Source organism: Molothrus aeneus, chromosome 10 (genome assembly GCF_037042795.1).
Source record: "Molothrus aeneus isolate 106 chromosome 10, BPBGC_Maene_1.0, whole genome shotgun sequence".
In the NCBI taxonomy this organism is placed as follows: domain Eukaryota; kingdom Metazoa; phylum Chordata; class Aves; order Passeriformes; family Icteridae; genus Molothrus; species Molothrus aeneus.
The window spans coordinates 21,220,034-21,503,183 of NC_089655.1; the positions used below are offsets into that span (position 1 = coordinate 21,220,034).

Below are 283,150 nucleotides of genomic sequence, written 5' to 3' on the forward strand. Positions count from 1 at the left end.
ACGCTAAAAACAAAACAAAACAAAAAACGCATGTGCAATTAATAATTGTTAATTTGTACAGGCTTTTTCAATCTGTTTCCCTGGCCAAACACAGTTTCTCGGTGACGGTGGGGAACCCTGGCTTCTCCCTCCTGGAGTGTCCGGCCACGAAGGGGAGAACCGTGCTCCCTGTGGAAGCGGCACTCAGAGCGCGCAGCAACCTCGAATCCCCTCCACACGCGGCAAAGTTGGGCTGAAATAACCGAGTTACTCCCCTTCAGCCCACTCTGCGCCTCCCTGGGCTCCTCATGCCCAGCCGGGGCGGGTCGGGGGTGCCCGTCCCTCCCTCTGGGCCGTGTCCCGGTCCGGGGGGCGGCCGCGGTGCCCTCAGCGGGGGCGGGCACGGGGCGGGCCCGGGGGCCGGGCCTGGGCAGCGCGCCCAGGAGCCCAGCGGGCGGGGCCGGTGTAAGGAGGTTCCTTGGGCTGATCGGGGCGGCTTCTCCGCTGCTGGTGCCCCGCGAGAGGGACGGCTCCCCGCTGGCTCTGACGGCTCCCGGCTGGCTCTGACGGCATCATGGGGCACCCGTGGCCGTGGGGGCCGGAGGTGGGTGCGGGCGAGCGCGGCCGCGCGGCTGCCCCGGAGCGGGCGCCCGGCCCGGGGCACTGCGGTGATTTCAGCGTCTGTTTTCAAGTGAATGTCCTGCCCGGGCTCTTTGCTGGGCAGACTGCTGCGGGGAGGTGTTTGTCGCCTGTCGGACACACTCGGGATGGTTTACGCGTTTTTCGTGCAGTGAAATGGGTGGGTTTGGGTCGCTGCGGTCCTGCCCTGTGTCAGCGCGGGCGGCTGGCTTGGGAAGCCTGGCGGTGTGGTGAACTTCAGTGGCCCCGGCACTGGTGAAGCCGTGACCCTGCCACGTCCCTTCCGCACCCTCCGTTCTTGGGTTATGGGAAAACCCTGAGTTACTAAAGGTGCTGACACAACCCGTTCTGCCGGGCTGCTGGTTGGGTTTCTTGCAGTGAAAACCTTTTCTGCCTGTTGCTGGTTTTCTTTATTTGGCATGATGCTCTCTAGAAATCTTCAGCCCCGAGGTGCCTCTGGTCCGAGCTGGACCGTGGTTCAAGTCAGTGCAGCTCCGTTGGCTTTGGAAGCGCTCCCCGGGCTGACCAGGCTCTCTGCACACAGACGGACAATGCCCATTGTGTGCCCAGGTCTGGTGCTCCCCACATCCCTCCTTTCTGTAAATCTGCTCGGTGCCTCTCCAGTGAGGCTGTCTGGGGTCAGGCACCGGCAGTTGGACTGGGTGGGTGAAGCTCTGCTGCTTTGGCAATGGTGGAAGCTGGTAAGTGTGGATGTCACGGTGAGGCCGGTGTGGCTGCTGGGACAAAAGCTCCCTGTTTGCCTACGGTGTTGTGTTTCGAGCTGCCTGTGTTTGCAGCTCGAGGGGTGGGAGCTCTCTTTCGAGTGTCTTTAGTCACTCAAGAATTCGTGTTTTCCCTCCCATACTGTCTCTACCATTTGATAAGTGTGAGCTCATGCCAGAGGCTCGCAGGTAACCAGGGAACTTTCCAACCACCTCATGATGCTCACAGGAGTGTTAGCCCTGTGACTTGGGTCTCATGGCCAAATCCTGCCCAGCTTAGCCAGAAGTTGGAAAGCTGTGAGTTTGAGTCTGTGGGCTCCCCTTCCTTCGCTGCTTGAGAGCCCTTTTCTCAGGGTCACTGTTACCCTGTGATGCTGAGCACTCCCCAGCGATGCTGGGATCCCCGATCTGGGCTCAGGGGGTTGCTGCAGAGTTCCCCCCAACAGTTCCCCCTGTGCACCTGCCCTTGCCTGCAGCTGAAAGAGGCCCTTCCTCGTGTCCTTCTGCCATGAAGTAGCACCAAGCCTGTAAAATCAGATTTTTTGCAGTGGGAGGGTGTGTCTGGCCTCTCCCAGGCCTGGGGGTGCAGCACGTGGGTGACATCCCACAGTGTCCCCATCGCCCATCTCGGTGCCAGGTTTGCTGCCTGGGATACTGAGCCCTGGATCTGCCCTTCCTTCTGGAGAAGAGGCCAGCCCCAGGCTTGGTCAGAGCTCCCTGTGGGACAGGGCCAAGGTCAGATCCCTCTGAAAAGACCTGTTAAATTTTACAGAGATTGCTGTGGACTCTGTTTCAGCCGATTGAATGAAACTTTATTGAGAGGTACAGCGATTGAATTTGGTTTTGCCAAGATTTAACTTTCCTAAGTAGAAAAGATTGAAGGGGTTCACTTACAAACTCATTTGCATTTTTAGTTTTATCTTGATATATATAACATCATCCTTTTCAGGATTATTGAAAATTAGTGTTGAGGCTCTGTTCTTCCTAGAAAAGATTTAATAACTTCAATTTCCCTGGAGGCCATGATGCTCTTCTTATTTTGAGAGGCTTGAACTCCCCCCAGAAAATGCTATTGTTGACAGGTGTCTCCTGAGCTCTCACAGCTGATACCAGTGTGCTGGTATCAGAATTGAACGTTCTTTGAACTGCTGAAGATGCTGTTTCACGTGTGTGAATGAAATTATAAGTACTAGGTAGGTGATCGTTGCTGGTGAAATTAATCTTTCACAAAGCAGGCTATAATCTCATGGCTCTCCTAGAAATTTTTATTACTCTTTATAGTAACAAAGTGTAAAGGGTTGTGCCGTTTTGACATTGTTATTCCTGTAAATTAGGAAGTGCTCTTTAGTCTGCAGGTGTGTCTGTGCTGGAGATGTTTTAAGGGAGTAGGTTTTATCTCCAGCAGTGATTTGAGAAATCTCTTACATGATTAGGTGAAATTTCAGCCAGCTGAACTTGGATTTTACAGTTATTCCTTCTCTGAAAATGGATTTCAATCAGGTTATCAAACCTTCAGGGAAAGAAATTTCAGGGGAATGCACTTAAATGCTGGCACTACCACAAGTGTTATTCCTTGAAATGGCATAATAAGGAAGATATCAGCTGCTAATGTTCATAGAGGCTTGTAGTTTTATCTTCTCTCTGTCTGTACCCTGTGAATACATCAAAGGGGAAACTCAGGGACTGAAATTGCTGGGGTTTTGCATCATGGTCCATGAGGAGCAGCACCTTTCTGATGCCTTTGCTGCAAACAGGTGGTTCCTAAATTTCATTTTGGAACAGCTATTTTGCAGCAAGTGATTTAAAATAATAATAATAAAAAGAAGAAGAAGGAGAAGAATGCTTTAGTGAGAATCAGCATTGGCTAATGGCCCTAAATCTGTGTACAGCAGAGCTGAAAAAGCAATTTGATTTTCTTCTGGAGTGTCTGATGTCGGCACCTGGTCTTGGCTAAGGGTGAGGAAGGAGGAGGGTGAGAGCAAACCTCTACATGCCTTTTCCTCCTATTGTCTGACTGGCAATTATTTGATGATGTGTTTTGAACTTGCTCTCACATGCCCTGTACCCTGGAAGCTCCTGCAGGGACTGAGATTTGGTCATGATCATTTGCCTGACAGGAGTTGCGGCTTTGCCTTCTTTTCTTTCCCTTCACAAAACCTTGGCCAGCCTTTTTTGGGTTTTTTGGGTTGGTTTTGGTGTTTTGGTTTTTTTTTGGGTTTTTTTGGGTTTTTTTTTTGTTTGTTTGTTTGTTTGGGGTTTTTTTTTGGTTTTTTTTTTTTTGGTTTTTTTTTGCTGTGCTTCTGCCCTCTTAGAGGTGGGAAGTATGTGCAGCCTAGCTTCTCTGCACCCCCCTATGCAGGGCCAGACTTCAGCTCTGCTGAGCTGCAGGATAGAGATAGATACATAGTGTCAATTCAATTTATTGTTTGTTTTAGATATATAAATAAGTTTCTAACAGATATTTAGCCAGGTGTACCTGCCCTGTCCCTCACTTCCATGGACCTGTGATCATCTGATACATGTACATACCAGGTCTGCAAACACCCTGGAAGGCAGAAAGTGGTGGTGGGACTGATGGAAAAAGCTCCATTTGCCAGGTTTTATTTACAAAATATTTGCCATGTTGCTCCCTCACCTGCTTGACACAGGGTGACCAGGGTGGCATCATGGTCCTTGTGAGGGACACTCCCCCATACCCTGGCTCCTGTGCTAGGGGGGAACAAACAGGAGTGATGTGTGGTTTTGAAGATCATGAATTTTATATTTATATATATTTTTGTCTTTGGAATCCAGAGTTTTCTCTGTTTCCACGCAGTAGCAGTGGGAGCATCGTGTGCCATCACCACTGCCCCGAGCACTTTGCACATCCCTCGCTCCTGGTGCCCACACGCTGTGGTGGCATTTAGTGATTTCTGGATCCTTCAAGCAGATCAACACCGAAACCTGGGGGTTTACATAACAAAGTGGGAGTGGGGCTTGTGTCTGTCAGACAGCTCCAGCCCCCAGGCACCCATCTGCTGGTGTGGGGAGAGGGGGAGAAGCCGTCTGGTGGCTGCTGCTCCCACACTGGAGAGCTGGGATCCCAAAGGAGCTGGGATGGCACCAGGCAGGGAGGAAGCCACACACCCCAGAAGGGAGGCCAGTTTTGTCTCAGAGAATAAAACCTTCCATTTAAAAACACTTGTGGCTTGCATGGTCTAATTAGATGCAGGTCAGGCAATCTTACTGAAAATGGGTCAGGGAAAGGGGATGGGGCAAGTGCCAGAGGATCTGCTGCTGCAGTGAGTGTGGTATCAGCTCAGCAAGGGTGACAGCCTGCCCAGGCCTTGTTGCCAAAGCAAAATATGGGCTTTAATATCAAGGTAATTACCTGACAGAGTCTTACTGGGCTCCTGTGCTCGCTTGGATGCCAGTAAAAGTGTCTGAGCATAGGGCTGGGTGGGAATAAACCCTGGCACTCAGGGTGTGCCCATCTGTGCCAAGCTGCACTGAAACTGGTGTTGGCTGTGTGTGGTGTTCATACTCTTTGAGCTCTTTGGTTTTCTGTGGTTTGTTTGCCCTTAAATCTTCCCTTTTGCTCCCTGGGGACACAGAGTGGACCACGTTGAGCTCCGTCAAATGAAATGGTGCTATACCTCCAGTTGGATTTGACAGCAAAGTAGCCAGTTTGCATTAGTTACCTTATTGCAATAGCATTGTCCCTTCCTCCTCTGTCCTGTTTTCTATGGCAGAGGAGGAATAGATAAAATAAATGGTCTTCTGCCCTAAGGAACTCAGTATTTAGGGAGAAAGGCTGTAATACAAGGGCAGGTGTAATAAAAAGGTGAATAGTGGTAGGGTGCATGTTTTTCAGAAGAGAAAGAGCAGCCCTCCACTGTTCACCCATGGAAAGTCTTTGGGAGAGGAGCTGTGGGGCTGAGATGAGAATCTTCATCAGTATTGGCAGATTTCCTTGACAGAAGGATTCTTTTCTGTCTGGGTGGGGGAGACCTGTGCACACTATACTGACAGCTGCAAGTATTCAGAATATTCATGGTGTTGAGATCTATTTTCCTGGCTTACACCTGCTGGTGAAGAAAGAATTAAACTGTATTTCCTGGATTGCATTTTTCAGGTCAGGCTATGAGTGGGCCTGATTCCTGTGTTATGTTTTTCTTTCTGCTGGTGCAGCGAGCCCTTGTGTGCAGCCTTCACACGAGGGCTCTTTTTTGGGAGAAATAAGATAAACCTACTGATAAACCCTGGCAGCAAGATCCCAGTGAGCTGGGGGCACTTTACATCTTCTTCCCCAGGGCTGGGGAAGGTGGTCCTGGCACAGAGGGTCCTCTCTTCTCTGGGCAAGTGTTCCAGAGCACAGAGACAAAAGGCAGTGCCAGGCAGACAATGTCCCACAGAGCAGTGCTCTGACAGCTTCTGTCCCAGCCTGTGCAAGTGGCTGATTCAGAGCCAGTTGCAGTTTCTGCTTGTCTGGCCATGCAAGAACCTGCTTCTTTTTTCCCTCCAGGATCTGCCAGTGCCGTGTCCTGGGGCTCTTCCTCGCCACTGGCACTCACTCATCACTGAACCACTTCCTAGAAACTTCTCCCATTCTACCAGCCAGACTTCTGGCAGGATTTTATTAATCAGAAATACTCATTTCTTGTTCTTCCTGCCTGTCTCTGTCCCACCCAGAAAACACCCACTGGTGAGCACAGTACTCACTGTGCTGCATTTGAGTCAGATGAGCCTTCTCTCACCATCAGCAGGGCTGGCTCCTGCTTGAAGCCTCCAGGAAGCCCTCAGGCAGGGGGAAAATAAACCAGCAAGAGTAATTAATTGCACCTTTCCAACACTTTCAGTAGCTGAGGTGTTGTGGCCATGGCAGGACCTCATAACTGCACCCTAATACCTGGCTAAAGCCAACCCTGCTGTTGGGGCTTTTCTTTATTTAAAAAGTTAGTGTTCTGACTCCCAACCAGCTTTGAATGTGATACACAAGAGGGGGAGCAATTGGGTGGTTTACACTTGTATTTTCTCTTTCAGTTCAGGTAAGATGCAGCTACAAGATGCAGTTGACTTCATATGAAGAATACAAATCTGCCTTATTTGTGGTTCTCTGGGGTGCACTGGGAAGCACTTGTGGCTGCTGGGATCTTCTAGGAAGCTCAGCTGTCCTTTCTCTGTCACAGCTGAAAGGCTACTGAAACCATTTGGAGAGCAGACAGCGCATCATAGTCTTTTCAGAAAGAAGTACTTTGTTTTCTCATTTCTCTTTTGCTATTTATGTAGTCCCTGTGAGATGTTCTGAAGTATATTTTTCCATGACTGAGGTTTCCTGCAAATTGATTTTTTTTTTTTTTTGGTGTGTGTGTCCCACCCAGTGTTAAGTCTTACCAAGAAAGAATAGTAGATGACTCATGGTGGCTTTGAAATCTCTGTGGTTAGACCTGATCCTGCAGAGTTTTGGCAGCAGTTATGGCAAGTGAGCCATTTTGTTCACCAGGAGAAAGAACTGGCAAGATGGGAACTGCTGTCTGAGCCTTTTTTACTTCTCTCCCAAAACTATTGCATTTCTTCCTGCCAAACAGCTTTTTTTTTTTTGTACATGCAGAAAACGCTCTGCAAACACTTTTCTGGGCAGTGCTGCTCCAGAAGGTCATGGCAGCTGAAGGAAAAATAGTCTTTAATTTTTGCCTCATTATGTGCTGAGGTCTGGAGGGTTAAGCTTGTAAGTCATAATATTAATGATCTGATTTCCTCTAGGAATTTGTGGGAAAAATGCTGTAAAGAAGTTTCAACAAAAGGAAAATGAACTGCAGAGTGTCTGCCTTGGCCAGACACCGGTGTTGCTTGTAAGATACTGGAGGTCTGGATGGGGGAGAGGAAAGAGAGAGGCTCCATTTGAGCTCTGACATGAGCCTCATCTTTCCCTCCCTGCCATCAGTGGGCTCCTGTGCAGGCTTGATTTTGAGGGATTGTTTCTCCCCTCTAGGAAAGTGGCTAAAAAAAATTTGTCCACAGCATCTATTTTGTTCTAAGCAAGCTGTCAGTATTGTCAATGTATGTAAATGAGATATTTTGCATATATTTGCAGGTGTTTAGTTGTATTTAAGAAAGAAACATAAGGGAGCTATTCTGTTCTTGCAAGTTACTGCTTCATAACAGACAATTTCTTATTAAATTTGCCTGGATTTGATCTCAGTTTGAAACCTCAGCCATCATTCCAGAATTGTTTGAGAAATCAGAACCCAATTACTGTAATTACTCATCCTTAATTCTGATAATGAATCAAACACTTCAAGGTATAGAAAAATTAACTTTTCTCTAGCTTGAGTGCCCTGTGTCCTGAGTGCTGTTATGTAGGGTGTCCGTGGGAGAGGCTGGTTTGCAAAGCCACCTGGAGCCCTCTGTGTGGTCTTGGGGACAGCATCACCTCTGCCCTCTGAGCTTGGTGTAATTCTCTTACAGTTACCTCTGGGATTTCCCCAAGCCAACTGTTTTCTTCTTGTAAACAAGACATTCACAAATATTTTTCTTAGCTGACCACAGAGAAGGAAACTGCAGTTCTTGCAAGACCTTAGTGTTATCCTAAATCCACTGATAAAGCTGTTTGGGGACTGGTTGGAGATTTCTGGGTGTGAAAAGGAGGCTGAGAGCTGATGTCTGCTCCTCGTGTGGGTGCTGGCTGTTCTGAGGAAAAGCAGCTGTTATTGGAAATGTGGATCAGGAGCACACATGCACCCTCCTGTTGTCACCTCTGTCACCTGCTGTTGCTGTTTTTTTGGGAATGATGCCTGATTGTACAGCAGCCTTTTAGTGCTGGGCGTCCCAGCTTGATGGTGGGAGCCACTGAGCACTGCAGCTTTAAGAGTAGACTGGAAAATAACTGAAGTCAAATGAGGACAGAGACATCAAATTCTTGTGGAGCTTATCAGCCAGAATGCATCAAACACATTTAAAAGCGTCGCTAAATAAAACATTAAAAATCACTAGGGAGCTCCAGTTTGGAAAGGTGCTGAGCCCAGGTTTGCAGGCAGGAGTACAGGAGTGTTTTGGGGTCTGCACCGCATCATGGGGCTTTGCACTTGTGGCTCCAGCATGACAGTGCTTTCAGGGTGGTGCAGGGATGGGGAAGCAGCAGGATTCTGGCTGAGGAGCTGGGACATCCCCTTGCTGGGACAGCCTGGTGACCCTGAGGTGCTGCTGTTCCTCTCACACCCATTAACCAGAGGTGATCCCGTGCTTTGGGTTACCAAAGTACACTTCTGGCAGTGTGTGCACAGTCAGCAAAAGCTTGGCAGAGCTTCACGTTCAGCCTGAGCACTCACAGGGTTGATTAATGCTGCCAGGAAGGATCAGCGTGGGATGGCACTGTGCAGGCACCTGTGTGGACCTGCATGTGGGTCCCAGCCCTGCGCCCTGCGCTTGGAGCTGCCTCCAAGAGGGACAGGAACATCAGTACAACTGGTGGTGGTGGTCACCCTGCAGTGGTTGTCCTCGAAGCTGGGGGTGTTTTGGGGAAGCCACCCTGGGAGATGAGCCTGTGCCTTGCGTTCTCCAGGCAGGGGAGGGAGTTGGACTTGGCTGCTCACGTGGGAGCATTTGAGTTCTGTGCTGTAGTGGGGACCACACTAATAACAGTAGGACTGTTTAGTGGGAGGGTTGCTTTCCTCCTCCATCATGGCCCTCTGCTCCTGCCAACTGTTTGGTTCTTTTTAAATGGAAATGATTTTAAAAGTTCCATTAGGGCAAACAAACTCCCAAAAGTCAAGACAATAGAAACAGCATTTTATTGAAGTGTTAAACTTTTAGTTAAACTATTAGTAAAAATATACAGTGTAAATCTGCTACTCCTTGTTGCTGTGATACCCGCAGGAATTCCTCGTTTCTTTGAGCAGGTCACAAAAAAGGTCAACAAAATCACCTCTCTGTGGTTTCACATGGAAAAAAGCAGAAGGAAAAAGAAAAGTCGTGTTCCCACTTAATGAGAACAGCTCAATCAGCAGCAGGGTGGCAGCAGGAACGGGGACATTGACCTCCTGACACGTACCTGTGCTCTTTGCTGTGATCCAGAGCTGCTGCCAGGAGCCAGTGCCCGTGCAGGGCTGAGATCCCTGTTGCAGTTGCCGAATCCTTCCCAAGCACAGGCTGCAGTGCTTTGCCTGGAATTAGCTTGGCTGGTAGGAGATATGTGAAGGTCTGTGTTTGCATTTATCAGCTGCCACCTAGCCCCACTGTGGGAGGGAGGGAGATGTTGGGCTGCCTGCCAGCATGCCCGCTTGTCTCCGAGCCACCGGAATTCCCTGCGGAAATGTGGCTTGGCAGGTGGCACTTGCTGGAGCACACGTGGCACTGGGAGATAGCAGAATAGTGTTGAGTGATGTCCAGGACATCAGCCCTGTAGATATCTATACATTTAGGTAGCAAAAATAGCTGCTGTATTTGTGTGATGTGTTCAGCTGTAGATAAGAGCTGCAGCCATGCGTGTCATCCTGTGAGCACTGTGGTGGTCCCTGCTGTCCCTGATCCTCATGGAGATGGTCACTCTAAGAGTCCTGTGCATTACACCATCACTTTGGCTAGCTCCTTGCTTTTAGGATTTTATATAAAGCTTTTGTGAGCTCTGTCTTGTGCCAAACTCTGTGTGTCTCTCAGCACCCAGAAGTGCTGTATGCTTTGGCCTTCCTGCTGTTTGCTCTTTGCAGCAGGCAGTTTTCCAATCCCCTCTTTTGCATCAGCCCAGGATTCTACTGACCACTCTGTTGCATCTTGGATGTGTGGTTTGGGGATGCTGAGATGGAGCTGATCCCCAAGGTGCTGTCACCTGGTTCCCTTTGCCTGCCTGCAGCTATAGTGCTAGTTTGTCTCTGGGGGTGAGTAACCAGGTTCCAGAGGCTCTGGACATCCCCTGTCCTGGTTTTCAGGGGTGTTATGTGCAGTGTCCCTGGGTTTAGGGCTGCAGGCTGTTTCCCATGGACCACATCAGGGAATGCAGGGCTGGTGGTGATCCCTGAAGGATGCACAGCCTGAGGTGTGAGTGCTGTGTTTAAACACTCTTGTCCATGCCTGAGGAATCCAAAACAAGGTGATGCATTAGTATGTGTAGGGCCAGCCTTAATTACCATTAAATACCTAATGATTGGCTTCCTGGGGAGGCTGCACTTCCTGTGGCAGCCCAGGGAGCAGGGATGGTGCTGCTGGGCAGGGGGAGATGCAGCCAGAGCAACCAGTGCATCAGCATGAGATCAGGTGCTGGCCATCCAAGGATGTTTATGTTTTCCCTCTACTGTTCTGTAAAGCAAATGAAATGAGTCCTTGGGAGGTGCCTGACACTTCGGCTGGGCCTGGTGTGGGGACAAACCAGCATGGAGGGGCTTTCTGGCTGAAGCTGTGGGTTGGTCACCAGTGCCTTACCTCATCCTTTCCCTTGACCTGCCTGGCTTTTCTGTGTCCTTTTCTCCTGCAAGTGGGAGAAATGTGGGATGGATGCTGCAGAGCCCTGTCCAAGGGCAGAACAGGCTCTGCCCAGTGTGGATAGTGCAGCAGGGACTTCCAAAAATGAACCTGTTGTTTCCAGCCTTGAAGCATCCTGTGCCCTGTTACAAACAGGCTGTGTGGATTCCTGTGACTTTGCTGCTCCTGTGGGCAGGCTGGTGGCTTGGCAATAAGCCTCACGTGGCAAGGACTGTGGAAATCAATAATGCAGAGCCAGGGAGCTGTGCTGCAGGAAGCACTAATTGGTTCCTGCTTTTAGAGGTGTTGCTATTAAATGTGGGCACTTTGTGGGAATAATTGTTTTGGAAACATTATTTTAAAATATTTTAGTTTTATCAGGATTGGGCTAAAGATAAGCAAATTAGGTCTGGATGATGTTTCAATGTGTCTATTGTTGATCTGGATTTTTATTTAACTTCTCTAGCTCCAGATCTTTCCAGGGTAGGAGCAATGCTTTGGTTCTTATTCAAGGGCTGTTTTGTGTGTTTTAAAAAACAAACCCTAATCCTTTTGCACTACCCCTGCAGTATGAGCATCCAGAAGGGCAGATTTTCAGGAGGCGTCTGCATTTGCTGTTGCTGGCTGTTGGCTCCTCTGGTTGTGTGTTTTCCATGCACTGAGCTGAAGAACAGGGTTAAGGCATTGCTGAGCATTTTTCAACTCTTTTGTCTTTTAGTTTCATAGTTAGAAAATGTAACATGCTACCTACAAGAGCCCTGGGTTTTTGATTAAATATCGAGGGGAAGATAAAATCAGTGTGTGTCTATTTTGCTTGGTGTGAATATGGGGATTTTCCTGGGATGGAAAAGCAGGATGCTCTTTGCAGGCACTGGCAGGGATCCTGAGCACAGGGAACACTTCCTAACTGTGGTGGAGGGCTGACCCCTGCCCAGGGCTGTGGAAGGAAGGTGTGCCAGGGCATAAACCTGGGGTGCTGACAAGCCCAGCTTCTCCTGGGGGAGGCAAATAACTCCTCAGAAATGGCTTTTATCAGATGAGAGCATTTCTCCAACACAGAGTGATCCAAAGCTAATTTTAGGTTTAAAATGGGAAGAATTAGGAAATATTTACATGCAAAAGAGTCATCACCACTAGACAGAGCAAAAAGCTGTTGAGGTTATTGTGCATGGGAACTCCTTGGAATTTCATTTGGGCTCTTGGTGCCCCTATTGCACCCAGGCTCCTGGCAGCAGCAGGAGGAGAGAGAGAGAATTCATGGCTCCGATTCTTTGGGCTTTGTTTTGTTTGTTTGTTTGTTTGTTTTCTGTTTAATGACCCCATTTCACTGCCCTGTTTTGGCCTGAGCCTGTCTGTTCTGCTCCAGGCAGCCTGGGAGGTTTTTGTGTGTTCCACCATGGGTGCTGCCTGCAGGAGAAAACTAAGTATGGGAACAGAGGTCACTTGTCACAGCCCTTGCCAAAAGGTCACTGTACTGGGAGAGATGTCATGAGAACAGGAATGAGATCATTTTCAGGGATTGCAGTGTTTCTCACCGTAGGGATAAGAGTTGATGCAGAGCATCAAACCCTGGGAGGCATTAGCAGGAAATGTCTGTTTTTCCTGGATGTATTTTCTCTTCTCTGCTTACCATTTTTTCCAAATTAAATTTTTCTGGGTTTCATAGCTCTTTGTGGTACTTTGCAGCATCAGAATATCATCAAGAATCTGTGATTGTCTGAGCTTGTTTCAGATCTGCCACGATACAGAATAAACTTAGGCTGACCAAGTTTTAGGTAGTCTGTGCTATTACCAGCTGCATATATTTTCACATCAGGACGTCAGTGTCTTCAAAACACAGAACTGTTCATGAATATTTACAAAAATATGTATTTTCTGCCTTCCAGTTTCCATGCCTTTAAAGATGTGCTTTTGTTGTCCTGTGCAACAAGTAGAAAAAAATTTTCTTTAGTGAAGGCTGAGATGGTCATATGATCCCTGAAGTAATAACTTGGGGTTAAAGCATAACCAAAATGGCAAAGAGCAAGTAGATATTGGGCTTGCAAAGTTGCAGGATGGAGCTACAGGTTTGCAATATATTCACAAGGGCTCAGGGATTAATATAGTTAATTTCTGTTTTTTTAGTCATTGTTCCTGCAGTTGAAATCTTGGCTGATTCTTGGTGAAGTCACTATTTCCAGTGTATATATTCTATTAGTTCAGGAGGTTTGGGGCTTGTGTGCTGTGGGGACAGTCTGGGACAGAAGGCAGAGAACTTAAGTGGTGCTTCAAGAGAAAGTAATTAATATGAGAATTGGGCTGGACAGAAGGCAGTGTCAGCTGTCTTTATAGGGTTTGTAAGGTTTATAGGGTTTGTAGTATGTAAAAATCTTCCAGTTTTTAATCATCTCCTTTTTTTTCCTTGTCTGTTCATTCTTTCCAAGGTTCTCCTTTACTGCTGAGTCTTTTCATTGTGTTTTCCCTCTTGCTGCCTTTGCCCAGGCAGACCTGGAGCCGGATGAAGCTGGAGCAGCACCTTCCCTCTGTTCAAACACAGGCTGCCACTCCAGCTCCTGCCTGCCCCAGCAGCAGGTTTGGGGTGGAGCTGTTCCCCTGCCTCCTCCAAACCCTGGGGGCTCTGCAAATCCCTCCTCAGGCAGTGCCCTGCCTTTGCCATTAGGGCTTTCTCCCTGATCTCTGCTTCAAAGCAGCAGTTACACTGAGAGTGGATTTAGATTAGCTATTAGGAACAAATTCCTGCCTTTGAGGTTGCTGAGTCATTGGTTGTCCAGAGAAGCTGTGGATGCCCCATCCCTGGAAATGTTCAAGGCTAGGTTGGAAGGGGCTTGGAGGAACCTGGGATAGTGGAAGATGTCCCTGTGGCTGGGGGTTAGAACTGGATGATCTTTAAGGTCCTTTCCAATTTAAACCATTCTGTGATTCTAATTCAGAGCACTTCTCCCTTGTCCACCCTGCTCACAGCAACCTTCTGCAGGGTTGCAGTCTGCTGTCACAGTTCTCTGCCTTCTCTCAGTATTGACACTGTTTTCACAGGTCAAATGCTTTAGGCCTGAGTTTTCCTGTGTTCTGCATCATCTCTTCCTTCCTGGCTCACAGGCAATAGTCCTGTTTGTTCATCTTGGCACAGATGCTGTGTTTGTTCGGATTGCCGGTTCTTGACTCAGTCAGATCCTGGTTTTTCTCTTTTGGTTGTTTGGGTTTATTTTCCTTTTAAAAAAATGCTGCTTATTTTCTATCTTGAATGGCAAGAGCTGAATGCTGAAATGCAGCACTTATTTCTCAGAAGTTTCATCCTGTTATTTGCAGTCTGCTGCAATTTGCTGGTATCACTTGAGTTCGGTGTCAGAGGTGTATAATTCCCTTCTCTAGTCTGTCAGCAGTGTGAGCAGTGAGTGGCACTGGACAGACAGGGCCTTCTTGGTGTAGCCTGCCTGCTTTGTGGTAAAATCCTGGATATCCATATGTGGTGCCTGTTTTTGCACCCAGCCTGTTGCAGATTAACCCAGGCATTTTAACCTCAGCTTGCCCATGGGAATGCAGAGTGTCCACATGGAAACTCTGCCCAAGAGGTTAAATAGCTCTTGTAGAGCAGAGCCCTGTAAAGCAATTTGGCCAAGCTTTCAGAGGGGTGTGCTATGTCCAGTCTTTTCCAGCTGACCCCAGTGCCATCTGCCCTGCCCAGTGTTGGCTTTGCCCTTTGTCCTGTGGCTCTGCAGCAGCCAGCTGTGACAGGGAGGATGGACCCTGCCCAGGCTCGTGGGGCTGCTGACAGGGCCACGGGCAGGTCACGTTTTCCTTCTCAACCCCAAAATTCAGCTCTAATCTCTATGGGGCAAATCTTGCTGCTGGGACTGACTCAGGTCCATCTGAGTTTGGACCCTGCTTTATTGCAGGATTTGTCTGTGCCAGCTGTGAAAACAGCTTTAGCTTTAAAAAAAAAAATAAAAAATCCTGAGTTATGGAGCCCTGCTGCGGTCCCTTGGAAATAATCACTGCATACACTGGTTAATTGTTTATCCATTAACCAACTGTGTCAATTAATCTGACAAAGAACCCAGCTGTACCTGGCACAGTGGGGAGGAGAGGAGGAGGAGGAGGAGAAGGGAGGATGAGCATCTCCTCTCTCTGTTGGCTCCTCTCTGTTGCTCTTCCTCCAGCCCTGCTGATGTGGTATTTGTCTGCTGGTTTCCTTCAAGTGTAATTGCTGGCATGGCATGTCCAGAGTGTGTTTGGGCTTGTGTCCTTTTTGACCATGGAAAACTTCTTTTGGAAAGGGCATTAAATTCCCATGAAGTAAAAGCATCTTCTGATGGAGGAAAAAAATTGTTTTGTTTCTAAATGTGAATGTACACAGAAATGCAAAGCAAGATGCTACTTTATTTCCAGCTAGAAATACACAAAAAAATTCTTTGCATGAAGTACTGAGTGGGAAATAGGATTTTAATGTAGGTATTACTGCAGAGTGAGACTCTGGGCTCCCTCCTGCCATCCCCAGGGTTATTTGGGAAAGCCTGGTAGCATGGCCTCCCTTGGGAATGTATGATGTTTATGTATGCCTGCTTTCCAGGGAGAAAATCAAACATCCAAAGCCAGTCTATATCAGGTGGAATGACTTCACTCCAAACAAATGAAAATGTACCTTCTGCTCTCTGAATAATTGAAGTCCCCTGCAGTACACTGTTAGAGTAGGGAAAGTGTAAAGCTTCCAAGAGGGAGAGCTGGCTTTCCATGAAGTGGTGACAGGGGAGGTGTGGGACAGTGCCAGTGCCAAATTCCTGCTGCACAGAGGGTGCACGGGCCGGGTAGGGTAACATCAGTGGGGTGAGAACAGTTTGATAATTGAAACAAAATAAAATATAGTAATAATTGTAATGAAAGGGGAATAACACTGATGGAAACAAGTGATGCATAATACAGCAGTTGGCACCCCCCAGCCAATTTCCTCAGCTGATATCCTGGGAATGGTGTCCTGTGGAATGGAATGGTATTTCCCTTTGGCCAGTCTGGGTCAGCTTTCCTGGCCATGCTGCCCCACAGCTTTTTGTGCACCTCCTCATTGTTAGAGCCTTGGAAACTGGGAAGTCCTTGAATTAGGGGAAGCAGAACTTAGCAACAACTCAAACATCAGTGTGTTATCAACATTCTTCTGGTCCTAAATCCAAAACACAACACTGTACCAGCTAATAATAAAATTAACTCTGTCCCAGCTGAAACCAGGATGTTGCCCCAAAGTTCAGTGTATCCCTGGGAGAGGAGGTACCCACATGTGTGTTTATATTTGAATTATTCATGCAGATTTCTTGAAGTGGCCTGAGGGCCCAGTAAACCCCTGGTCTGGTCCTAAAGTCTTCTGTGCTCTGGCTTTCCCTGCTACTGGTGGAAGGTGACAGAGCTACCCAGGCCCACGGAGCCCTCACTCCCAAGATGAAACTGTTGCTTCTACATTTACTTTGGTATGAGAGAAGAGATTGACCCAGTTTTTCTTGATTCAAGTCTGTGTGCAAATGGATTTTTTTTTTTTCTGAAGGCAGCTGCTTCTAGCATGTTTTTAGGCATACATGGTATCAGCCTTGTGTAGTAATGAAATAATGGACTTGTTTCAAGAGGAAACAATAATAAAGAATGTTCTTTCAAAAGCAGCTAAACACATGATTTATTAAAATGTTAAATTATTTCCAAGTTACGGCATACCCAGCTCTTGTGGAGCTCACACAAGAATAATTGCACAGTGTTCTTTGCAGAACTTAACATCAGAAATGTCACACTTTTTGGAAAAATCATTCTTTAACATAATGTAAGAGCTTCCACAAGGATAAATGGGCATCCTTGTATTGGCTTCTGTAAAATGTTGCCAGTTTGTCCCATCCATATTTTTTCAGGGTAGCTGTGACATTTATTACAGAGCAGGACAAAGATTGAAGGGACTTTTAATCATCATCAGGGTGATGCCCAGGAGGAGCTGGAGCCTGGCTGTGTGCAAGGACCAGCAGCCAGCTCCACAGCCCCAGGGTGAGATGCAGAGCCTAGAGGAGGAAGAGGGTTTGCAAATATTCGCGAGCAGAAAAGGCTTGTGCTAGTGTCAGTGGCCATGCCTCATATATTGATTTACCTTTGTTTCCTTATTATTTTTGCTTCTTCCTTCCCCATTTTTCTTGTGACTCAGGCTCCTGGAATAGATGGGTGGGAATAAAGGTGGGAAGTGCTGTAGTCACCAGTGCCCAAACACCTCTGAGTGCCACTGCCTGAGTGGGCTGCAGCTGTTTCCCTGGCTGTGTCCCCATCACTAAGGGACAAGTGGGCTGGTCCCCTGCAGCTGCCTGGGATATTGGTGGGGTGAGCACAGAAGATGTGGGGTCCAGCTTGTTGATCCCAGGCTTTCTGTGGGGATCAGGATGCTCCTGACCCTGGAGAGGAACCTTTAGAGCTGTAACTTTGGAGCCTGCTGAGAGGATGGAGCTGTGGGAGAGCATGAGGCACGCAGACACCACAGGCAGTTGTGTAAGGAGCATAGAAATAGAGGAAATCTTAATAATGCCTGGAGTTTTTAGCACTGCTTCACTCAAAGGAAGAACATGTAGCAAAAACTCCTACTGGTTTTCTGAGTGAGCTTTTCCTTCGTGTAGCCTGACCTGGAAAACGCTGCATCGGGTGAATTAAATCTGGGATTTGGCCAGACAGTGACATGGTGTGTAGCTTTATAGCTGAACATTTTCCATTGGGTGTGTAGGGTGGGATAGTTGGGATGAATGTGGGTAAAGGGATGGAAGGAAGATGTGTCCATGCATTGCCAGTGGTTTCCTTCAACCCTGTGTTGCAGAGAAGGCGGTGACAGCTCTGCTCTCTCTCCGCAGAGCCCCGCGGCTCCTGAGCACAGGCCCCTGAGATGTCTCTGAGAGCAGAAAGCCATGCAGCCACATCCACGCTGAAGAAGCTCGCTGCAGACATGAGCAACATCATCGAGAGCCTGGACACCAGGGAGCTCCATGTGGAGGGGGAGGAGGTGGACTCGGAGGTGCTCACTGACCCCAAAGGCACCGGTGAGTTGACACCCCTGTGTTCTCATACCATGTCCTGCCTGGCTTTTATCAATCTCTTGGCAGGTAGGCTACAGCCTCAAGGCTTTTACCAAGCCCAGCATTGACCCTGATTTGGGACCTGGAGGCTCTTAATACCTGAGCTTCTCAAATCAAGTCCCTTCTGTGTAACCTTGTCTTTGAGCTCTCTTTAATAAAAATTGCTCTCTTTTGCTGGAATTAATGCTGTATAAATGCTCCCATGTTAAAGCATTGCTGTTGGCTGCCTTTCATGCCCTGTTACAAGGCTGTTGAGCTAACAGATTTGTGGGGTTTGTGGTCCTTGCAGTGTGCATTCCCTTCTCTGCCATCTACCACACCCATGGGTTCAAAGAGCCGGGTGCGCAGACGTACCTCACGGGATGTCCTGTCCGAGTGCGTGTGCTGGAAGTTGAACGCTTTACTTCCACTAAGAAGGTCAGAACTTACAGAGATTTTGTTTGATTTCTGTATAACTGTATTTAAAATGCTGTTTGTGCCTTAATTTTGTGCTTGCTTGTTCATGGGCTGAGGAAGCAGCAATGCCTGCATCTCAGAAAATGCTTAGTAGAGAAGGTTATCTGTCTATTTATAAAACCTAATAAAGCAGAACAAGAAATTGTGAGACACAGTAATCCTTAAGTAAAGCTGAATAAAGGCTCTTTAGATGAGCAGCTGCAGGAAAATGGCTTATTTCAAAACTTGCATGCCATGTGGTGATGTTCTCCCCTGCAGGTACCAAGCCCTAATGTTTATACCATCGAGCTGACCCATGGAGAGTTTGTCTGGCACGTGAAGAGGAAGTTCAAGCACTTCCAGGAGTTTCACAGGGAGCTGCTGAGGTACAAAGCCTTCGTGCGCATCCCTATCCCCACCAGGAGGTGAGTGTGCATCCCTGTGGACACGGTGGGCTTTGGGAGATGTGATCTATTAACTTTTAATATCTTTTCTATTTGACTTCACTGGTCCCATTTACTTTGCTGTAAGGAGGAGTGGGCAGAAGAATTCAGTCTCCATGAATATTTAGCAGCTATAATAAAAATATTTAATCTATGTGTTCAGCAGCCATAACCTAAGTGATGCAAATATCTCTCTGCTGACGCAGGAAACGTTGTCTCCTGGGTCATCAGCTTTTGAGCTGGATTTGCCTTGAACTTGGGGAAGGGTTATGATAATGCTAATGGAAATTGCTGGAGCTTTGTGCTTTCTGACAGTGTGGGCAGGATGTGGGAGGCATGGGGGTCCCTGGCCAGGGGTGCCTTGGTGCTTGGGATAGCTGGAAATATAAGAGGAACAGGAAAAGAAGTGTGAAGAGAAGTGATGTAGGTGAGTGAGAGCCTTCTGAGGTGGAGAAATCCTGGGAACATGATAGGAAAGGTAGAATTATGAGAGGTTAAGAGCTGGAGGAACATAATGCCCTAAAAACAGAATGTAGACTCCTTTTCCTTATGAGACCAAAAGCTGGCCCTCACAAATCAAACTGATACTTCTGTGTTGTGTTTTGGTTTTAAGACACTCAGAGCACGCTGGCTGCTCGGATAGAAAAAACAAAGGCATCGCAGCAGAAGGGTTATTTATTGAGGCGTACAGACACTTGCAGCACTGAGACTTGATGTTGGGGTGTGTTTTTCCTTGCAGTCACACAGTGAGAAGACAATCCATCAAAAGGGGAGAGCCGAGGCAGATGCCGAGTCTGCCGCACACCGCAGAGAGCACGGTGCGGGAGGAGCACTTCTCCAGCAGGAGGGTAAGTGCCCACCTCACTCTGGGGGCCAGAGGGGTGCTCTGAGGTGCAGAGAAGCCTGGCAGCTTGCTTGCAAAGCCACACACCATCAAAACCTTTGTTTGGTATCATTACAGTATTTTTCTTGACAAAGTTTGTTTGTGACGAGTCCAGCTTTAGTGCCAAATTCTCTGCCGTGCAATGATGAGGATGCTGCTCCTGGGGCTCATGTGGGCAGAGCTTTCCTCTGCAGTTGAGGAACACCGTGATGCTGGGAGTGGTGGTTCCCCTCCTCCCACCTGCTCTGATTTAAAGATAGACAAGGCAGTTTTCAGAGTCAAGTTGCATGATGGAGGCAGCCCCGTGGCCATCAAAATCTGAGAGATTTCAGTGCCATCCCCCTTTGAAAGAGGAGATGGCAGCCAGGCTATTGATGCTGAAGTGGGTAATTTTAGCCCAGGCACACGTGTTCTGTGTAACTTCATCAGATGTTAACAGATGGGCCCTTCCATGGAGAGGGTGGATGTCTTCCTACCTCTTCATTGCAGCTTTGCTGCTCACAAGTTAAAAACTCCATGTTTGTTCAGACTCTGCTTATGGTTCTCTTTCTGCTGTTTGCTCCCTCCCTCCCTCCTTCCCTCCCTGGGCTTTGTGCCATTGGAACTTCAAGGCCCAGAGGATTAAAGGATTGTGTCTTGTGGCTGTGCCATGCAGAAACCCTGCTGTTCACAGCTTCTCTGATGTGTGGGAAATTTGAGGAGAGAGATGTGGGTTTAAAAGAGGAAGAAAACTGTTCTTGTATAGATGTTGTATAGATGCTTTTTATTTTTTTAGCCCATGTTTCCTTTCAGTTTGCTTTGTGTCCTGTAGGACTCTGCCCAGTTTCCCATGCCCAGACAGTCTAATTTTTTCTTTTCCCTTTTATCATGAGGATGGTAAGAGATTACTTCTACCATAATGGTTTCTTCTCTTCTCCCTTCCTGGCTGGGAGGACAGGCCCAGCCACTGCTCTGTGTCCTTGGGACAGGACAGCATGGTCCCTGTGTCACTCACCCTGTGAACCTTTTGTTTTGGTTAAACAGGTTCTCTCAGTGCCTCTGAGCCTGTTTTCTCACAAAGCTGATTCCTGTGGGTCAGCTGAAGTCCTGTGGGGACTGATTTGGTATTTATAATTGTTCTGAAACTTTAGCTCAGTCACAAAAGTTTACCTCCAAAGTGACCCTGCCATGGAGCAGGTGGAAGGTACAAACACAGGACTATGAACAGTAAACAACCTGTTTATGGCCAAACTGTTTATGGTGTTGAGTTCATAATATGATGGTTCATGATATCCTGTGAGCTCATAATAATGGATTTATTTATCCACTCAAACTGAAAAGTGGGTTTGATTTCTTGATTGCTTCCTAATGCCAGACAGTTGGATTACAGGAATTTTCAAGAAAAACCTCCACATCCTATCTAAAGTTTCAACATTTTAATTGTAGAAACAGCTGGAGGACTACTTGACAAATATCCTGAAAATGCCAATGTACAGGAACTACCATGGAACAGTAAGTAGAAATTACTTTGCTTAATTGTCTAAAGAATATTCCCTTTACAAATGCTGAATTCATTGGAAGAAAACATGCAGCTTCTGCAAGAAACATTTTACAGCTGTTTTGTGAGCATTTTGGCTTAGCTGATTTCTCCAACACAATATGATTTAAACCAAAGGAATGACTCAGTGGTTGCTGGTATAGCACAGTGATAACCTCCTCAAGCTGGTTCAGTCCAGACAGCTGCTGTACATGTATGATATAGTGAGATTCTGTTTAATTCTGCAGACTTTGTAAGATGATAAGTTACAGTTTTAAATACTTAAAAAATTGGAATCCAAACCATATTTGTATTTGCTCCTTCAGTCTGGGCTTTGTGTGTGGTCCTGGGTGCAGATTTGTCTCAGGTTTCTATTCTGTGCAGTTTCCCTGGACATTAGTGATGTTGAGTTTGTGTGTGTGGGATACCCAGAGAGGTGAGTGAGTGTTTTGTCAGTTCCAAAGGAAGATGGTAGTTGGCTTATTTCCCCAAGTCAACACTGTTTGAAATGAGGAGAGATGTCAAATCCAGCTTCAGGCCTATTTTAAGCAAAAATATTTCTTTAGAAATTCATCCTCGAATGTTTCTTCAGAAGTCCTCACCTGTCAGCTGCAGCTGTGACATCTCTTGGGGATGGTAATTTATTTCCCCTTTTTTTGGCTGCATAATGACTGTGTTACTTCATCTTTTGTGTTACCAGCAAAATCTGATGCACGCACAGAGTAGCTGCCAAGTTTAGTGACATTTCTCAGCCCAGAGTGATAGCTGGGAACACCTGGTTTTCAAACAAGCCAAAAATACAGACTGAACTTTGGGTTTCTGTAGCAGCCACTTCTCTTCCACTTTGGCTGTTGTTAGATATTCTTCTATTTTGCAGGATTTCCGTTGTGTAGAGATGTTGGGCAGCTCATAGCTGGATGTTGTGTATAAAAACTTAAAAACTGTGCGTGCTCTATTGCAGAGCTCAGCGCTGAGCACTGCTTATTCCATGGGACAAAGGGCCCATTGGGGTTGGCCATTGCTCTCTGGATGGCAAGAAATCTTCAGGCTGAGGCTGAGGAAGCTGCATTCCTTAGAGTGCTTCTTTAGGCGACAGGCTGTGGAGCTTAATTCCAATGCAGTGAAGAGCTGCGTGTGGAAAAGAGTCATCTTTTGTTCTAGAAGCAGGATTGGGATAACTTGGCAATTTTGATCAGTAGCATATGCAGAGCGGGGGAGAGTTATTTTACAGTGTGGATCCATCTTGTCACTTTTAGGCAGGCGTTGCCTTTTTAAAAATGTTTTGGAACATTTCTGCTCCTCTGAGAACGTGGGTGATGCTTTGGCCAGGCTGTGGTTTGAGACAGGCTGCACAGTGGGGGCTGGGAGAGGAGATGGGCGGCCCTGCCTTCCCAGGCAGCTGTGGGGTGCTCCCTCCTGGGCTGAATCGCCCTTCTGTCCCCAGCCCCTGGAGCCAGATGTCCCTTTTGCACATAAATTCTCAGTTCATTGTTGGCTTTCACTGCATTTGGCCACAGAGAAGTGTTCAGGGAGATTTTGCTGCCCGTGGTGGCAGCACGGGTCCTGCAGGCAGTGCTGGAAGAAAGCACAGGGAAGGAAGTGCTTCCTTTAAAACAGCACCCAAACCACCCCCACCATTCTCAGATGAGACTAAAGTGGAGATTTCTGGCACTTTCCCTGGAACTGTATTTGTCCTCCTGAGAACAAAATGAGGGCTTTGCTCTTCCTGTGCTTGAGAAGTCTTTTGCCCAGATGCTGACAAATGCTGTAACTGTCTTAATCTTGGAGCACATTAGGAATTCTTTGTGTTCCTCTCATCAAATCCATGCACTGAGGACTTTTTTAAAATCAGGAACTCTGTTAAATCAGGCATGGAGTTGCAAAGGCAAGCTGAGACCTGCCTGGAGTGTAACCCTTGGTCATGTGAAGAGCATGCTTGGGTCAGGAGCATCTCTGAGGAGATGTTTTTTACATCTGAACTGCACAATTTAATGAATTTGCTTTTTTATTTTTTTTTATTTTGCGTTTGTGGTTAATTTATTATTTGCCAGTGAGAGCAAAGTGCTTTATACATTGTCTGGAGGATGTGCCACGCACTAAGACAGTCAAGCCTGCAAGTCAAGCTTGTGGTTTTGCCTGAAGACCTGAGGTCACTGGTTGGGTTAAGGATCAGGTCCACAGTGACTACATGGCATTGGAGAGGTTGTACATAATCTAGCTTTTTATATTTAATATTTTTTAAATTATTTGATTTTTGTGATTAAATCTCATGTCTTCTTCTTCCTTCCAAAACCTTTTTTACAGTACTTTTGGGCTGAAGTGCTTTAAGACAATTACTGTTGTGGAAATCCCAGAGTGTTCACTGTTCACACTTCTTTTTCTGAAAATTGTAAATTAGAGGAATATAGCCTCAAAATGTTGAGGCTTAATTGGATTCTGTTTAAAAATTTTAGTAATTGGACCTTTACATTGTTTTTGTGCAAGCTCCCATACTTAAAAGATGCCCAAGCAAAAGGAAAAGTAAGATTTGATTGGATTGTGTCTATGTGTGTAATGTTTTGCATGAACTTTAGAGAGAGTAAAAACCTCATCTTAATTAGGAACAGCTGAGAAGTGAGAGAGGCCACTACTTTGCCTCTGATACATTGCTTGGATCTTTGTGGAGGTCCCCATCCAACTCATTAACATTTCAAGCTATTACACTTGAAATGCAGCACATTTAGGGTTTTTTTAATGTGTATTTTGTATAAGCAATTTCTTTTTTTGTGTAAGAAATTGTGCTGAGCAATATCATTCTGGAAAGTGTGTAATTCCATGTTATTGTTAGTGACCAGTGCTAATCAGATTTCGATGCATTTCTGAACCCACTAAATAAAGAACAAGGGTCAAAATGAAAAAATACAGCATGGAGAGGCTGAATCCTTTCTGAAATGAAGATGCTCTGTGAAATTTTTACTTAGATAAATCATGCATGTTCCACATTGCTGGCAGGACAGGATGGTTTGAACACCTTGCAGCTGGTTCTCCACCTTCCACAGCCTGTCCTCCTGCAGCCCATCACTCCTGCCTGCCACAACAATGTCATTGAAGCTGCATTCTCCTGGCCCATATCTCATACCAAAACCATCCTGCTGGGGGTCTCTGAAACCAGAGTGGGATGCCAGATCCCAGGGAGGCAGCTGGGCAGCACAGGAATTCTGATGTGACGGAGATGAAAGCTCCTGCCTGCCTCTCCCAGCCTCTCTGTGAGTGATGAGCACCTCAGATGAGACACTGTGACAGTAAAAATAGCTAATTGGAACAATAAATCATTCCATCAGATGTTTTGCACTATGCTGGGGAATTTTCCTTCTAACTGCACGAATTTATTTAAGTTTTGTTTTTTTTTTTCCCACAAACCAACTCTTGATCAATGTGTTGGATGGGCTCCTGTCATTGCTGTTCCAGAGACTGCCTGGCTGAAGAGGAGGTTGCTGTGCTGCCAGACAATCTTTCTTTCTCTTTTATGTAGTGGTAGTTCTGTTTCTGCAAGTAATTTTTCCTCTTGGTTTTTCTTTTTGCTTCTTTGAGGACAATTTTTTCTCTGCATGCAGTGCTCCTCAAATTCCTGCTAGCTTTCTGGTTCCAGCCAGTATTTTCAAAGGGTTTTGACATTTCTGTGCTTTTTTTGTGTGTGTGAGAGAGATGTCTGGGTTTCTGATTTGTCTGATATGAAATGCCACAAAGTTAAAATGAGATCTAGACAAAGAACTGGCCTGAGAATTTGCTTGGGACCTCTGATAAGGGCTTGTAGGACACACTGGATTTTTTCAGGCACTTCCCACCCTGCTCTGAGTGTTGCTGCAGAAACAGCTGAAACATTCATTGGTCACACCTGATGCTTTTCCAGAGCACTTTGGGAGAACAGAGAGAGCAGTATGGTTGGTAAAATACCATGGAATGACTTGTTCTAACCACTTTCTGAAAACAGGCTGAAATCACCCTAAAATCAAAGCATTAGAATTGACTCAGCTGAGGACAGGTTACTTTATATCCTTGAGACACTCAGAGGAAAGCAGTTGTGTCTTTTGTTCTTCATGGTCTTGGCTGATACAAGAAGTCTGGGAGATCCCAGGAGCAGCTGAGCATGAGGAGATGGAAGGATCTTCAGTTCTACTGCTGTTTTCTGGGAAAAAAATGATGGTATTGGGAAGGGAGCCTGTGTTAACCTCATTGTAATGGCAAGACAGACTTTGACTCCAAATTTACTGATACTTTTTGTTATACTTAGTGTCTGAAGATGTCTTTGAGATTTAGGGCTTCACCCATGTAATTTCTGTGCAAAATTGGATTTTGCTGATGAGGGCCCTGAGGCTGGTTTGCCAAAGAGATGACAGTGGCCCTTTCCTTGAGAAGAGAAAGCCTTTTTTCTGGAATTGCTGTGGGTATGGGTGGACATATCCTGAAGCTGGTACTGAGGCTGCCTCCTGTCCCCATCCAGTCAGGATCACAGGCTGAGCCCTGGACTGCAGGGTTCATTGCCAAAATGTGCTGTTAGAGGTTCCCTCTGGCTTGCTGCCTGGCCAAAGGGACAGTGACACCTGCCCTGAGCACCTTTCTGCACTTGGCCAACTTGCTGTGACAATAAATTAGAAGTGCCTGGGTGCAGACAGGGTTCTGCTGTGTGACTCCTTCTCAGGGCTGTGCCTGCCCCAGCCCTGTCCTGCACAGGACACCCTGGCAGAATGTTTCTCCCTGCTAAAGGGGCCCAGGGCTAATAACCAGCAGGCTGCCAGGAATGTCCTGCTGTGCCAAGAAAAGCCTGCTCAGTTGAAATTGCCCAGTGTCCTATTTTTAGAGGTGAATGTAATCGTGCTGAGCTTTCTCACCAGCTTTGCTCACTGTTATGTTCCCTGCAATCCCTGCTGAAGCAGGAGGAGCCATGAGGAGGCAGGTTCCTGGATTTGAACTTGCTCTCCTCCTGCCCCACTGTGGTTTTCCTGTGGATTTTTGGTTCCTGGAGCCAGTTGGCAGTGATGTGTGTCCAGCACTGACCTGCTGCAGTGGCCTTGGAGGATGCTCGTGGGTTGTGGGGCTGAACCCTCCTGTGGTGTCTCCATGGGGTAGGGGACCTAAGAGTTGCTCCCTGCTCTGGGCATGTGTCCTCATTTCCTTTGCAGTCTTTCTTTGAGGGTCCCTGGAGGGAGGAGAGGATTCAGGTAGCCAGCCAAGATCACACAGACTCCTGAACCATGTCAAACTTCAGTCCTTTTTCAGACAAAGATCCAGGAGGGAGAATACCAGGGAGTCCCTGTGATGCATTTGAGTTTAATTGTCCTGAAATGTGTTCTCCAAAGTACATTTAAAATAAACAAACAGAAAACTCAACCAGAATACTTTCCTTGGTCTTCTTGGAAATGCTTAAGTGATGGTGGATAACATCTGCTCTGGATGTTCCGTAGGTCTTTATGGCTGGTCACTTTGATGAAGCAAAAAAATTTTGTGGATTTCAGGGTTATAAAGATGGGGGAATCTCTTTCTGTTTCCCAGATGGAGTTTGTTGGAGTAAGCCAGCTGTCATTCATCCACGACCTGGGACCGAAGGGCATGTGAGTTGTGAGCTGTCTTTGTGAGTTATGATTCACTAAGAGCATGGCTTTATACATAAATACTCTTAAAATTAATAGCTTTCCTTTCTCAGCACTAACTGACTGGCGATGACTGGGGAATATTTTGCCATCTAGATATGAAAAATTATTACTGTTCAGACAGAAATGCTACAATTTGGAGAAAAATTTTAAGAATGAGCTGCTTTACAAGACAGTGCTTACGGGGTTTCCACTCTTCCCTCCCTGCAGCCCTCCCTGTTGGGCCACTTAATTTTCTGCTTCTAGTGCTGTAAAATGGGACCCTGTGCTTCTTAAAGCTCCATTATTTTCTTCTGTGGGGGGGTTATTTTTGCCCTTCATCCAGCTTTTAGGGCACAGCACAGAGGCTGCTCAGGCACAAGGGCTGGGGGTTCCAAACCCCCCCTGCAGCTCCAGGTGAGCCCCATGCCTCACCCTGCCCCTGTTGTGTCCTTGCAGAGAAGGGTTCATCATGAAGCGCTCCGGGGGCCACCGCATTCCTGGCCTCAACTGCTGTGGCCAAGGGAGGATGTGCTACCGCTGGTCCAAAAGGTACTGCTGGGCTGCCCATGGGGGGATGCCAGTGCTCCCTGGGCACACAAAAATTCCCATTTGTCTCTTTCTCCCAAAAAATCTGTGGGAGAGAATCTTGCTATTTTTACAAAAGCCACAGATTTTCAGGTTGGAAGGGCCCATGGGGTATTCCCTGCCTCACCCTTCCATCTGGTGGGTTTTTTTTTTTTCCTCCTTTGGAGTTCACAGAAGGGACATGTTACTCCAGAGACAATCTGGGATTTCCTAGAGATGACAGAAACGACAGTGCCCTCCCAGGCTGTGCCCAGCTTTCCCTGCTGCAGGAGCACAGGTGGCTCTGTGCCTCTGGGAGGGAATGAGGCTGGTGACCTGCCCCAGGCAGATTTCAGCCCGGCCTTCTGAGCTTCCCTTCCTCAATTTACAAAATGAAAATCAATTAATTGAAACACTCTTTGGACTGCTTCAGGGCAGGATCAAATCAGATGTGACCTGCAATGCTAAGGAGCTGTTTGGTGCAATTAACCATGGCATTAAATACATTTATGTATTGCCTCTTGCTGATTACTGCAGGTATTGAACCCCAATGTTTTCTCCTGTTCCCATGTCCCTTCCTGCTGCACAGACATAATTTGCTGTTCCCATCCCTTTACCCTCTGTGTTAGGTCTCTGTATTGCCTGGGGCTGCAGCACAGGGAGATGTGTGCTGTGGGGGAGTACCTGTGTTACCAGCCAGCCTCCAAAATATGCAGGCTGTACCTCCTGGAGCATGCCCTTCCCAGGCAAATCTTTCCATTTCAAAATCCAAATAGCCCATTTCTGCCTTACACCAACAATTTCTTAGTCAATGGAGCTTACCCCAGGCATTATGCACCTTTGGATTTTAGCATCACCCATGGGCTGTCATTGGTTTTATCTTTAATAATTCTGTTTTCCAACAAAACCCTTTTGAATTCTTGTGAAGAAAAGGTTCTGTTTATGCACAGTCTTTCCAACATTTCCTAATTTAGGTTTACAGACGATCTCTATAATGAGGGCACAAGGAGACAAATATGTGACCTTCCTTCAGGTCAAATCATTAAATTGTCACCAATTCTTTTTCTTTTTTATGGAAAATATGCTTTTTCTTCTTGATATTCCTCAGTTAACCCTTTCTTGTGTTGTCCAGAGCTCAAGCTGTAGTGGGGCCAGTAGCACATCCAGCTCTGATGGATCTCCATTTTTCTTTAGACCCTAGAAAGGGGGTAGGAGAAGTGTTTGAGTGGGATTGTGTACAGAATATCACAAGTGAGACACTGAATTCCCATCTTGGCACACTGGGACTGATAGTTTATGCATCAATAAATAAGCAAATAACAGTAATATTTCCCAGAGAGGGTTATTTAAAGGAAGGATTTTAGGAGATGGAGGAGGATAGTGGGGTGAAGCTGTGGGTGGGCACAGGCAGGACTCCTCAGGCATGTAGAGCTGCCTGGGCAAAACAGAAGAGAGAGTATTTGGAAATACACCCTGTGGGATGTTTAAGAGTGAAATTATGGGCCAAATAGAGAGGGGAGGTATTTTGGCACCAAATGAGAGGTGATACCAGGTAACTCTTTCAGGGCCCTGAAAGTAAGAAAAAAATTACAGGATCTAATAAAAAATTATGGGAAATAGATGAGGAGCTGAGGCTGTTACTAAAGATACAAGAATGAACAGATTTTTGCAGTGTTTTGTGCTGCTTTGTGTGTTTCTGAGTGTGCAGAAGAATGAAGCAAAGGTCTGGTGAGGGAGACCTGTGTGGGACAGAGGGGGCTGGTTACCCCAGCTACGCTGCAGGGGGAGAAAAGATTAGAAATGCCATTCACAGTAAAAAATGTGTTTTTTCCCAGAGTTGCCTTCAGGCTACAGTATTTATGTAAAACCTGCCGGTCATCCCTCCTCATGTGTTTCTAACAGGGTGCCTGTTGCTTGGCAATAAAAGCTTTCCAAAATGCCTTGTTCATATATTTTGGTAGGAGTGAAAGTGATCCTAGCATCAGAATTAATGTAAGAAATGTCAAATAACTCCCATATAGCATACAAGCTGAATGAAAATTAGGGATGGAGGAAGGCTTGTTGCACCTTGCCTCATGCTTGGAGATTTATGACCAGGGAGGTTCTCGTGGGTTTTGTTTAACGAGGGAGCCTGTATTTTTAAAGACTCCTGTAAAAAGGAGTTATGTAATTAACTCTAAATGTCCTATATTGAATTAAAACTCATTACCCAAGTTCGTAAAATAGACACTTTTCTGCTCAAGAATACCACCCCCAGTCTAGCTCCTGAGAATAATTTTTACCATTTAGTAGATTTCCCAGATAAATGATTTGCCCATGTTTTGAAGAAGCACTTTTCCATTTTATTGGCTCTTTTGGTGGCTCACATTTCAAGGCCTGGCATGGGTGTGAAATCCAGGTGACATGGTTGCTGTGTCTGTACAGGTGGCTGGTGGTGAAGGACTCCTTCCTGATGTACATGAAGCCTGATTCAGGGGCCATTTCCTTTGTCCTGCTGGTTGATAAGGAATTCAACATCAAGATAGGCCAGAAAGAAACAGAAACTAAATACGGGTTGCAGATCGACAATCTCTCCAGGTAAGAAAACAACTTTGTTTATCTTCTTTTAGTTTGCTCTTGCTTTTTATGGAGAAATTGATGCTTCTCTGCAGGAGAGGTTAACAAGCCTGGGTGGCTACTGCTGGTGTGCTCAGACCTGCTGGGGATTTGGCCCTAATGCTGATTATTTCCATGCCTTAATGAGGCATTTAGAGCTTCTGTTTGTCCATCCCTGTGGTTATTACTGGAGCCTGGGGGCACAGTGCATGCTGAGTTGTACAGTCTGGTTCAACAGCAATTGCTTAGGTAATTTTTAGACTCTGTTCTCTTTAAGCTGCAAGAAGGGATGTTTTCTTCTGCATCCCAATGGAGTATTGCTCAAAAGACATGCTAGTGGGGGATAAAGAGATATTTAATGTTTTTATGTTAGCACACAGTATAAATTAATCTCTTAAAAAATACAACATTGGCTGGCTCCAGCTCCAAGTTAAGCTGGTGCTAATAATTTAAACATGGGTGGGTTTTTCATGCTTGGCACTGCAATACTATTAGTCACTCAGAGAAGCTCAGTGCTGTGCATTCTTTTGCAAACAAAGCAGCGACGTCCCTACTTTTTGCGTAAATAAAATATGACTGGTACAGATGCATTTACCAACATGGACAGGCAGCGAGGAGCAGCCCAAATAAATGGAAATGGCTTCAGCCTGCTGCCCTGTGCTTCATGTATTCTTACAGGTCACTGATTCTGAAGTGTAACAGCTACAGACATGCCCAGTGGTGGAGGCAGGGCATAGACGAGTTCATCCGCAAGCACGGCAAGGACTTTCTGACGGAGCATCGCTTCGGCTCCTACGCGGCTGTGCAGGAGAACACGCTGGCCAAGTGGTGAGCACCTGCTACCTGCCTGCCCTCAGCACCTCTCATCAACAGAGCTGGTAGCCTTTGGTAGCTTGGGGACTGGTGATAATTAAAGAAGTTGCAAAAGAAAAAAAAATGAGGCTTTCTTCACCAGGGACGGAGTAGCAGTGCTGGTGGAAGGAGAGCTCTCAGTGTCACAGCTCATTGTGTTTTGCAAGTCAAGTTATGTTTAATTTCAAAGGTGTGTTGGGTATTTGTCATTGTAAGGATAAAGAGAAGAAGAGGGAATCAACAAATGCAGATCTGGGTATAGTTAGGAGGGTGGGCTGGGCTTTATGCACTCAGCAGCCCCTGAGAAATCATTCTGTCCCCAGTGTAACCTGACTGCACTAATCCATTCCCAGAAGTGCCTCAAAAACTGGATTCTAGCTGGAAGCAGACCAGTACTTTCCCTGCACCATCTGCCTTGCAACAACCTCTGCCTGAGTACTTTCCATAAATCAAAGGAAACACCATTCCATCATCCTTTCCTGAGAGACAAACCTGGCTTGCATGTCAAGCAGAACCCAGGAATATTGTGTGAATTTGGCAGAAGTGCCAAGAGGCACTTAATATTCCTTTATTGTGCTGTTTCATCAAGCTACTGATAGCAGCATAGAATTCTCCCTTCATGTTGTCCTGATTCTGGAAATTTGATTGTGTTTGCTTTCAAGATGGGAACGTAAATATCATTAACACAGAACCCCATCGTTCTTCAGCTGTGTACTTTGCTTAATGAAGGGGAGGAGGCATAACTCTGCACTCTGTTTGCTTTTGCAGGTATGTCAATGCCAAGTGGTACTTTGAAGACGTTGCAAATGCCATGGAAGCTGCTAAGGAGGAAATTTTCATCACAGATTGGTGGTGAGTACTGCCACATTTGGGTGTTGCCCAGCTGTCTCTCCGGGGATGCTCCCGACAATGCGGCACTGTTCAGAGCCCTACAGTATGGCAACTAGCCCTGCAGCCAGATGGTTTGGCAGCACACCCAAAACTCTCCTTGTGTTGTATTCAAAGGCCTTTTCAGGAGGGCTGGCAGCAAAAGCACACGCTTCAGATCAACAGCTTGGTTGTCTCCCTCCACGGAAATGCCTGAAATCACACGGAGGCACCACCTGAACTGCACATGTGGTGGCTTGAGGGGCTCCTCAGGAGTGTAAATAGCTGCGAGTCTGAGGGGCGTGGGTGTCTTTCAGTGTATCAGGGAGGAAGGATGCTCAACAGTGCTATGGGATCCTGCATGGAATCTCCTTATATTTCCTCCTCATTGCCTTGGGAAGCCTCATGCCAAGTGTGAGAGCATCTTGTGGTTTGTCCTTTTGGTCTGCTCTTAAATGGGCCAGATAAGGGAGGAGGGGAGGTTTGTCACCTTTTCTGAGCTGTGTGTTTGCTGAAGGACCTGGCTCTGCCCACTTGTTCCCTAGTTTGTGTTTATGCAGCGCTCTGGTTCCTGTTTGCGTCAGGAAAAGGGTGCTCTCACACCCTGGACAGAGTCTGCTGGCTGGGTGCTGGTTGTGGCTGCCCATGTCTTGCCTTTCTGGAGGTTAATCTGCCTGAGCCAGCCTGGACCTTGGGCATGGGAGGCTTCCAAGACATGACTCAGATTTCCTGTTCACCTTAGGCACATCTCTGTGCTCCTCTTTCTCTGCCTCTGAAATGAACCTCTGGCTGCTTATCTGCTGCCTCTGGGAACTGAGAGAATTTGTTTCTAGGAGGAAATTATGAGAAAACTACATACCATGTTAGCATTTGGTGGGGTAAATCTGTTTCCTGCCATGACCACAGTTAAGCCTAATGCTCATGGGTTCCCCCTGTGCAACATAAGGTGGCAGTTCAAGAACATCTCATTTCAGACCCATTGTCTCTTACTGAGTGTTTTATTCAAACAATTGTTATCATGGAATTCCAAAACTTACCTAAAACTTGATGTGTAAGATAAAAATAGGATGTAGCAACATGCTTTATCCAAGCTCAAGTTGCTATGCTTGGTACAAAATGAAAAGGAATGAAATTCTGTCATCTCGCTGTGCAGGAATTAGATGAGATTCCTTAACTATTTCTTGTAATCTTTAAAGCAATAACATGTCCTGTTGAGAGATCCAATTTCTTTGTCTATGGGCAGCAAGGAAAATTCAGCACAAATCTGTTCTGTTCAGATAGCTCAGGTGCCAGGAGAACTGAAATCCCACTCTTATTTATTTTTTGTGTCTGCCTATTTCTTTCAGAAAATCCTTGGGGTTTTCTTTTGTTGCATCTTTCTTTCACAGATAGAGTCCAAATTTCCCTATTTATACATCACTGTTCAACCTGATCTCGTGGGTTATTGAATATGAAGATGAATGTGCTGGACATGTCCCCTGCCCTCTGTAATGCTCAGTTATTAAAGAACAAAGAGCAGGATATTGGAGAATGCATCACTCTGGGACATGAGCTTTCACATCCACTTTATTTAAACTTCAATTCCTTTGCTTCCCAAATTGGTTATTTAGGCCAGTGCTTTGTTTGCAGGCTACATCTGCTGTAGTTTTTATTCACCTTTATTTTCTTAGGCTGAGCCCAGAAATCTTCATGAAGCGACCGGTGGTGGAAGGGAATCGCTGGCGGCTGGACTGCATCCTCAAGAGGAAAGCAGTAAGTGAGCTCCAGCTGCACCCTGCACCCCCAGCCAGGGGGTCATACTGGGGCTGGAACACTTCCACCATTCATTTTGGCAGATATGAGAGTTAAAGCCTCACATCAGATAGCCTTGGAAAACCATGTGTTTTGATTTGCTCCCCTCGTTTGGGTTTGGAAGCGCTCAGAGGCAGGTTAGATCCTCTGATTGCCCCAGGTTTGGGTCACAGCCTTGCTTTACAACTGTCTCAGTTCCTGATGGGGTCAAAGACCTGCTGTTCTCCCTGCTCTCCATGTGATTTATGTACTTTAGAGGTACAGGGAAGGCTGAGCACTTTGTGGTGTTTTGTTTATGAGTGTGAGCTGTGCTCCAGCTGTTCACACACCCTGTGATAACAGTGATAACAGCGGTGCTAAAAAGAGCTTGCCCATATCAGCAGAGTCACAAGGTTTGTTCCCATTCCAAGGGAAACCTCTTGGACTCTTGCTGTAGTAGAAGGGCAGAATTCCATGCATTCCATAGACACGGACTTTAAACTAAAAAGGGGCAGGTTTAGATTAGCTATTAGGAAGAAATTCTTCCCTGTGAGGGTGGTGAGGCCCTGGCACAGGTTGCCTGGGAAATTGTGGCTGCCCCATCCCTGGAATTGTTCAAGGCTAGGTTGACTGGTACTTTGAGCAACCTGGTCTGGTGGAAAGTGTCCCTGCTCATGGCTGGGGGTGGAACAAGATGATCTTGAAGTTCCCTTCCAGCACAAACCATTCTGTGATGTGCTGAAATACTCTTGGACTCTATCCCCTTTCCAGCCAGTTGTCATCACAGTCCTCACCCCTCCACATACCTAGATAAAAAATGAGAGCTTTGTGTCTGACTGTTGTTGGTTTGGAATTACTCTTGTTTTCTGGCAAAAATAAACTGGCCACAAGGCATCACTCACTCAAAGGAGGGATTTGGCTTCTTTTTGCCACATTGACATGGATTTTCTTATGACCATAAAAACGTTGTGGTAAGGTGAGTGAGGTCAGTCCCTGGAAATGCTTGCTCTGTCACTTATGGTGTTCCTTTGACTCAACAGGGCAGTCAGCAAGCTGATGTAATGGTGTAGGGGTGAGGCTGTCCTTGCTGTGTATGCAGCATTGCCTTGGACTCCCCTGGGTGCAGTGGAGAAGAGAATATCATCCACAATTTGGAGATTGCCTAGCTCTTAGTAGCAGCTTTATAGGAATAGAAATTCAAAAGGCTGTGGAAAGTTTAGGTTCCAAGTTTAAGCTGGCAAATTCTAGTGCAGGCTTTTAATCCATGCAAATTTATGGGAAGTGGAGGTGTCCCAGTGTGTGACCAGTATTTGCCAAGGTTTGGGAGGCACTTGGCACATTTGAAAGTGCTTTAACAAAAGTTTTTAGAAACCCTGCCATGGATACAATGCTGGTCACAAAAAGCACCATGTTTTTAGCACTGCTCAGTGTGTTCTAGCAGCTTGTTTAGCTCTACCAGCAGAAAGAATCTCTTCGCTGGTGTTGAGTTGGTGACATCCCCTTCAGGAGGGGGATGTCTGTGTAATCTCACTGGTCATGTCATCCTGCAGGGACATTTAAATGAGGGCAACCCTCAGGGCAACACGAAGCAGCAGAACACTGTACTTTAGTGGATGAACATGATTGGAGTGAATCGTGCTTGCAAAATCTACCCCAAAGGGTGTGTAAAAGGAGCTGCTGTAGGAATGACCTGTGGATGGGCCTTGGCATAGCTCAGACAAAACAACAAAACCCACACAAATCCAGGTATTGAGCCTTTCTCAGAAAGCTGGAGAGCTTTCCCAAGGTTATTCCAGGCTGTGGAGTCCCCATGGGGGATCTGGAAGAGCGTAACCAGGAACAAGTAACCTCAGTCAGCATTTCCATCAGCAAACACAACACATTTACTGCCTCTAGCTTTTCCTCCCTTTGGAAACAGACACTATCTATTGATGTGCCTGTATTCAATGTGTTCTTTTTTATTTCTGACAGCAACAAGGAGTGAGAATTTTTGTTATGCTGTACAAAGAGGTGGAGCTTGCCCTGGGGATCAACAGCGAATACAGCAAGCGGACGCTCATGCACCTCCATCCAAACATCAAGGTAATTGCACAGGACTATGTGGAGGGTGTTTGCATTCAGGTATTCTTGATGGCTGGTGCTGACCCTGGTGTATTTGGGTGGGAACTGCAAGTTCAGGAGTGTTTCCCACCATTGCAGTGTGTCTGACAAGGTACATCCATATGCTGATGCCACATCTGGCAATTTCATTTCATTCGGTTCAAATGGAACATAAAATTGCTTAGTTTAGATTTGCCAAAGCAACTGTTTGCCTTAATTCACAAGAAGTATAGTTCATGTGACAAGTTAATGGGGTTACATCAAATGGAAAATTACAAATTGAGAGTGTTGTCTCATTTCAGCATTTCTGCTCAAATGTGAATGATCAAAGTCAACCCTGGGTGTTAATGTTCCCACCACAGAAGAACAGCATTGCCCTGTCCTGTGCTGTTACACTGCTCTTATGGCACCAAGCAGAAAATCAGTTGTGGCAGACAAACCAGTAAATAAGGCTAGATCCAGTCTCTTAGAGACACATACACCTTAATGAGCAGTAAGATACTTGTTATGTTAGAATAATTGATTTATTTTCACTTGATCAATTGTCACAGGGAAGGGAAGCATCTGTTCATCATCTTTGTAGCAAAACTGGACAATACACACGAGCTGTGTCTCAGGTTTTGGGGGCAGCCAGGTCAAACTTGGTAGCTTTTTCTCCAGGAGACTGATCTAGTGGCTCTAACATCATAAATAAAACCCTGAGTTTAGATACAGAAATTAGGGTTCCACAGACACTTGTCAAAAAGAAATTCTTAAACAAATGCCAAACAATTTGATTTTAAGTGGGGGGAAAAAAAACACCCAGCTTCTCATTTCACTTGTGTGGTGGCAACAACCAAAGAAGTGACTCAGATCACCAATATGTTATTTTCTTTCAGAGCAGGCTCTGTGTTTGAAAGCTCAGCTATTACAGCTCAACTGAAGCAGTTTCTTTGACTATGGTCCTCTTATGAAGCTGTTGTAAGGGTGACCTGTCCCAGCATCAGTAATCATTGCTGCTGGGGTTCCTGCATCCTGGGGAAACACCTGCCTGCCATATGGCTGACACCTGCTATGGGGAAATTGAGTAGCTTCTGCTAATTAAGCAGTGGATGCATCCAGTAACAACTCCAGCATTTCCCCATCACCCCAAACAGCCAAAAAAGGCTGACCAGCTCTCTGCCTGGAAGGATTTAAATTTAACAGCGATGCTGAGCTCGAGTGCTGGTTTCTTCACAGGTGATGAGACACCCAGACCACGTGTCCTCCTCCGTGTACCTGTGGGCCCACCACGAGAAGCTGGTGATTGTGGACCAGTCCGTGGCGTTTGTGGGTGGCATTGACCTGGCCTACGGGCGCTGGGACGATGATGAGCACCGCCTGACTGACGTGGGCAGCGTCAAGCGCGCCTCCGCCGCCGCCACCAAGTCACTGTCCACCGCCAACCTGGCTGTAAGTGGGTGCTGCTGGTGGGGAGTGCAACCTTCCCCAAGAGCCAGGGGGTAGGAGCCACCAGAGCACCAGCACACACACAAACACACATGCAGCAGCTCAGCAGTGAAAACACAGGAGGGTCCAGGCATGGAGTTCCAACGTGTTTCAATGTAGGGCAACGCTGAAGGGGTCCAGGGGCCAAAGACAAAGGAGGGTCCAGGGTATAAACAGACAAAGATAAAGGAGGGTCCAGGAAAAGAGGGGATGGAGAAGAGCATCACAGATCCAATAGTCTGAGGGCTCAGGAGTGGTACACAGGGAAGGGACCAATAGAAAATGCCAGGGTGGATTGGCGGGGTTACACAAACCAATGGGAAAACAGGGCAGGGAGAACTTAATAAATATTAACATACAAGGGTAAAAGGGGTAGGGAAGGCCAGTGGGACAATGGGGAAGACAGAACTGGGACAAATTAACATAGTGGTGCAGAGCTCCATGGGAGAAGCTTCTTTCCTCATCCTATCCTATGGGGAATGCCTGGAGCCTATAGTGCATCTCTCCAGGGTATTGTTGTTGCCTTCTCCCCAGTAAATTCCTGGGCCTGCACATGAATGGGCAGGGTCCAGCTGGTGGGCACAGTCAGCCATGGCAGGTCTGGGGAGGGGTGAATGGGCTGTGTCCTCTTCTGAGCATGGAGTGGGGTTTTGGGGCTTTAATGACAAATAAGTGGTGAGAGGAAGGATCTAAGGATCCAATGATTCTTTAGGTGTAGGTGCTGACAAGCCCTTGCTAGGGCACAGAAATGAGAGAGCTGGGTTTCCCCTAGAGCTTGCAACAGCAGCCACAATTTGAAGTCTGTGTTCTTAAAATCATAGAATCTTAGAATGGTTTGGATTGGAAGGGACCTTAAAGATCATGTTGTTCTACCTCCATCATAGGCAGGGACACCTTCCTCTAGACCAGGTTGCTCCATGTCCTGTCCAATCTGGCCTTGAACATGTCCAGGGATGGGGCATCCACAACTTCTCTGGGCAACCTCTCTTTTCTTAACAAAACTTAGAAATGCAGAGTAAGCACTTGGAGAGTGCTCTGAAATGTTTGTTGTTTGTGCCCTCAGCAGCTGCCTTGTTTGCTGAGCTTTCTGCTAACTTGGGTCTGTATGCAACCACATGTCTCTAAAAATTTGCGAGGTCTAAGGTTGATGAGAATTTCAAGGGAAGTAATAATCCAGAGTAAATTTATGGATCCAAATGCTGCTAATATTACTAGGCTTTCCTGGTAAGTACCTCCTCAGTCCACACTCCCCAGAAAGCATGCCTAGTTCCCACTGAAATGTGTCTGTCACAGAGCAAAATTTGGCTCGTGGTTGTTCCTGAGCACTGATCTGCACGAGAATCTGTAAAGGGGAACCTCTCCATACCTGACCTGCAGCCATGTCTTGTGTCTTTTAAGGCTACAGCAGAGTCGACTGAACGTGTCCTGCTGCAGCCTCAAGGTCTGGCCCCAGAGAGCCACTTGTTCGAGAGAAATGCTGATGATGCCCCAGACACATCAAAGATGAAAGGAGTAGGAAAACCCAAAAAGTTTTCAAGGTTCAGCATTTACAAGCACCTGCACAAGCACAGCATGCACCACTCTGACAGCGTCAGCAGCATCGACAGTGAGTCAAGTGAGTGATGCTCAGCTAAATAATGTATATAAAGGATGTGTGGAGGTGGTGGTGGGTGTTTGTGCACGTTCACGTGATTTCTAGGGCAATGTGTTCTTTGTATGGAAGGAAAGTTGACAAGTTACCTAACTATCAGAATAATAGCTGTGTGTAGCCAACATGTAGATTTGTGTCACTGCAAAATAGAGAAGAAGGGTTTTATGTGTTTTTTTTATTTAGCTAATTAGCAATTTTCATGAGCCATCAGATGATGTGATACAGTGTATGTGATTCTTAATGTTTGTATTGTTGAAAAGTGTTTGTTCCTGCAAGAGAGAATTGAATCTTTCATTTTTCAACTTGGATTTATTATAACAAGCAAATAATTTCTGAATGGGATTATCTCCTCTCACATACTAGTCTTAAAAGCTAGGTTTTAAATAAGTTCACATAAATGGAAATATTCCAAATTTACCCACTTACTAGAGAGGAAAGTCTGTTCATCAGTTGAATATTTAAATGCAGCTTTTAATTCCCAACATTAAAGATAACTTCAGTGCTAAAATTACAAGGATCAGCTTGGCAATTGTTCCAGAATGAAATCCTTCCTGAAAGTCCTCAGCTCCTGAAGATGGGGGAACTTATTGGAATTTCCATCCCTCCTTGCTGGTCTTTCTCTTGCCTCTGGCTCCTCATGGGGGTCTTGGTTGCAGTCAGCTCAGGACACAGCCATGGCTTTGTACTTCATTACATCTGTTTGGGTTAAAACCAGCTGGGTCCTGAGTTGGGTCCTTTGCCTGGCAGCCACTTGCAGTTCCAGCAAGCTGACATCTGGTTTGAGTTCCTGTCTGCCAGGTGTCTTCAGACAGGAGCAGGCACCATGGTGGCAGAGGTGGACATGTGTTTTTGCCATGAATAGAGCATCTTGACTTTCTGCAGGTTACTCTACCCCCACTAGGAGCCAGCCGAATATAATCCAGAGTTTAAGGCCCCATCTGAAAATGTTCCATCACCACAGTGAATCCAAACAGGGGCTTGCTGAGCCTCGGGAGGGTAAGTGGAGGAAGGCAGAGCTGTGGACTCCTTCAGGCTTTAGCTGCTGATGTTTTTGCATTATAACTCTGGGAAGAGTGAGGTTGGGTGCCAGGATCAGCCTTTGCTGCTTGTTGTTCTGCCAGCATCCTTATCCCGCCTCTGTGGGCATCCTGGCAGAAGAGCCTTCTCCAGAAACTACAAATGCTGCAGCATAAATAAATAAGAATTAAAAACCCCCAAACAACAACAACAATCCAAAATAAAACAAATGAGCAAACAAAAAATTTGCAATAAAACCAGCAGGGAACAGTTGCAGAAATAGTTCTGATTCTGGTATGTGATGATTTCAGCAGCTCTCATCCTGTAAAGGAAAGAGCTGTTACTGGAACTGGGAAGTTCTGTATTGGATATTTTTAAAGTAAGACTGATGCAGGAAGACATGCAAACAGAGAGAGGAAGCAGCAGAGTGGCTGCTGCCAGTCCTGTGTTTGGACAAAGACTTGGGTCCCCTCTTTTGCTCCTAATTAAAACCAAGGAAAGCAGACTCAGTTGAGACAGGAGTTGGGGAGTTGTGAGCACTGAGCTGTTTCCATCTCTGGACTGGTATTGGAAGGGCCTATCCCACTACCATTGATACCATTCCAAGATGCCTTTGGGTGCAGGAACGGAGTGAGGAGCAGTTCTTCAGCATCATCCTCTTACAAACATCTTCCTCTAAGGCATTAATTGCCAATTAGAGAATATTGGTTACAAAGTAGTGGCAGGCAACAAAGCATTTCCATGTCTTTGTGGAGACAATGTGCAGTCTCCCCCGTGGCCATTCATGCTCACTCATGAGTCACTGTGCAGTCATCAGAGCATGTGTTGGCCTGCATCCCACACATTGCCATTCCCACCCAGGCATGTGGAGCCAGTGATTCCCCAGCTCCACCTGGACTCTCACTAGAGGCTGGAGCTTCCCCAGGCAGCTGTGGTGCAGACCTGCTGCATGGCATTTCTGGCATGGCTTGGCTCAGCTCGGCTTGGCAGGGTCACAGCGGCGCTGGCAGGGCTTGCTTTGTGTTCCCTGGTCTTGTGCTGCTGCCAGTGTGTGTTTTGTTGACTGTTTAAAGTTGGTTTTTCTGTGTACTGAGGGGTTTTGTGGTTACCTGGTGGTGTGGTTGGGTTAGGAGGAAGTTTCTGCTGATGGCATTGATGTATAATTATTGCATTAATATTTGGTGTCGCAGATGAAGGCTGCTCTCACAGTCAGGAAATAACACCAGGTAACTGTTTATGGTGTAGGCCAACATTTTTTGATTTTTTAAGAGCCTGGAAGAAGAGTTCACTGCACTAAAATATGTGCTCTGGAAATAGGATCCTGTTAGGAGGGAATATCCCTGCATACAATATTTCAGACTGTTCTCAATCAACACTAATTTGGAATGCAGGATCCATTTGTTCAACATGTGAAATTGTATCACAAATGACACTGCTATTTGGAAAAAGCAAAATGATACTAAGAAAACCCACAATACTTCATGAGGGAACATGAACATCTCATTCTAGATAATAAATACTACTTCTATTAAAGGAGATGCACCCTGCTAGAGAGGCAAAATAATAAACTCTCTAGCAGAGAAGATGGAATTAGTTCACTATTAATGTAAAATATATGAAGTAGATGATATACATGATCTGCCATATGGGAATATTTAGGTGTTATTGAACTGGGAAAGGCAAATGGTTATAGGGTGATGCAGTCCAAGATAAAATTCAGCATCTGCTTTTCATTTCCATAACAGACTCCTATTTATAACCTCTTCTGATTATACAAGAAATACTAAAATAGGAAAAAAAAATGCTGACATATATCCCTTGAAAGTAGCAGGAAGACCAGGGAGAAACCAGCTTCAGCTTCTTGGGACTGGCAGGTCCCAGCAGTGCTGTTCCTCTGAGTCTCTCACTGCTGTGTGCAATGGATGGCCATGACTTTGGAGCATGTTTTTGTTTTGTTTGCCTGCACAGATAAAGGATCCATCCGTAGTCTGAAGACAGGTGTTGGAGAGCTGCTCGGGGAAACCAGGTTCTGGCACGGAAAAGACTATTGCAACTTTGTCTTTAAAGACTGGGTTCAACTCGACAAGCCTTTTGCTGGTGAGTTGGAGTCTTGGCATTCCCCAAACTTTCTTCTGTACCTTTTCAGTCTCAGATCTTATTTTTCCTGCCTCCAAGCCAGAGGTAACAAGGCTGGTTTGGTTTGGTTTGGTTGCTAGGAAAAAGCAGCAAAACTCCCTTTGAGGGATTTTAGGGCCAATTATGATGTTGCAGTCCAAGTCATCTGCCTTGGGGGTGCTTGGTGCCAGAAACCTCAGTGTGAGGAGGGGGATACTGTGCTTTTTCCACACTCATGTCCTTTGTCTGAGGAAGTTCAGCCGTGCTCCCCTGTCCCCCAGACTTCATTGACAGGTACACCACGCCCAGGATGCCCTGGCACGACATCTCCTCCGTGGTGCACGGCAGAGCCGCGCGCGACATCGCCCGGCACTTCATCCAGCGCTGGAACTTCACCAAGGTGGGTGTGCTCTCACTGCTGGGGGCACGGAGATAAGCACAGCCTTGCCTCATCCCCCTGCCCTCTGCAGGCATCTGTTTTATTTCCTTGTGTTGTTTGGTATGTTGCAAGCATTTTTTCTTTATCTGTTGCAAGCATTTTTTCTTTATCTGTTTTTTTCCCTCCTGTGCAGATTATGAAACCCAAATACCGGTCCCTGTCCTACCCATTCCTGTTGCCAAAATCTCAGCAAACTGCTCATGAGTTGAAGTATCAGGTCCCTGAGGCTGTTCCTGCCACAGTCCAGGTGGGTGTTGGTCTCCTGCTCACATACTCCTCAGAGGGCTTGTTCTGCATCCTCCCAGGAAGTTTGAATGCCTGACAGACCCTCTGCAGAACTTGAATTCTAAGATGCAAAACTCTTGTCTAATTCAACTCACAGATTAGGTGATCAGATCCTCAAATGTAGTAGAATAATGCAACACTTTTAGTAGAGAGGCATTAATTTATATCTCCATCTTTGAGGTAAGGGGACTAAAGTGTCTGCAAGTGGTGGGAACACTGTGACTTTGCACAGCTCTGTGGTTTAATGGTTTGTTTTCTGCTGCTCTTCCTCTAACACCTAACATTTGGGCTTTATAATTCAAGAAGGCCTGATGGGTTGAGGTTACCCACTGAGTATTTATGTCAGATCTCAGAGCAGTCTGCCAGCCCTGACGCCTCGCTCAGACGGGTGGTGGTCAGTGAGAGCCCAGCATTAAGTGAAGTCTTGGAGCTGGAGTCTTGCTTTCTGCCTTGAGCTTCATCTGCACTTTATTATGCAGCCCTACACCCCTGTGGGTCTTCTGCAGTTCCACACAGTCAGCCCACAGTCTGATTTGTGACAATCAGTCTCACAGTCAGAATTGCCAAGATACCTCTGTTTAAAAGCCCAGTTCACTCTGTCAAGTGCACATACTTGAATACTTGAATATTGATCTTACCCAGCAGAAATAGGAACTTGTTGAAGAGTACAAAGTCAAAATAGTTATGCTGAAGCAGCAAAACCATTGTGTGTCTCTGTGGATGAAAGATGTATGAAGTAAGAGCAGTTAGACCAAAACCAGGAAAAATGCATGACTTTGCTCTTTGTAAGGAGTGGTCTGCCCAGATGACAGCACTGCTTGGGGAAGCTTAGTGAAATAAGATGTTTTTTTCTGTTGTGGATTGCCAGGGCATTGTCTGCTCCTCTCTGTGTGGTGAGGGATGGGCAGCACACGGATCTTGTGTCAGGGTTCTGGGGTGTTTTACATCAGCCTCCAAAGCAAGGCTCCCAGCTTGCTGGGAAGTAGTCCCCTTCAGGCATCATCCTGTTCCCTGTGGCTGTAAATGCCTCCCTGTCTGTGTCTGACACCAGCTTTTTGGGAAATCTTGTTCTCATGGAATTGATGGGGCTTGTGTCCCCTGAGCACGCTTCAACCGCAAGATAAGCCACAACTTCTAAATCACGGGGTTTGCTGTAGCAAAAAGTTAAGCTCTACTGATTACAGAACTGGAAGCAGTTCCCAAAGGAGAAATTAATCTGAGAAAAACCTAGATGCAGCTTCTCTTCAGCCCAGCTGCAGAGCTACTGGCTCAGGGCATCAGGCCATGGGAGAGGAGGATGGAGCTCAAGCAGTGAGTGCGGAATCCGCAGGCTCCGGTGCTGAGTGATGGGTGAGCAGTTGGAGAACCAGCCTGGCCACCACATTGCTGAGGCATTGCAAATAACTGGTACATCCAGGAAATGGGGGGCTGCTCTCAGTGATGCCATAAACAGCAAAAAGAGAGCAGGTTTGTCTTGTAAATTATTCATTTGAAACTACCTTGCTCATTTCTTATTTATGCATCTGTCAAAACAGCCCTGCATGTAGACAGATAAATAAACCTACGTGATATTAGGCTGCAAATGGGTTGTCCTGAAATGTGCCAACCTTCCCAGTATGAGGGAAAACTGGTGGGGAAGAGCCTGGTGGAAGCAGTGAGGGGGGCTCCTCTGCTCAGGCTGGGGCACCCTGTCTGGGTGCAGGTCCCCAGGCTGCTTCAGCTGGGTTATGGTTTCTGGGTGCCCTCCTCAAGCTCCAAGGCAGGGATTTGCAGGCACATAGTAAAATTTTGACTGTCTCCTCCCTAATACCCACACTGGCCTGTTTTCCCTTGGTGCCCAGGTGACACAAGTGCCCTGAGCATCCCTGAAGTCCCACAGTGAATCTGAAAGTGACTCAGTCTCTCCTCCTGATGGAGGTTTCAGATTTGGCTGCTGTAGGGAGTGAGGACATGGGAAGACATCTGCAGCCTGGATCTGAACTCCCTCTCCTGGTTGCCTTTTTCTGGAGCTCCCAGGGGGTGCATCAGGGCATATCTGTGTGACTTCTCCTTTTCTGCAGGGACAGAAATATCAGCCTCTTGCCTGTCCAGTTTATTCATTTTGGAGCAGAGGGCTCAGGTGCTCGCATCTCAGTGGTACAGTTCTGCACAGAAATAAGCAGATATCCTAAAATCTTTTACCAACTTTTTACCCAGAAAAACTAAAGCAATATTCTTGTTCTTCTTAGTATTGAATCTTTTGGCTGGCCAGCAGCCAATCCCCTGTTATCTCCATTTGAGTACTGTGTAGGGATTTTATAGGCAGCAGTTACTGCCCCAAGGTAAAATCCAGCATCCCAGGACTGTTCTTGGCTGTGGGGTGATTGAGGAAAGCCTGGCTGTTGGATTTCTTGTTTCTGACCTTGTTTGCAAATCTGTCTTCAACTGTGGGCAGATCAGAGGAAGGGAAAACACAAAGGATCCTTGGGGATTGCAATGTTGCTGCAAGCCCAAACCATTGACCTGTCAGCAACAGATTCCAGCCTCGTTGTACCATCTGGTTTTGCTCTCCTCTGTGAGAGGAGAGGAGTAGGAAAGCATCTCTGGGAGGACAGAGCACTGACAAGGGCTTTCCCTTGGGCAGGGAAGATGAATGCAGTGTGTGTGGGAAACACTGTGGAGGTACAGGCTGGGAAGGAGGAAAAGGAGTCAGGCATGCTCTCCCAATCCTCTTTCATTTGAGCTTGCAATAAGCAACATGATTTTTGCAAGAGCACATTGATTTTTGCAAGAGTCAAATAGAGATCTGCCAAAGGCACTGCCAGATTTTTTTTCCACTATTCCATCTCCCAGTTTCCACTCCAGAGTTTGCAGTTATCTGCCAAAGCCAGCATTGCAAAAAATGTGATGTGGTGAGGCAACATCCCATTCCTGATGGAAATGCAATGAAAGTTTAATGCTCTGGCAGCCCTCACCTCTTTGAAGTCTGTGTGAGAACCCTGCTCTGCTCAGGGTTTATGCACCAGCCCTCAGCAAACATCACATTTATTACCCTTGTATCAGTTAGAGAAGTTAAAGAGATGACAAGCTATTGAGAGGCTCAAGGGAGGGGAAGGGAGAGGCTGGAACATGGAGACTCCAGCTCCTCCAGCTCTGCATGGGAGGGGCTCTGCTGGGCAGCATGTGGCCTTTTGTCCTCATGAAATAGGTTGGGTTTGAACCAGCTGCCTTTAAATACCCTGACAGGAAAGAGAGGTGTCCAGAAGTGTGAGCTGAAACATCAGTGATATGGGAAGGGCTGTGTAGCAAATTTCCAGGTGTGGATATGTGTGAGTGCCACAGCTTTGTCTCCATGGGATGTTGCCTTGGTGGCATTGTCCTGTCCCTGTGGCTGCAGACCTGTTACAACCAACTTCATTTTGAGAAGGTCCAAGATGAAACACCTTTTACTCATTCTGTCTCATTCAACATTTTCTGACACCTCTTCTTCCCTTTGCAGGGGGATTTGAGGTTGTAGCTGATGGGAGCTTTTTGGGTGATGCTGTGCCAGCTTTTTGGAATTAGCCATGACACATTGCTCTGGGGTGAGGCAGAGGGATGGTGGCACTGTAATAGGGGCAGCCCAGGGTGTGGAGTGAGCTGAGGTGCCAGTTATGTGGAGGGGTGAGGAGGAATGTAGGGAAGGGCAGGTGGATGATGCACTGGGAAGTCATGGTGCTGCAAAGGAATGGTCCTGAGTGATGGTTCTGTTGTATTAACTAGCAAAAAACAAAACAAAACAAACAACAAATCAAAACAAAAAAAACCCCCAGATTTTGTGCACTAAAAAGCTACAGTCTGCCACTTTCTGAAGTGCAGTTCCAGATTGCTGTGCTGCTGAGAGTGGAAGTGCTGTGAGCTCCAGTCCAGGCTGCATATGGAATAATTAGCGTGCTTTCAACCCTGAAAAACTGTTTTTTTCTGTTCTTATTAATGGCAGTAACAGCTTATTAATGCCAGTGGTGGAATTTTGTTCAAGATCTCGATCTGCTGTGGTGCTCAGTGTTGCTTCAGCAGTGCTCAGCTTGGGATGAGTGGGAGCTCTCAGCCTTGGCTTTGTAAACCAAATGAGTGATTAAACACCTTTGGGACTGATCAGCATGGCCTTGCAGAGGTTTGTGCAGGCAAAGTGCAGCTGTTTGGCACTGCTAAAGGCTGTGACAGCCCTTGTATTCAGGCTCAACTCAATCCAACATTTGTGACCCCAACACTCATCTAGGGACACTGCAGAGTGCACCCTCCTGTTGGCCCAGAGCGCAGCCAAATATGAGAGTTGCAGGACCTGTTTTCTACTGGGAAAAGCAGATGTGGGAGAAAGCTCCTGTCCAGGTGAAGGAATTAGCTCAGGAGCCATCTGCTGTTTAACAGCCATGGCCCCAAGCGCCAGCACCAGAGATCCTCTGGAGATGAGAGGATTGGTTTGGTGGATTCCCAAGAGATCAGGATTTTGCTGGAACTGACACACACATTTCACAGATCCCCAGCCCCTGGGTCTTGTGCTGTGTGGGACTGGCCCCGAGTTCCAGTATAATGGTTATATTGAGATATTTTAAGGCTATTGTTTCACTGTTTTTGTCTTGACAATGTTTAAAGAGAGAGGCTAATGATGAGTAACTATTCTCCCAAGCACGTACTCTGCCAACACTTAATTAAAAACTACATTTCCATCTAGGAAAGCGTCACTTGGGGTGTAGTGTGGCTGCCTCTTGACTCAAAGGGCAGGAGCAGGAGGTGCCACAGCATCTCTGGCTGGGGGGGACGAGATGCTGACTGCTGTGGGGCTTGCTCAGCCTGGCCCAGAGCACAAACAAAGGTTATTTCTCATGTTGGTTGGGCTCTCTGGCACAAAAACTGCAGGGTGGAGGGGCAGGACATGCCCTGGCCATCCTGCAGGAATCTACTTTCAAAGTGGATTTCCAGTAAAAACTAAGAAATAAATGTGGGCAGCTGAACAAAAAAATTAAAAGTTGTATCATCACAAATGGGATGGCTTGTGCAAGAATTTGGCAGAAGAAACAATTGACCTCAAGTGCTGAGGACAAAGGCATGGCCTGCGTTATCAGACTGACTGTATGATTCTGTACAACCTCCTTGGGGGAAAAACACCCTGCCCCAGCTGGAGGCCAGCTTTAGAGTGCTGGGCAGATCACTGCTGGGGATGTGCATCCCTAAAGCTTGGAAATTTAGGTTGTTTTAAAAGCACTTTATGTTAAGACCTTAAGCAAGAGCAAGCATCTGGAGCTGCTCAGGTGGGAGAGGGCCCTAGTACAGCAATGGCACAGGGCTCTTATGTTTTTAATCAAAACATTGCTAAGCATTAATGATGTTTCTGCCTGCTCTCTCTCACAATTACAAATGCACTATAAATATTGCACTTACCACCTCATTTAGTGACAGCCTGGCTGTGCCAGGGAAGAGCCTTGGCCCTGGGATAATCCAGGTGCCATGGTGCTGTCCTGGAGGGACAGAGCTGAAGGTGTCTCTCTCCTGCTTTCCAGGTGATCCGCTCTGCTGCTGACTGGTCTGCTGGCATTAAATACCACGAGGAGTCCATCCACAAGGCCTACATCAGCGTGATAGAGAACAGCAAGCACTACATCTACATAGAGGTCAGTGCCAGGAGGGCAGGCAGGAGGGTCCTGATGCTCTGGCATGGCTTGCAGCCATCAGGAGGGTGATTACTTCTTGAGGTTTGGTCCTCAGTTTTTATGCATTTAGACAGATCCATAACCTTCAGTGGTCTTCAGGCCAGACTGATGGCTGTGTATCCTGACAGCCATCTGACCACGAGGTGGGAAAAAGTAGACCTCTCCTTTATAAGGCTCTTTGGAAAATTGCCAGCAGCTTTCATGGCCTGTGCAATAGTCTCCCTGTCCCCTCTGTGGCTTTGCAGTGTCCCTTGTGCATGCCCAAACCTCCCACTCACAGGGCAGCTCTTCATCCACACAGCCTTCATCTGCAGCAATCTCTTGTGTCAGAGTGACACTCAGTGCTGGCTGAATGGAGATGCTTTTTCTCCTCTTTTTTTTTTTCCTTAGGCTCTTGTTAGGTTGCTCTTTACATGAACTTTCTAAGGAGTGTGATTAATAAGGACTAATTCATTCCCTAAGCAAGCACAGACACACATATCATTTAATCATAATTTCAAAAAGCCTACAATCCAACGGCACACAAACTCAGCTATCTTTAGTTGCTCTTGGTCTGAAATAAAGCATGCAAATACTTTGGGTTGGTTGCTGGCAGTGTCTGACCGTAGCTTCTCTTGCTTTTCCTGCAGAACCAGTTTTTTATTAGCTGTGCTGATGACAAAGTTGTCTGGAACAAGATCGGTGATGCGATTGCTCAGAGGATTCTTAAAGCTCACAGGTAACCTGTTCTCAATGAGGCAGTGGAACTCTTCAGGTGCATTTCCATGGTGTGGTGCAAAAAAATAACCCCTCAGTGGCCACAGCTGGACAGTAGCTGTGCCAACACAGAACTGATGGGTTGAGCATCTGCATTTGCAGCAGTGAGACTCCTGAGTGGTTTCTTTGCATACAGAAAGTGATTTTCTGGACTTACCCCAATGTAAATGTATTTTTAACTACAGAACTTGTTTAAAGACAAGTCCTTTGTGTTCTGGTTCAGTGACACCTTTGCTCCATTGCCAGTTTGCCTTGAGCTGGGTGGTCAGGCAGTTTCATGGGTGGGAAGTGTGAACTGGGATTTGTGGTTTATTTAAATCATCTATAGAGGAGCTGCTTCAAACTGGGGAAGCAAACACATTTTGAGGATTTGACTGCAGGGTTCTGCTATTGTTTGAACAACTTTTTCTGGTACATGCTGGAGGGTGTTCACCACCTCCAGTCTTTGCAAGGGGACCATTGTTTGTTCCTGGATGGATTGAATCCAACCATGCTTTAGACACTCCTTCAGCACACCTTACCCTGTGCTAACATTAATGCCACAGGTAGTGCCTTGTCTTCACTTTGATCCTGGGCAGCCTTGCTTAGGGTTGCTCCCCTGGAGTCTCTTTGAGACATACATTTCATAGTATAAAACTGTACCCTGCTCCTGCTGGGCTGAAATACTGGAAACTTTCTAAACTTTTCCCTTTCATCTCTCATGGGCTTTTTTGCCACACGTGGTGATGTTTTCTTGCATGGATTGTTTTTTCCACATTGTAGTTGTCCAGAACTCTGCAGGGCCTGCTTTTCCACAAGTTTTCTCTCCAAGGTTGCAGGAATTTTTTTCTTTTTTGCACTTGAGCTTGGAAATTCCCACTTGGATAAAGGCATCCAACCTGAGACAGCCACCAGAGTGCAGGACATGTCTGCAGGGCCCCAGGAGCTGCCCTGGGCCAGGCTATGTTCAGAGCACTGTGGAAAGAAGAGCACTATTGCAACAGGGAGAGCCTGGGTGTTATCTGCTGTGGTATTAACAATGGGGTGGAGTTGCCTGTGATCTGTGTGAGCTGTAGTGAGTAGCCCAAAAAACTGAAATTAGCTAAGGATGAAAAGGTGGGATGGATTTTCTCACCTGAAAAAATGTGCAGCTTTGAGGCTCAGAGGCAGCTGGACAGAGCATCTTAGGGCACCTTCCAGTGCCTAAAGGGGCTAGAGGAGAGCTGGAGAGGGACTTTGGAAAAGGGCATGGGTGACAGGACAAGGGAAATGGCTTTGAAGGCCAATTAGAAGATTAGATTGAGTATTGGGAAAAAATTCTTCCCTGTGAAGGTAGTGAGGGCCTGGCAGAGATTGCCCAGAGAAGCTGTGGCTGCCCCATCCCTGGAAGTACCCAAGGCCAGGTTGGACAGGGCTTGGAGCAGCCTGGGACAATGGAAGGTGTCCCTGCCATGACTTTGGAGCTGGAGGAGCTGCAAGGTCCCTTCCACCCAAACCATTCTGGGATCCTGTGATCTCTGTGCTGATTGATGTCTCCCTGGAGAGCCTCTCTGGGCTGCCTTTCCTGCCTTTGGGAACTGACCACCACAGGTCCTTTGCATCAGTGGCCTGCTGTTAGCAATGCTACTGAGGCAGCAGCCAGTTCTCCAGGGAATCTGTTAAGGTTTCCCCATTTTATAAAGTTTATGTAATTTGTCATTCTGTCCAGATACTAAAAGTCTATCACAAAAGGGAGTCACACAGGTTCTTAGTGACCCATTTCCAGATATGATGCTCACTTCTGCATTACTCCAGTTGTATACCAGTACTGTGCTGGCTTAATGTTAGCAATTCCTAACTGAATATAAGGTTCAAATTCTACATTACCTAAGATTAAAAGTAAATTGAGACCTAAATTGTTTGTATCATAATGCTAATTTTCCAAACTGCCCCAGGAGAATAGCATTTAATTATAAATTAAGGTCTGTAGTGAGCTTGTATACTTCTCACTCTTCTAGACTAAATATTTTCTACTGATGTTATTAATAATGTTATTTTCTTGGTTTCCTCTTTCTTTCATGGGTGGCTCTCTAAGCAGTTTAGTAAACACTGTCCTTATACAAACAAGCTGCTTTTTGGGGAATGCTTTTGTTGGTAGACCTTTCTCATGATACAAACAGACTTGGTTTCACAGTCTCTTGTGTTTGGGTAAGGCCTCATTAACTATTTCTGAGCTCTGCTGGTGAGCCAGAGCCACTCTGCAGTGCCCAGCACAGCTGGAAGGAAGCTCTGGTTCAAATGAGGCACACAGGTCCTCATTGTCTCCCTCCCAGCTCAGATGGGACCCCAGTGCCTCACAATTCCCACACCCCTAAATTCACAGGCATGGCTTGCCCGAGGAAGGAGTGCTGCTAGCAAAAACTGCAGACTGGCTCTTCCTCAAAGTGCTGCTGAAATGGTTTTGTGCTGATTAAACTGTGTTTGCCATCTAGTGGCAGCATCCTTCCATGGAACATCATCCTCTTCCTTCTCCTGCAGGGCACAGAGCAGGGAATGCCCAGCGCCCAGGGGCACCTGGAAAGTGCTCTCAGAGCAGATGCACCTGGCATTTGTCAGCAGAGGAAACCCAAAGGGAGCTTTGAGAAAAGCCCCAAGTAGTCCCATAATTGTAACTTTTGTTCTGAGTGGGGTCAGGATTAGGGTATGGATTAGTTTGGAGAACTCTGGAAGTGAGATTTTTGGGTGCTGTGATGTATCAAGAATATATTTGCCTTCCCCCAGTGATCAATGTTCTGCTTGTGCCCTGAACTTTTCCCACCTTTTGTGGAAACCTTTGTCCCATTTGCACACTCTCTCTATCTTGGGTTTCTGACTTCTGAAACCAGGAGGCAATGGGAATGTTGGGTTAGGTTTTGGGTTTCTGTAAGCTTTGCTGTGCTCTGCCAGGCAGCTGTCCCCACCAGTCTGCACCAGAATCAGTGTGACTGGCATATTGGGGTGCTCAAACAAACTTCTATAGTGGCAGACACAACCTGAAAAATCCTTAGCCTGCCCTTAAATTTCAGTAAAAATGTGTTTCTTTTCCTTTAGCTTCTTTTGTTGTTAGCTGAGAGTAAATTATTCCCTGTGCTCCTGAAGGAGCTCTCAGAGCAGCACTGATGGCAGGTGATGATTCCCTGAAACTGGAACTGCACTTCACACTTTGCTCGCTCAAAGTGGAGGGAGCCTTGGATGGGAACCAACTCAGTCATCTCAGGGGAAGTGAAAGCAAGGGTAGTTCAGGTGGTGTGAAGCTGTGCCTTGCCCAGGCTGACATTCCCACACTCTCTGTTCCCCAGGGAGAACAGGCGGTTCCGAGTGTACGTGGTGATCCCGCTGCTGCCCGGCTTCGAAGGGGACATCTCGACAGGAGGGGGGAATGCCCTGCAGGCCATCATGCACTTCAACTACAGGTACCTCACCAGGCTGTCAGAGCCCCCTGCACACCTCCACTGCTGCAGGGGGTCCCCAAGCCCCACCTGCCATCAGTGGGACCAGCACGGACAGAGCTTTGGGCAACCCGGTCTTGGGGAAGGTGTCCCTGCCCGTGGCAGGGGCATGGAGCTAGATGAGCTCTAAGGCTCAAGCAACCCAAGCCACTCTATGATTTGTTTTCTGTAGCCATGGTATTTTCTGAAAAATCCTTTCCTTAGGATTTTTCCTCCTGAGAAGCTGAGAGGCCTCAGGAACAAAATGTAAACAATGGTTATCTGCTGCTGTGGAATGCAGCAGGTGCATCTGGGATTGGCCTCATGCAGTTGTTTCTAATTAATGGCCAATCACAGTCAGCTGGCTCGGACTCTCTGACCGAGACACAAGCTTCTGTTATCATTCTTTCCTTTTCTATTCTTCTATTCTAGCTAATCTTCTGATTAAATTCTTTCTTCTATTCTTTTAGTATAGTTTTAATATAATATATATAATTAAATAATAATTTTCAGCCTTCTGAAACATAGAGTCAAATCCTCGTCTCTTCCCTCATCCTAAGACCCCTGCGAACACCATCACATTTTCCACTTTCCTGATTAATCAGACTTGCTGACCAAGATTTGTCTCCAAATCTGCCTTTTCAACCAATACTTGGCCTGGCTCTGCCTGTTGGCCCCATGCAGGCAATGGCATCTTCCCCAGTGTGATTCCCCTGCTCCAGGATGGATGTTTTGGGGGGGCACTTGCAGCCCAGCAGGTCTCATAGGAAGGACTGAGATGCAGCAGGGTGAGAAATGTAGAAGGCAAAATGGCCCAAGATGGTTTTACTGGAAAGCTGCTCTGTTAGAGTATGGCCAGGGCACAGTCAGTGTGCAGAGACTGCTGCAGCCCTCAGAGTGAAATCCCCCTTGTCTGCTGGCCTGAAGGGGTCCTGCTGCACCTCCAGGAGGATGAGGGGCAGGGGACACAAGCAGATGGAAAGTAGAATGTCCCCTTCACCCTTCTGCCTGAGCTTCCTCCTGCAAGGGCAACCAGAGGAGATTGCCCATGGGTTGGTTGGTTCTCAGTGGAATTCCAGCTGTGGCTTTTCCAGCCCAGCCATAATCACACAAACTCCCTGACCTGGTGTTCTGCATGTTTTCTTAACGTGATTTCACACCCAGGCCTGGCACGGGGGGTGGCAGCCCTGCTTGTCACACATTTACAATCATTGCCACGTGCTCTAGAAGGCAGAAGTGCTCCCCAGCTCCTCTGTAGTTTGGAATAAGCTCCTTTTGGAACATGAGCAGTCCTTGAAGTAGTACCAGTCATTTGGGAAAAGAAGCACCCTGTTTCTCCTGCTGTTTGAGAGGCAGCTGTGTTTGTGATTTACCCCACCCAGTTCTGCTCCAGCACAAGCTGCTGTCTGGAGCCACGGGGGTGCTGATGGCTGCCTACCTTCTTTCCAGGACCATGTGCCGAGGGGAAAACTCCATCCTGGGCCAGCTGAAGGCAGAGGGTAAGAACCTTATTCCTCTCCTCTGTGTTGTTTACTTTGGATGCTGCTGTTTGATGGATGCATCTGTAACACGTAATGCAGCACGTGCTGCGGGCTGAGAGCGACCTCCTCCTTGCCCCTTACCTCCTCCCATGGTGAGCTCTGCTGGGTCACACAGGCCATGGCCACTTGTCAGAATTCAGACCTGGCTGCAGCCCTGATCCAGAGGAGGGGAGCACCCCAGGGAGGAGCACAGCACAGTTGCAGCTGCTCAGGATTGTGTTATTTGGAAAACGTCCTGAGCGGGGTCACGCTTCTGGGAGCCGTGAGCGCTCAGCCTTCCCCGTGGATCCCACACAGGGTTTATTCCTGGCAGTTGTCAGATGTGGAGAGGAAGAACCTGCCTAAGCAGGAGGCTGTTTCCTTGCCATGAGGAATCCTGCTGGAATTTGCTCTGCTGGGAGTTGGAGCACTGTGAAAACCCACATATCACAAACACTGGGACCGTGCATAATGCTCCATTTGTTCTAGGTCCTGGTGTAAATCTGAACTGCACACAAGTGCATTAGGACACATTTGCCTTACTGACCATGGAAAAAAACACCTGCTTCCAGCCTCCTTTCTGCAGCATCTGCAGAAAAACAGTCTCATAGTCCACCTATTGTGCTGTGCCCAGGAGACTGGAGTAATTTCTCACTGAAGTGGGAGTCTCTGAGCAGGCAGCAGATCAGAGCAGCACAATGAGTTCACAAGCAAATTTTCAAGTCTATTTAAAAAAAAAAAAAACAAACTCTTTCTGTTATCTGTTAATTTATAAGTTTTAAAAGTCAAAAGTCAACTATTATTCAAAGGGGTCTTCATGTAAACAAGGTCTTTTTTTTTTTCTCTTCCACCTCTCTCATCCCATCAGTTTTCTTGTCTTTTAATTTTCAGTTGGAGATAAGTGGATAAACTACATATCCTTCTGTGGCCTTCGAACATATGCAGAGCTGGAAGGAAAACTGGTCACAGAGCTCATCTATGTGCACAGCAAACTGCTCATTGCTGATGACAACACAGTTATAATTGGTGAGCAGGGGCTCTCAGGAGAGGCTGGGGGCACTGGGTTATACCTGGATCAATCCCTTCCCATCCCCATGCACAGTGCAGGCTGTAGGGCCATGGACTTTGCTATGTTGTCATTTCTTTCCTGAGAAATACTTTGCTGTTTAAAAAAAAAAAAAACCAACCCCAAAATCCAAACTCATAAATTCATCAAGAGGGAAGAAAGGATTCAGAGGGCTGTCATTTCATTTGTTTTTCTAAAATCTTTTAAATCTGTGTGTAACCGTGAAGAGAATCCCAGTGCAGGGAATATTGTCCATCTGTCTTGTATCAAACTCTGCTCTAGCAGGAAGACTTGTGAGACTTGTCATCTGTTCCTGAAAGAACAGAATGCACTGTAAAATTTGGAAGGTTTGGACAACATGTGTCATGTATCAGCTCTATTCCCTAAGAATGGGACAATATGCTATAGGGAGTAATAGATATCATTTCATCCTCTTCTCTTACCGTATTTATTATGAGAACATGAAGCAAAGACAAGAGAGTTCAGGCTCAGAGCTCTACACTGCAGCAGAATTTCAGCCTGTTTCTTTAAAGAAGCCCTTTTTGAGCTGTTACATCAGCAATAAAAGCTTTGCCAATGAATACCTTAATACCAGATTTTACAAGACTCAAAATACTCCCTCCCTTCAAAGCAGGGGTCTCAGATGCCCTGTGGTGAGGTTTGCTCCTCTGTCACCTTCTCCAGTACACAGAGTGGCTCTGAGGTGGTTTGATATCACAGCAGGAGCTTTGTTGTTCCAGCTGGGATGGTCTGGGGGGCCTGAGGCCTCTTAGTCCTTATTTTCTGTACCTATAAGCTTGAGGGTAGATTTTTGTACAGCCTGTGCATCTCTGCTGCCTGGTGAGAGGATGGGAAGTCATCCCTTTTCCACATGAGAGAGAGTGCATGGAAATTCAGTGCTCATGGAGCTTCTGGGCTGGAGGAGAGGGTGAAAGGACAGAGGGGCACTTAGCTGGATTTTCCTCTGGAGGTGTTGGCTCCCCTGGAGTCAATCCAGTTCCTGGGAAGGCTCAATGGCTAACTGCAGCCTGGGGGTCTCTTACAGCTGTGTCTGGAGATTTTTTTTATCATTGTTTTGGTTGTTTCTGTGGGTTAATGACCTCATTATGCCTATCCTTCCCTGAATCTTGCTGTTCCCTTGGAGCCAACAGCTGCAAGCAAACAGTGTTCCCCCATGCCCTGCTTTCTGATATTTCTGTAGGACAGAGAAACCTGTTTGGGGGAACAAAGTCTCAGCTGGTCTTGAGCAGATCCCCCTGAATGGCACAGCAACCTGGTCTAGTGGAAAGTTTCCCTGACCATGGCAAGGAGGTTAAAAGGAGAGGAGCTTGAAAGTCTTTTCCAAGCCAAAGCATTCTGTGATTTACCCAGAGAGCTTATCCTGCCTCAGGTAGCTGGCTATGCAAACCAAATGCAGTTCAGACCTTTGAAAGCTGTGGCTCCTTCAGCAGAAGCATCTGGGAAGTTGCAGAAAGAACAAATTTTGAAAATGTTGGCCTGGGCTTGGCTGTGATTTAATTTTCTTCCATTGAAGCCTACAAAATTAGGTGGGTTTTTTTTCTCTTCCCCAGCTCCTCTCAGGGTCTGTGTTTCCATAAGGAAGCCCCCTGGCTGATGCCTGGGCTTACCTAGAAACAGAGGCCAGACAAAGTTAAAAAGATACAAGGGGATATATTTATTGAAGGGCCTTCAGGTACAGTAAAGGCAGACAAAGCCTCCCCAAGGGGCTACACCCAAAATGGACAATGGTCATGAGTTTCTCAGACAGAAACAAGTTTGGTCCATAGTATCTAATTATAGATTCAGGTAATGAACTCATATACTCCAATTTGCTCCCCACCCCGATTCACTTTTGTTTGTACTTTTTGGGACCTGAGGCAGATGGTGTCCTTGGTTCTCAGGCTTAGAAGGATCTGACCAAAATGTGAAGGGAGCTTACTAACCTCTCTATGGAGTTGAAAGTTACAGGATCTGAAAAACATAACAGCTAAAACCTTCATGCATCAGGTTGGGGATTTAGCTGTCGGAGCCGAGGGTGTTCCCCGCGGGGCCGAGGGTGCGGAGGTCCCCGGGGTGGCGGGTGGTGATGGAGGCTGTGCAGGAGCACCTGGAGCAGCAGTGAGACATTGCCTGTGCCTGCCCTGCCCAGGCTCTGCCAACATCAACGACCGCAGCATGCTGGGGAAGAGGGACAGTGAGATGGCCATCATCGTGCAGGACAGCGACACCGTGCCCTCGGTCATGGACGGCCAGGAGTACCGCGCCGGCCGCTTCGCCCAGTCCCTGCGCCTGCGCTGCTTCAGGTGGGGCTGGAGGGGACACACACGCGCTGAGCAGGGAGAGGGGACAGGGGAGGCCTTGCTCAGGCTTCACCTGCCCCCACGGCCTTTCAAACCAGTGGGCTAACACTGCCTGCCCAAGCTCTGCTCCGCCTGGACTTAGCCCAGGGTTTTGCTGCTGTTTCCTCACACTGCTTCTGTCCACAGCTTGCTGGCTTGATTTTAAAAATTATTTTTGCTCTGGGATTTCACTAGAAGCGCTTATAAACAAGTGGTATTTCCCCTCCAGATCCGTTTGCACACTCTCTCAATCTTGGGTGGCAGTGTCACTTTTTAAAGGAAGCTTCTTTGCTGTGAGCAGCCATCTGGCCCACAATACAGCCATTTTTAGTTTAAGGCCTTTTTTTTTTTTTTTTCCCCGCACCCTGTTTCCCATCTGGACAGTTACTGCACAGAAGAAAGGGAGAAAATCAAGCAGCTTTAGAGCTGAGAGATTATCACAGGGCATGGGAGTGGGAGGGTGCTGGGAGCACACAGGGTTTGGCAAGTCCCAAGGAAACTCCTTGTCTCCTGGCATTTATCAAGAGGGGAGTGCCCAGTGTTTCAGCCTGTGTGAGCATTCATCCCTTTTGTCTTCTCAGGGTTGTCCTTGGCGGCTCCGACCTCAATCCAGAACACCAGGATCCCGTCTGTGACAAATTCTTCAAGGAGGTGTGGATTGCCACAGCAGCTCGGAATGCCACCATCTTTGATAAAGTGAGGAGCACGGCAGCTTCCCCCTCCCTCCATCCCACACAGAGGCAGCAGATGAGAGCTGCAGCACAGGGAGGGCAAAGAGAGCAGATCCAGTTCCTGGGGCTGGACTTTCAGAGATGTTTTGAAGGAGTGAGTAGTGTCAGATGCAAGAGCTGTGAACAGGAAACTGGAGCTGGTGCATTCTCAGTGTGACAGCACCCATGAAGGCAGCAGATCAGATTTCTCCTTGTGTTTGCATCAGCTGTAGCCCCAGTGAATGGCCATGGTGTAGTTACTACTTGTAATTAGCCACAGTGTAACTGGAGTAGAAGCAAATTTTACTTCTGTCTTTTAATGAGCTTTTGCAGTGATCAGAAAAGGCCCTGGAGCTTCCCCTCTGCCTGCTCCAGCCTCATCCAGGGCAGGCCCTTACCTCTTCCCTCCCTGCTCTCTGGGCTGTTGATTCAGTCACTCCCATCCTGGGGAATTTGCACTGGATGCTTGGTTCTTTCTCAGGAGCTCTGCATTGCTGCATTTCCCCTACACTGACAGGTGACTTCTTCTTTCTGTTCTGATCAGGTGTTTCGATGCCTTCCCAGTGACCAGGTGAATAATTTAACCCAACTGCGTGATTTCATCAACAAGCCCAAATTAGCAACTGATGATCCTGTGAAAGCAACAGAAGAATTGAAAAAGATTCGTGGGTTTTTAGTCCAATTCCCCTTTCGTTTTCTGGAGGAAGAGTACTTGCTTCCCTCAGTTGGAACAAAGGAGTCCATGGTACCCATGGAGGTCTGGACTTAAGAAGATGCAGACTGCTTTACCTTTTAAAGTCTTGTTCTCAGGAGAGAAGATAATGAAAAATACGAGATTTTGGAATGTGAAAGAAGACTAAAAGCTTCTCCACCAAGGTAATGAGCCCTTCAGAAGGATTTTGGTGGAGGAACTTGAAGCAAATCAACACTAGCAGACGAGGAGCAGAAAAACTTGGAAATGGTGGCCAGATAGAAGTTTAACTTCTGGAGGAGTTACTTCTTCAGGCATGTTCTGAGCATCTAAAGGATGCAGGCTGCTTCCTAGGACAGGAACTGACTCCCAGTCGATGTTGTCACCACTGCCAGCTGTATCCTGTGGTTGTGATCGTGCTGTGGCTGCACAGGAGTCCTGGGCTGCCTGTGCTGCTTCTCAGGCTTTGGGTATCTGCACCTTGGCTCGCTGGAGTTCCCCATCTCACCCTTCCACATGCCATCAGAGCACACTGTGCAGTCCTGCCCCTGCTGGGAAGTGCCATTTGCTGCTGCCTTGGGCTGTCCTGCAGCTTTCTGAGTGTGTTTCACTTCTTAAAGGGAAACAGACTAACAATCCTGTATCAGAATCAGCATTTCGGTCTCTTCACCCCTTTGGGGGAAAAAATCTTTTTCCTATTGCAGCTGGAGCAATCAGCAGCCCTCAGGCTTGGCGGAAGTCAGTCTCTGGAGCTGGAGGTGCTGAAGATCTCTGGAGCTTGCTGGCCTTTGCAGACACAGCACATCAGCTTGGTCCCACTGAGTGTGACTGTTTTCCTCAAGCCTGAGGTGTCCAGAGCTGGGGGAAGCCAAGGCACTGCATGTGACAGGACTGAGACTCAAAAGGCAGCATGATCTGAACCAAGCTCTGCACTCTGCTTGTGTGTTCATCTCGCAGCATATGGGGAGATTTTCATTTCCATCCCTTTACTTAAAAGAAGGGAAAGGCCAGTAAGCTGACACCATGTTCAGAGCAAGCTGATGTGTGGATTTGTTGATGGGGTGAATGCAAGGGGGAAGGGGAGCAGGTGACAAAGGCTTGTCTCTGCTCTGCTTTGTTACTGATCAGCCACAACCTGGAGTGCAGTCATGCAGGATGTGTCCTCCCAAGCAGAGGTAAAACTCAGCATGCACATTCCTGTTTTACATTGCTATAAGAAGGTTTCCAAAGCTCTTCTGCACCTCCCTGTACAGAGCAGTTCAATCCAGCATCCTGGGAAGAACACTACAGTTCCTGGGTTAGGACCTCGTGTGGTGGGCACCAACCTGGGTCTCAGCCCATGCTCCATCCTGCAGTGAGGCCATGTCTCCCAATTCCATGTCCAGCTCCAGCCTGAGGTGTTCCTGGCAGCCTGCAGTGCTGTGCCAGCCACTGGGATAATGGAGCATTAGGAAACACTTCAGGAGAGTTGGATCTGGAGGAATGGGAGGCTGAGCTCTCCTGCTGCCCCTGCATCCGGGCATCCCTTCCCTTCCCAGGGTCATACTGTGCCCAACACTCCTTGGTCAAAAGGCCCAGTGAACTGGTATTTATTTTGTTTCACAGAAGAATTTATATTTTTTCTTTTCTATGTCTTCCAGCAGTTTTTAACTGGAAAATAATCCCACTGGTCACCTACCTATCCCCAAAAAGTAGCTGGCATGACATTTGAGCTGATTGCCTTGTGTGTTCAGACCTGTAAATACGCACCAGCTTATTCAGTCCCTGCTGCATCACCCAAATAGGGAACAAACCCCAGATGTTCTTCCAAATCTCAGCCCATTCCTACAGCTTCCACTGTTTTACACTTGTGTTTTGTAGATGCAGTTGCCTTCTATGCTCCTTTCTGGCATCTGTGGTCTGGTTCACCTTTGGGAAATGCATGTGCAGCATTTTATGTGATTGAATCCAGGGGGTTAATGGTTTTACCTGGCATGCTGTAAGCACAGAAATATCTTCCCTTGACATTTTTCCCTTAAAAAACCTGACCCGGGGTCACCCCCCACAGAGCCAAAGCAATGTGTGCCCTGACCATTTCCAATCAGAAAGATCAGAGGTGTCCTGTGATTTCACATCAGTGCAGGTTCAGAGCTTTGCTCTCCTGATGTTTTTAGCTGTGTTAGTTTGACTGAAGCTGCTGACTTTAAACAATTACAGCCTGCCAGAGAATCCTTGTCAGTCACACAGATCCATGTTCAGAGTCAGAAAGTGTTCAACCCCACCACCTGTGCACTGAACCTTAAAGTGCAACACTCCTGTCACCTTCTAAGTGCTCTTATTCTCCTCATCCTCATATTAGCAGAGGTTTTTATAATTGTTAAATTATCCTTACATTGTCTTTTTAAATGGTAGGTTGCTAATTGTTGGGGCTTTTAACTCCAGAGGTGTTAACTCTCCCTCTGCCAGGCTGCTTTGGGGAACAACCACTCAGGTTCTGCAATGCTCAGCCCCTGTGTGATAGCTGCTGGTCCCCAGTGACACAGCAGAGCCATGGAGGGAGAGGTAATCAACTGATTTGGTATGAGAAGGTGCTAATTAAGGAGGTCTTTCATTACTGAGGTAGCAGACAGGCCTGATGTTGGCTCTCTGTCTGGGAGGAGGTTCCCCTCTGTGGAAACAGAGGCACTGTGCTGACCATCCCTGCCCTGTGTTGGTGCTAAATTCCTGATACCAGGAGTTTAGAAACATTCAAATGCAAGCAGGGTGTGCAGCCTCAGCACAGTGAGGAGATCTCAGCATCCCCAGGGGCTTGTGGGGCCATCAGGTTCCCTGTGGAAGCAGCACTGCTCACCCCAGACAGACAGACAGACAGACAGACAGCAGGACAGGACCACTCCAGTGAAGGCCCTGCTCATTCACACCCCAGGCTGTGCTGTTTGGAGCTGCCCCCTTCCTGTCTGCTGCAGGTTTGTTTCTTATATTAAGAAGCCTGTGAAGTTGAACACCTTGAGAGAGTTGCTTTGTGCACCTGAACAATCACAGCTTCTTTGTCTGTCATACCAGCGTGGGCCTCAGACTGGAGAAGGTCACCCCCGGTACCCAGGGCTGGAACAGGCGATGTGGATTCAAGCACTAGCAACCCCAGAAACATCAACTGTTTCTTGTGGCATTTATTTGTTACAACTATAGGAAAAGAGCAATTCTCCCAGGCTCAGACTTTATTTTGTAATTCAACCCGAGTAGAACACTTCTTTTCCCTTTAAATTATTCTTTAACAGGTATCATTTTGAGAACTCATGCTCCTTTCCTTAAATTTTAATAGTCTAATATTTTAAAATACGTGTTTTTTTGTATAGATATTGGACTGGATAAATGTTTCACTGTAAAGTTAATGCATGATCTAAAAAATGAGGGATAAAATGTCATTGTCTGCAAGAACTGTACTGAAAACAGTTTATAAGAGAACCACTCCAGTGCTCCATGAAGAGGCAAAGTGCTCAGATCAGTATCTGATCTCTTGGTCTCAGTTTGTCCCCTGACTTGGTGAGCTGTGCTGCATTAAACCCCAAACACTCCATTTTCCTTTCTTTTGATCAAGTTTCACGACATGATTTTGCAATGCTGGTGCTGTCCCTGGGAGAACCTCAGTGCAGGTGTTGCCTGGCTGGGACTCTTCCATGAATAATTTCCAATGAATTTTTTCCTTCCAGAGGGAGCATCCCTGTACAATCAAGTGCAGATGTGCTGTTGTTATTTCAGTGTAAGGAGCCTTGAACTCTTGTAGCAGGGACACTCTGGGGGTTGTATCTGGTCACAGAGCTGCGTTTGTGGGGACACTCCCGTACAAGCATGAGAGAACTGTAGGATAATGCCATTTCCCTCTCCTGCTGCATGTGGAGCCCCAGATCCATGCTGGGCTGGGCTGACCCCTCTCAGCAGCAGCAGAGCCTTTCATGGTGTGGTGGCCAAGGGGAAGAAAAGCAGAGCAGGACATGAGCAGAGGCTGCCATCCCTTGGGTGCCCCACGAGACAGGAACACACTGTCAGAGCTCGTGGCACTCATTCTGCAAATGGCTTCAGCCAAGCAATGGCTGCTGCAGTGCTGAAAGCAGGAGCTCTGCAGGATCCTGCTTTAATCCCAGAGTGTAACTTCATGGCAGTGAATCAGGGCCAGCCTGTGAATCTCAGTGTATCCAAGTGGAGCTGCCCCAGTAACCACACATCGACCACTGAATGCAATGATCCTCTTGGGGTGTCACTTTTTTTTTCCTATTTTCCTTTCCCTGCCTGCTTTCTTGTTATATTTTCCAGTATTTGTGGTTATTCTATTTTTAACCTTCCAGTGTCTTCGTAAAATCTCCTCTATGTAAATAATTCCAACTTTCTCTAGTCCTGACTCTAGGGAAATGAGAAAAAGAGTCAAAAAGTCACCATTTGGGGAATGTTTTGTTGTGTTCTGGTTGTGTATTTTTTTTTTTTTGAAATTATCTCTCTAGCTAACCTAATCCACAAAAGGAGAGCTTCCACTTGGGGTGTGAGCACAGGTCTCCCTGTGTCCCTCCCTTGACAGTGCTGCTGTGATACAGAATATCCCTTCTGTGAAGGCTGCTGGAATTGAGTTTTGTATCCTTGTTCCTGCTAACCATGGCTTTCCTTTCCACTCCATTTGTATCTGGTAAATGAATGTGCATTAATGGACTGAAAATACAACAGATCATCATGTCAGAACGTTTGGCTTTGGTGTCATTTCTCCTTGGTTTGGGGGTCTCATCCTGCCTGGGGTTCTGTCCTTGTTCTGTATCAGCAGCCAAGACGTGAGGGGGAAAGGCCCAGAATAGCAATAAAAAAGGCTACACTTGAGTCATTTGGGTTTTCCTGGGAGAGAGAAATTGCTGGGGTGAAACAGCATAGAAAGAAAATTGGACTTCTTAAATAGATTAAAAAGTCGTGTTTTAAAGGAGTTTTAATAATCCAAAAGCATTATGAAAGGCACAGACAAAAACGCTCTGTCTCCAAAATAAAATTAACTTGCCCCTGTCTATTTTAACTTCCAGTAAAGGAAATTCAGCAGAGAGAGAGGAAGAAGCAGCTGCCTGTTGTCCTCCAGGGGCAGAAGAGATTAATAAAGCATCAGTGGCATTTCCAAGCTCTCTTGCAAACTGAAAACATATTAACTTCTCCATTTCTTAGGTTTCATCTCCTTCCTCAGATGCCAGAGGGCTCTCTGCATCTTCAGAACTTCCAAATTCAATCTGTGTCCTCGACACACACAATAAACCAAGACAGCAGAGCCAGAGGGTGAGGTAGGGCTTGGGAAGGGACATCAGGCACTGATGAGTGCCACTCCTGAGTGACACTGTCAGCTTCTGCTGCCACTCCAGCATCCCCCTGCTGATATGTGCCTGCTGAATCCCACTTTTGGGCTCCTGAAGAGGAGATAGCAGCAAGCAGGAGCCATGTGGGAGCTGACAGTCACTGCTGGGTGCACGGTGCTGAGCCCAGGCGTGCTGGGTGGCAGCAGGGTGCCTTGGTTTCCCTGCCAGCAGCAGGAGAGCCCTGGGATCACAGCTGAGACTATCTTGGTGTGAAATTAATGTGAGACTGGTCCTGAACCTAGGGAGTTCAGGTATGGGTTTGTAGGAAGGATCCTTTCCCTCCTCTCCGTGGTTGTCCAGGTTTTGGGGGGGATAGAGTTCATTTCCCTCAGTAGCTGGTGGGATCTGTTTTGGATTCAAGTAGGGGCCCAACTCAAGGGCACTGTTGCTGCCTTTGTTGTTTTCCCTCTCCTACAGGACCTGCCTTCATTCCCATCCATCCCTGGAAGCAGAAGTGAATGGCAGCCCGTGGCTCTGGCTGGCACTGACTGAGGGGGAGGCAGGAACGCGATGGCAAAACTGCCCCTGCCGTTCCCCTGCCCAGAATGTTCCTGTTTGCTGGCTGGAGGATTTGCACAGCCCCACTTTGATGGCTCCTTGCTGAGCAGCCCACACCTACCCTGTACACAAAGTGCCCTTGCCAGAGTGTTTAACAACCTGTTCTTCCCAGGCTGGATTTCTCCAGCCATTTGTGCCGAGGCTGTTCCTGCCTCCTCCCACAGGTCAGCTCCTCCATTGTGGATGTGTCCATAGGAATCCCATTCCAGGGGCAGGATTCTCTCTCTCTCTCATGCACCCCAGCACCCACACATCTGCTCTCTGGCCCTTTGTTGGCATTTATGCACTGAGCTCTCAATAACACATCAACTTTAATGAGTGCCAGCCCTTTGCGTGCATGAAATCATTAATATGCTGTAGTTATTTTTGTTCTGAGGAGGAAAACAGGGAAGAAAGGAAAAAAGAAAAGGTTTTGTGAGTCTGGTCTAAGGTACATGAAGAAACAGGTTTCTCCTCACTGCTAAAAATCAATTTATTTTAGTTTCTCTGCAATTGTGCCGGCTCTTCACATTTTCAAGTACAGCTCTGAAGCACTGATGCAGTGGAGCAAAGGTTTGGAGAGCTTGAATCACAACAGCACTGTGAGTGAAATGCTAGATTTTTTTCTTATTGGAAAAAGTAAAAGTGACAGCTTCAAAATTGGTTCCACTTCTTTGATTGATTAGACAGAATATTTAGCTCAAAATGATTATGGCAAGATTTTCTACAGAGGCTCATGGCTGGGATGGAAATTAATTTGGAGAAAAGAGGAGGGGGAGTTGTTAAAAAGAAATTATTCTGCAAAGGAAACTGTTTATCCCTGGAATCTGAGATGAGTAATCTCTCCATATTCAGGCTGATCTCAATAATTAGATACTCTGTGAGTTCCTATTTGAGGACAAAGGAAAGGGGGACAGGGAGATTGTGTCAGTGAGGCTTCACAGGTGTGTATGCCCTGGAGATGCTGCCAGTGTGCAGCTCAGTGCCCAGCAGGGAATATCCTGACTGGGAAACCTGCCCTGGGTGAGGGTTGGTGTTGATCTGAGGGCCACTGAAGGTGCTGTGGCACAAGGGAAGTTCAGGTAAGAGCTGGAGCCACCTCTCCAGCTGGAGAGCCAGGGCCAATCACAGCTTAAAGCAGACTCACACAAGGCTGCTCCCGTGTCTCCAGCTGCTCCCTTGCTCTGGATCCATCCTGGAATGGGAGAGCTGGGGACACCTGGGAGGGAGGGGACAGGCAGGCTGGGCTGTCACCCACGGAGACACCAATAGGAGAATCCCAGAATGGTTTGGGTTGGAATGGACCTTAAAGCTCATCTTGTTCCACCCCCTGCCATGGGCAGGGACACCTTCCACTATCCCAGGTCACTCCAAGCCCATCCAGCCTGGCCTGGGGCACTTCCAGGGCTGGGGCAGCCACAGCTTCTCTGGGCACCTTGTGCCAGAGCCTTACCCCTGCACAGGGAAGAAATTTTCCCGCATATCCAGTCTAAACCAACTCTCAGTTAGAAGAGATTCCCCCTTGTCCTGTAACTCCAGGCCCTTTTAAAAAGTTTCTCTCCATCTTTGTTACAGGCTCCCTTTTCAGGTACTGAAATGCCATAATTAGGTGACTCCAAAGCCTTCTCCTTTCCAGGCTGAACATTCCCAATTCTCCAGCTTTATCGCAGAGGTGCTCCATACCTCTGTTCCATCTCGTGGCTCTGTCCTGCTGCTGGTGTCCTGCCTTTGGCATTTATCTGATTCCTCCTTGTTCCTTTCACTAAACAGGCAGAAAAGTGTTTCTACTCCCTTCATTGGGTTATCTTCCTTATTCCATTCTTTATCAGACAAATGCACATTAAAGGGCCCAGCCAAGCCCAGCAGACTCACAGGCTGGGCATTGTGCACATTGTGCATCCAAGACAGAAACAGAAAATGGGTCCTTCAGGAGAGGACTCAGGCTGCTTGCTGAGCATTTTAAAATTTCAACTTGAAAAACAGATTGGAGACTTTGGGTAGTGCTTTTTCGGTTTTGGGTTTTTTTACATTTTAGGTTTTCACATTTCAGACATGCTTCCTCTTGAAATAGGTACATGATTTATGAAATAAAATATAAAAGGACTGTAACTGCAGAAATATGAAGTAGGTACTGTATATGGAAGTAATTTAAAGTAGAGTTAATGGTTTTCTTTATACAGAAAAGCTCCATTTTGACCAGAATCAGATATGAAACAAGGAAACTCCAGAAGCAAAGACAGTTGTAGCCACAAGCCACAGCTGTAGCCACAGACCAGCACAGCACTTAGAGGATGTTTTTCCATGGTGTCTCCTGTCTCATGCACAGTGAATCCCAGATAATCCCCACAGCCTGGCTGGAAAGAGTCATGCAGATGTAACCTGGGTATTTAATCACATGTAGGAATTTAGGCTGTGCTGGGGCCATGTTACAGCAGCCCCAAGGTCACTTTTAGGTAATAATCCACCTAATCCACAATTTTGACAGATGGGTCACTCTAAGGTAACAATCTACCTGACTCTTCCAGGCCTGGCAGCTGCTCTGCCCAGGTGTATGGGGGGACAGAGCCCATGGCTGAGGGAGGCCGTGCCCACAGCTCCTGGGCTAAACTGAGCTGCATCTTACAGGGACCACATGTTGTGAGTGACACGTTCATCTCTTCACCTGCACCTCCAGTTTGGGTTAAACCTGCCACCGAGACAATGCTGACTGCAGCTGGGGACGCGCCTGGAGCCCTGCAAGGAAGGACCCTGGAGGATTTGCCCACGGTGCTGCTTCCCGGGCTGCTGGGGAGCCTCTGGTCCACCTCGCCCTGTCCTGCAGCTCTGCTCGCCTCCATCCCCTCCAGCACCAGGGAGGATCACCGGGAATGCGGGTGCTGCTCGGGCTCAGCACTGCCGGGGCTCGGTATTGCGCTGCTGCACAGCGATGGGTTAAACACTCCTCAGGAAATAAAAAAATCCTTTTTGGAGAGATTCCTTCCAGTGGATAAGCCCTCCCTGCAGCCGCGGGCTGGGTTCCTCTAGAGGGTGCTGCGGGCTCAGCCTGCGCTGCCCCGGGAGGGGTGCGGGGTTCGGGGAGCCTGCGAGCCCCATCCCGCTCTGCCCGGTCCCTGCAGATCCCTGCAGGTGCCCACGGCCACAGCCCAGCTGCGGATAACCCACAGAGCCCCGCCGGGCTCCCTGCTCCAGCCTGGTCCTGCCGGCTTCCCCACATCTGGCCTTGCTGCAGGGCAGCATCTCCCCCTCCCTCTGAGCACGGTCACGCTGAGACATTTTTAAATGAAGCACTACGTGTACCGTGACTGTTCGGGCTTAAATGCATTCCCTGCCTGCCATGTCCTTCCCAGAAGGCTGCCTCGGCTCTCCAGTGACTCGCTGCAATGTGTATCTCCACTTTGTTTCCTTGCAGACCATATCTGTACGACATCGATTGTACCGGCTAAGAATGCTTACAAACCTATTTCCTGCTGCAGGATGATCACATTATACACAATTACACACTCTAGGAATTTCTCCTGAGATCCAGCTGGGTACAGGCTGGAGTGGCGGAGGAGCCGGAGCGTGTGTGGAATAATGAATCACTCATTCAAGCTGACTCCAAGCTCTTGGGTTGTGCGAGCATGCAGTGAGCTGCACTAGCTGCTTACTGCCCCCCCCAAAAAAAGCCTGAATCACCTAAATCGTCCCAAATTTGGTTTCCACTGTGTGTGCACTTTCTGCGTCTTGCCACTTCATTATTATTATTTTTACCCTACCAGAAAGGTTTGTGCAGAATTTATTCTGAATGTCTCAGCAGGAGAAGTCTCCATGAGCTGAGACATGCTGTTCCAAACAGAGACTTTCTCAGCAGGAGCAAAATCCACGTCCACAAGGTTCCTACCCTCAGGAGAGACACAGTATTGCTTGTCCTGTGTTACTGGTGGTGATGGCAGCAGCAGCACTGTGATGATGCATTTGCATTGCAGCTCCATGGGGCACCTTCCTAGGATCCTGGGATGCCAAGGGATCTAAAACCTCAGCATTTCCCTGGCCTGGAAATCTCACAGCCCAAAATGGGACAGAGCTGCCTGGAAATCATGGAGATGCTCTTTGCCCTCGAGAAGGGCAGGGATGTCTCATGCAGAGTTTTTCTATAAAGAAGGAAGCTGATGCTTTTTTTGACCCACTGTTGGATCTGTCTAGCAAAGCCATGTGCTGTAGTGCCAGGGGAGGGACATTGAGATGACCACGATGAAGCCCCCAGTGAGGAGCACAGAGCCCATCAAGCTGTGCTGGCTGTCCCTGAGAGCAGCACTGGCACAGCCAGAGTGCCAGGGCTGCAGTGTGGCACACTGCAACACCCAAATACCTGACCCTCCACCTTCCTCTTCCTCTTCCTGGCCAAGCTGCCCCAGGAGCAGCTCCACTGCTTCCTCTGGCCTGGTGAAACACCTCCCTGCACAGCACCACTTCCCTGGTATCCAGCTATGTTTTATCCACTGTTCCATCGTTATCTGCCAGCTCAAAAGGCTGCAGTATGTTTGTTAGCTAAAGATTTCCTTTTAGGGAGCTGGAGGCAGATTATCCTGGCTGTTTCTAACGATGTGTAATCTAAGCTGTCACCCACATTTCCAATATTTTACTCCTGGCAAGGCTACAGCAAGGCTGGAGTGGAGCTGAGGTGTTGGAGAGCCTTCCTCATGCTGGATGGATGATCTCTTTGACCTAGGACCTCACCAGTCCCATCACCTCCACCCTCAGGTCACCTGAACTTCAGTTTCTTTAACCCTCCCAGGGATCATACTCTATTGCTTTCCTAAGGCTACGACTTGCAGTTGTTTATTTTAAAATAAGAGCTAAAATTCTTATATGGAGGTTCCAAGCCCTGCAAAAGTACTGAATCTTGTGAGAGCTGGGAGAAAAATCAAGCAAAATGTCTCCACAGAAACACTTCAGACACACTGTTTGGAAGACGCACCCTTGCCAAGCAGGCTTGTGTACTCCCCTTTTGTTCATCATAACTTTTGTTTGTATCAACCTCTGCAAAGAGAATTTAGCAGAGGATTTACTGGCTCACAGAATTTCTTTACAGTTTTCCCACGTGGCACATCCACCCACCCAGCTGTGTTTTAGAAAGTGCCCAGCCTCTTGTGATGATCTGAAGGGACATTTCCCTCCAGTGCCATGTGAGATAATGTCACCTTGACCCCATATGTTTCTTTCTTTCTGACTAAATGGCTGCTGCACTGGTGGTTTTGCTGTGCTCAATCTGAACTCAGTATAAGGCTGATGTGCTCATTGTGTTCATTCCTTTATCTACAGAGCCAGGACCTGAAACAAAACCCAGGCAGTTCTGTAAGGGCAAACACAACTGTTTTGCATGCCTGGAAGAAATTGTTGTCTTACAGTTGTCTTACAGGTTTTTTCATTATTTTAATGGGTAATCCCAGGCCAGCTGCATCTCAGCTCTAACACTAGATCAAGTTAGAGACTGAAAAGTAATGAAAAACCAGGCTGAAAGAGGGCCTGCGTGTTTCAGGAGCTCAAGTCCTATTTTTCACAAGCAACCTGGGCTTTTAGCAGCCTAATTGCCATTACTAGCAGCTGGACTAGCTCTTAATGCTCAGTTTTGCAGAGGAAAAGGCTCTCTTTCAGTGAACAGCGTGTGTCAGCTACAGCAAATGCAAAACTCAGCCTTGCTGTGTGTGTCATCTGGTGCTTCTGAGAGCTCACAAAGGGCTGAACCCACCACCTGCCTGTGCGGAGGATGGTGGATTTTCTGTCAGGATATGGCTAACTTGCTTCTTAAGATGTTGTGTAAAGCACTGAAAGCTTCTATAGCAACTAAATAATTCAGAGAAATTTTGCAGAGAGGTCTCTTGTGGGGCTGTCAGCACCTCCCCTCTGTGCATTTTGGTGGGATGATGTGGTACAGAATGGCTTTATCCCCTCTGTCCAAGCATGTGGTGGAAGGGAACCAACAGGACACAACTCACCTCAACCAGCTTTGGTCAAGTAGGATTTGAAAGTGGGCTGGACCACTAGCTCATTTTTACATCTCCCCTGGCAGGCACCAGGGAGGAGGATTCTTACTGTCAGGACAGGTTGGAGCTCTTCCAGTATCCAAGGGCACAAAACCACCTCCTGCCTTTGCCACTGCCCCAAGCCTTTCAGCTGACTCACCGGCAAAGAGGGTTAGAGAAGCACCAGTAACAAAGCAGCAGTAACAGAGCAGTGCATGTAACAAACGATGTGTTTGGTATGTGGAGATGACTCAGCTCGCCAGAGCCCTGCACTGAACGGGGCTGGAGCACCACTCTGACAGCCTCAGACAGCAGTGATGGACAAAGAAGTCAGTCTTCAATCTCTGTCATCTGTGCTGTGCCTCTTCCCAGTCATCTCCATGTGCTTTTGAGAGGCTTGTAACTCTTTGGGGTGACAAAGGTCTTGGCAACCTCTGTGCAGGCTGCAGTACTGCATGTGCTAGGAGCCACAAACTGAGAAACACAAGTTTCTGAGTTAATTAAATATATAATGACACTTTTTAAAGTCTCTCTAATACTGTGGTTGCTTTGAGCCTGTAGGGGACAGAATTTCAAAGGAAATTTTCCAGTTTATCCCTCCCACTCAGAACTGGTGCACAGAGGAACCGGGTCTCAGGCATGTCTTTGTCGTTTGGGGTTGATGTAATTTTCTTACCAAGGTTCTCCTGAGTGTCCTGCCTATTCCCAGCTGATGGTTCCCTTGTAGTAACCTACTCATGAGAGCCCAGACTGCAGGCTCAGATGTGGGCAGGGTTTCCCCCTGCTCTGAGGATCAGCCCACTCTTTTTTGCTTTCTTAACTGAAGATGGAGGCACTCCAGTGAACATGCAGAACGCCTTCATCAGATATTTTCAAAACCACACAGTTTCCTGCCTGGTGTTTTGGTAGTTATTCAGAAATCACATGTTAACACTAAAGTCATCAGCTTGTTTAAATGTACCCGTTTTATTTTGATCTGTATATCCTTGTGCTGACAGGATATATAGATCACACAAGTGTGACAGTGCTTCTCCCATCTCAGATGCTCCTTCATTCCCAGGTTCCTGCTGACCAGGAGAAGGTCCCCTTGTCCCTTCCTCCTGGGTTTGCCTCCCATGGGTACAGATGTGTCAATCAGTGTATATAAACTCTACAGGACCTCCTGGGCCCAGAGCCAGCCTCCATCCACATCCCTGCAGCAGAAGGCCTTCCATATATAAATCCAGACTCGAGTGCCTCCTCTCTGAGATGATGAAGTAGTATTTTTGGGTGCTCTGGTTATGATTTTCTCTTTCAGCAAGTCAGAAAGCCCATGCCTTGATATTCTCCACCCGTTTCCAAAGCGTACAGCATGTCTTACCTTTGGTGAATATTTGGGTGAGCTTTTTAAAGCTTTTCCTTGTTATGACATGACCTAGAACATCCCCCTCCTTCTTTTATTTTTTTTTTAACCATTTTCATCTAATTCCAGGAGGAGTGCTTTCATAGACTGCCACATCTCCATGAAGGCATGAGGAAGTAAACACCTCTGAGCGAAGCCTCCCCAGAAAGGCAACAGCAGTTGGCTCAAACGCCATCTTCCTACTCAAACCTCACACTTTACTCAGACGATTTCTTTGAGTTCCTTTAAGTACCTCCAGTTGTTTTCTGACTTGCTTCTGCTTTGGGCATTGATGATGAGTGGGAAGCTTGAAAACACAAAGTCTATTCTGTAGTTTAACTTTTTAAATTTAATTTAATTTAATTTAATTTAATTTAATTTAATTTGTGTGTGTGTGTGTGTGTGTATGTGTGTGTGTGTAAAAGACTTATGCCTTTTGCAGGTGAAAGTGGCAAGTATTCAACGTGCTCCCAACAAGGCAGAAGCATCATGTATTTGTGGCCCTATCTTTGCAGAACAACAAATCTCACAAGCCATGGTGAAGACACAGATAATTTAAAAAAAAAGGGGAATCTGGAAAAATAAATGTGCCCAGGAGGTTTTGGACTGTATTGCCTCCAGTCTCATGGGTCTCAGAGAGCCCTCTAAGCCCGGCTGCCACGGAAGCCCTTGGGACCTTTGTTGTCAGCACGTTTGCCAACTGCAGTTCCAGTTTTGTAACCCCTTTCCCGAGGAGAGATATTGAACCCTACCCACACCTCAGGATAGATTATAATTTAAAAAAAAACCAAACCTCACTGTTCCTGAAATGTGTCTTAATTAACTCTCAGCAATTTGCATTTGACAAAAGATAGAAGCCAGTTTCTCTTGTTCTACTGATCTGTGCTTCATGCCAGATGGGGGTGGCTTCGGGTCAGGTGTTTCCCAGACCTGGGGCTGTCTTTGGGATGCAAGGCAACCCAGGAGAGAAAAGGGAAAGAGAGAAAACAAATACTGGTTGGCTTAGGGTAGCTCAGCTCCAGACTGAGCCACATTAAAAAAACCATATTGGGATGATAAATAATTTTGATAAAAGGCCCTTGACAAATGGAGCAGCTGTTCCACCCCGTGGATGGGGCTGTAAATCCAGTATTTATAGGCAGGGGCTCCCAAAGGACTTCCCTGCTGTGGCAGGTGGGTCCTGGGGAACGTCCCTATTCTGGCAGCTCATGCATTGTGGATCTTACACATAGTAGTACCATCCCTGAGATGCAGGCAAAGAAAGGAGAGATTAGTATTCCTCAGCAGGACTGTGGGGACATGGTTTGCTGGGGGCAAGGCCACGTTAGGTTTTCTGCAAGCAGTGCAAAAATGGGGTTTTGATTGGTTTCTAACCAGTCACAATTGGCAGATTTTAAATGACTTTAAAAGACCTGACACCCTCCTGAAGAATAGGGTCACCCTTTAATGTATATTTTTCTTTGTAGAGGAGGCACAAAGGAAAGAGGTTAATTGACAAACCAAAGTCTTGCATCTCTAGTGTATAGTGTTCTCCAACAGCAGCATAAAAACATATTGCCAAAATGACATGTTAAAGCCCTGATTCAATAGCCAGGCTGAGGGGAGAGACCTCAGCTCCTGCTGCATCTGCTGGGGAGGCACACACATTATTACATACAGCTCTGCTTTAGCTAAAACCTGAAAATTTACATTTAAATTTTAGCATTCTGGTAAATGATACAGAGGTGCCTCAAAGGATGTGGGTGCTTGCTACCCTGGAGAAGCCTCCTTGAGCTCAGGCCAGACACAGAGTGAGTCTGAGCTACACCAACCAGGCACGGGCACAGCAAGCACTGCTGCTGCTTCTGGCAACATGCTGGGGGTGGCTTTGGCCCACAGTGGCAGCTCTCAAGAGAAGACAAATGCAATGGCAACAGAAGGGGCATAAAGAAAACCCTGTGCTGGTTCTCAGTGTCAGATATTTTGGGGAAGAACAGCAGCCTGGAGGGGTGCTGTGGGTGAGTTAACCTCCTGGAAGTGAACCATCCCCTGTCTCTTTCCCCGTGGTGCCCCAGGAATTTGCTGTTTGAGTGTACCACTCTGTTCCCTGGTATGAATCTGTAGAGGAAGGGTTTTCCAAAGAGCTCTTGCTGATTTTCCATTTACTCCCCCATCACAGTGATTACAGAGGTTTGTACTTCACAATGCTTAAGTAAGGAAGTGATGAACTATTTACAGGGGGTTTTTCTTTTGTATAGAGCTATAGGAAAAATCCTGACAGCAGGGTTCACTCACATAGTCCTGCTCTGCTCCAAGGATGCAATGGAAAAACACTTCTGTCCCTGGAGAGGAACCCACAGCAGCAGGAGGACGAGCAATCAGTAAGTGATAATGAATCAGTTAAAGTGCATTTGAGATCAATAGATGTAGGTTAGGACACATGTAGCCAGTCATTTCTGAGTCTCTTTTAACACAGCTGCATGTTAGCCTAAACCCCAATTATTATGCACTTTACAGAGTATAAATTTTTCAGCATTCTCTGTTCAGTTTGTTCAGTACTGTCTTACATGGGCTAACAGCGGGGTAAACCAGCCTGGATTTGGAAAAATTGGGGCCACATGGTCACAGAATTATTGTGGAATAAATCATATGTTGGGGCCCAAATGTGCTTCCTTGTTTGCTTCATTCCTCTTCTTGATGATCTTTTGAAGAATGATCCAAAGCCCAAAGCACCTGAAGCTGTTGCTAATTGGGCAATGGCTTATGTGTCACTTAGATTTACTCATTCTACAATATAATTAACAGTGATGGCACTGTTAGATAATTAAATTTAGTTTAAGGCAGAGGTCAAATGACCTGGATAGTTTATATGGGGGCTGATGCCCTTCAATGAGTAAATCAAAAATAGTGATTTCAGGGTCCCTCACTCAGTGCTGACAGCAGAGCTTTGGGTCACTAAGGTGCTCATTGCTCACCAAGGCCTGTGGGAAATATGGAATTTTCACATTTCCCCACTTTCCAAATGGAAATTAAATAGGAAAAACAATGACCTGTCATAGAATGATCCCAGTGTGTGGCAGAAGAAATGGAAATGGAGCTGATGAGGGATGTGGGGACTGAGCTGGGAGGGCTGTGTGCTTCTTCCATGGTTACTGTTGAACGAAGGATGGGATGTGGTAACTCCATTCCTTTACCTGGCTTGGTGGTGCCCTGCCCGTGCTGCATCTCAGCCATAGCTGTGCCAGGGCTGGCTGGAGCTGCTGTGACACAGCAGGGTCTGGCTGCCATGCCCAGGGGGTCCTGCCAGGTGGAAACTCAATCTTGTGCTGAAATGACTCACAGCAAAATATTTTGAGCCAGTTCAACTGAGTACTTTGTTTGGAGTCATGGTGACTGTAACTTCAAGGTTTGTTTAGATGCTCCTGGCAGAAAAAAAACCCAGTGTACAGAGAGACACAGATAGATTGGTAAATGTATAACTAAAATAATAACATATTGGAAACATTTTTGTAATGGAAAAAGCTTCCTGCAAAAAATGACTGCTCAGTTTAAGCTTTTCCTGCAGCCTGGCTGGGCAGTAGCACAGCCCACGTAGCAGCCCTGGCATCTCCAGAGGTCACCAGGTGTTCATCTCCCCTCCAAGGCTCTGAATTTGCTCCAAGCAGCCTGGAAACAGCAGCCCTCTCTGGGATTTTCCTGTCACTTCCCCCTATCACTTTATGCATTTCTTATTTCAGTGATAACAGGAGGGTCCTCTACATTTTTCCCATCTCTATAGGCAGTGGATAGATTGTAATTAAATCACAGCTTAGTTTAGGACTTGGCACTTGTGCTGAGGATCAGGGCAATCTGCCTATTTGCAGGATTAGACACACATAGATATATCTATATATGCATATATTAATCCTTATGGTTTTCACTAATAATCCTGTGTATTCTTGGATGGAAAGCACATTAGAGCAAGCCAGCATCCTCTCTCATCCTGTTTGTTCCTCCCTTCTCTGCCTGAGAACAATGACAGCAGGAGGAAGTCTCGCATTGGTTTGTTACCAGTTTCCAGGCAGTTTTGCTCCCAGCTCCCCGACTACAAGCGCAACATTGCAATCCCTGGGCTGGAACAGACACAGACAACATCTGGTCTAGAAAAACACCACGAAAGACTGGGGAGTTTGTTGAATTTAGCATTTAGATCAAATTTACCTCTTTATACGTGACTGAGGGCTATTGACTGGGCACGATATTAAGGAGGGATGATGTGTAGCTTGGGAAAAGGGGTTAAATCCAGGCAGGCTGCCGTCACTGCGGGTGATGCACAGCCCCGTGCGCCTTCCGCTACCTGCCACTTGGGCAGTTCATTACCAAAAAAATCACATTCTGCTGCGCCCTCGCAGCCCTGCAAGCTGAAACACACACAGCCAGCGCTGCAATCAGGATTAGTAAGTGATAAGGCAGGGATGCAGCCCCCCGGGCAGAGCCGGGGCAGAGGCAGCACCAACCCTGCTGTTTCTAGGGAGGTTTCAGCAGCTCCTTCTGGCCCTTGGTCCATCCGTGCCCTGCAGTCCTGCCTGGTGATGCTGCACCTCCCGCACCAGCAGCAGCCTCCCCACAACTGCACGACCGTTTGTAATACCATTTATTATTACTTTTTTGGAGCACATCTCCAATCAGAGAGTGTAAGAAAATCCCATCCGCCTGCCAGTTGACTCATGTGTAGGGTTTCCGCTTCCCAGATCTGCATATTGTAAGCTTCTGACACAAGTTGATGTTGTAAGTACAGCTTCCATACGGTTCTCTCAAAGGCAACAGATTTTTTTATACATATATATTTATATACGGCACCTGGTTTGGCAGGAACCACATCCGAAAAGGGGAAATAAGGAAAACTAAAAGCTGACTCTACCTAGCTATTGCTGGCTTGGGAGGCGGTTTGGCCAATTCCAAACACAGCATCCATCCCTTATTCCTACTGAGGATCAGCCTGGGAGTTGGTAGGGCTGGGATGGCCCCCGAGTGCTGAGGGAACAGGTCGACAACCGGTCAGCAGAGCCAGCTGTGACATCTGGATCCAGCTGCAGAAGGGCCAAATCTCACTGAGCATCTCGCGGAACACCAAGCAGGTTCCTCTGGCCTTGGTGCTCCCACCTCCTGCCTGCAGGATTTGGGTTCAGCACCTGAAACTGGGCAGCTTTCCCACCGCACCTGACAGGCACCGCTGCCGGGGTCCTTGCGTGAGGGAACCCACGCGGCCCGGAGCCCTGCGCCTTTCCGCCCAGCCCCAGCCCGGATTCCGGGACCTTTCTGCATCGGGGGGGATCTGCGCGCTGAACGAGCCCGTTTGTGCACCCCGGAGGGTCCCGACGCCCGTTCCCTCCGCGGGTGCCGCTGCCCCACACGCCGCGTCCCCCTCCGTGCCCTCGCCCGCCACCGCGGCGCTCCCGGCGCAGCCCCCGCCCGCCCCTGAGGGGGCTCTGCCCGCCCCCGCGCGGCGCCGCCCCCTGGCGGCGGGTCGGGCGCCGCCCCCGCGGTGACAGACAGGGGCGGCGCGGGGCCGTGCGGGCGCGGTGCGGGGCGGGCGCGGCGATGCGCCGCCGCCGCCGCCATCCCGGCGCAGCCCGCGGCGAGCCCTGCCTGCCTGGCCGCCCCTAGGCAGCCGCGCTGCGGGCGGAAGGACAGGGGCGGCGGCGGCGGCTTCTCCTTCCCGGCGCCCCGCATGAGGAGAGGCGTTAAATAGCGCCAGCGCCGCGGCGGCCGCCACTGCCCGGTCGGTGGCGGCGGGGCCGCCTGGCCGGCGGCGGAAATATGGCGAGCGACTCCCCGGCGCGGAGCCTGGACGAGATAGACCTCTCGGCGCTGCGGGTGAGGCGCAGGGCCGGGGATGGCGGGGAGGCATGCGGGAGCGGCACCCCTCCCATCCATCTATCCATCCATCCGTCCATCCATCCACCCATCCACCTATGCATCCATCCATCCATCCATCCTTTCCCCGGTGGCGGGGAGATGGGGCTGGGGGTCCGCGGGGCTCGGTGTGTGTGTGTGTGTGTGTGTAATGTGCGGCTGCACGTATGTAAATGCGGGTAAGATAACCGTGTGCGCGTGCATGTGCGCGCCCGCCGCCGCGCGTGTGCGCGCATCCACACGTGTGTGCATCCGCACATGTGTGCGCGTACCCGCGCGTGTGCGCATCCGCACATGTGTGTGTCTGTGTGTGTGTATGTGTGAGTGTGCCCGCCCCGCAGGTGTGTGCGTGTCCGTGTGTGCGTGTCCGTGTGTGCGCACCCGCGCAGCGCCGCGGGGACGCGGGTGCGGGCGGCCGGGCGGGTCCCCGCGGCGGGGAGCGGGGCCGGTCCCACCCGGACACCCCCGCGCACCGATCCCCCGCGGGCAGCACGCGTGGGCAGGCAGGGATGGCGGGGCCGGGCACCGCCGGGGTGCGGAGCTGAGCCCCAGACCCCGCTTTCCCCGCCCCGGCCCCGCAGCCTCTCTCCATCCCTCTCTCCATCCCTCTCCCGCTGTGTTCCTGCGCGCTGCCTCCTCCTCCTCACCCCCCTGGAAAATGAAGCCCAGCATGTACCCTTGAAATGTCAGGCTCGTCAGACGTGTCAGCCTCGGCGTGGGCTGTGGCCTGATGTCCCCCCTGGTCCATTTCTCTTGTAACTTTCTTCCTTTTCCCCATCTTCCTGGCCGTAAGAACGGCTCGTTGGAAACGAGCATGGGGAGTCATTGAGAGAAACAGCATTTATGCGGGAGGCAGCAGCCAGGCTGCTCCACACAACCCGCTGCATAGACAAATAAATAAAATCAAGCAGAATCTGCTGAAGACTTGAACAAGTGTATTTTTAGAAATATTATTTGCTTCAGTGCAAGAAAAAAAAAAAAAGAGAAGTCTATCTTTATTCACTTGCCCTACTTTCTTTCTGGTGAGTTTCTGGTTGATTAATAGTGTAAATGATTGCTCAGCAATACACAGTGTAGATGAGATTAGAATGGGGGAACCATCTGCCTTAAAAAGAGACCTGGAGCTGGTTTCCCCTCTTAGGTGGAAGGTGCCTTGGGAGAAAGGTTGCTGAAGCTGGTGGAGTTAATCCAGGAGAACAGTGTAATTTGGGGGGGAGGGGGCTGCCTCCTTCTTCTGCACCCTCTGTTGTTTTTTTTTTTTTTAATTTTTTGTTTTAACATCTGTGCTGGGAAGTGTATTTGAACTAGGATATAATGTCTTTTTAAAACCATATCCACACGTGCTTAGGTTGGGGTTTTTTTTGTTTTTTTTTTCTGTTTGTGGCTTTTTAATAGCAACACACAGCAGCCTCAGTCAGGGTTTTGTTTTCGCTTTGGGAGGAAATGTATATTCCCTCCCTCCCCCTGAGACGCAGCGGCAGCGCCTGGCTGGTGAGCAGAGCAGTGCTGGCATTTCAGGGTAACCGGAGACAAGGGGACCCAAAATCCTGACTGTCACCAGGGTGGGACAGCAAAACCCTGCCCTCCTGCCCAGCAGTGTCCACTCCCTGCTCTCCTGCCCAGCATTGTCCACTCCCTGCTCTCCTGCCCAGCAGTGGCCACTCTGCCAGCACAGGGCTGCTGCCACTCAGCTCTCTGCCCCCTCTCAGGGGGACAGACCTGCTGTGGCACTTTCCTGTAAATGATGGGAGATGTGGTGGTTTGCAAGCGAGACAAGAATAGGAGCTTAATTTGCCAAGGAATAGATCTTCTTCTAAACTGAGCTCCTCCAGCACTTAGAATAATTGTTAAAGGTCGTAAATTCAGCAGATAGGGCACGAGGCGTGAATCATTCCATGGGGTCTGAATCAGAAATCGATAGTAAATTTGCTGCCTGGGCACAAAACATGGCAGGGAGGAGTAATTCCCCAAGCCTTGCAAAATTTTTATGTATCAGAAAAGAGGTGTCACATTGCAGTGGGTTTGTGGATGAGTCTGGGTGGAGGAGTTGTTGCTCTTGTGCTGCTTCTGTGTTTAAAGGGGTGAGAGGTGACTGTGAAATGCTGGGAGCAGGTAGTGACTCTAAAATCTGGTGATTTGTTCCCAGCAGTGGGGAAAGGAAGTGCTGAGGACACTTATCTCTGAGTTTGAGTCACTGAAATGTTCCAGGAGGCTGGGGCTTATGAGCCACGGGCAAATGTGTGTAAGAAAGGTGGAATTCTGACTGCCAGTTTGCCCAGTGCTTTGCTTTGGCTTGCCTCCTGCTATCCCAAGGAAGGGAGGTGTATTTGCAGGATGGCAGCACGCTGTTGAAGGCTGAGCACAAGGAGAACCCTGCACACCATCATTCAGTTCAGTTTGCCACTGCCCACGGGCTTGTGGGGTGGGATTTATAGATCTGGGCTGGAAGGTGACATAGGAGGTGGCAGGAGCTCTGGTTTTTGCCACACTGTGGAGTTTATTTTGGCCACACAGTCGGGCTCCACCGCAGCAGTGCATCTGCTTGATGTGCTGGAGGCTGGGCAGGAACAAAGCACTGAATTCTGATTAAAATGCACGGCCTGGTGCACTTGGGGTTGGCTCCTGCCTTCTCTGTGACATGTTTCTATCCATCACTGGGCACCGTGCTCATTGCCCTGGTACCCAGGAGTGCCCCTGTGGGTGCAGAGGACTGAGCGTGCCAGGATAGGAAGGATTCTCAAACCAGAGATCCTCCAGTGGTGGTGCTGGTAATGAGGATCGTTAATGTTGCAGAAAACTGTAATTTAAAACAATGAGGCCATCGAAACAGGTAGCACTGCATATTATACTGACGAGGGGATAAGATAAACTGCATTATAATGTTCTTTTGTGTGGGCAAGGTGATACTTTTGCTAGTCCACTCAGCATGTTTAATAGCCAGATGACCTGGCAGTGTTATTAACAGAATAATGATTGACACTGGGATTCACACAGGCTGTTGACTGTTGACGGGCATGTTGGAGAAGCAGATTTTTGCAATAAAATGAAAAAGTGTGAGAAGGGATGCAGTGGGCCATGGTCTGTGGTGGGAAATGCACAGCTGATCCCAATAGGAGAGAGCAGGAAGATAGGGCTGGGTTTGGTGTTTTTTCCCCCCATTTTTTTTCGTCTCAGCGAATGCAAGAGCCTGTCATCTCTTGCTGAAGGCAGTGGCCTTGATCCTTCTCAAATATTCAGGTCAGTAGCTTTTCCTCTGCTGCATCCATCTGCAGGGCTGGGCCTCTGGCTGATGCACTCAGCAGTGGTGCTGGGCTCTTCTGCAGCAGCTGCCACAGCTGGATTCACCTCAGTTGCTTTGCAAGGTGTGTGGGAGGTTATAAAAGATCTCGGGGAGGAAAAACCTTTCCCAGGGAGCTGATAACCCCTGGGCTGGGTCTGGCTTGGGGCCAGCAATCCCCCCTGCTCACTGCTGCTCCTTGTCTTGCGGGCAGGGGCTCGCCCTGGGCATAAGGCACCAGGCTCAGCCGGGATGTACAGCTTGGCTGGGGGTTTCCTGCTAGGCAGGGAGTTTAAAAAGAGCCTTTCTGGGGAAGAAGCAATTGTATTCTTCATGTACCTGGATGTTGCTTTTGTTTTGAGCTCATTAAGGAACCCCAGGCTTTTGTTGTTTACTTTAGTGAAGTGCTGACCGTGCACTCTTTGGAAACTGTACCCTAAAATCGTTTATTGTTTTGGAAAAGCCTGGCCTTTAATGCTCAGGCTTGGAGAGGAGACAGCACAGAATTTAAGGAGCCGGTGAGTATTAGCTGTTGCTGGGAAGAATTGGATGAAACCCAAAAATGTCACTACTCTTCCTTTAGCTTGCTTTGTGTAGAAGTGAAGTTTCAGTGGCCCTTTGTTTGCATTTGTTGATCACTGTCAATGAAGATAAAAGCTGACATGTTAAAAACCCACAAAACTCAAATATGCTGGCATTGTCCTGTTTCTAGAACTTTGTCAGTTTATGGCATATTTCAGCATCATTAAAGATTTAGGAGAAGCTCTATTGTGGAATAAGCACTGCAAGCCACCACTCAGGAGCATTACTCTGGCAGCATTATTTTAGGCTTCTTCTTCCAGTACCTTTTAAAAAAAAACTCTGTAGCTCAACAGAATTTGGGCAGCTTTTGTAAAGGTCACCTTCCTAAATAGAAAGAGGAACAAACTTGACTGGAGATGACTTCTAGAGATTAAAAAAAAAAAAAAGACATGAAAAGCTTATTTTGCTGTATTTACATGATAATGCTATATTTGCAAATAACTTTGCAAATTAATATATAATTTAAAACTAAAATAATTTAATATTATTTTTGCAAATAACTTTGCAGAATTTGGGGCAGATGTTCAATAAATAAATATATATATTACCAGTTCCTGAGGAAAGATACTCTCAAGAGTATTCCATTAGGGACTTAATCTGTCCTCTTCCACTGTGATTCAGTGCACATGTAAGCTGTGGAACATGACAGTATCCATGTGCTTTGTCTATTTTGGAGTCCTTTGAGTTCTAAACCATAAAACTGCAGCAGAATACTGGTCTCTGAATCACAGAATCATGGAATGGTTTGAGTTTGAAGGGACCTCAGAGCTTATCTAGTTCTAAAACACCTTCCCTTAGACCAGGTTGCTCCAAGCACTGTCCAACCTGGCCTTGAACAATTCCAGGGATGAGGCATCCACGGCTTCTCTGGGTTTTGTGTTGCAGTGCCTTACTACTCTCTAAGAAAATAATTTATTCCAAACATCTCATCTAAATCTTTCCTCTAATTTAAATCATCCCAAAGGGATGGCAATGTCCAACCCTATTCCTTGAGCCATTGGTGCAGATGTATCCTCTATGCAGCTATGCATGTTCTTGTGTGTACTCATGAAAAGTTACCATGGAAAAGGGTCTGTCTTCTGTCAGATCTTTCTCTGGGGTTGATTGTGTTCTTTTCTCTGCCCTTTGGACTTGTGCAGCCCAGCTGCTGCTCTTCTGCAGTTACTCTTCAGCAATGGTCTTCCTCATTGTTGCAGTTCTTCCACAGCACAGCAGTGTATGGCCTTTTTGAAGGCATGGAGAGTTCTCTGTTCTCACTAATGCTCTTTTGCTGGGCAGCCATAAAAATTAATAATTTGGAGTGAATTTATAGCAAAATATATGCTTGAGCAGGCTGAGGTTTGAGTGCAAGGTTGTGAGGTTGAAACAAGCTTTGCTTTGAAGCAACAAAGAACATTTTGTTGGTGTGCATATTTAAAATAAAGGGTCTGTTTTTAATCCATGTGACAAGGAGGAGTTAGAGGAGGTTTTTAACCTTGCTACCTGAAGGTAGTTTTTATATGCCAGGCTTGTAGATGTAGTGGCACAGTCTGTATGGGATGAGTTTCCATTTGATCTGTGTGTAAATCCCCATGGATGAATCACCCAGCTGTGGAAGAGGTGTCCTTGGAAATCATCATTCATGTGAGGCCAGGTCAGGGGAAAGCTCCTGGGCTCAGGCTCTGAGCTGCTCCCTGCAGCCCCTTGCCTGACTCCTCCTGATGCACCCTCACCCTTGGCAAGGGTAATTACAGACACCAGTGGGAGTTCTGTGACTCTGACCTGCAGACCAAGGACAGGCTATTGATCCCTGTCTCGTTTCTTCATGCCTCATCTGTAAAGGCGTAGAATCCTGCTAGATTTCCCATGCTTCCCCAGGGAAAGCTACCAGCAGGCAAAAGGGTGCTTGGTGGGGAGAAACAGCTTTGGCAAGAACTCTTGTGCCTCGGGGTGTGGAGGATGGCTGAGGGTTCAGGACCTGCCACCTGAAGGCAGCTGGCTGCCAGGGGAGCACACATATTGTTTTCCCTTGCTGCCAGCTACAGACGAGACCAGGAGCCTCATGGAGTGAAGGGCATCCTGCATCTGCTCTCCCAGGATTTTGGCTGATCCTTTCTCCCTTCTGGTGGCCTTTTTGGCCCTGACTGCTCTGCAGGTGTAGAGCCTCTGTCACATGAGGTTTCTGTTTGCTGATGCTCAGGTGCCTTCTTTGTTACCTTTCACACAGCCATTAAAGCAGGGTGCAGACTGAACCCCACAAGCCTAAGTCATGGGTAGCTCCATTGGGTGAGAGGTTGTGTTAATTTCCAGGCCAGTTGCTTTAATTTCCTTCTCCCCAGCCCCCTTCCCCTGTCCTGTTTTGTCACTTTGAAATGTGGCTGCACATTGAAAGTGATGGTCAGTCTGCTCTGGGCTCAGGAATACAACTTATGTAAGTGAGATTTGATGTTTTCCATGTAAATCGTTTATGATTTCTAAAGGAGTGCTGGCCAAGGAACATGGTCCTTGGAAAATGGATACTCCCCCTCTCCCTGTGTTCCTCCTCCATGGCTGTTTCTACATGAGCCCTGCAAAGGGCTGAGCATCCCCTTCCTGCCCTGGGATGAGGATGCCCAGCACATCAGCCCCCAGCCCTGGGGAGCTCCTGCAGTGGCTCATTAGTGAAAGGAGAGGAAAAGCCACCAAGGTTGGGAAGCACTGATAAGAAGTTTCGTTGGCACTCAGTTCTGGGCTCAGTTCTATCTCTCTGCATGCTTGATTTTTATTTTGTAATGGCCAATCAAAAAACCTTCCCCTTTGATCCAGAATGTCACTTTTCTGTGTTAATTTGCTGCGGTGCTTGCCAGAAGTTCAAGGTTGTGTGTTGGTAATAAATGATGGTAATCAGGCAGGCAGCACTGGAATGGCCAGGTTGGATAGCAGCTCCTGCTTCCATCCGAGGGCAGCCAGCAGCCTGTCCTGCTTCCCACTCAGAAACTGAGTTACCCTGGCCAGCAGAAGGTGTTCCCTTTGCTCTGCTGTGGGTAACCAGCTCTGCTCTGCCACAGGAGCTCTGTCAGATATTCATGGCTTTGTGCAAACACCATCCACTGCCAGTCAGTGAGGTGCCACCTGGGTGGGTGACACGGTCCCATCCTTCCTATGGATGCACTCAGGTGAAAACAGCCCTACCCTGTGGCAGACACTGTCCCTGCCTGGTTTGTGCTGCTTTGAGCAGTGAGCTGCTCCTCTGAGCAAAGCCTGAGCAGTGCAAGCTCAACATCCTCCTGGTTCTGAGTGCTCCTGCTGCAGCGAGGGTGGGTGTTTCTGCTTGCCTGAGTGCACGTGTGGTTTTCAGCCTCAGAGTGCACACAACCTTTTGTTACAGATTTTGCTTGTTCCCGCCAGCAGTGGCATTTCAGGGTGCAGAAAGTGTTGCTTTCAGAACAGCAAATTGTTCTAAAAGCAGTGCTCTTTAAAAGCCAGGGATATTGCCTCACATGCATATTCCTTTATAAACTAACAAGAAAAGTAAAAAATTTATGTGGCTGACAGTTTTCCCTCCCCTTCCTTTTAAAAATTCCTTTTTCTCCTAATTTTGAAACTCAGCAGGAAAAGCCTACTGCCAGCTGAGTCATGTGTTTAGTGCATGACAGAAGTGACTGTTTGGGATCATGCCCTTAATCTGCTGGATGGTGACTTTAGGATGCATTGGAGGTGGTAGAGCCTTTGCTGAGGAAAAGATCGCACAGCTTGAGCCTAATAAAATGTGTCTAATAACTGCTGTAGCATGCTATAGAAATACAAGAGATCAAAGCTTCAGAGTAATTTATTTTCATAATTTGTGGGTCAGATCCTTGCAGGACTAATTGGGTGCTGTTTGATGTCCAGGCAACAATAGAAATCTCCCTGTACATCAGAATATATTTGTCTCTTCCTCTTTCTTTCATACAAAAGCATAAAAGCTTTTGTGTGATTTTGAGATAAACTGGCAAAAGGGAAAGAGCAGATCTCCTCCCTACCTCACTGCAGTCTTTCTTAGCAGTATTAGGAGGGTAGTGAGGCAGTGGGACAAGTGCCCAGAGAAATGACAGATAATCCATGCATGGAAGTGTTCAAGGCCAGGTTGGATGGGGCTTGGAGCAGCCTGGTTTAGTGGGTGGCATCTCTGCCCATGGTGGAGGATGAGCTTAAGGGTTGCTTCCAACCCAAACCATTCTATACTTCTGTTACACTGGGGCCATACAGCTGATACAGTGACCAAACCAAATGTGTCTACTTGCCAGATGTTGATTGTTTTAATTACCATCAGTGCTTCAGGAGCACTAAGCCTCGTGGCTGTTGCTTACCAGGCTTCTACTCCCCAGAACATGAGTCCAGATGAAACCAGAGAATGAGATTTTGCTGGTGCAGCTCAGTGCACTTCCCCAGCTGTGGCTCACTAGTTGTGAATCTCTGGTGGTTTCTCAGCATGGTGGGTGGTCAGCCCCAAAACACAGCAGGTCAGATGTGCTTTGGGCTTTGCAGGGCACTTACAAAGCTCTTTTATTTATATATATTAACAGAAAGTATACAAATATAAATAAAAATAAGTGTGGGTCTAACTGTTCCCTCTTGAGTGGAACAGGACAGCACAGCTTGTGTCCCTGTACCTGGCAAATGGACCTTCTTCAAAACAGGCCACGATTTTCCAGGCTACTCACTCAGATGGGAGATCCCAAAACAGTCATGAAACGTGGCTGGAAAGGAAAGTGCAGTGCCCTTAAACTTGTGGGTTTGTGTTTTATATTCCCACTGAATACTCATGGTAGGTGTTTGAGGAAGGGGCTTCTCTCAGGTGTCTGCAGGTGCCACCATCTGGGGAGGAAAGAAAGATGGGTGTGCAAGGCAAATGTTTCTGGAGAAGAACCAGAGGCCAAAGCAACAAAATGAAAAGGACTTTAAATGCATTTTCTGGCCATGCAGACAGGCTGTCTTCAGTGCAATAAATCTTCAGCCTTTATGTATTGATTAGCTTCAGTAAATAGTGTGATGACTCTGCTCTTCCCATTGCTATTCTGTGGGGATCTGTGTGTTAGTATGGCTGAAGAGGCTATAATAGCTAAATGGGATTCCAGTAGTGAGAGCAGTTTACAAATGCTCTCCAAAGTGATCCTCACAGCCAGTGGGACTGTGTTTGATAGTTGTAAATGTAAACAGAATGCTCCACTGGCGACCAGGCTCGTAATGGCTGTGATTTCTAATGGGCAAAACTCTGTTTTCTGAGCCAAGTGTCCTCCAGTGACTGTGTCCTGCCCTGGCAGGGATGCTGTGTGACCCTGGTCCCCTGGCTGGGGACCTGTGATGGACACATTCTGAAGAGGAGAGGCTGAAATATGGGTCTGCCTGGTTAGAAAACAGAAATTGGCTGAAAATGCCCCTTTTTACACTAGCCATGTAATAACTTCTTCAATATTTGTATGATGCTGGGCATGGTTTGAAGTGATTTTGCTTGTTGAGCTTTTCCCCTGCTCTTGGAGCCAGGTATATGATGTGGCAGCCTGAAGGTGGTTGTGTTTGAGCTCTGGGCAAACCCCAGGGCCCTGGGGATTTGCTACAAAAAAGCATGAGCAGAGCAGGAAGATGGCAGGAACAGCAGCTCATTGTCCTTGTGGAGCAGGGATGGATGGATGGATGGATGGATGGATGGATGGATGGATGGATGGATGGATGGATGGATGGATGGATGGATGGATGGATGGATGGAGAGCTGCTTTACCTCTTAGTTGCCATAGCTGGAAGCCCATCCAGAAGTCTTTCCATTGGCATCTCCCTGTTTTGTGAACACCTGTAACAACACCCTGGTGAAAGAGCTCTTCCAGAGGTAGTTTGGACCATGAGCTGAAATCCCAGGTTGCTCTGGAGACAGTTGAAGGAAAGATAGGATAGAGCAGATATAAAATTAGCATAACAATACACCTTTAATTCAGCTTGAAGGAAATAATTGAAGACTAGTTGTCACTTACGTTTGTGACCTCTACCAAGATGACTCACACTGCAATATAATATGAGTCACTTGTTAATGATGGCCTGTTAAGGAGAAAGTGCCAAATCCCTGTAACTTCTTCGCTGTGCTCTGTAAAAGCCAGGATGGGTGTTCAGGATGTTATTGCCTAGAAGTAACTGATACTCAAGAGCACTGAACACCTTTACTTGGCTCTGGGTGACTTGGGCGTGAAAAGGCAAAGGTCCTGGCAGAAATGCTGCTTCTTCTTTGGCCTTGGTTTAAAAGAGCCACAAAACACCACGTAGCTTCCTCCCCAGTGCTGCCTTGACATGCTGTTTGTTACATGAGGGTGGGGACCCTGATAACTTTCCTTCCTGCCAGATGGCCCAGCTGGCCAGAGGGCAAGTGCCTGCTGGTGGGACAGAGGGTGGGAGGAAGGGGAGGGGGTTAATGGGTGCTCAGCTGTGCGTAGGTCTTTTATTTATATGTATTATGTCTTGAAACCTCTACAGAGCATGGGGAGGGAGGTCTTGGAGGCATCCTGGCTGATGGGAGAATGTGAAAGGAGCAATAAAACACTCTGGTCCCTGGGTACCACTGATGTAGAGACCTGCAGCCAGGAGGCTGGGGGAGGAAGGTGAGGAGCTGCAGGCTGTGGTCCCATGCAGTGAGGGCTTGGCCAGGCACAGCTTCCCCGTGAACTCCTCGCCTCTGACGTGTGAGAAGTTTTTTATGGCCTTAGGAACTCGCGGTGCTCCTGCAGCAATTGACTTGAGCACTCACTTGTTAATCATCTACTAGCTGTATTAAATGCTTCCTCTTACTGAGCTAGTGTTTTTCCTCAATAAATGAGATTTCACAATCCACAGAAGAAGTGAGAGGCTGGTGTGGAGGTGTTTGTGACTAGGGGCAGGAGCTCACCAAGAAGTGACCAGCTCCTGTGCTTGGGAGGGGGTTTCTCAATTGACAGAAGCCTCATGATTTTTGTCTGTAGTCAGGAAATTCTATGAAGTGCTGACACCAGAAGTTAACTTGGAAGGGGGAGTATTTTTCCCTAGATCTCATAATTGTAGAGAAGCGTGGAGAAAGGTCTTCTTGAAAGACTATAATCCAAAGGGCAAATAGAGGACTTCAAGTAGCTTATTGAAAATTCAGAAGAAAAAAATGAAGATAAATGTGTGAGGCTTTGCCTGCCTTCTTCTCTGAGTGATAAAACAGAGATCCCTAAGCTGCTTGTGCCATGCTTTCATCTTCCAGGTGAGAAGCTGCCTTCCCTCTCTTCTGCCACCTGTTCCAAGGTGTATCTTGCCCTCTGGACTTTGCCTCTTGGCAGTCCAGACAGGACTGGTGTCCATACAGGATCTTGCTGCCTTAGGCAGCACCAGTGTGGGCACAAGGAGACAGGAGGGTGGTGGTGAAGGGCTGTGGAGGAAGGGGATGAGGAGGAATGCACCTGAAGGAAGAGAACTTTACTCTTGGATGTTCCTATCAAGGCAGTCTGAGGCAAGCAAAGGACCTTGAATGTACAAATTGGTTGCATGGCAGAAAATTGTGTGTAGTACCTTAGGAATAGCTCTCTCTGAGGGGTGGAGGAATGAGACTTCCTGAAGAGAAGCTGCCAGCACAGTGGAACCCAGATCTTGAGCACATCTGTTTTTGGCTTGCTCGTTTGATAATGATCACCCAATTCTTTATTAGTTCCTGCTTTAGCATAGTGCTCCTGCTGCTTTGGGAGCTCTCAGGAGCTCTTATCGTGCCTCTTGAATAGGCAAAAGTTTATCATCTGATGGACCTGGAGGCACACCTTGCAGGTGGGCAGACCCTACCCCCCCAAAAATGGAGCAGTGTGGTTGGCCAGCGAGAAAGGGCAGAAGTTCAAAGCTGAAGTTGGTTTCTCAAGGCCCTTTCACAATAAATGGTGGGTTTGGTTTTGCCCGTTGATGTGACCTCTTCCGTGCTGCTGGTGTACAGCAAAGAGCCTGCACAGATGAAATGTCCTCAAGAGAAGATGCAAAAGCTCTGCTCATTATCAGAAACGAGTAAAACTGCTCCAAGCTAATATGGCTGCCTAAAAATAGAAGTGGTGTTAGGGGGAGGGGCTGTCTTCTGTGTTCATTTGCCCTTGATTTTCATGACATTTTGCTGCTCTATATTGTGTGTCTTGTTCAGGAGACTGTGTGTCCTGGTCACGCTGGAGTAATTCACAAGAATGTGTGCTTGTGTCAAAAAAACATCATGAAGAGGCTGAAGAGCTTGTTGGGGGTTTAGCAGTTAACTGGCAGAATGCAGTTATTCAGGTTTATTCCCTGTCCTCCTGCCCCTCTCAGGTTCACAGCGTGAACCTTGCTGTGATCTTGAAGCCTCTCCTACAGGAGTGGGAGGCCTGAAGAAAGGATGTGACTGGCAGGGAGGCTCTGGGATGGGATGGATCCCTGGTGCTGTGAGGTGGTGGGAGCAGAGGACATCCATCATGTGTAAACCTTACCAGAGAGGACAGTCATGCCTCAGTTGAAGGTTGCAGCATCTACTTTGCAGTTAAGGGAAAAAAAAAAAAAAAAGAAGAAAAAATTACTTATGAGACTTAATTACTGAGTTATTGTTATTCAGTATTTAAAGCCCAAGTTTCATAACTGCCTTGTGATATCAGCATTCATGTTCTTTGTCAGTATTATGCAAGCAGCTCACCTTGTGATCATGAAATACTGAAAAGTGCTTTCTAATGCTCACCCTCATTTCTCAACGAGTCCATAAAACCTCTTCTGCTTTCCATTAATTATGGAACAATGGAACATTTTCCTCTTAAAGAGAGCTGAGCCTTTTTTGTTTTTTCTTCAAGTTCTTAAGCCAGCTGCTCCTCTGAGACCTGTCTGTTCCACATGGCTAGACCAGAGTGGACATACCTTCTGTCCTTCACTGCATTGTCTTTTGCCACCTGGGAGAAAGCAGGAGGTTTGTGCACCAATCTTAGGGGCAGAGGTCTTGCTCTACTGAAGCAGTTCCAGCTGGTGCTTGGCTGTTTCTGGCACTGCTATGGTTGGTCTGATCTGCCTTCAAGGTTAACCGAGGCAGCTGGCAAAGATGGGAGCAAATCCAATGGGGATAACTCCATTTCCTTCCTAAAAAGAGCTGAAATACTAGCTTGCTTGTTGATATTCAGTTGTTTTCCAAGTGGGAGTTTGTTTAAAACCAGAAGAAGCCCTTTCTGGCCCCCAGCAGGAGCTGTGCTGTGAGACCCTGGCAGTGCAGCTCTGGTTTCACCTGTGCCAGGTCTGGATTTTCCCCACCTTCCAGACTTTGCAGAACACTGAGAGTAGACCTCTAGTCTTCCTCCTGATCAGTCCAGTTCTGCCACTCAGTGGCATCCAGAGAAAGGCTGGGACAGGGAGGGTTGTCCTGTTCTCTGGGGGTTGCCTGTGAGGTGGTTCTGCATGTGGCTCTCCAGAGGTGGTGGGGTCTCTTGATATTCTTGGGAGAATCTTGAATGATTTCCTTGACTTAAGAGATGCAAAATTTAATCTTTCCTCTGAGCTTTCTCAAGAAAAAGGAAATGATTGTTTTTTTCCCTTCCCTGTAGGGGGAAAGGGTTCAGATGTTTCTCTGAGCACAGATGTGGAGTGCTGAAGGGGATGTGTCTCCAGGCTCCCTGGCCAGTGCTGCTTCTCCACTCCTCCAGACTTTTCCTTAAGTACACATCTGGAGATCCATAACTCTTTTCACATGCTGATGAGGACTTTATAGATAAGATCCCCTGTGAGGAAAGGAATGCTAGGAGAGTCTCATAGCAGGGGAAATCAAGGTGAGGAGTGGTCAAGCATCTTCCTTAGATTCACTTATGAGCCATGCAGCCCCAGCACAGCTCAGAGTAAAGTCAGACCCTTTGGCCTCTCATGTTGTGGCCATTAAACTATGCTCTCCTAAGATTAGATAACCTGTGGTTTTACTGTCTGCAAGTCTTGATGAGCAAATTCCTTTGGATAAATGCTTTTCTTGTATACTTGCCAACACTGAGTGATGTTTGGGACATGAGGGAAGGGAAATAACTTGCAGGCGTCAATTTTCAGGAGATGAATCAGATGAAGAGATAATACCCAACAGGTTAGAGCTGTTGGAGTGGCTCAGTGGTGAAGATCACATTCTGTGTCTCTGGTTTAGACTAAGTGATATGGGAAACCCAGGGTGCAGCTGTGCTGCCAGCAGCTTACCATGAGTTTGGATATTGCTGAACAATCTGGGTCTCTGGCAGGGATGAGAAATGGCACTGGAGTTTGAGCCTTGGGATGGGTGCTAAGGGATTGGAGTTGCATACTTGGTGTTTCCCTCAACAAAAAGCCCATCCTGGCTTTGCATCACTTGCAGTTTGGGAAAGCTGATAGTTGAGTTGGTTTCCCTACATAATGAATATTCCTTTTCAACACAGGTCTTCAGAGAAGCATTGCAAAAACATCTTGGTGTTGTGGTAGTTTGTCTTTCTTGCTGTAGCCTGAGGCTGTAAGGTGGAGCATAGCTCAGCTGAGCACATGCTGCTTTTGGCTTACAAGGAAACTGCAGCATCTCCCTCCCTTCTGACCAGGAGAGACAGTGATGGGCCAGCTGGGTCTGCAAGGAGGGATGAAGTGATGCTTTCTGAGGATTTAGGGTGGCCTGGCAGAGTTTGTTGTACTGTGTATTTTGCTTTCTGTGGCGGTGTGTTCTTGCTGGAACACGTGGGTTTGATTTCTGGTTATGAGCATCCTTATCTGCCTCTGTAGCCATTAGCTCTCTGTCTTGCCCATGTGGGAAGCTGTGAGCTGCTTCATCCGATAAGGCTTTTCTTATCTGTTCTGCTGTTTATTGTGTAGAATTGAAATTACTCTAGGAACTATAAAAAAGAGGATGGAGCTTGGGAATTGCAGCTGAGGAGTTGTTTTTCTCTTCCCTGCACAGACCAACAAGATGTCAATAGAAAGTATCAATGTCTCCAAGCATCAGCCGAAGCTGAGTTCTTGGTCATGTATTATGTTAAGAACAAAACATATGTCCTGAGATTTCCTTTCCTTACTTTGTGCAGCATCATCAGAACACCCCGTTTGGCCTTCTAAACTCATCAGCCTGCTTGTGAAATACTCAGTATTTGTATCACTGTCAGTGGGCTGCATCTTTTTGGAGTGACTTTGATCTTGCTTACTCCGTGCTGAGTAATTTACAGTCCTCTCCCTCTGAGAGTCTGGCCCTTGCAGGCTCTCTTGTTTCTCCTAGTCGTAAGCATTTAAGTGGTATTAAAGCTGCTTATCCCCGTCTTGTTCTCTTTTAGAGTCATTAACACCTCTGCAAAGAAAGTGCCAAACTCTAGTAAAGTCAGCTGGTGGCACTTTGCAGTGGTTTGAGTGGTTCCAGAGGGAGCAGAGGGCTGAGCAGGGTGTTTGGGGGGGATGCTGGTGGTGGGGAGCGCCCAGGCATAGTGGGTTCACCCTTGGGAGGTGGTGTTCCCCTTCAGCCTGGGGTCAGGGCTCCTTTCTGGGTATGAGAACAGGCACCTCAAGCTTTTTTTGAGTTCTTCCCCCACCCCAATTCACTAGAGGCCAGAAACATCCATCTCTCTGTGTTAGCTGTGCCTCATTCAAGGGCATGTCTCTAATGATGTCAGCAATTTTCTTTTCTATTCTGTTACCTTTACAAAGAAATGTTCAAGGGTGATCCCACCAGGAAGTCATCCAAGAAAACCCAAAGCTGGTTTTGTTCTTCACCTTGTTTGTGTTCCTGTGCAGCAGCTGTGCCAGAGTGGTCTGATCTGCCTCATGGCCATGGAGAAGTCCCACTCATTGCTTGGTCCTTCGAGCCAGTTGAGCTCTGCACTAATTAATGGGAAATTGTCATGACTTAGGCTGGCAGGAAAAAATAATGGGGGTGAATAATAGCACAAGATACATGGGAATCAACGTTTTTCTCCTTGGAGGCTGTAGATGTAATCCACTTAATATTCTGTGGAACACAAGATTAATATTCTTCAGCAAAATATATTTGAGGGCTTTTCTTTTGAGTTTGCTGGCAGAGGCATTGCTGCATTGCTAAAGCTGAGGGCAGGGGATTAGGAGGCGGGGGAAAGGATGCTGACCCAACTTCCAGAGGATTCAGAAACAGAGAAATCTGGCTAGAGGAGATTAAACTTCTTCCTTGCTAGCAGGACTTTTATGCAAGAAGTGTGCCTCACACTGGGACAGCCCCCGTTGAAACCTGGTAGGGTGTCTTTCAACTCTTTGGATGCCTGCATTATTGGGGAATAGATCTGATTTGCTTGGACTGTGTGGTGTGACTCTGCTGGTGGGCTCCCAGTGCAAAGCTGGTGCCTGCAGAGTATGGAAACCAGCTCCAGCCTTGCACTTGTCCTCCTTCAAAACATAGTTTTGCCATGATTTAAACTCATAGAACTACTGAGCTTCGTAGAGGTTCCTTTAAAATAATAATAAAGCAAAGCTCCTGTTCTTTTTCTTTCACAGGATGGAAAAAATGCAATGAGTTGCCAAGCTTAAAGAGGAGTAGATACAGCAGAAATAAATAAATCAAGACCATTTATTTTAAGTTGATTAATCTGATATGTTCATAGTTTTCTAAAATAAAATCTAGCCCCAGAGGGTTTAGCAAATCAAATAACAATAACGGCAATTAATTTAGAAGCAGTTACTAATGTTTCTCATCCCCTTTTCAGATCCTTTAACACTCATGATTAATCTCACATCTTATGATGGTGGGCCAAATCCTCGTGGGGATGTGCAGTGTCTCTCTTGGGTTGAAGGAGGTGGGCCTGAAGAGCTGACCCCATTCCTGAGTATGGGGAAGGACTATGGGCAGGGCTGAGATGAGTGGCTGGTGGTTGCTGGCACCTTGTGCCTCCAGGAGGAATAGGTCTGATTTTTCAGTTGAAATTTTAATTATTATGGGCTTCCCCACTGCTTTGTTTTCCTGTCTTGTACTGGTCTTCAGCAGGCTGGTCCCTGTGGTCTTACAGGGCTTGCTTAGCTGCTGTGTGTGTGTTTATATTAATGTTTCCAGCCTGCTTGTGTGAACTAATAAAAAATTGTGGAGCTCTGCAAAAAGCCAGATAATGCCACAGCTGGTTCCAGGGACCAGAGCTAGCAGAGAGCTCCCAAGGCAGGGAGGTGTCACAGGGCTCCAGTTTGACAGGGAGCACAATGGGTCCCATAAAGCAAAATGTGGTGATTGGATTTATGGGACATCAAGACAATTTGCAAAGCAGAACCTGCACATCTTCCTGGGATGTCTGGGAGAATGGTCCCTCACCTTGTCTCATCCAAAGTGTTGTAATGCAGATATCAAATGAACTAAACTAAATAATCTGTGTGCCCCTGCCAAGTTTAGTAGTTCAGGGCATTGGGGTTTGAAATAAAAAGCATCTCCCTCAATTTCTGAGAGTGTTTCACAATGTAGGAAGCCACCAAGAAATGCAGAAGACTTGCTATAGGAAATACTTCACACCCTGGCAAAAAAAAAAATCTTGCAAATTGTTTCAGCAACTGTAGACCAACCCTGATTTTAGACTTTTTTTTTGGCATGGATCAGGCAGGAGCTTGCTTTTTGCTGTGGAACCTTGTTTTCCACCCAGTTTGAGTGTCTGTCATAACCAACCTTTTGGACTTCCTTCTGGGTCATTTCACAGCCTGTGAAATGTAGGAAAAAAGGTGAGAAGCCTTCCTTTGCCCTTCCCCACATCTTATTAACTCTTGGGTGAGCCATGTATTTCTAAATTGAAACATGCAAATTAGTATATATTTGATAATATTTTAAATAATTCTGCTGATTTGTCAAGACAATTCAATGTAAAAGTGAGTTTATAATACAAGGTTTTGGCATCTTGTTGGTATAGTTGTGGAGCTTGGGATTTTTCTACAGTCTATCCTGCAGAGTTCTGCTCCATAATTTAAAGTGATTTGTTCCCTGTATTGTCCTTGCTTGAAACTGCTGCCACTGGAGAGTTATCTGCCTTTCTTGCTAGCCAGCCCTTGTAGAGCCAAGTGTGAGGAGCTGATGACAAGCGACAGGCTGTGGGTAAACTCTTTGAAAAGCACAAAACCAGCAGATAACTCCATCTCCAGATGATCTGTGAAAACTGGGCTGATGTGAGAAACTCTCGACTGAATCCAGCAGGGAGGTGGTGTTTCTCCAGACATGTGGATAGGGACAGGAAAATGTTGAACAGTAATGGCAGCTGCTTTAATCTGGGATTCAGGGATTTCTGGAATGCTTGCCTACATGCCCGGCTATGTGTTAGTTGTTGCACAGATCCCTGCTGTTGAAGGCTGTAGTCCATGGGTTGTTGATGCTACAGCCCTTTCATCTCTGACAGGTTTTCTGGTCAGCTCAGCCCACAACCATAACTGAAAAATAGACATTGGAGGTGCAAAACCATCCTGGTTTAAAAAAGCAAAATGTTTTAAGATTGCTTTTCTTTTCTTGCTCCAAAGTGCATCTGGGAGTTAGACATTCTCCTGTTTTACGCCGTCCCTCTGGCCACAACTCTCACTGCAAGGAGGGAGCAAGGCTGTCACTTCTTGGCAAAGGTGGTCCCAGAGGGTGACCCCAGCCCTCCCGTGAGGGCTGCAGGGGCTGGAGTGTCCAGCAGTGCCTCAGGAAGGGGCAGACTGGCTTCTGTCAGCCCTGCAGACTCACACAGACGGAGCCACAAGCGTGACCTGCTGTTGGAGACTGAATGTTTGGTTGCCTCTGTGTGTGAGAGGGTGCTCCCTTCTCTTGGCACGAGCTTGGCAGCAGCCATGCTTTACACAGTGCATCTCCAGGAGTGGGATGTTAAGAGGCTGCAGTTCCCAAAACAGCTGCCTTGGTAAGTAATTAAGCCAGCTCCTCCAAGAGCCCATAAACCTTTGACAGCGTTTAGTGGCAGGTAATGACTTCAGCTTGATGCAAACATTTGCTGGCCAAGGTTGAAACTCTCTTTCTCAGAGGGGTGAGATCTAACCATTTAGGAATAATATCTTATTGGTCTGAAACTACATGAATGACTTCCAGTGAGGAGAGTGTCCAGCTGCTGTGCTCTAATTGATGTCTGCATCTGAAGAAGTGTGGTACAATACTGGTAGTGACTTCAGATCTTCTGGGGGCTATAGATGTGATTTATAATTGGCACTGCAGCTTTTTAGAGACACTGAGCTCAGCCAAGCCTTTTATATATTGCCTTGTTGAAGCTGTGTGCTTGAATTAGGCATATGTTGAAGGGGTTGATGGCGCTGAGGCTGCATTCATCTAGCAAGGCATTGAGAACCTTGGGGTTCACTTAGCAGTTGTGCTTTTGCTGATGCTTCTGGTGTGATTGGCTTCTGGCTCTTCTGGATGAAGAGTCTGCTGTGAACTGGAAGGTGGGCTTGTCATACAGCTGCAAACAATTCATGGAGTCTGTCCTGGTGATCTGTGGAATGTGATGTAGAGCTTTAAAAGGGGTGAGAGGAATGCCTGCTTTGGAGGGAAACTAACTTCAAATGAAGAATAAGTGTAATTGTGTTGTCTTGAGGGTTATTGAATATCTCAGCATTTCCTTACTGTGCTGAGGCTCACAGAGGCCACATGTTCATTTTCTTTAGCCTCAAGTCAAAACTCACTGCCTTTTGCTCAAATGACAGAGTTGAACTCACCATGTTGCTAGCCATGCCTTTGAAGGATGGGAAGGAGGCTTGGACCCTTGTTTTGATTAGTGTAAATGTGTAGCTTGTGGGTGGCTTTTCCTTAGCCTGGACTGCTCTGACATGCTGGAGGAAGGTTAGTTTTATATGTGTCATTGTTGTCCTCTCCTGGTATCACTAGTGCATCTTGGTCTGTGGGACCCACCATTTGCAGTGCTATAACTGCATCATTTTGGTTGGAGAAAACCATTTTTTTCCAGGTCAGTATATGTGTTCCTTACAGGCTTAGAGCTCCCACATTTCATATTTGTGGAGAGGGTACAGAATGGCTGCTTTTTCTTTTGACGTGCTAGAAAGGAGAAACTAGGTCAGAAGAACTCTAATTTTGTGCGTGCAAGTTTGAGTCTGTGAGCAGGAAATCTGGAATACTCAGTTTATTGTAGCTTCAGTGGCTTGGCCTCTGCAGAACCAAGTGGGAATGAACTGTCTATGTGCATAAGGATTTTGTATTTTTCTTCCCTAAGCACTGGTGTTGGCTATTCCTTTACTGGCTGGGGGCTACAAATCTACACTTACATCCTAAATTGAACAGGTAATAGTTGAAGAAGTAATACAGTTTTATTGACTGAAAAGCCCAATGTGGTGATTAGTTCTTATTTAATTTTGCTGCTGCCAGCTATTGGCAGGTCTTAACATTCTGGAAAGGAAAGAGACGCTCACATGGTGGCTGGAGCTTTATTGCAGTGAGAAGCTGGAGAGGAGAGTGCTGGAGACCTGGGAGAGTGGATTTATGGTTCAGAAAGGGGGAATGGACAGAGCACAGATGTGGCTCTCAGTAGGGCCTGGAAGAGCATCTCCTGGTAAGATGCTGCAGAGGAGTGGCTCAAATAGATTTGTAAACAGGCTTCTCAGCTGTCCAGGGGAGAAATGTTTCTTCTGTTAATAACTTAGCCTTGAGAGCAGTTTTTCTTACGCTGCGTAGTAATGCTGTTTCTTGACTAACATCTTCTTTTAAGTTACGGAGCTGGGTGTTTGGGGGTGAGGGAGGACAAACTGCTTCTCCAAAACGAAAACAAAGCCCTTGGGGAGTTCATTATTACTCTTCCAAGTAGAGCAGCTTGTATTGCTTGAGTAGGCAGGAGGTGCAGTGGTAGATGGCATTGATGATAGCTTGTTTTGTGAGTCTCTGGATGGGTGGGCGAAGGAGGGGAAGGTACCAGAGCTAGCAGGAGAAGGCGTGAGATTAAACAATCCCTCTGAGGGCTGAGTAACATCCAGTAGTCCAGCATGGTTCTGCTTCACTGCTTGGCTTTTATCTCAAAAATACCTGTGCAGCCTTTTGAGGTTTTTTGCACTGCTTTAATTAATGGGCAGCCTTAGGGCTATGTCTCTGAGATTGAAACTTGAAAAAGTCATGTCCCCAGCATCTTTTTTAGAAAGTTCCCAGTGACTCAGTCAGTATTTTGTTGCCTTGGCCTTTGCCTTCCTGCTTTGTTTGCGGCTGTATTAACAATCCTCTCCTGGCTTGTGCAGTCCATCTTCATATTACTCACAGGGCTGTTAACTAGAAGTGCCTTGGAGATGGAGACAGCCAGCTGATTACTAAAAAGCAGCTGTGTCTTCAAGTGCTCTTCAAACCCCTCTATTTTTCTGTGAACTGCGTGTCATTTGGGGTAACTTCCCCAAGGTGATCCAGACCTTGTTTTGTCACACTGCACAAGTGCTTCAGTTCTGCTGTAGAAGCCAGTGCAGAAAGTGCTGCAAAAGGAGTGAACTGATGCCCCTTCAGAAAGAATAGCAGGGGACTTTGTAGAGCTTGAGGTTACTCAGGTCCTGATGGCTGGGAGATTTATGGCTGTTTACAGAGCTTCTAGAGCTTCCTGCTAACATGAGAGTTGGCCTCACAGAGTATGGCCCAGCCACCATTTGGCCTTGGGGAAATGAAATCTGGGCAGGTGTATAGTGTGAGAACAAAACGCTTCATCCTTGTACTCATTCCTTGCAGTGGTGCTTTGCATAATCAGGAATGTTACTCTGATGACAGTTTTGCCTATTGAGCTCTACTGCTGAAAGGCTTTTCTGTCTCCCCTGCACTCCTTGCAAAACCTTTCTCACATTCTGAATCAATGATCTTTCACTTCTGGTTGGAGCTTGGTAGGGTTGGAAAACGCAGCTTTCTCCAGGCAATTGACACCTCAAGGCAACTTGGGTTGGAAAACCCAACTTTCTCCAGGCAATTGACACCTGTCTGGGCATTGCCATTGGTTTACAAGAGCCAGCTTTTTGGGAAGAATGACCCTCTGGTGCTTCCCAGTGCCAAAATTTCTCTTTGTAACTCCCAGGACTTGTCTAGGAAGAGGCACCTGCACACAGACAGAGCTCCCTGGGTCTCGTGTTGAGGATGATCAGTAAATGGCTTTGTAAGCCTGCTTTGTTTTTTGTGGGATCTCCTGTTGAGGCTGTTTTATTATGGAGATGTAAGGCAGAGGCTCACAATATCCTGATGCTTGGGAGCATTAGTGCACAGGCTTTACATTTTGGTGGAGATTAAAACTCTTCTGATGCCACAGAGCTGCTTTAGCTGATTGGAGCCTGGGGACACTCCTCAGTTACTGACCCAGAACTGTGCTGCCTCTGGTTACACAGTGCTTTTTCCTTCTCTAGGGCTGTAACATTTGCTTAATGACTGGGTAGCTCCATGATTTTTGGCTGGAAGTTGTCATTAGCTGCTAGAATTGGGGGACTAAGTGCACAATGATTACAGAGGCTCCAATCTCTGATTTCCCCTCCTGTGCATCCACAGCAATCGTGGTTTAATTGGCGTGCCCCTGGGTTCCCCTCTCCTGAGCATCTTTCCACTGTCTCCTCATGTAACCCTTCCTGTTACATCCCTTTTGTGTGGGCTAGAAGGGAGAGAAATGAGTCTCCTTCAAGGAAAACAAGTAGATTTGGTGTACAGGCTGTGTATAAATATTTCTCATGTTTATGGACACCTGCATAGTGGTATTTAAAGGTGGCAAACGTGTGTTCTGCTCACTAAGAGCACTCGTGTTCTGTTCACCATAGGCAGCACTGATACACACCTGCAGCCCTTGGCCCCAGGTGACTCAGCCCTGGCTGTGGATGTTGCTCTCTGAATAGTCTCCTCCAGCAAAGTGTTGGCTCTTTTGTGCCTTGGACTTGTTGAGACATTGTGGTGTGGGCAAGGACATCTTTCAGCTTTAGTTCTGTGGGTTAGGCAGAAGGGAGGGAGCAGTTTTAACCAGGAGCCTGCCAGCCCCACTGTGTGCTCTGTGCTGATAAGTCTTCAAAAGGGAGGCCTGTTTTGTTACTGAAATTTTAATATATCCTGCTTTATCATCCACACCCAGAAGTCCCTTTTCTGATAATGCACCAGTTTCAAATACACTGTTTACTGAAATAAAGTGGCCTTTTTGTCCTTACCCATGATATTACTGGAAAGGATGATGCCTCTGTGTTCTTCTGTGTCTCAGACTGGTTTTAGCCACTGAAACGTTAGTACCACTGATTTTTTTGAGGGGTTAGGAGAAACATAACAATTTCCCACTTGAATTTGAGTCTGTCCTGGCTTTACCTGTGGCAGCATGGTCATATCCTGGCACAAGAGGCAGGTCCAGGCAGGTCCCAACCCCTGTCTGCCTGGAGAACACTGGCTCTGCACAACCCTCGCTGCAGGTGCTACTCTGTGAAAAATTTCCCATCCCATGGGCAGATGAAAAGTCCTCTTGAGTGTTTTGTTGCTTTACAGAGAGAATACTTTATGGAGAGCCTGGGTTTGCTCCTGTGTTTTCGTGCACAAGCTCTGAGTAGCAGGGAGAAGGGAGGGACCCTACCTTAGTTCAAGGGATCTTGGCAAAGTCCTGGTGCTACTACAGCTGTAAAAATCCTTTTCTAGTTAGAGTGAAGCTAATGTAGAGCTGAGAATTATTTGTGGGCTTGTCTCAAATGCTGTCTCTCTCCCCCGTTTTAAACAATGCACCTTCTTTGCCTAAACTAACAGCTCACCTCATTTTTTCCTTGTGTTTGTGGGCTTGTTATTCAGTGCAGCTGTTTGCAGTTACACGAGGTACAGTAGCTCTTGTGAAGGCATTCTGGGCTGTGGGAAGAGCAGGCTGCAGCAGCCTTATCACCTGTGTGTCCCTCCTGGACTGAGGAGAGGGCATCAGCAGGCTGGAAGCAGCTGTGTGGGATGAGCTTTGCAGCCTCCCCCAGCCAAGTGCAGCCCGGCGCTGCTGTGAGCCCTGATCTGCAGCACAGGCTATATTTGGTCTGAGATTATTCCCTGCTTGGCCTGGATTGGTCCTGGTTGGGGCTCTGCAGGGTGGATTTCTTTTTCCCCTGGCTAACATCACCCATGCTGTGTGCCTCTCTGTTTTTCTCCCTGTCTGCCCACCCCAGCCTGCCCGAGCTGCTCTGGTCCTTCCTGCAGCCTCTCAGCAGGGGCTTTGTGGGGTGTGCAGGATGTGCCCCTGCTACCAGGGACAGCCTATTCCCCAGCAGCCATTAAGATGCAAATCTCTTTTCTGTGTATCAGTCGGTCCAGGGGAGGCCAGTGGGAAGCAGGGCTATTTTATTTTTTTTTCCTTGCCCACACCATCTTTGCTGTGTGTTTTCTGGAAAGGCCATTAATAGCCTATTATTCCTATTTCTTGGGGAGAAGCTTTTCCCTTCGACTGCCTGCTGCATGGGAGGAGGGCAAGCCAAGGAGGGCAGTGGGTCTGGGAGGAGAGATCCAGCCCCCTGTGCTCCCTGACAGTGCTGGTGCTCCCAGAGTCTTGGCTGTGCTGAGGTGGAGCAGTGTCACTCCTGGCTGTGCTGAGAGATGCCCAGTTACCTTGGCAATGCTTCTGGAAAAAATGCAGGGAGAAAACAGGATGGAACAGCAGAGAAACTGCCTGGCTGGTGGGAGACAGGATGGGATGCCAGGAGCGGAAGGTGTGGGTGATGGGAGCGATGGGGAAAAGCCCTCCTGGCACAGAGTGGCCCTGGGCACAGCAACAGCTGAGGCAGTTGTGGGACTGGCATCACAAAAAAGTGATGGATGGACTCAGGCAAACCTGTTGGAGCCACAAATGTGACATTTACACACATAAGACCAGTGAACCTGGGATGGTGGGATGGGGTGCTCTTGGGTTTGGAGAAACATATTGGAAAACATATTGCAAAAAAGAGTTCTTTTATCAGAAATGGCCAGATGCATCCCTGGGTGTTTCTCCAAACCTCCTAAGCATATGCCCTAGGCACGGCTTTCTTCTGCCTTAATCTCCTAGTGAATATTCAAAAATAGATATACTTGTAGCACTGGAAAAGCCTCTTTCAGAGTTGTTTCAGCACTGCAGAGAACAACCCTTAGGAAAGAAACTCAAAAAATAAACAGCAGCTGCTGCCATGTTTCCCTCTCCCCCACCTCCTCAGCCAGTGTGGAGCCCTGGTGTCAGTTCCCTTTCCCATCCATTCCTGGCATTTCCCTGCCTGGTACCAAGGCAGCAAAACCCACAGGCTATCCACACCCAGGTGAGATGCTGCATGCTGGAAACCTGTTGTGCTGCAGCTTCACCTGGGTCCAGCCCAAGTGTGTGCATGCAGATGTGTTTTTACCAGGGCAGATGTGTTCTCAGTGGTCTCCTCCAGCACAGCTTCCCTGCCCTTTGCTGCAGATTGTCCCTCTGAAGGCTGAGTGTTGTTCTCACCCTGGAGTACCCCAGGGTTTCCCAGGCAGCCTGAGGAAGCTGCTGATACATGATGGAGGAGCAGGCAGAAGGGGGATGTGGCATTTCTGAATGATCAGAGTCATTCTGTCACCCTGTCCTGGAGCTGTGCCAAACCCTGGCTGCACGAGTTCCTGGCTGGGTGGAAACTGCCCCAGCCACGTCAGGACTCACATTAATTTACTTTTGTGGCACTGTTAACTGAATGAACCTTGCTTCTCAGCTTCTCACAAAGATCCAGTGTTTGACTTTTGGATCCACAAGCATCTTGAGTTCATGCAGCTTCATAATGAATGAAACCTCTGTGTCTGTAACGGGGTGGTGGGTGTCCTCTCTCCCCAGGAGTGCTGCTGGCTGATCCTCCTTGGGAAGTATCCCTGGGAGCTGGTATCCCTGGGCTCAATGGGATGCCAGGTCATCCAGAAGCTCAAGTAAACCCAGCAGGGAGGATGAGGATGGGTGGTGGTGTGGGAGACAAGGTCAGCCCTTGGCTGGGTGGGCTCAGGGACACACAGACCCCTGGGATGTCAGGATGCCTCCACATCTGCCAGCTTCCAGGGGGACTGTGCTCTCCAAAATTGGAGTGATGAGTACAGGAAAAGGAGGAGGAGCAGGAGAGTATAAATAAAGCTTCTGGAAGGGGAAAACCCACCCAGAGGAGAAAATAGCAGCACTGGTTATTCCTTCCTTCTTTCTTTCTTTCCCCACCCTCCCTCATACCTCACTGCTCGTATCATCTTTGGGCTGTGCTGGTGGGTGCACGTGTGTGTGTGAGTGCACATCCCCTGGCTGGGCACATGCCAAGTGCAGGGGGACCTGGGGAAAGGATTTTGTGCTTTGTTGCCACTTTTACAAGGTATTGTGTCCTCATATAGTATTGGCTTGGAGCTGCTCATCTCAACTGGCAAACTGGGGTATCAACAGCCAAAAATGGCCTTTAGACCAAGTAACACTAATGCCTTGGGAACAGACCTGGAAACCCCTCTGAGCCCCAGAATGGCATCCTGCCAGTTGGATTGTTTTATTCCAAAGCTGATGCATAAGAAAATTTAACTTCTAATAGCAAATGTTTGCTGTTGCATTTAAAGCATGCCCTGAGTGTTCGTAGATCGAGCAGATGACATTCAAACAGATGGATGCTCACTCTCAGGCACCTGCCTGGCATCTCCCAGCCCAGGTGCTGGAGGTGGGCAGCACCTGGCAGGTCTGTGCTGCCCAAAGTGCTGGGGCTGCCCACACACGGCTGTCACCTGGACAGTGCCACGCTTCTGCTCATTGTCCCTGTAATTCCCATCCCTGGTCTACCTGAAAACCTTAAACCACTCAAACCCCTTGTCAGAGAAATGCTGATCTTCATCAAACATTTATTTTTTCAGAAGTCCATAAATATTGCTTATTTACCATTCTTTTTCTTTTCTCCTAGGATCCTGCAGGAATCTTTGAATTGGTAGAGCTCGTTGGCAATGGTACCTACGGGCAGGTCTATAAGGTAAGAGTTCCAGCTGAAGTGATGCTGTTTGCCTTGGCTGTGTGTTGAACATGGAGCATCCCAGCACATCACCTTGACTAGGCCTTGACCTTTCCAACCTGACAAGAAGCCTTGCTGAACTCTGACCCTTTGGTCTTGTGTGCAAGTACCGTGTAGCACACAGAGCTCTTACAATAAGCAATTCGCATTAGCTCTGAAACTGTCACAAGAAAACGAATTGCTTTTTTTTCTCCCCCTTTCCCCCCAGTTGCTTTTTATTGATTAGATGATGAGGAGGGAGTGAGAAGTCTGTGCTTTAATAGCTGAATCTCGATCTCGTCTAAGAGCTGAGTTTACGGCTGCAATAGGCTGCCAAATGAGTTTGCTACAGTCTAGTGCTCTGCTTGCACACAGGCTGGCTGCCATCCTTTCCACTGGCAGCAACCTGCTACAGGATTAAAAACACAATTAAAATGTTTTTATTAAAGTGCCTGTTACAGTCAGTAGGATTGCTTTAAATTTTTCTAAACATCTAGAAGCAGCAATCCAGATGAGAATAGTGAAGGGACTATGGAGAGCAGGATTTTAAAAGCATGAACTTCTTTACAAGAATATTTAAAATGCCCTTCTTCTGTATTATATCACCTGTCCCAAACACTTCTTAGCTTGGGGGATTTCCAGATTTTATTATCTTGGTGGGGTCTTTTTATGGACTGTTCTTGTGCATTTGGGGTGGGACTGAATTCTTTCAAATTCTGGGGTTATCTGTGTTTGTATGTGGTGGGGAGATGTTTCTTGTCATGGTTGCATGAGGAATTTGCCAACTTTTATGGTTCTGCTGGGAGTCAGTTCCTCCCCTGGGCCTCATTCTCCAAGAAACTCCTGTGTGTGTGGGCACAAGTGCTGTGTACACGTGTACTCATGCGTGTGTGGGCACACAGAGATCCTGTTTACCCGTCGTGCCCGTGTTTCATTTTGACTATAGAAAAGAATATACTCATGTGCTCTTACTCTGTGGTTTTGGAGACACGGCTCTTGCTTGTCATGCTCTAAAAGACAGCGAGCTGCCCCTGCTGAAGAGAATGGTGTTCAAAGAGCCAAGGTTCCCCCATCCTCCTGCTGCTGTAGACTAATCCTGTCAGCAGAAGGATCAAGGGATTGAAGTGAACCGAAGATGAACTGGAACTTCTGGAGTTTTAAATGTGTGAATTTTTGAACTGAAACAGATTTTAAAAAAATAACAAAAACAAAGGAAAAACTGCCCCACCCCAAAGTTGTTCTTATCAAGGTTATATTCCAGGGAGCCTTCCCCTCTGGTATTCATTGTTTTCCCACCATGTGCTCCCTGCCACGGGAGCTCCCTTCTGAACTGTTTTTCTTCTCAGCTGCTAAAATAACGGTGGAAGGTGACCTAATTTTAACTGGTTCATATTTCTAACAATCCGTGGAAACTATGTGCCTGTAACAGCCTTTTCAAAGCGTCGTGTGTTTTTGTGGAGAGCAAAAAAAGGAAATAAGCTGGTGCTGCTGGTTGTGTGGCTCAGCTGATCGGGTTTCCTCTTGCTGGGTTCAGTTCTTTCTGTATGTTACCTCAAAGGGGAAAAAAACCACCCAGAAATGTCCCAAGTGTAGGCTGAACGTTTCTGTGTTCCTTTTTCCCGTGCTGTACAAGGGGAAAATCCTCCTCCTAACTGTTTTTAACGTGCTGGAGTAACTGGATTGTCCTCGGTGTGATTCACGTGGTGCCGGTGCCAGACGGGATGGTGCTGGGGGTGGAGGGGAAAACGTGGCTGTCCAAACCAAATTAGTAAGTATTGAGGTATGAGCTCAGGCTAAGCCTGACTTCACAGATCTCTTAAACTGGAGTCCTGGAGTAGCACACACGCTCTATAAACAAAAGGAGACTTTGATATAAAACATACATAACTGTTTATGGTGTCCCACCCTAAAACCCAGTGTGGAAATAAGATCTCTGCCATTCTTTTTCTCCAGATACCACCGCTGTATTTATCTCTTGCAGCAAAACAAATGGATCAACTTTCAAGACGCACAGACCTTGTGGCTCCATTCTAAATCAGCCCTTAGAAGTGATCCATACCTAGGAGCAGCGTCCTCTGCAATTAGATGGTTCTTCATTGCCATTTCCAAACCCCTCTCAGGCACGGCTGAACTGTTCACAGAACCATTCAGTTTGGAAAAGGTCTTTAAGATTGAGTTCAGACAATAACCCAGCACTGCCAAGCCCACCATGTCCCTAAGTGCCACATCTACACATCTGTTAAGTCCCTGCAGGGGTGGTGACCTCCCCCTCTGTGCTGTGTTACCTGAGGTGCTCCATTGCTGCTCTCCTAGAGGCTGCTGCACCTCTGGTTGTGTTTTTGGGTTCTGGTGCTGGCTGCCAGCCCAAGCTCTGCAGGTCCAACCCCTTTGCTCTCAGGCAGGAGCAGTCACCTGGTGAGCATCACCCCTCCCTTCTCATGGCTGGTCCCTCTCTGGAGCAAGAAAAGCAACTTTGCTGTTGGAAAGAGGCAGAAGTGAGATGTTTATTCCAGGCAGGGGATGATGTTTTATGTCTCTGTGCTGCAGCCTTGATGTTTCCCCTAGAAAATCTGATATGGCAGCAATGTCTGACACTGCTGCATGGCTACGTTTGTGCTGGAGACTGCAGGTGTCCTGGTGAGAACCAGCTGGCCTGCACAGGACCTGGGGGGAAAATGTGCAAGGTGTAAACTTCCCATTGATCCCATGGGATAAAGGGCATGGTTATGTTCTTACAGCTGAATAATCTCACAGCCCAGAAGGTTGAGGAGCCTTGAGAAGTGCCTGGGAGTAGCACAGTAACAGGAGCCCTCAGAGAGCAGGGATTCATGGAGCCAGCCTCAGCATCTGCTGTGTTGGAGAGGCTGGGGAGCCCCTGGCACAGCACATGCCTTCTCCTTGCTGGTGGGAGGAGAGTCGTGTTGGCCAAGCCTGGAGCACCCTGAGAGCTCCCAGAAGGAGGGCACCACTGCCAGAGCCTGTGCATTGGGATGCAGCTGCTGCTGCTGCTTTGATCCTGCTTTCTGGGTCATGGTTTGAAGATCCCTTTCAGGTGGTTCACTGTGCTCCTGTGAATCAAAGCCTTGTTTTCTGAGCCTTGGGCTCAAGGCAAAGGCCACAGGTTCTGTTTGACCTCTGTATTTTCAAGCAAAGTTCTTCCTTTGCTCAGAGCAGCAGGTTATAATATCCCTTTGGTTCTTCCCAGCTCTGGCCATACCCCAGTGACACCTGGGCACTGCAGGAGCTTCAGCACAGACCTGCTCTACTCTCACTTCTCTAACCCCAACCACAAGCTCCTCACTTTGGAAAAATGCAGAGAGAAATAACATTCCTTGTTCGCTGCTGAACAATCTCTTGTGAATAGCTCAATTTTTATTTTAATGAGGGACTGCACTGGTGATGATTTATCTCTCTAATTGAATCGGAAGCTTTTCTTTATTTTCTAATAATCCTGCATCTAATGTTACAGATTGTAAACTGGTTTTGATGAAAGACTGAGAACTTGCTAGCTTCTATGCCAGACATTGTTGCAGTAGTGAATTTTTGTGTCCTTGGATTTTATTTCTGTTATAGGTATTTAAGGAAATGACTATCAGGAATACAATGAGTTGGACTTGGGGAATTAAGCCTTTGCCTCACTGGTTTTTAGCTGATGGCTGAAAGCAACTCTAAACACAAAACTCACTAAGACTCTTCAGAGCATTATCTAAACTGGGAGGAAATGCTGCTTTTATGTCCCAGAACATTATCATTGCTGTTTATTTCTGCTCTGCATGAGAGCAAACAAATACTCCTTAAAATACTGCGTGTGCTTAGATTGCCTGGATAGATCAGGGCCATAACCAGTGGGGTGCACCAATAAATAGAGGGGTTCAAAGGAAAAGGACACTGGGCTACTCAGAAATACCTGTCCAGTAGATGGGTGCAAAGCTTGGGGACACATGCAGTGGGCTACTTACTGTGCACTAAGTGGAAAACCAGAGCAACCCCCCAGTGTTTTTATGGGCTTAGCCATGGCCATTCACACAGTAGCCCATGGATGGTATGGGGAAGGATTTTGATGCAAACCTTCACAGTAGTGAGAAAAAACAATCAGGAAATAGATCAGATGGTAACCTTTGTGCCTCTCATCTTGTGTGTTTTACAACATGGAAGTAAATGATGTTGAGATTACATATTCACGTGCTTCTTCCCCACTGTGCCAGGAGGACAGTGGTCATTAATGCCAAGTGCTGCTTTGCCTGGTGCCCTGGGGATGTGGCTCTCCATTAACAGCTCCAGCAAGGTTTTATTTTACACGGCACAAGTTAGAGTATGTGGGCACCTCTGTAACTGCACAATAACTATTGATTGCTTAATTATCTGGTAAATGCCATATAATCAGCGAGCTATTACCCAGCAATAGTCTGTGCTCTAATTTAGAGCATGTGGGATCCATGTGCCGCCCGTGTCAGCTGTGCCCCTCCAAGAAGCTCCTTTACCATCACCACCTGATGGGGCAGGGCAGGGGAATCACCCCTGGGAGCCACCCCAGGGCAGGTGGAGCCCCTTTACAGCCCTCTGCCAGCCCAAGTGAGGCAGCTGTTTGAAGGGAATGTGGTTTTTGCAATTGCTTTTTGTTGTACTATGTTTGTCTGTCTGTCTGGGGTACAATACACGTGGGAAAATACTGAAGAAATGCATCCCAGGGTCTTTAGTCAGGACTTATTGCCCAGCTGGTATTTGCCAGAAGTCAGGGCCAATCCACCTGGAGGCAAATGCCCAGGTTTGACCTTGTAGGTGGGGATGTTGAGGTGTGTGGGTATTAGAAATTAATAAAATATTTGAAATCCAAGTCACCTGTTGCTGGAGAGCTGGGAGCAGCAGGACTGCTGGGACAATTTGGTTGCTGAGACAAACTTGTGGGAATGTCCCAGGCACAAGCCTGTGTTTGATAGTGTTGTCTTGGAGTTTGCAGGTGCCAGAGGAGGGATAATGCATGTCCTGTACTCCTGGGTGCTGTTTGTGCACTTCATGCACAGTGGCATCCTTCCTCCTGGCATCCCCGGGCATTCCACCAGTGCAGGCTGGTGGGGTAGCAGGTAAATATCCTAAAGAAAGACTTTTAGAAGACTCCTTTTTCCTTTAACTTATTTTTGAGGGTGGATATGAGATAATAGAGTGGAGTCTGTGGCATGTTTAACTTGCCTGACATCTGTCTCAGTCTGGCTGCTGCTGATCAAGTGCTGGGCCCTTGCATCAGCCCTGGTGAGAACAGAAACTCTACAGGTTCCTGGGTCATTAATAGGAGTTCAGATAATTGGCCTGAGTGAAGAATGACAGTAATTGTTTTTAATCATCAGTTGGTTTATTGTCTCCCTTTCTGAAAGGCTGATGGTCAATAGCTCGATAATTAATCACTGCTGCTTTATCTGTGTGGAAGAAGCTACCATGCTGCACACAATTAATATTTCCTGGGGATTGTTGCTGTAAAGAATTAACTGTAGTTTACATACACAGCTTTTATAGCTGCAGACTGACTGCTGTGCCTTGCTTGAGAGGCCAGACTGAAGTGTGCACACCAGTGCCTGCAGAGCAGGTCGTGCTGCCACACACCCTTGTCCCAACACCTGGGCTGCTGTGCTGGTCCTGAGCGTACCAAGGGCACCTGGTGCCCCCATTCACAGGCTGCTGAAGGAATTCAGAGCCCCATCATCTTGCAGTCTGAACAAGCAGCTCTAACCCTAGACAGCTGTTGTGTCTGAGGGAGCACTGTGAGCATTTATCTTTTCCCACCTTCATGTTTATAAAATGAACTGTGATGTTGCAAGGTTGGGTGTGACTTGGGCATTGGTGGTTCTGGTGTTGTATCCTCAGCTTTGGGTCTTTTTTTTATGTTTTCAAGCTCTTCAGAGTTTGCTTTTGGTGCAGGGCAGGCTGAGTGTAACCACACGTGTGTGAATGTGTGTAGCCATCCCTCCTCATGCTCTGATGGTCCCTCTGGTTTGGGAAACTTCTGGCTTTCCCCATGGTTTGGTGCTGCTCTCAGAGCCTGCTCCGGGGGACTGAGGCAGGGAAGCACTTTGTGTCTGTCCATCCTGCCCTGTCCCAGGCTCTTCCTTCCACTGGGATGGTTTTGGTGTTGGCTGGAATGCTCACATCCACATCCAGACACACACCCTTGTGGCCAGGCCCTGGCTGCTCATCACCTTCAAGGTCAGGGATGGCCTGAGTGTGGAATGGATTTACAAGATTTACAAGCTGCTTTATAATCCTTCTGTATGACAAGCACAGTATTAAATATTAAGCCATTGTTTCTGCTGGGATGGCTCTGTGTGCTGGCAGAGAGGATGGTGCTGCTGTGTGGGGATGCTTGCCAGGGCTGGGGTCTCACTGCTTCCACAGGCACCACCTCACTGCTGGTGCTGGGCTTTTAGCAGCTCTTTCTGGCTTGCACGAAGGTGCTGGGCTGGAGTACTGGTGTGTGATAACTCCTGTAGCCTTATCAGAAGGAAAATGGGCAACCTCAATGTATCAGCTTCCCCACGATGTTATAGTAGCTCTGGAGGAGAAGGTCCTTTTCATGCTGACTCAAATGGAGTGTGTGTGTTTCTGAAATGCAGATTTGTTTTTGCCATGCAGGCAAGGAAGTCTAAACTGAAAAATGCTTAAAATTATGCTTCATTCTTATTAAAAAAAAAAAAAGGCAAAAGCTTTGTTACCAGAGCAACTGGTACATCTTGTGCTGCTTCATTTCTCTGAAACACAGAGCGAGCCCTCAGCCCTCCCTCCCCCCCGACAAGAAACCAGCCCCCACACACCTACACACCAATATGTCACATTAGCTTTGCTGCTTTCTGAATAATGTAAGGGAAAGGTGCTTTTTCAGGCCTGGAGAATGCAGGTTATAAAAGGTGATTAAAAATGTCTCTGTATTGCCTCCCTTTAAATCTCTGTTCCCTTTCCCTCCCTGCTGAGTTTGTGAAGGGAAAGGGCAGGGTGAAGGTCAGGAGCAGATTGATGTGTCTGTGGAGTGACATTTGTCCACTCTGCCTTGCATTGCTGGATGCTCTGATTCTGTAAATACTGCACAGCTTTGCAGGACAAAAAAAATATATCTGCTATGTCTTAGGGTTAAAAAAGCTGCTTTTGAAGATGCCAAGTAAAGTCAGTGGTGCTGCAGAGCGTGGGGAAATGTGGTGGTTGGGTCTGCAGTGCCATTTGTGTGGGTGCCAGGCATGGATAGGGACAGAGGGAGAGCCCTCTCCCTGGCTTGTGGCATTAGAAGATGCTCTGTGCAAGCAGCTGCTTTGCTGATAATTGGAGCAAGCAGCATGTCCAGTGCCACATTCTCCTGTCCCAGAGGAATGGCTGGGCTGGGAACTCAGACTTGGCTTTTGTCAGATCTTTTGTGAGGGCACTGAAAGTCAGAGGTGAGGGTGCAGTGTGTGAGGGAGGTGTTTAGAAAAGAGCCAGCTTTCAGAATTGGGGTTACTGCGTGTGAAAGCTGCACTCTCTGTTTTGGGAGGGGTGGCTTCTCCTCTGCTGAAGCTGCCATTGCTCTGCTCACTGTAGTATCTTACCAGCAGTGTTGTACAGGGGTGTGGCTGTGGCTGGTGGGTGCTGTAAGGTCTGGGTGCTGTAAGGCTTGGGTGGGTTACAAAACACATTTGCTTTTGGGTTATATCCCTCTAATGGGAACCTTGGGCTGTAGGGCACAGGTTACCCTTCTTGCAGAAGCTGGTGCCTGCTGTTTTTTGCAGTTGTAAACTTGGATATTGTATTTAGGAAGTAACAGGCTCTTCTGGTGAATTGGAGCCTGGTGCAGTGCACAGGGAGCTGGGGGCCAGGACCTCTCTGCTGTGGACCTCTCCAGTGACCTTTGCTAAGTGCCTCCTCTCTTCTCCTTTCCCATCTTTCTTTCCCATCCCTGTCCTTACCCCTTTCCCAATATAATCAGAAACAGAGCAACGTTTGGGTGGTTTGGGGGGCAGAGCTGGGAGCTGCTGGGTGGTATCAGCATTGGAAATCCATCTCTGAGGCCATGGGGAGCCTGGGTGCCCCCTCTATGAGCATTTTGGAAACGAAATGCTGGGAGCAAGGCTGATTCCCAGAGGAGCAAGTAGAGCAGCTGCTGCTAGGTCAGCTGAGGAAAACAACCGAGAGAAGCACTGGAAAATAGGTTTTGGAGCTGGGAGGTGTTTTGTTCCTCCCAGCTCTGGAGGTGCCACTCTCAGCTAGGAAGACACTTTTTAGAGAAGGGGATGGGAGGAGCAGCAAGCTGTAAACGCTGGTCCAGGCTGTGGATTTGAAGCTTTTGCAAATGCTGTGGTGTTTGTCTTCAGAGACGTTTCGCGCTTGTCACTTTTTTGTGTCACTCCCAGTTTTGATGCAGCTTGACTCATGGCTGACCCTGAGGACTGGGAGGCAAGTGATGCCTACAGGGAGCTGGCTGGAGCTCTGCAGCTTCTCCTGGTTCTGCTTTGAAGGCTCACTGCAGAGAGAATGGTGCCTCTCTTCAAATCTGCTCTTTATTCTTAGGTTTACCTGGGAAGCCCTTTACACTAATTACCTAAAGATGGAAAGTGCCAAGCAAACACAGCCTGCTTCCAAATGTTGTGGGATTTTTTTTTCCTCTTCTTGCATAAGAATGGCAGATTGATGTAATTTTTTTTTTGTTTTGTTTAAGTCTTCATATTTTTTGTGTGTATCTTTAGGTGCCTTAAATTCTTGTGTTGAAATGTGCACAAGGGAGTGTGTGGCTAGAAGCCCATCTCCATCCCCACATTCCCTTGTCTCCAGCCCATCTCAGCCTGTGTGTAGGTGGCTGGGAAGGAGGTCAGTTTGGGCTGCAGACAGAGCTGCAGTTAGCTGGAGAGGGATGTGGGGGAGCCTGAACCTTTGTTAGCACCAGCTGAGGTGATCCAGCCCAGAGAGTCCTGTCAGGTGCCACAGACTGGGCACCCTGGGATGTGCAGCATCCCAGCCCACATTCACCTGCCTTGGGCTGGGCTCCAGACCTGTGCACTGATGTCCCACTCATTGCTGGAATTCTCTGACTTCCCTCCCCAAGCTTTTTTTTGCTCTCCACTGGAGCAGGGCAGTGCTTTTAAAGAAGTGTAGGTAAATGCTCCTTTTTCTTTTTTCTCTGGCTGGTGGGGCTTTGTGCCTGCGTTCAGGTCAGTGTCTTGTGTGGCAGTGTTGATTTGCATTTAAAAGCCCCAAACTTATGGTGGGTGTTGCTGAGGAAAGGTTGAACGTGTCAGCCTCAGTGGCAAAGGCAACAGAGGTAAGCAGATGTGCTGGGAGAGATGGCCATCTCTCCTGCTCTGGGCTCTGGGGCCAGCAGAGTGAGATGTGGACAGGGAGCCATTTCATCCTTCCAGCTTAACTCTTTTCTTCTTGCTTTGCATCCCCCTTTGAAAAGATGGGAGATTTCCAGCATATCTTGTTGTTTATAAGGCTTTCCTTGGTGTTGTAATTTCTCCCTGAGCAAAACCATTATTTGAGGATAAGATGCCTCATTCAGTAACTTGAGCATTCAGAAGTCTCCAGCCAACCTCTCCTGTCCCCACCTGGGACGTAAAAAGAGTTGGAAGCTCTCACAGACAACAAAAAAGGCTAGAAATGCATCTTTGTTTTCCAGAGGTAGAAATTCAATATAGGCAGTCATCAGGGCTTAGGAAAAATTGCAGATTCCACTGGACTTGCCATTAGTCTCTTGTTTTTTTAGAGCAGTTATGGCTGTAGTTGAAGTGGGCAGCACCAGTGGAAATGCCTCTGCATTCCTGGACTTCAGAGATTTTCCCTTTCACACTTTAATTCAGCAGGTCCAGGATCAAGGCCAAACCTTTTCTACGTAACTAATAGAAAGACAGCCAGTTCAGCAGAATTTCTGTAAATAGCCTGTTCCAGATGAGTTGTGAATTGTGTATGTGAATGCCAATAAGGCTAACACAAGGGGTAGTTTGCCAAAGAAGATGGAAATCTTGTGTTAGAGAAACAGGCTTCTGAAACACAATGTCAGATTACATTTTTGGACTCTGCAGAAACATTGTTTGCTCTAGTCATGAAACTGCCCAAAATGCAGAAGAGTTTTTGACCTGTGCCACTGAAGGACAGCATCCAGGGGGTGAGCCCTGGTCACACAGAAAACACTCAGCATCAGCTGAAAATCCTGCAGCAGCCCAGCAGTGAGCTGGGCCCTTGAACACCTGCTGAAAGAACTCCTCCAATATTTTTAATGTTTTTTTTTAACTGACAAAAGCCAGCATCTGTTGGGATAGTCATGGTGTTGTTTGGAGGTACTCTGCCTTTAGCATCCACACCGATTTGGGGGCTGGAGGGAGGGGTGGTGGGCATCTCAGGGAGGTCACTCAGCTAGGCAGTGGTCCAGGGCATGGCTGTCCCTCAGCAGTGATGCTGTCCATGGAGTTCAGCCCCCACAGGAGCAGCTGGATTCAAGGTCTGTCACTGTTCAACCATTGAAAGCCACCATGGATTGAGGGGGAGGGTACATTGTTCCTTCATGCTGGCTGCTTTGTAACTCCTTGCACTGCAGATGGATTTGCTGTGCTGGCTTGCTGGATTGTGCTGTCCCAGGAGAGCCAGGTTAGAGCTCTTTGCTTGAGGGAGAGGCTGGTTCTCAAGCCATTCGTGTGTCTTTGGCCTGGGCTGACTTGGGCTCTGTGAATCATTGGCATTTATCCTTGTGCAGAGAAAGCACAACACATCTGCTCACCCAAGTTAAGCACTACAGCACCACCTCCATCTTCCATCCTTTTTCTCCCTTGTGGCAATCTTGGGGATATGGTTTGGTTTAGGTCTTTTTTACTTGCATCTGCCCACAGTAGCTAAAACTTGGCATGGCCAAGGAAATTCAGTGCTATTCCCGTGCTGTTCCACAGCAGCTACACGATTGCAGAGTGGTGCCAACAGCTCCAGAGGGCACCTAGCAGGGGATTAGCCAAAGGGCTCACAGAGAGCACAGTTTTGGGCTGACATCTTTTCATTAAAAATCCTTTCCTTAGGATTTTTCCCTTCTGAGAAGCTGAGAGGCCTCAGAAACAAAATGCAAACAATGGTTATCTGCTGCTGTGGAATGCAGCAGGTGCATCTGTGATTGGTCTCGTGTGGATGTTTGGAATTAATGGCCAATCACGGCAGAGCTGGCTCTCTCTCTGTCCGAGCCACAGACCTTTGTTGATTCTTTTATTTTCTATTCTTAGTTTAGCTAGCCTTCTGAGATGAAACCTTTCCTTCTATTCTTTAGTATAGTTTTAATGTAATATATATCATAAAATAATAAATCAAGCCTTCTGAAACATGAAGTCAGATCTACGTCTCTTCCCTCATCCTAAGACCCCTGTGACCACCGTCACAGCCATGTGTCTAAGATCACTCTTCTTCCTCCAAATCTGTCATCTTCCTTCTAGAAAGAGTCCTAAACGTGTGTGTTACGGTGCCTGGGGTTGTGTTTAGAGGACTCTGTATCAGCAGTTGGGTTTAAACCCAGCGGGGGCAGTGTGTGAGCCCCAGCCTCAGCTGGCTGAGCCCCTGGCAGTGCAGTGAGCCTGCCTGTGAGGGTGCAAGAGGCCCCAGCCAGCTGTGAGAGCATCCCTCATCCCTGGGGAGGGGATGCAGCTCCTGGCACAGCCACAGTAGTGTGTGCCTTTGCCTCTGCTGGGTACTGCCTGCAGCACTATCTCAGGGCTAGGGAATGTTCCTTGGGCTCGGGGAGCCCACAGCTGAGTTGGCATGGGGAGAAATCCAGTGGCAGGCAGCAGCAAATGCTCTTGAAAGCTCCAACAGATGCTCCCAGTATTGAGTTTTCTTCCTCCCTCACTGGTGACTGTCTACAACCTGCTTGGGAAGGCACTTGAGAAGAAATAAGGTAATTGCATAATTTAATAACAGGTGTGAGAGTGGCATTCTGAGCACAGCAGCAGTGTGGAGGAGCTGGGGCTGTGGAACGTGACTTGTCTTGCATGGCAGAGATTAATCACGTTGGCTCCTGGGAGACAGGTCTGCCAGAGAGGTGCTTGTGCTGGATGCACTGTTCATATCACTCAAATTAGGCTGTGTACAAGAGCTAAGAAAAACAGGAGGAGAGAATTCCAGCAGAAGGGGTCAATGACTTGAAAGCGTTTTTAATTCAAAACTAGAAAAATGAGAGAGGTTATGGGCAAGGAGAGTGTGTTAATAAATGAAAATGAGTATTTGTTATTGCTGGTGTGAAATGAGATAATTTAAGAGATGTTCTAAGTGCCTTTTGTCACAGTTAATGCCTTTTGTTAGGTTTCCAAGCAAAATGGAGCCTGCGACTTTCAATTTCAGGGTTCTCAGATGATCAAAATACCGTGGGGCAGCTTGATCATCTCATGCCTTACTGGAATGAGGTCATCAATAACTTTTGCCTGGGTGTGATTTACACAGTTGTCAGTGTCTGAATTGCCATAATATGTCTCTGCCCAGGAAAAATGCTGCATTTGGAGGGGGGGAAAAAACAACAAAGCAGAAGCTCTCTGGGTAGTTGGTTCACTGCTAATAATGGATACAGAAAAGTGATAACTTGTGATCCATTCAAATAGGAAGGCTCAGCCTCTAAAGCTGGAGGCATGGAAGTTGTTACAAGGTCAAGCAGTGTCCTTTAAGGAGAAGTAGGTGGAAAATACTGTCAGTGGCAGATAACACATCTGCAGCATCATGAGAAGTACATCTGAAATTAAGATTAAAGGTACTTTGCACTTGTATGGAGAGGGGGAAAAGAGAAGATAGAGATGAAATCAGAAAAAAGGGGATTAGCTTTTGGTGGGTGACAGGCAATAGCTCTGGCCAGGGAGAGATTTAAGCAGCAAAGTGCTCAGTAACCCAGGGAATTATCAAAGGTTTCTGCAGCTGCTTCCAACTGATGGTCTTCAAGAGCCCGAAATTCTTTGTGTTTGAACCTTTCTCTCACCCTAAGCTTGTGTGTGTGTGTGCATATGCAAAATCTCATCTGCAGCCCCGTATGTCGAGCTGGGAATGCAAAGCCCAGAGGCCCTGGTCATCCTCACTTGCAGGAGTCTGCTTTAATTTTAGATGCCTTATTTACACTGAGGCACAAGGGGACCTGACCTGCAGCTATGGTGGCAGAACTCATTCTTTTCTTGACTTACACTGCAGGTTAGGGCACCAAGAGCTTCTAAAAATGAAGTCATTGTGTCTGGGCAGATATTTTCAAGTCTCTGCTTTCATAAATGGGGCTGGGAGGCTTTGCTGAAGGTCCTGCAGGAGAAAGTGGATCTGTTGACTGATGGGTAGGAGGTAAAATTAGCTTAATTGAGGTGTTGAACAGGATGGCACTAAGTTTTGTCAGTCTCACGATGCTGAGAACCCCTAATATTTGAAGATAGGTTTTGGCTGTAACCTCTTTGAGAAGTAGAAATACTTTGACCCTTAATAACTATGGTATGGCAGTGGCTTCACAGGTGGGAAATTTGGATTTGTGTTGCCAAAGGAAAACACCTTCCCTGAAGCAGGAGGAGAAAGATCCAAGGCATCAAATGTGCTTCTCCTGCACCTTGGGAAAACACCACAGCCCACCAAAACCTATGAGGTTTTCATTCAAATTGAACCCCTTGGTGCAAATCTTGTTTTTGCAAAAACTTAAAAATGTTTGGGGTTTATTCCATTGTGGGGAAAAAAGAGTTTTTGAAGATCTCAGACGTTTGGGGGAATGTTGTTGGTTTCCTGGTGTGATCAGTGGTGCCCAGGGCTGCTGATCTGCAGTTCTGCTTGTTTCCTCTGTGGCAAGATGCTCACTGACATCCAGAATATCAGGTCCATAAATACCCAGGCATCTGGGAGGCCTTGCTGGTGTCTGGTCTGTAGCTGACCTTTCATTTTGCTGGCAGAAAACGAAGATTAGCCTTGAGATCAGCAGACTACAGTGGAGATTGCACATCCATGCTGTCAGATAAAAATAGAAACAGAAACTGGAAAGGGGAAATATCATATCTGTTAAAGATCATCTGTGTGCTATTAATGTACCAGTGACCAGGTCTCTCCCTGAGCTTGTGAGAGCTTTACCTGCATGAAAAAAGTTGTGTCTGAACTACAACAACCTCCCAAGTTTGTGCCTTCTTGTACATATGTGGACCTTGCCTCCTCCATTTTCTCATGTGTCCAGCCCAGTCCTATCAAAGGAGCATAGTGTTTAATCCAAGGCAAGCCTCAGAAGAATAAACTGCTTTGGTTTTCATAGTCTGGTACAAAATTCTTTCTGCATTTCTTGGCACTTAGTTATTAATGAGGCATTTGTTCTGTTTGCTTGAAAACCTCCCAGCAGCCAGCACGTGTGTGCTATGCAAATTATTTGTGGTTTGGTTAAATACTGTTTTACTAGGAAGGGGAATAACTGAAATTAGTAGAGGAAAAATAAGTAATATTAACCCTCTGTAGGCTGTTCCCTTGTTAATTGTTTTGGTGATTTGGCTCTTGAACTGAGTGTGCCACTGTTGTTAATGGCAATTTGGGATGTGGGCTTGAATAGTCACGTACCCCTGAGTGCTTATTTTGTGTGGCAGTAGTCCAAAAAACTGCCAGCATCCTAATTAACACACTTTTTCAATGTACAATATTAATATTCATACTGTTATAATGTAAAATGAGTAATTTGAATAGACAGAATACCTTGCACTCTCTTGCTCTCTTGTGGATTAACCTACAAAAGGCCACTGGCACTCATCCTTTCAGGCCTTAATGGGTACAAAGGCTTCTAATAAAACTGTTTGGAGCAGAGGTGCCTAGAAATGTGTAGCAGATATAGTGCATGTGGTAGGGATGGTGATAATTTGTTAGAGTGGTGAAGGGAAATGTGAAGGGAAATGGTTGTAATAGATGAGCACCTCCAAATGATGGAGGAGTGAGGCAGCTCTCAGGGGTGACTGGCCCCACAACATCCATCTAAATGGTGTCAGCCTGGCAGCAGTGATGCAGGAGTCCCTCAGCTGAGCTGGTGCTTAGAGGAAAATAGTACTGAGGGGGAGAAAGCAGATATGTGTCTGACTGGAAAACAAAGGACTCACAAGACTGCTTTGTTTTATTGATGCCCACCATTAGAGGCTACCACAAGATCTACTGCTGAGTGTAGAAAAAGGGATGGAAGTGCAGAGAATGCTGTGAAAGAAAAGGGGATTCGCCCAGGGGAAAAAGCAGAGGTGCAACTGAAGCAGGAAACAATGGATTTAGCCAAGAGGTTCAGCTGTGAGGATTGTGGGGTGTGTTTGGGTAAGCCCAAGTCAGTTACTGGAGGATCCAGGTTACTCCATCCACCTGAGATATGTGCCCTGTACCTGCACAAACCATCCTATAGCAGACACCCTCTGCCTCTCCCAAGGTCTGACTGACCTTGAATCCTCAAAGAAAAACTGGCTTTGGGGTCAGTATTGAGGGAAACTGCTGCTGAAAAGCCCAGAGAGGTCTCAGCACATCTTCAGCACTTGTGCAGAGAAGGCTGTTAGCTGGGGGAATGAGCTTTGCAGATGCTCCATCCTCTAAAGAGCCCTTGCTGGTGCAAAGGAAGCTTTGGTAGCTAGCTGCAGGTTTGGCTGTGGTTCCTGCAGGCCTTGGGATCCTGCAGAGAAGCTGGTCTGTGTTCAGCAGCAGAGGAGAAAACCTGTGTGAGTGCAGAATTGATGACAACAAATTCGAGTGGCGCGGTGCAGGAACGAGATCACTTTTAGAAGCATCAGGGAGACTTTGAAGAATGGATGAAAGGGAGCTGAGTGAGCAGGCAGCTGTGGACACAGATTACCTGGACCCAGGGTAGTTTTTGGTGGCGTCACACACAATCTGTGCATTCCCAGGGCCTGACACTGCTCGTGGTCTCTTATGGAGGATGCAGACACACCTTAGAGCTCAACAAGCCGAAGGCATCTGTGAGGAGCAGTGTTTTCAGCAGAGGAAGGAGACTCTGTAGTGCCACGGGGTTCAGTGTTGTAGCTGATTTAGTTCACTTTGTGTATGGGTAGCTTTGGCTTCTGAATGAAAACTTAACCATGGAAACTGTAGCTGCTCAGTCAGAGCAGGAAATCCCTTTCTGCAGAGCCTGGCCTGATTCTGCTCTGCTGGTGGCATCCTTGTGTCTGTCTCTTGGCCTTCCAAGTTGTTGGAATGGGGCAAACCACTTTTCCTGAAGGTTACTTATCAGCCCCTCTGCCAGCAGCCAAGATGGGGAGACAAGACTGAATTACCCAGCTGACTTCAGGTGCTGCCTTCTGCCTGGGGGTAGGACCTAAAGCCTTTGTGTGTGCCTGCCCAGGCTGCATTTCTTGACTGGTCAAAGACGGGTGGCATCTCCTCTTCTCAAACAGCCTCAAATACCTCTGTCTATGGTGTGTTCAGGATGAGCTCTTACCTTTGGTACCACCTGTGGGCCCTTCCCATAACCTGGGATTTGGTGCATCCCATGCAAACCCTGAACATGGGTGATTTACACTCCATTGCACTTTCAAACCCCAGCACGTTTGTGCATCCAACCCAACACCAGTGGCCACGTTAGTGATCACTTGGTGCATCGTGTTCCAGTGGAGCATATCCCCATCTTCATTAAATAATCATCCTGACAAATGGACTCAGCCCAAAGATCTGCACTGAGCTCTGGTACCTGGAGAGCAGCTCTGTGGGTCTGTTCCCATCAACTTCTGGGTAGGCACATTCCCATGGATATCAGCAGGACTGCCACTTCGTCCTCCCCGCTCTGTTAACTCAGTTTAATATTAATTATTATAGATCTTAGGTTTTTTTTAAGGTGAAAGGAGACAAGAAGCATGCTTTCAGGCTGTGACAGAGATCTCTTGAGCCTCTAAACAAAGAACCCATTGGAAAGGTTGGAGACATCCCATTAGCCGGGATGCTTCTAAAAACTAGAAGCTTTTAGCGCCCCGGTTAGTGTTGTGAATTAAACACAGGTGAAAACCTGATTTGTTATTGCAGCCTTACATGAACTAGCAAACCTCCTACAAGGAGTTTGTGATTTAATGATGCAAAATAAAAGTCCACATCCCAGATGCTTCTCCATGGTGGCTGTGGGGGCTGGCTGGGGCTGGGGCTGGCAGGCTCCCTGTCAGCCCCAGCTTTCACCCTCTGCAGTTCCCTCCCTTGAGCAGAAGATATTTTGGTGAGCAGTGAAACAGCCAGTGAGGCAAAAAAAAAAAAAAAACCCCAAAGAAAGGAGAAGGGAATAATAATACATCTAATACTGAAGCCAGTTGGGAGGGGAGGGAAGCAGGGCCGAGTGGTGCAGAGCTGTGAGTCACAGGCAGCTCCGCTCCCGGGCGAGCGCAATCCTGCAGCAGCGCTGCTGCCAGCCTTGGCAGCTCCCCTGCCATGGGGCTGCCCTCTTCCCACACCCCTCATCCTCCTCCACGCTCCTTTCCAGCCCCGTGTCTCCCACCACGGGCACTGGGATGCTCATGCCAGTGCCCTTTGCTCCAGTGAGCTCCAGGAATGGGAATTGTGTGTCTGGAGCGAGGTGCCTGGTGCTGGTGGCACTGCTGGGCATCCTCCTGCTGGGCACAGGCTCTGCTCAGCTGAGCTCCCTCGCTGCTGCTTCCATCTGCCCGTGTCTTTGCTGCCAGAGTTCACAGAAGTACCGAAATCTATTTTCCTGCCCACACTTGCTTGTCCTTAGGTGTCCTCTTTTCGTAGAGCAGTTTCATTTAATTGATTATTTTTTGGAACTTTTGGGAAGAAGCCTCAGAGAAGGCCTTAAAATAGAGAAATCATGTAAGTTTAAATCTTTTTGAGGAAGGCTGGGAAAATATTCTGCAGCCTGCTCTGTGACCTTTCCGTGTCTCCTAGGAGGCTGAGATCAACTTATTTTTGAATAATCCCCTATTTGCATTGAAAATATGGAAAAACTCATTTGTATAGCTGCATGTTTTGCTTCAAGGTGAACAGAAATCTCAGATGTACTGACTGGTGGCAAGCCAGGGCTGATGCCAGGAGGGTGTGTCCATCAGAACACCAAGGCACAGGGCATGATATTTTTATTTTTATTTAATCTCAAGAGAAGGCTACAGTCAGCCAGGCCAGGCTTAAGGTCAGGCTCAGCTCCACCTAAAAGCTCTCATGGTATTTTATTCAGTTGAGCTTTAGAGGGTTTATTTCTTCATTTTTTAGCCTCAAGCCAGAAATTGTTTTCCCCCTTTTTTGCAGGAAGGACGTTTTCTCACAGATCCTTTGCTTTGCTGATGACGGAAGGAAATTCTTCTGAGCCAAAATATTCAAATGATGGTTTCCTTCTAGAAAAACATAATATCCCTTTTTCTTTTTTTTTTTTTTTTTCCTCTCCACTGTAAAATGTGTGTATAACACAATACCTGTCTGGGAAATGTGCTGTATTTTTAAGCTTTGGTTCCCATTCTGGGGTTTTGCTTTGTTTTTAACACATCTTTGCAGCATGAGCAGCTGCTGTTTCAGCTAGCTCTGCTCACTCCACATGGAGAAATTTAATGAGAGGTCTTCCAAGGCTCCCCTTTCTTAGTCACATGCCTTTTCCTGCCCTGGCCCGAGGTGAAGCGTGGCTGCTCCTGGAGGAGCCCAGAGTGCCCTTTGTGGGAGCAGCTCGTGGCAGTGGCTGCTGAGGTGACAGTGCCCTCCATTCCAGCTGGAGCAAAGCTGTCACCCAGCAGCACAGGAATGAACTCTTTATTTCCTAATTACTGTTATTTTGGCAGATTGTTCTGAAGGGTCTGTAACTGATCTCTGCTGCGGTGACTTTGGCAAGGGGTGGCTCACTCCAGCCTCGCCTGCAGGGCTGTGTTGTCCTGGTACAGCATTCTCAGCCTTTGTCAAAGCACTGTTCCTTGCTAATTTTCTGTAATGGTGGGGATACTTCAAGCTGGGGCTGAGCAGGCAGTGAGAACTGCAGTGGAGGGATCTGTATGTTCATCCATCCTTCCTTGCCCCCCAGGCTCCCTGGCTGCCCCATAGGGATGCTGTTCTGGAATGGCCACCCTGATGTCAGGACACATTGTTTTGAACAGAATGAGGTATCTGCTTACAAAGCAAATGACTTCTCATGGTTAGGTTGAGATCCTCACAAATTTGCAAATTCTGGGCTGTGTAGAGATGAGGCACCCAGCTTGCTTGGTGTTGCAATGAGGAGAGGAGATCACCTCTGTGGTTATTTAAGGATAAATCAATCAATGCTCATTCTCATCCATATTTGCTCCTAATGTGTTTATTTACGTGCTCAGCCCAGGCATATGAACAGCCCTTTTAAAATCGGGGGAGAAGATGCTCCAGTCAAAACGGAAAATTACTTTCTGCAGCATTTTACCTTAAATCCCATCTCAGTTATTGCTCCAGGACTAGCTGGGTGTGATGAAGAGCCAGGAGCCAGCAGATTACTTCAAATTCTTTTTTTTTTTTGTTTTTCCCCAGGAGACAGAGGAGGGGGAAAAAGCTGTCAGGGTTCTTACACCAAGAGGGAAGGGAAGGGTAAGAGGGAAGCCCCAAGGGGTTTGCTGCCCCCAGGGTGGAGGCACAGGGGTCCCAGCCCTGCACCTTGGGATCACATCCTGGCCTGTCAGAGGAAGCAGTCACTGTTCCTTCCTAGGGACAGGGGGATGCGTGGTGGCAGGACACATTGAGGCAGGCAGCTGAGTCATGGCTGCAGCAAGGGGATGCTTGTGAAGCAGGGACCATCACCCTGGTGCCCCCAGAACATCCCTGCTGCCCTGCAGGGCTTCAGATGGGCCCCAGCACAGTGGAGCAGGCATCACCTCCAGCAATTAAGTTTTTCTTCATTCCCATCATCTTTCAGTTCTGAAGCAGCATTTACATTCATATCCATTTTTTCCCTGGCTGCTGCTGCTGCGTTTGTGCCGGGGAAACCTTTTTGGAGAATGCCTTTGACAGAAATGTGTTTTCTTATCCCTTGAAGCTGAAAGCCATAAAGAAAGAATGAGTTTAATGAACAGACCTTGCCGAATCACCACCTTGAAGCTCTAGCTGCTCATGTGAATCAAAACTGGCTGAAAGTAGGTCATATAGTAAAAATGAATTAGGCTTACTTCACATTTTATTGACTCTGCCAGTTTTTCATTCATAGAGATCTATAGTTTGGAATGTATCTTGTCTTTTTCATGCTAGGCTGGGGTAAAAGGGGAGAGCACTGTTCCTTATTCCTTCCTTTTTGCATTGCATGTTTCTGGTGGTTGATTTTCTGATGGCTGGACTTTCTCTTTCCTATTTATTCTTTTGTTCTCCTGCACTCAAGAACTGCTTAAACGATGACCATAATATATTCACAAGTTGGAATTCAGCCTGGTGCCAAAAGTTTGTGAAACATCTAAATTAGTCTTAAAGCTTCTGAGAAGGGTTGAAGAGGTGAGGTGGTGGTGGAGGCAGAGGGGTTACACTGGCATCTTCTCCTTGGGGCTGGGCTGGGCAGCAGGATGGCACAGGGAGGAGCCAGTCCTCTGCTGCCAACCTCTGCCCTGTGAGAAATCCTGGATTTCAGGGTAGGTCAGACCTACCTCACCATCTGGCAGGTGATGGGCTCCACCTGTTAATTCATGCAGTGTGGCTCAGCTGCATCTTGGGCAGCTTATTTGGATCAAATTTTTAATTTTGGTGTAAATCTTTCAAGTATCAGTGGTTCCACTGCTCGTCCATCCATCCCTGCTCATGATTAATTACTCTCACTCATAAATGGTGCTCTTTATTTCCCATTAGTCTTTGTCTATTTTCAGTTTCAGCAAGGTCTTGTGGTCTTTGTCTGCAATTGTGGTCTTTGTCTGCAATTTTCTGCCTCTGTCTGGAATTGTGATTTTTCCTGAAGTTTCTGCTGGAGTTAAACAATCTGGTCTTGGCTTTAACAAGAAGCTGGGAGAAGGAGAATGGAGAGAAGGCAGAAACATTGCAGTGATGGGATCCCTGACTCTGTGCATGCAGTGTTCATTTAAAAGACATTTTTAAAGGGAGACACATAATACGCAATGCTGAGATCTTGTGTTCAGGATTTCTGTTGTGGCTAATGGCAAAACAGGGAATGAGGGCAGCTTCTGTAATGATGGATGATTTTTTCCTGCCTTCCTGTCTCTGTTGCCTACTCTAGATGGCACATACTTTAAGGAGGTGAAAAATCCCTACTGATAAATTAGGATTTGTTTTGCACCCTTTTCTCTGCAATTACAGCTAACTGCTTTGATCTCAGCTGAAGACCTTTATCCAATGACAGAATATAAATCTTCTCTACCTGAGGTTTCATAACTTAAAGAAATATAGCCAGAAACTGTCTGGCTAGGAAGAGAAAGTCCCTGCTTAGCCCTGTACCAGCTGACTGGGGAGGGCACAGCAGATTGTACAAGTGCCCTCTGTCCTTATAATTACTGCTGGACAATCCACACATTACCTAAAATCCCAGCTTGAAAAAATTAAACCATTTAATCTTGTATAATACAATGTGAGACATAGATGAAGGCCTGTAAGTAAGACACTATTCTACTCCAGAAAAGACCTTCATTGACTATTATGTGAACAATAAATCTTCCATTTTCTGTTAAGAAACAGTAATTACAGAATCTTCAGCTGCGATGGGTATCTCCTACTGACAATAAAAGTCTGTCCTCCAGCACATCATCAGCATCTTGGTGATGGATGCTGTGGACTACACTGTAAAGATAATATAAAATACTGTCTGTAGTATGTGCTGGCAGCCCTTTTTTAAGCCTTGTGAGTACAGATTGGGAAGGTGCTCTGTGTATCCAGGAACACTTCTTGTTTGTCACACTTTTCTGTTTTTAACGGTTCCAGGATATTTTTGCTGTTTGGCTCGGTTGCTAGCAAGGAGCTCCAAGGAGGTAAGCTCTGCTCTTTGGTGGGTAGGAAGCTGCCTCAGCAGACATGGCAGAGAGAGATGACCTCTTTCACTGCTTCACCAGCAAAATCGAAGTGGAAAGCTGAGTGGATCAATGGAGCCATAATCCAGTTTCCCAGGATGGAACTGGGTCATGGGAGGCATTGGCTGTGACCAGGAACCTGCCTGTGGGTGCAGCTCCAGCACTCAGGGACACCTCAAGGTGACATCCAGCTGTTGTTCCTGTTCAATCTGATGGGCACTGGCTGCCCTACAACAGGTATTGGTATAGGAACCAGGTGAGGGGATCAAAAGGAATTGTCTTCTATATCCATCATCATTAGGCTGATGTGGGCGCTGCTGGAAGGCAAAGGTGGAGTCTCTGGCTCAGGATCTACAGCTGGAGGCAGCTCTGCTGCCCAGGCTGTCCCTGGAAGGTTCTGCTGCACCTTGTCATGACTGGTTGCAGGGGCTCTTGGCTCCACATATCACAGACCCAGCAGGACCATGGAGCTCTTGATAGAAGCTGTTGTGATGAGTTGGGCAGAAATGGAAGAATAATTGTGATGAGGTCAACATGAAAAAGGAAATGTTGCCAAAACCTTGCAAAGAGTGCATTTTAAAAGTACACTCAGCACTAGCTTGATGACCACCAGGCTTTGGCTCTGCTTCCAGGCCATCCATAGCTACTGAGGGCTCTCTGGCTTTAAAGGTGGATTCCATTTTTTGGTGTTGAGGAAGACAAGAGCTAGATGGACTCTGAGCTATTTTTAATTCTCAAACTGTTTCTTGAGAAAATATTTCTTAAAAAGAGTTGCAATCTTATTAAATGGCTGTACATCTAAATTTACGGACAATTTTGAGATTTTTTCGTTTACTTCTCTTTTCATGGCCTAATGTTTTATAATCTTGCAGGAGTTGGGTGGCAGCAGAGACTTGGCCTCTGTTTTGGAGAATGCTGAGGTAGATCTGATTTTCCAGGAGTCTCGTTACAGAGCCTCTTTGATTCCCCTGGAATTCAGAGTGAATCAGGTGTCAGGCTGTTGCCTGCTTTGGCTGTCATGTCACAGCATAGACTTTTTCCATGCAGGGTTCACATGCTTGAGACTTGAAATGACCTCCATAAACATTGGGAGGTACGTGTGTGCCTCCAGCAGTGCTGCTGGGGGCTTTGGCCAAGTCCTAGCTGGGGTTCTTTTAAAAAGACTTCAATTAGACAAGCAGGTGCTGTGCTCTAACCCTCAATTTTCTCTCTTTTCTTCCCTCTCCCAGTCTGTTCTTAAGCGATTGTGCATCAGGCATGGGAGAAACAAATAATGGTTTGAAGAGAGCATTAAATAGACAAATAGCCAACTTTCGTCTTTAGTAGCTTCATTTCTTTTTCCCCCTTTCCCTCCTGTAACGTATTGTTTCTCTATTATTTCTTTTTTTTCCCATTTCCTCATTTATTTATATCTTTCCCTGACTGAAATTGCCCTAGTTACAGCTGTCACATCCTCACTTTGTGGTGGTCTGATTTGGCAGCCCTGTTCCCTCGTAAAACTTACAGACAAATGACGGCGTTTAACTCGCGGCATCCTCTGGTTGCTCTGCACTGTCACAACAAGATTAGAGCAATTCACATAAAAGTAGAAAACCCAGCTGTCTCCTAGGAGGAAAGTCTATTCCTCCATTCCTTCACAGGGTGTGAAGATGGAGCAGTTTTTTTGTGGAGAGCTGCAGGGCCTGTAGTTGCATTTCTGTGTTTAAGCCACGTTAACCGTGTGCTGCATCCTCCTCTGTTGGTGGTGGTTTTGTGGTGTTCTCTGTCCATCCTCTGCTTGTTTTCTGGACTTGGAGTCAACTGGGCACCATTTCATTGCTGATGGTTTAAATCCCAGGCTGAGGCGTATTGTTCCTCGGAAATGAGCAGAAATAACTGGCTGAGATGACTGCCTAAATAATTCACTGTTGGAGGAGCATTCTTTGTGCACTCTCTGAAGCAGTGATGAGGAAGGAAGTAGAATGCTTCTCCTGCACAGCAGCACATTGAAAAACATCTCCACTTCTTTTTCAGTGACAAGAACAGATTTTGCAGGCCATCCTAATGTTCTGCTACCTCCTGTCCGGTGACTGATGTGATCCATTTCAGATTATACAGTATTTTTCTTCCCGTCAGGCGCAAAAATTGGCCTTGCCTTGTGGCTGGTGACAGAGGAGCTCCTGGCATTTCCTGGGATGACTCATCTCTCGCCATGTTGATACATTTGGAATTACTTTGAACTCTGTGGTGCTTGGTAATTAATTTGGCATCTTCCTGAAAGGGCTTTCAACAGTGACTCCTTGTGACTTCTTTTGCTGTGTAAGTCATTGAGAAACTTTGTGGAAAGGGGAACTTTTTTGGGTTTCCTTGCTGCAGGATTAGTCAGATAACGCCCAGTGGGCTACAGCCTGGAAAGGATCAGATGTGTGTGGTCAAAGCACAGGACTAAGATTGAAGAACTGAATGTTTCTGCTGTGAGAGTGGTTTTGGTATTTTCAGGGCTGTCGACCTTTCTGTGCGTCACTTGGCTCATCAGTGCCATCAGCCCAATGGGGATATTCCTCACTTTGTTGCAGTTCTTGGGTAACTGATGCCAAAACCACATTTTCTAGCCAGTCCTTCTGACTCCTAGGGCATGCTGAATGGGTTTGTCAGCCTTGTGAAGCTCTAGGGGGGTCCTTGGTGTGGTCTGTGGGTTAGGAGAGGGGTCATGGGGGACCCAGGTCCTGTGCTGCAGGAGGGCTCCCAAGACATGGATCTGGGTTTTTTGACCAAATACCAGGGATCTAGCTGTGATCTTCACAGAATGACTTTTGTACAGACAGTTTGATAAGAGCCTCGGCTGTGCCACTATGAAAAAGCTGGGATTTTTACAAAGGCTGCTGTTCATGGAAATAATGTAAAAATTTCATTTGTTGTCAATACATGAAAGCCCACGCTGAAGATGAAAACTCATCTTACAAACTGCTCTCTAAATTATACCCATGTGGTGTTTGGAACATTCTGCTCAACCCTTTTAATTAAAGACTAAACTCTATGAGACAATTGCTTTGCATCCCTCCCCTCATCCCCCTTTGCTTTTTTGGCTGTTTCCTTAAAACATATTCCCTCTGTTGGGAGGAATGACTGAATTCTGTTGCTCCCTCTTCTCCCAAATGTCCAAAGGTATGTTACTTTCTGATTATATGTAGTGGGATGGGCTTGCTGTGGGAGCAGCAGGATTTGTGGTCCCTTTTTCCCAGCGAGCAGCAAAGCCCAGTGGATACCATGCCCTGACCCCAACCTGTGGGTGAGCTGCCATGGCCAGATAATGTGTCACCCAAAAAGCCTTGGCTGTTACACACACTGCTTTTCTGCTTTTACTGGCAAAGTGGTTCCTTTTGGTCCATGGAGAGCTGATGGTCACCTCAGGGAGAACCATCACAGCATTTTAGTGCCCTGTTGTGCCAGAAACCTCCTCTTCGGTGAGTGTCACTTTTGGTGGTTTCTTCTGCCTTCCCATCTGTGATGTGGGGTTGTTAGTGGTATTGTACATCCTGGTGCTTCTGCAAGTGCTGTCAGTGCTGGGAAAGCAGTCAGAGGCTTTGATGTGTCAGGTCAGCTGAGCTCAGCCTAGCGTGAGGGTTCGATTGTGCCACCTAAATAAACAGCATTTCACCCAGTCAGCTCTGCTCTTCCTGCCTGCTTTGAGAACAGCCAGAGGTGGGGTCTCTGAGAACAAAAAGGCAGCAGGGATGTGAAGAGATGAGTGAGGGACTTCTCTGATAGACAAGTGACCATCACAAAAGGGCCTGGTGCTGGACCTTGCTGGTTCCCGTTGCCTGTGCAAGGAGCAAGGCTCTCTCTGTAATCTGTTCTTGTTCCTCTTAATCTCTTAATGTCTATTTTCTTCTTGATACCTTGTGAATAAATGACATCAGTCCTGGGATTAAAGTTCAGATAAGAATCTCCTGTAAGATTGAGACCATTTTCTCTTGTGAAGGCTGTGCATCAACACTAAATGGCTTAGGAGTCAGGGAGCAAACGACTGTAATGAAAAAATTGCTCTTATGAACCACTGTGTTCTCACACCCTGTTATAGGAGAATCCCAGAGCGTGTTCAGTGGTGTATTTGCAAGAAATAGATGGGCAAAAGGGACTGTAAGTGGGACAGGTGCTCTTATATCACACAGAAGGAGAGAGCAATCTCATTCTTGCTGTTCAGAGGAGCAGAATGCACCTATATCACAGCAGCAAATTGAAAAGTCGTGGGTAGAAGATTAGGTTTACTAGCTGTAGAATGCCTCCTGGAATTCAAATAGAGCTGTGCCATTAATAGAGCATTAAAATTTGATAGCTCTTGGCTTTGTTGGAAGTCTGAATTTACAGCTAGTTACTGGGGTGCGCTGTGGACCTGGAGGAGGTGGTGGAGGTTGACCATGGTGGCTGATGGAGTGTCCACCAGCATTTCTGTGCTGTGGCCCTGTACCTTCCTGTGAGTCAGCCCCAGCACCTGGGTGGACATCATCTGTGGATGAAGCCTTGGACAGGGCTTGGAGCAGATGGAGGTCACCTCCAAGCCATACCCGTGCACGTTCAAAAAAGCCAGGGTGCTGTTTTTGTCTGTGAGGAACTGGCTGAGCTGAGCAAGTCTTGGTTTAGCTGTGCTGCTTCCTGACTGTCCCCTCACGTGAAGTGTGGGGACATCCCCACCAACAGGCCAGATTAATGTCTGATTTCTGCACCATCAGTACCGGGACGTGGCGCATGTTCCTTTTGCCTGTGGAAAATGGCTATCACTGGGAAGCCAAGGGAACATCCCACTGAGCACCATCACCTTTTTCTGGCAGCGCTGGCTGGACACCACTCCTGGTTGAAGGCACTGGTGTTTCCCAGGCAGGCAGGGCTGGGGGTGGGAGCAGCAGGGCTGGCTGGGCACACTGCATGCCTGAGCACAGCACACATCATCCCCACTGCTCGCTTCGCAAGGTTTATTATTTTTAGACGAAGCAGGAGATGGGAATGTGCTGAGCTGGCTCATAAGACCTGCCAAAAAAAGAACATCTTTCAGGACTTTAACTTCCATCCCTGTGTCGACAGAAGAGCAATCTACCTGGAATTGATAAGTGATATTGCTTAGAGTCAGTAAGACTTTTGTAACACCTCCATAAGGTATGAAATCTTTTACACGGCTGTTGGAGGAAATCTGTCAGGGTAAACATTAGGCTTTAAAAATAAAGCAGGTGTTTTGCACCCAGAAAAATTTAATTACTAGATTTTTAATACTAGTGCTAAGAAAGGCTGAAGTACTTTGTGGGACAAATCATGGCAGCCCTGTCTGCACTGGGGCTGTTGGTGCTCATGGCATGCTGTCAGGCACACAGCCCTCTGGATGAGAAAAGCAGTGGAAAACGCCAGAGTCCTGGTGCAAGGACAGGCAGAGCTGCTGGCTCTGACATCCATGGGGTCAGGCTTTTTTCCATCTGTACTTCCCCAGCTTCATGAGTTGCAGCTCTTGAGTTGCTTCTTGAGTTTGTAAGTGATCCTCCTCAGCTTTCGGAGGGCTGTGATGCTCTGAGGTGGTCCCAGTCCTGCTGGGCAGTGTGAGCTCCTGGGGGACACCCTGGCTGTGGGGTTTGCCCCTGTCCCAGCGTGTGCCACAGCCCAGCAGCAACTGCAGAGCAGTTTGTGTGACGGGAGGAATGCGAGGCCTCCCGCATGACGTGCACCTTCAAATATGCTCCTTTATTCTTGGCCCTTGCAGCCAGCAGATAAACCCGTGACTTATAGGGTAAAGACAAACAGCAGAAGCACACCCTTGAGTTATCTTGGGTGACATTATTACTGTGATGAAGTACCTTGCAAGGACGTTATCACATTGTTTTGCTCCATTATAAGGTCGGCAATCGAGGGCTGAGTCAAGGAGGGATATGGCATTTTTGTTTTGCACAGTGAGTTGATAGGGATAACTTGTTTTTTTTCCCAGACTGATAAACTGCATTAAAAGTTTTCGAGACCCGTAAAATTAGGAGTAAATTTAAACTGTATGGAGTAGAGGTAGCTTTTTAATTTAAATCTTTTTGTGAACCTAGTCAGCAAAGCATTTAGAGCTAGTGTTGGCTGTAGCTTCAGTGAGCCAGGGACAGAAGGACCCCAGGTTTGTAGTGAGAGGGTAATATCTTTTATTAGAACAGCAGTTTTTAGCCAGCCTGGAGGAGCTGCCTGAGCCTTGGGGCATGCTCAGCCCTTTGCTCAGCCTGGGAAAAGACGATGGAAATATTTTCAGCAGTCTGTTGACTGTGTTAATCAGGATCTAAATCAGCTTCCTGGGGCAGTGATTCAGGTAGGGTGGGAAAGGCTGGTCCATCTCCATGCAGAATGGATGAGATTTGTCTGCTGCCATAAGGAGATCCAAGATCCTTGGGTCAGTGGCTGATGTGAAACCCACTGAGATCGATTGGAAGGCATTAGGGATCACTTGTGTTTGGGGCCAGAGCCCAGGCAGCCTTATTTATGTCCCCATCCAGCTGCTCCCACAGAAGACAACTTGCAGGTGTCCCCAGGAGCGGGAGAGCTGGCTCAGCCAGCTCAGCTTTCTCCTTGGCTATCAGTCCATAAGTGCATGTTTTCTGCCAGAAAAATGTTCCCAGCTATATTTTTTTTTTCCACTGGCTTTATTGAAACACTGTGCCTTTCTTCTCCTGGCGTCCCAGCTGGTGCCTGCCCTTCCTTTGGTGCATACCAAGTCCTCCCTTCGTCACGGAGAGGGGATGCCCAGACACTCTTGCTCAAAACTGGTTTACATTAGGAAAAAAAAACCCAAAAACTTTTCTGCAAATTAAAAGTTTGTTTTCCATGTAGAGGCTTGAATTTATTTTCACATAGTATCTTGGCAGTTTTGGGGGTATTTCTTTTCTTTTGTTATGGGGTTTTGGGGGTTTTTAAACTATCTTTACTTGGTGCCAGCCTGGAATTGAGCATGGAAGCAATGATACGCTTTTCAGCTGAATTTCCCAAAGAAATGAAGCTGCTGCCAATGGCATGCTTATCAGCGAGTCTCCTCTGTCTCAGAGTCAGGGAAATTTCCAACCTCCCAGCTCATCCCAGCCAGATTTAGTAAGAGTAGAGGTCCCTGGGACCAGTGAATGTCCCTAAGACAGGTAATTGGAATAAACAAGAGACCCTCCATGCTGCTGAGGGAACAGCTGCAAACATTGACATTACTGAGCATCCAAGAGCTTATATTTATGAGTGGCAAAAAATAGTTTTCGTAAACTGCAGTGCTTGTTTCTCTTTTCCTTTTTTTAATGAACAGAATGGCTCGTTTATACAAGATGCTTAAAGGGCCTTGTGTGCACCACTTATTTAACGGCTTGTAGTGGAGCCTTCCTGGGAAAGTGACCTAGTTCAAGTCCCCGGAGGCTACTGCAATAAAAATGATTATGAATAAAACTGCTCTTATCACCATATGGCAGTTTCAGGCATTGCACATCCAGAGTCTGCAGTGGTTTTGTCCAGAAATGGTGAGCTTTTTCTGAAATAAATCTCTCCAGCAAAGGCAGCAGAGGAGGGGTTGCCATTATTACTCGTGTTCCTCCCTGTGAACCGGCAGCAAAATCCTCGGTGGCCGGAGAGGGGAGGATGGGTTTTGTTCTGCAGGCTGCCCTGGATAATGTGCTTTGGGGAGCTGAAATCCTCCCATGGAACAGAATCTGTTCTGCAGGTGCAGAGCACTTTACTTTTTCCTTATAAGCCCAAGCAGAGATTTAATTGCTGCTCTTCAGAAGTGCAAAACAAGAGAATGTAATAATTAGAGCTGTCAGGGTGTCCTTTCTTTCATGCTGATGCTGACATTAGCTGGTTTAAAGCCTATTTTTAACCTCTGCAACATTGAAGACTGACTGTGTATTTTCAGTCTGGCTTTATTTGTTTCAAACTTTGTAAATTTTAAGGAGTGTAAACTAAAAGAGGTGAGGAGAAAGAGGAAAAACTGGATGAAAAAAGGAAGGAAAGAGGAAAAACAAATAGAATGAAAAATGCATTGGTAAATTATGTTCATCTTACAGTGACTTTTTTTCTTTTTATGATCCTGCAAAATTCCTTCTAACTGGAAGTTGAAAAATCTCAAAACATAAAACCACAAGTGCCTGGTAAGATAAATATTGTGTTTAATGTACCTTGAGACAGTGCCCTGGATACAGCAGGCAGCACAGGGACTGTTTTTCTTCTTCAGTAGTCATGGCTTTATCCAGCTTCATCCCTGACTCCTCTGGGGGTTATCCTGATGAGCCTACAGCAACAATAGGAAACCATGATGTGCTGATGCAGCACTTTGCATATATTGTATATAGGTATATACATGTGAGTGGACATCTATGTACATGTATTTAAAAAAAATATATACATATGATAAGTGTTAAAAGTAAGCCACTGCTCCCCTACAGCTTTGCTGGGGCAATGGGGATCCACTGGATTTTACTGGAGGCTTACAAAAGGTTGAGCTGATGGAGATGCCCCCATGCAGGGCACTGAAGACTTTGCCGTTTTGTACTAAAGGGTCTCTCCCTTATCCTGGAGGAACGAACCCAAAGGACACATTGAAACTGGGACTTGTTGGGGTGTCAGAAAGGTCACAGTCCTCTGGTGCTGGTTAAATACCTCATTTAAAGTGAGTCAGGGATGGAAGAAGAGCAGTGTGGTTGTGTGGTCTCACTCTTGCTAAATTAGTGCCAGAATGGGATGTTCAGACAGTCTCACCACATGGCTTCCCATATATGTTCTCATATATTTTTCTCTGTCTGGCATTTAATTATCTTTTTTTTTGGTACCTGTCAGTGCTGCCAGCAGTAACTGGGGGCTCTTGGGAGAGGTGGGGATGGTTGTGTGGTGGAGGACTCCTCTTGGATCCATTTGATGGTGGCATGAACTTTGTCACATTATTGATTAGGCACTGAAATCTTGTGGCTGTAGCTGGACAGTCCCAGTGAAGACAGTGGGTGTCTGCAGAGGTATATGTTACCCCCTTGTTGTTACAGGAGAGCACAGAACGTGGTGTTGGCAGTGGATTTATTGTATTTTTTTGGTGACTCTTGGCATGGATGGCTCATTCCTTGCTTGCCCTCTTAGTTCCCTGCAGATGGATTAGAGCATCATCATGCCACTGCCTCTGGCCTCTTGTCATGCAAAGTATTGACATCCAAAATACAGATTCCTAATCCTAAAATTACAACCTGCTCTTTCATAACGCGAAATCAGTTAGTTAACCTCCAAATAGTTCCCCAGCCCCTTGTTAGTCACTTTGCACTTTTGAACTCTGAGGCATTAAAGCACAAATGTTACACACACCCACTGGCTCTGAACCTGCCAGCCCCACATCAGGATGGGGTAGCAAAGGATGGAGCTTTCCAGCTCGAGTGGGCTCAGTGCTGCCCTGGGAGTTGGTGTCCTCACCTTTCCCTCTCAAAGCCTCTTGGAGTGCATTGTGACACCCAGTGATCCTGACTTTGCTCTTACATTGGGGAAAGTGAGATACTGGAATTGCTGGGAAGCACTGATTAAATCCGACCTGAGAACTGGGGTTGAAAACTTCTCCCCTTAAGGCTGGTCCAGCTGTAGTTTGTGTTCTGTAACCAGAGTTCAGCCAGAACCTGATTCCCTCCATAATGAGCTCAGTCACTTGCCCATGAGCATCATGGTTCTAGAAGCTCTTGAGTTTTGGTTGGTTTTGTAATTAACTTTTTCTGAAAGATCAAACCAGGACTGTGCTGTTAAGATTATTGATCTGTTTTAATCCTCCCCCAGTAATCAGGAACAAAATGGGCATTTCTGCCAGCACCAGAAGTAATAAACCTGGTTTCCTTTGTATTTATGTCTCTTGGTTGATTGAGTACTTCCCTAATTAAATTAGGATTCTATTATGTCTGCTTATACCTATAGTCTCTCACTCCCATTACTTTTTTGGCAACACTGAGGCTGCTATAATTGACTGGAGAAAGGGGCCAGCAGGATTAAAAGCTGTTGGAGATAAACCTCGTGAAAGGCTGCATCCAGCATCATTTGCCACCCAGCTGCCTGTTGCCATGAAGTTGGTAGAAAATAATTATCTTTGATGTCTTTGAAGTTAGCTAATAGTGTTAAAGCTCCCAGTGCACACATGCGTGCACCCACGTGAGTCGAATCCCAGCTTTTCCTGAGGAAGCTGGGATAAAATGGAGGAGGGATGGTATCTTTTCCAAGCTGAGCTTGGAGGGTTTTGCTCTGGAAGGTGAGGAATGTGCGTGGCCAGCATGTTAAAGTGTGGTTTGGCAGGCGTGGAATGGCACGATGAGTTGTGCACTTGTGCCGTGGTAGCACAGTGTGAGAGGGAGAAATGGGCTTGCAAGTGAGCACTGAGGAGGTTTTGTGTAAGCAGCAGCTATTGCCAAATGTGGTCTGTACCCAGAAAACCAGGCTGTGCCCAGAAAATCATGTGCCAGAGTGCTGGGGTAACTCTTACTGGTTTTGGGACAGGTGGGAAATGGTTGAGCCTGTCTGAAAGTGTTTCTCTGGAGTGTCACAGTGCAGACATCAGTAGGAATAACTGGAGTGGAATAGCCCCTGGAAGGCTCACTGCCCTCATTCCTGCCTGGGAAGGGGTGACATGACACCCTCTGAGCAGGAGACCCTCCAGGCTGGGTCCTTCCTCACAGGATCCCTGCAGGAACCCTGGGATGCATTTCAGGAGTGCTGCAAGAGCTTCCCATTGAAATGTGCCTGAGATGTGACAGTGGGACCTCTGTCCTGTGGCAAGGTTGAGAAAACAAGTTAGTAGGTTGAAAGGTGGTGTGATAGCTTCCTCCATATGTTATGAAAATCATGGAATGATGGGAATCCTTGCTGGAAATCTGTCTTTAGGCTGAAATGTTTGTGTCAGGTTTAGTAGTGTAGAAAATATGTGAAAATCGAGGCCTTGCATGGCAGGTACCCATTTGTGAATAATTACATGGCAGCAGAGCTCAATTAACAGTTATTTTTTTAAAAAGAAACAAAACAAATTTGCAGAAATACAACCTTAAGACTGCAGTAAAAAAGTGAGTTCCCTGAGAAATGTGAATCTTTTTGTTTTCCTGTATGACGAGAAGGGGGAAATGCTAAATACTGGTGTGGCATCACAGCCAGGTCTTGCCAGAGTAATTACATAAATGTTCTTCCTACCTTTTTTTGCCCTTTTTGAAAAGTATGTATATTCTTTTAGAACATGGAACACTTTTGCATCCTTGGAATTGCCATTTATTCATTTACCCGTAACTAAATTAGATGTACTTCTGCTTTTCTGAATTAGCCTGTTTCATTTTCCATGCTTTTAGGTGCTTTTAGCTCTAATTTGTGTGATGTCCAGGTACCACAGTCAGAGAAGAATGGATGGGGGAAGGAAAAACCCTCCCATCAGTCCTGTCCCTGCACCCTTCTCCAGATGAAGCTGTGGGGTCAGTGGCTTTTTTACCAAGTCCTCCAACTTCTTTTTCAGATGGATGCCAGGTACCAGGGGGATACTGGGTGTCAGTTGGATGCCTTGCCAACCTTACCAGGACTGTAGTGGAAATGAAAGAGAGAAAAGCAGAGTGTGAAAAACAGAGGAAAATGGAAAGACTGAAAACAAAGGGGTAAGAGGAGGAAGGCAGTGAGGAGGCAGTAGAGGCTCGTAGGACTTGGATAAGCAGCTGTTAGACGATGCCACAGAAAGCCTGAACTTGTATTTTTAGGGACACTTGGGTTTATACTTTACTGTAAATAATGGGTTTGGGGGAGAAGAAGAGAAATGACTGTTCTTCCTGCCATCTGCCCCACTAGGCTTTGTTTCACTTCTGCTTTCCTTCCTTGGAACCACAGCATTTGCAGAGAGAGAGGTGTTGGCATCCTCCCACCCATTGCTCCTGGGACTTGCCCCAGCACAGCAGAGAATTTCCAGGTGGCACATGGGCCAGGGAACCACCATGTGCCACCCACCTCCTGGAAATCTTTGCCCACTCATTCAATAGCAATTTACCACCTCTTGCCATCCAGGACCAGGTTTGCTGTATGTTGGAAGATTTCCCCTAAGTGTTTGTATTTCAAGTGGCTCTGGGCTCAGAGCAGCAAAGCAAGGGCTGGGTAATCCAGTTTGCATAAAATCATCGAGGAAAATGGGATGCTTGTTTTGGAAAGACAGGTATATTTTTGACCTGTTTACTGAGCTTTCAGAAAGAGGAAATGATTTGAGATTTCCTCAAAGGGATTTCAAGCTGTCCAGGAATTTCAGGGGAGAGCAAGATCTGCTTTTCTGTTGTCACATGGGGTGTTTTTCACTTCTTCTTTCTGCTTTGTATTTTCACAGAAATGGGACACATTTGTGCTAAATCACAACATTGTGCATCACTGATAGTTCAGGCAGGTTTTATGAGCACTTTTAAAAGACTCTTCCCCCATCATCATTTAAGACAGAGAATTACTTTTATTTATCATCAGCATAAACCCTTTCAGGAGGGAAAGGACCATGGTTTTGTAGCACATTAATAGGCTGCTCCAGATGGTGTCCTGAGCAGGTGTAAGGAGCTTTTCCCAGGCTGCGAGTGCTGCTGAAATCCCTCACTCTTAACAACTGTCCATGACCACAAAACCCAGCTTGCTATTAGGGGACAGCTTGGCTTGGCCATCATTCAGGGCAACTAGTGGTGACTGATCTCCTTGCATGGCTTTACATCTACATCAAGGCAGTTTATCCCCTCTATATTTACATTTATCTTCAGGGTAGGTTTTATTTGCTGAATTCCATTTCTTTCTGGTCCAGCACATAAGTGCTTTGAGAGCCTGAGAAGACAAGGAAAAATACTGCAACAGAAATTTATGGGGTGCTTGTGCGTGAAAAGAAATAAGATTTATTGAATTCTCTGGTTCTTCTTGATCTGGAAAGTACTGGGAACAGCAGCCTTCAGGGAATACTTCAGCTCAGCTCTTTCAGAGACAGGAATTTGGAGATCTGGAGGAAGGAAACAAAATGTTAAAAGCTTAAAAAAGATTAATAGAAAAAAGAAAGAGACTTGTAGCACTGGTACCTAATCCAATTGAGATACTTGTGTCAGAAGTTTTGATGATGGCTCATTCTTTGTCTGAAATTACTCATCTTCCTCCTTTGTTTGAAGCACTGGAGGCTCATGGCTTGTAGGCAGCAAGGATGAGTTGTGGCTTCTGCAGTCACCTCCTGTGCAGTCCTGATGCTGCTGCCAGTGACTTCTCAATCACATCACTACTGTGAGCATTAATAATCACAGTTATTCACTTGCAGTTAAATAGCCAGGATGGATTTCAGTGGCCTTGCAGGCTCCCTGGAGTGAGCTTGGTTGGAGGCACCATCTAGAGAAGTGATGCTGGGGGTCAGCAAACCTGCTCAAGTGAGAGGCAGGAGCAGGGTGCTGGAACAGAGGGTCTGAGCTAGGGGGAGTGTCTGTGAATGTGCTTTTTCCCAGTAAAAAGATTTCTCTCCACACTTGTTGTTTCATTAGTGAGAACTGGCTCATGCAGCTTCTAAATCCCCAAATAGTGGGAAGGGGAGGGAGGAGGTTTAAAGGCCAGACTGATGGGTGGGTGCTGAGGAGCACTTCCATCTCTCCTGCAGGGACTTTGAATGTGTTTTGTTTAAGGGCAGTGCTGCTGGCACTGTAAACATCTGTAGGGATGTGAAACAGCCACATCAGCCACACAGAGTGCCCAAAGTGTTGCAGTGGTGTTCATCTAAGCTTTACTGACCTGAGAACTTTGGCTCTGAGGGAGAGGTGTAAATACCAGTGCTCAGCTGGTGACTGGTCCCTCCATCCCACCTGCTTTCTGCTTGCAGTTACCCTGATTTCCACCAGGGAACACCTCATTGGGAAGTCTTGCTCCTGGTGTCTTGCTTCCAAAGGGTGATGATCTGAATGGAGACAAGTTGGGCATTGGGAGGGAGCAAAAATGGTCTGCCACATTTGTTGTCCCACTGTCTAATCTTCCATTTCTTTATGACTGATTGAATGGGAGAGGACTTCAGGGGAGCAGGGATCTTCTCTATCACACCCTGAACACAGGTTTTCCATCTCAAGACTGATGCTTGAGTGGCCCTTGGTCTGGCTCTGGGTGCAGCTCTGCAGCACTTGTGGCAGAAATCCTCCACCCGTTTCCCTGTGCTGCCCTTTCCATGTTAGTAACGCATCTTCCTGTTCAGCCAGCACTTCCTTTTGTGATACAAAACAAGCTCTTCTCCTAAGGAGCTTTTTTGTTCAAAGGGATCTGTGTGTGCTTTTGTGAGGTGAGGGAAGGAAAATCTTTTCTCTCTGGAGAGGAACCAGTTGGCAAACATTCACCCAGGAGAAGAACAGCCCAAAGCAGAGACACATCCAGAGGTTTAAGTTCATGGCCCCCTGGTGCCTTTGCTGTAAAAATCCTCTGCTTCTCACAGTGCTGCTCCTGTCTGAGCAGATGCAGCCCTGGCATTCCATTATCCTCTGGGAGTCTCCCAGGTTTACCTCTTGCAGAATGTGAGGAGCACCAGGACATCTCTGCCTCATCTCAGCCCGTCACCTGCATCGTTAGGGACAAGAGGAAATGGCTTCAAGCTGCATCAGGAGAAGTTTAGATTGGCTATTAGGGAAAATTTCTTCATAGAAAGAGTTGTCAGGCACTGGAACAGGCTGCCTAAGGAAGCAGTTGAGTCACCCCCCCCCCCCAAGGGATTTAAAGGATGAGTAGATGTGGTGCTCAGGGATGTGGTTTAGTGTTGGCCTTGGCAGTGAAAGGTTTACGGTTGGGCTTGTTCATCCTAAAGGTCTTTTCCAACCTAAATGATGCTGTGATTACTGAAACAACAACATCAACAACAAAAGAAGAGCCAAGCACATCTTGTAGCTCCCTCTGGGAAATGTGGTGTCCGTGGAAATATTAGAAACTGAATCCCAGGGTGATATTTCTGCAGCCAGTGTGTCCTGCTGAGCTACAGCTGCGGGAGGGATGAGAAATACCAGGCAATCTGATTTCAGTGCTCTGCTCCAAAGGCAAAGGAGCAGGTTACATTTATGATGGCATTTGTACAGAAAAACACATCTGTCCAAGGGCTTTGTGTTGTCTTTTTTGGGCATTAGAAAAGGGGTTGATCTTTTGCTCTCACAGGCTGCTTGTTTCCCCTCTGATGCTGGTCAGAAATTGGGTGATAGTAACTGAATTTTATCTTTTACCCTTCACATTTAAGGAAACCCTCTGTTCTCTCCTAAATGCTGGCAGCTCACTGTGTGCTGATTGGAAACAGTCAGTGCTGCACTGGCAGAGCTGGCTGAGGCCAGGGTTGAAGCTGCAGAAGCCTGAGTCATCTCGTGAAGCAGATCAGCTTTTAATTACAATTTCTAGTGCACTTTTTAAGCAGTCTTGTGGAAATGCTGTGTAGAAGCATTTGAATTAAAAATGTAAAGAAATTTTGTTGACTTTTTTTTCCTTGTTAACTCTTCTGGGAAAACAAAAGCCCTTTGCTTTAGGAAAAAATAATTAAGAATTTATAGACCGCTGTTGTTTGAAGGTGTGAATGCAGGGTATGGCTGTGTGAGGAACAATTCCTGATATTCTCTAACATGTCACTACACTTAAGCAAGGCTTTGGAGGCCTTTTGCAATATGGCATCTCCCACTGCATCATCTTTATGGGGTAACTGTAGTACTATTTTGCCCATTTTTACCAGGGGAAACCACTGAACAGCAAAGAGCCCAGACTCTCACCCAAGGTCGAGAGCACTTGGTGGGGATCCAGGAATAGCACCCAGCTGCTTGCCTTGGCCTTGGCCTTGCATCCCAGGAAATTGTCTCACACCACACATCACTGGCTGTGCTTTCTGTCTTCCTTGGAGGTTAAGACTCCACAGTGCACTAAAAAATCAGCATTAACTCAATCAATGCTCCAATGTAAAGGGTATTTATACACCCTGGTAAGTGTATACCAAAACTTACCCCTGAATGTGAGTGTTTGAAGGATTGGGCAAACTGACAGGTTGGGGTTTTTTTCCCCCTGGAAAAATGCAGGGAGGTCCTTCCCTGTTCTTGCATGTTGGTGGCTTCTACAAATGATCTTTGCCCAGGTGAGCAGTCCCTGAATACCAAGCAGCATAACCAAACCAGCATTTTGTCTGACAGCCAGCTCTTGCTGAGGGGAAAGACCTTGAATATGAAAGAGCTTTTTAATATGAATCTGCCTGTAACTATTGGTGATTTCTAGTGCTTAGCAAACGTTGCTCCTACTGGGCAAGGGTTAAAAAAAAAAGGGTTAACAGCCTGCGGTGGGCTGGGAGGAGTGGCATGTTGTCCTGGCTGTAGGGAATGGGATTTCTGGGTGGCCTGAGCTGCCTTTAGGTAGGAGCAGGGTGCAGCTGGTCCAGAGTGGTGCTTCTAAAGCTGTACCTTACCAATTTCTTTCTCTTAGTACAGCTGAAATTGCAGGTTTGTGGCGTGACTCAGTGCAGTGCCTGGCCTTGGTTCCTTCCTGGCGTGCCTGCAGCACGGCATAGTCTGTGTGGATTAGCTGTGGATAAGGTCTCACACTGAGCTTTTCAGATTTTCACTAAGATCTTTATCCACTGGAATAAAAGGCCATCACCCCCTGCCCATATGTGTTCTCCCTGCAAAGCTGCAGGCAGCCTTCGTGAGCTGCCCACGTTCCTGCAGGCAGCTTTTTGGGCTCCTTTGAGAGCTTTTTGTCTGCTTTGTTTCACTTTGCAAATAACTCTGAGTAAAATCCATAGCCTTCAGTCGGTTCCTTCAAACTGTACAGCATTGATTTGTGTCTGTACATGTTACTGCTCTCTAATGGCTGCAGAGCCCTCCTGCCTTTATAACCACATCAGGCAGTGGCTGCAGTCCCAGAATTGCCAAACAGTGACCTGCTGTGCCAGTGCTGGGCTCAGCCCTCCTGTCCCCAAGTGCTGAAGGTGGCAGGGACACACGGTCCTTTCTGGCTTCCTCCCACTCATTCCTGAGCTGTACTGTTCCCATGCAATCCCTGGTACTGATTTAACCTTCCCCTGCTAATCCCAAGTCCTCCTCCTCCTCTTCTCCCCACTTTCAAATCCCTGGCTAAAGCCCCTCTCTGCCTGCCTTGTGGCAAGGCTGGATGGGGGGGGTTGTGTGCAGGGCTGGGGAGGGTCTTCTGTTTGGTGGGGTCTTTTAGGGCTCACTCCTTTCCTAGAGGAGGCCCTGTACCCCAGTTTATTTAGCAGAGAAATGAGGACCAGTGAGGAGCCCTGGGTGTCCTGGGAGAAGGGTCCATTGGCACGCAAGGGCACCCTGTAGTGGCATCAGGTCTGTTTTGGAGTGACCTGGCTGCCTTGCTGCTTCACAGAAAAGCTTTTCCTTGCCAGTGTGAGGGTAGGAAATTCCTGCTTGAGAGAGGAGACTTGGAGATGGAGAAGCTGTAGGAGCAGAGTAGTTTAATCTGCTGATCGACACTGTTGATCCCAACCCGCAAGGCTGGCTTAGAGGGTGAGCCACAGAGGGGCTGTTCTGCAGCACAGTCAGAAATCCCATCTTTATCCCACACAAAGCAGCAAGTGCCCGTGTGACAGACACAAAGCAAATACAAGAGTGAAGGGGTCTGCATGTCATTCATCAGCCTCCCTTTTCCAATAAGCAGTTCTAAAATTTTGCTGCTCGATACCTGACTTGCCTGAAACATTGGACAACACGAAAGCTTTGATGCCTCCCCGTGCAGCCAGATTAGTATGTATATCACAGAGGATTGCTCTAGGCATGGCTGGGTCTTTTAAATCAGTAAAACACAGGCACTGCAAAACGTTTATTGACTCCTGACAGTAAGTGACTCAGGGTAGGATGGGATGGACAATAAGTTGTCAAGGCTGCTCAAGGCAGACAAAGAGCCTGGAGGCAAGTCTGGATGAAAGGGAGTGTGATGTCCATCTGCCTTCAACTGTGTGAGGTCTAAAATTGATATTTGAGCTGACATAGATAGAGAAATGTGCAACACAGGGTCTGCAGTATCTTGAGTTACAGAGTCATTGGGATTAGGGGAGCACCTCAGCCCTCCACAGAAGAAGATCTGGGGTTATTTATGTCATTCTTACACTCATTTTCCTCATGCTATGACCTCAGTCACCCAAGAGATATAAGTGAGACTTTCTGGCAGCTGTGGCATTTTCTCCTAAGCCCCATAAAGTGTAAGTACCTTTATCAGCTTGTTCTTGTTACTTCTGCCACCCTGAGACAGGGACTTGGAGTCAGCTCACAATTGATGAATGAGAGAAGCCTGAGTGTGTGAATTGGCTCAGGTGCCAGTCAGCTTTGCCACGTGGGCAGGAATCAAGGGGGTTAGATCTGTGCTGATCCAAGGGTTTGCAGGACTGGAAAGGCTCAAAGAGGCAGTGGAAGGGTTGGAAGGATGGCTTGCTGAGAAGGTGGTTCAGGGTGACTGGACGTGAATCCTGGCTCATGATGGGCATGTTCAGCTGTTACCAGCGTTGGGACTGGACCTCAGAAGTCCCCACATTTCTGCTGGATTTGGAGTGTTAGGGTTGGTGCACAAATGAACCTGGTGAATTTGTGTTCAGGCTCCTTTCTACAAGCAGAGAGCCATGGAGCAGGTGGGGGTGACAGAGATAAGAGCCTGTGTGATAACCTCTGCTGAGGTGTCCAGAGAGATCCATGGTGGGATCTCATCCTGGGCCATCGTGTCTGCAGAGAAATGGGGGCATGGGGGCAGCTGTGCTATGCTGTGAGCTGAGATAAAAGAGTACTGCCCTGTAGTCACATGGAGAAACACAGGGAACAGGACAGACATGGCTGGGAGAGCAGGCTGGGCTGCTCAGTCAGCTGTGGTGATTGATGGGAACATGGACACGCTTGGTTTGTGCCATTGGCAAGTCAATGAAATGCAGTGGAATCCCTTCATGAAAAGCCAATGACAGCCATAGACTTAAATTTCCTGAATTAACTGGCTAGGGAAACACCACAAATATTGGGCGTTCCTTCTTACTCAGTTTTCTTTACACGGCCACAAAAAAAAAGAGCACAAAACCCTCAAGCAGCTTTGGATAACAGATGCCTCTGTGTTACCTGGTTCTCCTGTTGCTGTCTCCTGCCACCAGTGCTGTCCATTCCTGCTGCCAGAGAGGATGCCAAGCACTCAGGGTCACAGAAGGTGGTTCTCCCTTGCTGTTGTTGGTTGAAAAATCACCTTGCACTTCACATACCACCTCCAAAATTGGATCTTGCTACTACGAAACTAGAGCCGAAGTCAAGCAGATGGCACTGCAGAGGTGTTTCCAGAAACTCCATTTCCATCACTGTGTGTAGTGTTTTTTCCAGAAGGGCCATTTTTAAAACTCAGTTTGCAAGACAGTTACTGATTTGGGGAATGGCTTAAAGAGCAGGTGACAGTTTGGATGTTGAAAAGCAGCTGTTTAATGTGGGGCACAAATAAATGGGGTACCTGTGTCCTTCGGTGTTCTGGGATGGATTGTCATGGGAGGCAGCAGCACACGCTTGCAGGCATTAAGCCCTGTCTGCCCTGCAGCAGGGAGCAGATTAGGAACAATCTCTTTTGAAGGGAATTGTTTTTCTTACAAGTACAGAAGACATAGCAGCAGCTGCCAGAGCACACAGTGTTGTAGAGACCACGCTGGTGCCCCTGAGCTCTGGACACAGCAGCTCATTCTCATGCTGAGCTTTTGGTCTGAAGTCATGAGCAGCCCCAGTCATTAAATTACATCCCTGGTGCCCTGGGATTCCTTTTCCTGTGTCCTGCACAGAGCCTGCTTCATCTGTGATGGGAGCTGGTGCCTAAAGCTGCTGGGTTCATGCTGGAGTTTGAATGTTGAAGCGGTTCTGGCCCCAGTAAAGCCAAGGTGCCCTGGGGCCAGGCAGAAATGGGTGGCTGTGGGTTGCAGACAGCAAAAGCGTGTGGAGATGGGGATGTGTGTGGCATTCAGCAGATGTGACAGCTCCCTGCTGCAGCCCAGGCCTGGCCAGGTCTGTGGTGGCACCCTGTCCCATGCCAGGCAGCAGTGCTCTGGGGGAGGGTGCCAGCTGGGGGACAGCCTGGCTCCTTCTTGGGCCACCCTTGAGAGCCAGGGGTCTCCTTGGGAATGCTGGCTGGTCCAGGCAGTGCTCCCTGCACGCTCACTGCTTCCCACTGGGAGGAAACCTGGTGCTGCTGTCAAGACATGGCCTCTGTGGAAGGGTGCCTTGTGGGTCTCCTAAAGGCAGATTTAATTTTAGTTGTGAGCACTGCAGCGTTGAATAGGCAGCGACGTGGAACAGAAGCACAGTGGGGGTGTTAAGGGGTGGTAATAACATGGCTGTCATGAACTAATGCTGTTGGGAACAGGCTGTGCTGCCTCCTTTTAGCTGTGAAAATGTGCACTTGCAGAGGAGCTGGGGCAAAGGGAGGACAGGCTGTGTGGGAGGGGAAGGAGCACCCCAAGGCCTGGCTGCTGCCCTCCTTGCTGCTCCCCTTGGCAGGGACCTGTGGGGATTGCCCCATGATGGATCTGGGAATGCTGGGGAAGGCAGCAAAGCTCCCAGAGGGCCTGGGGAGGCTGCATGGGGTTCAGTGATAAATGGTGGCATCCCTTTCCTTCATCCCACTGATATGTTCTTGAATCTTGCTGCCTTCAGTGTGGGATCAACTCAGTGAATATTGTCCTGAGACACTGCTTGTCCTTCTGCTTTTTCTTATATATACATTACTCTTTGTCAGGAACAGCTCTCCTTAGTCCTTTGGTGCCTCAGGTTTCCATAGGCTGCTCCTAAAAACCACTTTTGGGGTATATTCTGTCTGTTGATGATCTCCATCTCTCTCTGCTTCCTGCTGTGGTGCTCAGCCCACTCCTCTTCCTGCCCAGACCTGCTCTTGTTGTGGCTTTGACTTCCCTTTACCAGAGCAAGGTTTGTTCCTGGGCCCTGACAAATGCAGAAACACCTTGAAATCTGCTCTGTTGCAGGTTTTGCTGTGACCATGAAGCACAGACCTTCAAAACCTGCATCTTCAAACACTTGTGGGCAAAATCTGTCACAGTCCTTGGTGTGACCATGGAGGAGATGCACAGCCTGACTTGCCCAGTGGGCTGGTGCTGAGTGCTGCCACAGAGAGGGGGGACAGTGTTCTAACCAGTGTTCTTCCCTGGGTGGAAATTAAAAATGGGACAGGCCATATCTAGAGGAACCATCTGCAGAAGCTTCTGGAAGGATTCAGCTCTCTGATGCTGATTTTGGACTGTTTAAGGCAATGGTTTTATCCATGGAAGAGGGAAACCTAGTTCCTCCTGAGTTGGAGGTGGGAGTCTCCAGCCTCATCTGAACTACAGGAGGGACAGAGGATGGAATAAGTACAGGCCTGAGAGATGTGTTTCCATTATATTGGGAATATAAAACTGTAGTCTTGCTCACCTATAGGCTGCAGTGCATGTTATTTCTGGAGATGAATAATATGCTAATTTAAAATTTCGTTTGTTAATTTAATAATCCTGCCTTCTTTACTTAATGTCAGAGCTATTGTGGAGCTGCAGTAATGGAATTGCAGCTCTCAGAGCTGCAGGGTCTTGATCAGAGCTTGGATTGATACAGAGGGCTGGAAAACACTTCAGTCCAAAGGCCAGCTCTATTGGGTCAGCACAGAGCATTAGCTTGGCTCTGTCCAATTATTGGTGTCTGTGCTGGGAGCAGATTTAGGCTTTTCCAAGGGGAAGCTCTGGTTGTTTAGTCCAAACTGAAGTATTAATAAAAATGCCCAACTGAGCACCAAAAAAGAAAAAAAAATCCATTATGTTTAGTTTCTTTTTGAGTTTTTTAATGTTTTTCAATATTTTACTCTTTAAAACCTTGGAAAAGATGAGAGGTGTAAGGAGAGGATTGGCTGTGAATGAAATCTGTGTTTGTCCCTCCCAGTGAAAGGTCTGCTCTCCAGAAATAGCCCAAAGGAAGGCAGCAAGTTGGGCAGAGGTGCAGCTCTGTGCTCAAGTGAGCAACCAGTGTTCTGAGAGCTCAGGAGAGAGAGGAGAGCCTCACCTGGCCACCCAGTGAGATGTCAAACACTGGATCCAGCTTTTTTTGTTTTTCCTCGGTTTTTCATTTCTTGGAGTTTCAGGTGTGCCATGTTCATTGGAGGATGCCATTTGCAGTGTTGAAGTCTGGGGAAACAGGGGCTGGTTTAAGTGGGGTTTGCCCCAAATGGAAAGGAACTGCAGCAAGTCAGTCACGTTCCTTTGGTGCCTGGAGGCAGTGGGATCGCTCTGAAGCTCTGCAAATCTGTTTGTGAGCCCAGGAAATGATGGAGAGATGGAAGGGTGTGGAGGGAAGGAAGGACACTGCCATTGTGGCCAGCTCCTGCTGTAGGAAAGCAGAGAGATGGGGCTGAACCCCTGGGCAGGGTGAGGGCTTGGTCCCCAGCCTGCCCTGGCTTGAAATCCCTCTCCCATACTGGAATTAAGCGCAGGCAGCAACAATTAGGTTTGGCCCATGATGGTTCTGTTTTAATCAAAGAGATATGTTACTCCTTGTTAAAATAAGCATTTTCCCCATCCTGTTACATGACTCAGTTTTTCTTATGCTGGCCTCCAGTGTTTTAACTGCCTTCTCAGATACATGGATTTATTTCAGATGTATTTGAAGAGATCTGTAAACCAAGTGCAAAGCTTGGGTACGTCATTTTTAGCCAGCTTGTTTTGGAGATTGCTGAATTTTCACACTAAAATAAGCCTATTTTTTACATCAGTAAGTATTTTAGCCCCTCAGACTAGCTGGAGAGGGGATTTTGGCACCCTCAAGATTGCTTTCAATGGGAAACCTAGTACATAAATGTGCCTGTACTCTGTAAAAGCTGAGACTAAATCATGCCAGGTGCTATAAAATGGTCTAATGTACAGCAGGATGGCAGTTCAGCTTCACAGCTCCTGTCGGAAGTCAAAGCTCCTTCTCCCAGGAAAAATTGGATGCAGTTTTCAGTGCATTAGTGCTGAAGTGCCTGCATGCTAAAAATCTTGGACTGAGTCCCTGGATTGCCTTGAGCTACAGGAAAAGAAAGAACTGGCAGGACCTAGACCATGGAGCTGTGAGAGGTTCTGGCCCATCCCAGGAGATCTTAACTGCAGGTCTTGGATGCTGAAGCAGAATCTGGAGGAGATGAGACTCACCAGTGGCACCTTGAATGGTGTGTGTGCAGAAGTGGGGCTGGGCAAACAATTTTTTTGTAGCACTTAGCAAAAATTATGTGTGGACACAGAAAAGTGAACTGGTGACTTCTAACCTGGTAAAATCTCTGGTGAGATTCTTCTAGGAAGAACATGCAGGATGTGGTGGAGCTGAGGATGTGCTGGGTTTGGAGGCAGGGGTTGGACAGTAGTAAGGGTGGTGGTTGGGCTGCTGGCGTCAGGGTTAGGGTTAGGGTTTGAAGAAATTGAAGAAATTTATATGGGAGGCTTCTCTGCTGCCAAAATGGTGATATTTGGACTTTTATGAGAGTTTTTGTTGTTTGTCTCACTGAGATTTCTGTATGAGACACAGTGTTCCTCAGCATTGTGGCCTGGTCCCAGCAGGGCTGTGCATGTTGAAATCTCAGCAGTGCTTTGCAAGAGCACTCTAATCCCACTCATTTGAATATTTACATGCATCATTACTAAGGACAGTGCAAAATGGTTGGATTTTAAGTGTTTTGCTGTAAAGCATCAGGCATACAACATGGTTACTCCATTGAGTGGCTGCAGTGGGGATTTTGTATGCATGGGGCATTGGAGGCTGCATGTCCAGGCTGGGAAGTGTGAGAGATGTTGCTCTGCCTGGCAGAAGGAAATAGGAGCTCTGCATTTCCCAGCAAAGTGACAATTCTGGTTGTGTCCCACTGGCTGCAGCAGGTGGTGGGTCATTTATTTTGTTGGATGAATAAAAGCCGACAGCACAAGTTAAGTAAATATGATGGAATTCATTTCTGGGTACAGAAACTGCAGTTTTTGCTTAGAGGTGAAATTCATGCTTGTGCAAGGAAAAAATTTAAAAAGCAACAATCAATCATCCTCTTTCTGTCCTTAAAATGTGGACTTCAATTTTGGGCCAGGATATGCAGTTGTTGTCTGCAAAGGCTGGTATTGAGGCCAGGGTTTATTTGTTTAGTAAACATAATGCCTGAATGCATCAATTGATGTTTAAAAGCATTTACCAATGTTCTGATTGTGTGCTGGTCCATTACACTTTATGGAGTGTGAGGACAACAACCTTTGAAGAAAAACCTCGTGGTGCTTGCTTCATTTGTAGAAATTAGTCTTAATACTTGACATTATCAAGTTAGTGATAGTTGATATAACATTTTGAGAGTAATTAGGAGCATGAATTTATGCTCAGATGGATGTTCAATTAAAAACTGTGGCAGCTTTGAAGATCATGCTTGAATAATCCTGAGGCTGAAATGTGGGTTTGTGCCCAAGTGAACCTTGACAGCAAATCTGGAGAGGGGGAAATGCTTTAGTAGCTCAGTTTTCCTCCTGTATGTTTTATGCCTTTGTAGCCCTCTCCAGCATGCCCATGGGGGCACCAAAATGGAGGACTGTTGAAAAAGTGGAGATTTTCTGTTGAACCACAACACTTCTTGCCTGTTTTGAGCCACATCTTTGGTGTCAAGGAGGCAGAGTTGAGCAAGGGAGCAGGAGTAGGGCTCAGTCTTAATGTGGTTTTTGGACAGGTGATGGCTGATGGTGTGTGATGGTTTAAAGGAAAAAAACACTGCTGTGGTGATGGTTTAAAGGAAAAAACCAAGTTTTGGTGGGTGGAGGACACACAGGAGGTAGAAGCATCACAACAAAGCTTTTTGGTGCTTTTCTTGTATTGATACCCCAGTCCTCTTTTGTAGCTTCCTTACAGCAGCACAGATTAACACTGGACAATTTAACACTTGACATTAATTAATTAATTCCCAATTTCAGCTTGCCTTGGCTTTGGCAGAGGTGGTTCCACTTTCTGATCCAATGGGATTCTTTGGAGAGACTGCGGGGGCATGGGTGCTTCTGGACTTGCTTCTAGGCTTTGGGCACAGGCACTGGAATCTGCATGGCCAAGGTACCAGAGGTGGCTGATGCTGTGAGAGGGGTTTATTGCTGCCGTGGCATCTTTTAATGGGTACAGGTTGGATGTTGATTTATTTCCTCTGTTACATCTCCCACTTCCAGTTCTTGGCGTCTTCCTCCAGCCTGTCTGTATCTTTATTGCAAATTCAAGGACATCTGCAGTAGGGTAAAAATCAACTGGGTTTTCTAAACTGTTTATGAAGGTTTCACAGCAAGCCTCAGTGCTGAGCACTAGGTTGAATTAAAAGGGATGGTTGACTGCTGAGGAGATGCCTGTTTTCCCTGGATGGCTTCATCTGCCAGGGTGAAGCTCTGCAATCCATTGTTGTGAGCAAACTACAGAAAAAGCAAACCTTTGCTACAATATCCCAGGGTGAGCACTTACTGGTTCTACTCCACCTGATTTTTGCGTGACTAAGTGCCCCTCATGGCTTACATTAACATATGTTTCCAAGTGGTTTATTTTGTTTTGGTAAATGTTTACATGATATTAAGTTCTTACCATTGTCTGTGAATGTTTGGGAGGTGTGCAAGGAGGCAGCAGATTCCTGGGAGAAGGATGCTGTGGGCACACAGGGATCTTTTTCCCCTTGGCTGGTACTGAGGGAAGCAGGAGCACTTCACCACGGCAAAGCTGGGGCATTTCCTTAAAATACAAAATGAGGTGGTGGTGCATCATATGAAGGAGGTATAACTCCTAAACCCATGGTTTGAAATGCCCCAGCTTGCTTCCCCCTCCTCCTCCTCCAGCTCATGGGAGATGGGGCGTGCCATGGTCCAAGTGTTTACCCTGCTGGTGCTCTGTGGGCTTTAATTAAAGTGTCAGTACACATGGGGACTTCCTAGGCAAGCCAACAAGGACAAATTTAGGAAGAGGAGGATTTGTTTCTACAGATCATGCTGTCTAAATAGATGGTGTCTAGTGATGTGCCCCTCCTTCCCCACGGCCACATCCAGGGGATGCTTCAGCCACAGCCTGGGGCTGCTGGGCTGTGCTTGCTTTTATTACTTTTTATGTTGCACACTCTTTAAAGTAAAGCTCTTTTTCTGCTGCTAGAACATGGGCTTGCTCAGGACATATAAATTGTGTTAATAAATGAGCGAGGAGCCCTGGTGGGTGAATTGGCTTCCTGGTGAAGTCATAAATTTGGAGAGGATGATGCTGCCTTGCTCCACAGCCGGCGCGTGGGTTTGCTTCCCAGCGCCGTGCCTGGAAACCTCAGGGACCAGGGAGAGGTTCCCATGTCTGGTAATTTAGGGCTCTTGAGCTGAGATGGTGTGAAAGATCATCTCCAGTCTGCAGGAGGGCTGGGAGACCTGACACAAACCCCAGCTCATCAACACACACACTGCTGTGGGGGCAGGAGGAGCCTCCCATTTAGGAAAAGCTTCTATTGTTCCCTGTTTCTGCCACACTGCACCTTGACCCCTCTTTGCTTCTATTGCTGGTTCTGTCTTAGGTGTGTTAATTATCAATGCTGCAGGGCAGGAGCTGCCACTGCCTCTGTGTCTTCCACACCACATCTACAGGATGGCGCCTTGGGCAGCTCCCACAGTAAATGGATATGTAAACTGGGAAATGAGAATGCTTCCCTTTGCCTCCTGTGAGGATCAGCATTTGCTGGCTTTGCTGGAGGAAAAACATCTTTTCCTCAGGCTGCCTGGTTTGGAAGCAGAGCACATGTCCTGCAGTTGGGGGTGGGAATGATTTGATAGGAGCAATTTGGATGTGATGTTGGGTGATCAGTTTCTCAGGAAAGGAGGAAAGGCTGGGAATTGCCTTGCTTGATAGCAGTTGTGTTGGTTTTAAGACCTCATAAATAGTTGGAGCTCTTTTATATTTTCACCATCTCTCCCAGGCATTTTCCCATTAGGATTAATGTAGTCAAGCTCTGTGCAACAAACAGTTCATTGCAGTGATTTGCTGTTTTTTTCAGTGGCTGAAAACTGTAAAAACCTCTCTGGCCTGCTCACCAAGTCTTTCTGAAAAGAAATAAATTACTGGGCAGAGTGAATATGGTGCCCTGCAGGCCAGGGGTCCCTGGTGTGTGCCCAGGGAGCTGGGATGGGACCCAGGTGGGCTGAAGGCAGTGTGGGTACCCAGCCAGCACATTCCCATCATCTCAGCTCCAGCAGCCCCTTTCCAGCCGAGTCATGCTCTGTGCTCAGGAGAGGCCCCAAGCTGGTTTTTTGTGCATGGCTGAGCATTAAAGGGTATTTCCAGCACTTGTTTGCCAGGCAAATACAGCACTGAAGGCCCTGTACTAATTAATTGTAGTGGCAGGAGGAAGGGGAGGGAATTGCTTTCTCATCATGGCTGCTGTGAAGATGCTCTTGAAAAAGCAGCAAATAACGTGTGGATGCTGCCAGGGCGAGGAGATTGTTTAAGGATATTGTTCACTGTGAGGAAAACATTGTCACTGAGCAAAACCAAACAAATTTCTCCCTTTTCTTTTGCAGGGTCGTCATGTTAAAACAGGCCAGCTTGCTGCTATTAAGGTTATGGACGTCACCGGGGTAATGTATCCTCCTCCTCCTCCTGCATCCCTAAATTACAGATAAGAGGGGAAAGGGGATGGGGTGTGATAATGTGTGGGGGTGGGTGGAAGGCTGATGTTTCCTGGGATGTAAATTGCCTTTGTCTAAATGTGATGTGTGCCATTAAGAGGTTTTAGTTTTAATAAATACGTGAGAAAAAAATACATCTGGAAGAGTTTTGGAGATGAAGTACTTCATGCTGAAACAAAGCAGCATCCAGTTCCAGCAGTGGCTCTTATAAATACCCTATTAAATTCTGAAGAAAATCATAGAATGATTTGGGTTGGAAGGGACCTTAAAGATCATCCGGTTCCAATCCCTGCCATGGGACACCTTCCATTGTCCCAGGCTGCTCCAAGCCCCATCCAGCCTGGCCTTGGACATTTCCAGGGACGGGGCAGTCACAGCTTCTCTGGGCAGCCTGTGCCAGGCCCTCAGGACCCTCACAGGGAAGAATTTCCTCCCAATATCCCATTTTACCCTGCCCCCTTCAGTTTGAAGCCATTCCCTCTTGTCCTATTGTACATGACTTTGTCAAAAGTAGCAACAGGATCGTGTGTTCATAATTCATTTCTGTTTCTCTGCATCCATGATTTTCACTGAAGAGCTTTTGTTCACCAAAAATATGTTGCAATTATTGTAATGAGTAACTTCACGAGGCAAGTCAAATAATTCCTGTGCATCCTACTGCTAAAGAGGAAAAAACCCACACCACCCTGGTCTCAAAGGTGGCTCTTTTGAAACTTGTGTCAGACTGAGAACCACGAATTTACAAATCATTAAATTAATAACAAAATTATGGGGAAAGGATGCTTTCACCATTTCCCTGTTGCCACAAAAGAAAAAATTATTTAAAAACAGAGATTCATTTAGGAGCGTGGCATAAAGATGCTTTTTCTTGAGTATTTTTTTTTTCTAAGTGCCATACTATCCCTCCCAAAGTTCCTGCACTAGAAACAATGCCAGGCTTGGAAGTAAGAATGTGTTTTGTTGTGTTTTCTCCTTTTTTTTTTTTTGACTGGAATAACACATTTCAAAATTAGGACTCAATCACAATCTACCCACCTTAATTTTTGAGTTAATGTTGTAGTAGCTTTCAGGAGCTCAGCACATGCAGAAATGACTCTCTCTGTGAAAGCAGTCAGCTGGCCTTGGGAATCTGTTTTGAAATATCTTAGATAATGTGGTGTGGTATTAATATCTATGGGACCTTCATCCAAGTTATTTTTGGTGCTAACAGGTGAAATGGTGTGTGGAAATAAGTCTGTAAATGTGAATGAGATTTCTTCCTGTTTACTTGTAGTATGTACAAGTGCCATTTATCTTGTTCTCGTGGGAAGCAGGCTCCAAGGGAGTAGGCAAAGTCACCAAGCATAAACCCATGGCATAAATAGCAGTGAAATTCCCATGGGATGAAGCCTGATGTTAGAATGAATTTTAGCTGAGAAATCAAAATATAACTCTGAGGCCAAACACAGGTTTAGATTTGAATCCACCCTTAATTCAGTTGTTTTAAAATACTCCCAAGGAAAGATATTGGAGCAAAGTACCTGAAATCTGATACTGCCCAGTAATAATTTCATACACATCTTTAAGTAGATGTCCCTGATGTAAGACTTTACCTTGTAAAGCTGGGCCTCATGTCTGAATGTACAGGGTGTAAATCAGGTATTTGTCATGGGATGTGGCTTTTGGATATTTAGGTATTTTTCCCTTAGGCTGCTTTTAGACGGGGAAGGCTCGTTCAGGGCAGGAGCAGGCTCAGGCAGGATGGGCAGTGACCACAATGCAGGCAGTGCTGACCTGTGCTCTGCCAAGGGCTGTCTGGGCTTCACAGCTCTTGGTGCTGAAGGCACTTCTAGAGCCTGCAGGAGTGGTCCTGGGCATTGCTTCTGGAGGAGTTTCTAAAGCTGGTCCCTGCATTGTGCCTGCAGCCATGCTTGGCACCTGCTCCAGGCTCAGTGCTGCTGAAAACCCAAACTCAGTCCTTGGCCTCCTCCTCACACACAGTGTCAGAGCTGCCACTGCTCCATTTGATCCTGACCTTCCATCCCACCTGTTTTTGCAGGACATCCCTGGTGACAGTGTGTCTTTCAGAAGTCAGCAGAGAGCAGAATTAGTGGGGTCATCCCAGCCATAGCCATCTGCAGCTTTGGAGTGTGAAGCCCGGGCTGGATGGGGCTCTGAGCAACCTGGTCTGGTGGAAGGTGTTCCTGTCCATGGTGGGGGGGTGGAACCAGGTGATCTTTAAGGTCTCTTCCAGCCCCCAAACCACAGTGATTCTGTGTTCAGTGAGCTCCCAGGCAGCATTTCATCCTGGCCACGTGCTTTGCGCTAAACCCCAACAGGCTCCTCACAATGATGCTTTGTTTAACTCACCTCTGCTCTTACTAATTATCTCTTTGGGAAGATTGCAGAATAGAGGTCCTCAAGTTGCAACACTTCATCAGTTTGGGCAGCTGCTCTCACTGAATTAAGGTTCAGATTCATTTTCCAGGGGCTGGTCCTGCTGTGTGCTGCATGACCTACATCCAGCAACGGATGTCACAGAATCAGCTGATGGAGGCAAAGTGAGGCAGCAAAGCCTGGCCTGTGGCTTTTGTTGGGTTTGGGATTGGAGTAGTTGCAGCAGCTTGCTGTAATGATTCCATCTTCTTCCCTACCTCTCTGGATGTGCTGAGGATGACTGTTCTCAGTAGTCCTGCTTGGACCAGGAGTTTGGGCTGGAGCCCCCAAGCCTGGCTGTGCAGACACCTAGCATCCCCAGGTGCCATCCACAGTTCTTATGCTTTGGAGGCTTTTCCCACCCATTTTGAGTTCTTCAGCTTGAAGATGGAGTCAAAATAAAACTTTAGACCAAGTGTCCCTCTGGCTTGCCTCCATGTATTTCCTAGAGAGCCAGGCATGAATGGAGGGATGAGTGAAAAGCTGGATGGGTGCTCAGAGCTGGAGGGATTTTGTGCTGAGTGCTGCTCCTTGCTCTCAGCACTGTTGAGCATCCAGCTGCCTTTTAGTTCTTGTTGCAAAGGGCTTCAATTAATAGAACCATCTCTGATAACCTTCATGTTATGTGCCCTGGACAAACGAAAACAAGCAAAGTTGTGTTGACTGCTTGAAGAGAGGTGATAAAGGTTCTTCCAGGATGGTCCCCTGGTTTCCTTTGTAATGTTTGAGCCTGTTCCTCCTCCTCTTCGGTTCTTATACCCTCCATGTTCTTACCAAAAATAAAACTGGAGGTTGTTTATGCAAGCTCCATCCAGATATTTCTTGTACTTGTTCTTCCTGTCTTCACCTTTGCTGTTCTTCCCTGAATGGTATTTTGGGAAGAGAGATGTGTTTCTGTCCGTGTTAGGTGACACCTGGTCAGGGGGCACTGCTCCTTGAGAACAGCTGCTCCTGCAGCTCTCTGCTCTCTGGGTGCCTTGTCCTTTGCCCATTTGTAAAACTGAGGTCAGGAGAGGCAGGTGAGGGACATGGGAATAAAGGAGAATAAAGAACAAGCAGCCCTTTCTGGTCCTTTATAACAAAGCTTGCTGACATCAAGGTGCTGAGTGCTTCCTGTGGAAATACAGGGGGCTGGAATTCAGTCAGCTTAAAATAAAACCAGGGCACCTTTGATGGGTGTGAGACAAAGAGGTGGGACATCAAAACAGGTATTGGTGTGGCTCCTCTGCCCCTGCTGCTTCAGCTAAAGCCACTCTGCAGGTGGGACAGAGAGGGGCTGGGACAGCCCATGGGAATGGTGCATGTCACCAGGACTGAGTTATTCTGATGGAGTTTGTGGGCCTGCAGCCCCTGCTTGCTCCCCATGTGGTGCCACCCCACCATCAGCAACTCCTGGTGCCTCCAGAGGGCTTCAAGGTGGGCAGGAGTGATGTGCCAGAGAGCTGGGAGCACAGGAGCACTTCTGCCATGCAGTGGTTTGTAGAAAAACGCCTTCTCTGGTGTGTCTGTGAGGGTGTGTTAATGCATCACTGGGGTAACACAGGTGTGGTTGAGCCTCAGAGCAACCTGAGTCTCCAGAGCAGCTCTCATGCTTCCAGGATCTGCTGCAAAGTGGCTGTAAAAAATGGTGCAAAAAAACCTGGGAGGTCAGTCAGGACTGGGGTGCTTGGAAGTTCACCCATGTACAAAGACAGCTCAGACCCTGTGAAGTGCAGTCTCCTAATGCCTCTGGTTTTGTCTTTCTTTTCTTTTCTTTTCACCTCCTCCCAGGATGAAGAGGAAGAGATCAAACAAGAAATTAACATGCTGAAGAAGTATTCTCATCACCGAAATATTGCTACATATTATGGTGCTTTTATTAAAAAGAACCCACCAGGAATGGATGATCAGCTCTGGGTAAGTTGCTTTCTTTTCTTCAAAATAACTGGGATCTAATAGAGATTTTTTACTCTGAATTGTCCTCTTACCAGCACCCAGCTTACACAGAACCCCTTATTTTGCATTCATCTTCTTTAAAGCCATGGCTTTGATCAGGCTCTTACTGCACTGCAAAACACATCTCCATTTTGCCATCAAATCTTTTCAGGCTGATTGTAAACCCATTTTTATCCTGAAGTGTCATTAGCAATATCTTTATTACAATAGTCAGTTGGAAATCATTCCATCTTCTGGCAGCTGGAGGGAGCTGGGAACATCTCGGGGAAGATGGAGGCTGAGGGTGATTCCTGCCAGCTCTTGGTGGTACCTCTTGTGCTTCACATTTCATGGAGCCTGTGCAGGCACATAAAGAGGAGGGGACAGTGAGGGGAGGTCAGGGGGCTCTGTGGCTGCTCAGCCACTTTGGTGGAGATGCCTGATGTTGCTGAAGGGCACCGAGCTGCTCTGCATCTCCACAAATCCTTGGCTGCCTCCTCCTGCTGCTTCCCTTGTCAGGGCCTTCTTGGTTATTAATTCAGCATTCCCAGAGCAGGGAGGATGGAGTTTAAATCTGCTCTATCCCTGGGGAGAGACAGAGCATCAGAGCCCACTCCCACAGCAGCAGCTGGTGCTCGGGGCAGGGCAGTGGCACCACAAGTCAGGGCTCGAGTCGTTGCTGTAAAATTAATTAAAGTTGTTGTGCTGTGTTCTGAGCTTGGCTGTGCTGGGTGGAGTCTCTGGAGCAGCAGCCTGCAGTGCCTCTGGCCATCAGAGCAGCAGTGTAGGACCCTGCTTTCCTTAGAGGTCTCTTGGAGAGAAGGCTGCGTTATCAGTACAAGGACCTGCATGTTGTCCTGTGGTTGAAAAAGTCTTTATTTCCTCCCAGTCTTGTAAATCCAGTAAATTCTGCCTTACCCATGTGAGGGGCTTTTTTAAGTCTGTGCCCAGTGCTGGGGCTGGTGGAGGCATTCCTGGGAAAGCTCCCCAGCTGTCGTGGTTTGACAGGAAGTAGGTTTCCTGGGATATGCTGTGGTCACCAATAGGTGTTCAGATTTTAATATTGGCACCTGGTGTGGCCACTGGGGACAATGGATACCCCTCTGAGAACACAGGGGTTAAAAATCATGTCCTGGCAGCACAGCCTGGCTTGCGGAGAAGCAGGGGTGCAGGGAGAAGGTGTCCAGCCGCTTGTGGGAGTCTCCAGGCGGGCAGAGCCCGAGTTTTTAACCCCTTTTTGGACAATGAAAACTTTACAGAACATTAACCTTTCCCAGAAGAGAGATAGAGTGGAAGATGAAGAAGGAAATAGGCAAGTGTGATGAAGGTCTGGGCAAGTGAAAGATGTCGGGAGAGAAGAATCTTAGGTGGGAAGAGATGATGGAGTAGCTTAAGTGGACTCTTCTTGTTATAGCCATGGACAGAACCATGTTCCTTCTGACACAGAGACTGCATCCAGGGGGAGGCAATGGCTCAGAACCAAGAGGGTTCAGTGTTGGTACCCCTCTTGGTTCTGAGCCAAGGGGGTGAAATTTGGGGGGAAAATTTGGGAAGTTTCACCCATGGGGTGAAATTTGGGGGGACAGGTGTCCCAAAAGTGAGACTGTGCTCTTTTTGGAACGGGACAAAGCATCCTTAAAAGACGACCCTAGAAGCAGCTCTGGTCCATGTTCAGTGGTGAGAGCACTGGACATGAAAGGAAGAGGTCAGAATAGCAAATGTTCTCCGGGCGGTGCCACGAGTGACATGGAAACACACGAGGCTTCAGCTGTGTTTCCAGGGGAAGCCTATGGCACAAGAAGGACTCCTCTCCTCTTGATGAACTGAGGATTGATTGTCTGAAGGGTGATGATGGACCGAGAGTTGAAATTTGGGGGATAAACGTACTGGAAATTTGGTGAGGGGAGGAGGAAATACATTTGTAAGGTTTTCATTTTTCCTGTGTTCCTTTTTACATATAGTTGTAGTGTAGTTAATAGTTTTCTTTTCTTTATTTCTAAGTAGGAGCCTTCTTTGCTTATTCCTGGTCACATGTCACAGCAGAAACCAGGGAGAGGGTATTTTCATGGGAGCACTGGCATTGCACCAGCATCAAACCATGACACCAGCCATGGAGGAGAGGTGTGCTGGTGCCACTGTGTTAAATAGCTGTTGTTTCAGGATCTGATTGAATTAGGGCTCGTGTGAACTCTATCAGTCTTGCCTCACAGATAAAGGCTTGTTTATTTTTCATTGGCTCTTTGTTGGAATAAAACGGTTTCTGATAATGCCCAAGTAATTCTTTTTATCGACACTCGGGAGGCTGATACGGAAATAAAAAATAGGGAACTCTTTCAGTGGAGATTAAAATCTCTCAGAAACGTGGCAGGCTTCCGACATGAGGTATTGTCAGTGCTGCTGCTCCGTTCCACAGCAGCCACTTGCCCTGAAAGATGAGCTCAAGCTCACTAAACAACCCTGTTGTCAGAAATTAGGGAGCTGTGCAGAAGGTGTTATAGCAGATGCATCACAAATCTGCTATGTTAGGCAAAAAAAAAAGGAAGCAAAAGTCATAGGGACAACCTTTATGGAACATTTAAAAAGAAATTTTAAGATATGAGGTAGGTTTATTCTTGTGTTGGATATTGTGTTGCATTCTGGGGTGCTGTGGGTTTTCAGGAGGGTTTGTGTATCTCTAACTGAGGCGAGGGAATCCTCCTCTGGTGCAGAGGGACAGGGTGAGGGTGTGCTGCAGAAACTGGGGAAATTCCCAGGGATGTGAGGATCCAGTAAATTGCTGCTTCTCAGAGTTAAACTCATTAAATTCCCCTTGCTCTTCTCAAATCTGAGCTATGGGATACCAGGCTGTGCATAACCCAGAAAGGTTGTTGAGATATTTTGGAGTGGGTGATTTTTAAATGGTGGGGGATGAGGCATTCATTTAGAAGTGAATTTAGCATTTATTTTAGAGCTGGATGGGGGAGGTGACCCCATCCCAAAAGACCCCTGTCCTGAGCACTGCTGGAAGCTGCAGGCACTGTGACCCCTGTGCCCCTGTGCAGGGTCGTGGAGGTGCCACTCAGCTGGACACTTGTCATCTGCCCTTGCTGTCCCCTGTGCACTGAGGCCATGGACAGAGCAGCCCCCCCACCACGTGCAGCAGGCCCTGGGGCTGTGCAGAGTGTGGGGGCTGAGCAAAGGCTGGCACAACCCAGAGCCCACCCAGGGCAGGGCAGAGCCCGCATGGTCCCCAGGGCCAGCGCTGGCTCCAGTGGATGGGCTGCCATGGCAACCCTGCCCGCAGCTGCATCTGTCAGCAAGGGGCACAAATTGCTAATAGGCAGGTTGCCAGATAGCCACGTGGTGGGGTGTCCTCTGCAGCAGATAATCTGGGCCAGTGTGGGGGAGAAAGGAGTGAGGGTGATGTGGGAGCAGCCCCTGGGTCAGGGTGGCACTGCTGCAGCTGTGCAGTGCTCAGGGCTGTGATTGTGTGATTGCAATGTGTTTTTTCACTCTGTTGAGCTCTAGGGGCCCATTGAATTGCTTTAGGGTGATGTGAGCAGAGTCACACCAGGGATCAGCAGAGCAGAAATGGGGGCAGCAAGGCTCTGTTGAAAACTGAGCATGAGCTGTCAAAGCACTGGGTTACACCTGTGCAGCTTTGAGCAAGATTGCTCTTAATATGTTTATATGCCCTGAAAAATATTTTTGGGCAGTTGCTGATTCTTTGCATTACAGAAATTAGATCATGAAACATCTGAGAGGGGTCAGTTTTGGGTTGAGCTTTATCTCTCTTTAGTCTCTCCAAGCTCTGCAGTCCCTGGGGAGTGTGAGAGGATCGGGGCTGCTCCTCTGGCCCCTGACTGAGAGCTCAGGGTTACCAGAGCAGATTTCTTCTGCTGTCTGGCAGAGTAATCCAGCACTATTTAACTCTCACTGCTCTTCAGAGCAATGTCAGTGCTGTAAACACTGCAGGACTGTGAGCACAGCTCCTTCTGCTGCCATCCCTAACCCAAAGACATCAGCCTGCTCAGGACCCCTGGTGTCAGCTGCCTCTCTAAGGGGCATGGCTTGCTTGGCTGCCTTGACATCCAGGGAGATGCAGGCAAGTAATTTATTGAGGAATTCATGTGGGAGCACTTGGATGCTGCAGCTGGAGAGGAGAGAGCAGAGCAGTGCTGGCCCCGTGCTCCCACCTGGGTGTGTGGCTGCAGTGTCAGCCTGCTCCCACACCCCAGCACCAAGAGAAACAATGAAAACCTGGCCTTGTCTCACTGCTGAATATTTTAGTTACTGCTAAACACCAATTTGATTGCTATTTCTGTTTCTGAAAGGGGCATCAGCTTTTCTGCTGATCCCCCAAGGGAAGGTCTCTGTGTTTTTAATGCTCCATCCCTGCCTCCAGGTGCCACCATGTGGGGCATGAGGGACTCCTTTGCATGGGAGCCAGGCTGAGGAATTTGAGTGGCCTGGGCATATGGGACCATGTTGCACCCAAGTTCTGTTTACACACACAGCAGAAGGATTGATTTCCAGCAGCATTTAGCCTGAGGGTGTTGTGTGCTTGTTTTCTGTAACTTCAAAGAAGTCAAATTGTTCCTGAGCTGAGGCATAGGAGCACAGGAGGATTTGTCTTGTGTAGTAAAATATTTAATTTGGGGAGTTTCTCTGGACAAGCTGGAGCAGTTCACTGCAGGATGAATTGGGGTTGGTGTTCTGGAGATGCTTGGGTTTGAGCTTTTCCAGGTAATACACAGCAGTGATTGGAACAGAGGTCTTGCCATTCCCAAACTGAGGAAAGTAGTGGTTGATTTGAAAGCTGAAAAGGCTCTTTAAACAAAAAATTCATGAGACAGCAGGACACAGAGATTTACAGCTGCAGCTTCTGAATTTGCCTTGCTTATGAAGTTTGCTGTCACTCTGGTCTGAAGAGCTAAGCAAATGCTAAATGAACTGTATTTAAAAACACTTCTTCAATAAATGTCCTTGCAAATTAAATTTCAGAAGATGATCTTACCTTTAGCCCATCTTGATGATAATTTTAATTATGGTTAATATAAATTCAATATGCATTGCCAGTTTATTGTCTTACTCCATCATGGCTTCATCCCTTAAGAAAATTGGTAATGATGCAGGTGTGTGAGGGCAAAGCACTCACCCAGAGCTGTGAGATTTGTGAGAAAGTATTTTAGTATCCAAGTGCCCTTTGAAGCCTTTTCTGAGTATATTAAGCTCTGCCCTAAAATCAGCAAGAACTTCTGCTGATTTTAATTTTTCTCCTGTAAGACTGTTGGTTTGGTTTCCAACCTAAACATACCCATAGTGTTCATAAATTAATATTATGGTAATATCTGCATTGTTCTTCTCCCTCTCTGGTGCTTACCTGTCCTTATTGTTGGCAATATACACAGGTAGCCCATAGCCATCCATTCTCTGCATGGCTGAACAAGCCCTCAGCTCCTCTGAGAAGACCTGGTTGTGTTCCTGTACCCACTCCAGTGTGCATTTCTTGTTCTTGGGCTCCATCACCCAGCAGGACATCAGTGCCTGGCCTGTTGGGTGTCCCCTTGGCCTGCCATCATCTGTGGTTCCTCTCCTTGGAGGCTGCACTGTGTGAGCTGTGGGTGGGAATTCTGTAGCATCCTTCCTTCCACCTGAGGAGCATGAGAAGCCATGAAAGCAAAAGGGGATCCCAGTGCTGCACACAGCAGCCACCCACACATGGGAATGGGGCTGTTCACATGAGGTGTCCATCAAGGACAAGGATACTCAGCCTTGTCACCTTTCTGCTGCTGGATTTCTTGGAGAATTCATGGCAGAGCTTTCAGGCTGTTCATGGTGCTCAGCCCCCTTGGATCTGGAGCCTGTTGGTGCTGGCAGAGATCTGCCAGTGCTGGATATTTCCCTGTGGATGCTATGGGAATATGCACCTCTTAAAGAAATTCATTAGAAACACCCCTTCTATGACTTTATCTTTTTCTCTCTGTTAATTTAATCTCCAGCAGGTTCCACAGTTACAGATTTGGGATACATCAGCAGGTGGCTGTATGATTCCCCTCCTGATGCAAAGTTAATCTTTGCTCTGTGGAAATCAAGGGCAGGGTAGATGGCCAAGCAGACTGCCAGCTCCATTAAGATAATCTGGCAAATTAATGGATGTACTGTGTACTTTTAATGGGATTTCTTCCATATTCTTTTAAGCATTTTGTTTGCCATGCACAGCATAGCAAGCCCTTCCTCTTCCTCTTGTTCCAAACTCTGGTGAGAGCCTGTGGAAGAGTTTCCCTGGAAGAAGACTGGCAAGGGCAGCATTTTGGATTGCAAGATGTTTGTGGCTGGCTCAGCTATCAGGATTTTGCTTTCCAAATTTGCTGCTGCGGTATCCCAGATGTTAGTTAAATCAGACACACATGAAGACACTTATATTCACCACGTGTCAATGGTCCAAAGGGAAGAGAAGAAAAGCAACTTTGAAACCAGTTGCTCCATTATTCCCCATTCAGTGAGCAATGAGTAACTAGGACTTAGGCCATGTCAGTGACCCAACTGGATGGCTTGGCTGCTGCTGGGGTGGAAGAGCTGTAGGTGCATTCCTTGCCTTTGCATGGGGCAGATTTTAGCCAGTGACCCATCCATTTCTGCCATTTTTTCCATTTCTTGAAGCCACTTTCATGACTTAACAGGGATATTCAAAGAATTTTTCAGCAGCAGTTCAGGAAGAAAAGAGAAACTTAACATCAAAACTAAAGATAGCAGCGTGGTCAAAGCCAAGTAAGGTATAGTCTGCTCAAGTATTTTATTTAGCCTGAAGGTTTATGGCAGTCCTGTGTCTGGATTTTATGATCATTATAATTTATGATAGTCTTAAATCAATGCATTTGTGCAATTTGGTCAGGAGTAACCCTTCTGCTGTTTTAATTCTCTTCTTGGCCTGTGCTTTTAATCGTGATGTCACTTGCTTGGAGAACGTTAAATGCCATGTAAGCCTCATGTGATAAGAAACTTGAAACATGCACATTGAAGAATCTGGCAAAGGAATATCTTCAAGTAGGAAGCAGATCTAATTGGAAAGATGGTTTCACATCAGAGAGGAAGGCACTTGCCCAGGCCTTGGAGGAGGCTTGTTGCATACACGGGCTGTGCTCACTTTCTGGAGCACGCTGATGGCTCCTGCACACCCTGGGATCTGTGAAATCCCAGGGAGGCAGACTCACATCCCATGCTATTTTTGTAATGTTTATTTCACAGTTGTTCAATGACAAGATAAGGTTGGGCTGGGTTAGATCATTACATTTCTATATTTGATATACTGAAACTTTGGAAGGTGTACAAGTGGTGGTGGCCAGTCATGTTGGAACCAGCCTGAGCAGTGGGACAGCAGCTCTCTCCTGGGAAGTGTGACACTGCCTGGTAACCTTCCCCTCAAAGGAGGTTTCCTGCTCAAAGACATGGTCGGAACCAAAGTTTGTCTGGTTAAATAAAAAATAAAAATTGAAAAGTACACCTGGTTTCTAAATCATAGGAGGCTTTCAAATATCTGCCTCAGTGCCTTTGTATTTTCAGGTTTGAAGAACTTGCATGTGAGAGGCAGAGTTTTGTTTTATGGCTGTTGATACTAAACATTGATCAGAAATATAAAGTAGGGTGTGTAGGGGTAGGGTTTGAGATTCTGATCTCCTCCACTGATTTATAGCACTGGACTGATTCCTGTTTCTTGCTCCCAATCTTCTGGAGGGCCACAAGCCTTCCAGCCTTTTACTGTTTCATTTTCTCTCAAACCCCAAATGGATTACAAGCTGATAGGTCCAGGATGATGTTCCAATGGCTCTGTGTAGCACCATGGGGTCCCCACAGAAGCAGTGCCAGTGTCAGGATGCTGCTGCGGGTGTCACTGCACGACATTGATGGCATTAATGACACTCCTGTTCCCTCTGGCAGCTGGTGATGGAGTTCTGCGGCGCTGGCTCCGTCACCGACCTCATCAAGAACACCAAGGGGAACACCTTGAAGGAGGAGTGGATTGCCTACATCTGCAGAGAGATTTTGCGGGTACGTGTCCAGGGGGAGCTGGATGTGGTTGGGAATGTGGCAGTTCAGGGCTCAGGGGACACAGGAAGCCTTTGGCTCCGCAGATTTTGTGGATGCTGTGCTGCCATGGGCTGGAGCCTCTGTGCTGCCAGCGGGCGTGAATGATTCATGTGCCTGTATGATGCATAATAAATAAGCCCTGCTTAATGCCCTTTAGCTCTGTTAGCTGCCTGAATTTTAACCCTCTTTTTCCTTCAACAAAAATATAATCTCCTATTAGTATTAAAAGGGCAAAGATTTATTTACGTTTAAATTATGTTTTTATTTAACAGAAAGGTAAGGACTAATAAAGTCTGTGGAAAGAAGAATCTTCATGATTAAAAAGCATCCTATGTTTTATTAAATCCACATGTCTGATTTTAATGAGGATGCTGTAGCTTTTATACTCACAATATAAATGTTTGACTGAAATGTCATAAGATGGGCCATGCCAGAGTTTCATGTACTGGGAGCTGGCAAAGTCTTCAGCAAAGACTTTCCTGCATTTTGCATTGCTGAGCTTAGAGGATGGAGTTGTAATGGTTGCCCTACATTAAAGTCTATTGCTCTGTGAGTGAAAGACTTGTTCAAGAGGAAACAGGAATATTTGGCATGTGAAGGAAATCTGCACAAGAGCTATCAAGTGATAGGATGAGAGGAAAAGGCCTCAAGTCACACTAGGGGAGATTTAGGAAAAATTTCTTCATCAAAGGGGTTGTTAAGCACTGGAACAGGCTGTCTAGGGAAGAATGGATCCCCATTCCTGGGGGGATTTAAAAGAGATGTGGCTGTGCCACTTAGGGACATGGTTTTGTGGTGGCCTTGGCAGCTGTCAGGGTTGGACTCTGTGGTCTTAAAGGTTTTTTCCAACCTGGACAATTGTTGGATTCTATGAATGAAAATGAGGCAGAATGATCACTCCAAATGGATGTGGCTGACACTGAGGCTGCCACGGGTGTCCAGAGGTGACACAGCATTTCTGCATTGACCCTGAATGCCACTGCCCACACCACAGTGATGTGCAGAACATGCTTGGCATTGTAGCTCATCAGCTTTTGTATGGACACTGCTTTCAGTGCCAGGAGGGCACAGTTACATGGGCTTATTTTTAGTGTATGAGCTCCATGAGCCTGCTCCTTAAAATAGTCCCTGGCAGTGAGTCAAAACCCAGCCTCTGACTCATGTCCCAGGGCCAGCATGGGGTAGTGTCACCTACTGCATTTTGGCCACACATTGGGGTGGTGGTGGGTGACCTCTGTGGGGTTTGGGGTGAGGAAAGGCTCCCAGCTTCACACTGCAGAACATGGCTCAGGCTTAGTTCAGACAATGATGGACAGTTGGAATTCTAACACGAGGCTCAATCCCACATTGTTAAAGGATTTATTGAAATCATGTGGAATTTTTGTTTTGCCTCAAATGCTCAAAGGTGCCTGTAATCAAGTGTAATATGGCTAAAAAAAGGACTCCTATACAGATATAATCTGTTCCACAGTTTTCCCAAGGTAATGAGCATAAAATGACTAATAACTACCAGAAACGATAGCAGAAATCCTTTTCTTCCTCAAATATGAATGTTTAATGTGAAATGCAAACCTAGTGCAAAATTAGTTTTTGAAGTAATCCATATTTTTCCTAAGCTGGCAATCTGGGTGGATTTTGCTTTAAAACTGAAATAATAAACGAATGAAATAAAAATGTGGGTTGCAAAAAGAAATTAATGAGCTAATAAACCAGCACAACAGCAAAGCTAGTTTACCTTTAGCCTTTGAGACAGGCTTTTCACTTGAGCTATATCTCTATTAGGGATATGTGCAAGTTATAATATTTGTATTTTCATGGTAGCTTTTTTAATACAAGTTTCTCAGTGTACTGAAATCCAGTTTATTGGACCGATATAACAAGAGAATTGTTTTCTTCAGTTTCTGGATGATGGAAATGGAGAAAGGAGACAAACCCATTCTATTATTTCTACCACAGAAATGGCTCCCTGAGGCAAGGGAGCACATGGGGGAAATCATGTCTGGAGTGACAGAAGAATTTGGGTTAATACAGGTTCCTGCTGGAATGGGAAAGATTGGGTTAAAACCCCTCAGAATGGGCAGGCTCCTTGCCAGGCATGTCCTCCCAGCATGGGACATGGGACAGTGTTTGGAGCATGTGATAAACAAAAGCATTCTCAAGTGCTTAACTCCAACTGTGAACCTTTCATTTCTGGAGCATAATTGGTTGAGGAGGAATGTCAGAAAATAACATGCTTTGAACTTGGGTTCCTCTAACCTTTCTCTGAATTCTCCAGGGCTTGAGTCATCTACACCAGCACAAAGTAATTCACCGAGACATCAAGGGACAGAATGTGTTGCTGACAGAAAATGCAGAAGTGAAACTAGGTAAGAGTGGGTTAGAGCTCCTGGAAACTGCAGGTGGCCTGGCTGGGGAGAAGCAGCAAAACTGGCTTGTACATGACCTGAAGAAAGAGGATGGGTACCAAGAGCTGCTCTCTGGGCTTTGTTATGTTGGCTTTGATGCATGACCTTGGGTGCTGACCAAGTGCTGTGCCTCAGACTGCCAGGGGTTGATGGCCAGGTTCTGCTTGCAGAGATGCACTTGCAGTGGTGTTTCTGCTCAGACAGCTCTGCCACCAGGTACAGGTTAAGCAACCAACACCAATTGTTCATGCCCTGGATTGAAAATTGCCCTGTGATCACCGCCAGAAGTTGTCAGTGGCTGTTCCCCCACAGCTGCATAGCAGTGTCCTAGAGAATAGTCCATTTTCAGTTTAGCATGACATAATCCAGACTCCTTTTCCAAGCTAACCTGATGGAGGGGTTTAATTTGCAAGAACTACTCTGAATTTTGTGCACTCTACCTGGAGAGGAGGAGGCATTGGTGTGGAGATCAGCAGATCAGTGCAGATGATGTGCTCACATCCTCACTTGTCCAGTATTGATGTTATTGAGGCTGTCTTTGCACAATTAATTTATGTTGGTGATGGAAGGTCCCTTACACTGGTCATGTGTGGTGCAGGTCTGGTTTTCCCGTGCCTCCTCTCTCCCTCTACAGCAGAATAAACCCCTGGCTTAACAGATGGCACCACCAGCTCGTTGGGCTTTATGCTGGTGAGGATTCCTCTCCAAGGGGAAATTCTCCAGGGCAAATCTCTAGCCATTGTGTTGTGCAAAGTGCAGTTAGTGGACCATGGAGTATTCTCTCATTGGTTTGATTTCATCATTTTTTGCTTCATTTTGCAGCTCTCTGCTTGACATTTCCCATGGGCCTTTGTCCTTGGTCCTTAGCTCCTTAAGTCTTTTGCATTTCTGCCATTTGCAGCAAGAATTTAGGTAGAAAAATGAGGCTTCCACCAGTATTTGGCAGGCTTCAATTCAAATGAGCAAGCATAGAACAAAGGCTGCTGCTTATTCATGTAGCTAACCCTGTTTCTCATTAGTATGAGGAGCTGTGATTTCTTTTCATTGCCTCCTGGCAAGGAGGAGAAGGCACAGGGTTTTGTACAAAACCTGGACATCAGATGATCAGGTTTGTCCTTGGCTGACCTCTGTTGATGCCAGCAGAGATCAAACAGGAATGTCTTCAGCCACGTCCCCCTTTCCTGGCTGTGCAGGGCTGTTCGGAATGAGCACAATGTTTTACATGGAGCAGCAGAGCATTGCTCAGGTTTGTCTCTGACCTTACCATGCCCTGCTGTCTCCCTGCTGCAGTGGATTTTGGTGTCAGTGCCCAGCTGGACAGGACTGTGGGCAGGAGGAACACCTTCATTGGCACGCCTTACTGGATGGCCCCCGAGGTCATCGCCTGCGACGAAAACCCCGATGCCACCTACGACTTCAAGGTACCTAAACCAGCATCTCCCTGCTCAGGGAATCATTGCAGCAGTGAAAAACACATTGGCAGGCAGCACAGGCTCCTCCTGCTTTCTGGCTGTGGGATTTTGGGATGCCAGTTCAGGTCCAACCTGAATCTTGGTTGTGCTGTTCACGTATCCAAATTTACTGTGAGGAGTCTTTCCCCGTGTGGAGAAAGGTGTCAGACTCAGGCTTCCTACCTGCTACCCTGCTTTTTGGTGCTTTGTGTTTAAATGCTCCAGTCAAACAAGCTGTATTTGCTCTATTTACTCTGGAGAGGAGTCAGGTCAGGTTTAGAAAGAGTAAAATCACATCCTCTGGCCTGCAGGCTGATATTCACAGGGAGATGTGAAGGCTGCCACACAATCAGACATTTAGGGGACTGACCTACTTTTCACATGTCTCTCCAGCCTGTTTGAAGTTTATTTTTGGATCAGTGGCAGCACAACATCGCTGCTGAGTTATAATGTGGCACATAGCCCTGTGCCATGCAGCAGATCCACAGCAAGGTTAGGAGTCCCACCTGCCCATTCAAACTACAGTGAGGTCTGATGTTTAAAGCAAGGAGAGCTTATTAAAGTTTATCTATTATAGTTTATCCTGTTTCTGCCTTACTACAAGTTTCTGGACACACATCTGTAGAAATATCCCTTGGTTTTTTGTCCCTTGCTTTTTTGAAGTGTCCCAGAACTTGAATTTCTAGCTCCAAACCTCCTAAGGTCCACTGAGTGTGTCCAGAGAGGAGGGCAGGGCATTGCCACATGAACTCTGGGGGGGAAGCTCAGGCATATGTGAAGCTTGCTGTACTTCTGTTCATGTGCCTGCTGAGAGGTCACTTCACAAGGTGACGTTTAAAAAGGACTTTGAGACCCTGTGGTGTGAGCTGCTTTCTAAAAGTAGAACACTCCAATGTAACAGAGCCACTGCCCAGCATTGTGATACAATTTTGGCTGCAATTACTGATTATTCAGAGAAATTTTTGAGAAATGAATGATTTTAAAGAAGCCAAATGATGCTTTGCTCTTGCAGCCATTTAAGTGCATCAGTCAACTTCTGAACTGAGGCTTTTCCAGAGAGCAGCTCTCCAGTCTGAGTTCATACTCTGGGTTACAGAAATTGTTAATGATGGGGACATGTAGAAATAGTTTAATCTCCAATTACTTATTACTCTTTGATTAAGCAATTACAACAAGCATTTCCTCAGCTCTGCTGAGGGCAGTGCTTCATGACAGGGCTGCACCTTGCACTGGCTGCTCTCACCACAGCTCCACCAACAGCTGCCTGTGCAAGGCTCTCATTAATCACAGCTTTTTGTTATTATTTCTTTTTAAAAGGGCTGATATCTTCATAGGCTACTTCTACCCTCTGAAATCCCTGAGGATTTTCCTCCTGCCAGAATAACTGGGGCACTTAATATGCCATGGACTGATGCACAGGCTCCAGGAGCAGAATCCCTCTATTGTCCCCGAGGATCAGATGCTCACAGCGAGCCTCTGAAGTTGGCTCTGGCCATTTTCCCGTGGCTGGGGGTGTGGAACAGGAGCTGATTGCTGCTGACACGCTCCTTGCAGGGTGCTTTCAGAGCTCCTGGTGATGTGGGAGCCACTGGACATTAGTCCACACCCCGGATCACAGCCTTGCACCTGATGCTCCTGCTTTGAAGTAGGGTGGGGAGGATGTAAATGGTAATTATTTCTTTTAAAAAGGATGCAAATCAGATGCTCTCAGGTTTGGCTGACTGGCTTAAAATACTGAATACAAAAAATGAGATTTATAGGGTGAGAAAAGCAATCCTCACAGGCTTAATCTCTTGGACAAAAAGCCTCTGATCTCACTGTTTTCTTAGCCAGAAAGAGATGCCTGTGTAATCTATGGAAGGAGGCAGTAAATACCTCCTCACATAAATAAACCACTTTAAAAAAGAACAAATAGAACCCCCCCCAGCTGTTGAGGTTATTTGTTGTTTTTTTCCCCAGCCAGTCTTCCTTTTTTCTTTAGAGATATCTTGTCAATAAGCTTAGAATCAAAAGGAGGAGGAGAAGGGAGCCTGCTTCCCTTCCCAAGTCAAGGCAATGCAAATACATTAGCACAGCATCCCTTTGCTGGATGGACTGAAAGGCTTTTCAGTCTTAAAAATAAAAAAAAAACATTCAAAAAAAATCCTGAATTCCAGATCATTATAAAATGTGTGCTTCCTGCTGAGCTTTCTGCTTTCTCTGGGAGACTCAGATGATAATCCCTCTCTGTATTCCTCCAGCTTTAAGATCACTTGGCATCTTGCATATAATACTGGGCACCTCAATATGGAAAGACACATTAGGAATTTGGAAGGAGTTCAGTGGCAACCCAGAGGGAAGGGGTCATGTGTGCTGAATCATGTGGAAAGACTGTGATAATTAAGTATGCAGCAGAAATCCCAGCTGACCAGAAACAAAGAATGGATGAGACTGTGCTGTGAAAGGGCTGAAAATAAGATTTGAGAGAGAATTTTTAAGCAGGTTCAGAGATGTGTAACAAGGACAGCAGTTGTTGAGGGACAACTTGAGCTAAAAAAGAGGAAAAGTGCCCTGAAATTGGAAATCCAAGTTGCCTTTCCTGGAGGGTGTATGTGAAAAGGTGCTTGTGGCTCCTGGAGTCTCTCTCTGGCTCTGGCTGGGCTTTTGGGACTCTGTAGTGGGAAAAACTGCCTGTCTTGGATTTATTCACTAAATGGTAGATTTAGAGGCTTGAGGCAGTTTAGAAAGAGCAGCTCTTGAACTGGAGAGGAGAAAAGTGAAGTGGGACTGCAGGGACGTGGCAGAAAGCAGGGCAAGGGAGAGCTGGGTGTACAAGAGGAGGGGTGGAAGGCAGAGTCCATCCCTTCCAGCCTTGGTGGAAGCAGCAGCATTGGTCTGAGTCGTGCTCCCAGTCCAGCAGATGGGTTCTGCTCGTTTCTCTCCCTGGGCACGTCCAGCCTCTGCCTCCTGCGCTGCCAGGAGAGCCAGTCCCTCCCCTGGGGCTCCTTTCCAGGGCTGGGGGTGCAGCCACAGCTCAGTAGTGATGGTGGGGTGGGGAGGAGGCACTGGAGGGCAGAGAGCTGGGGGTTTGGGTGATCCTGCTGGCAAGGGAGAGGATGGAAGGAAGAGTGTTAGAGGCATGAAATCAGAGTTTCCCAGATAGGTGCATCGTCTCTGCTCTGATCCTTCTGGAGACTCAGGGCCGAGCTAGGCTTGGGAACAGGGGGGTAAATAAATGTGTGCATTCCTCCTTGCACTGGCAATGTCCCTCTGCTTTCTTCCACAGAGTGACTTGTGGTCTCTGGGGATAACAGCCATCGAGATGGCCGAAGGTGCTCCCCGTGAGTACAGTCATGGCTCTCTTCTTTACCCCTGGGTTAAGGTGACTGCTGGGCTTTGCTGAGCACCAGCCAGAGCTCAGCTCTGTGCAGGGAACACCACCCCAGGGATTTCCCTGGGATTGCTGAGGTGGAGCTCACAGCACCCATGGGGACAAAGCTGCCAGGGCAGCATGGCCCAGGGGCAGGGTGGGCAGGGAGCAAAGGCACCTGTGTGACACCTGATACATCTTGGAGCACTCTGGGACATGGTTTCCTCAAATAAAACACAGATGAAGAAGGGGTGGAGGACTGGAAGCAGGTAGAACACCTCAGAGCTGGTGTGACACTGGTAGTGACACCCTGGTTCACCTGGGTGCAGCTGCACAGGTCACACTGCCACAGTTTCAGTGTTGTCCTCAGACTGTCCTTGCTGGGAAATGCAAGTCAATAAAGCAGAGCATCATGCCATGTGGTGTGGCTGTCCCATGCTGTGGCCCAGTGATGTCAGCACCTGGCAGGTGCTGAGGACCTGGAGCTGCAGGAGCAGAGATGTCCCCAGCCAGCCCCTGCAGTGACCCTGGCAGTGCTGGGGACACTCACAACCCTTGGATGGGGACACCAGACCCTGAACTCAGAGCCCTGGGATGGGGACACCAGACCCTGAATTCGGAGCCCTTGGATGGGGACACCAGACCCTGATTTCGGAGCCCTTGGATGGGGACACCAGACCCTGAACTCAGAGCCCTTGGATGGGGACACCAGACCCTGAACTCAGAGCCCTGGGATGGGGACACCAGACCCTGAATTCAGAGCCCTTGGATGGGGACACCAGCCCTCACCTGAGCCCCAGGGCTGGGGGTGTCTCTGGGGGGTTGTTGCTGCACTCATCCAGCCACAAGGGTCTGGCAGCCTCAGAGGAAGCTGGGATCTCCCAGCTGGATCTCCCAGTTGGATGTGTGTGCTGTATTTAATGCCTCCTCTTACAAATTGCAGCTCTGTGTGACATGCATCCCATGAGAGCCCTCTTCCTCATCCCCCGCAACCCGGCCCCGAGGTTGAAATCAAAGAAGTGGTGAGTTTCTTTCTCCATCTTTAGGGACTGTAAAAACATTGCTGGAACAGTCTTTTTCTGCAGCTGGGCACGCTGGGGACATGGTGTTGATATTTATGTAGTTTTGGGGGTTGGTGATGGTCTCCAGCATCTCGCTGGTGAGTGCAGGTTTGGGTTTTGGTCTTCCATGGAGAGGAAGTTTGTTCTGGAGGATCCACAAGGGGATGGAGGCCTTCCTTGGCATGCAGAGAGAGCAACACACTCCCCCTGCCATTTCACAGTGCAGAATTGGCTTTTCCTGGGCAGTTTGTGCAGCCTGAAGTCTGATGACACTTTGCTTGGCTCCCGTTTCATTCCAGTCAGGTTCTGTTCTCAAGTGGAAACATGTATCCAGGCCAAAGAAAAAAAAAAGAGGATGGTTTATCTTGAAGGCCCAGGAATGCAGAGATTTGTACTTTGTTTGGGCTTTATTTTAAAATTTTGCAGGAAAAGATACATCACTGTTTTGGAAAAAAAAAAAAAGCCAAAAAGGAAAAAAAGTGAGGCATGCCAATAAAAACCCACAGGAAAAATATTCCTGAAGCTCAGCCAGATGTTGTTTTGTTACTGTATGTTCTGTATTGATGGAAGTGGAGTCCTTAAAAACACTTGTCTTTGGTTTGTGCTGTTTTCCTGCCCCAGGTTCAGCAGTGTTTTAGTCAGGAAAGATCTGCCACATGTTGGAGAGACAGCACTGCCCCCTGTTCCCAGATGGGCCGAGCTCAGAGGGAAGCTTTGCCTTAATCCTTTAAATTTTGCTTAATATTTTACTGGTTGTACACCCGTAAAAAGGAGAAGAGCCTATGGTATGTACTGACAGCACTTGGGGAAGGAGCAGCAAATATTTTATTGCTGACAGAGGAGTGAGAGGGACTTGGAGACCTCTGCTTTGGATGCATGTTGTTGGGCCTTTAGGACCAGCCTAAAAACTCACCTAGGCTTTGGCAGGAGGCATCTCAGTTTGGTCAGCCTGATCAGCTGCTCCAGTACCAAACCAGGAGGAGAAGGGACCATTCCCAGCTGGCTCTGCAGAGGGTGTCAGATATTCTTGCTCTCTTTGCATGACCTTTTGAGGATACAATTAGTCAGCTGAGAAAATAGTGTAGGTGCTTGTTTTCTGCCAGATCACCAGTCTGCTCCTTTGTTATCCTCACTCCTACAGCACAGAGAGGGTTGTGAGACTTGAGAGTTTATTTTTCATACAAAAGTGCTGTTTATTCAGCAAAGACTCCCTCAGCCTCCAGGCAGAGGGGAGCTGATGAAAGCAGATTTTGAGCAGGATGTTTCCCCATGTCCTTAAGGTAAAAATGGTGCTGGGATGGAATTTGTGTTATAGTCCCTGCCCTGCCATTGCAGGATGTGCTCAGTGCAAGGTGGCATGTTCCTGGGCACCCCCTGGCCACACACATCTGGCAGCTGTGCCAGGTTTGCACATCCTGTGGGGTCTGCCTGGGGTCCTTTGGTCTGCCCAGAGTTGTGCCAGGGGTGGCATCCTGGGTGCTTTGATGGAAGATCTCCTGGGAAACCACGGTGTAATGAAACTCCAGCTTCCAGAGGCAGCTTGGTGCTCCCCTTCCATGATCAACCAGGCATCCCTGGTGTCCATCAGAGCTGGGACATGTGCACCTCAGCTAGCTCAGACCTCTGTTCATCTTCCAAGCTGTCATTGCAGTGGAAAGCTCCAAAGGGATCCAGATAAAGCTCCACCAGCTCCTTGAAAGCAAATTTTTGCAGCATTTTCAGTGTGGCACTAGACAGATTTGCTGTCCTTGGCTCATCTCTCAGCTGGAGGTGTTTGGGCCTTGCCAGGATGAGTCCTGGAATTCTGCAAGCCCATCCCAGGAAGAGTGGAGATGTTTGACCAGGCTTTTGGGCTGGTTTTCACAAGCACAGGTCACAAGAACAAAGCAAAATGGAGAAAGGTTCAACTTGAGTTTGTCCTTGCTTTTGTGCACAGCAACACATAAATAAAAGCACACTTCATGGGCAGACCATCTTCTTCCTTGCATGCAAAAGTAGTGGAGGGACTCCAGTCCCTTTGAGGGTAAGTCAGGAAAGCCAAGAGAGAACACTGGCATGGGAGCCTGCCCTCAATTAAAAATTGCAGAGAGGAAAATAATTTTCTTGCTTGCTAAATCCTCAAACTAGCTTTTGAAACAGCGCTGTGTTCCAATGAAATTAAAGTCTTTGGTGTATCATTTTCTTTCCCAATTAAAGGCAGCCAGCAATGAAGCTTTATTTTCCTCCTCCCCTGTTTGCAGGCAAAATGAACTCAAACTTTAGTGATTTTGTTCCCATAAACCTTCTCTAGCCCTGTGTTGTAAAAGACATGAAACCTCTTTGTTAATGAGGTGATATTTGCACCGTGGTACCACTTTTCATCCAAGCAGCTGCAAAAGCTTTGCAAACATTGATTTAAGCTTTACAAAGCCCAGGAGCTGGAGGAACGTGTGTTGCTCCAGGAAGGTGGGCTGACCTGGGCCTGGGAGGGGATGAAATGTGTGCTGGAGTCCTCCTGGATCAGAGCCAGGGAGAAAGCCCTGCTCCTCAGCCCCAGTGAGGGCTGAACTGTGCCACTGGAAAGGCTGGCTTTGAGAGAGGAAGATTTTGGGAAATGCAGCAGCCTGAGCTGGAAAATGGAGGGGAAATCCCTGTCCATAGCTGCTCAGGCAGCAAAGGTGTCTTAGGGCATCACAGGGCACAGGGACTCCCATGCCATCACTTCCAGGAGGACAACTTTTCAGCTGCATCACCTGTACTCTTTTTGCCCATGCTCTGGACCACACATCCAGGACTGGAGTCTCTCCAGCTTCACACCAGCAAAGGAGAATCGTATTTTAAAAGTGTATTTTTTTTTTTTTTTGAGACTCACATTGATTGTGCCTTCTAGGTACACTGAAACACTGAGTTTCTCAAGGCAAGGTGGGGAAGGCAGATCTGCTCATTAGCAGAGCTGGAGGGAAGATTTAATTGGATCCAGTAGGATATTTTATTTTTGCATCTCAATTTGTATGGATTAGCACTTGAAAGATAAATCACTTTTAGTCTGACAGCTTAAAAGTAAAATCCCTGAAAGCTTATTGTTTTACTTCTAATGTAATTCTGTAGTATCTGTTGGCTTCTGACATTAATTTATATTCATTTTCTTATTTGCTAAAGCAACATAGACTACAGTAGCCTGTCAACATTTTCCTTTCTTGTAAATCCCTGTTCTCTTGAGTTTATAATGTGGTGAAATTAGTTCCAGGAAAACTTTGGATATGCAGCACTTGAGACTAAGACAAATTTGTTTATTAAAGATCTGGCTGAAACTGTTTTAGCTGAGATTGAATGTGACTTTGTGGGCAAGGAGGAGGGCAGGGCTCTGTTCCCATCTCTGTCAAAAGAGCATGTCCCAGTTCCAGTCTCTCAGTCCTCCTGTCCCAGTCTGTTGGATCAGGGGGCCTGGGGCTTGCTGACCCCCCAGCCCTGGTGGGTTGTGATGCTGAGAGAGCAGGGAGGGGCTGTAGGCAGCAGGACCATCCAAAAGTTGTCTGAGATCTACCAAGCCCTGCAATGTTGACACTTAAATCCAAAAAAAAAAAAAAATTTAACCTAACTTGTCCCACTAAGCTTCACAAAGATTCATCTCTTGAAACACTGCCTGGGGGTTATAAAATATGAGAAACAATCCACTCAGGCACTGTGCTTATATCTGTGTGTGTTGTATCTCGTTTCTACCTGCAGTTTCACAGGTTCAGAGGGAAGGGAAGGGAACAGGAGCTTTTTTTTGGGTGCCATAGGTGACATCTTGCTTTGGTGATACTCTGGTCATACTGATGGTTCCCAGCTTTCTGGGATAACGAGCGAGACCTGGGAAAAATCATCTCAAACTTTCTAACATGAGAATCAATATATTTACCTGTTATTTCTGTACCTTCCTTCCCTGTTCTTGACCAGGTCTAAAAAGTTTCAGTCCTTCATTGAGAGCTGCCTAGTGAAGAACCACAGCCAGAGACCAACCACGGAGCAGCTGATGAAGCACCCCTTCATCCGGGACCAGCCCAACGAGAGGCAGGTCCGCATCCAGCTCAAGGACCACATCGACAGGACTAAAAAGAAGCGAGGAGAGAAAGGTCAGTGGGCAAGAGAGGAGGGTTACTGGAGAAGAAACAGCACTCTGAGCAATCCTTGACCTCTGCCATGTTCTCAAATATCTCTGTCTGGGTAACCTGTGACCTCTTCTTGGGGATCCCTAGTGCAGACCAGGGCACGTCCAGGCAGGTGAAGCTTATGGGTAAAAGAGGGAACACAAACAGGACTGGATTGCCCAGTACTAGTTCCCCTTACTCAGATGGCTGAGATTGTTTGCAATCTCATTAAATTCAATAGATGTGAGCCTTCATGTGGTTTTGGGGACAGATTGTTTTGTGTGGTTTGATTCCTCTCAGTCGTTGAAACGAAAATAAATACCTGTAACTAAACAATGCGTGTTCATGCAAAGCAGACAGGTGACTGTCATTAGAGTTAATCAGTGTTTTTAAATATATTTCTTTTCCTAATGAAAAATGATGCCATTTTTTAGGCCAGGTGGTAATTTCCACATGGAACATCTAAGCCTTGATTCATTAAAGCGTGTGTATAAAATTTACGTTTGCATAGATCCGTGCTGGCGTGTGGGAGGGTGAAGCTGCTAAGCTGAATTTTCCCCAGCTCACGTATTTCATGCCAAGTGTGTGTTGATCTACGTGACATCCCTGCAAGCACCAGCAATGAGCAGAGCTGTGCAAACCAACATCCAGATAAGACCCTTGCCCCAAAGCAATTCCGCTGACTAGGAATAACCCATTAAACGGAATGTTTTCAGTGAACTCTCCAGGCCCTATCAAAGCCCTCTGCAAGAAAGATCAGATAGCAGAAGAAACTTGTTAAAGTATTCAGCTGCTTGTGAACTGAATTTTAATTTGAAAGCTCATTTGTAGGATCCAGCAAATTAATATGTTGCTATTTCTCTTCTTATTGGTAGCGGAATTAATTTTTCATGCGTACCTTCCAGCCCCTTGTAATAGATTTCACTACAATCAAAACAATAAAATGGGATCCCAGTGAAGTATTAAATGTGTTTAGTCTGGCAAATGAAGGTTGGACCCTAGAGATGGAGAGTAATTGGATAAATGCAAGCCTTTCTTTGACTATAATTCCCTTCATCCGATAAAGATGATATCCCAGCAGAAATTGCAGTATGTAACACAACATTGCAGTGAGCTTTTATGTAGATATCTTCATTGCCTGGAAATTACATGGATTTGCATAGGAAAAGCATATGTTTATGGAAAGAAGAGCTGGTGCCTTCAGAGCCTTGGTTAAATCCCACCTTCCTGTGGCTGTGGCTCCAATGGCTGGTGGTGCACCTCCTGTTGCAGAGCCATCCTGAAGAAGGGGGTCACTCGCTGTCCTATAGAGATAAATTCTTATTTTGTGGACGCCCCCATCTTTACATCAAGGGGCTGTGGTTGTCAGGGCTGTTGCCCACTGTGCTGGTGCTTCCCTGGCCTTGTGGCCCCCATAAAACCACAAAATGCAGAGCAGTAATGCTGCTTATTCTTGGTCATGCAAGGTAAAGAGAATTGGCTGTTCTGCCTTCAGAGCTCTTGGGTTTTCAGCCACTGGAAAAACAAATTAGTCCAGCAAAGGGCACTGATGAGCAATTCTGTTCCTAGATGAGACAGAGTACGAGTACAGTGGAAGTGAGGAGGAGGAGGAGGAGAACGACTCTGGAGAGCCAAGGTAAGAATCAGCATTTCATTTGTGCCCTTACATCCCTTTAGCTGTGTATAAAATCAGCTTGGATCGTGGGCTCATGTGAACTGGAAATGGAAAAAGGACATTCTGAGCACAGAGTCCTGTTCCCTGGCAGAACAGAGGGAATTCTTGCTGCCGGGTGGTGCGTGGGTATGAACTGATGCTCTGGATCACCTTAACCAAAAGCTGGGGAAGAAAAACCCCATTGCCTGTGGCATCTGCAGCACAACATGGTGCTGTCATGGGAATGTGGATATTGAGATGTGGAAAAATGTGAGGTGGAATAAAAAAATTCTTTAAAATGTGGTTCCTTCCATCCAAGTGTAACTCACTCCCTATTTCCATGTAATTTTTCACCATGAAACCTCCCAGGTGCTGCTGCAAGCACCGTGGGGCTGGAACTTTCTTTGCTGACATTTTTCAGAGCCGTTGTAATTAGTATCAGGTTATTCCATTATTTCTCTGAGATAATGTAGTATTTTAATAGCTGGCAATGATTCATGCTAAATGTGCTTTGTGCACAGCTAAATATAGTGCGTGCCAGCCGCTGCAGCACCAGAGGCTTTGGTTAGAAACTTAATGTAAAGGAAACCTTGCCATTTCCAGTGAGTAAATGACCGATGAGCCAAGAGCAAAGAAAAACTAATTGCCATCCTCCACCTACACGACCTGCCCTGACACCTGCAGGTCCCCATCCCTCCACCCCTGCTGCCCAAGCTCTGTCGGATGCTCGGATGCTGCTGGGATGGAGGGGAGAAGGGGCCACGCTGGAAAACCCTACAGGGACAAGAGCTGCAAGTCCGCAGGGAGGGGATCTTTAATGCTTCTCCTGCGTGCAGCTCCATCCTGAACCTGCCCGGGGAGTCGACGCTGCGGCGGGATTTCCTGCGGCTGCAGCTGGCCAACAAGGAGCGCTCGGAGGCGCTGCGGCGGCAGCAGCTGGAGCAGCAGCAGCGCGAGAACGAGGAGCACAAGCGGCAGCTCCTGGCCGAGCGGCAGAAGCGCATCGAGGAGCAGAAGGAGCAGAGGAGAAGGCTGGAGGAGGTAACTGGCCAGGGCCGAGCTTGGCTTTGGGTGGAGCAGCAGGATTTCTGCTGGCAGATCCCAAGGGACTGTTGGTAATAGTTTGCCTCCTTGAGCCGCGTCTCATAAGTTCTTGGAGGTGTATTACTCACCCAAGATAGCTCAGCTGCCTTTGGAGGCATGAAATCAGCAGGATGGCTTCTGGTGCAGTGTTGGAAACACAAAAGTTTAATAAAAGGCAAAATAACAAATAGAGAAAAACCGAGCCAGGTGCAAGAGGTTCTTGCTCCTGGTAAAACACATCACAAAAGCCGTTAGGTTCTTTGTTCACTTCTTTTTTTAGTAAATTGACTTTTTGGCTCCTGTCCAATTAGCTGTCCTTAAGTTTGAGGTGAAGTCCCCTAGGCCTGTGAAGTGGTTTTTTCACCTAATGGAGGAGAGAAACTTCTGGGCTTCTTTCCTTTTTGAGGGGACAAAGGATAATTTTGTCACTCTGTCAACAAGGGGCACATTCCTGTGACTGTTCTCAGGTGGTTTAATGTCACGTGCTGACCTCTCCAGTCAGTAACCCCAAACATTTTGTCACACTGGTCAAGCCCCTCTGCTCATCCTTTTGGTGTAGCCACCTCCAGCCACTCTCCCCACCATAGCCAAGTGTTGCCAACTTCTGTGAAGGTAATAGAACTGGCTTGCTGTAAATAAACCCTTGGAATTCCAAACCTAAAGGGATCCCTGGAACTACTGAGCAGAGTTAGCCCATGACTGGGGTGACAGCTGTGTTCAGTCAAGGTGTGCAATCCAGCATCTGTCAAGTTCATTATCATTATTTGCTCCTGTGGACTGTTACAGTTGAAAAGAAGCTGAAAAGCTCAATTTGCCCTGTCCCTGGATCCATGTGCCATTTGTGTCCCATTTAATCCATAATTTCAACTGCAGTCTTACGGTCCCTGCCAATTACAATTTCTCTTGCAGGGGAGGGGCAGATGCCTGCCTGACTTATGCAATGATCCATATGTGCCCTGAAGGATAAGATTTCATTACCCTTGTCTTAACATACCAGCCACAAATGCAATTGGTCTTAAAATTATCCACCCCATTTAAAATCCAGCTGCAGGATTTGACCTTGTGACTTTGGGTGTCCCTGAGCTGCTCAGCCTGGCCATGTGCTCTGGAGGAAGTGCTTGCTTTTGTTTTAGCTCCTGGTTCTTGTATTGAAGAAGTTCACCAAAAAATAAAGGGTTTTTTCCCCATCTCTTGGGGTTTTTGATGGGATTTTTCAAAAAGGCACCCATTGCCTTGCTCTGAACTCAGCCCAAGTGACTCATTGAAGGGTTCATACGTTGAGGGTCATTAAATTAGCTTTCTGAAGAGGTCACCATGTGTCTGATAAAAGGGTTTGCAGTAAATGGACTATTAAAGCATCCACCCCCTTAATTTGCACAGGCAAGAGGGCTCCAGTCTCTCCCTGTACTGGGTAATGCCTCAGGCCAGGGGCGCAGACAGGAAGGAATTTCAGGCAGCTGATGGTGATGATGGTGATGGTATGGCCCCTCTTCGAGGTGGTCCTCTGAGTCCCTCCAGGGCAAAAATCAACACAGGCAAATCCCAGGCAAAGCATTTTTTCAGTCTGGTAAATATGTAGGTCTGTGGTGTTGTGAGAGCACAGAGTGTTCAATACTTTGTAGGTCAGGCTTTACTAGAGCCCTGCACCCATCCCAAGGCTGGCAAGCTGCTTTGGGAGAGGACAAGGTTGGCACATAGATGCACCCCAAAATCCCCTGCCCCAGTGGGTGTTTGTGAGGACTGCTGTAAGGAAGCCTGGTTCTGCCTTTGTCTCAGCCTGCTTGCTGCAAGCAGTACAGGAGCAGAACAACAGCAGAATAAAAGCAGACACCAGATTAACTGCAATCCTGTAATGAATACAATGCTTGCTGCTGTATTAATATGTTCTCTTCACATGGAAGAAAATTGTTCTCTCTTTGCTGCTTCCCAGGCAGGTTTTGAATGGAGGACTAATCCCTTTGCTAAGCAGGAGAGCTCTGCCCTGAGCTACAGAGTTGCTGCCTTGCTGGGCTGGGCTGTGCTCAGTCCCCTGGGCTCTGCAGTTCCCTTCTGTTGTGTCCCCAATCATTAAAAGTTAATGCCACCATAGCCAGGCTTTAAACGCAATGCCTTTTCTAATGGCTTGGAACAGCCCCTTCACCCACTGCCTTCTTCCCAGCTGCCTCACAGCTTTTGGACCTCAGCTGAAAGGGGAATGTGCTGTTGCAAAGCTGGCCAAGAGGTGTTGGCAAGCTCGTGCCACGTCAGAGGAGTGGGGAAAGGCAGGGGGGCTGTGGCTGAAGAGCATCCTCTGCCCCCTTGATGTGACTTGTCCCACGGGCTCAGCCAGGATCAGGGCAGATGCTGGGGCCAGCTGGCAGCTGTGGTAGCCCCAGCACCTTCTCAGGTGCCCATTTCCTCAGGTCCATCTGGCCAGGTTTAGCTTCACCTGCGTCCAGCCACAGAGTGAAATGAGCTCTGCTCTCTATTAGATACTTTGTGTGGCGAGCAAGGAGCAGCTGAGTTGCTATGGTGAGGATTAAAGCTGGAGTCCTTGAAAGAGGCACAGACCTTCTGTTGCAAACGTGGTGGGTTGCGGCAGTGGTGAGGACAGATGCTCCCCAGCACGGCTGGCTGTGGCTTTGCCAGCTGCAAGGTGCCCTGAATCTGCAAAACCAGAAAATCTGGGAGTGCAGAGATTAGCAAATAAAGTTTCATGGCTGCTGCAGGGATATAGTTTGGATATAGTTTGGTCTTTGCCCTTGCTGGGTATTTTGGGGCAGGAAGCCTCTGATGGGCAGCCACCAGCAGCTGTCACAGTTGTGCTGAGTTTGGTGTGGCTGAGGCTCCCAGCACACTGCATGGCTGTGGAGTGCTGCTCCAGCCAGGCTGCTGCTGTTGGGCCTCTCTGCTTTTTCCTACACCAGCTTTGCACTAGCTTTCATTAATGACTCTTGGCCAGAGATTTATTTTGGTTAATGGGAGCAGGATTTCTTCCATGCTCCTTTATGGTCTGAGTAAGATGGGGTGTGCCTCCAGCAGGCAGCAGTAGTACCAGCAGATCTCTGGGGGAACAGACCAGTGGAAGACTCAGATTACTGTGTTTTCAAAATAATTTTGACCTTTAAAACACAGCAGAGCAGCCGGGACAAATAAACCCTTGGAGCTGGTGGCTTTTGGGTCTCCAAAGTCAGCCTGTTGAAGCTGCCAAACACATTACTGTGTTTACAGAAAGAGCTCCTACTCATCATAGGATGCCGTGGAGGTGTCCAGGCTGAGGGAGTGAGTTGGCATTTGGGACCAAGTGCAGCTCCAAAAAGATTGATGTAGAAGGATGCCAAGCTCAGAAATGCCTGGAGTTAATTTGTACTGGAGATGCACAGCAAAAGAGCTGAAGAAAGGCCTTAGTGGGATAGCTGGCCCATTCCCCCGTCAGTGAAGACCTTCAGGAGGTTTACTTGGTGGTTTTCCAGTGCTATCTTTAAATACTGGCAGAGGTAGAGCTCCTACCCTTTCTCATGTCTCATTTAACAGAGCTCAAAATGAAAGAATCACAATTCTTCTGTCACCTTGATCTTCCTAAATGGGGATTTCTGAACCTCTCACAAAGTACCTCCCACGTCAGGGCTTTTTTGGGGAAATCCACCATCTCCTGATGTTGCTCTGACAATACCATCAAATGCATATAGAAAAAAAGTCAAGTGAGGAAGTCTGGTGGTGTCTTTATGGTCTTCTGGGTGCCCTTGAGACCTTGCTGCCATCCTTTGTGTGTCTCCTTGCATCTATTGGACACTTGGGTCTCCTTTTTCAGGAGCTGACCAATTTCCTTCTCTGAGGCTGAATCTTCTTCCAGGCAGCCAAAGAGATTTAGATTTGCAGCTGTCTTTAATTGCAGTGGAAGTAAAAATGCCCAAGCCAGCTTTGAAACCGGGGCTTTCATGGGAGCAGAGTTGCAGCTTTGTTTCCCTCATACAGAAAGTTGGTCTCATGAATTCAAAATGTGCACCAGAACTAACCCTCCAATTAGGAAATTAAATATCAATAGATCCAACAGCACTGCAGAAAATGTTTGTGTCATGCAGAAGGGTGAATAGGCTTGAATATATTTTAATTTTTCCCTATATATACATATATTAGATATATATAGTTCCCTAATCAGCCTTCCATTTGTTGCTGGCACAGAATGAGCCTTGATGCACTGGTTTAACCACCAAAACTCCAGCTGAGCTGTAGGAATAACACATCCTGGGGTCAGGAGCTTTAGGGATCCTGCAAGACAAATCTCTGTGCAGACCCTTTGGCAGCAGTGGGCAGATGGAGTCAGAGAGGGCTTTACATAACCTAATTTTTCTGCCAAATTGTGGATTTTTCTCCATTCTAGGTATAAAAGGAAGGTCAGATCATTACAGGGAATGTACCAGGCAGATCTAAGCATCTTGCTGTTTTCATTTGAGGTTCCAGTTAGTGCACTTACAGAGCTGGATGTTCAAGGGATAAAAAATTGCTCCTGTAAATGTTAACTAGCAGAACACCACCAACTAGAGGCTCTTATAAAGCAATTTTAAAAAAATTCAGCATTTAGTTATAGGTAAATTTAGGTTATCTAAAATGGTGGTTTGTTATCTTCTTCTGCTTGCGCAGTTGTCCTATAGCTTGTAGGAACCTTGTCATTAAGATGGCAGCCCCCTCATAGTTGTGGGGTCCATGGGGACACTGCAGTGGTCCCAGCAGCATTCCTGCACCCATTTCCAGGGAGAGCTGTGTTACAGCAGCTCCTGTAGTACAGGTATGAGCTAAACCTCATGTCCCTCTCATTTTCCTTTGGTCAGGAAGCATGTAGGGCTCATAGTTCCTGAAGCATGAGATTCCTCCTGCATGGGGCACCCATCCCTTGGTGGTGATCCTGAGCAAAAGCTCTGCAGTGGTTCAGAGCAAATCAGATCCCTGTTTGCCATGGTGGGAAGTTCTGACCCAGTTTCTCTACCAGTGGGAAGCACCTCTCCATGCTCCAGTGCTTGGTGTGTCAGAAAAGATGATGTTCCAGCCACAGTCACTCTTTCCCTGGTGGCTCAGATAAATGAGCCTGTCACAACAACGCAACCACCTAGAATATTTGTTTTCATTTGTCACTTGGAATTCCCCTTCCACTTCTTTCCTGGCTCATGCTGGTGTTTGGGAGCAGCAAGCCAGGGTTTCCAGGAGCTTCTTCTTGCAAGTGTCATTGCCTCTCTGAGCTCCCAGGGTTCAAGGGGCAGCTGCAGCTCTCCCATTGCTCGTAGCCCAGGATGTGTCTGATGTAGCAATGTGAGCTCGCTCTTTGAAGTCCTTGTTTCATGCCAGGCCTCCAAGGGCCTCCCCACCAGAGGTTTTGCCTTTGTGTGTCTTCTCTCATCAATATTTAAAACCTGTCATATCTGGTGCAGTGCAAATAAGAGCCCGTTCTGGCTTACAAGCAGCTACATATAGCTTTACCTGCAGAGTTATATAAATGCAGCCCTAATTAATTGGTGCTCTTGCCTTGCATGAATAATGGATCTGGATAGTGTAAATACACACAGTAGTTTCAGGCTTGGAGAAATGTGGGAAGTGTGCTCTTGCAGTGGGAGAGGGAGGTCAGAAAACAGGGAGAAAAGGAGGCAAGGAAAGAGAGATCTTTGAATCTTTGAGGGGTTTTTTGTTTTTTTTTTTTTTTTTAATTTTGGTTTATTTGAGGTTTTTTGTTTGTTTTGTTGGAGTTTGTTTTTTTTTTGTTGGGTTTTTTTTGCTTTGTTTTGGGGTTTGTTGCTTGTTTCTGTTGGGTTTTTTTTTTCTGTTTCTACATGCACTTGTTTTCATCTGCATCTCCCTGATCCAAATCCTTCTTTCAAAAATGGTCCACATCATCCTTCAGAAATGGAGAAATGGTCCACATCATCCTAATACTGGGGAGACTGGGGTTTTGCCCACTGCAGTGCCAGGTCCTCTCCAGATGTTTGCAGCTGCTGCAGCGGGGCCATACAGGGATGGCAGCTGATTCAGCCCTGCTCTGCTGGGCTGCAGTGTTCAGCTGAAGGTGCTGGTGATGCTACCAATGGTGACAAATGACCTGCTTATAATGTGACCTGACAAATGTGATGTGGAGCTGCAGGGCAGTGCTGCACTGCTGGCCTCCATAAATGTGTGTGTTGGATCCTGCTCAGAGCCTCAGCCCCAAGAGCCTGCCTGCAGCAGGGTGCAGGGGCCCTGAAGTATCCAAAAGAGCATCAGGCTCTTTGGCTTTGAAGGGAAGTGGTCCCTGTGGGCCTCAATTCTCATTCCTGGAGTTAAATGGGCTTTTAGAAGGCTGCTGATGAGATGCTGCCTGGAAGGAAAGGGGCCAGAAGTGGAGCAAGCTCACTGGGGCACATGGGACCCAGGAAGGATGGTGTGCTACTCCCTCCTTGAGAAAATTGCTTTTGCCTCCTTGTTTGGAAGGATTTGGATTTGTTTACCTACTAGATTGGAAATGAAGACCATTTGGGTGATTTTTATTTAAAAAATAGCTGTGGTGTTCAGGACCTTGCCTCCTGCCAGCCAAGCCCAGCTGACACAAGCATTATGTGCTTTATTCAGCAGCATGATAGTTTAAATAAAAAAGCCAACCATTAAAGCCCACCCCAAAACCAGTGTGGCACAACTGGAACTGGAAGCTCAGGGTAACGTTTATTCAACACTTTAGTCTGAAGATCTGTGCTTCAGAGGTCATGGGAGCAGTGACCATCACCTCAGGAGGTCAGGGAGCACTGGCAAAGCCAAGAAATCCACTATATCACCAGGATGCTGCAGAGTGCTTGTGTCCTGGTGGTGAACCCTCTGCAGTTTCTAGTGCAAAGTCCCAAAAGCTGCACCCAGGCCCACATTGCCCTGTTGCCAGTGAGGACAGGAGTGCACACAGAGCAGCACATGCATCCCCTGCCCACGTGGGCAGTGCCAGTGACTGTGCCCGGTACGCCGCTGTCTGCAGCTGGCAGGTTATTTCAGGTTGGAGACAGATTTTCCTTGCCTGAGGCAAGTGGAGCAGCTCTGATAAATATCGCTATAGGTGGCACTAAAGCTGTGCTGCAGCTCAAGGAAATCATTGGAGTCCATGTGGATGTTACCTGTGGGTGAGGAGGCAGCAGCAGGACAGGCTCTGGCTCCTGATGGAAATGTTGGGGTCTTTAAATGTTTGTCACAACATCTGTAGATAGATTTATCTCCATGGATATCCATCTGTAAAGATATCTTTGGATGTGTATCTCCACAGAATATGGAGGAAAATACAGTATCTCTATAGGTATCTATTTTAAATCAGTCTGTGCAGTGCAGGTTCCTGCAGAGCAGCAGTTTCACACGGAGGCATCTTGGTCTCTGGAATGCTCAGCCAGCTCTTCAGCTGCTGGCTCCAGCCCTCCCCAGGGTTTAGTGAAGGCATGGCAGTGCCAGCTTCTCCAGTGCCAGCATTCCCATGCACTGCTCAGCCACTGTGCTCGGCAAGGGAGAGGAAAAAAGAGGAGAAGGAAGGGCCAGGTTTCTGCTTCAGCGGGTGCCTTCCCGCTGGCGTGAGGCTGCACCGAGGGGATGATGGGGATGATGGAGTCAGGGCAGGCAGCTCCAGAGCCAATCCCGGCATTTGAGTGCCCTCTGCCGATGCTGCATGTGGTGCTGCATGTGGTGCTGCAGTGAGGGGCTGCCCTGGCCAGCAGCCTGTGCAGCACTGCAGCACTTTGCTGCCAGCCCCTGCTCCCAGCATGGTTCAGGCAGCTGGAGGAGTTAGGCTGGGTTAAAAGCGGGCATGTGGGGACTGCAGGTGCACCCAGGGTGACTCACAGCAGGCTGTGGGTTGTCATCACCCCAACAGTCTCTGTCAGCAAAGGTGCTACAGAGTGGAGCATGCAGGGATGCACCCAGGAGGGAGTGGGGCAGGCAGGACCTGAGAATAGCAAGGGAAGTCCCAGCTCATTTGGTGCTTCAAAAAGGAAAAACCCTTGGATTTTGAGTCTTTCCTGTTGGTTTCTGGTCTCAGCAAACATAAAGAGGGATGCATTTCCCTCTCAGTAGGCAGTAAGTCCCCTGGCTCTGTCCCTCATCCTCATGGGTGGGTTTGGGGCTGAGATGTGTTACCTGTAGGCAATGGGCTCATGTAGCTCCCAGGTGTCCAAGGCCTCATTAACCCCCTGGCTGGCCGTGCTGGGGCATGGGGACCATGCACTGCCCCCATGGCTTCATCTGCAGGTGGGAGAAGAAATGATCTGGTTCTGGCCAGGAGGATGCTGTGGGTTCTCCACAGCCAGTGCCAAGCACCAGAGTGTGTGAGGATGGAGTGGCATCAAGGAGTCCCTCTACCACCCAATGATCTGCTTGGATGGGCGGGAGCCCTCTGGGTCTGTGGGCAAGGCAACACCCCAAAAACGATGAGAAAAAGGACTTTGAGCTCCTGGGGAGAGGGATGGGGATGCTGACCAGTTCCTCCTGCCCCCCACAGCAACAGAGGCGGGAGAAGGAGCTGCGGAAGCAGCAGGAGCGGGAGCAGCGCCGGCACTACGAGGAGCAGATGCGGCGGGAGGAGGAGCGGCGGCGCGCGGAGCACGAGCAGGTACCGGGCTGGGAGCACGCCTTCCTCTGCCTCTCATCAGAGATCTTCCTGTAAACACTCGGTTTTTACCACTTGAGACCAAATTGCTTAATTGTTAACGCTGCGTGTGTCGCTTTCACTGCTGTTGTTTATTTCTGTGTGGATCCACTCGCTGGCCCGCAGATGTGAAGGCGCTTGGTGCAGGTTTTCCACGCCCGCTTGTTCTTGGGGTCAAGTTTTTTTGTTATTCTTGGGTAATGTTTGCCATTCCCCAGCAGTTTCCATTCTTGTAGAGTGGTGGACACCCTGGGCTCTTTGGGCAGGGCTGGAGGGTGCCAGGGCTGATTGATGAGATCACTTGGGCGGGGCGGATGTGGGCGCCCACCTCATTCTCCTTCCTCTCTGGAAATACCAGTTCTTTTACCTTCTCTCTCTTTTTCCTTTGATCCTTGCTGCCCATGCCTCCAGGAGTACATCAGGCGACAGTTAGAGGAGGAGCAGAGGCAGTTAGAGATCCTGCAGCAGCAGTTGTTGCAGGAGCAGGCGCTACTTCTGGTAAATGGGAGGCCACGGCCACGCTTGCCGCTTCCTGCCCGTGTCGTGTCCGCATGCATCCGTGTCCCCCCAGTGCCTCCTGGCATGCCCAGACATGGGGGACACAGCTGTCACCACCCTACCTGGAGCCTCCTGTCCTATTCCATGGCTGCAGCATGCCTGGATGCCCCGTTCTGCTCGGGGCTGGCTCCCCTCATGGTGCACGGCTCTCATCGCGTCCCTCTGCAGCATTGGCGTGTGTGCATGTGTGTCCTCCTGAGAGGAGCAGCCCTGGTTGCTGCTGAAGTTTTGGAGGCTGTTTGCAGCATGTTGGGGTGTGTTTGAGCTGTGGTATGCCTGCATCCATCAAACCCACCCTGCCATGTTGTTCTTCGTGTTCTGAGTGAAGGCTTTTGTTTCAATTTCCTCGCAGGAACGCTGTCTATTCCCTTGTGTGCTGTTTGCATTCTTGATGTCCTCTTTTTTATTTAATTTGGGTTTGAGTTATCCTTTTTACTGCTGGTAGCTGTTACTCTTACTGCATTTTCTTTTAATCTACAGGGTTGTTTGTTTGGGTTTTTTTTGTCTTGCTATTTTATTTAGGAAAAACAAAATCCGTCACACAAACCATTACCTTTTAAAAGGACTTCTCAAAATTATTTACTCCTTTAAACTCATAGAGCTGTAGGGATTCAGAAAGATCACACAGTTGGCTTTGCAGTCTGGCTCTTCTCGGGATCAATTAATTGGTCCTGCAGAGGAGTTGGCTTCAGTTGAGTTTAGTCTGACCATAAAATCATGAAATGGTTTGGCTTGGAAGGGACATTAAAGACTGTCTCTTTCCAACCCCCTGCCATGGGCAGGGACACCTTCCACTAGACCAGGTGACTCTGAGCCCCATCTTGACCAGGTGATGTTTGGCTCCTCATTGAATTGATCCTTCTTTTCTCTATCCAGAAAAACTTGGGCAAAGTCAGTGGTAACTCCTAAGCAAACATCAGCCCTCAGTGGGTCTTGCAGGGTTTCCCTGACAAGGCAGCACTCACATCCCCCATTCCTCCCAAACAGGGCAAAGCATCACTGGCAGAGTCACAACTCTGAATTTGCTGGCTCTGCTGTCTCTCCTTGGGGATGCTTTACAGCTCAGCCCCCAGCGTCCTCCAAATCAGTGAGCTCTGCCAGAAAACAGCCTTTCAGATGCTCAGGCCCCATTGTTGACCCAAACAGATAAATCTGCAGGTTGCAGGCTGGCTGGGCACCTTGTGACTGTGTTTTCTCCTGGGCAGGAGTACAAGCGCAAGCAGCTGGAGGAGCAGCGGCAGGCGGAGAGGCTGCAGAGGCAGCTCCAGCAGGAGAGGGACTACCTGGTGTCCCTGCAGCAGCAGCAGCAGCAGCAGAGGCAGGACCAGAGGCCAGCAGAGAAGAAACCCCTGTACCATTACAAAGAAGGGATAAATGCCAGCGAGAAGCCAGCGTGGGCCAAGGAGGTAAGGGAGAGCAGGGAGGATGGTGGTGCTCGTGTGCATCTGCAGGGCTGGGTCTGAAATACACCCAGCAGGTCGTGCTGCACAGGGTGGGGATCCAGGAGATGCCATCAGCTGTGCTGGGAACACTCCCAGCTCTGTGCAGTGTGTCTGGGTTTGTACAAACAGGGGAGGTTTTTCCATGAGGGCATGTGAGAAGGAGAGTGAATCCCTCCTGGAGGGGTTCAGCCTGTCTGGGGGCTTGTGGACATAGAATCATACAATTAAGGGGTTGGAATGGAACCTTGAAGATCATCTCCTCATTCTCCTTCCTGGCATGTCCACAAGTCTGCAGGGGTCAGGGGTGAATGCAGAGGGTGATGGTTGTGAGGTTCTTTGCTGAGCCCTAATTCTGCAGGGGTTGGACAGCTTTTCCCCAGGCTCAGGGCTGTATCCCTTGGGGTTGCTCTTTCCTGATTTTTTTCTCTCAGGCAAAAAGAGGGGATTGTAATAGTTGTGAGATCTTGAATATTAATTATTGCTAGTCTGAATAGTCTTGAAAAGATTAAGACGTGCATTGTCTGCAGTGCAGATTCAGGACCATGTGCAAATTCTTTTTCCTTAATCTCTTTGTGGTGACTCCAGTAAGACTGGTGCCTGCTCTTGCTATTAATTTTTCTAAAGTTGCATCATCATTCTCCAACCCTTTCAGTGAGAGAAGAGGTTTGATAAGTGGGATTGCAGATGAGGTGTTCCAGATGTGCTGAGCTGCCTCTGATGAGAGAGGCACCTGGGTGGTGCCTCTGCAGCTTTCTGCAGAACTGGGTCACTCTTGTCCATCTGCTGGGGTGCTGAGAGTAGGTAGTGGGCAGGGAAAAGGGAATAAACTCTGTCTTTTATTGCCTGGTTTTAAGTAAACCCTCTAGAACATTGCTTAAGTACTTCTGGCACTTTCTGCAAAACTTTAGCAAAGATATGTAAAAAAGGAATATTATTTTTTTCTCTGAGGTGAAGGAGAAGAGTGCTGGATTTAGCTTTCCCTTTCAAACACAAAATTTCTTCTGTTTCATGGGGCTGGCATCTTTTTGATGCTGTCCCTGGAAGCAGGACATTGGGAACTGCACAATGTTAATAAGAGCAGCAGAACATGGCCTCTTCCCCTTTGCCAAAATCATAGGGAAGATGAGGTTTCCTGTTGCTGGGGAACTTCTCCAGCTTCCACCAATTAGCTCTCCAAACCATTTATTCCTTACCTGTGTCAGTCTGTCTGGTTTCTAATTAAATGCTCCAAGCTGTGGCATCTTTCTGCTGTTGGGAGCAGTAGTTTGATGTACTGTCTCAGCAAAGCACCCTTGGGAATCTCCCAGAATGACTCCTCTTGCCTCCATCCTGTTTTATCTTCTGTTTAGTCCTACTTTTAACACAATTCAGGTACTTTGCTGCATATATTGAAGGCCCACCTTTGCTGGCTCCACAGATAGATTTGTGCTGATACTTAATGAGCCCACCATGGATTTTGTTACAGTTTAGCAATTTCCATACCCAGCCCATGCATGCTAATTTAACAGAAATATTGAGACTTTGTTTTCCTGTGGGAACAATGAAAAGACAAGTCTGGTGCTCAGCCTACAGTTTCTGGAGGCTGTGCAAAGCTTATTTGGATATTTCCTGTGGATTTTGCATTATATCCCATACCGTCCTTGTTTTTATGCTTTTTTGGTCTCAAGTCTTCTCTCGTAGGAGCTTGATCACCACAGCTGAGCCCTCCTCATGCTGTGCCTGTCTTTGCTTTTCCCACCTCTCCTTTATGCACACATTTTCCCACCTCACTGGTTTTCACAGGGTGACCCCAAGACCCTGCAGGAATGGGATAAAGCATCAGTGTGAGGCCGTGGTCACTCACCTTGTGGTTATGCCCCTGCATCCCCTGGTTAAGGGACTGGCCTATTGGTGATGACAAAGCTCTGGGTGAGGAACCAGCCTGTGCTGCATCTCTCACAGCTTCCCCAGAGCACAGACAAGGATTTCTCTTGATGCTGAACGAAACAGTCTGAGCAGATAGTCCTGCCAAAACGCATGGATGCACACTCCCTTCTGCTGCCCCTTCTACTCATCTTCTTGTTACCCAGGGTTATCCACTGGAAGCTAACTTGGGATGTAGCTTGGATGCTGTCCCAGACCTGTCCTGTTTTTCCAGGCACATCTCTTATAATTATGGACTATTTGGGCCTTTTTGGAGATCATGTTGGGACCCTCTGGTGATCCAGCCAGGGGTGTGGCATTAGCACTCTGAGCTGTGGTCCTGTAATTAGCAGCTCCCTATGTTACTGACTTTTTTGTTATGGATCAGTATTTGCTGAACAAGGTGTTGCAGATAGCCAGGAAAAGCTTGGTCAGCTGAAGGATGGGTTTGGGCAGGAATATACCACACATCATTGTGCAGAAAGGAGGGGACAAGTTTCCACATCTTCCATGTGGTGGCTGGCCCCTGTGGTGCTTTCCCAGTGTTCAGAGCTTCCTCAAGAGAACTCAGGGCTCAGCTGTGCATCACGAGCTGTTCTGTTCTCTGCAGCAGCCAATACCCACAATCAGCCCCTCCTTCAGTCCCCGTGGCTTTCATCCTGCTCTCACTTTGAAGTGATGTATTAAAACATTAGCAGCCTTCTGCTGGGACTGCAGACACTGCTAAGGATGTTTCCTGTTTGGGGAACCTTGAGTTCAATTAGAGATGGTCTGTACTTGAGCAATAATGAACTCCTGAAGGGTTTTGCTGTCTTTCCCCGCTTTCTGCCTAACAGTGGAATCAGCAGGGCCCCACCAAGCACAGCTGGACAGTCCCAAGAGCATCTTCTGCTGTGCTGGTCCCACAAGGTGCAAGTGAGGAGATACTGGCAGTGGGAAATCAAGCACCTTCCCAGTACCCAGACATCCCCATTTGATCCCTCTCCTGCCTTCTCCTGCACACCAGCTTGGAGATCCTCCACCATCAGCTGCACCTCGGGGCCTGGCGTTGTGCCGGGAGCAGCTGGCGCGCGGCGGCTCCGTCTCCGCCTGTCGCTGTCACTGCCAGGGCTTGGCTGAGGAGGAGAGGGACTGGAGCAGCCGTGACCCAGCACTCAGGCTGCTGCTCCCTTTGCAGAGGCAGTTCTCCTTCCCACCCTGCTGCCCTTCTCATCCCTGTGTCCCCTTCCTTGGGCACTGCTGAGCAGAGCTTTGCTTGGCCTCTGCTTGCTGGTGGGCCTGGGGAAGTTGTGGTGACCTTCTAGGACACAGCAGTAGCCCAGGATACTTAAACTCAAGAAATAGTCCATAACACAAATTTCTTACCTAGACTTAACTCTGTCTCATGCTCAGTCTCTGAAAAGGATTCATTTTTATTCATATAATAATTCTTTTGTTTCATGAGTATTTATTTAAAGAAGAGCTGTGGTTCTTTCTGAGCAAACCTGTTGTAAAGATTGCCTTTTACTGTGGCATCATCCCTGGTGGAATCGAGACATGCTAGGGGCATTTAACACTTTAATGACACATAAATAAAATACACATCAGATCTCGAGGTATCAAAAATTCTGCATAGCATATGCTGCCTGAATATCAATGCACAGCCTAACTGCAGGATGGCACGGCCGGGTGAGCTGAAACCACCGTGTTCCCATCAAGGGTAGCTGAAAGCAGTGGGCTTTGGGTTGATGTTCTCTCTCAGTAAAAGAGGTTTTTCCCCTCCCATACATGACAAGGTGCCAGACTCAGTAAATTCAGATCAAAGCCAACATTTTTCTGGCTGCCATGTTTATTCTTTTATTCAGATCAAACAAGACTACCTGTTGTGGTGTTTATAACAGCAAAGGAAAATGGTCCCCTTGCTCAAAGATCCATTTGAGAAGAAGCAAGAGCTTGTCGGGAGTCATCTCCTAGGAACATCTCTCTGAGGCTTGCTGCCTTTTCTTTATGTTTTCTTTGTAGTTTCTTTATTTTTTCCATTTCATATTCAGAAACTAATTAAGCATATAAATTCAAGCAGTCCTTTTCATACCTTTAAAATTCATTTATTGCATTTGATAATCCAAGTTTTGACCCAAGTTTGATGGAAAACTTGGATTCCGCGATCACATAATCACTTAGGTTGGGAAACACCTCCAAGATCATAAAGTCCAACCTGTGACTGATCACCACCTTGATCAAGCAATAGATATGATACACCTAAGGAGAAAAGAGCTCCCTGTATGTTTTTGCCTACCTTGGATTCCATGGGAATGGGTTCTGGGGGCTCTGACTGTCCCGGTGTCGCGCAGGTGGAGGAGCGCTCGCGGCTCAACCGGCAGAGCTCGCCGGCCATGCCCCACAAGGTGGCCAACAGGATTTCTGACCCCAACCTGCCTCCTCGCTCCGAGTCCTTCAGCATCAGCGGCGTGCAGCCAGCCCGGACCCCGCCCCTGCTCCGGCCCGTGGACCCGCAGGTAATGGTGCTCCCCCCTTGCCAGGGTGCTGGGGGTGCTGGTAAGGAAACAAGGAATGATGGATGGAAGGGAAATAGCAACTGGCTCCCTGGATTCTCAGCCTTAAGCATGTTCATGAGTAAGAGCAGCATCTACATGCATGAGTGTGTTCCTCTTGTCACCTCCATGTGTTAGCAACATCACGCTGGTTTATACCTTCCTTTGAAGCATCATGTACTGGTTACTGCTAGAAACAAGCTGGAGGACCAGGAGGAACTGCTCCTCTGGTCCAGTGCAGCTGTTGCTCTGATCCTCTTTGGATCTGGTTTATGTAAAGGGCTAAAACCACAGAGCCTGGTACAAAAGACCCGGGATGCTTTGATGCTGAGGATCATCAGAAAGAGGTTTTGCTTTCTTTACTGCTTTGATTCAAGGTTTTGTTTTGGTTTTCCATTGAGTTGACATCAGTCACAAACACATCTGGAGAGGGCATAGATCACCATGACTGTCACAGAGGAGGGGCATTGTTATTTTAGAAGTTTCTCCCAGCCATGAGGTCTGCAAGAACTCTGCCACCAAAAGCTGTAGGGGTGTCAGTGGTGGCTCTGGTCCAGCCTCTGGAATTCCTCCCACAGATCCACAGACTCCAGCAGGGATTTCAGAGGGAAGTACAAAGCCTTTGCTCCAGGTTCACCTGGGCTTTCTATGGAATATGTGCCAACTAAGTGCCAGCCACATGTGGCACCTCCAGAACAGAGCCAGCTTTAAACAAAACTGTGCAGGAAAGCCCTAAACATACTTTTTTTGTATGCATTGGGAAAGTGGGCAAAACCCCACTTCACTGTCATCCCTCTGACTGACCAAATAATTTTCAGTGACCTTCTTGGTGTCCTATACCATCAGCAGCTATAGAGACTTTTGTTTGGCAATAAGATACTTGTGAAAGAGTTGCTTGAAGCCCAGAGCCCCATGTCAGTGTGTGTGTGCATACTCTTGTACCCGTGAGACATGGACACATACAGAGATCTGTATGTAGAAATTTCCAATAAAAGTCACAATCCTGTTGTATCAAAGGAATGCAGCTTCACAGAGTCCTGGGAAGAAGCTCTGATTTCACAAACTGTAACCTTGTGATTTTTTCAGATTTTCCAGAACAGATGTCAGTATTCCTTAAACTTGCAACCTGTAGGGCTAATCCTGGGGACCCACCGAGACCTATAGAAGCTCATGCCTCAAGATATTTTTTTAGCCATCTATGCCTCAGAATTCCTGATGATTTTTTTAATCAATTATTATTTATTATCGTTTCCTTCTTTTTGTTTTTTTTCATTTTTAACATGGAAAATCCATGCCAAACCTCATTAGTACAACCACAGAGGTGCAGGTGTAGGAGCTGGACTTTGGGCCAGCAGCAGCAGAGCCTGGGGCGGGCACGGCGTGTGCGGGAGTGTGATTTTTAACAGATCTTGCCTTGAAGTGATGTAAGTCAGAAGTTCCTGAAACCAAGGCAGTGCTGATCTCAGACCAAGGGGGCTTTTCAGTGCATCCAAAGTACTAATCAAAATCTTTTTTTCTTAAATCAAATTTTAAAATTTTTTTAATTCCTTTTTTTTTTTACCCTCCATTTTGACTGATAGTTCTGTTTTGACTTGGTGCTTAGATTCCACATCTGGTCACTGTGAAATCCCAAGGAAGCTCCTTGTCTGGGTCTCAGTCACTGCATGAACAGCCTGCAAAGGGACTGGCTGGGTTTCAGGAGGCTCTGACGGTGACCTCTCACCGCACTGAGATGCCAAGGCAGAACTCGGACCCCACCTCAGAAAACCCTCCTCTGCCCCCTCGCATTGAAAAGTTTGACCGAAGTTCTTGGTTACGGCAGGAGGAAGACATTCCACCAAAGGTAACACAACCACTCCTCACTTTCAGCACCTCAGAGCTGAGTCCCTCTGGCAAAGCAGAGTGGGCAGGACTGAGCCCACCCCAAGGCTCTGCAGCAGGGGCTGACCCACCCAGGGGCTGCATTTCCTCAGGCAGGGTTTGCAGGACGTGCTGGGAGCTGCTCTTGGCTGCAAAATAGCTGCAAAACAGCACTGCCCTCCAGCAAAGAAAGTTCTAGAGCTCAGACAGAGGCCAAAACAAATTAATCTCTTTTTTCCCTTGGATAAAAAACAACCCTCTGCTTAAATAGAATTATAGGAACATAAAATTTGTCATACTCAATAAGACGGGTCCTTTTTAGTCCAGTACCGTGCCTCCAGTTGCAATCAATATTGATGGAAGACTTGTAAGGGCTCCAGCAGCTTTATACATTCATTGACATTTTGGCAGTGTCTGGCAGTACCTCTTTAATTAGGATTCTTCTGGACCAGTATTTCGATTGTGTTGTTTATACACCTTCACTTGGGAAGAATTATAACTTGGCCATTAAAGTTGCCCTTACAGTGAATCAGTGCTCAGCCAGGAGGATTTTTACAGAGGAGAAATGATTATAAATTGATTAGTGACAGGGAGGCAGTATTTGTCCCTGATTGAGAGGCAATTTTTCTATGTATTTACAAAGTCAGTGACTTGCCTTTTGAAGAGCAAAGTGGCAGTCACCAGGTAAGCCTCCCTGTGCAGGGAATCTGTGGTGGTGTCATGGGTGTTAATAATGCTCCTATTTCTGCTGTCACCAAGCAAGAGGAGCCATCAGTGCTCTGCTGAAGGCAACAGCAAGCCAACAGCTCCTGGAACTGTCTCTGTGCTTGGCTCCTCCATAGTGCAGGAGGGTGGCTGCCTGGTTTTAACCTAATTAAGAAAAAGCCCTGCAATTTAATGTTGGCTTTTGCCATGAGTCCTTTGAGAAGGACACTCAGCCGCAGCGATGCCCTGCGTGGTGAGACCATGGCTGCTGGGAGAAAAGCTGTTCTCCAACACTCTGCAGTATTTTCCCCCTTGGCTGAGGGAAAATGGACTCTGGAAGGGATCCCACCAGATCACATTTAGGGCTGGTGTGTTGGCAGTACCACCCCTGAGGAGCCTGACTGCACACTTGGCTGCCTGAGGTGGGTTTGAGGTGTTTGGAGGCAGGAGAGAAAGACCTGCCCCAAGAAGCAGGACTGGCTGTCTCCGTGGTCCAGGGTCTTGTTTCTGCCAGTGCTTGTGGCTGGATGCTTCAGAGGAAGGTGGAAAACTCCCCAAGTCCTGACTGCAGAGTACCCTACCTGGAGGGGAGACTGCTTTGTACTGGGACGAGCTGCAGCTGGTGATGCTGCAGTCCAAGCTCTCTAAATCTTCACTTACCTTGCCTAATGGAACTGTGTGTTTGTTCTTTAAAAAAGCCAAGCCTAATCCTTTTTCTTGCTAATCCTGACAAGCCCTTGGCCTTTCTGTTACCTGGTGCAAGGTGTTGAACCAGGTGAGTATTGTCTTGCCTCTCCACATCACTGAGGTGCTGGGGGATGAGGCCACTGCACCTGTGACCATGCAGTGATGCCTGAGCTCCCATGGGATGGGGCAGAGTTCCAGGGTTACCTGTCACTGCCCCTCTAGCCTGTGGCTGGCTTTGGGTGCTTGTGCTGAGCCCTCCTGCCAGCAGCAAGGTTTTGGCAGTGGCATCTGAAGCTCAGTGAAGGTCACAGTGTTTAATCCCAGTGTTAGGTGGGTCAGTCTGGATCTTCCCACTGTCAACCCTCTTGTTTGTCCACCAGTCAACACCTTCTGTCTGCTGGCATGTGTCATATCTGAGCTAGATAGAAAACCTCTGTTGTGGCTGTTGAAATGCACTTCAGTCTGAATTTTACCTTAAAAAGTCCTTTGTGGGTTTTGTTAGATTTAAATTATATATATTATTATTTGTGTGTGTATATGTGCATACATTTCTTCTAGATGTAAGTGCTCTTTTTGGTGGTAGCCAGGCTGCTCTGGGGGCTCCTGTGCCAGGAGCATCCCTGAGAGCACCTTTGCTGCTTGCTGCTGCCTCACACTCCAGTGATTCCTTCTAAAAGCTGAGAGCCTTGTCTTTTATAATTGCCCTAAATACTGCCTTTCTCTCACTGGGAAGTCAGTTGTAAATCAGCCTTAAGGCAGAGCTGGAAGGTGATCTGTGATGGCTCAGGTGGGTGACTGCAGATGTCTCCATTCTTTTCCAGGTGCCTCAACGAACCACTTCCATATCCCCTGCCCTGGCAAGGAAGAACTCCCCGGGCAATGGCAGCGCCCTGGGGCCACGGCTGGGCTCCCAGCCCATCAGGGCAAGGTGAGGGCATGCAGGGGACAAGGTGAGGACATGCAGGGGACAGGCAGTGTGGAGGTTCCAGTCACTGGATTGAAGTTGCTTGAGACAGTGTTTCATGTTCAGACTCAAGTGTTTATTATTTCTTATCAGTAACACAGCCTCACTACTGTGAGTTTGGCAGCTTTTCATTAGAAGGCACAAAATGGCCAACAATCTCTTGGTACAAGGTATTTTAAGACTAAACTGTCCAATTAAGAGCTGACACCTGGATTATTTTCCCTTTTAACCCAATAACTGATCCCAAAGAGCTGCAATGGGGACTTTTCTGTCCAATTACAAAATGCCACCCAAACCCATGGAGAAGAAGGAAGAAGCAGCATGAAGAAGAAACCCAGGATGACACCTTGTGCCCTCCATCTTGCTGCCATCCACAACATACTAAAAATCACAAACCCTCAATTTCTCACCAAGTGACACACATGCACTAGTCTCTATAATCTGTTCCACACTTTAGTGGATTCCAGTCTATCTTGAAGTCTGGGAACCTTTCTCCATGAATGAGGGTCAAAGTCAGTGCTGCCCTGGGGGTCAGGGCACCCCAGAGCAGACAGGGAAATATTCCCAGTGCCCTGGGTTTCCACAGGGCAGGAGTGACCCTGGTGTGCCACTGCCGCACTGCCTGGCATCGCCCAGCTGGCAGCACAGACAGGGGCTGGGCTCCAGCCCTGCTTTAGCTGATTGAACACCACAGCATCTGCAAGGCTTCTCTTGTGTTTGGCATGAATTTTTGCATCCATTAGTGATTTGTACTGACAAGGCTTGGAGCATCCCTGGAGGCTTTGCTCCCTTGGCTGAATGAATTCCTGAGCATTGCAGGGTTTGGAGGTGGATGCTGCAACTGCTGCTGTGGAAGCAAACAGGACTTGGGTGCTCCCCTTCATGGTATTAGGTCCTGGTTCTCACCTCCTGCATATCAGTGGATCCCTATAAGCCAGTGGGGAGGTCTCAGTGGTACATTCCATACATTTCTTGTGCATCAGAGTGGTTTTTCACAGATAATGACTGAGGAATGTGCTGCAGGACAGACACCCATACAGCTTGCTGAGATCTTCTCTAGATGTAGATCAAGGATTAAATTCCTTTCAGCTTCCTAGGACTGGGCCTTCATCTCAGCCCGATCCAGCTGTGGCACAGCAGTGAGCCCCTGGGAAGGTGCTGTGCCACTGCTGTGGTCCCATCTCTGCCGTGTCACAGCTGTCCCTGGGCATGTTTAAAACGAGCAGGGAAGCTGACAGGCTCTGCTCAGAGCTGGATGTTAAAAACACAGCTTAGTCATGCGAGAGCTTGTCTGTGATTCACAGAACAGACCTCAGACAGGCAGATCCTGGGAGAAACTGGAGCTCCAATTAGCCTTGCGTGAGGGAGCTCCTTGGCTGCTTCCTCCTGCCTTGTCCTCAGAGGGTGAGGTCAAAAAGTGACTGTGGGGATGTTCATGGTGTGTGCTGTCACCAGTGTGAGCATGCACCTCCCTTTCCAGCTCAGTGCCCCCTCTGTGCTTCAGCAAACTCACAGGCAGCAGCCCCAAGTCGCTGCCAGGGACAGCAGTAGGAGGAAGAGATTTTTTATTGTTCTTTTCTTTTTTTTTTAATTAGAGAAAAAGCATATCATGGTTTGTTGTTCTTCTTTGCCAAAGGCCGAAACATTTTGAATTCTTGAAAATGTTGCTATTTTAATTAGCTGTTGCTTGAAGGACAGTTTAAAATGCAGAGGGGTTTTGGACTGCGTAATCTTTGTAAGTGATGGGATTGAAAGTAAAAAGGATAATGGAAAGCTGGGATTCAAGTTCAAGGTTGCCCAGTGTTTCCTGCACCCTCACTGTCCCACTGCTTCTCAGTGCAGGTAAATACATCAGTTGCTAGAGTTTTCAAATATGCTTCATTAGTTAATTTAGCTAAGGATTTCAGCCGTAGAGCATGAGCTGAAAGCCTTCAGTTTGATGAAAATTGGAAATTATTAGGATGCTACCACATGTCCATTAAACTTTAGTTTTCATTGAAATTATTTCATACTTTATTTCTCTCACAGTAATGTAATATTTTTCCTTTTTCCCCATTTCTCCTATTGGTTCTTGATTCTCCCCATGCATAAATGCAAATATTACAAAAATACCCCTTCTTTTATTTGTCACCCTGTTGTGACAAATGAGGGAATATTTACTATACATTTTAAAGAGGCCTTTGAATAAGATCGCTTCCAGAAACATTGTATAAAGCCAAATTGCCTAACTCTGCATGAACATCTCTTCTGATGTCATTTCAATGCCAAATAAGAATTAATTTCCTAAAGGCATCTGATACCCAGAGAGATATTAGTCACTCCTTGTGTATCAAAGGCACTTTTTATTCTAGATTTATCTGTATTCGCAAGGGTGAGAGAAATCAAGGAGGAAAAGTGGGTATCTGATGCAAGTTTGAAGTGAAGCCATGAAAATTTGGGGACTATGAATTAAGTGGTACAAGAGATCTGCAGCCTTGCTGCAAATTTGAGATCCTTGCTTTGCTGAAATACTTGTCCAACAGCACATCACAAATTCCTGCTTTTATGAAGAATTTTTGTGGCTAATTAGGTAACTTCAGCTTTTCAAATCTACAGACAGGGGATCGAGAGCAAGGAATCTTTTAATGGTTGCCAAATTTTACAAAATAAGAGCAGAAAGCTCCTCCAGGATTTTTTTTTTTTTTTTTTTGGTTGTGGTCATAGTGCACCCAAAATTGGTGACCTCAGCCCTGTCTCTTCCCTGTCCAGAGGAGGCTCTGGGGGCCTTTGCAGCCGCCCCTGTCAGTGTGGGCAGGGCAGGGTCTGCAGCCCTGGGGGTGGGTGGGTGTGACCCTGGCTGATGGTGCCCCTCTGTTCTGTCCTCCTGCAGCAACCCAGACCTGAGGAGGACAGAGACCATCGTGGAGAGCCCCTTGCAGAGGACCAGCAGTGGCAGCTCCTCCAGCTCCAGCACTCCCAGCTCCCAGCCCAGCTCCCAGGGTGGATCCCAGCCTGGCTCCCAGGCTGGCTCCAGCGAGCGCAACAGAGTCAGAGGTGAGCTTGGGAACGTCCCTCAGCACCAGGCACACTTTGGGAGCCTTCCTGGCAAGCAGCAAGGGCAAGAGGCCTGTGATCTCATGCTTGTTTTTAAAAATAAAAAAAAAAAAAATCAAAGGATCCATCATTTCTGATGTGCTTTTGTGACCTGCTGGCCTCCTTGCAAACAGAGTTGCCAACAGCTCCATTTCCCTGGAGGCTGATAGAAGATGGCCACAGCATCTCACTGCCAAGTAGCTCTGGCAAAAAGAGATGGCAGTTATGCTTTAGGGTAAACAAAGAAAACAGCCAGTGTGCTTCGTGTCTTTATCCACCCAGGTGCACCTCTTCTGATGTGCTTTCCTTAGGAGTGTGTTTCACTTTTAATTGATATATATATTTTTTGGGGGGCTTCATCTTTGTGCCTGAGATGGGATCAGAGGACTGACATAACCTATAAGGTTTCTCTCAAATACTTTCACCAGGCAGCCGTGCTGACATGAGATTTATGTGTGTAGCCAAATTGTTCCCTCTCACCCTAGAGCCCCTCTTAAAGATATTCCATTCCCCTGTTTGATGGCAGTGGGGTAGTGGAGTTGCCACAGCCCATACACCCACTCATCTGCATTCTGGCACAGCCCCACACTTCCATTCCCCAGGGCTGAAGAGCTTTAAGACAAATGCTGCCTCCATGCCTTGAATATTTTATGACTTGGCCATAAGATGATGGTGTCTGTTGTTGAAACCATCAGTCCTCTAGGTACTCAATAAGAGGAGTTTGTAACCCATTGTCATTTCGGGTTTGGTTTTGTTTTTACTAATGAGGAGTCCTGTGACAAATATTGTCCTAGCGATGTCAGATGCTGCAGAGCTTTTCATTTATCACATGCCCTGCTCTTCTGCAAAGTAAATTTGTTTCTTTGGTAGAAAAGGAGCAGTAACTCTGTGAGAGGGCTGTTGGTGGAGGCTGGGCAGGATTATGGCTTCTCTTGCTCTCTTGGTGAAGAAGCAGAAAGGAGCAGGAGTGTTTTTCAAGACAGCAGAAGCAAAGTGATGATGAAGCCCCTGTTCCCACCTGTCCCAGGTGACAGGATGCAGTGGTGGCTTTTGGCAGCGTTTTAATTCCCACTCTCTCCACCTGCCTTTCACCAGGGAATGCCAAGCCCGAAGGGTCCCCTGTGCTCTCCCATGAGCCTGCCAAGGTCAAGCAGGAGGACAACAGGGACGTGACACGACCGAGCCGACCCGCTGTGAGTCCTCAATTCCTTCCCACGGGAATGCTGCCAGCTGGCTTGGCCGCGTTTCCCTTCGGTGCGGTGGCACAACCGCGGGGACCCCAAAAACGAGGCTAGCACTGCTGCTGCTCCAGCTGAGAGACTGGAAAGCAGCAGTACAGCAAGAGCCCCTGGGAGATTTGAATGCTTAAGAGAGTGCATGAGTTTTTACCAGGAGCCCAAGCCTAGGGGAAAGCACTTAAGCCTGTGTTTCCAGGCGAAGCAGACGCTTAAGGGCTTTGCTAGCTTGGGCGCGGCGGTGGCCGATGGCACATGGTTGTGTTCCGTGCTGCATGTCCCCCGCAGCACCCGCCCAGGGATGCTCTGCTCGTGAAGGCTGGGGAACCAACCAGCCCCCGACAGCCTTCCCAGCTTAAAACCCCACCTGGTAGTGGTCTCTGTACAATCCCCTTCTATTATTCTGAGCAAAATCTCATCCGAAGTGTTTCCTCCTGGTTTAATGCTGTTGACATTTGTATCTTAAAACTGCAGAGTCGGCCTAAAAACTATATGAATTTCCACTGCTTCTCTATTTTAATGTGTATTAATGTTTTGTTGATGATGTTTTTTTTCTCTACACTCCACAGCGTTGAGCTAACAATTCTAATTTTATTTCTAACCTGCTTGCCCTTCCTCTGGCTTTTTCCTGTCCCGATCTGTTTCCTCTGATGCTGATTATTCTTCCTTTACCCACAGAGCTATAAGAAAGCTATAGATGAGGTTAGTGATATCTTTTCTCAGTGGGTCATGCCTGTGCAAGGTTGACTAGTTAGTGCTTAATTCCAAGCTGGGTTTTCTTGGTGCTGCTGATAAAGGTGGCGATGCAATCTCGGGTCGGACGGGAGCACGAACTGGTGGCATTCCGGTGTCGGGAGGGGACAGCACTGCTGGTGTGCTCTGCTCAGCCCTGGGCTGCCCAAAACCTGCTGGCCACACCACTTGCATGGAGGCCAGGGCAGAGGCATCCCAGTGTTCACGTGAGGGAGCAGGTGGTGCTGCTGTTGTTGGAAGGAGAAGGAGTGAGAGCGAAGGTTTCTCGTGCCGGTGGAGGAGGTCGGGCAGCCTGGACCCCTCATCACATTCTGCTCTCAGCCACAGCCCCTGGCCACCTGCTGATTTCAGTGGGGCCATCAAGTGCTTTTAGAAATGTGTTCTAAGCCTAATTCAAAAAAAGGCACTTGAAAAATAGGAGTGGGTTGTTCATTCTCATGGACCAGCATCCACTGCAAAGCCTGTCAGCAGAGCCATCTCGGATGCTGATGGCAGTGCTGGTCCTCATTCATCCTCTTAAAAATTAAGAGTCCTGAAGTACACCCTTTTCACTTAGGATAATATTTTAAATGTGCATCTGGCAGTGGTGAATGTTTAAACATTCATGGGAAAAGACCCAACATTCCTGATTTAACATTTAACTTGCCTCACAGACACATCACTGTGCACACTGCAGATACTGGTAACTGCAGGGCTGTAGCAGAAAGCACTGGTTTCAGCAGCCTCTTCTGCAGCCTCTTTCCTCTAAAAATAGAAGATATGAAAGAAGGAAGATGTGCTGGTTAGTTAACTTGTTCTCTTGGATAAAATATGAGCAATACATTTTGTTTAATGAGGTGCTTTGTTAAGCAAAAAGCACATAAATCAGTGTCTAAATAGAAGCAGCGTGTGTGCTGAATTCAAGCTCAAGGAGCTGTGTGATTTTGGAAACCAATCTGACTTGATTCCAGCAAATATTAAATCTAAAGAAGGCTTTGTAATTAAAAGTAATTAAAGAGCACCGACACTGCTGACTTATGTATTATGTCACCCTCAGTAATAGCACTTGGAACATGTGTGGAACTACAGAGCACTTTCTCTCTGGTTGTCAGATTGTTTTTGGTCCAGGAGCAACTTGGTGAAGCCGTTTAATCCTACAAAGTGCTCATTACTTAAACAAAATGATAGCATCAAAGAATTAACCATCCCAAGGCAAAGCTTTAACTAGGAAATATGAGTTATCTGGTGATATTGTCTGGGAGTATTACTGTTCTTATAACTTTCAAATTAGTTATTAAAAAGTAGTTAAGCTGATTTTTAAAATACTTGACTATCTTCTAGTGATGGCCAAAAAAGACTGATAGGGTGCCTTGAAGCATGTTAGAAGTGGAAGGTGCAAAAAGAAATAATTTTCACAGTCCAGTGCTGTGACAGGGAGGAGATCAGTGCTAGTCCTGCGCTGCAGAAGTCCAGCTGCAGTTTTAATAGGCTCTTACACAGTCCTAAAGTCCATTTTAAAGTGAGAGGCTCTAATTCAGTTCAAAGGCAAGTGCTCAATAAAGAGCATGTTTGATACTCTAAATGGAAAGCATTGTTAAGCTGCTCAAATTGTCACTGATTCTTATTTAGGAAAAGAAGCAGTCGTATCATAGAAGCTGCTACAGCACTAATTAAAATAATTAGTTGTCGTGACTGCAGATTTGACTCTATTTCAATCTCAAACATGTTGGCATCGAAAAGGAGCTCTTGAAATACCACAATCTCTCTTCAATCATGGTAAAGAGCCTTTCTTTAAAGGTACAGAGACCATTTGGAGGGACACAGAACTACAGAATCAGAGAATGGTTTGGGTTGGAAGGGACCTTAAAGTTCATCTTGTTCCCACCCCACCCAGGCCATAAGCAGGGACACCTTCCACTATCCCAGGTTGCTCCAAGCCCCATCCATGCTGGCCTTGAACATTTTCAGGGGTAGGGCAGCCACAGCTTCCCTGGGCCACCTGTGCCAGGGCCTCACCACAGTCTGAATAAGGAATTTCTTCCAAATATCTAATCTAAACCTGCTCTCTGTCAGTTTGAAACCATTCCCCTTTGTCTTGTCATTCCATACCCTTGTCCAAAGTCCCTCTCCAGCTCTACTGGAGCCTCTTTAGGTGCTGGAAGATGCTCTGAGGTCTCCCTGGGGGGCTGAACAACCCATATGAAACCCATCACAGGTACCCGCTGTGAAACAGGGATTGACCAATTTAAAAAAAAAAAAAAAAAAAAAAGGCCTTTTTTTGGGATGCTTATACTTCTGGGTCTGATGCAAAGCTCTCCAATATCCAGGGGAGTCTCTCTGTCAGAGCCTGGGCAGGGCAGACCTGGGAGCAGAATGTGTGGCTGTCACCGGTGGGAGCCCGCCGGGAGGTGTGGGTCATCAGCAACCAAAGCGCAGATTGCTTACAAAACATTCCTCCCTCACCATTAAAAACCAAGCTGGGTTTGCATCTCAGCCATAGAGCTTCTCCATCCTTTTCTTCACATGTCAACTGGATAGATTTTAGGAGCTCCTTTTGCCACAATAATTAATATTGCCGTAGTCGCCCTGCTGGAACGGTAAACTGGAAATGCAGTGAATGAGAGTATGGCCGTAAGACAATTGTGGAATTTAGTCTTTTTCAATGAGTTTCTTTCTCCCTGATCCTTTATCTCTGACCGAATGCACTGATGCCTACCTCGGTCACTAATATAGGGAGAAATGGTAAGACTGACAATTGCAATGCTTTGTTCGTCATGTGCATGTCTTGTGCAACAGAGTTCTCTAACCCATTCTAATTCGAGCTCTCATGCTTTTCTGCCCTACTGCTTCCCCCTGCATTGCTATAAAAGCATGTAAGATAACAAAAAGTCTCTTTTCTACACGGTGCCTGCCATGTTCCTTGTTTTGAAATAGCAGTGTCTATTTTATATGACTGTCGGGTCTGAGACCTCATCAAAGTCATGGTAAACTGAAAAATTATGACTAGGCTTTGGGACTGCTCCTATCTTTTTTCTTGTTTCAAGGCTTTTTGGTTGTTTGGTTTTTTTTTTTTAGTTTTCTTTCTCCCTTAGCTTGTAGGCTGCCACATTTCACATAAACTGCTTAATGGGTCCCGCTGAGGGATTTTTTTTTTTATTATTATTATTATTTTTGATCGTGTGGCTGACTCAGAGCTGTGACTCCAAAGTCTGGCTGAGCTGGGCGCTTCTCCTCGTGCTCCTCACCGCCTCTCGGCAGCCGCCCGACAGCGGAGACTCACCATGGAAGCAGCTCTTGACGTGGGGATTGCACCACTCCATGGGAGATGCTGTCATTGCTTCCTTCCCAAATGCATTTATTACAGAATAAATACCATTACGGGGTCTCTTTGAGAAGTTTGAAAGAAGAGAAAACCCTGCAGGAGAAATTCTCCGAGCCAATCTTTGAAGTGACGTTGTTTTCCAGTTTACTATGATGGTGACTGAACTTCACCTTTTCCAACAAATATAATTTTGTCGTGTATATACATATAAGTGTGTGTATATATATGCACATACACGTTCCAAAGAGAAAAAGAAGAGGTTGGCTATTGACTTTTCAGTGAGCGTAAATCAGTTTTGTTTTGTTTAATAAATGCTACATGCTACAAACATTGTCTTACGTTTGTCTCATGTTTGTAACGACTGTAAAGCTATTTCTCGTTGCTCGTGCTGTTAGCATTGGCTTTTGGAGAGATGTATGTGACCTTCTCCTCGCTCTGAATGTAACAGCCATCGCTTCCTTGTTTCCTTGCCCCCATCCCCCTTAGGACCTGACGGCTTTAGCCAAAGAGTTGAGGGAGCTGCGCATCGAGGAAACCAATCGGCCCCTGAAGAAGGTGACAGACTATTCCTCCTCCAGCGAGGAGTCGGAGAGCAGCGAGGAGGAGGAGGAGGATGGGGAGAACGAGACACACGACGGGACCGTGCCTGTCAGTGACATCCCACGGCTCATGTGAGCAACGCTTTCTTTTGGGGGGGCAAGCCATGAAACCCCGGTGTGTGTTTTTCTGGAGGTGAAACCCCAGCACATCTTGGCCTGGAGGAGAAACCCTGGTGTGTCCTGGCCTGGAGGAGCAGTAGCTGTGATAAAGGACATGGCCAAAGCGTGTCCATGTTTGGTGGCTGGCACTGGGAACAGCCTCATGGTTGCAAGGGATGATGTACTCGCATGAGTGTTCTTCCTGTTCCAAACCAGAGAGAATTAATGGGGAAAACTGAGCTATTTCTGCTGCATATTCAGTGAATGTTGGCTCAAAGCTGATGGAGCTGTACCTGCTGATGAGCCAGGCAGGTTTTTGGCCAGAGTGGGCACAGCTGACCTCATCCACACCGTGGGTCCTGCCCATGGGATGGATGTGTTAAAACTCTGCCTGCTCTTGAGCCTGGTCTTGCCCCAAATTAAGCCATACTTAAGTGTCAGTACTTGGTGTCCTGCCCAGTGCCAACTGGTAGAGCCAGGATTATAATAATCCTGAATCTTTGTCTTGGATTTTTGCCCTTGGCACAGTCAGTCTTGGTGGGTTGAAGTGGTGAAATGAAGAGATCAGCAGACTGTTGTGTCCCATGGGACACTTGTGCTTTTGAGTCCCTCCAGATCAGGGCAGCACAGCTTCAACACTCCCAGGGAGCTGTTGCCATTCAGAGAGAGTTCCTGGAGCATCTCTGCTCAGGCTTCTCACCCAGTGCTTTGCAGGGGCATTTCTGGAGGGCTCTGCCTGGCAGCAGGATCTGAATCCTGCCCCTTTGAATTCACAGAGGAGCTGTAGGAAAGTTTCAGGGGATTATTTGTTTTAATCAGTTCATTTCCATTTTTCCTGCTAAATGAGTTAGAGTTGACACAGGCATACCTGGCTTCAGGAACATGGTTTAGCAGTGAACATGATGGTGCTGGGTGAATGGTTGGACTCAAAGAATTTAGAGATCTTTTCCAAGATAAACAATTCTTTGATTCTCTGATTCATGGTGGTGGAGCATGGAGCAGCAGAGAAGCCCTCTAAGTGTCAGGGAGACCATGTCTCCTTGGCTCCATGTTATTCAGAGTGCCAAGCTCCTGGGCTGAAGCTTCCTTCCAGCAGAAGAATTAAAATCAGAGCTCTTGAGTTGGTTGGAGCAGGCCAGGAGGCAGAGGGATGGCTCTGAATGTGTAGCAGTGGGATGGGTGGTCAGGCGTGCCAGAAGGGGCCTCAAGCTGCTCATGGAAGAGGAATTTAATCAGGAGTGGTTAATTTGTGCTGACATCCTTCTTCAGACACCTTGGGTTTGACACAGCACTTCCCAGTGGATAAATATCCCACTGGATGCCTTGCAGCCACGTGTGTGGGATGGCAGCAGTGAGCTGGATGCCCCCAGCCCCTGCCAGCCCAATGCCACATGTCCCATGATGTCCTGTCTCTGAGTGTCCCAGAGACACAGGGTGGAGATGCAGGGGTGTCTGCAGGCAGAGCTGCACTGCCCCATGTCTGGGGAAAAAGAAAGCAAATCCTCTGAGTTAAACCCTTATTTCACAAAAGGGAATTTAGCTCGAGTTCAGCCTCAATGTACTTTGGTGCTTTTTCTAACAGAGATTTATTTTCCTATGTTCAGTGTTTTTCATTGGAAAGTGGGACCAAGAGAGATCACTTTTTGTCTTCTGCTGCACCCTCTGAGTGATCTTTGTGTAGCCCATGTTTAAACTTCCCTTAGTATCCTCCCTGAGCCCTGGCTGCTCTTCATTCCAGCTCTATCCAGGTCTCTTCTGCTGCAGGATAAACCAACCTATCCATTTTTGCTCTGTGGATAGGAGGGATTGTTTATTCCATCTATCTCTGGAGATAGCATTTCTCCATCTGAAGACTCTGATGGCTCCCTTCATCTCCCTCCCCTTGAGCTGTGCAAGCCAGCTCTTGCCCATGGCCAGGGAATTCTTGCAGGATGACATGGAAACTGTGCACTGATGAAATTTGGGACCTCAGGGCTGCCTCAGCCATTCATTCACTGGCTGTACAGTCTCAAAATTAACATAACCTCCTCTGGCCCTGTTTTCTTATTTTAAAACTAATAACTGTGCTATTTTCTCATCCTTTGGTGAAAAGCTGATGGTAGGGAGGTGTTATCTCCTCACATGGAAGGTGCTGTAGGAGTCTGGTGGGCTGCTGTCTGGAGTGCCTCTGTGCTGCCTGTCCAGTTGTAGGTTTGATAGGATGCAGGCAAGGAGCCAGTCCCACCTCGGGGTCCCCAGGGCTCAGGTCCCACCCTGGACCAGTAACCCCATGATTAATCCAGGTTGTTTTGGCTTTTCACCGACTAGGCTCCCTCAAAAGCCTCCAGGCCTGTTGGTGTGCACAGGAGTTCAAGGTTGTATTGCCTCACACCGCTGGAAGCAATTGGTCTGTGAGGCTTTTAAATGCAAAGTAATGGGTCTGATCATCCAGGGGTGCTTGTTGTTTGCTTGTGGATTTGCTCCAGTTATATTTAAGCAGCCAGGCTGCCAAGTGGAGTAATGGGGGCTGCTCAGCACCTGTGACATCCAATCTCAGGCAGTCCTAAAATTTAATAAATTCCAGCCCCCTTCTTCAAATGGGATCATGGAAATGTCAAAGTGAAACCACGGTTAGGGCTACATTTTCACCTGGAAAACAGCAGAAAGCCACAGGACACAACTTGTCCTTCTGCCCACATCTTCTCCAGACCCCATCCCCTCCCTTATTATTTGCCATCAGACGCTCTGGTGTTTCCATTTCAGGGGCTGAGGTGGGAATTCAAGGGAGTAAATTTTGGTTTTCTGCAGCTTTTTTAGGTAGAAAAAATTATATAAAGTAGAGCAGGAATGCCACTTCTTGTTACCTGTTCCTCAGTGCTCCTCTCAGGACACCTGGGGATAAGGAAGAGAATAGTCTCTCTTTGGTATCTGTCGTTTATCAACCTGACCCTGGCCCTGTATTTCTGGCGGCATCTATCATTTCCCCATAAACCTAAGCGGATACATTTTTCTAACTTTTCTTCCTGTGAGATACAGAGCCTTACCCTTATTGAAATAATACTGTACTAGAGGAATTTTTTCACCTAGTTTACCAGTGGGAATATTGACCGTTAATGCTTTTCCCCTCTGTCCCCAGACCCACAGGAATTCCTGGAAGCAACGAGCCGTACAACCTGGGAATGGTGACAACCCACGGGCTCGAGACTTCCCACGCAGATACGTTTAGCAATATTTCAAGGGAAGGGACTTTAATGGTGAGGGAGGTAAGTTGTAAAACAAACACTTCCATGGAGCATCTTCAGGAGGTTTTGCCCATGTAAGCACAAAAACTAACAGTGCTGTGTGTCCGGAACACAAAATGAGGAGTAAATTGTGCTCGTTAGCGCTCTCGTTAATGCAATTTACGCTCGGAGCAAATGTGACAAGTGCAAATGTTTCTCAGAACTACAAACAGCAGTGAATGGCAGTGCCAGGGCACGGCGGGGAGGAGGCTCCTGCAAACGGCTCTGCTGTAACCCCACCACGGCTGCAGGCAGCAGGAGTTATCTTCCATTATCACAGCATTCAGTGAATTCACTTGGAACTGGCCCAAAGTTTGCCCCTTTCTTCCCAGCCTTTGTCACTTGGGACTGTTGGAGCCGTGCAGTGTTTGTAGAGCATTTGAGGGCTTTCAGCAGAGGCTGGTGCTGTGGGAGGCACTGGGCATCCCAGATGGATGTGAGCCCTCATCCCAGGGCTGTGGAGGTGAGGCAGTGGTGGCAGCAAGGCTGAGGGATGGTTCTGCAGCAGTGAGGCAGAGGAGGCGCCTTCAGTGGCTGTGGAAGATCTCCCGCGGTGTTTCTTGACTTCCCAGCTGCTGGAACGTTCTGGTGATGCTGGTGGAAGTGCAGATGGGTAGCTGGACTCCTGGACCCCTGGTGGTAGGGAACAGGGGAGTCACTCTCCCACCAGCACATCACGGGGGGGTGGATGGGAGAGGAGAAGGAGGGAGGGGAGCTTGGAGTCTGCAATTGTACAGGACGGATGTTTAGATCACACAAGACTTGAGCTGCATTTTAGTTCTTAATCCCATTTATCTAATACCTTCACATACGAAGGAAAAAGATAAATGCAAGTTTGAAAGAGAGGAATGAGTTGGCAAAAGAAGTCACAGCATGTTTGCTGTCTTTCTCCATCAGTTTTGGAGGGGGTGGTGATACAGTCCACCCCATCCCTCACTGGGATGGAGCTGTTCAGAGCAGGGATCCCCACAGCTCTGCACATCCCTAAATCAGGGAGGGTGCTGTGGGTGAGTGGGAGAACCAGGCCCTGTGTAACAGGCAGCTGTTCCTGAAATGACCTTGTGTTCAGCATCACAACAGTAAAACCCGTGCTGTGCCAGCAGGGCTGGATGGGAATTGGGATGCAGAAGGGTTTAAAAGGCATGGGCAAGAGAAGCAGCTGGGAAACCCCACTGGGAGGAGAAAGCATGATAAGAAATCCAAACTGCAGCCTTGTGCTGGGTGCTTACTGTTTTTCCCCCCACACCACAGCCATCAGAGGATGGGCTCACTGAGGTCAGTGGGCTTTGAGCAAAGAGCTTTTCACTCTTTGGTGGGATGGCAAGGTGTGGTCCAAGGTGATGATAATGAGCAATCAAAAGATGAATGCCGTCAGGACTAGTCAGGCTTGGTGAGCCCAGTTAAAGTTTCCACAAATCCCAGTATGTGGGTAAATCTCTGTAACAATCTCATTGATGTGCTCCAGGTAGGTGAGGTCCATCAAAATGGCAAAATAAATTAGGCAGAAACTTCCCAGTACCTGCCTTGCCCAGGGAGGTGATGGAAAGGAAGGAGAACCCTGTGGAAACCCAAGGAACCTCCTGTGCAGGACGAGCTGCTGGTGGTTCTGCCCCTCCTCCCCCACTGCTGCTGCTGTTCACTGCTGGTTTGGGTCACAGAAACATGGGACAGGGCTGTGCTGGCACTTGCAGTCAGGCTGCTCTTTGCCATAGCTGTGCAAAGCTGTCCAGGCTAAGGCTGGCTGAGGGCTCAGATTCTGCTGTCAGCAGTGGCCATGAGGGAGGAGAGCTGGCCATGGGGTTTGCACCCATGGGGGCAAGCGCAGAATCTGCCCTGCATTCCTCGTCTCCAACCAACAGTGACCAGGCCTCTCTCGCTGTTTCGTGGCTAATTACTCTGTATTGACTTTGTCATTAATCCTGTCTAATTCTCTGGAGTGGGGGGGTGGTTTGCTGCTTGCCAGGCTGCATGGGGATGGAACAGAGAGGGTCCTTCTCCTGCGCTTGCTCTGGGAACCGCGGGACTGCCGACAACTTCGTTTGGATTGGTTTTTTTCTCTTCTTTTTCTCTTCCCTCCCCCCTCCCTTCTCCTTCTTCCTCATGCCTTGTGTCTCTGCAGACCTCTGGTGAAAAAAAGCGTTCTGGCCACGCAGCCAGCAATGGCTTTGCAGGTCACATCAATCTGCCTGACCTGGTGCAGCAAAGCCACTCGCCGGCGGGCACGCCGACCGAGGCCCTGGGGCGAGTCTCCACGCATGCGCAGGACATGGACTCGGTGCCTGAAGTAGGTGCTGGGGGGCTCCTCTTTCTCCTTTGCACTGCTTTTAAATCAAGTATTAACATCTCTGCCCCCTGATGGGCTCTTCTTCTTTCCTCCCTGCCTTTCTTGGCTCTTCCCTCTCTCTTTTCTGGTCCCCGTGGGTGAGTGTAGTGGAAATGCGAGGGAATCGGATGGGTTACTGCTATAGGGGTCTGTGGCTGATGGGAGAAGGATTTATTAGGTTTTTCAAGCCGACCAGCTGGAGTTCTGGTGGTGTGACACCAGTGCTGCCAACTGATAAGAAAGCCCTATGGTTTTTTTTTGCACACTTGGATATAAAAGGAAGTGGTGAGAGCCAGTGATGCCATTAGCTTCAACTGGGCCCAGCTTCCATCTGTGCAACCTCTGATAATTATCATGACTGAAAAGGTTACCAAAAACCAAAGCCAACAAAATTCCAGATTGTTCTTCAGAGTAGAAGAAGCCTGCACACTTTCAGAGTCGTGTGTTTCCTGTCATGGCAAAATATTTCTCTCTGGTAGGTGTTTTATGGGCACATGATTGAACGTTAAAATTGAATAAAGTGTAAAAAGTCTTAGTACAAGATGTGACAAATAAACCAAGGGAATTGATGTGTCCAGCTTACCATCCTTAGCTGTGGGAACCAAACAGTTCATTTTTCTCATGAGAAATTAACCCATTTGGTGCTAATTAAGCTATTGTATTTAATGTTTTTGTTTCATTTGGTAGGTCGTACATCAGAAGTTCTGCCATCCTATGTTCTTTCATAGAAATGGTGTTCTCACTCTATGGTGTGCTTTTACTAGCAGTATAAAAATAAAAATTTCTTGGAATTGGGCATTGATAAAACGTAAGAACAGATGGTGCCTGACTTGACCTCAAGTTTTTATCTGTTTCCTCATTGGCATTAAAAGCAGGAATGAGAGAGTCGATCCTGAAAGTAACACCTTCCACAGTCATCCTGGGGCTGAAATGCAGCCCAGGATTGAGTTTAAATGTATTCATTTATAGAATATCAACCAAAAAGATCTTCTCCATTTCTAAAATTGTATTTTTAGAGTTGACTGAGCAGGGAGTGGGTGTGAGTGGAAACTTGGGGATTTTGTTCATGGGCTTCCAGGTGACTCATGCAAGCACAACCTCAGCCTGCAGCTTGATGCTCTTTGTAAGCCACCACACAGGTTTATAGGCTGTTGAACAGGACCTGGGGGAAGATGAAGTCTTAATATTTAAATATCAGCCTTGGAAGCTATTAAAATGTAATCTTCTGAGGAGAATAACTGAATATGAGCAAGGAAAAATGCTCGGTGCATTGGGATGAGGGGTTTCTTTGTAATTCATTTGCTGGAAAGCACCTGGCTCTCAGCTGGAAATCCCTGCAAAAATTGAAATCTTCTCTTCCTTAAATTGCTATTGTTTTATGGAAAAGACATTCAGCACAGGGAAAGAATCTGTGTATTTCTTGGATAGGAGACAAGCACAAAGCAGAGGTATCTGTGCCCACAGCCTTCCCTGCTGCAGGCTGTTAACTCCTTCAGTTACCATGTTCAGTTTAGAAATCCATCCTGTTTCTATGGAAACAGCCAGGTTGTCAGGGAGTAGGGCTGGGAGGGAGGCAGGATGCACAGCCTGATTTTGGCATGGATGCTGGCTCGCCCATGGATGCCAGCTCCAAAATGCTGGGAAAAGTCACGAGCCACGAAGCTGCTCCTACACCTGGATTTTTGTGTCCTTGAATCCCTTTGTGGCCCACTGGAGGACAGGCACAGGCCCAGCCTGGCTTCAGTGGGGATGTGCCAGGGTGGTGGTGTTCCCCATGGCACCTCTCCCAGGCAGGGGGGACTTGTCCCCATGGCAGCTGTCACACAGGGACTGTGGAGCAGCCAGGGCTTGGTGACTGGGTGAAAGCTGAGGAAGATTTATTTCACAGGAAGGACAATGAATGTCCCAGAGAAGAAAAACATGAGCTGTAGTGGTGCTGCAGAGTGAGCTGGGTTTGCTGCTATTGCAGCTCTAAACTGAGCTCATCCATAAAGCGTGTCCTGGGTAAATGCTGGAGTAGGGAGGATAAGCTGCTCAAAGAAGAGGGAATTCACGTCACTTTGACTCCAAAGACAAGGATTTCCTTTTGCTGGGAAGGAGGTCTTAGCCTCGTTTTCTGCCTTAAAGCAATGGTTTTAAAAAGAAAGCAGTGTGACACTGCAGTTTGTTCATCCCCAGATTCCCTCAGCAAAGTATTGGCTCTGACATTTCCTGTAATACCCTCAGGTTAAGTTTTGTATATTTAGAAATGCCCCTTTCTGCAGTCCCACTTGAAGTGCTGGGGATAATTTAAAACTGTGCCAGGGCTGCCCCAGGCCACGGCTTCACAGGGACTCCCAGCACCATCCTGTCAACCTCAGCAGGAATGGGAAAGTGGGAAAAGCAAACCCTCACCTGCCTGACATCCCAGAGAAGGTTTAAGGCATGTGTGTGACATGCAGAGAAGTAAACAGGTGGATTGATGATCTTAAAGGTCTGCTCCAGTCTAAATGATTCTGTGATTCTGGGTTGGATTTTACCTGCCTTGGCTTCTGCCTCTGGCCCTGTGGCTTCTCTGCTGACTGTCCTCATGGCTGTGCTTCTGCCTGTGAGGAGAGAGCAGAGCCAGGCCCTGCTCCTCCCATTTTCTGTTGCTCACAAACACTCAGAAATCCAATTTAATGTTTGCTTCTGATTAGTTATGGAGAGGAGGAGCAGATGTGCATAGAGGGCTCAAAAAGGGCACTGCAGAGGCAGGCACCATTTGCTAATTAGAAAGTCTTAGATGTGTTATTTCTGTGCACTGAGCCCTCTCTTGCTCTTCATTTTCCAGTATGGTATGGGAAGTAGCACCAAAGCCTCTTTCACCCCCTTTGTGGACACCAGAGTGTATCAGACCTCACCTACCGATGAAGATGAAGATGAGGATGAAGAGTCATCTGCTAATCGTAAGAGCTAGTGTGGCCAGTTTGAGATGGGAGGGAAAGCAGCTCAGGGATCCTGAATAATCCCAGTGAACTCTCACATTTCACTCACTCCAGACATAGCTGGTGTCTGTATCCTTGCCCTCTCCAGCTCCCATCCAGCTTCTTCTCCCCCCCAGCAAAATGCCCCCAGAAAGATCTGTGAGGAAACAGGGAGCAGCAGAAATCCACCCTGCTGTCTGCTTGGGCAAACTTAGATCTGGTAACACAGCGATGACTCCCCCATGGAGAAATAAACCAAATATTGTCATTCTGTCCCAAAAAAGAGGTGACAGAGCATTTAACCTCTCCCTGTCCTCCTGTGTTGCCTTGCCAGCCCTGTTCACCAGTGAGCTGCTGAGGCAGGAGCAGGCCAAGCTGAACGAGGCGCGCAAGATCTCTGTGGTGAACGTGAACCCCACCAACATCCGCCCGCACAGCGACACCCCCGAGATCCGCAAGTACAAGAAGCGCTTCAACTCTGAGATCCTCTGTGCTGCTCTCTGGGGTAAGCTCCAGGCACAGCTCCCTGTGGCTCCCAGGTGTGTGGGAATGTGTGGGAATGTGCCTCTGCCTCTGCTTGGCCCCTTCTCTGTGGTGGTGTTCACAGGGGTCCCAGTATGAGGGAAGAGACGAGGATCTGACTCCATGTTTCAGAAGGCTTGATTTATTATTTTATGATATATATATATTATATTAAAACCATACTAAAAGATTAGAAGAAGGGATTTCATCAGAAGGCTAGCAAGCAAGAAGAAAGAATGGAATGATAACAAAATCCTGTGACTGACCGAGACAGTCCGGACAGCCAGACTGTGATTGGCCATTAATTAGAAACAACCACATGAGACCAATCCCAGATGCACCTGTTGCATTCCACAGCAGCAGATAACCATTGTTTACATTTTGTTCCTGAGGCCTCTCAGCTTCTCAGGAGAAAAATACTAGCAAAGGGGTTTTTCAGAAAATATCATGGCTGCACTTCTCCATGCCCCAAGGGTCGCGTCCCCGCACGCTGTAGAGTGACCCTTCCTGTCCCTGGGAAGGTCCCAGCCTCAGCTGGGTCAGTCACACTTCTGGTGGCAGCAGAGATGAACTCGGGGTGTTGTTTGGGAGCAGCCATGGCTCCTGGCACCCATGGCTCTCTGCTCTGCTCTCCTCTGCAGGTGTGAATCTGCTGGTGGGCACGGAGAATGGCCTGATGCTGCTGGACCGCAGCGGGCAGGGCAAGGTCTACAACCTCATCAACAGGCGGCGCTTCCAGCAGATGGACGTCCTCGAGGGCCTCAACGTCCTTGTGACAATATCAGGTGCTCCTCTCGTGCTTTCACCCCGGCACTCACCTGCTGGGCCTTGTACAAGCCCTGAGTGGTTCCAGCTCAGACAGAACCTGCTCACTGGTGTCAGAGGGAAGCTCCCAGGGGAGCTGGAGGTGGTTTATTCTGGAATCAAATCAGTTTAATCTGCTTTCAGCAGTTTGCTTCCTTCACCTGCTGACTGCACTTCAGTCTCCTTGAGCAGGGAAGGGGAGGTGCAGGGTACAGGCAGGTGGCCCAGCAGAGGAGACAGTCCCAGCTTGAGGGGACAGAGAGCTCTGTTTGGCTCTGGCTGAGGGAGCCCTGATCCATGGCTTTAGATTTCCAGTTCAGACCACAGATGTGCTTGGGCTGTCCCAAGCATTGTGAGGGCCACAGGCTTTTCACTGTCCCCGTGTTTAGCTGGGAGCTCCAGAGTGCTCATATCAGGCTCATGGGGTGATTTCTGGCAAAAAACCCCAAAACATCTGTAGTCCAGTCTCTGAGGAGAGCATCCAGCATCCTCCTGCAAGCAGCCCTGAGGAGCACATGGGTGACAACCAGGGCAGAGCCTTCTCCTGCTGATACCTGTCCAACAAAGCTCACAGAGGGCAGCAAGAGAAGTGCTCATGAGGAAATTGATAGCATCCTTCTGTTTCCTTTCTGGCCTCACTCTGCATTCACCTGCAAATTCCTGCTCCCCCCATTCAGCCAGAGCTCCAAACTCACTGCTCCATCCTTTACCTGCTCTGCAGCTCCCCTGTGATTTTGGGATCCAGCTGTAGGGATAAAGGGATTTAGTACAGCTGGAATGGGAATAGCACCAGACTCCAGGATGATGCTGAGAATGAGTCCTGGGGACTTGTGGAGCAGACAGGGTCTATCCTTTGTGTCTCATCTCACCAGGCTCAGTGTGAGCTCTGTCCTGTCCCTGTCATGGGGGCTCTGCAGCCACAGGGATTTTGCAGCCTTGTCACAGCCATCCAAGAGCAGGCAGCAGTGCAGAAATTTGGCAGCCCCTCAGCATTGCAGAACCCAGGCTTGCTGTTAGCAGTGCCTGTCGCAGGCCAAGGAGATCCTATCTCATCTCCAGGGTGGAGTTAATGTTGTATGAAGGAGAGGGAAGGAAAGAAATGAGGTAGCTGAGTGGTTGGATAAGCTCTGAGCTGTAGGAGGGTTGGGGCCACTGCCCCACTGAGCCCCACTGTCCCTCTGTGAGCACTGATTTATAGGAAAAGGAATATTTCCAGCCTGTGGGAAGAAAAAGCCTGGTTTTTCCAGTATCTGCCTGCAGCCTGCAAGACAGAGCTCTGGGCTTCACTTCCCGTATATTTCTTCCCAAGGAAAAATCTCAACACAACAATTAAATTACTATTTTCAATTACTATTTATATTACTTTTATCATTAAATGGACTTAAATTCTATCCTGTTGTGACTGAAAATAAGCACTGAAACCTCAGGATGTTCCATGCAAACATGCTCTGCTCTGACAGGGACATTTCCTTTGCCAACAGGAAAGAAGAACAAGCTGCGTGTGTACTACCTGTCCTGGCTGAGAAACAGGATTCTACACAATGACCCTGAGGTGGAGAAGAAGCAGGGCTGGATCACAGTTGGGGACCTGGAGGGATGCATCCACTACAAAGTTGGTGAGTGGAAATAAATGTCTGAAGAGATGTGGTTTTGTTCTCTGGTCTTAGGTCTGACCTGACAATTTGATATTAAAAGTATGGGTAGACCATAGCCACAAGTAAATTTGGAATTCATCTTTATGCATTAGGTGGACTCTGTGTAATGAGAACCAACAGAAGGATGGCCTGAGAAGCTGTTCCTGGAGGTTTGTTGGAAAGAGAGTGAATGTTTTTAAAATTGGGTTTGTTTTTATTTTAGTGAAATATGAAAGAATCAAGTTCTTGGTGATTGCCTTAAAGAACGCTGTAGAGATCTACGCTTGGGCTCCTAAACCATATCACAAGTTTATGGCATTTAAGGTATGTTTGTCTTTTACACTCTGTAATTGTAAATACATGAGGTTTCTGTACTCTGCAGAGCAGAAAAGCATCTTGCTTATGTAGCTAAGCTCCTCAGGATGCCTGGCAGGCATGGGAGATGGGATCCTTGCTGGCTGAAGTGATTGGATATGTTCTGCTTACAGCCAACAATGAAATGTTATTATTAGTTTATGCTAGCAGGCTTTACTTGAGGAATTTGCAGAAAGCTAATCAAATGCATATGAATAAAATTGAGTTGGGGATTTTGGTGAGTGCTTTTTGTGAGGTTTTTGTGTTTGGTGTTTTTTTTTCCCCCTCTGACTAATTTTTAACATACAGTACAAAAATAGGCTGGCATGATTTTCTCTTTTCATTTTGCAAGGTCCTCTCCCCTTCTGCAATTTGGATTCTGTTTCAAGACAAAAAGTTTGGGAGAGTGACCCACTCTTTCTCTTTTTTCCTCTCTTTTCACCTGCCTGGGTTTCCTCAGTGAGATCTTCCTCCTCTCCAACCTGCCAGTGGGGATTTTGTGCTTATTCCTTCAGAGCGCTTTTCATCCCAAGCTCTGTGCAGAGAAGAGTCACAAGGGCAATGCCTTGTGGAGATGTTCATGCTGAGTAATCTCATTTTACATCTTTCCAACACACGTGGACTTACGCAGTATTAGGTCACATTTGCTTTTTCTGAACAGAAGCCAGAGTAAATGGGCTCAGTGACATGGAGAGCTCAGCAGCATCAAAATGGTCTGGGATCCAGCTTCCCACAGGTGTTTGTGTCACTCTCCTGCTGAGCACCTAAGCCATGGTGCTTGATCTGGACATGGCTGGGGGTTGGTCCCAGCCTTGCTGCAGAGGTTAGATGGAGCAGGGATAAGTAGGTCTTTGCTAAACTGACTCATTTCAGCTGCCCAAAGCAGAGCAGTGATCTCTGCCAAGACAGGAGGTGGGTGGTCACGGATCTCTGCCGAGAGAGTCTGAACACACACTCATGTAAAATTGAGCTGTCTCCTTCCTTGAGAGACCAAATCCTTGTGTTAGCCTCAGGCTCCTGTGAGAGAGAGCTGGGCTTGGCAAGGGTGGGCACTTATCTGCTGGGATGAATGAATACCCTCTGAGGCATCTGACAGGGGAACAGAGAGGCAGGAGTATAAATAACCATGTATTTAGTAGGAAACACAGTCAAACAAATATGATTTCAAAAGCGTATCAGGCTGCTGCAATGGGGATTTGTTGGTTTTCTGTGATGCTCATGGAAGGGATTATAAAAGTCTTTTGCAGATCTCCAGCACAAGCCGTTGCTCGTGGATCTCACTGTAGAAGAAGGTCAGAGGCTGAAGGTTATCTTTGGATCCCACACTGGTTTCCATGTGATTGATGTAGATTCTGGGAACTCCTATGATATCTATATACCATCTCACGTGAGTACCTGGCAGTGCTGCTGCCTGAGGAACATGGGTCACCAGTGAGGGTTGGGCAGGCTCCCAGGGGCTCACAAGTGGGGACCAGTGATGGGTGTGACATTCCCCAGTGCTGCACTCACTCAAAGAGGACTCAGGGCTGCCACATACTTCACGCTCATCTGCACAGGCTGTTTCTGTCCTCGTGCAGGAGCAGTAAAGTTTAAAGTAAAGGTTTTTTATGTCCCACAGAAAGGACAATCTGTCTGTACACTGGATGGAGCAGTAACGGAGCTCTCTGTAGGATTTTCTTGTTGGGTCATTTAAACTCCATCTATACTGTTGGCCCACAGTAAACTGGTCAAGGAGAAACTGTGTCACTAAACAAATGTAGGAATTGTTGCATCTGATCCAAGCAGCAGAGGGAGAAATACTGGGACAGTTTGGGATGGTTTTGTGTTGTCTTAGCTATGGAAGGGCAGACATGGGTGGAAATGGGTGGAAAGTCAATGCAGCTGCCCTTGGAGCTAGAGGGTGATTGCTAAAAAATAGAATATTTCCTCCCTAGGGCTGCCTGTAAAACTCTGAGTTGATTTACCTTGATTTGAACTGGTGATGGATTCATTGGCTCAGTCTCTTATTTGTGTTCCAGCCAAGTGTCAGCCATCAGTCTTGGGGGCGTGTATGTTGTGATCTGTCTGTAATTGCTGAACCTGTTTATCCTTGCTGTGTCAGACTGCTTTGATGCTGGGGTAAACATGACAGTCTATTCCCTTTCAGGCTTATCTCTGAAACCCAGTGCTTGTGTGGGGAATGCAGGGAGGGCTTTGTTCTCTGGCTGGTTTGGGCTTTTTCCCTGCAGTGCTCTGCTGCCTTCCCCTTTCTCCATTCAGGTAATTGTGACTCTCTGTGTTCCTGCAGATTCAGGGCAATATCACTCCTCACGCCATTGTCATCCTGCCCAAGACGGACGGGATGGAGATGCTGGTGTGCTATGAGGATGAGGGTGTCTATGTGAACACCTACGGGCGGATCACTAAAGACGTGGTGCTCCAGTGGGGAGAAATGCCTACTTCCGTGGGTAGGTCAGCCCTTCCTCTTCACCTGCTTAACATACGAGCCACAAGCAAGATGAGGAGTTGAGAATGCTGGGATGGAGTCATTTGGGATGAAGGGGATTTCCCTCTTTTATCAAAGGGGATTTCCCTTAGCCAGCTATGAGATACAATTGCTAAGTTTCTGCAGTTTGGTCCTCCATAATAAAAGCAAGTAATGTCTTGAAGATTTGAACTTTTTGAGTGTAAGATAAATGTGAGATAATGCAAGCTGTTGCACACTGGTGGAATACTGTATTGAGTGGAGGGGGCCTGGGTGTGGAGCTGGGAGCCCTTGAGTTGCTCTTCTGGCTCTGCTGTTGCTCAGCTCCACAACCCATGGAGGCAAAACACTGCCCAGCTCCTCACCTTGCGAAACTGGAAGAAGTGATGCTGCTTCTGTTTAAATTTCTCAGCAATTTCTGGATGAAAAGTGCTCTGAAAAGGCTGCTGTCCCTGCAGGCCATCAGAGCTCTGCCATTGATCTGCTTGGGCTTTGAGTAACAGCTTACAAGAGCTTTTCTGCCAATTGCATAATATTTAACTGAGCACAAGTTGTAACACCTGCCAAACGCTTCCTTTTGACAGCCTACATTCATTCCAATCAAATAATGGGCTGGGGAGAGAAAGCGATTGAAATCCGGTCAGTGGAGACAGGACATTTGGATGGAGTATTTATGCACAAGAGAGCTCAAAGGTTAAAGTTTCTATGTGAAAGAAATGATAAGGTGAGTCCACTTCAAAGCTTCTATCTGTGCTGCGACCTACAAAGTGCTTTTAGAGCTTAGGTCTGGTTTGTCTTGAGATTAATAATTAATCTGAAGGTTCTGTTCAATAAGCAGTGCCCTTAAGCCTATTCCCAGTTAATTTTCTCCAGTGGATGGAGACCTCAGCCTGCAAGATCTCTTCTCCATCTAGCTGAGATCTGTGTTGACTTGGCTTGACTTTCTCCCAATTTTTTCATCTGAACATTAAATTGAGGCTGCCAAGTGAACTCAAATAGTTGAGTATTAGCAAGGGTGTGTAAGTGACCCTGATTTGAGCTCTGGTGCAGAATCATTTTGATGCATCTTTCAATGCATTTTGAAATTATTTTCCTCTTACAGTCTCATCCATTTCTGTGGACAGCAGTGATAGATACTGCTCTGGAGGGTCCCCAGAGTTGCATGGCTGTCATGTAGATGCCCCCTGCCACAGGTGTTGCAAGGGGGGCAGGGAACAAGGAGAAATTGCTGGAGGAAAAGGCATTTTTGCGTGGGAGAGATGGTTGAACGTCGAGGTCTTTCTGCAGGTGGTGTTCCCTCCTCTCACAAGGTTTCAGTAAGATAAGTCAGGGGCAAACAGCAGGGAGATCTTTCATAATGGATATGATCACAAAGCCAGTGAAGAAACCAGTTGCTGTGTCCCCAGAGCAGGATTTGATAACGTGCAGTAAATGAGCTTTGAGGCCATGATCACTGTAGTGAACAGCTGCTCATTAGCTGAGCTCTGCCCTTCCTGGGGCATGAGGTAGGCTGAAGCTCTGCAGGAAAATGTATCCTAATTTTGCAGTTGAGTATGAGAAGTTATGAGAAGCTGTCCAAAAAGCTGAATTTCAGTTTAATTTTAGTGTAATCTAATTCTAACAAAGCTGGAAAAAAACCACCATGATCTTTCTAAAATACTGGAACCAGCTGATCATGGATGGGTTTGAAGTACTAAACTCAGATGTTTCTTTCTGGAGAACTGGTTAAAGTGGTAAGATTAAGTAATTTTTGGTTTTACTAAAGTCAGAGGCTTCAGATATTTCCCTTCAATATTTGCAAATTATAACTTATTTATTTTTTAAGACTTAGAATCAAATGCTGGTGGATCGTGCCAGGAGCACCAAAACCCCTGTTCTTCATACAGAATCCTGATATGTTTCTGCACTTCGAGCATGTTGAAGGGAAGTCGTTTTTCTGGGCTTTACTTTCAGGAATAGCTGAAATACCAGGACTCACTTTTCCAAAAAAAAGACATTTCAGACTGAGGCAGATATCAACCAAATGGTAAATGTTTAGCAAGATCCAAACCACTGACAGCAGTTCTTTGTTAGTACTTCATTATAAATGATGCTGTGGCAGTAAAATGTGATAAACCTGGTATTTTTAAGGCATTCCAAACTCTTTTCAGCAGTGAGGGAGAAGGAGGTTTAATTACTGCATTTACTAATGAGTAGCTCTATTTAATCCCAGTCTGGCATGGGTTAGCTCCATCCCCTGAGTATTACTAAGTGTTTTTTCCTTCCAAACAGGTATTTTTTGCATCGGTGAGATCCGGAGGAAGCAGCCAAGTGTTTTTCATGACCCTCAACAGAAACTCCATGATGAACTGGTAACAGAGGAGCACTTGGCACTCACCGCCATGGCATTATTTCTAATTTAAAGGACATTAAACACGTGGACTAACACTGTAGAGGCAGGTGGAGGGCGCCGAGGAACCCCCTCCCCACGCTCCCCCGGCGCCGCCAGCCCCGGGGCAGGGACTGCAGCCAGGGATGGACTTTTCACGCTTGGACCCCCCGAGGTCTCCTGATTACGCTGTGTTATAGTGGGTTATGAGTTTTCCTTTATTTTATTTTATTTTATTTTTTAGTTTTACTTTTTCTTTGTCCCCTACTTTGTAAGAACGGGGAAAGAAACAGTGTCAAAAAGTCTGTTTTTAATTCTGTCTGCCTGCTAGCATCAAATATATAGTATGTTGTAAAGTTACCAATTAAATCTGGTGAGAGACAGCACAATAAATGTACCTTTTATCTTTGTGATGAAGGCCATAACCATATAGCTGGGTAATTTTAGAAATCTTTTGCCTTCACCAACATTTACATGTTGCTTTTGGCAGCAACGGCTTAACGGATTTTTAAAGAAGAGAAAAAATAATAGGTTTTTTTCCCCTCTTTTGGGAAATGGATTTTAAATGGCTAAACTACTAGCCTTAGACTAATAAAAATCAGCTACCATTTTTGTCAAGTCTGTCAATCCATATTTCTATATGGATCTTCACATAATGGTGTGTCTTGATAGGGACAGAGGTGCCATTTCTTGTTGCTCCGGAGGTGCCCGCCTGCCCCTGGGCTTGGCCACGGGCACCGGGACAGGGGATCGGAGGAGGAGAGGACAGAGGAGCAGTCAGAGGAGCCCTGTGCTCGCCCCTGAGGGGGATTTGTGACCACAGAGGCTCCCGGGATGCTGTGGGCACCGGACCCTGCTGCTGAAGGTTGTGGGTGTTCATTCCCCCCAGTCCAGAGCCGGGCACTGGCGTGCGGGAGCAGCCGGCACAGGGATGGGGACCATGGAACAAGCTGCCTGTCCCCCATGTTCTGGATTGGGCTTGTAAAGAGCTTAAAAAAATATATATATGTGTGGTTTCTTCGGCCAAGGGTCTGAATCTACTCGTTTTCCACCCCCTCCACTCCCTAGGAATTACCCAACATACAGTGAAAGACAACATCTGTGCCGAACTGTGTGTGTGTGTTTAGTTCAGGTTGAATCGTGTCCTTATAAACCTTGCTCAGTTGATTTCTGTTTTCAGTGCGTATCTGGGGTTTTCTTTCTCAGTAGCTGCAAGCATGGCCGCCTGTGGTGTTGGGGTGTCGCATAACAAGGTCTGTGTTGCTGGTTTTAACCTACCTCGTTTCGGTTGGGGTTTGTTTTTTGGTTTGGTTTCGTTTTATTTTTTTTCCGTTCCGCTGTCGATCACAGCGCTGTTACCTCCAGCGACATATAGAGAGCTTAACTGGCAATCTTGGTGTACTCAGTAACGATGGCTTTATTAAAAAATGATTAAATCAACAGGACTTGGTCAAACTTGAATCTTTATCAAGGGTAAGAGGTGATGTGGGCTGGCGGGGATGGGATGGGCCGCACCACCCTCACCTGAAGCGTTCTGTGGGCACAGTGTCAGGGTTTGGTACCGCAGGGATTGCCAGCTGTGGGACTCCTAGGATGTGGAGTTCAGGGAAAAACAGGTGGGATGTGCTTTGTGGTGCCTCCTTTGAGCACCAGACACCCTCCTGTTGGGCTGGTGCAGCCTGGAGAGTGTAGGGATGGCCACAGGATCAAATACTGGTATTCAAATCCCATCACAAACACTGATTGCCACCAGCTCTTTGTATTTTCATTGTGGTTAAAATAAAAATCAAATAAAGCCCAGAGCTTTTATTGTGTTGCAAACTGATAACTGTTTTGGGGTGTTTTTTGTTCTACTTCAAGTGACAAATGCACAGCTTTGGATGATTTTTGTTATTATGGGTTTTTGCATACAGTGATGAAATAGCAGGCAGTCATTGAGTTTAAACGACTCGGGTGGTTTGTGAATGTATTTTTTTAAATTTCAGAATAATTTGAAACAAAAATCACAGAAGCCAATATTACCACAGTCTTGTCTCTGGCATGTGTGTATGGAGATAACACAGAGCAAATGCTTTTCTGGTGCCAACCACAATAAAACACAAAACTTCACCATTAAGCCATGCTTTTTATGTTTGGGTAAATAAAACCTGGGGTGTTGGAGGACATGGAGGTACAGGGGATTTTCAGGGCTTCCAATGCTCTCTGTCTGGAGACTCTTGGGAAGGTGGTTTTGGAACAGGATGAGTGTGGGGAGGTGGGACATGTCCTTTGTGATGCTGCCCAGCAGTGGCCAGGGATGTCTTGATGGACTATCACCATCTGAAAACTCCTCTTCTACAAAATCAACCTATGATTAAAGACATTTCCCCTCCAAATGTTACTAACTTTGATTTGCTTTTTTGCTGAAAGTAAATGTGCTTATGGTTGATTAATGCCCTCAGAAACTATTTATTAGTAGTGTTTAAAGAAATAAAACCTGCAGCTCATTTTAAAATCCTGTTTCTGGGACTTTTTGCCCAGGAAAGGAAATTTGTTCAGCTGTCTAGTGCTGCAGGAGGAAAAAGCAGTAATGTCTGTGCATGGCAGGGGTCGCTTGAGCCTGTTGCAGATTCAATTATTTACAGAGTTGCTTTGGAATTGTATAACTTCAAGGATGAGTCATGGTATATGGAAGAAAAGCCCTGAGAGCTGGCATGAGGCCATGCAAGGGCCATGGTTAGCCCCACCACCCTGAGGAGATGCTGGGTACCAGTGCCAGCTGAAGGATGCTCAGAGGTAAGGCTGTAGCAGCTACTTGTGGGAGCTGAATCTTTTCAAACCTGTCTCAGAATTATTATCAAATGGCCTTTTTCTTGTTGTGAGATGGTTTGGGGGTTGACACTACGTATTTTGGGATAGAACAGGGATGCCTGAGGTGACCCTGGCCCCAGCCCCAGGGCTGGACTGGTTGCTGGAAATGGTTGAAGTTAAGCTGCAGTTCATTGTCTCAATGTGAGGCCACTTTAAGGTCTTTTCCTGCTTGTGCAACAATTTGATGCTCTGTAATTGGGGCCAGCATGGGCATCGTGCAGGCCAGCAGGGACTGGACCTGCCTGTTCCCAAAGGTGTGGGGTGGAGCTCCATGTCACACCCTGCCTGTGTCTGGCTAAGCCACCCACCTGGCAGGGCTCTGAGGACGTCCAGCAGAGAGATTCCTTAGCAATCAGGATGCATTTCCTGGCACAGGACACCTGCCACAGCCACTGCTGCCCTGCAGCATCCTGCCCTGCCCTGTGCTGCAGTTGGGACCTGCAGCTGGAGAGGTTTGCTGGGATTGCTTCCCAGTTTGTTTCTTCTGGGAGATACTGCACCACCCAGAGCTGGGGGTGGGAAGGGGCTCATTAACCTCTGGTATCTTTACAGCAGTGCTGTAAATGCACTGAATTCTCTCTCCTAAATGTGTTTTATCAGCCTCAGCTGCTGTCTCTCATGTGGCCTCAGCACTGCTGCCTGCCCCAGCTGATGTGCTTAGAGAGGAGAAATGAAAGAACCTAATTTTGTGTTTTGTGCCAGCCACTGATGTGCTACATCAGCCTGCTCTTTGAGAGCCAGTGTCTTGCCGACCCAATCTACCTTTTTTCCTTTGTTTTATTTTGGTTTATGGCATACTGTTCATTTTTTTTTAACATCAAAGCTGTCTCTGAATGACCCAGAGCAGTAAAATGGATGTGCAAATTGCCCCAGCACCTGGGTATAGCCTCACAGCCCCTCTGGAGTCTTTGAATTCCTTCCACTGAGGTGACAAGTGTGTTCAGCTCTTCCAAAGCAGAGCCCCACCATAAACTGAAGCCCATTGCTTTTATCACACATAGTTAGATTATCAACACCACCAATTACACTACACACAACACAGAGTAGGCAATAAGCGTGGCAATTCTGTCTAACATTATGCACAGTTCTTGCACTTTATTGTTTAACTAAAGCATTAGCAATAATGCAGACCCTGTTATTTGCCAATCACCTAAACACTGCCTGGCCAGGCTCTCCAGCCATGGGATGGGTCACTGTTGCTTTGGGCTGTGCTGTGCCACTCTCTGCACCCTCTGGACTGGGATCACAACTGGCTCTCATGTGTGCAAGAGATTTGATGGGTTGGTCATTCATCCTGGTTCTTTATCCTGTAGGAACACTCTGCTTCTCTCTACCAAGCTAACAATTGGCCCCTTTGGAAAGTGATTGCAGTGAGAGGAAGATCTACACACCAACCTTTCCCATCCATGAGCCTCGGGACCAGCTTAAAGCTGGCCTCTGCTAGTCACCACATCCACATCCCTGTGCAGAGAATTACAGAGTCTGGAGTCTGTTAGTGCCACTGAGAGTTCAGTATGTTAAACACTAAATTGCCTGGGGCCAAGCTGAGGAGGAGTGTGTCACAGCCCAGCTGGCACCACCTCAGAGGCAGAGGTGAGGCAGCCCTGGCACTGGGTTGCAGCATCTTGCCTGGCAGGGAGGGGAAGAGGGGCCAGGAAAACCCCAGGATAGCTCCATGCCTTTTGCCAGCAGACCTGGCCAAGGGATATGTGTGGCTGTGGGGCTTCCAGCCTTTGGCATCCCAAGTTTCCATGGAAGTGGAAGGGCAGCTCCTGGGGAAGTGAGTGATGTTCACCCAGCCTCCCAGCACTGTCCAGCTGCTCCACACCCCATCCCCAGGAAGCTGGATTCCAGGAAGGCTCTGCTCTAAGCAGCAGAGGGCAGGACATGGAAAGGCCACCCTGCTCATGGTTTGTTGGTGGCCTTTGATCCCTCCAGTTGCAGTAGCCTGGGAAGAATAGGAAGGGAAAGCTCTTTGTGCCAGGCACCTGCAACAGGATGGGGATCCCTGAGGGGTACATGGGAATCCTGGAGGGGGACATGTGTCCTGGCAGGGTTTTCACAGTGCCTGAAGGTTTGGTCTTGGGTCAGGGCCCCTATTTGTTTTCTGACTCAAGCCTTAGCAGCCTGGTAATTGTCAAATCCTGACAGTTCCATTGTGAAGGTATTTAACTGCAATGCAAAGAAACTGCTTGTAAATGCCTGGGTATCCACACACTGCGAGCAAACAAACACCATTGGCAGAGGTCTCAGCAGGAAGGACAAATATTGGGGAAAACTAAAAAGCTCAGACTTGGGGCCCTTCCTGTCACAGCTACACCAGCCCTAGAGGGGAATGCAGGCGCTGTGGCTGGAATCAAAGCCTGCTTAATGTAATGAACTTTCCTCTCCCAGTTAAAGTTTTACCTTTCTGGAGACCAGTGCAAAGATTAGTGGTCTTACACTCATCTTTGTTGTTTTTTCTCTTGCTCTTCCTCTGTAGAAAGTACATTTTGTGCCCATGTGAAGCCTGCCTGACTGAGAACATCATCCAATGAGTGCTGTAGCTTGGCTGCTGAACCCATCAGGGGCTGATCTGGAAGATAATGACTTTAATCAGCATTAATCACCTTCCCGGCTGACTCAGACTTTGGCACGGTCTGCTGCCGCTAAGGATGCCACCGTACCCCCCCACCCCGGCCCTGCAGCTCCTCTCTCTGACCATGTCAAGGACAGCAAATCCCAAGCCCGACAACACCAGCTCAGACCAGCTTGGGCAGATGTGCAAAGTTCGTGAAAGCCGAGTGAGCTAACGCAAAAGTATTTGGCAGCATCAGTAGTATTTGGCAGCATTTCCCAGAATCCACAATATTTGACAGCACAGCCATCAGCTGGTGGTGCTGAAAGGCTCACTGTTCACACCACTGTAGGATTTTTAATGAAAGCATCTTTTAATGTAATATTCTGGGTAATTTTGTTGTGTTCTATATCCATATACACACACAGCTATCTCCTCTGATAGCCTTAGAGCTGCCTGCTGAGGGGGCTCTGTGTATGCAGGTGTCTGTGTATGGATCCACAGAGAGACCTGTATACATCTGTGTTTATATGTGGCTCTGAATGTGATATACACACAAGAATATATTTTAAAGCAGGTGCTATTAAAATAAAACTCTTAGTCATTTTCTAGCTGCTTTGCTACATGTGCTGGAGAGGTTTCTTCTCCCCAGTTCAGCAAGAGGATTGTGATGTGACATGCATGCCCAGCACAAAAGCTGAGGTAGGTGTTGAGCATCTCAAAACAGGCTCAAGCCCCTGGCACGTCACATTCCAACTGTTCAGCTGAGGGACAGCCCCAAACCAGCCCTGTGACTGGATCATTTGAATATTCCAGATCCACTCTATGTCCTTACAGGTCTCTCATTGTTTCGTGTGTGTCCCAAACACGGGGATTGGTGGTGGCTGCTTTGAGCTGAGCAGTGGCCAAATAATGCGTGGAAGACTTGGGTTTCTCATTAACTCCAGAGTTGATATAGTCCCATCTCTCCAAGCACCAGCCCGTTTTCCTGCCTCCATCCCAGCTCTGCTGTCCTTCCTTCCCTGCCCAAGCCCTCACCTTGCTCTGCAGCCCAGGACAGTGACTGTTCCCAGAAGGAGAGCGGAGGAGCTGCGGGGTGGATGAGAAAAGGAAAATGCAGACAGAGAAGGTAATCATGGCTTGCTGGTATTTTTGCACTAGACTTTCCAGTGAAATGACTAGAATTATTGCAGAACCCCAGCACTGAGCAATCCCTTGCCAAAATCAAAACCAACCGAAAAAAAAAATACCCTCCACTAATTAATTGTGCACAGGGGCAAAGGGGAAAAGGGCCAAGGGGCTATTTTTTATTTTCTAAGAGTTCTGTTAGCTCATTGGATAACTTTAACTGTGATGGGAGGAAGAAATGCTTTAAACAGCGCTGCTGAAAAACACCCTTTCAGTGTTTTTTCCCCAGCTGTTGTGCTTCAGGGATGGGAATGGGGAACAACATCATCTGCTGCTGCTGCTGCTGCTGCTGCTGCTGCTGCTGCTTCTTGTACCTCTGTACGGAGCAGAGCTTTGGCTCCTGTGAGCTCCAGGGCCAGGACGGGCAGTGCAGCAGGGAGAGCTGGAGTGTCATTGTGGGGCAACACCACTCTGCCCTGTGGGCCTGATCTTGCCTGTCCCCATGGGCTCTCCTTCTCCTTTGGAGCAAGCCAAGCACCTGTGCTGCTGCAGCAGCATCCCTGGATGCCACTGCCCCAGCCCACTGGGCAGCAGGGTCCCCTGGGACAGGGGTGGGATGCAGCCCTCCCCCAGTTCTGGCACTACTAGGACAGCATGATGAGGTTGTTGTTTGCTTCCAGCACCTCACGGGAACATTGATCCTCTCCGTCTTCACTGCAGTGTTGGGCTTCTTCCAGTATGGCTACAGCCTGGGGGTCATCAATGCCCCCCAGAAGGTAAGTTGAGCCCCTCAAGCTGTGCATGGCCAAGGAACTACAGCTTCAGGGCAGCCAGGGCCAGTTTGTCCCTTGCAGAAGCCCTCAGGAGGGCTCTGTCCCTTCCCAGGCAGTTTCTCCCACAGAACAGGGGACAGGGCAGTGGGGTGAGAACATGGCCAGGACCCTCTGTTGGCACTTCCTCAGGGAAAGGAGTGGGGTTCTGCATGGAGTCGTCCCCACTGCAACACGGTCCCTGTGCCTGAGCCAAGGGACTGCACCCCTCCACCAAATCCAGTGCCAAATCCAAACACCAGCTCAGCCCAGCCCCAGGAGGGGGAATGCTTTGTGCCTACCCTCGTGGCCCTTCCCTCTGTGGTCTGGGTGTTTTGGAGCTGGAGGACCCCAGGATTTTACCCCTGCAGAGCCTGCAATGCAAATCTTTTTCTGAGGCAGAAAAAAATCCAAAACAGGGGCTGGGGTGGTTATAGATCTCAGCTGACAGCGTTTTTCTTCTTGACCTGTCACAGGTGATAGAAGCACACTACGGGCGCGTGCTGGGCATTGTCTCCCCAGACAGATATGCCACCAATGCCTCCGGGGAGGATGGCACGGTCCTCCAGGCTGGCACAGAGGGCACACTCCCACCCCCAGCTGACATCAGCGAGGACCTCACTGCCACCCCACACATCCTGACCATGTACTGGTCCCTGTCCGTGTCCGTGTTCGCCATCGGGGGCATGGTCTCCTCCTTCACCGTGGGCTGGATCGGCGACCGGCTCGGGAGGTGAGAGGCTCGTGTGTGCTCTGACTCTGGGCCACAGCCCAAACCCTTCTGATTGATTTTTTTCTCATAGAACCATTTCCCCCCTGTAGAAATTTGAGTTATTTTCAGCAATTTAGGAAAAAAAGGAAAAATACCCTCTCAACTTCCAAAATACTGTTTACACCATCACAGAGGTTGGGCTCTCCAAATCCTCAGTTACAATTCAGACATGTTATTGCAACTTGAGCATTTTAGAGAGCAGCTGCTTAGCGGCCTTGATTAAGCTCTGAATTCCCCCTTCTCTTTCCATGGCAAAAAGAAAAGGAGGACATCTGCATGGTATTTGCAAAGGATGTAAAGTATCATTTATAATATCATTTTACCTACTCTGATTGTACCCTGGTCCCTGTATTTTGCAGCGCCTGCTATCATTGTTTTTCCCCTGTAGTACTGATTAAGTGACTTCACAGTTCCTCTTGTGTGTTGCAATGGCTGCTTTGGCTGAGTGAGGTGCCAGAGGAGCTGTGCTGCTGCTGCCTTGCAGAGTGAAAGCCATGCTGGTGGTGAACGTGCTCTCCATTGCTGGGAACCTCCTCATGGGGCTGGCGAAATTTGGGCCATCCCATATCCTCATCATCTCCGGGAGAGCGGTCACGGGGCTGTACTGCGGTGAGTCCAGGCTGGCTCAGCCACTGAAAGCAGCTCCCTGCTGGCGTGTCCAGGGCTGCAGTTCAGAGTATCCCAGATTTTTTAATCCTTTTCTTAGTTCAGAAGGGTTTTCACAGGTGGGAATTTCCCTCTTCTCCCTACACCTGCCCTTTTTGATCTACGATCTTTCCCAAAAGTGTTTGGGTTGGCTCTATCATATCTTCATTTTACACATCCTGAAAGGAGCAGGTCCCTCTGTATCTCAAGGATCTCTTGCTGGTGGCCTCTGCAAGAGCACACCACAAGCCAGGCTGGTTAACATGTCCCTTAGACAGACAGCACAGGACCACTGTGCATTGAGAGCATATAGCCAGCAAATAATTGGGAATTGCATTAGAATTAGCTTGGAAATAACAGCTCTTTATACTGTTACTGGTATGCAAATACAATACTCCGCTCTGAGATTTCAAGGCAAGTTTTAAGAAGGATCTTTGCCCTGTGATAACTACAGCAGGTAATCCCTGCCCTGTGTTCTGATGTGTGTGTTCAAGTAAAAAGGCTTCCCAGTTTGGGGCTCTGAATGCAGGGACATCCCAGCACCTTTCCAAGGTGCAGGTTGTTCCCAGCCAGGTATGAGGGGCTTGGTGGGGTGTGGGGTGCAGCACACAGGCTCCATCCTCCTTTCCCATTTGGGAAGTGGTTTCTGCTGGTTGCTGAGCTGTGTCTAGAAGAGGTGACACCCCTGTGTGCTCGGTGCAGGGCTCTCCTCTGGACTTGTGCCCATGTATGTCAGCGAGGTCTCTCCCACGGCCCTTCGAGGAGCGCTGGGGACGCTGCACCAGCTCGCAATCGTCACAGGCATCCTCTTCAGCCAGGTAAGCAGGAAAACACACACACCCAGACAGGGTGCTTCAGAGAATAGGAGGACCATAGTGATATACTGGGCTATTGTTCACCATTCCACCCCAAAACTGAAGTAGTATGCAAAACAATCTGTTTTAATGGGGTTAAGCCCTTGCCTTCAGTAAGAGGTGTCTTAACAAACTTCTCAAGAAATAAAAAAATGCTTCTGCAAACAATTTCTCCTCTCCCTGAAGAATTTTTTTTCAGCATCTCATCAGTGTCAGGCTGGATCCTGAGCATGAGGCCCCTGATAATCAGGTTCTCAAAAATGGCTTCATCAGGGAAGCAGGGAGCCCAAAGCCCCCATCAGCCCACCATGGCACAAGTCCCAGCTACAAAGGTGGGCACATAAATGTACAGAAAACAAACACATCCAGAAAAAGAGTTGATATTTGTTTCTAGTTTTCCCCCAGCTTGTCACTTCAAAACACCATAGCGGTCAATTGCTTTCTCTTCTTAGGGTGCAAAATGATCCATTCAAATATGACTCAATCATTCCAGATCCTTGGACTGGACTTTCTGCTGGGCAATGACGAGATGTGGCCCCTGCTCCTTGGTCTGTCTGGCGTGGCTGCCCTGCTGCAGTTCTTCCTGCTCTTACTGTGCCCTGAGAGCCCCCGATATCTTTACATCAAACTGGGGAAGGTGGAGGAAGCTAAAAAAAGTAAGAAAGACATTCTGGGCTTGTCTAGAGTTGTTTTTATAATTTACATAGTACAAAACAGAGAGGGAAAATCCTGGCTGAGGACTCACATGTGACTGTGGTTGCTCCATCTCATGCTCTGAGCTGCTGAGATACAAACTAGCTCTGGATCAAAAACTATTGAGACATTTGCATGGGACTAAGCAGCACTGCTGAGGGATGAGGCTTGAGAGTGATCTCAGGGCTGTTGCAGAGCTGATGTGCTGCTGCCCCTGACTGAGCAGATGCATCCTGGATCCTTGGCTTACCTTGAGTTTTGCCTAAAGAGATTCTTGTCCTTACATATACAACTTATCTACCACTGAAAATAAAATGTCAATCTTTTTTTTCCCTAAGATTTGAAAAGGCTTAGAGGAAACTGTGATCCAATGAAAGAGATTGAAGAGATGGAAAAGGAAAAGCAAGAAGCTGCTAGTGAAAAGAAAGTCTCCATAAGACAGCTTTTCACCTCTTCCAAGTACAGGCAGGCTGTCATTGTGGCGCTGATGGTGCAAATATCCCAGCAGTTCTCGGGAATCAATGCGGTGAGTCTCCCCAAAATGTTTGCCTCTCAAGAGATCCATGCTGAGCATGAAAAGGCAGCTCTGGCCCCATCCAAGCCATGCAGGGATGGAAGAAGGATTTCCCATGGCCACAGTGGGCTCCTGGGTCCCTGCCAAGCAGGAGGGGAGAAGGGTGGGAGGGAGTCCAGCACAAAAGCAGCTGGCACAGCAGGCCCATGCTGAGCCCTCGCATGACCCTCCCCTACCCAAGTTTGTCAGCAATTTGCTCTCTTTAATGATATCATGCTCACCCCAGAATCACTATTTTATAGCCATTTTTAACTAAATAACTTTTACATTACCTCCTGGAATACCAGAAATCCATTTGATACCCAGAAGCATTAAGGAGCACAGAGGGATGTCCAGCCTACCTGTCCAGGCCATGCCCATCCCATCCACCAGCCACCCTTTACCTCCTGCCCTTAACTTTCACTAAAAGGAATCACCTTATTCTTGGAGAGAAGAAAGAAATGGGAGTCATTGCAATGAGAATATTTTAAAATTAATGTAAAACTTGGTCATACTAAGATATTTGTCTTGAGTGCTCAGTGCTGGTGATCTGGATTTTAAGATTAAACAGACTAGATAGAAGAAAACAGATTTAATGTGCAAATGCAGTAGTTCAAGTGGAGAATTTCAACAGGATTTTTAACTCCCTCAGGCTCCTATGAAATTTTCAGCTTTAATCATAACAAGCCATTAAAAGCTGAAAAATTAATCATAATTAAATTGCGCCACATCTCAGCCAAGCAAGTGCAACTCTTCCCTCATGAGAACAAAAAGTTTCAACAGCCCTGTTGCCTAATCCTTCATCCTGATGTATTCTGATAGATCTTTTACTACTCCACAAACATTTTTGAGAGAGCTGGGGTTGACCAACCAGTTTATGCAACCATCGGCGTTGGAGTGGTGAACACGGTCTTCACTGTTATCTCTGTAAGTAAATACTTCTGCCCCCTGGACTACAAAGACACATAAGGTACAACGTGGTTTTGAAACATGATTTTATCCTGGAGCTGGGATTTGCAGTGTTGCTGGACTGACCCTGAACACCTTACAGGGAAAAATCATTCCCTGGGAAAGTTGAATTTGAAAATTCAAGCCTTGACATAGAGCATGTGGCTATTGATCTGCACTGCTAAATGCCTCGTGAGTGGAAACTGCACCACTCTGTTCAGGGCAGCTCTAAAAACTCTGCATTTCCCCCTAAAGGAAAAGCTGCCCTTGAGACTGCAATTCTGCAGGTCCTATTTCCCCAGGAAGCAGGCAGGGGATGGGGGCTCCGATGGGGAAGTCACCAGGTCCCAGTCTGCTCTTACCTGTTATCTTTCAAACTGTTTTCTGTATGTACATAGCACCTGCACGAGTGATATCCAAAGGCTATTCCACAGCAATAAAAGTAATCCAGCACCTATCCTCATCCTATCTATGCAGGGCTCTGCAGCAATAAAAGGAGGGTTCTGTTTCCACAGACCTTCCCTTCATTTGTCTCTCTCTTGAGAGGATTAACACAATTCCTATCAGCTGGCAATTAGTTTTATAATGTGGCCATTAATATAAGATCAGGAAATGCCAGGCCTATTTCCCTCATATCTCTCTAGAGATTTAGGGACTAAAGAACTTTCACCAACATGATGCAGGACTGGCTGCAAGGCAGAATTACACAGCTCCAAGAGATTTAGGACAAGGAGACAATTTTAAACTGACAGAGAGGAAGATTTGATTAGATATTAGAAAGAAATTCTTGTCTGTGAGGGTGGTGAGGCACTGGCACAGGTTTCTTAGAGAGGTTGTGGATGCCCCTTCCCTGAACTGTCCAAGACCAGGCTTGGTCTTGTGGAAGGTGTCCCTGCCTATGACAGAGGGTTGAAATTGGATGGGTCCCTTTAGGGTCCCTTCCAACCTAAACCACTTGTACTCCAGTATGTGTGAGAGAGGACATCCTGGAGTAAACCTGCCTTAGAGAAAGTCCATTGTAGTCTTCAGAAAAAGTCCATTTTGTCCATGGGGACAAAATGGGATGTTTATTATGAAAGGAGGCACAGAGGTGTGCAGCTGGAAGAAGCCTTTCTTCAGCATGGAGGGTGCCCTGCAGCTCAATCCCCAGGGCTGTGGTACTTGCAGCCTTGGGCATTTGCTCTTTGCTTCTTTTGTCCACAGGCACTTAAAAATTACCTGCTTTTGTCAATAAATGACAGACCCCGATCAAAAGGCAGAAGTGCTGACAGCTGGGTGGACCTTGGCAAGGGGAAAAGGGAGCAGAGACTCATCCTCTGCAACTTCACATGTCAGCACATGAACTGCCTTCAGCAACAGAGACGGTCTCTGGGAAGTGTAAATCATGGCTGTAATGGCAGCAAAGGTGGGGCTGCTGGCCAGAGGTGTCCTTTCAAGCAGAGGGGAAGGAGCAGGCAGCCTCAGGCTGCTGCATGGTTAGGCCAGGACAGCTGCACTGTCCTCTGGAGGGACCTACAGCTCCCCGTTGGGTGAGGTGTCTGGTACAGACTTAGGTAAAAGCTGGGTGACATGGCTGGAGTCCACCAAGAGGAGCTGAGAAGGAGCAAACTAAGCTTTGTGACTACCAGTGAAGCAAAAAAAGTCTGGGAGTGATTGGAGGAAAAATCCTGACTACAGCTGCTACACAACTATCCCCGCCTTAGGACAGGCAAGGTGCAATGGCCCGTGATGTGACTTGAATTGTGCTACATTTTGAAGCCTGATTTCAAACTAATGCAGACTTAGTAAGTTTTTAGTTCCTGGAAGAAAAAAAGAAAAGGGAGAGAGAGAGAGAGAAAGTCCACAGTCAGCAATTCATGTGTAGGAGCAGTGGGAAGTCCTGAGAGCTTGGAAAAGCATGGGCTCTGAGTCTGTGTGCCTTTGCCTTGCCCTTGGCAGGGTGACTGCTCAGTCAGGCTCCCCAGCAGCTGCCAGCAGAGTTTCTGACACTTGGAAGCCAGCACATAAATCTGTACCACTAGAGTTAAAAGAACAAAAGAGCAAAAATGTGGCAGTGGTAACAGGTTGGTTATTGCTAATGGATCTGACACTGAGAGTGGTGGTGCTGGACACTGAGCTCCTGCATGTGTTTCCACAGGTCTTTCTGGTGGAGAAGGCGGGCAGGCGGTCCCTGTTCCTGGCAGGTTTGATGGGCATGTTAGTCAGTGCCGTGGCCATGACAGTTGGGCTTGTGCTCCTGGTAAGGATTTCTCTCCATTTTTTCTCCCTGGTTTGAAAACAAGAAAAGATCCCATCAAAATCAGTCCAAACTATCGCTGCAAGCCCCGTCAAGATGAAAAAGCAAATGAGGGGTGGCCTCCTTTGCTGGACACCCTGGTTATTAAAGGGTGCCATTCTGCCTCATTTTGCTGAGCTGCAGGCAAGGAGAGGGCTCAAAGTAACAGCTGAGCTGATGGCTGTGAACTCCTCCAGACAGCAATGCTGGCACCACATGCCCAGACAGCACCTGGCACAAGAGTTTAAAACCTTAATTATTCATGTCCAGTTCCCCTTTGTCTAAATAGAAAGAAATTTCTGAAAAACAAACCTAAATAAAGTAATTGGTGATAATTAATGAGAGTTACTTGGGGACTATAACACCAACCTCTTGCAGAGCAAGTTTGCCTGGATGAGCTACGTCAGCATGGTCGCAATCTTCCTCTTCGTCATCTTCTTCGAAGTGGGGCCTGGGCCCATCCCCTGGTTTATCGTAGCCGAGCTGTTCAGCCAGGGCCCGCGCCCTGCCGCCATCGCTGTCGCCGGCTTCTGCAACTGGGCCTGCAACTTCATCGTGGGAATGTGCTTCCAGTACATAGCAGTAAGAAATCTCTTAACCCATACAAATAAACAACTGGCACGATCCCATGTGAATGTGCCTCCCAGATTTCCATCCCCTAGTCTGGCTGGGCACACCTCAGCCAGCTGGGGTGGGAAGGGGAAGCCATGCCTGTGGTGCTGATGGTGGGTCTCCCTGTTCTCACTTTCCCACTGCAGGATCTGTGTGGACCATACGTGTTTGCAATCTTCGCGGGTCTGCTCCTCATCTTCTTCCTGTTTGCGCACTTCAGAGTGCCGGAGACGAAAGGAAAGTCCTTTGAGGAGATTGCAGCCGTGTTCCGCCGCAAGAAGCTCTCAGCCAAAGCCATGACTGAGCTGCAAGACCTGCGTCGCAGCGAGGAGGCATAGACATCCCATGCACCCAGAAAGGAGGGACTGGGCGTGCACCTCCTTCAGGCACCATGGGAAGAATGTTGGGCAAAAGTCTCATTTCACAAAATCCTTGCAGCTGGCAGACCAGGAGGACCCATCCACTGGATTTCTTCTGGCTGCTGTGGTTCACACCTCCCAGCCACAGGTGCTAACCTGGAATTTTACTCTGAGACATTTGGGACAACTGGGCTGCAGGAAGAGCTAGGGAAAGGACAGGAGGAGTGCGATACATGTCCATCTCAATGCCCTACTGGAAGAGCCCAGTGGGACAGTGATCTTACTAGACAGCATTGAGCAGGGCTGTCTCTTAGCTGAAATGAAGGACAGAGGGGCTGGCTGATGCTGCAGCCTCATGTCTTCACTTTTTTATCCCCATCTCTGCTTCATTCTGCTGAGTGACGTGGTGCCTTTAAAATCCAACTGCTCATGCAGTTGTGCCACCAGCACACAGCACTGGTCACCCCAGGTGCTAAGGAAAACAGCTGGAGCAAACACCCCCTACTCTTGCTTCTGCAGAGGAAGACAGGGGGATCCCACCTGAACCTGGTTGGGATGTACTTCCCTTGCTTTTCTATCTGTGCATTATGGAAATGCTGTCTGATCTCATAAGGATTTTTCAGTTGCAATATTTTTTTTGAGAATCTTAGAAACTGTGGCTGGGCTGATGGGTACTTTTCCTACCTTTCAGCCAAATTATTTAGCTCTCTCTTTCCTCCCAGGAAGCCTCTCCTCTCCCCCTTCTCACTGCTACAGCACAAGGCACAGCACAACACTGACCACACAAAAGACCTGGGCACTCTTGGCCTCCATGTGAGGAGACTCCAGCCCTGTTGCCATCCCTTCCATGGTGTGACCATTGCCAGGGCACCTCCTTCCCCATCTGCACCTTTCTTCCCTTCCTTTCATACAGCACTCAAGACCCACAGGCTCCAGGTCCAGCCAAGGGCTCAGGCTGCTCACAGAGCAACAATTAATGATGACCCAAAGAAGAAATGGGTATTGGAAGGTTAACTGGAGGGTGCCACTTACCTAACTCCCATTTTGCATCACTTAGCATTTTGCTGGCTGGATGTGCTTCAGCCAAGATAGTGTGCAAGCAGGAGGTCATGCTGTTTCCATAGCCTTGTTTTTGCTCCTTTTGCTTCTTTATGAGACATTTTTATGTGTCAGAATCAAACTCCAAAGATTTTTCTTCCTTTTTTAGGGGCATATTTTGGAACCATTGTAAAAGCCTGCTCTCTTCTTGACTTTTAAGATTTGCATGTTCCGTGTTGTGATACCAGGTTACATTTTTAGCAACTTTCTCAGGGTAGAAACCCATTATTTATTTAGAGATGAAACACCAGCATTGCTTGGTCACTGTGTGCTCACCATGGCTGCTGATGAAGCAGTGGCCAAAATGTAACAGAGGATTGAGCATAATGAAAAACACAAAAGGGATGGGATGCTGCTATAGGTTTGGTTTTAGGGAAGGTTCATGCTCCTTTCCATGTGCCTGAACTTTTTTCCTTTGTAGACTTTACTGTTTTGGTATTAAGACCCTACAGCAAACTCTGGTCACTTCCAAGTGATGAGAAGAGCAGTCACAAGGCCCACTGGCAGAAATGCCTGGCCCTGGTGTGTGCACTGAAGCAGTAAGATTGCACCAAAGGTTTTGCTGGAGTGACTGCTGGGATTTAACTAGAGGAGAACTGGGTCAGTGCTATCATGTGCTGCTGTGGTGGGTGACCTGGGTCTGACACAGGGCGTGCAGGGCTGCTGGAACCAGATCCCAGGGATGAGAAGAGAGCAGCAGAGTTGGGGCACACGTCTGTGTGGAGCTGTCCATCTGTGTGCTGCACACAGGTCCCCCCAGGTGAGACCAATGCCCACGGCAGGCTCAGAAGCTCTCCACTGGCTGTGTTTACTGTAAGTTAAATATAATGGATTATCTGAATGTACAAAAAGAAGAAAAAAAAAGAGGACTCTTGCTATCAGCATTGTTATCTAGGTCTGTTAGATAAAAGATAACAACATCTATGTCATGTGATGGCTTGTACTGTTTTTCCCCCTCTGTACATCTCAGACATACATCCAATCCCAGATGGGAGCTATTTTCCTAGCAGGACACATTTGCTCCACAGGTGGTAAAAGCTGTGCAAGCCCTCAGCTAAATCCCTTTGAAACAGGTGGTCCAGAGGTGAGACTTGGGGTTGGAGGCAGCCCTGGAGCCAGTGGCAGCTGGCTTTGGGTGGGATGGACCCTGACTGGAGGGGTACCAGTGTCTGGCCCAGCTGTCCACACTGCCCCCTTCACCCCACTGTGAAGCACCTCTGCTTGCATGGGGCTGGTACAGCCTAAAACCTGGCACTGGAGCACAAGAGGTAGGAGGAGCATTTGGGGAGAAATGAGGTTTCAAAGCAGATTTGCTGCTGCTCTGAGGGCCCAGCCAGGCTGGGTTCCCTGTGATCAGGGGGTACAAAATTATTTCCTAAACTTCTGCTAAGTTTTGTCCTATTGTCTGGGGGGCATCGGTGACTCTGCCAGCAGCTCAGCAGTGAGGGGCCTTACTGATCAACACTGAGCAGTCAGTCCTGGTTTTCCTGTGTCACTGGTGAATGACAATAGAAAGCCCAGTCCAGTTACTGTAGCCAGCACATAAATCAGTTTAACAAAGCCCACAGCATTAACACTGCCCACAGCTACAACACTGAACTTCCCAGAAGAGCTGCCTGGGGGTTCAGAGGCACCTAAGGAAAATGGAGTGTCAGGCTGTGTTTCCTTGCAGCAGCTGCTATGTGGAAGGTAAGGGAGTTTTCTCCTTCCAGCCTGGGACAGGATGAGCGGAGTAAGGCATTGCTGGCCCTTTGTCCTCCCCATGGCTGCAGTGAAGGATCAAGCTGGGCTTTACTACCACAAGAGCACTTTAGCCATATGCCAGCACAGGACGGGGTCATTAGAGTTAGTTAAATCTGACGATATGTTTACTTTTGTTTCGTCCCATCAGGCTGATAATTAGGACTGTACACTTTATCTGTCCTTGCTACATGCAAGTTCCAGTTAAAACTTGTTCTTGAGACACAGCTTGTTGAATCATTATTTTTATCTCTCACCATTACAGATTTACTAAGTTGCTAATCATTAAGAAAATTTAAAAGACCAAGTCAAACTTATTAGCTAAATGGTCACTGCATTTTAGTAACATGCTAAATATGTTCTCATACCATGCCTGGATAATAATGCAATATAATTAATAATCCCTGAGAAAGCATCTTGTCAGCAAGAGCTTTGACAGTGTTTTCCTAATGTGCTGAGACAACAGCCATTAGGACTTCTCTGTTGTGCCAACGGTATCTAGTCTCCCACTCTCTAGGCTTAATTTTAAAATTAGTTTGACTTCCCTAATTCAATAAACTCAGGACATTTGGCCCCATTAACACTCTCCACACTAATTTATCACAGGTTTTTCTGCCTCACTTCAACTTGTTTTTCATCACTGAGAAGCACTACCCTCTATCTATGGAGTCAAACAGCTATAATGATGAAGCTAACCCAAGCACTATGTATGCAGGGACAAAGTCTTTGAGGTATGATGAATTTTCTGAGGTGTTCAATGTCCTTATCTTTCACCGGAAATCTATGGGAGCTGAGGAATTTCAAGGGAGGATATCAGGTCTGGATCCAGCCGAATGTGTAAGTATCAGATTAAATTTAAGGTAACTGAGTGTGCTCAAGTATTTCACTAAACCCTGAAGCAACAGTGGCAAATTTCACCCAGAGGCACAGCCTGAGTAGCTGTGCTGAAAGGGAAGGAATCTCCTCCCCAGCACTGGGGCAATAAATCCTGGCTGCAGATCAGCAGTCCTTAAATTTTACAGCTGTAGATACAACTGCAGACCCGAGGCTTGGGTAGTGTCCTGCGTTTTGCCTCCCTACACTCTGTTCAGGAGAGCAGCTCTATGACTCTGGAAAACTTCAGGCAACCACAGATCAGGGTGGAATATCACTGCTGCAGCACTGTTGCAGCCCCAGGAGGAGGGAACAGCAGGAGTTACTTTGTGTGCTTTCCTCCTTTCCTGTGGGGAAGTTACAATTACAGCGGTTCCTGCTAGCTCACAGTGTCACCGTGCTGTCACCCCTGGTCTCTGATCCCCAGCCTGTGCCCAGGGTGATTCCCTGGGTGTTCCCACATGGGCTCAGCACTGGAAGCAGATGGTGAATGCCAGGAATAAAGTGCCCAGAGCAGAGTGGGTGCCTATGGCAAGGTCACTACAGAGCATCCCTGACCCCATTCCTGCAACACAGACACACTGTACCCAGGAGCTCTGAGGGCCTGCTGAGTGGGGCACTGCCCTGTGGAGGGGGGGGTCACTGATCCACAGCTTCTCTCAGGTCCTCCTGCTCAAGGCTCTGCCCACAAGCCAGCGTGAACCCTCATCCCAACATCAGGACATGGTGGGATCCCAGGAAAGACAGCTCAGCAGCTGAAACATAGACACTGCTCAGGTTGGAACAGGGCTGTTTACACCACTCTGCTCATGACCTGGTATTTCTAATCGTGTGACCTGACCCTATGCCCCAGAGGTGTAAACACCTCCTCCTGCCTTCCATGGGCCACCTGGAAACAGGTGGGATGTTTCTGGAAACAAGGTGGGATGTTTACCCCAGCACTGGCTGACATGCATATTCTCAAGGCTGGGCTTTGATGAGGTGCTTTAGGGCACCAGACATTTCTCCAGGACATAACTGAGAACAGACACAACTCGCTCAGTTTAAATCTTCCTGAGGTTTTCTAGACCCTCTTCACTTCTTAAAGACACAAATAAGAGAAGAAAAACTTGATAACATTCTGAGCCTACTTGAGAGAAAAGGTGTGTGATCCAGGTGTGCAACACTGGAAAGAAAACACCTTTAAATGTGAAAGGTCATGGTATTTCATTTACAAATATGCTTTGAATCAAATTGCTGTTCTTGTATAGAAAAGTGGAATAATCACATTAATACTATCAAGAACTGCACTTTAGAAAATTAATGTCGATCTAGACAAAGGAACGATGCCTGCAGGCAATAACTGATGGATTGGATTTCCAATGTTTTTTATTGAATCTCAAATAAAAGCTGTCTTGGAATATTTGTTTTTGGTCTGAAAAAATTAATATCATCTACAGCACACTTCAATAAAAAGACTTGATTTAGCCCAGAAGATCTCTCAAGTAATTCAAAATGAATCTGTTAGTTGTGGAAAATCAGCCAAATTTATCAACTGATACTTGAGGAAAAAAAAGTCATGAGTAGTGTTTAGCTCCAGGCTGCTGCAGTTTGGGTTCAGAACAGTTGGTCGTTTTCTCACAAAATGTTTTTTTTAGAAGATAAAAAGCTCTGGAGCATGTGCAACTCATCACACACTTGCAGGTAAACAAACACACACTGCACATGTTAAAATACTTAACAGGATGCCCCAGATTCTGCTTATCGACTGAGACAGCAGTAAAACGGGCAGGATAAAGTGTATCATCTCCAGAGCAGGCTGGGTGAGGCAGCATCCAGGGAAAGCCCAAGTTAAGGGCAGAGACGATGCTGGGGCCTCATGAAGTGGCCCCATGTAAATGAGAGCCAAACTTAAGTCCTTGGCTGTACAATTTGGAGTGTGTAACCAAGAGCAGGACCACAGGCAAACAAATCACAAAAATTAACACAGATGAAGTAAAACATCTCATGGTGAACCATTTAAAAATGTGGTGTTAAAAGTGACTTGTGTAGCTACCCCATTAGAGCACAGGTGACAAAGTCAGGGTCTCAGGCCAAAAAACATAGGACAGCACACAGCAGCCTGTGGTGGTGATGGCTGAGGCAGGTGCTGCCATTACTGCCACTGAACCTGCATGTTCCTGTTTTTGTTGTGTTTGTAGGTGATCTGCAGGGTGCCCTATAGAGTTGGGGCTCATTCACCAGCAGCTCACAGGAAAGCTCCTGGTGAATTTGTTCAAACAGCTCTAAGTATGATGACATCTGATTAGGAGAGATTTAGTAAAAACAGTCCTTTGATCAAGCTTCCATGGCCACAGACCTCTCCTGAGGCAGTGCAGGGAATGGTTGTTGGACAGGATGAGGGCTGTGTCATAGTTTAGAATACTTTGGATTGGAAAATCTCTTTAAAGATCATCTATTCCAAACCCCTACCATGGGTACAGACATCTTTCACTAGATCAGATTGCTCTAAACCCTATCCACTCTGGCCTGGAACACTTCCAAGGGTGGGATATCCTCAGTTTTTCTGAACACGGTTTTTCCAAACCTTCCCTCTTTTCAGTTTGAAACCATTCGCTCCTATCCTGCCACTACAGGCCCTGGTAAAAAGTCTCTATCTTACACATAATCCTCCTTTATATATGGAAATAGTGCAACAACATCTCCCTGGAACCTTGTCTTTTCCAGGCTGAACAACCCCAATTCCGACTTTCTTTACAGAGGATCACCTTCATGATCCTCCCCTGGATCTGCTCCAACAGATCAATTTGTTTCATATGGTCGGGATTACCACATAGGGGTGGCCACAGTATTCCAGTACTAATAATTCCAGCATTACTAGAGTATCAAACAGAAGCCCTCGGTAGGGATCTCAGCCATCTCCGTCCCTTTAGACTGATTATAATGGTCTCAAACCGCTCGTTTCTGATTATTCTGAGTGGGGGCACACGAGGCAGACAAAGGAGTTTTGTGTGTACAGAGGCGGCTCACACGGCTTTGGGGATATTTTAAGGACACTTTAGGGATACACATTTCCCCCAGCGTTGGTGTAACTCGCACCGCCGCACCCAACCGGCTCTCAGGCACCCGCGGCCGCCTCAGCGGCCCAAGATGGCGGCGCGGTGTGTGGGCTGTGGGGAGGCGCCCCCTGGCGGCCGATGAGCGCCGCCTCCCCAGAGCCCTGGGCCCGCCCGCCCCCTGCCGGAGGGGGCGTGGCCAGCGCGCGCGAGTGGGCGGGAGCGGGAAGCGCAGCCGGCACGCGGTTCGGGGGAGGGGCTGGAAGGCTAGGCCCGCCCTCCCCCCCCGCGGTATCGCCGCGGGCCAATCAGCGGCGGCGGAAGTGGAGGGGCGGGGCCGGACCGTGCGCGCGCTGCCCGCGCCGCCCCTTCCCGCCGGCCGCCGCAGTGGTGTCGGGCGCGAGTGCGCCGCGCCCGCCGCTCCCGCCCCTCCCGCCCCGCTCCCCCGGCACCGCCGCGACCCTCGGCACCCCCGATCCTCCTCACAAGGTAACAGGGGCCGCGGGGACGGGAAGGGAGGGGGGGCGAAGCAGGCCCGGGGGCGGGAGGCCGGGGGCCCGCGGCACGTGGCGGGTCCCGCCCGCCGCGCACGTGTGCGGGGCGGGGGAGCCCGGCCCGCGCTCCCCGCGGTGCGTGGTTGGGTCCGTGTCCGTCCCCCTCTCCCCCTCGGAGCGCCGGGGCTCCGAGCCGACCCTCTCTCGTTGTCGCGCAGCCCCCCCCCGCCGCCAGCCCTCCCCCTCGCACCGCCATGGCCGACGAGCTCGACTTCACCACGGGCGATGCCGGCGCCTCCTCCACCTACCCCATGCAGTGCTCGGCGCTGCGCAAGAACGGCTTCGTGGTGCTCAAGGGGCGCCCCTGCAAGATCGTGGAGATGTCCACCTCCAAGACCGGCAAGCACGGCCACGCCAAGGTGAGCGCTGCCGGCCCGGCTGTCGCCCAGCCCGCAGTGTGCGCTCCTGCGGCTCCCGGCTGGCCCACAGGGGAGGGTGTAGCGTTTCATTTGGCTCCGTGTCCCGCCTTTGCCTTTCTCGCACGGTGTCTCATCACTCCAGAGCTGGCTCAAGGGGTTTCAGTCCTGTAAAGCAGGAAGGATTGAGGACGGGGGATTGTTTTTTTTTCTCCCAACTTTAACTCGTTAACGCTTTTTTAAAAAAAGTCTTAACGCTTATAGGGACACAATCAGTTTCTGTAGTGGGGGTAGAGTAAGTTCTGGAAGGGGGGGCTGATGAAATCACTAGGGCGTGGTTGGGTTGTGCTGCCGCTACCCACCAGAGCACTTCTGTGTCTGCCCGTGCCGGCAGACTTTTACAATTGCGGTCTAAGAGCAGGAGTGCCCGTGCTGCGTTACATAATCCAGAGCTCGCGGACACGCGTTACTCTGAGGGCCTGCTCTGGCCCTGTTCTGCCGCTTTTGCCTCGCAGCTTCTTTCTTTATTCCAGCACTGGGAGAGGAGCGCCCGTGTCCCAGCAGGGACGTTCTCAGCCGCTGTCTGGGGCTGCAGCCCTGCTGCCCAAGCAGTTGGCTCGTGCAGCTGTCCAGAGCTTGGAGCAAGGCTGAAATCACCATTCATTCATTCATTCATTCAGCCACACTTTGGGGTGGGTGTATCAGAGTTTAGAGACAGATCTGTTACAAGCACAGAGACATTCGTAAGTTTCCACAACCTTGTGCGATATGTGCAGGGGAAGTAGAGTATTTGGGTTTGTCCACACTCTTCCTAGTTTTTTCTTTTATCCTTTCTCTTTTTTTATGGCTTGTTTTAATAGATGGTTCCAAATTTCTTAAATACAGAAACAGCTGTTAGAGGGAAAGGACATGAAAAGAACTGGTTAAACTGGTCATCTAAGCTCTAGCTGCAGCAAGCAGTGCAGCTGGCGTAAAGGGAGGTGGGAGCTGCTATGATCTCTGTGCATGACCACCTATTTTCCCCTTAACTGCCTGTTTCTTAGAACAGCTAGATCTTAAAATAAACATGTTCTTAACCACTGTGAACTCTTAACTTGCTGCTGTAAATCTACAGAAGGCAGTGGAAGATAACAGTGGCTGGTCTTGCTCTCATGTAGTGTGCTGTGGAAGGGAGTGAGAGGCCCCCTCTCCATGTGAGGGATGTTTTCATACCACAAGCAGAGGGTTGAGGCACAATCTGGGATTGCACATGATCTCATAGGAAACTGAGTAGAACCAGCAGCACTGATGGCAATAACATCTTGCTTCTCTAGGACCAGCAGTAACTGAAGCGTTTTTTCTACTCTTACAGGTCCATTTGGTTGGTATTGATATCTTCACTGGTAAAAAATATGAAGATATTTGCCCATCAACTCATAACATGGATGTCCCAAATATCAAGAGGAATGATTACCAGGTGAGTTAAGAGTCATACAAGGCTTTATACTCTTAGTACCACACACAAACTCTCTTCATCCCCAAATTAGCCTCTCAATAAAGTGCTGTTGTCAGAATTAATGGGACTTGCCTGTCTAGACATGACATAGCTGAACTCATAGCATTTACTGACTTGCTAAAACTGTCAAAACTCACTGATGGAGAGAGAGCTCCTTAGTGTATAAACAACCTCAGGTCAGAGTACCAGTCTCTAAGCATGACAGGTAATAGACATAATTCATACCATGCTTTTTCTAGCTATTGTTATAAGACCACTTCTGGATTCTTTGTGATACTGGCATCCTTTAGAATATGGAGACTTTCCCTGCTGCAAGTTAATATTAGTTAAAAGAGAACCAAGATGTCCTGTAACTAAATATGAATCTAAGCATAAATTGTCATTTATAGTTTCACAATTACAGGTGGTAGGTGAATCCCCAAAACAGTCCTAAATGGCATCGGATGTGAATTTTAACTTGCTAAAGTTCTCTGCTCCTTGTGGGGAAAGTGGCTTTAGGTGGTATCAAATAGTTTCGAAGTTCCTGAACTCTGCACTGAAATACATGTATGAAAGGGGCAACTTCTGTAATGCCTTCTGTGGTTGGTGAGCTCTTAAAAGCACAGTTCAGTTGAGTTGTAAAATGTTTGCTATCTTCTCATTTCTTTGGGTATAGTTCTGGTCAGGAGCTGACACATCCCCATAATCTGGAAAGCTTCAATTGCTTGACAAAGGCTAAGTTCAGTGTTCTAGCAAACATTCTTTAGTGTCTTCAGGACAGCTGATGCTGTTGGAATAAAGTGTGACCAGCCTGTCTTAGGGCTCAGACCTTCCGAGAAATTCTTAGTGTTATCTTGGTGGTCTTTGTCTATTGTTCTGGGATTCTAATTCTTTGGAATTACATGTTCCAAATTCCCCAACCTGTTCTGTCAAAATAGCCATTTCCCTTAGCCCAGGCTTTTGGTTAGGCTGAAAACAGCATTATAAAAGGGGTCCAGGGTTTGGTGGATGTTCCCTAATTTATTAGTGCTTATTGTAAATGACAGTATCTCACTGTAGAGATGCAGGTAGAGAAGTGTATAGTTGCACTATTGTGTGTTTTGTACACTTTATACAAGCAGTGCTGTTGAGTGAATACTATTCCAGTTATTGTTTCTAATTCAGTGATAAAGAAAGCTGAACCACTGACCTGGAAGCAGTACATTTCCTAAATCACACAGATAGGATTTCTAGTGTCTCACCTACTAGGAAGTAACCAGCAGAATTCTCTTGGTTCTTGATAGCAGAATGCCTTTTGCTACAGTTGCCCGAACTCTCAGCCCCCTGAACTTCTGTTAAAAGTGGATTTAAATAAGGTTTTAACTGTTACAGAGTACTAAAGAATTATTGTAACAGGTAGAGTTCACTGCCTTCTGCTTACATTAAGCTACTTACTACCTGCTGGTGAGTGCTGATGTTAAACTTGTGAAAATGAACTTCTCTTTGCAGCTGATAGGCATTCAGGATGGGTATCTCTCCCTGCTGACAGAAAGTGGTGAAGTTCGTGAGGATCTAAAGTTGCCAGAAGGGGATCTTGGCAAAGAAATAGAAGGAAAATTCAATGCCAATGAAGATGTGCAGGTAAGTAGGGAGGGCAGACAGGAACAGTTATGGTTAATCCCACTTAATGATACAACAAAGAAGTCTTACTCTGATATTGATTGCTTGTATCTTTTTGTGAAGGGTGGGCTTGAGGGGTGGGAATTTGTCCTTTGAGATGTAGGAGGACATTTGGCCTGGAGCACTCAAAGGAGATGGGATAGATAATAAAATATGAAAGTTTGTAACTTCTAGAAGCACTTGCTGTAGGCTGGAGCTCACCTATGTGTCTTCTCTTCCAGATATCTGTCATAAGTGCAATGAATGAAGAATGTGCTGTAGCCATAAAGCCTTGCAAGTAAAGAAGATCGCCAGGCTCGGGCACCTGCTCAGGTCTGGACAAACCACAGATCTATAAATTTGGTCCTTATTGTCACCAAAGCTCTGGCCTTCACAAGCAACCTCATTTCCTTTTTGAATTGTTAAAAAGCAGTGCTGGATTCTGGATTAGTGTTGCAGGCTAACTGGCAGTTTTCAAAATCACTGAGATTTTAATTCCTTAATTGTAACTATTTTAACATTCCTGTGGGTTTCAGCTATGGATCTAAGAAACCAATCAGGTGTTACTAGTGGATATATTTTTATTTGCTTGAGCAAAACAGTGTTTGTCTGTATGAACAGACAAAATACAGTATTCAGGGGCTTTTAGATAAGCTGGTAGGTATCTAGGATTATAAAGTGACCTAGAGCACAAATAGTATTTTTCTTGACATCTTTAGGTAGAACTGACAATAAAAGTAGCTTTTTTTTTTTTTTCCTTTTTTTAAAGCTTAAGTACTTTGTGGATTGGGACTCTTGCAGAACTGTAGGTGCCAATCACAACTTTTAGACCAAGAAACTCAAGTGATCAGAAATGCCAGCTGGCTTGACCAAGCCCCAGTGGCCATGTGCAACTAAACTGTATTACCTCTGTTTTCTTCTTTGCCAACTTGTTGGCTTATTGTAACGATAAAATGGTTTAAAAAAAAAAAGCCTACCTGTGGTTTAGGCAGGCCTTTGGAATATTGAGTGGATAAGACATAGATAGGTCAAGGGGACACAAAGGTGAGAATGGATGTTAAAGCTATAGACTTTCACTCGAGGCCTTTGTCAGACTTGAAAAATAAAATAGAAAAATGCAGTTCAATTGCTTTCCTTTATTATATTTATCTTAAACTATAAAAGGGTGACAAAATCCATGGGAATCTGTTGCAGTGCTTCCAGCTTTAGGTTTTAACCTTCAGGTTCAGACCATATTTTTGTAGCACAGGGACCACACGTTTTTCAGAAAGTGGGACAAACTGTAGCATTGAGCCTAAACTAAATGCATGTGATTCTTTTTTTTTTTTTTAAATAAAACTATTGTATTTTCAAAACATAAACTTGATAGACGATACCGAACAACCATGGCTTCACTATAAAAGTAAATAACTTGCTACCTAGTTAGGGAAGCTGGCTCCTGTCCTGGGGAGTTCTGAGTCATAGCAACATGCATGCATGCCTCTGACTATTCAGTAGCTTAACAAGGCTTCACAGCAATAGTTATGGAAGGATAATTAGCCTGCTCCTCTCTGAGGTGTTCAGCTTGAATTCTAAAACTTGGTGACTCTTTATGAGTGGGGGAAACTTCCTTAGTCCCTGGCTCAGGCCTCTCTTCACAGCTGATAAATTGTTTCATGAACTTGCCTTAATGCTCAGTGGCTGATGGAGGATGACACAGAAGCTGCCCCGGACAGCACGCACAACTCACACTACTGGCAACCAGGGTTGGACTCCATGCTGCTCTTAACTGCTTCAGATGTTTTCAGCTTCATAGTTTGTACTCTCTAGTCCCCAAAGGGCTCATGGCAACTGTCCTGAGCTGCCTTTGGCCACCCTGGGGCAGGGCTTAGCAAACCTTGGAGGTGTAATGCAGGTGGCAGAAGCATGCATTGTCCACAGGCTTCCCACACCAAGGAGAGCAGTACCAGTGAAGGTAAAGACAGCAATAAATACACTCTGGTAATAAAGCACAGCTACCTGGGACACCTGGCAGAGGTAGGACCTGCCACACACTCTCACCTATCACAAAACGTGTTGCAGGTGAGCTCTATAAATAGCACCTTGACTGAAATGGCAAAGCTGCTTTTGAAAGAAGCTCTAGATTGAAATGCTTTCAGAATAGTTCTGAAGTGGAGGAAGAATAGTTCAGGCCAGTCTGCACTGTGCTCCTGTCTGCCTCTCCATCAAGCTGGTACCTGGAAGTCAGGCTTTGTTGGCTTTGGGGGTGACTGTAACCATTGCTGGCGATGCTGGCAGCGAGCTGAGCTGTGTGGTGTCACATGGGAGGTCACAGGTTGCTATGTCAAACTAATGCAAGTTCACCACATTACAAATACTTCCAATATGCTTGAAAACTACAAGACTTGAACTTGTCCTTGCTCTGGTAATGCTATTTTCAGGTTCCTGTCTGTCCTCTAAAACCTTGTTGGAAGACAGGTTCTTGATGTCACTGGCCCACAATCTGAGCAGTACTCGGACTGAGCTCTCTGGGACCAGGGCTGGCTTAAGCCCTGCTCCTGCAAGTGCAGTCCTGGCCTGACTGGAGTTTTCAGGTACTACAGCAATCTGAAGAGAGAGGTTTCATGACCTCCAGCTTGCTGGAAGAGCCCTCCTGGGGACTTCCAGATGTCCTTCTATTGCAACCTTCAGTTCTGCAAGATTTAAATGATTAAGTACTTCATTATAGGTTTGTTCTTATATACTTAGTTGTCTTTGTGAAGCACTTCAGACACCACGGAAGTGCAGAGCATCATGCATGAAGTTTCCCATAGGTACATAAGCATGTCTTAAAACATAATCTCCAAGTTTCAGTAAGGCTAAAAGTTGCTTCTAAATAAAAACATGTATTTGAAGCATTTTTTTTTCCAAAGTAAGACGCTTCAGTTTCCTGTCAGAATCGTTGCAACAAACTTTGTGATCAGTTGTCCATAGAGGTGTATTTTTAATATCCATAACCAAGTGCTTAGGGAAGTTGTCCTTTCATAGCTTTACTTTAAAACAGATCTTACCGGTGTATTTGTTCTGTATTACTGTCTTAACACTTAAATTGTGTCAAAACCATAAACTTATAGCTGATGGCAATTGCTTAAAGCCTGTGAACACAGGGAGGTGGTGAGAGGTATTTCCACTCCAAATAATGCTTTTTTTATGGCTCCTGTTCGTTGAGTTTCTCTTACTACTTCACACAATTGGAAAGACTGCAGTGTTTCCTGCCTCAAATGTTGGCAAATAATACTTTGAGAATTCAGTAGATCCTTCTAATTTTTGCTTATAATGGTGGTTTTTCAACTGGGCTCTTGCTGGTTGAGCCATGTTCTCAGGGCTGTTTTTTTTTAAGCTGAAGTTCATTGTTTCTCTTGCAGGTTTTTCTAATCTGAAGTGTACCCAGAAAACGGTGCACGGTCTGTAGTTTCACAATACAGATAATTTTACATAATCTGTAAAGAAGTCAAGTTTGTTGACAGTTCTAACTCTTATGGTTACTGCAGGTCAGTCTCACAGAATTCAAAATTCAATAAATCCCACTATTTTTTTTTTTTTTTTTTGGTTGAGTAATTAGAACGTAGTTTGTTACAGTAGAACTAAACTTCAGGCTATAAAGAGACCTTGTTGAGGATATTTCAAGTATCCACGGGAATGTCACTGAAGGTGTGGATCTGGAGCGATCACAGCTCAGCTGGAGGTGGGCGGAGGCTCTCCAGCACCTGCACCGTGGCCCTGCAGTATTTGGCATCCGAGAGTGACTTGGTTTGTTGAACTCCAAGGAAATGTTTGCTGTGCTTTGCTGTATTGCAGACCCCTTTGTCCTGTGCTGTGTGTTGTAAGCAAACCTGGCTGCTGCTGCTCCCGGGGCCTCTCACTGCTCCTGGGGCAAACCCGGCCCTGCAACCGCGAGATCCGGGCGTGGCGGCAGCTCCGGTGTCTGTTCGGGAAGCTCTGTTACTGTTCTCAACACCATGGAAACGATCAGGGGAAAGATTTGTACGTGTGTGTGTGTTTTGCTCCAGAAATAATAAAGGTGTCAGTGCTGTGGGGACATGGTGCTCGTTACAGTCACGGGAGCGCGGTGGGGCTGCCAGGGGGCTTCGCGGCCACTTCCAGGGGCGGGGGCCGGGCGGTTGCGCTTCGTGCGGGAGGAAGAAGAGGGCGTGGGGCCGCGTCCCCTCCCGCGGGAGTAACACAAGGAAATTCCACACGCGATTAAATTCCACACGGAATTAAATTCCACATGGGATTCCCTTCGCCGGGGCCGCCATCTTCCCGGGAGCGCCGGCGCTTCCCGGCGTACCCCGCGCATCGCCCGGCGCGCTGACGTCACCGCCGCGGGTATAAAAGCGCGGCGTGGCCCAGCGCACTTCCTTTCTGCAGGAGCGGCGCGGCGGGAGCGCCATGGCGCCGGTGAGAGCGGGAGGGAGGCGGCGGCGGCGGGGCCGGCCGGGGGAGCCGCGGGGCGGATGAGGAAGGGGCGGCTGCCCGGTGCGAGCGGGGCTTTCCTAGGAGGGTTTCGTGTGGGAGGCGGCCGCGTCGGGCCGCGCCGGGCCGGCTGCAGTGAACCGCGCTGGCCGGGAGGTGGCGCTCCCGCCGCCATGTGGGTCCCTCCTTGGGTCGGGAAGTTTGTTAATGGTGAGAAATTCTTTAATGTTCCAGCAAAAGGACCGAAAGTCCAAAAAGTCAACCTGGAAGTTTTGCCTTGACCTGACCCATCCTGTGGAAGATGGAATCTTTGATTCCGGGAATTTTGTAAGTCGTGGTTTCGCTCATACTCGTGACGCATAGTTTAATAAAAACCTTAGTGCAGTAACTGAGTTACAGTTGAAAAGCTACATTCTAAATGACTGAAATCATCACCTGTTCTCTAAAAAACTGCCATTAAAAAAAAAAAAAAGATTTTATAGCATGTTTCATACCTGTCCATTAATAGAACTGTTTTAAATTAATTTCTGGTTGAGCACGGGGGGATTTTTTTATAATTACGTGCTGTAAAATATTTTTGTGTTGTAAATACTTCTGTCAGGACATAAGTAAATGGTGGTTTTTAATGTTGCTTCCTGACTAGGGTCCCTTCCCTAGTTCATACCTAGGGTGCCATTCCCTAGTGTTCTATGTCTTTAATGTTGAAACAGGAGCAGTTCCTAAAGGAGAAGGTTAAGGTCAATGGGAAAACTGGAAACTTGGGCAACACCGTTCACATTGAACGTCTGAAGAACAAGATCACAGTAACGTCAGAGAAGCAGTTTTCTAAAAGGTTGGCATGGGTTTCATTCTGTTGTGTTTGTGGGGTTTGAACTGTGGGATGTTGGGTGTAAAACTAGAGTAATTTAGCTTGGAAGGGATCCTTACAATCAGCAAGTCCAGCCATAAACCTTACACTGCTAAATTCACCACTAATCCATGTCCCATAAATACACATTAATATTCAGCTCTTGCCTGCAAAATGAATTCCAATTAGTGCACTTCTGATACTTGGAGAGGTGTTAGCTCTAACCTTCATGGCACTTGTAAATATTAGTGAAACATGCAATTGAAACAGATTTATTATATCAGATATTTAAAAATCTCATTTTAAAACTCAAGGCTTGATTGCTAATTAACGTTGACTCTAAGCATATTAATAGAGATACTTTATATAGGTCCTTGGCAGTGGATCAGTGGAAGATGGACCTTTAAAATAACACTGAATTAACATAGTGGGTGGCTGTTTGATTATTTAATCGGTTGTATTATAACAGATGTGTGCTTCATGTGGGTTGTTGCAAACAAACCCTTCAGGCCTGGAACTGTTGAGTTTGTTAGGACAAACAAGAGCTGAGTGCACTGATGGGAGGTACAAATCCTCCCCTTTGTTTGCTGATACAGGTGCAGCAGAATCTGTTATGTTAGACCAAGGTTTAGAACCAGTTACCCGTGCTGTCTAGTTACTGGCATTTTGCTAGTATTAGTTCATTTAGCTATTTATTATTCATTATGTCAAATGAATAATAAATTCCTGCATATCTGTAGTGAAAATAGGCTTTTATTGCCTGCTACATGTGAAATTTTCCTGTTTCTGGGTATAATCACTGTGGTACTGCCCTGCTCAAGACATTGTCTGGGGTGGCGTGCAGACAGCAGCAGGGGGGGTGTCCAGTGAGAAGCTTCTAAGGTGAAATTGCTGCTTTCAGGTACCTGAAATACCTGACCAAGAAGTACCTGAAGAAGAACAACCTGCGGGACTGGCTGCGCGTGGTGGCGTCCGACAAGGAGACGTACGAGCTGCGCTACTTCCAGATCAGCCAGGACGAGGAGGGCTCCGAGTCCGAGGAGTGACCCAGCCTGGCCTCAGGCTCGCTGCAGAGTACAAAAGACTACAACATCTATTTATAAGAACACTTCTAACTTATTGGTGAATAAAGGTTTTGTACCCTGTTGGACAGAGCATTGGTTGGTTTGCTGGTATTTTTCTGGAGTTCTGATTAGAAAACAGCACGGGAATTGTTTGGTTTGCAGTTTTCCTCTCACTGCCAGGAATCAGCTGTTCAGTTGGCACCAGTGAAAGTCCCAGTAATAAAAAACTGAGCCCTTTGCCCAGTACATGTCTAGGACAGTTAAATCAATTTTTAATCATATTGGTACAAATAGTTCTAGAGCTTGTGACTAAAAGTACCTCCTCCTGTGAATTTATGTGAAGGTAATGGTATAAAAATACTTAATACAACTTTACTTCTTTTTTTTTTTTTAGTTCAAAAATAAGCTTGCAGATGGTAAATATTTTTTTTCTGTGTGATTTACCTCAATTGGTTGTGGTATTCCTGTGTGTAACCACAAGTCAAACTGAAGATAAACAAAGATTTGATAGTTTTATATTTGATGGATAAGTAAGGAGGTGGAGACAAACCCAATTACCAGCAACCAGCTAAAACATCTTAAAAAAAGGACTGAGATATTTTTCAACATTGACAGTGCCTGAATCCTATAAAATCTCTGCACATGTTTTTATGGTGTATTTTACAGTTCTTGCATTTGGGTTCTGGGATTATTTCTTTAAAACAGGTCTTTCTCTACTACAAGTGGGGTGTTACTGAAATAATTCAAAAACTATGAACTAGTTCTTCATATATTGCCAAGAGAGATTTGTGTTTTCATTATGAAAAACGTATTTGTGAGACTGCACTTGCAGTAGCTGGCATGTAGATGCATCTTAGTGCCATGTAGTCTTCTCTGTATGTGATTAATCAGAATATTTACTCAGGTTCCAGTGTGCTGGTGAACTCTGGAATAAGTAATGCCATATTCACTATCATAAACCAGGGATACACCTAGACTCTGATACTGAACTTTGTGCTTGGACAAGTCTGGTAGTTGAGGCTGAAGTGTGCTCAATAAATTGTTTGATCTCCCGATTATTATTTTTTTTAATTATATCAGCATTGTTTTTTGCTGGAAAACCTCTGAGAGAGTTTTTAGAGACTTGAACAAAGCACAGAACAATGCATTACAGTCAAATGATACTCAGCTTTTGTTACCTAAATCTAAATGAGAATTACAGAAGGAGAAATGAATTTTATCTACAGGCTTTTGGGTATCATTTGTCATTTTCCAGTGTGTTGGAGCAGCTGTTCCTGGAGCAGGGAGAGGAGAAGCAGCAGCAGTGGAGTAACAGCTACTTGTGCCATGTCTGCCTCACTGGTGCTCATTTTGCTGCTTCAGAGGTAGCAAAAGGAGGGGAGCAGTGTGTGTAACTGGCTGTAAGAGAGGCTGTGTTGGACTTTGTATGCTTCAGTGGAAATAAAACAGCACAAGTCCTACCCAATCTGGGGCACTGGGTACTCCTGCCTTGGAATTTCCCTTTGGAGGAAAACCAGGCAGTGCTGAAGCAACAATTCAGGGTGGTTTTCTTTTTCTGAAAATCCCAAAGCTCACAAATGCTGTTACAAACTTTTACAGCTGTCACAAATGCTGTTACAAACATTTACAGGACCAGTAATTGATGATGTGTTGAACAAGCCACGTTTTTCATGGTAAAGCTGCAAGTATTTCTAAAACTCACCTGTTTCCTCTGCAAAGGGCCTGACTTTACAGTTCCATTTCAAAACCCAGCCCCACCTGGTGTTTCAGAGCTGTGCTTTTATGTGCCAACATAACCTTTACACCACACTGACACAACAAACCTGTTGGGATTAAAGGGAACAAGCACCAACAAAAATCGGAGCTAATGGGATCGCTCTGCCTCGTTATCCTTCCTTTCAAAGCAGGCTGCCAGCCACGTGTGTGGTTGTACAGCCTAGCAGACACAGATTGTCACCAGCCAGAGGAAAATAAGGCCTGGGATTGCAAGAAAAAGCAACTTATTTCAGAGCTGGGTTTGGAGGAAAACCACCAAAGTGCTCCTGCAGGTTTGTGTTACTCCCTGAGTTTAACTGCAGTGAGGATGGAGGGAAGGAATTCATTTTCCCAATGCTTGAAAATGTTAAACTTTGAAAAAGCAAAATTCTGATAACAACTGTGGATCTAGAGTACTTAATAAATAAAGTAAAATTTTCCTTTAGATCCAGGCAGGCTTTTTTTTTTGTCCTTCTGTTGCTGCCCAGGCTCCACTGGGCATAGCCAGAGCTTCCCCTCCTGAGTGTGGGTGCTTTTACAGCATTTCTGCAGGTAGGACTTTTATCAGGTCATGGTGCATGTATGTGTTAGCATAGAAACCACAAAAGAGGGTTTTAAATGTAAATGGAGCTTTTACAATATTATTGTTAAATAATTATTATTTTATTAGAAAATATATTATTATTATATTTTATAATATATTTAAAAATACAATATATTTTATTATTATTAAATAATAATTTATTATTATAAAATAATTTATTATTTTATTATTATAAAAAATGTTTAATGGGGAAAATAGCTGGAGTCTACAGATGAGACTCCAAGCAACACCTGAGAAAAATGGTGATTCTTCCATAATATGTTTTTGCAGCTGAAGTGGCCAGGTGTGATGCAGGTGGCAGGCAGGAAACAAAGCCTGTTATTGTTCCAATGTAAATTTATGCAAATTACCCAGATTCGAGTTGAAGCAAGGTTTTTTAAAAGCCAGAGGTCAGTGTTTCTGTGATTTTAGACAGGCAGTAACTCAGCCAGGTGCCTGCTTTGCCAGTTGTTTCTTTCCACCAGAGTCTGCTGTAAAGTCACCAGTTTTGTTCACATTTGTTTTGAAAGTTAAAAGATCCCAGACTGACTGTTGGAATTTTCCGTGTTTAGTGCTGGACAAGAGCCCAGAAAAGCCCTGCTCATGTGAGGGCTGGGATCTCCTCAGAGCAGCAGGGATGTGCTCCTGTGCCAGCCACGGGATGAAGCTGTTGGGACAAATAATGCACCCACAGCAGGGAGAGTGCTGCACAGGTGACAGAGCTGCACAGGTGACAGAGCTGCACAGGTGACAGAGCTGCTGCCACGTTTGGCAGCCACAGAAATGCCCAAGTCCCAGATGATGCTTGGGCTGTTTTAGAATTTCCAGAAGGGATAAACACAAAATCCAGCAGGAGTGAGTGCTCCAGGAGCTCCACTTTGTCTCCACCCAGCTGAGAGACCTAGTCCATCAAGCCAGAGGTTTAATTTGGGAAGAGGAATGATCATTGCATGTCAAATCTTAACTTCTTTTTGCCAGGGTTGGGATTAAATGCACGAGATGGTGTTTCTTGTTGGGACTCAGATGTTTATTAACTCTAATCTATGTCACAGTCTCACAAACTGGGAGTTGTACAGCACTTCACTCCAACAAACCAAAAATGGAGCCCCATTTCTCTCTGCAAGGCCTTTTAAGGGTAAACTGTCCAATTAAGAAATGCCACCTGAATTATTTTTATTTTTAACCCAATAACCAACCACCCATGGTCCCACAATGGGGACTTTTTATCCAATTACACAAAACCACCCAAACCCATGGACAAGAAGGTGAAGAAGAAGGAGAAGAAGAAGATGAAGAAGAAGGAGAAGAAGGAGGAGAAGAAGGAGAAGGTGAAGAAGAAGGTGAAGAAGGACCAGCCTCTGCCCTAAAACCTCCATCTTGCTTTATACATATTACTGTATTCTAAACCCTTAAACTCTTAAGTTTTCCACCCTGTGATGTTACACATTTCTATTCAAACTCCATGCCCACAATCCCAGTTCCATCATTCCATTTTGGAAGCTTCTCCACAGCCTCAGGTCAATGCAGTGTTCTCTTGGGGGTCAGTGCCTGCCTGCACCAGAAAGTCTAAAATTCTCATTAACCAGGGTTAAAACAATTACAAAGCACCAATTGCACTGGTAGCACAGCAGATGGGCCAGGGCCAGCACCTGAGCCAGCTCAGGGCTCAGCAGGCACCATAATTCTTACAGGGCTTTAATACAGCCGAGATACTTACATAAATATATTTTGTAAATATATATAAATAAAAAATCAGATATGTTCTTCCCTTTTTAATAGTTTTCCCCTTCATTTCTCAAAAAACGGTTTCGCTGCTGCCTTCCAAATAAAATCAGTTTATGAGAGACATCCCACACATGTGAAATTCTGATGTCTGTCAAATAAGAAGAAACAGATTTTAGGCAAAAGTGGCTGTTGCCAGAGCAGCAGTAGCAGCACCACATAGGCTATTTATGTGTGAGCATACAGAGATATTATTTTTCTGCACCGCCAGTCTTTTATCACTTTTGCTGCAGTAAAACTCTCACTGTCTTCCTTTAAAAAAAGAGCAACAAGCCCCACAAGATTTCACCAATTTTAAGCATCACTAATAAAGTTATTTCTAATGTATCTGAATGCTTTCTGTCTGCTTGCCCTCTTGGCCAATAACCCCACCAGAAAACAGCTTCATTAAATCTCCAGAAATAGTAAGATCAGAAATAAAGAGGTAAATAATAGCAGGAAATAGCTGAAAATGTGTTGTTTACAATGCACTCAGCATGTGGCAGGTATTAAAGGAGGTGCAGACTCAACATTGTCACATAATATCAGCACAAAGTAATTAGAAACAGAGAGGCCCACGGAAAAATAAATACACAATAATAGCTTGTATGTACCCAGCAGCAGGAAATGAGGCTCAGTGGTGGAGGGATCTGATTACACCAAATATAGACAAAAATAAGGAACAATTCTTGTTTCTTTTTACAGGCAAAAAACAAAGCAAAGTCTTCTTCTTGGGCAGATCAGAAGGAATAAAGTTACCTCCTCATTTTGGATGAGTATAATATTTACATATGCTCTACATAGGTATCTATTTTATTTATCTATTATTTATTGGAGGGCTCTGGGGCTGCCTCAGGTGTCCTGGTGGGGCTTGGCAGGGATTCATGTCAGCCCCATCCTATTGCAGCAACTAAATCCACCCAGTAAATCTCTGGTTGCTGCCCTGCAGACACAGGAATAACTAAATTCCTGTGGGGTGTGCATTTTTGGCAGGGTGCTGGCATGAAGCCCCTTTTGGGCTTGCCTTGGCTGCTATTTGAGCCCTACCTCCTGCTGGAGCAACGCTGGCTGGGATAACTGGGACAGTAACGTGCCCCAGATTGGAGGCAGCTGGATGCTGGGAAGTCCTCATGGAGGAGATGGAGGGAGTGATTCCAAGGAGGGTTTCTGTGACCACTCTGAGCCTGGAAACTGCCCTGAGCAGCATTTTGTACCTGAGTCCCTTTGGTCTGGCCATAAATAAACTCACAAAGCGCTGAGGAGCCAACAGCCGGGAAAGATTTTCCATTGCTGTCCATCCATTCTGGATTTAAATGAGAAATTAAGAGAGAAATGCTTTAATAGATCAATAACAAATTTCTTTTTTTTTTTTTGTTTCTTAAAATTATATAGCTTGAAGTATCAAGGCAGTTCCTACACCCCATCCCAGCAAGCATTAAAGCATGATTTAAGCTTCACATTTGTTATATGGTTTTTGCTGTCAGGTTGGGGGTTTAGCAGGGATTTTAAATGGGAACATGGGACAACAGAAATCTTTTTTTAGTGGGCACTGTGGCTCAATCACCACACTGATGTTCCCTGCACACCATCAGGATGCTCTGAGCCTGGCCTCCAGGTGCCAAAGCCCACAACAGCATCAGCATCTTCTTAATCACTGGCACAGGGGACAGGGAGAGGACAGAAGGCACTGAAAAATAAACACAGCAAAGTGCACAAACAGCAGAATTGAAACCACATAGCTAAACCTCTTCAGTTTGATACAGCAGAGTAAAATGCTTCTGGCACCTGTGCTGCCACTGAGTTGGGCTGGAGAGACCCCAGTTATCCCCCACTTCTCATCCAGGACAGATAAGAGAGTGTTCAGCCACCCCTGTTCCCAACCTGATAACATTTCCAGCAAAACTGCATTCATCACTCTCCCTCCTTCCAGCTCATTTAGAAATTATTTACACTGCTGGCAGATAAGGGTCCTGAGATAGGGGTGGCTTTGCTGACACAACAGGCTGGGAGCTGTAAAGCCTCTGTGCTTCTGCCCCAGCAGCTGGTTCAGGGTTCTCCCCCCTGCCCCAGCCATGCTGGGACCCCTGGGGGGTAAAACCCTCCCCATGGCCCCAGCTGCAGTGGGGCACAGTGTGGGGCTGCCAGGAGAAACTTGCAGAGGCTGGGGGTGGGCAGCAAGGAGCAGCTGACTGGGGTGAGGAGCCTGAAGCAGGATGAATTGTCTCTCTCTCTCTCTAAATATGTAAAAATAAATATAATATAATAAATATAATATAACCATATAATAATATAATAAATATATAATGACATATCTATATTTATATATTTATTTATATATATAACTATAGTTATATTTTATAGTTATATTTTATAATATATAACTATATATATAAAATATAACTATTATATTTTATAGTTATATTTTATAACTATTTTTATAGTTATATTGATATTTATTATTATATTTCTATAATAAATATAAATTTATAAATATATAAATATATAAAATAATATATAAATATATAAAAATATATATAAATATAAAAATATAGAAATATATATTTATATAATAATTATAATAAAAATATAATATAATAATATAATAAATAGAATATAAATATGTATAATTCCCAAGGAAAGTGCCTCTCAGGGGACAGGGATCACAGCAGCAGGTCCTGCCCCCCCATCTGAGCTTGCACTGAGTACTCAAGTTCCAAACTCCATTAGGATACCTCCATAATTACACACTGCAGCCATAGAAGTGTAACTGAGTATTTGTTGTCAATCCTGAGCACCAGGGACTGGGATGAGCTGGATGGCCCTTGCAGGTTAGCAGGGAGAGGAAATCTGCTTATTCTCAGTGACTTCTGACCTTCACATCCACCCTGGAAAGCTCAGGAGGGCTCTTTTCCTCTCCCCCCACAAACATAATAAAGAGGAGCGAAGCAACCAATGTTTTTGCAGGTGTAGAATTATCTGTTGGGAGAACAAAGTGCAGAGATTGTGACATAAAGCTGCAACTTTCCTGCTCACCTTTAGCAGGGAGCCTGTTTCCCACATCAGCCCCAAAAAAACCAAACAAAACAAAACAAAACAAAAGAACAAAAACCAAAACCAAATCAAAGCCCAGGAAACCAGAAATGTTCCAGTATATTTTGGGGATTTTGTCTGTCAGCGCCAGTGGCAGGGGTGTCTCCCTGCCCCAGCTCTGATGCTCTGTGCCAGGTGGGATTGCTGGAGCCAGTGCAGAAAGGGCATTGTGCTGCTGTACACAAAACCTCAGGGAGGTTTTTGCTTGCAGGTCAAGAAGCTGCTGCTGCTGCTTGCCTGATTCCTCTGGGTGTTTTGTATTGCACACAGCCAAGTAAAAAGCGTTATGATTATAAAAGTGTTTATGTGTGCTGTCCTGAGCTTTGCTAAGCCCCAGAAGCAGCTGGGATGCCCAATTCCCTTTAAAACAAATGGCACTCCTTTTGTGCCAGACCTTTCAAGATAGTTTTACAAATAGACCTTAGAGATATGAGCTCAAAAAATGAATCTTCCAGGGTGGCTCCATCCAGCACTGTTACTCAGAGATATGAGTCAGAATCAGTGCTGACATTAGGCCAGATTGGACTGACAGAGTGAACACAGGGTGCAATCAAAGTCCTTCCCAGGTTGCCCATTTTTGACAGTCTTGTTTGCAGGGAAATGCCTTACTGAAACCCAAGGCTGCTGCAACATCATATCAGCCTTGGTCTGGGCTGCAAATGGAGCAAGGTGGTGATGAACTGGTCACAAACCCCCCATGAGCTCTTGCTGAAGTGCTGGAGGGAATAATACCCAAACAATGCACTTGGAGAGCTGCACTGGGCAATCCACATGAGGCAGCAAGAACTGTTAATTCATTATTTACCCAATACCTGGGACAGCTCTGTGGTTTATTCTTTTAATTTGAAATTCACTGCACAGGTGTTTATCTGGACTTGGAAGCAGAGGTTAAGCAATGCTGCACTGATTTTTCATAAAGCTTCCCCAGGCTGTGACAGGGAATCAGATCCATTGCTCATGTCAGGGGGTGATAACAGGAGAGCTCGCTTCCAAAATGGAAATACAGCAGCAAACTCCATCTCAGCTGCACAGTGGAAAGATCAGGGCAGAAGATCATAATTGGCCCAAATAGCTGTAGCCATGTTCTGCCCAGGACCCCACCGCAGGCAGGACATGGCCCAGGACATGGCCCAGCTCCAGCCTGGGTGGGCAGCAGCAGCCAGGGGCTGATGGTCCAGGCTGGATTGTGTGAATCAGGATTATTTTGTGTTCTGTCACACAGTCTGGAAAATAATTGGAAATTCGAGTTGAGTAATTAAAAGTTCTAAGGTGAGTTCAGGATTATGGAAAAGAGCTGCTTGCCCAGCTGGTGCACAATTCAGCTGCATTCATTATCCATAAAAAATTTTACAAATTTTACATTTCCCTGGGTATTTTTCTCAATGAACTTCAAGAATCAACATGTTGGCATGCTCATGCACATCCACATCCACTTTTAGATTCCTCGTTTGGTTTTACTTCTAAGGCAGTGCATTAATGTCACCATTTAGGTACTATTTACAATATCCTGAAGACAAAAATTGAAGCTAAAATGCTTGAAGACCCTACCATCAATGTAACCACACTGTGATTCACTGCAGATGCAAAATAGCAACCAAATAGGCAAGAGAGAAGCAGAGCTGGGATGCAAATCAGCATCCACATCATGAAATGTGGGTCTGTTGGCTGTGACAGCCCTGGCTGACACAGGAAGAACCACAACTACCTCATGCCAAGCCTCTAAAAACACGGAATCATCTGGAAGAGATGAGATATAGGAAAGCTAGATCCCAAGTGACGTTGGAAACTTGTAGTCTAGATCTGAGAAAAATGCTGAGAACAGGCTCATGGGATGCTCCAAATAACTTGCTACAAAATTGATAATTTATATGAAAGCGAACACTAGCACAGCCCAGGAACAGACAGTGGATTTCCAGGAACAAGAGTTGGGGGTAATTGTTGCCAGATTAGTTCTTAATTGATTAGCCAAAATAGAAACATTCTTTAGAAACCCATTGACTCGGGTAAAATGTTTGCCAGGTCTGGAAGATTTTCTCCCATGTCTGTTTCCATTAGCAGTTTCTCTCACTGACTGGAAATGAGTATTTTTCCTGGAATTTTAAGGACCCAGCAGAGATGGAACTGAAGGTGACTCCTGGGAGCAAAGAGGAGCAAAGGAAAGAATTGTGACCCAGAGAGGCTGCTCTGACTGCAGCTACATCCTGGCCATCTGCTAGACTCAACACTCAGCCAGAATAATGCTCAGGGAGTTTGCTGTCCTGTCTGGCAGACTAAATGCCTTGAAAAAGCCACAATCAGGTCACACCAGTTCTGTTTGCCACCTCTCCAGCACAGAGCTGCTGACATTCTGTGCCAGCTGCTGCCCAAAGGGGAGCACAGATGCCAGAAGATGCTTCAGCACCTCCGGAGGCAGTTTTTGCATCCCTGCTGTTGGTTCACAGCCCCAGGACCAACAGAGTGTCCCATGACAGTGACAACAAGCAGGACAAGCAGCCCTGGCTGGTGAGCAGCAGCCTGGAGGGCAGCACTCGTTGGCTTTGCAGAGGACAAATTCCTGTCTCTCCCCACCCCAAAGAGGTGCTGAGGCTTCCTCACACAGGTTCATGGTCATGCAGGGAGAGCTGTGTCCAGCAGACACCATCACTGTGTCCAGCAAACACCATCACATCCAGCTGGGATGCTTCTGGTTCCCCAAAGCCAGGGAAGATCCACCAAGAAACCTCCTTGACTTTCTTATGGGAAATAATTGAACGCCAGCTTTTGTTCACTGTAGAGATATCAAAATATCATAATTTCATGAAAGAGATGAAAGAAATTCTTCCCTGTGAGGGTGGTGAGGGCCTAGCACAGGATGCCCAGGGAAGCTGTGGCTGCCCCATCCCTGAAATGTCCAAGGCCAGGTTGGATGGGGCTTGGAGCAGCCTGGGATGGTGGAAGGTCTCCCTGCCCATGGCAAGATGATCTTCAAGGTCTCTTCCAACCCAAACCCCTCTAGGATTCTATGACTTTACTCTCATGCCTTTCTCCTTTGATCCTGAATCAGAAGAACCAGGACAAATGAAAGTTGATCACCAAACAGAGGAAATTTCCCAATGACTCCCTTCAAGGTCTCTGCTGGCACAATTTAGATGGATGCATCAACATGTACAAACTAAAATGCACTGTGAATTAAAAACATTGGCCTGATGAGGGAATATTTGCTGTAATTTGTTTTGCAGGCACTTAGCAAAAACAGAATAAGAAGAAATGGGGAATGCACCCAACAAAGTAATATGAAAATGGAGCCTCTGGCAGCCTCTGAAATGCACACTTTTAATGCAATTAGAGCATGGAGTGGATGAGGGACCCCACACACAAAGTAGCCAAACTCTAGTTGTGCTTTTTTTACCCTGCTGCAAGTCTGAGCACAATCTGTTCCACAAGTGACTGGAAAATACATTACAGCTGTGAGGAAAATGGATTTTTCTTTTCTTCTAAACCTACTGTGAAATATGAATTGGGAATTCATTAGCTATGAGCTGCTGCAAAGTATTGTTGCTCTTAAAATATTCTCCTGGTTCCAGAGGACCTTGGTTAACTGCAGACAGAGAACAGACAGGGGTCTTTCATTTCATAAAATGTCCTGGGAAGGATCATTAGAAATTACTTACAGATTCTTTCAGAGGCTTTTTAATTTCTATTTGCAGACTCTAAATGATGACAAAGCAGAAGGGCTTTAAGCTGGAGAAGGGTAGATTAGATTAGATATTAGGAAGAAATTCTTCCCAATGAGGGTGGTGAGGCCCTGGCACAGGGTGCCCAGAGAAGCTGTGGCTGCCCCATCCCTGGAAGTGTCCAAGGTTTGGTTGGATGAGGCTTAGAGCAACCTGGGATAGTGGAAAGTGTCCCTGCCATGGCAGGGGGTTGGAACTGGATGAGCTTTAAAGTCTCTTCAAACCCAAACCATTCCCTGATTCCGTGTGAACAGTGGGTGTGCAGCTGTTGAGGGGTGAAGGAGAGGGTGCCACAGGCTCTGCTGCTCACAGAGACAGGAGTGGGGAGCCAGAAGGAAGAGCATTGGGCAAAGCAGGCTGTGGCTGTGGTTTATCCATGTCCCAACACCCTCCTGTGGGATGCTCAACAGCTTTGGATGCAACGAGCAGCATTGGTCCTTGGGGCCTGCTCAGGTTCCTGCAGGTCCACCCAAGGTCCATTCAAGGACAGGCACAGCTGGGACACTGTCAGAGCTGTGGGGCCATTGCCCCAGATGTGTGTGCCCAGCTGGATTCCATCACTGCAACATCTCAGCAAGGTTCTGGAGGTAGTGGGACCACCAAGATCCACCAATAATGGACACAGGCAGCAGGGGTGGGATGGATGCCCTGAAACTCTAAAGGCTTGGTAGCAGAAGAGTTTGATTTCCACAGCCTCAGCAATATCTGATATCCTGCCAAGAGACCACTCATCCTGCTGAAGGCTGCATGTCAATAAATGAACAGTCCTCCTCCCCCCAAGGTCTGCTCAGGGACTGCTGTGAGCCATGGAAAGTACATGTCTGTCCATCCCTCTGCTCTGCTCAGGGACTGCTGTGAGCCATGGAAAGTACATGTCTGTCCATCTCTCTGCTCTGCTCAGGGACTGCTGTGAGCCATGGAAAGTACATGTCTGTCCATCCCTCTGCTCTGCTCAGGGACTGCTGTGAGCCATGGAAAGTACATGTCTGTCCATCCCTCTGCTCTGCTCAGGGACTGCTGTGAGCCATGGAAAGTACATGTCTGTCCATCCCTCTGCTCTGCTCAGGGACTGCTGTGAGCCATGGAAAGTACATGTCTGTCCATCTCTCTGCTCTGCTCAGGGACTGCTGTGAGCCATGGAAAGTACATGTCTGTCCATCCCTCTGCTCTGCTCAGGGACTGCTGTGAGCCATGGAAAGTACATGTCTGTCCATCCCTCTGCTCTGCTCTGCTCAGGGACTGCTGTGAGCCATGGAAAGTACATGTCTGTCCATCCCTCTGCTCTGCTCTTCTCAGGGACTGCTGTGAGCCATGGAAAGTACATGTCTGTACATTTCTCTGCTCTGCCCAGAGCTGGGGCATGGTCTGCCTTTGTGGTCAGGTCCCAGCTATGCTTTGATTCCAAAGTGCCCAGAGGACCAGGCCCACAGCTTTGGCTCCTCACTGTGTCAGAGAGCAGTGGGTTTGTTATCCAGAGAGCCCAGTGGATGTGATGGGCAGGCTCCCAGCACCATCATGCAGCTCTGGTTAAACAGCCAGAGCATGGAAGTGGATCCTGCAGCAGTAGCTCCTCCACACCACCAGAGTGGGAGCAGCTTTTGAAGTCAGCTGTTATCACCTCAGTCCATCACCTGCACAACTGAACCTTTCTTCCCCCCCAAAACAGCAGATGCCAACACAAACAGCACAACCCTGACTCCCCTAATCACTGAACAAACCCACTACAAAGGTGACCCCAAGCCCCTGGGGAGCAGAGTGGGGACAGGGATGCTCTGGGGGATCTCAGAGGGGGGAAGTCTGTTTTTGGGAATGGCTGTGCTGTGCTCTGCAAACCAAGGGAAACAGTGGCTGTCCACACTGACAGAGGCAAAGGGCCCCTGCCTGCCCTGCCCTCCCACCACTCTTCTAACAGGTTTTGAGCCCATTTTCCAGCATTGTTCCACGTTTGGCATGGCAGTGATGCTCTCAGAGTGCTGCATTTGCTCAGGTTTCAAGAAAGTGAGGGAACAGGCAGGGAAATGGAGAGAGGCAAGAGCACCTCCTGCCTGAGGTCCCTGATGGCACTGGGGACCCATGGGGACCTGGGCAGGGCGGGACAGAGGCACACAGAACCAGGCAGAGCATAAGCTGCCAGCTTGTCTGCTCATGGAACAATTGATTTTCAAGGGCTTTGAATGAAAACTCAGAGGAGTAACATGATGGTTTTACAAGTACCTAAAAGAGGAGCTGGAATCTCCTTTCTCCTGGCTGCAGGCGTGCTGATTTTCCTTGAGGTTTAGAGGCAAAATGTCTTCAATGTCCAGAACCTCTTGACAAGCAAGAAGACACAGGCTGAGAATTAGGAAAAAGAATTGTGTGAGGTCCTCTTCAAAGCCAGAAATATCTTCAAAACTGTAAAGACAAGAAGACAAGATCTTCTTGAACAAAAGAGCCACTTCCACCTCCACTGTCACTTACCTGACCTTTTCATTTGTCTGGAAGCTGATAAAGTTCACATGACAAGATATGCCTGGAGAAAAATCCTTGCTTACAGGTTTTAAATAGAAAAAATATGCTTCCCTCCAAAAAAGTTCAAATCCAACCAATTAAAAAGAGGTTTCAAAAGAATACAAAAGCAATTTGAATTTTGGTTGTCCAGTTTTTCCATTTCATTCCAAAATGAAAGTATCTAAGTAAGTGAGATATTAACTCCTGTCAGTATGGATATTTATTTCTGCTGGCATGGTACCTTCATGCCAGCCATTTGAAAGTGGTGAATAAATCCCTGCCTGGAGAGCTTACAGTGAGAAAAGTGAGAGCCTGAAGGAAGAACTGACAGCAGATAACAATAAAAACAACAATCACTTTTTCTTTTTTTCCTCTTTTTTCTCTGGAGCTAACGTTTTCCCGTGGAAATGTGAAATGAAAAATGTCTTGTTCAGTGGGAAAGCAACTCAAGACAGGCAGTCCTTGCCAAGGATCCATCCCACCTGGCCAGGAGCAGAGCAGGTAGAGGTGAGCTGAGCGCTCTGATGCTCAGCCACCCAGCCCAGCTCTGCTGCTTCCCCATCCCTTTTCTTTTTTCTTCCTATTTTTCTTCCTATTTCCACTGCTTGCCTGAGGCTCTCCTCCCAGGAGCAGTAACATTTCACAGCAGCATGCTGATAGTTATTAAAGTCCCACCAGGACCTCCCTGCCAGCAGCCGTCACGGCTGGTCCAGCACCGGGACCATCCCACTCCCCCTGCAGAGCTCTGGGATGTCTCTGAGCTCTCTGAAGCCCCAGCACCAACCCCCTCATGTGCTCACAGCTTTCCTGCAAGGCTTTTCTCCAGATTCTCCCCCTTTGCCAGCACGGGTTCAGTTTTCCCAGTGTGAAACGCTTCGTTTCCCACCCTCTCCCACTGCCAGGCTCCAGGGACCACCACAGCGCTGAGCTTGGCTTCCCTCAGGGCCACTCTGCATCCCTAGCAATCAACAACTGGGATCCTTTACATTAAATCCATCTCCCTCACAGATATTCAGCAGCAGATGCTGCATCTCAACACACATTCAGCCAAAGGAAGATCCCAGCAGCAGCTTTGAGTCTGCAGATGCCAGCGCAGAGGTGACTCCTCCTGCTTGCTGCCCCAGCCAAAAGGGATGATTGATTTTATACAGTGTCACAGACAGCAGCTCTGGGGAAGACTTCTCTGCCAGCTCCTTGGAAGCTTTGAAAAATCCGTAGTAATTATTTTTCCTGAAGAAAACAGATGAATTAGTCCCTCTGCTAGGGTTGCGGTTAGTTTTCCTAAAATTGTTTTTTTTTTTTTTTTCTCAAAGATTTCAGAAAGCAAACAAGGCTGCCTAGCACCATTTTTCAAAATCATTCCCTGTCGTGCAGTTCAAACACTCCATCAGATTTCCAGAAGAAAATAGATCAGATTTCTGAAGTGCTCAGTGGGTGCTGCTGCCTGCTACCAAACTGGGGACGTTGCCTTGTGCCTCGGAAGAGAGCAGCAGATTTGGCACAGATCTCTCTTGTTGGAGATGGGTGCCAAATACATGCTCTCCCTGAGTTTTGGCTGCATTCTCTCTTCTGAAATGATTCATTTGTAGCCTTCAAATATGAAATACAGATAACCCAGGAGAGAAAGCAGGGGAATCCAGCAATGGATGTGGTTCCTGTGCACAGTCTTGCTCCTCATACTAACAACACTCTGCTCTAAGCCCCAGGAAAATAGGTGAAAACCCTAAATTTTGCAACATGGACACCTCATGACACAGATAAGAAGGTTTGCTAAAGGGGTTTGATGAGGCAGCCAAGCAAAAACCTTATTTTTCAGGTGGAATTGCCTTCTCTGAAAGGCACTGGAGAAGTAGCTCTCAGAAAATTCACTCCAATTTCTTACAATTTGCTGTAAATTAGTTTCATCGGTGACAATTAAGCAGAAATGCCACCTGAAAGACCTCTGACCTTTGAATGTCAGACTTGGACATCAGCAATGCAGATGGCTGTTCTCTGCAACTGCTCTGCAGATAATCACAGTACCATCAAATGTTTTGGGTTGGAAAGGACTTAAAGACCATCTGATTCCAACCCCCTGCCATTGGCAGGGACAATTTCCACTAGACCAGTTGCTGAATTAAACATTCAAACCTTCTTTTCTGTGGCTATACATAAATAAGCCCCACTTTAAAACTAGTTTATTTATCAAGCTCCTCTGTATGACTTTACAAACACTTAGATTTTCAGGGGAGGTTGTGATCATGTTAAAATCGGTGGAGATTTGCTCAGCAGCCCCACACAGCAACATTTCACCTGCTGAGCAAAGATAAACTGGGGCAGCTGGTCAGGATCCTAACTGGGTCTTCATTTATAGATTTGATATTTTTTTTACCTGAAATAAGAGAGCACAACTTTATGAGAATAGAGAATTTTGGCTTACTTAGCTCTTAAAAAAAGGCAGGTTGAGAGAGGATACAACTGCTGTTTATAAGTAAATAAGGAATATCAGCAGGAAAAGAAAATAATTAGACTAACAACCCTTAGTTAGAACTAGTGGGAATGAGCTGCCCATAAATTATTCAGGATGGAAATGAGAAGTTTCACCCCATTAAAGAAATCTTCATAACAACATCAATTCTTGCCTCCAGTTAGTCTAAAATATGGAGATGGAAGGGGAGGGGGGGGGCAGAGGGGAGAACTTACCAGAATTTCATTCTGAAAGAGAAGAATGGCAGCAGCAGGAGGGAAAAGGCTCCTTTACACAGGGCAGCAAATTCACAACCACAATCCAACAGAAATATACACACTACAGATTAACTAACACTCTTGGGGAAGAAATGGCCAATATCCCTGGCTCCTCTTACTTTATGATTTCTTTATTGTTGCCATTAAGAACCTTTCTGGCATTTTATATGATGGTCTGAATGCAAATTACAGGAAGGTCAGTGTAAAAGCACATTTGTTAAATAAACAAGTATTTTTTTAACTTCCCTATGAAATGTCTCTGTGGATCTTTAATGAGACAGCACTGTGGCCCTTGTCTAAACCCAGGGTCAGGGCATGAGAAAGACTGGGCTGGCTAATTGCAGTCTGACTCTTATTTAACTCCCCAAAATAGAAGAAAACACTTGGGGAGTGAAGAGTTCATTAGAATTTTTTTCTCTCACTGTCTCGAAAGCAAGCAGTGATGGTGACCTGTGATCTTCTGACCAGAGAAAATTCATAGAAAGCTAAAAATAAGCATAATTGTCAGGTAGAGGGCAGTTTTGAGCAACACCCCTTCTGCCATAGTGCCGTGGGCATGACATTGTCCCCTCCCAGGACAGAGGGGACATCCCCTTCACCCCCAGGGGCCTGAATCCTGACAGAGGCACTAACAGACACATCTCTCTTTGGTCTCCAGCATCTGAGGGACAACACCACCAACCTGCAATGCATTCCCAAGCTGGCTGGTTGCAATTCCTTGAACTTGCAATTTGTCTCTAATTGTAACACTCATTAAAGCTGTTTATAGCCATTAATCCTCCCAAAGCCCTCACAAGGCTGTAACACCCAGCAAAAAGCAAAGCAGGCAGAGATGAACCGATCAGCACAGGGCATGTCACAGCTCAGCAGGAGGAGCCCTGTCCTGACCCAGATCACTGCTGTTTTATAGCAAAAAATGAAAGGAAAATCACACCAGGCTAGGCCTGAATCTGTGCTCTGTCAAAGTGCTGAGTGCCAGGCTCTGCTGGGCCACCAGCTCATGCCTCAACACCACTGCCTCACAGGGGGACACTGCAGAAGGCAGAGGTGCAACATGAGACAGGAAAATTAATATCCAAAGTTTTGGAGCTCGATCTGCCTCTTTCTGAGGTGGTTTCTTCCTAATAAGTCCTAACAAGCAGTTCCTGGTTTGGTCCTAGCAGGTAATTGTGACCCTTTGGGTGTCCCTAAGGACCTGGGGTCTCTCTGGGCACTCCCTCCTCACCACCACCATCAAGTCCCTTCTAAAACCAGGTCCCACCAGATGAGTCCACCAGCTTCCCCACACAGAAAAAACAGCATGGCCAGATTTCTCTACAGCCACCCCAAACCTTTCCCACTTTCACCACCCCAAATTTGGAGTACCAAGGTTACAGGGCACGTCCCATCCCACCTGCCACTGATGCTTGACCGTGGAACTTTCACTGATGATAAATCCCTCCTCACACACCTGGATCATCCTTTAATGAGCTGCCATGGATCATCCCCATGGTCTGGTTAAGCCCAGCCTTGGCAGAGCCACCTTCACCCACTCGATGTCAGAGCTGGCCTGTGGAAACGCCAGGCTTGCTTAGCTCAACACATCCCTTATCAACAGGGACACTCCTCACAGGGCTTTCTGTTCCTCTTGCCTAAACAAGAAACATTTCTGTGCAAGCCAGGGGCTGTGCCTGGGAGAGGCAATTCCAGCCTGGAGATAACACAGATCCAGCTGCCTTTGTTCCCTGGGAAATCTGCTGACAGGAGGGAGGCAGGGAGGGTCCCACAGGGGAGCTGCTCTTTGGGGCCAGCCAAACAGATGCTGCTGATGGTTTGATACAAGGTGCTGTGGGCCAGGCTGGCTTTCCCAGAGTGCTGAAGCAGCGAGGTTGCAGGAAACCAGAGTTTTGTGCTGCCCCAGGCAGGGTTTATCTCAGGAAAAGGCACCAAGGACGGGCTGCAGCCACACACGGATGGACGGCGGGAGGAGAACAGCCAAGCACAGTGATATCACAGCTCTGAGGGTGATATCACAGCTCTGAGTCATTAGCTGAGGCTCAGAGCTCTGCCCAGGGTTAGAGACAAGGGGCTGTAAATAGATGCCATGAATAAATGCCAGGAGAAAAAGGAGTTTCAATTTTACTGAGGAAGGTACTCTTGATTAACTATTCCGCAGCTTGGTCTATGCTGAGGGCCAGATCTGAACATCAAATGCCCAAGCATGGGCAGCCAGGGAAGCTTGAACTGTTCAGCAAAGATCTCACCCCCCTCCAAGTCTTTAGTGCCCAGCTGCACCAACCCCAGAGCTGGTTTTGAATGGTTTTCTACACCAGAGAGGCAAAGGCTTCTCATTATATGTTGGCAGAAGCTAATTAGTTCTACAAATACACCTTCCTTCTGAAGATATCCAAAGTTATTAGTGATTTTTCATAGCTAAATGCTTTTGACAGGCTTTTCAAAATGATGGAAATCTGTTTAACTGAGGAGTAAACACATTCATGCAGATCCAAGGACAGAAAGCTGAGGATGCATCCTCAAGATGAGCTCCTCTGCAAACTCAGACCCTGAACGTTCCAGAACCCATCAAGCAGCAATAAAGGAGTAAATAATAAAAGTAATAATCCATAGAGCAAAATGCTGCATTTCCTCTCTGTAACAGCCCTGGTGCCCAGCTTGCTGTGCCATGGCAGCTGAGCATGATTTCTGCTAAGCACACACATCTCTCCCTCCTTAGGTATCACACACCGTGACGTTCTCTCCAAATCATTTTCCCTGAGCATTGCTTAGCAACTAATTTCTAGTTATCTGACTCCAAGCAGTTCATCCTAATGACCATGCTGGGATTTTCTTTTTCTTTTTCTTTTTTTTTTCAGCTCTTCCCATGCTGTTTCTTCTGGTAAGGAACTGCAAGTGGCAGCAATTTGAGAGCTCTGGGCAGGGAAGGCCATGGTGTGCCTGCTCTCCTTGCTGTGACTGGGGACCTGCAGGATGCTCCTGGCAACCAGCACAGCTCCTGTGGCCCAAAATGCACAAAAGGCCCCACTCTCCTTCAAAGCTCTTCCTCTGCATCTCTCCATCTTGAAATACCCAATCTTTTCCACCCTTTTAAAAATTTGTTTGAGCACTAAATGCCAAAACATCCCTTGCTGGTGGAATCAAAGGTTGCAAAATGAGATTTCTCTGGCTGCCATCCCCCCACAGCCCAAGGTGCTGGAAGAGCTGCCCTGTAGTGCAGGCAGCAGGTCCCTCACCTTCCACCTCTGAGGAAGGGTTGCTTTATAGGCTTCTACATTTTTCCATTCTATAGCAGGCATTAATTAATGTGCACAGCAAATTATGCTGGAGAGTTGTGTGAGAAGAGACTGTCATCCAAAAGAGAAGGAAAAGTAGGAGATGTCAGTAATTACATGCATTTATTCCACCACAGTGTGCTTCTGGTCAGATCATTAACTGCAAAGCAGCACTCAGAGTGCAATCTGGTGTTTGGAGGAGTCAAACATCTCATGCCTCCTCGTGCCAGACGAACATTTCAGCTCCTGCATCAATCTCTCTCTCTCTCACCTTTCTCGTCACCACCGCAGTGACAAGTCCCTTTTCATGGCTTGTAGCATCTTGCCAGTTTCCTTAGGCAGAAAATTTCCCTTTCTGAGTCACTGTAGAATTTCTCAGGCTGGAGAGCAGCCAAAGCCTCCCCCTGCTTTGTAACTCGCTGTACAATTTGACAAAATCTTCACCCCCAGCCTGAGGACAGAACTGCAGCCCCATAAACAGCCCAAGCATTGGGGGATGTCTGCTAAACCCTGAGCTTTGCTGGCTACAGGTGAATTTATCTACATGGTGAGGGGTGTCTGCAGAGGCCAAGGCAGGTCATGGGGGCTGTGACCCCCATTTGGTGATGGACACCTTACTCAGTGGCCTGCAGATCTGGAGGACACAACTGTAGCTCAAATGTTGAATTTCAGGATGGATCTAGGCACCTCTGGAACTGATCATCTCCATCCTGAAGCTCAGATTTTACACACAAACCTGCTGCTAAAATTCTATTTCACTGGGACTGACAGATCAAAACAAATCCTACTTATTTGAGAATGACCCTGCCTAAAACCCACAGGGATGTGGTGGAGGAAAGCTGACTTTCCTGGGCAGGAATATTGTGGCACCAAGCAAGCAAGGGCTGTGCCAGAGCTTCCATCCTGCCCAGGGGAGCCTGTGCTGTGCAGTAATGGTGCTTTGAGTGCAAACCCAGTGGGACAAGGCTGATAAAATAACACTGGGAGATTCCACACAGCCCAGCACCACATGACTGGAGTGATGAAAGCTGGAGATTTCCTTCCTGTGTGTGACCAGGCTCCACTGTGCATTAAAATCAGGGCATAACATGGAAAGGAGGGTGAGGGGACCTGGCAGGTCACACTCCATCATCAGCAGCAGCTGCTGGTCCTGCCCTGCCCAGCCTTGACCTGCAGCATTGTTTAGAGGGGAATGATTCCTAGGCAGGATCTGGGGTCCAATGGCTGTGGATGCAATCTGAGGCAAATGACTTGGTTTTCTTGTTTCCAGTACACCAGCTTCTTGTATAAATCAGAGATGTTTTGAAGATGAAGGCAAGAGAAAGGACCCTTGGGGAATATAAGGAGTTTGGTACCCACTAATATTTAAGTATAACTGGCATATGGAGAGAACAGAAGAGAGGAAAACAGCTAAAATTCATCTTAAATTATCCCTTTCTCCTTTAAATAGCATCCTTCCTTGGTTTGGTGGGGTTTTTTGCTTTGGTTTGGGTTTGTTGGTTTTTTTTTTGTGTGCAGGTACCTTGCAGCAGTGCCCACATTGCCCTGGCTGGCAGCAAACAGAGGGTCACAGCCAGTTCTGGGCCACAAACACCAACCCCTAGAGAAGGAGGCCAAAATACAGGTCAAAAGCTGCAGCCATTTGGTGAGTAGCTGTAGTTTGTGGTTATTTCAGCTAATAAAATTGTAATCCTCTCAATGTCTGGTCCAAAAATAGGTTACAATTTTGGAGAGAGACAAAAAGGCATTCACGCTGCTGCTGGGGTCATTTCCTGCCCTGCAGCTTCACTCTACTTTCCAAAATAAGGAGAAGCTGGGCTGGAAGGTAATTAGGGCAGGACACAAATATTCATGATGGGTGTGTGTCCCCTGCTGCCAGGGGCATCCTGGGACAAGGCATCTTTTAGTACAAAAATATTCCTGCAATCTCCCAGAGCTGCAGCTTAGTGTAATAACCTCTCTCCCAGGCACAGCACTGGCAGATGTGCAGCAGCTAAATGGGCTCTGCAGCCTGAAGCAGCCACCCAAACAGCCACAGGGAAAGTAAATTTCCCTCCAGCATCAGGGTGCAGTGGGGGTGGCAGCAGAGCCCAGCCTGGGAGGCTGGAGTGGGTCAGGGAGCACCAGTGATCCCATTACCCTTCATCCCACACCTTTTGGATGGGGCTCCCTGCTCCTTTCAAGGCCAGGGTGTCTCTCCTTTTCATCCTCATCTCCTCTCTGGCAGGAAAACATTGTAGTGAAAATGCCTTAGCGTGATGAATTTATTTTAAATTTCTGTAAATTAAATAAATTCCAGCAGGATGGAACAAACCCTGAGCACAAAAGGTATTTCAGGATCACAGCATTTCCTGTGTGGGAAGACCCCAAACACTGACTCTGCACCCCCAGATGCTCCTGGTTTAGGCAGTAAAACACCCAGACCTGTGTTTCACCCTTCTCATTGCCTCAGGCTTTAGAGGGCTCAGCCAGTTTAAGGTCAGGAAAGGATTTAATGCAAGCAAAGAGTATCTTAGAGGGACTCTGAAAATATTAGCAACAGCATCATCCAAAAATGTTATATTCATTAACTGATTAAATCAAACAACAGTGTAATAATTCATTTTAACTGAGAGCTCTAGCACAGTGCCTGGATTGCCAAGCCAATACATCTCTTCCAGGCTCAAAAGAACCCTTTCTACAGTGGATACTGGCAGCAGCACAGAACTTAAGACTGATAATGCAGCTCTTAAGAGACTCCCCATGGACAGCCCAATCCTGAGAGTGTTCAAGGCCAGGCTGGATGGGGCTCTGAGCAGCCTGACCAGGCTGAAGCTGTCCCTGCCCATGGCAGAGGGTAGAGTGAGGGGTTCTTTAAGGTTCCTGCCAGCCCTAACCCTTCTGACTGTATATTCCATCCCCTCTCAACACCATCCAGCTTTTGCATTTGATTGGGGCCCATCAGCACTTGAGAGTTGTTTCACTCCTGATGTTCAGAGCAGGCACTTCCCAGCCATTGGGAAGGAACCTGGAAGCTGCCAGTGTTTCTAGAGACACTGAAATGAGCAAAGGTGGATGGAGAGGGCAAAGAGCTACATCCCATGGGAAAATGCTAAGCAACAGCAGGAGCAGCATCAGCTGCTTCCTGACAGTGGGGACAGAATAATCACATTTAAAACTACATTTCAAGCCAGTGTGGGGCACTAAGTAGAGAAGATACACTTCAGATGATGAATAAGAACCTCTTCCATCTCCTTCTCTTGTTTGTCTCTAATAAAATTGTTTTCTCTGAGCACTGCAGAGGTTACAAGCACAGCCACACTTCATTGCAAGTCCCTCACCTACCCAGGCACAGAGGGGCTACTTGCCAGCCAGTTTTTCAGGTCCTTTTTGTGAGTCTAATTAAAACTTTTTTTTTTTTTTTTTTGTTTTATGTGAGAAGCAGAGCTGCTAATTAACTGCTGAAAATTATACTGGGGATCCAGTATCTGCTGTGCAGCTACCTTAGTGCTCATCAGCTTCCCAGGGTGAGGGAAGCAGCAGCAGCAGAGATACAGAGGGGATGGGGGGAAAAGAAATCCAGCAACTTTTGTAAACAGTGGTGGATTGGAAATGCCTTTAACCTGAATTTAACAAGAAGCAATAATAAAAAATATATATATTTATATATAAAGGTTGGATATCTAGAGGGATAGAGTGCCAACCCACTAAGCATTATCCTCTCTTTGCATCCTTTCCAAATGCACAGGGGAGCATTTCCATTCCTCCTGATTTCTTGCAACTCTTTTTCATAAAAATGAATAAGGAAAAAAGACATCAGATGCTAAAAGCACTTTTAGTTCCCTGCTCCTTCAATGTGTGACAGATCCTGACATGGAGGAACAGAACACTTGTTTAGATTAAACTTTATTTGACGTGAGAGTCATCCTGTTTGCAAGTAATCCTGAAATCCTGGGACTCTGAGTCTTTATTTCTGATTCAAGGGATCATTTAGCAAAAAGATCCCTGTGGGAGTATAGGAAACACCCCAAAAATCCCTGTGGAGCACAGGACAATGTGTAATGGCAACTGGCCCCTGAAAATGTGCTGCATTTATATGGTTTGTGTTAATTTGTCATCTTAAATAGACCTGGCCACCAGGAGAGGATGGGGTCAGGAGGTAGCTAATAGCACATGCAGTGCTGCTGCTTGAGGAGCATTTCAGGGAGAGCTGCAGCCAGCCTGGGGGGTGCTTTCAATTAAGATATAACCTAAAAAGGCTTTTTTTGATGAAATGCCAAAAGCAGAAGCATGAGAGAATGAAGCAAGTGATTTGGGCAGATGTCTAACCAATGGAAATGATTTAATGTATTGCCCTTAAACCAGCAACAGAGCTACCGAGATGGTTTGCAGGTATCAGCAGAAAGGATGATTGCACTAAAATCCTGGGTTTTGTCTTCCCCTGGCTCTGATGACCCCTCTGGAAATCCCTGTGCAGCCTCTCCTGCAGCCTGAAGAGCCAAAGCTACCAACAAAGCTCCTTCCTGCCCCTTGGAGAGGAGCCACTGCTGTGCAGGCTGAAGCCAACCCTGGTGCTCCTTGTGGGTACATTTCACAGGAGCTTTGGATAACAAAAATTAGAAAATCTGACCATGGCTAACAAATAATATCTGCCTGAGCAGCAGCTCAGTGCAGCACATCCCTCTGTGACTCTGAGAGAAACCCAGAGGAGCCCGTGTGGGGACGCTGCCTGTGGTCCTCCTCTGGGAGCCCAGGGCTTTGGGATGGTCTTCCAAGGACAAAGAAAGCCTTTTCCTGCTCATGGCTTAGCTGGAGGGATCAAACACAGTCGAGCTGTTGCATGTTGTTTGTGCTTTGCCCACTGAGTGGAGCTGGGGACTCTCCCATCCTTCCCCTCCCGGGCATGGTGGCAATGGCTTCTTTCCCTCCCTGGACCAAGGGACAGGGTATCTGCTGCCAGTGTGGCTGCAGTTCTCACAGACAGACCCACTGGTGGTGTCACATCACTCAAGTTTGGGGCTTTCCCCCCAGTTTCTACACAGAGGTTGAGTTTTTGAACCCAACTGATGAAGCCTTGTGCAGGACAGGAACATCCACACCTTCAGAAGGTGAGGGATGACAGAACTTCCTCCTTCAGCACTTTCCTGCTTCAGCTTTTTGCACAAATTCCACTCATTCACCTCTCAAACATCTACAGATACT

At 47.2% G+C, this 283,150-nt stretch overlaps 5 protein-coding genes across 11 annotated transcripts; all 5 read left to right on the forward strand.

The window, feature by feature from the left end:
* The first annotated feature begins 496 nt into the window (after nt 1-496).
* On the forward strand, nt 497-63,333 carry PLD1 (phospholipase D1). Of its 2 annotated transcripts, XM_066556347.1 has the most exons (27): nt 497-583; nt 17,624-17,809; nt 18,135-18,262; nt 18,560-18,705; nt 19,463-19,571; nt 21,032-21,097; nt 26,652-26,710; nt 27,188-27,280; nt 29,720-29,872; nt 30,569-30,718; nt 31,511-31,594; nt 33,280-33,361; nt 35,351-35,461; nt 36,698-36,910; nt 38,345-38,561; nt 39,480-39,593; nt 41,583-41,711; nt 42,011-42,129; nt 42,302-42,415; nt 47,970-48,080; nt 48,749-48,837; nt 52,172-52,285; nt 53,750-53,799; nt 54,712-54,846; nt 57,036-57,189; nt 57,807-57,921; nt 58,480-63,333. In XM_066556347.1, exons 2-27 carry the CDS (start codon nt 17,656-17,658, stop codon nt 58,702-58,704), a joined length of 3,234 nt encoding a protein of 1,077 aa, XP_066412444.1. In that variant the 5' UTR covers nt 497-583; nt 17,624-17,655; the 3' UTR covers nt 58,705-63,333. The 2 variants fall into 2 exon arrangements, with proteins under 2 accessions (XP_066412444.1, XP_066412445.1); XM_066556348.1 differs by lacking the exon at nt 39,480-39,593.
* A 14,220-nt stretch (nt 63,334-77,553) lies between these two features.
* On the forward strand, nt 77,554-228,535 carry TNIK (TRAF2 and NCK interacting kinase). Of its 5 annotated transcripts, XM_066556229.1 has the most exons (33): nt 77,554-77,735; nt 104,356-104,421; nt 153,814-153,870; nt 158,107-158,232; nt 166,168-166,278; nt 168,593-168,683; nt 170,013-170,143; nt 173,439-173,493; nt 174,466-174,544; nt 178,502-178,677; nt 180,262-180,328; nt 181,183-181,387; nt 189,891-190,001; nt 190,449-190,535; nt 191,801-192,001; nt 196,270-196,434; nt 198,074-198,313; nt 200,544-200,650; nt 203,556-203,719; nt 204,854-204,951; nt 205,672-205,695; nt 209,534-209,718; nt 212,861-212,987; nt 215,125-215,289; nt 218,141-218,255; nt 218,608-218,778; nt 219,437-219,580; nt 221,081-221,215; nt 221,457-221,557; nt 222,825-222,974; nt 223,875-224,034; nt 224,636-224,775; nt 226,323-228,535. In XM_066556229.1, exons 1-33 carry the CDS (start codon nt 77,679-77,681, stop codon nt 226,404-226,406), a joined length of 4,095 nt encoding a protein of 1,364 aa, XP_066412326.1. In that variant the 5' UTR covers nt 77,554-77,678; the 3' UTR covers nt 226,407-228,535. The 5 variants fall into 5 exon arrangements, with proteins under 5 accessions (XP_066412326.1, XP_066412327.1, XP_066412328.1 ...); XM_066556230.1 differs by lacking the exon at nt 205,672-205,695 and having other exon boundaries at nt 77,555-77,735; XM_066556231.1 differs by lacking the exon at nt 190,449-190,535 and having other exon boundaries at nt 77,555-77,735.
* A 4,405-nt stretch (nt 228,536-232,940) lies between these two features.
* On the forward strand, nt 232,941-241,453 carry SLC2A2 (solute carrier family 2 member 2). Of its 2 annotated transcripts, XM_066556587.1 has the most exons (12): nt 232,941-232,955; nt 233,635-233,730; nt 234,240-234,270; nt 234,364-234,496; nt 235,020-235,144; nt 235,883-235,998; nt 236,528-236,690; nt 237,066-237,253; nt 238,103-238,207; nt 240,366-240,467; nt 240,882-241,085; nt 241,262-241,453. In XM_066556587.1, exons 1-12 carry the CDS (start codon nt 232,941-232,943, stop codon nt 241,451-241,453), a joined length of 1,470 nt encoding a protein of 489 aa, XP_066412684.1. The 2 variants fall into 2 exon arrangements, with proteins under 2 accessions (XP_066412684.1, XP_066412683.1); XM_066556586.1 differs by having other exon boundaries at nt 234,240-234,496.
* A 7,165-nt stretch (nt 241,454-248,618) lies between these two features.
* EIF5A2 (eukaryotic translation initiation factor 5A2) lies at nt 248,619-256,299 on the forward strand. The gene is made up of 6 exons (XM_066556772.1): nt 248,619-248,709; nt 248,933-249,133; nt 250,482-250,586; nt 252,093-252,224; nt 252,485-252,575; nt 255,823-256,299. Exons 2-5 carry the CDS (start codon nt 248,969-248,971, stop codon nt 252,542-252,544), a joined length of 462 nt encoding a protein of 153 aa, XP_066412869.1. The 5' UTR covers nt 248,619-248,709; nt 248,933-248,968; the 3' UTR covers nt 252,545-252,575; nt 255,823-256,299.
* A 297-nt stretch (nt 256,300-256,596) lies between these two features.
* RPL22L1 (ribosomal protein L22 like 1) lies at nt 256,597-258,678 on the forward strand. The gene is made up of 4 exons (XM_066556454.1): nt 256,597-256,661; nt 256,911-257,003; nt 257,387-257,508; nt 258,425-258,678. Exons 1-4 carry the CDS (start codon nt 256,653-256,655, stop codon nt 258,567-258,569), a joined length of 369 nt encoding a protein of 122 aa, XP_066412551.1. The 5' UTR covers nt 256,597-256,652; the 3' UTR covers nt 258,570-258,678.
* The last annotated feature ends 24,472 nt before the right edge of the window (nt 258,679-283,150 follow it).

Bases quoted from the DNA above. Each gene is read 5' to 3' on its own strand.
- PLD1 (XM_066556347.1), top strand. From the start codon at position 17,656: ATGTCTCTGAGAGCAGAAAGCCATGCAGCCACATCCACGCTGAAGAAG. The intron at 31,595-33,279 runs GTGAGTACTGCC...TTATTTTCTTAG, and splicing joins ATTTTCATCACAGATTGGTG to GCTGAGCCCAGAAATCTTCA. The intron at 54,847-57,035 runs GTGAGCAGGGGC...TGCCCTGCCCAG, and splicing joins TGACAACACAGTTATAATTG to GCTCTGCCAACATCAACGAC.
- TNIK (XM_066556229.1), top strand. From the start codon at position 77,679: ATGGCGAGCGACTCCCCGGCGCGGAGCCTGGACGAGATAGACCTCTCG. The intron at 204,952-205,671 runs GTGAGTCCTCAA...CTTTACCCACAG, and splicing joins CACGACCGAGCCGACCCGCT to AGCTATAAGAAAGCTATAGA. The intron at 218,779-219,436 runs GTAAGCTCCAGG...TCTCCTCTGCAG, and splicing joins CCTCTGTGCTGCTCTCTGGG to GTGTGAATCTGCTGGTGGGC.
- SLC2A2 (XM_066556586.1), top strand. The intron at 240,468-240,881 runs GTAAGGATTTCT...AACCTCTTGCAG, and splicing joins CAGTTGGGCTTGTGCTCCTG to AGCAAGTTTGCCTGGATGAG. The intron at 241,086-241,261 runs GTAAGAAATCTC...TTCCCACTGCAG, and splicing joins TGTGCTTCCAGTACATAGCA to GATCTGTGTGGACCATACGT.
- EIF5A2 (XM_066556772.1), top strand. From the start codon at position 248,969: ATGGCCGACGAGCTCGACTTCACCACGGGCGATGCCGGCGCCTCCTCC. The intron at 249,134-250,481 runs GTGAGCGCTGCC...CTACTCTTACAG, and splicing joins GCAAGCACGGCCACGCCAAG to GTCCATTTGGTTGGTATTGA. The intron at 252,225-252,484 runs GTAAGTAGGGAG...CTTCTCTTCCAG, and splicing joins ATGCCAATGAAGATGTGCAG to ATATCTGTCATAAGTGCAAT.
- RPL22L1 (XM_066556454.1), top strand. The intron at 257,004-257,386 runs GTAAGTCGTGGT...ATGTTGAAACAG, and splicing joins TCTTTGATTCCGGGAATTTT to GAGCAGTTCCTAAAGGAGAA. The intron at 257,509-258,424 runs GTTGGCATGGGT...TGCTGCTTTCAG, and splicing joins GAGAAGCAGTTTTCTAAAAG to GTACCTGAAATACCTGACCA.